This window comes from Trachurus japonicus, chromosome 18 (genome assembly GCF_045865225.1).
Source record: "Trachurus japonicus isolate A0001 chromosome 18, Traja_1.0".
Classification (NCBI taxonomy): Eukaryota; Metazoa; Chordata; class Actinopteri; order Carangiformes; family Carangidae; genus Trachurus; species Trachurus japonicus.
The window spans coordinates 27,663,722-27,914,837 of record NC_140924.1 but is presented as its reverse complement, the minus strand read 5'-3'; the positions used below and the strand labels follow the sequence as shown (position 1 = coordinate 27,914,837).

General features: G+C 42.6%; 12 protein-coding genes and 1 long non-coding RNA gene across 35 annotated transcripts; 10 read left to right on the top strand and 3 right to left on the bottom strand.

The window, feature by feature from the left end:
* Positions 1-19,741: 19,741 nt before the first annotated feature.
* On the top strand, positions 19,742-61,841 carry LOC146969515 (urea transporter 1). The gene is made up of 8 exons (XM_085806198.1): positions 19,742-20,074; positions 20,503-20,692; positions 21,240-21,368; positions 21,848-22,037; positions 30,322-30,469; positions 59,028-59,162; positions 60,320-60,369; positions 61,586-61,841. The coding sequence occupies exons 1-8, from the start codon at positions 19,948-19,950 to the stop codon at positions 61,766-61,768; spliced, it is 1,152 nt and encodes a 383-aa protein (XP_085662324.1). The 5' UTR covers positions 19,742-19,947; the 3' UTR covers positions 61,769-61,841.
* LOC146969516 (uncharacterized) lies at positions 35,160-38,675 on the top strand. Its single transcript, XR_015034322.1, has 6 exons — positions 35,160-35,285; positions 35,515-35,652; positions 36,784-36,906; positions 37,472-37,634; positions 37,804-37,996; positions 38,593-38,675. It is a non-coding gene; the product is annotated as an uncharacterized LOC146969516 (long non-coding RNA).
* A 3,138-nt stretch (positions 61,842-64,979) lies between the features above and the next one.
* On the bottom strand, positions 64,980-91,343 carry LOC146969513 (protein O-GlcNAcase). The gene is made up of 17 exons (XM_085806197.1): positions 91,237-91,343; positions 89,019-89,070; positions 81,700-81,797; positions 80,988-81,118; positions 80,731-80,902; positions 80,537-80,635; positions 79,134-79,403; positions 77,864-77,950; positions 76,748-77,217; positions 76,465-76,639; positions 75,435-75,491; positions 74,938-75,023; positions 74,704-74,808; positions 74,200-74,291; positions 72,980-73,169; positions 72,000-72,159; positions 64,980-65,913 (listed from the first exon to the last, which is right to left on the bottom strand). Exons 1-17 carry the CDS (start codon positions 91,277-91,279, stop codon positions 65,777-65,779), a joined length of 2,424 nt encoding a protein of 807 aa, XP_085662323.1. The 5' UTR covers positions 91,280-91,343; the 3' UTR covers positions 64,980-65,776.
* LOC146969514 (uncharacterized) lies at positions 67,456-68,928 on the top strand. The gene is made up of 2 exons (XM_085760468.1): positions 67,456-68,135; positions 68,367-68,928. The coding sequence occupies exons 1-2, from the start codon at positions 67,456-67,458 to the stop codon at positions 68,926-68,928; spliced, it is 1,242 nt and encodes a 413-aa protein (XP_085616594.1).
* Positions 91,344-94,589: 3,246 nt separating the features above from the next.
* On the top strand, positions 94,590-99,600 carry LOC146969512 (E3 ubiquitin-protein ligase TRIM39-like). 4 transcript variants are annotated; one of them, XM_085806219.1, is made up of 8 exons: positions 94,590-94,857; positions 96,379-96,945; positions 97,057-97,152; positions 97,641-97,874; positions 98,112-98,259; positions 98,411-98,437; positions 98,664-98,809; positions 98,922-99,600. In XM_085806219.1, exons 2-8 carry the CDS (start codon positions 96,382-96,384, stop codon positions 99,351-99,353), a joined length of 1,647 nt encoding a protein of 548 aa, XP_085662345.1. In that variant the 5' UTR covers positions 94,590-94,857; positions 96,379-96,381; the 3' UTR covers positions 99,354-99,600. The 4 variants fall into 4 exon arrangements, with proteins under 4 accessions (XP_085662345.1, XP_085662346.1, XP_085662344.1 ...); XM_085806220.1 differs by lacking the exon at positions 94,590-94,857 and adding an exon at positions 95,821-95,857; XM_085806218.1 differs by lacking the exon at positions 94,590-94,857 and adding an exon at positions 95,821-95,869.
* Positions 99,601-99,714: 114 nt separating this feature from the next.
* On the top strand, positions 99,715-109,873 carry rpgrip1 (RPGR interacting protein 1). Of its 6 annotated transcripts, none has more exons than XM_085806210.1 (32): positions 99,715-99,852; positions 100,049-100,164; positions 100,597-100,726; positions 100,925-100,978; positions 101,068-101,188; positions 101,341-101,546; positions 101,654-101,756; positions 101,947-102,087; positions 102,266-102,371; positions 102,467-102,490; positions 102,582-102,728; positions 102,809-102,882; positions 103,027-103,247; positions 104,027-104,133; positions 104,266-104,316; positions 104,402-104,581; positions 104,718-104,835; positions 105,019-105,182; positions 105,282-105,627; positions 105,825-105,982; positions 106,351-106,583; positions 106,739-106,854; positions 107,051-107,250; positions 107,488-107,544; positions 107,637-107,833; positions 107,992-108,070; positions 108,207-108,264; positions 108,404-108,498; positions 108,678-108,867; positions 108,964-109,048; positions 109,155-109,282; positions 109,580-109,873. In XM_085806210.1, the coding sequence occupies exons 3-32, from the start codon at positions 100,636-100,638 to the stop codon at positions 109,846-109,848; spliced, it is 4,119 nt and encodes a 1,372-aa protein (XP_085662336.1). In that variant the 5' UTR covers positions 99,715-99,852; positions 100,049-100,164; positions 100,597-100,635; the 3' UTR covers positions 109,849-109,873. The 6 variants fall into 6 exon arrangements, with proteins under 6 accessions (XP_085662336.1, XP_085662338.1, XP_085662341.1 ...); XM_085806212.1 differs by having other exon boundaries at positions 99,762-99,852; positions 100,044-100,164; XM_085806215.1 differs by lacking the exon at positions 99,715-99,852 and having other exon boundaries at positions 99,940-100,164; positions 108,207-108,255.
* A 1,140-nt stretch (positions 109,874-111,013) lies between these two features.
* LOC146969508 (PC-esterase domain-containing protein 1A-like) lies at positions 111,014-177,295 on the top strand. 2 transcript variants are annotated; one of them, XM_085806222.1, is made up of 10 exons: positions 111,014-111,086; positions 111,543-111,624; positions 111,844-111,923; positions 112,197-112,429; positions 113,262-113,412; positions 114,102-114,348; positions 114,726-114,773; positions 115,794-115,859; positions 116,299-116,648; positions 116,786-116,890. In XM_085806222.1, the coding sequence occupies exons 1-10, from the start codon at positions 111,066-111,068 to the stop codon at positions 116,789-116,791; spliced, it is 1,284 nt and encodes a 427-aa protein (XP_085662348.1). In that variant the 5' UTR covers positions 111,014-111,065; the 3' UTR covers positions 116,792-116,890. The 2 variants fall into 2 exon arrangements, with proteins under 2 accessions (XP_085662348.1, XP_085662347.1); XM_085806221.1 differs by lacking the exons at positions 111,014-111,086; positions 111,543-111,624; positions 111,844-111,923; positions 116,786-116,890 and adding an exon at positions 177,099-177,295 and having other exon boundaries at positions 112,200-112,429.
* On the top strand, positions 117,617-123,541 carry LOC146969510 (PC-esterase domain-containing protein 1A-like). The gene is made up of 10 exons (XM_085806224.1): positions 117,617-117,808; positions 118,258-118,339; positions 118,553-118,632; positions 118,920-119,152; positions 120,060-120,210; positions 120,950-121,196; positions 121,542-121,589; positions 122,106-122,171; positions 122,603-122,779; positions 122,945-123,541. The coding sequence occupies exons 1-10, from the start codon at positions 117,788-117,790 to the stop codon at positions 123,091-123,093; spliced, it is 1,254 nt and encodes a 417-aa protein (XP_085662350.1). The 5' UTR covers positions 117,617-117,787; the 3' UTR covers positions 123,094-123,541.
* LOC146969509 (PC-esterase domain-containing protein 1A-like) lies at positions 131,896-138,276 on the top strand. Its single transcript, XM_085806225.1, has 10 exons — positions 131,896-132,025; positions 132,498-132,579; positions 132,801-132,880; positions 133,159-133,391; positions 134,153-134,303; positions 136,089-136,335; positions 136,713-136,760; positions 137,279-137,344; positions 137,634-137,825; positions 137,993-138,276. The coding sequence occupies exons 1-10, from the start codon at positions 132,005-132,007 to the stop codon at positions 138,139-138,141; spliced, it is 1,269 nt and encodes a 422-aa protein (XP_085662351.1). The 5' UTR covers positions 131,896-132,004; the 3' UTR covers positions 138,142-138,276.
* Positions 177,296-178,086: 791 nt separating the features above from the next.
* On the top strand, positions 178,087-184,664 carry LOC146969507 (PC-esterase domain-containing protein 1A-like). The gene is made up of 10 exons (XM_085806223.1): positions 178,087-178,109; positions 179,990-180,071; positions 180,243-180,322; positions 180,595-180,827; positions 181,656-181,806; positions 182,492-182,738; positions 183,111-183,158; positions 183,673-183,738; positions 184,017-184,211; positions 184,377-184,664. The coding sequence occupies exons 1-10, from the start codon at positions 178,089-178,091 to the stop codon at positions 184,523-184,525; spliced, it is 1,272 nt and encodes a 423-aa protein (XP_085662349.1). The 5' UTR covers positions 178,087-178,088; the 3' UTR covers positions 184,526-184,664.
* Positions 184,665-189,014: 4,350 nt separating this feature from the next.
* Positions 189,015-206,760, bottom strand: LOC146969506 (dynactin subunit 1-like). 13 transcript variants are annotated; one of them, XM_085759630.1, is made up of 32 exons: positions 206,624-206,760; positions 204,531-204,596; positions 204,194-204,388; positions 203,835-203,913; positions 203,685-203,716; positions 203,376-203,396; positions 202,787-202,810; positions 201,864-201,947; positions 201,332-201,484; positions 200,676-200,699; positions 200,013-200,210; positions 199,645-199,849; positions 199,464-199,542; positions 197,838-197,997; positions 197,638-197,742; positions 197,247-197,438; positions 195,166-195,282; positions 194,259-194,411; positions 193,998-194,158; positions 192,661-192,829; positions 192,482-192,550; positions 192,161-192,373; positions 191,902-192,063; positions 191,550-191,681; positions 191,329-191,454; positions 191,065-191,207; positions 190,760-190,926; positions 190,366-190,487; positions 190,090-190,285; positions 189,898-189,971; positions 189,720-189,809; positions 189,015-189,595 (listed from the first exon to the last, which is right to left on the bottom strand). In XM_085759630.1, the coding sequence occupies exons 2-32, from the start codon at positions 204,570-204,572 to the stop codon at positions 189,458-189,460; spliced, it is 3,825 nt and encodes a 1,274-aa protein (XP_085615756.1). In that variant the 5' UTR covers positions 204,573-204,596; positions 206,624-206,760; the 3' UTR covers positions 189,015-189,457. The 13 variants fall into 13 exon arrangements, with proteins under 13 accessions (XP_085615756.1, XP_085615755.1, XP_085615763.1 ...); XM_085759629.1 differs by lacking the exon at positions 206,624-206,760 and adding an exon at positions 205,632-205,709; XM_085759637.1 differs by lacking the exon at positions 201,864-201,947.
* A 955-nt stretch (positions 206,761-207,715) lies between these two features.
* Positions 207,716-228,136, top strand: tdrd7b (tudor domain containing 7 b). 2 transcript variants are annotated; one of them, XM_085759625.1, is made up of 20 exons: positions 207,716-207,885; positions 209,620-209,826; positions 210,368-210,512; positions 214,380-214,587; positions 217,770-217,852; positions 218,596-218,804; positions 219,420-219,788; positions 219,881-220,188; positions 220,269-220,461; positions 221,086-221,197; positions 221,338-221,540; positions 221,623-221,757; positions 223,766-223,849; positions 224,128-224,262; positions 224,351-224,461; positions 224,596-224,744; positions 224,831-225,066; positions 225,217-225,400; positions 225,968-226,128; positions 226,225-228,136. In XM_085759625.1, the coding sequence occupies exons 2-20, from the start codon at positions 209,620-209,622 to the stop codon at positions 226,431-226,433; spliced, it is 3,441 nt and encodes a 1,146-aa protein (XP_085615751.1). In that variant the 5' UTR covers positions 207,716-207,885; the 3' UTR covers positions 226,434-228,136. The 2 variants fall into 2 exon arrangements, with proteins under 2 accessions (XP_085615751.1, XP_085615752.1); XM_085759626.1 differs by lacking the exons at positions 207,716-207,885; positions 209,620-209,826; positions 210,368-210,512 and adding an exon at positions 212,577-212,813.
* A 209-nt stretch (positions 228,137-228,345) lies between these two features.
* On the bottom strand, positions 228,346-231,444 carry LOC146969504 (calcium-binding protein 2-like). Its single transcript, XM_085759627.1, has 7 exons — positions 231,345-231,444; positions 230,935-231,058; positions 230,223-230,253; positions 229,466-229,609; positions 228,999-229,108; positions 228,657-228,804; positions 228,346-228,557 (listed from the first exon to the last, which is right to left on the bottom strand). Exons 1-7 carry the CDS (start codon positions 231,410-231,412, stop codon positions 228,529-228,531), a joined length of 654 nt encoding a protein of 217 aa, XP_085615753.1. The 5' UTR covers positions 231,413-231,444; the 3' UTR covers positions 228,346-228,528.
* Positions 231,445-251,116: the final 19,672 nt, after the last annotated feature.

Here is a 251,116-nt window from a genome sequence, read left to right as displayed (position 1 = left end):
CCCTTTGACTAGAACTCATCCAGCTCTTTTTATGCAGCTGGGGTCTCATGATTTTAGTAATAAAAGAAAAAGCGGCGTCACTGTTAATGACCAAAAAATAGGCTGGAGTTTTAGTGAAATTCATACTTGGGGGAATTCAAGTTCAAGGGATTAGTCATTCATAAATGGATCTCTGTGTGTGAAGTCCTTGCTGAATTCTTTCTAAACTACTAACTAGTTTTAAATGTGTTTCCTAGTGAAGATGTCACTAATTGACAATTCTTTGAGATTGTGAAACTAGTTACATAAAGAAATACTGTATGTGTTTGTAGCTGGTATTATTCATGTAGTTTGAAGTGAGTGAAAATATCCAGTTATGGCCAAATGGAGCCCGATGCTACAAGTATAATGTTTTGTTCTGCTTGTTATTATGTGAATTTTAACTAGAAATCTCTTCTCTCTTAATCTGTCTTCCTTAGAAAGCTGATGTTAGCTTTGTCTCACATGCATAATTACTTTTTAATAATATCCTTAATGATGCATAAATGTTTATATGAAGGCTGTCAGCTCTTTCTCTCTGTGATGTAGCAAAACATAAATTGTAATTCAGACCAGAAGCTTGAAGTACTCTGCAGTGCTCCTCTAGCAGACCTAGGGAAGATCAATCTGCCCAGGGAGGTGAGGTGGTGCAATCAGGAGAGGTAAGTTGAAGTGAGATTGGGAGAAGAGGTGGAGGAAGTACATAGATGGCCAGAGGGAAATATGAGTGGGAAGAAATTACTTCAGCACATGGTGAGATGAGTGGGTGAATGGCTGATGTGTGTGGGTTTGCACACTGGAATCTCAGGGTAATTTACAGATAATGAAACAATGGCAAACAACTGGGCTGAAGAGGCTGAATGACAGCGTGACTGACAACTAAACCTGAAGACTGCAATAGAATAAATAAAATAACTGTTTAAAAGAGGTTATTTTGTGTGGCCAAGTGATGGAAAAGGAACTTTAAATAAGAATGGAAATAAGCAACAACAACAAAAAGATTTTCAATTTTTAGATATATTTTCAAATGTATGAGCAATGTATGGTGCCATACATGAAAAAACACATCAAAATATCAAAAACCAAGCCAAAGACGACTCACATGTTTATTGCAATTATGAATTATTTATCACAGACTAATCTTTATCCTAATAGTTACTCATCACATCTTTATCTGTGCCATCAGGTAATGATTTTAATACCATTCCCTACACCCGATTAGCAACAAAACAGCAAAGAACACTGTAAATACACACAAAATACTTTAATTATGTTGTAATTAGAAACCGCATACGATTCCACATTAGATAAAAAGTAAACAATATAGACCAAAATAGAAACCAAGTAAGAGATTCTGTCCTACAGGACACCACTTCACAGGATCACAGTCTGATTAGAGATCAATACAACGCCACAGACACAAGATATGTATGCAGTTAGATGATATTGTACAAATATGCTGCGGCATTACATTTAATGCTACCTGTGGATGTAACTTCATTAGACAATACAGGCTGTAATGAGATCACTGTTTGAGAAGCTTTATATGAGCATTCAGAAGACAATATATTAATTTGGCTTTTACCTAACAATAGTGTATCAGGTCATTTGTCTCTATTATCCTGTGGAGGGTGTCGGTAGTGATACTGTACCTCTTATACTGTCCATCAATGACGTTAGACAATGGAAGCAGCTGGGATATTATTATATTATCTTTATTTCCCACTCTAAGATATTCATTAGACTTTCTTCAAAGGCAACTGAAAATTAATGATTTTCTCATTTTTACGTCCTGTTAGAATACTGTAAGATAAACTGTTGCATTGTTATCTAAAAAGTAATAATAAACAAAGGTTTTTGTGTGTGTGTGCAGAAGGTTTGAGTTGTTGAATTTCATTTCACACTTCACACTTTGCTTCAAGGCTGCTCTATTGTGGGGACAGCAGAGGAGAAACAGAAGTCACAGCTGACACTGCAGAAAGGCAACATATTTATATAACCTGTTATCAGTGTTGTATCTCTACCTGAGGCTCCACTGTGGAGGAAAGAGGGGAGAGGAGAGGAGAGGAGAGGAGAGGAGAGGAGAGAGGAGAGGAGAGGAGAGGAGGAGAGGAGAGGAGAGGAGAGGAGAGGAGAGGAGAGGTGTAAACAGCACAGACAGAGACCGGGAACAAAAGAGACAGCCGAGGCAGGAGAAGGGGGAAGTGTTTGAGGTGGCCATACTTCGACAGAGCCATTCAATTATTAATGGAGACAACATTCTTTAAAATGGCTCTTTATTAGAAAGTATTTGCTGTCTTTAATGGAGGTAAACACTGGTGTTAAAAGCTGTCTGCTCACACACACAGAGGAGCAGAGGTTATGATGGCTGTTATTTACTATTTATCAATAATATCTGCATGATTATTTGTCTATGCTATAATAAATTGTGACCATGATGACCAGGATGATATCATAGAATGCATGCAATAGATGTGTCTATGTTTACTGTAAATTATCATAACAATTTCTAATTAATTTTAAACAACTTCCTGTTCTGCAAGATATTTGGTCTCAGCTTTTGGACAGGGCCGTTGCTAGGAATTCTGGGCCCCCTGAATGAATACTAAAGTGGGCCCGTAATCCCTAAATTTTCCAGTTTTTTTTTTTCTTAGACTGTATTATCATTTTTTATTTAGCCTACTTTGTTTTGATGCTAATGCAGCATTACTATGAGTATTAGTCAGGGTCTTATGCAGAATAATTCAGTCATACAAAGATTAGACTACTGGGGTTTTTTGTGGGCCCTACTGGGTGCTGGGCCCCTAGAATTATCTTCACCTTTCTCCCTACAGTACGGCCCTGCTTTTGGAGCCCACTGTTTATAGTATCAACACACTGACAGGCTTTGGATCCACATGTATTCATATGTATTTAAAGCAGAAGTAAGTGATCCGGTGGTTTTGGCTAACTTCTTGTCAGCCGATGGAGTTAGCAGGCCCTGCCCTCGTCCCTACATCACCACATTCACGCGCATCCCTTGGCTGCACACACAGAGAGGACTGCCCCTTTATGCCGTTCTCTCTCCTCATTGGCTAAAGGTTGTAGGATACAAGGGAAGTTTTCTCCTCGGCTTACAGCAGAGCAGAGTGACTGACAGACCCGTGTTTCAGACCAAACACTCTATATAAGTGATTGCTGTCAGAAGATTTAAGACTTATATTAACACAAACATTCCGCTTACTTCTGCTTTAATGGATACATATGAATCCCAAATACTTTTGATGTAATATGTTTTACAATATAAGCATGTCTACATAAAGATACATGCATGAGAAGAAACTATTCATACATTAAATTGTTCAAATTTTCATTTTATATGTATGAAGCCTATATTTCAAATATGGAAAATCCAAGTATTTTATATTTCAAACACGCTTCATCTCATGTTCAAAGAAGTTATTTTCCTCTGTTAACTCAATAGGTAAGTTTCTGAATTTTTCTCTTGTTCTAATCTCCTGTCTCAGTTCTTTTTTCTACAATACCAGAGTCCCTGACATTCATAAATCAGACATAATATATTTAATAGTTCTGTTTTTCAGATCTACAATTGCACAACCACCTCCTCCTCACCGGCACCATGAGCTCCAGGTTGGTCACTCCATCACTTACTGTGTCTATCTAGACTTTAGGTGGATTCTTTATTCTGCTGTTAACCTTGCTAAGTTCATATCTCTTCTTATTGGAATCACAGGTACAATGCAGAGATGTGGTGTTAGTGTATTAAAGCTCCTCTCTGTTCACTTTGTTGATGTTTGGCCCTTTGCTCAGCTCCCTGTACTGTGATATTCAACCCTCTCCGAGTCACAGTCATTATTGCTTGGTCCTTACAGAGCTATTCTAATCAGTCACTTTGCCTCTGTTTAAAGCCATCTGTCTGTCTGTGTGTCTGTCTGGAGAGATCTGCCCCCAGTGCACTGTGGGATGGAGGGGATGAGTCACGGTGGAAATGACCTTCACTCAGACAGACAATTAAACAAGTTTCACTGAGACCTTTACATTTAACACACACACAAAGGAGAACACCCAGCACATCTAGCATGCATACCTCCACACATCCACTCACGTACTGTACCTAAGTATTTCAATGCTCGATCATCAACTCGACATTCGGCATCTGTAGCAGCATCAGTATACATCATAACACACATCCACGCACGCACACACTAATTACTCCATTTTAATGGGAGCTGAAGGCTGCCCATTAGTCAGGTTGAGTGCACAGAAAAATACATTAGTTAGGGATTGAAACCATTAGAGAGACAAAGGCTGGCACTGGTTAATGAGAGCAAGCTGTAGAGTTACAGTGGCCACTGGAGTGATGAGAGCAGAACATGTGGCAAACAGAACGTCACTGCACATTAAAGAGCTTAGTATTACACTCTTTCTTTAAGTTTTTGGAGCATTTAATTAGTCAGTGTGATAACCACCAGAGAATGGAGCAGCTTCATTTGAATATACCAGTAAGTCTGGCATAGGCAGACACTGTATGAAGCAGTATGAACAGCCCTGCAAGGACGAACCAATCAGCTGCTTTTGTGTTTGGTTGAAAAGAAAATCTACAGGGGCAGTCAACGCCACATCATGATGGGCTAAGTTCTATACACGTCTCATTTGTTATGGTATGTCATGTGTAATCAGAATTTGGGTGATTTAAATATTTAATTAATTAGAACAGAAGCAGCAGCATAATTAGAAAGCATAATTATGTATCGCTGGTGCCACACCAGACTCTCCTCTAAAAAGAGCCAATCAAGACAATCTGGGCTACTGCTACCAATGAAATATATAAGGATCCATATGGGTTGCCGTGGCAACAGCATGAAGGCCACAGGTGTCCATCCTTGAGAAAGCTGGTAAACAAAATAGACAACAAGACTCTGTTTGGTTTATGAGACGGAGCCTATAAAGATTCAAAGCTCCTACCACCTGTGCACTGAAGTGTGTGTGTGTGTGTGTGTGTGTGTGTGTGTGTGTGTGTGTGTGTGTGTCTCAGATTCCGGCTCACGCACACAAACGAAAGGTTAAAAACAGGTTCACTGATCTCTTGCCTCGATATTACCTTTGCTGTCATAGCAACAGAGCGCTGTAGTGGTTCCAAGGTAGAAAGGTGGTGGAGAGCAGGAGCTGCCAAGGGAGCGGATAACAAAGGAGGAAGCGGTGCCGGAAGAGAGGCAGGAGGAATGTCGGGCAGGAGGCAGGAGCCTGACGGAGCAGAGACTGAGAGGGAGGATTAGTGGAGCAGCTGAACGGCCTCGCTCTGTCGGCCCAGAGAGGAGACGGAGGAAACACAAAGAGAGCCTGTGATAATGGCATGGAAAGAAAAGGCTGGGATGATTGCACTGATGGCTTCTCCTTTTCAGCGACAATTCCAGTGTCTCTTTCTTCTCTGCTTTTTACAGACAAATACAGCAATTGTGTTAAAGTCAGAAATGAATCACCTTGGTGGGATACTGCGATGAATTTGTAGTAAACATGAACGCGGGAAGCAAAGATGGAGGGATTTAACATCACAGCAGTCGGTGAACAGCCTCTTGGCTTCACTTTGTTTCTCTGTTGGTGTCTCTCTGCAGGGACCAGGGCTCATGAGACAGACAGAGAGAGAGACAGCAAAAGGAGGTGCAAAGTCACCATCACATCATAATCTGGTCACAAAGTGAAAGCCTTCAGAATGAAAACACATTTGATGGATTGACCTTTAAAGGAAGTGCATGCAGCAGTTTCAACAGGGGGACAGTTTATCATGTGGGACACTGAAGGATTATTTAGTATGAAAATGATCTAATTTGGAGAACATGATTATGGTAAATGTTGATAAAATAACATATTAGTCAAACTCAAGGTAGAAAACTGACTGATGTCCTGTCTGAGTCATTCCCAGCAGCATCAGTCAGTGACAGCTTTATCTGAATCAAACGATTACACCAGCTTTAATCCAAAGGCGTCGAGAAATCACAGCAATCACAAGACTAAGTGCATAACTGGCACACACTGAGAGGCCCTTTAAACAGGCCACTTTCCACATTGGAAAATTGGCCCAAACATAAATTGGCCTGAAAATATACTGTAGCCTATACTCACCATTTTACATGGCACAGCTGTTGTAGCATCCAGCACTACGGCAATACATGAAACCAACGTACCAAAACGTGATTAGCATTATCATTTGCCAAGCAGTAGGCTGTGTTTGTGATCTAATGATGGTTCCCACATTGTGTCATGGGGTTCTTTAATGGTTTTAAAGCAGAAGTAAGTGATATATTTGTGTTAATATAAGTCTTAAATAGTTATATCTTCCGACAGCAATCACTTACATAGAGTGTTTGGACTGAAACACGGGTCTGTCAGTCACTCTGCTCTGCTCTGAGCCGAGGAGAAAACATTTATCGTATCCTACAGTTTTTATCCAATGAGGAGAGAGAACGGCATGCAGGGCTGTGTGTGCAGCCAAGGAACGCCGTGAATGTGGCGACGTAGGGACGAGGACTGTTATGGTGCGTTCAAGGAAACTCGTATTTTTCCGACCGTGAAGTGGTACCAGTTCGATCTGGTACGAGTTCACCGGTCGGAAGTTAAGAGTGGCCGTTATAGTGACTTTCACCGGTAAAACAGGTCGGAAAAACACGAGTGGGTTGCCTGAAACGCTACAAAGTCGTAAGTTGTGACTTGAAGCTGTAATTTACGATTTCAAAAGCCTGCCTGGAACGCAGCATTAGCGAAAACGACCGGACCACTTACTTCTGCTTTAAAGTTTCAACATGTGAGAAAAACAAAAGTCAATAGTGTTGATCTTCTACGGTGCAAAAAAGTACCACAATCTCTTTTAGGGACCATCAATAAAAACATCCAACCAGTGTTATTTACAATATCTTCTGAAGTTCTGGTGTCATGCCAAAAAGTGATTGCTTGCCAAAAACTGATTTTAGTAGGCTATAGTCGGTTCAGTTTGCATTTTTGTAGTGTTCAAAGCATTTTTGGTCATTTAATCATTGATTGCATCTTGCTGTTAGCCACTCGGCTAACTTAGCTAACTGGCTAAATGAAAAAAAATCACTGAGGGCAACCAGCTACGGAGTTTTGTTCAGTCCCTCTTTGCTCCTCATCGGCTAAGTTCTCCTCCATGAGTTTTCACTCATTTCCAGTCAAGCTAACGCTACTAACTACTACTAGCCTACTACAGTAGCTACTACTACTACTAGTACTCAATTGATGATTTCAAATGATCAAACATTTTCAGATCACTATACATGTATACAAAACTGAACCAACTAGCCTATACTATTAACAATTATGTACAAAAATAACTAGAAGAATTAAAGTGTGATATGTAGGCCTTCTTTCAACAGCGAGGCCCCTTTTGAATTGCTTGGTGATGAATACATTACATAATACAAATATAAGAGTTCAATAGCTTCCAGGTCATGTGACCTATTGACCCCAAACCAGTGCAGGACCATACTGCTATACTGTAGGTGCTGTGTTTATTGCATTTTAATACTCCTCATATTTTTTATTAACTTTTTAATACATTTTCTAATTTAAATATGACCGTTTAAGATCAATAGCTTACAGGTCATTTGTTGATGTTTCCTAAATTAGATTACAGTAGTTAAGAGCGAGGTCGGAGATCAGAGAGCAGACAGAAGAGTGTTTTGCATTGTATCTAACTTAGTATGAAATCAAATCACTGGGGAATCACAGAGAGCAGCCTCAGTCAGAGTGGGTGACTGTAAATCATCTGCTGATCTGAATGTTTTTGGAACATGTTATGGGAAGTATGTTTGTACTCTGTTGCAGCTGTTGAATTATTCAGCACCGGTCGCCTGAGACAGATTGAATCTTCAGTCTGACGGAGCTTCATCATCTTTATCGCCCTGTATTCCTCCAGCTGCTGGCAGAGACAGAGGGAAGGTGCTGCTAATGGTCTGAGGGAGAGGAAGATCAAAAGAGCAACCAGACATGAACACACAGGACACGGCGGTGTGAGAGTGTGAGGCCGCTGTGGATCTCATGTGTTGTTATTAACAGATGTTTTACAGCCCAGGGCGACAGATGAAAGCGGAGAAAAAACTTGCATTTGATCTCTCCCATGCCACCCCCTCTCTCACTTTCTGCTTTTCCTTCATCTTCATCTCTCTCCCTCCCCGGGTTTCTTGGGTTCTTTTTTTATTCATCGCTCTCACTCAACCACTCAGAAACATCCCCTGCTCTTCCTCACAGCATCATCTTTCAGTTAAAGCTCCTGTTACTAACCATCCTCCCTCTGTCTCTGCCTGTCTCACCACATTCTGTGTGGTTCCTAGTATCCTGCCATGGACACACATATACACACACACCCTTGACCTCTGACCCCTCCCTCTCCCCAACACCGGCCTCCTCCTGTAAAACCACTGAACTCGTATATCCTCGTATATCGATTCCCACCTCTCCCTCTCACCACTTCTTTCCCTTCTCTCTCTTTCCATCATGTCTCTCTCTCTCCGTCTGTGGATGAGGGAGCTCCTGACATCGCTCAGGTTATTCTGCAACATGACTCACCGATCAAGGTAATGCTAATGCGCCACGTGACGGACAACAACAGCAGCGTCCACAATGACCTTAATTAGGATACAGAAGTACGTAGCCAACTACGCACACACAACAATTATATTCAGTTCATGTCCAAGGCTGAGCTGGGTGTAACCACCTGCTTAACCTTTCACTGACTCCCTGTCACTCATCATCAGAGTGTGCATGTGTAAAATAATTTGCCGTGGTTCTTTTTAGATGGATCAAATTGTCACAAACAGTTTTAAAAAAAATACTGAATATAATTATTTCCATTCAACTGTTTCTACAGTGATTTTAAAGTGAAATTCCGGCGTAAGTGTAAACCATGGTCAAACACACCGTAACACCGAGTTAGACCCCCCCTCGAGAGATCAATTTGCCCGACCGCTACATTCACGAGATCCACCAACTTCAGCAAATACCGCATTATCGCCACACACGGCGCTCTCCGGATCCACTGTCTGACCGCAACCAAAACGCCACCATTTGCCCAAAATAATGCTCAGAACTGCACCAAATGTCATCAATAGTACACACAGGGTCCCAGCACGTAGTACGAGTTGTCAAACATCTGCTAGCTTTGCCTGTTTTCTTTAGCAAGGAGATGCAACTCAACTCACCTACTTCTCCTCCGGGAGCCGCTCGTTGGTGAGGAAGCCCTGACGAGTCGATCACCGAGTGCACCGGAGTTCCGCAGCTCAATCAACAATTACCTCATGGAAATACAATCAGAGTTTTTTTTTTTTTTATCTTGCATATCACTTTATAACTATTATTATCGAGTGCTGGCCACGATATAGGCGCAAATGAGCATTTTTAAGAGCTGCGGAACTCCGGTGCACTCGGTGATCGACTCATCAGGGCTTCCTCACCAACGAGCGGCTCCCGGAGGAGAAGTAGGTGAGTTGAGTTGCATCTCCTTGCTAAAGAAAACAGGCAAAGCTAGCAGATGTTTGACAACTCGTACTACGTGCTGGGACCCTGTGTGTACTATTGATGACATTTGGTGCAGTTCTGAGCATTATTTTGGGCAAATGGTGGCGTTTTGGTTGCGGTCAGACAGTGGATCCGGAGAGCGCCGTGTGTGGCGATAATGCGGTATTTGCTGAAGTTGGTGGATCTCGTGAATGTAGCGGTCGGGCAAATTGATCTCTCGAGGGGGGGTCTAACTCGGTGTTACGGTGTGTTTGACCATGGTTTACACTTACGCCGGAATTTCACTTTAATCACTGATGCTAAATAGAGCATATAGCAAAGAATATCACATTTCCACTTACTGTGAAATTATGTTGCTGAAAATAGTGACACCAATATAGGATTTAATTTCTGATGTTGATACAGCGAGCTCTGTTATCTGATCTGTCTAAAGATTTTCTTTTCTTATTTCAATGAAAGTCTATTGTGTTTATATTTGTTCCTCATTTACAGTAAAATCATGTGAGGTGGGATAGATATTTCAACATTGCTCCAGAGTCGATCCAATAATAGAAGGTTTTTTAAGACTGGAACATAAACCAATTCACTCCATTGTAATCTGACCATCCTACCTCAAGGGCTACAAAGATAAATGTTTTGCTTGATAAGAATCGTTCTAAACAGATTAACTGGAGTTTCAGGCTTGTATGAGTTTATATTTTAGTTTCCCAGCATGTGTTGGAGCCTCCCAGCATGCACCTGCACACTTGTCCCTGATATTATTGTGGTCATCAGACTGATTGCAGAGGTCAGACACAGATCACAGAACAGCTATAAACAGCTCTTTGCAGTTCACAGGTGCCGGGCTCTGTGGACTGCCAGCTAGTGCACTTGGTGTTAAAGAGGCGATTTGTTTGCACGGCGCTGTTAGTGCTGCAGCTTCATTTGCATAAAACTCAAAGTAAACAAGACTGTTCACTTTTGAACTTTCAGAGGCATATTACAGTACCCTCGCCGCAAATAAACAACTCTACACGTTTATATTTTACAGCTTTACCCACAATGCTCAGCATGTGGAGAACGGAGGCTACAAATTGATGCCGACTGACTTCTCCTCAGGTCGCAGTAACTCTTACTCCTTGACACCACTAATCCATCCTCCTCCACTTCTTGTTCTCTAGATTTAACAGAGGCAACCCGGATTTGAAGGGTTAGTCTTGGCCAAAACCCCAGAGACAAGGTTGGTGAGTGCTCTCTCTCTCTCTTTCTCTGTCTCTTTCTCTCCCTCCTCTCTCTATATTTTGTATTGGAGCTTAAATGACATTGACAGTACAGACATGCTCCGACTGGCCGGGCAGAGACAGAAACAGACAGACGGACAGGCTGACAGACGGCCCATGTGTGAATGTGCTGATGCTGCATCCCAGAGGTGTTGAAAAGACACCAATCTGCATTTCCCCCGCTGTATTAAAATGCTGTGAAATGGGCCCTGAGGATACAAGGCAAAAAATTCTCAAGCTCACACTCCTGCTGCTGCAGCCACTGAATAATACTTTTTTAAATGTTCGACTGTAAATGCATTTCCCACTTAATTTTGCATGAGATCCAGCATCGCTTATAACAACAGGAGGAGGGATGGAAGGTAGAAGAGGGAAAACAGAGCTAGAATCGAATGATTTTCTCTGTCGACTGCAGCACAGCCTACACATTTACTGCCTCAGGAAGATGTACACAAACACAGACAAACTCAACACAAATACACGCGTGGATTCGACCCTCGGAGCTTAGCCTCTTTAATGATCAATCGTCTTCATCTGCAGCAGATGGTTAATTGGGAGGAAGGTTATCGACAGTCTGGACACAACGGGGTCACTCGTCTCAATCACAAGACATTCTGAGGAAGCAGAAAGGTTAGGTCTCTGCAGGACGGAAACATCTGAAGACATGGTTATCTCCACTGCAGCTACACTACGACTAGTCACACTTTTATAAACCTGTTAGTACGACAGCAAAGTATATTTTCAGATCAGCGCCAACAGTAGAGGGAGGAGGCAGATTAGAAGATAATGACAAGCTTTTGAAGAGCACGATCGCTTTTGTGCTTTGAGATTTGCAGGTGACGCGTGGGTAGATAACGCAGATTTGAAATCTGAGATCAGTAAGGGAGAAAAAATTGTGACTTCAAAGCAGTTTTATGTCAAGGGAGAGATAAGTACAGTATATGTAGGTTGCTTTTTTATTTTATTGTGACATTTAACTGTATTAGTTGCAGTTGTGCATAGGAATAAAAATAGGAAATAGCGAGATAAACTGTTAAAAATCTTCTGTCCTTTTAATTTTAAGGTTACAAAAATGAAAAGCCGGTATATCTTAACTTGCATTTGACATTAGGCTTTCAGAATATTTGTTGTATTTTCATCTAGAATGTGTAGAATGTGTGGTTTAACTACAATTGCTATTAACACATATCACATATCTTCCTCTGCCAGTGAAATAAACTGTTTCACTGTTCATCCACCTCCTGTAATTTGAATGTCTTGAGATAAATAAATATAATACAACTTGCAACAAGAATCAATAGTGAAATCCAAAACATCAGATGCGAGTTTCCTCTCCATCCAGGCTTCAAAATGTTTATTTATTTTCTTTCAGCTTTATATTTTTCAGCAGCAGCAGCAGCTCAGAGGAAAGAAGATAAAATGCTGATCTAACACGTGGCCTTCTGGGGAAAAGCATCCCTAACTCCCTGTCAAGCTTTCACTGAAAACTGCTGTTTTTACAGCCCAAGATCAAACAGCTGACATAAACTCAATATAAAAAACTATTTTAAGATCAAGGACTTCATATCGAGGCTTCGAGCTTTGATAGGCCGTATAAAATGACTGGGTATTTTTAATACAGAATAAACAGTTAAGACTGAGCAAAGCCTAAATACCAAAGAGCTCTGGTGTGTCCTCCTGTGGAAAACAAGCCCAAAGGTCACAAAGAGCTAAAGTTACGACCTAACTCTGCAGTTCACTCTAAGATGACCTCTAGTGACTGTAGTGAAGGTGGGAGTCAGGTGAGTGCACATGAGGAGAAGACTTTCACTCAGGAGACGCCATTTATTTTTTGTGTGACACTGACAGTCAGCCTTAAGTCTCATCCATTAGCATTAACATTTTAGTGTTTGTTATAATAACTATGACAACAAAGGTCTTTTAATCTGAAGAAAGTATTTATTCTAACTGAGAACCATGTCTGTCCCAAATCCCTTACAGTGTGTTTACATGGACACCAGGTCCAGTGCACCTGCTGCTGGTACACTCATATTATCTCCACTGTGACCACAGAGGTCTGGTATCTGGTATTGTCGTGGCTGGAGTGTGGGGAACACAAGGTGGAAGACCAAATGCACAGGGACAGGCTGGTAGGAGAGACTTTCATAAAGAGCCAGGTAACCTGACAGGTGGACAGGTAACAGCTGACTGGAGCAGGCAGTCTGAGGACATCTACTGGACGTCTGAGGAGACACAGGTGAGATCCAATTAGAGACTCCACAGAGAGGCTGTGGGTGACAGGGGCATTACAGGACTGGCCTAGGGATGCTCCTACACTGGAACTTATTATTGTTACCATGGCGATAGTAATGAAGGTCTAAGAACACATCGCTGGTTCACGATGACCCAGGCAATCCTAATTTTACCAGAGCCAGAGATGGTAGATGAGGGGGCATAAATGAGTGAGGAAGTGCTGCAGCAACAAATGAACAGAGCATCAGACGTGTGGGATCCACAGAGAAGGTCAGAGCACCTTTGTTTAGAGTGGTGTTCAAGGAGACTGAATCCACCGTGGGTTTGTCTCCTCTTTACATTTCAAAACTGGTAAATCTCCTAATTTGGGCCTGGACAAAATAGCCCACATTCATCTGACTATCACCCACACTTGTGCTTTAACCCTGCTTCAGCACTGAAACCAGACAGATGCGAAGAGCACTAAGCCTCCTACAGCCGGGGTTGAGTGTTAGCTCAAGGGCGGCTGAGTGTAAATTAGTTTGTGGAACGTTTTCGGAGGGAATCTGCTTCATTTTGCCTGCTGCGATTTTAATCTGGAGAAGTGAAATGGAGCCTTAAATGAATGCTAACCTTGCAGCAGAAGCTATCTCAGCCCGACATGAAGTCAAACAGTGGTTGTGTGTTTGGCTGAAGGTCGACTTTGTTTTTGCATATAGGCACATTTCTGATCATCTCCTTTTCTAACCTTTAAAGGCCAGTCCTCCACTGCATAGATATTCAAACATGTCTACAAGTTAATAAAGAATAAACATTGTGGAACAGATTTTTGTCTTTACCCAGAACCAGAACAAACACAAAATACACAGTGTGTTAATTAAGTTTGGAGGAATTGAAGTAACTTTAAGTGAAGTCTCCATGAGAGGAGACGATTCATACCACTCTCATAACTAGCAGCTGGTAAAAGTGCTTCTAAAGTATATTACACATAGATTTCTGATGAAATGAATGTAAATGAGATCTATTTTTAACAATGGCATCACACTTGATGAATAGATCTCATTTTCTTCTCCATGTAATCAGCTCTGATGTCACTTTGAGGAAACAGGTTCATGTGTGTAGTTAATCTATGCAGTTTATGTACAACTCACAGCTGGTGCATCACGTCCTGAACAACGCAGGAGTTTCAGATGGTGAGTCACAGACACACAGCAGTCACTCACCACCTCCATGTTGTCTGTCCCCCCCCCCCCATCAATGTCGCGCATTCATCTGATTGGATTCGGTTTTGTTGTCCTCGTTTCTGCAGGAGCCAAACAAGGAAACACTCATGGGTGGAGAAGCAGCAGAGCGAGCTATATTTAAATCCCTCATCACAATGTCCAAATCAGATTGTGTTCACTGTGACTGTGGACTCGTCTAGCAGCACTGAGCTTCAGGGCTTCTTCTGACTGAAACTACACAGGGGATTATACATTAACACATACAGTATACATACACACTGTGCATATACACAGTCTATTAAAGATTAGCAACAAACTAATCAATTCTAAAAATAAAAGTGACAGATGCTTTCTGTGTGGATGTAAGAGGGAGGGATGGAGTACATAGATACTCACTATCCAACAGTTGTTAGTTACAACATTTCCAGCTTTCATGTTGTAAATATTTGATGCCAGTAATTGTGTCTACTCTGTAATATCATCATCACCATTTCCTTTCCTGCTGCACGTGGCACAGTAGCACAGCAAAGTAGCACAGTTCACAATCATGATGCCTGGTTGAAAGGTTTAACATTATCCTGTCAATGTCCTTCAATGTACAGTTACTGTTCATGTGATTAACCATAATCACTGTAAAATGATGCAGGGAAAATGATTTAAAAAGTGATAATGTTCATGTTGAACCAGCTGTAATCAAGGCAGCAGCTGTCTCAAACCCAGCTGTGTCCAACCTGTCCTACAGTCAACACACACACAGACAACACACACATAGTAGAGCATTTAGTAGCTACAAAGCCAGAGTTCTCCCTCAGGGAAAGACATTAAAAAAATGAAAATGAAAAAAGCTAAAAGGGGGGCAATATTGGAGAAGCATTTGCCAACAGGTCAAATACATGACTCCACATAAATGATGATGTTGTTCTCTGCCCACACAGTTGTCACACTATGACAAGAGAGAATGTAAGTCCAAATCCTCAACTTTTTTCTTACTCATTATCTAAAATTAATGAGACTTATTGTGATTTATGTTAACTCCCAATATACAATTGTTCTTTTCTTGATGTAAATGAGCTTTGATATAATGAAAAATGTAAAATTGTAGCTATTCAAATCTCGGTGTAGATTGTAGATTAGTTTAATGGACTCAAACAATGTTATTGTGAGCTTTGATTTTCTAACCAGCATTAAAGGTTTAGTCCCACCACCAGGTGATTAGTAATCCTCATTTGACAACTGGAAACCAGCAGCATAATGTTGGTGCTGTGTGGCTCTGTGGTAGTTTTCCCCATCAGGGTTTTACTCCAGATTTCACTGCATCAACTACTTTTATTTCTCTTATTACATCTATGTGATACTTACAGTAGACCACAGGGATTTTTGGCCTGAAGAAAAAACAAATATGGTTCCACTATACACATATGTGTCAAAAAAGGGAGGTGAAGATGAGAAGTTGGTAAGATGAGGTATGAAGTGATTTGAATGAATGGTGAGAAGCCTTCAAAGAACAGAGCTTATCGCCCCGAGGGCTCTTCTCTGGATGATCCTTCCATCAGTCACCCTCCTCCTCCCCCCTCTTCTGTCTTCTTACTCTCTAATGCTTCTCCTAATAGACTGTGAAGACAGACAGTCTGTTGTAATGATACTCATACTTCACAAGTCGATTATATAGAAGTGCAGCTCTGATATGTTCTGAGGGCAAAGTGAGTGCATAAAATGATTCTTGATTAAAAACAGAATAAAAAACAGAAACAGGCAAAGTGAAGTGTGAAGGTTCTCATCACTGAGTTTACACTGGACTGGGATCATTGTACTGCAAAGGTAACAGTTCAGGGAATATATTTACGTATATATTCAAATGCTCTGGGATCAAATAAACCTCTAAACAAATAGCGGTTCATAGTCAGTTCCCAACAAGCCAAGTCAGGTTAGAAAAGCAAAAACCCTAAAAAGACTCTGCAGATCACCTTAACTGTACTTGTGATCTCTTCTCTGTGTCCATTTGCACATTACAGAGTCAGCATTTCTTACAGGGAGTTGAATTGTTAAGTAGGTAGAGTTACACACATCTACAGTGCAATGAGAAAGTATCAGCATAATGAGCTGTGATATTAGCTCTTTTGCTGCAGCACATTGGATCTGAACTAAAACAACAGCTAAGTGGAGATATTGAATATAAAATAAATCTAATATTTGGTTGGTTGTCCTGTGTTTTGTTGTTATTTTGTTGTGATAGCAGGTAGTTTTCTGTGTGGAGGTACAGCTGCAGAGATCTGCTCAGATTTCACTCCTGGAGCCCAGATATGAAGATATGCAAATGTATTCAAATTAGCTTTTAAACTGGTAAACATTTCATTTGAGCATGAGGAAACTTCAGCACTCTTGAAGAGTTATATGTGACTTTGCCTTTTGAAAACCGAAAATTGAGTTTGATGCCTAAAACTTAATAGTGCTGCAGACAGGGAGTGTCTGCTCTGTCCACACTCTGATGTTCCAGTGGTTTGAGGTCAATGCAGGATGTTTTCCAGACACTGAAGTGCTGTGAAACTGATTCAACTCAATCAACAGGAGCAGAGAAAAAGAGAGAGTGAAAGATGGAAAGGATGGGAAAAAAACAATGAGAAAAATGCTCATCACCATGGAAACAGAGGGAAAATATTGCTCATTTCCTCTCCTCTCCTCTCCTCATCCTACATCCTGCCAGTTATCAGTGTGTTTCACGTGTTCCCCCCTCTCGCGCTCAGACTGGCTTCTGTGGAGTTTTTGGTAATTCACTGTTTACAAAGCTCAGAAATGTTTGAATATTATATAACACGATTAGGCCCTTTAGTGTTGACTTCTGGGAAAACTCTGAAACTAAGTGCCATGATGAACAGTCCAGATGGGCTGTGATTCCAGCACCTCATTTGTGATGTTATCAGAGCCTCATGCTTCATTTGCTTTGGAGATTGGATTTTTATGTTGTTTTCTGCCAGTTGAGTAATTAGATATTCTAGTAGCTGAGGGGAGTTTCTGTGAACTGCTTCAAACACTCTCATTAGTTTTGATTGTTATCATGTCTTTTATATTTAAATCCTACCTGAGGTCAATAACATAATTCTAGCAAATAAAACAGTGTCCCTATGAGGTTGAGAGAAACAGTTGGTACTTCTGTGTTGCTCAGTTTTCAGTGGAAGTAAAGTAAAAGCTATTTGGTCAGCATATACCTGTATTTAATACATGCTGCTTTGTGATCATTGGTCATTTATTATGGACATACAGTACTGTAGAATGGACAATATTCAACTGTAATTTTATTTATCTCATTTTAATTCGTTTGTTAATTATAAAGCAACCTGGTTTTACATTGTGTCAAGCAACATTCAAGTCACTGTGAACATTTAAATGCAATTTACTGACAATTTGAAAAAAGAAAGTGAATTCTGTTCAGCTGCTGTAAAGGGAAACATACAAACAACATCTCCACTCTGTCACATTTACATGTCATGTGAAAGTCAGCTTCATCAAGGATGTGGGTAGCTATTGTTTTCATAATCATAATTACATTTCCTTGCTCCTCCTTCCTTGTTCAAACACTCAGATGAGTTCTTATTTAATTATCTGTAATTTAATATGATCATGATGTTTGATCAAGCACAATTCTTGTATTGTATTCATGTAGGCTATATTTGCCTTGAGGCTCTGCTGTGTCTGGGAATGCCACTGGCTGTTACCTGATATTTGTAAGGGAAACCACATTGTGCAGCACGTTCTGAGATTATGCATATTGCTTAAACACAAATGCACATTTATAAATCTGCATAGTATGTTTGCTAGTCAGAATGCAACTGCATTCATTTTTAATACATGCACAAGAGTTTAAAGTGTTTTACAATGTGTCGCTTTGTCACACAGATACACTTTAAAACTGACTTGTGGTGAAAATGGCCTTTATTATCAGAGTATAGTACTGTATCAGAAGTAGTTTACTGGTAACACCTTGGTGCAGACAAACACACATGTTTTCAGTGATGCCTGTGTTACAATGAATCCGACAACAATTCAAACTAACTCTGGAGGGGCGTTGTAGCTCAGTGGGTGGAGCAGGCGCCCTGTATGCTGAGGCATCGTCCTCGCTGCAGCAGACCTGGTTTGATTCCACCGACGGCCCTTTGCTGTTTGTCATTCCTCCTCTCTCTGTCTCCCCACTTCCTGTCTCTCTGAGTCTAAAAGCCCCAAAAAACACTAAAAAAGAAAAAGATTATGTCGACAGTGGTGGTATGTACTGTAGGCTTAATGTGGTGAATATGTGCCCATGTCTGTGTTTTGACAAAACTACAGTAGGTTAAATAGAAATCAACCAGCATTTACTGTACCTTCGTCTCTTCCTCTTATTATAGCCCGGTCTGCCGTGTGTGTCCATCTGAAGCTTCTCTTCCTGCAGCTTCACAGGCTGTGATTGATGGAACGAGCCAAGTAGCAGAGACAGACAGAGGGAGGCGGATGTATTTATTGAAGCAAAAAAAAGATGGATGAGGGGAGAGAGAAGAGGGAGGTGAGAGAGAGAGGTGGGGGTGGGGGAAATGGGGGGGCTGTCAGGGCTTCCTTGAATGGCACAGCTATTTCCACCTGCAAAAACAAGGCTTGTGAGTCCCCTGCTGCAGCGACTCCCTCTGTCTAAGCCACTGCAGCAGGGATTCAAAAGCCTTGTTTTCTGATGCTATCTGACATGCTGTTATTGGCTTCACTTGCTGCACTTGGAGCCTGCTAATGGATGTGCACAAACAGCCACACATGCGCACACACATGGGCACACACATTACTCCCCCCCCACCCTGTTCCTCAAGTGGAATCGAAATCGTAGCATTTTTCCGTTATTCAGGTCATTCAGTGACTCACGTGTCACACCAGAAGTGGAGAAAGGTGACAGAGTATGAAGGTATACATTCATAAAAACACCCACACTGCTGCAAACTGAACTCAAAGTGATCTCAACTGCTTTTTAAAGTGGAAACAAAATAGAGGGAAGAAATGCTTTAAAGGCAGAGGCACGGGTGAGGAGCTTGTGAAATTGGTGTCAACATAAAGTCAGAGGTGAAGTAATTGCCTCTCAGAAGTTATTGAAGAATCCGGTGTCAGCGGCGTTTTCCTCTCATGCATCTTAAAGAAGGCAGAGCGGCACAGATAGCTGGATTATACATTACACCTTTTGGTAGAGCTGTTGAGATAACACTCCGCCCTCTAATGGCTTTACAAATGAAGGCAAGGCAAACATTTGTGTTCATGCTGCAATAAAAAGTGGATGAATAGCTTAAATGGACAAACAGAGGGGGAGATGTCACAGTGGAGCTGACGGAGAGCCGGGGACGGAGGGGACAGAGGAGCAGGGTGATTGTGAAATGCAGAAACAGAGAAAGAGGGAGGGGTGGACCGGTTTTCCTCTCTCTAATCGGACATGAGGGGCTGTGAACTTTGTTCTCCTGGCGCAGCTGGTCAAAAGCAGAGTGTATAAGTTACCCTGTTTATCCATTTATAAGTCATCTCCTTAAACCTCACCAGAGAGGGAGAGGAGGAGAGGAGAAGAGGGTGAGATGAACCAGGAGGGAAGGAAGACAGGAGCAACAGGAGGACAAACAGGGGAGTGAAAGGACCGACAAAGTAAAGAAAAGCTTTGGGTTTTACCTACGTCGTCTCTACAGCGTTTTCAGCAGAGTGGTCCAGCTGCTGCTGCTGGGATGTGGATGGAAACAAAGGCCGAGGTGGAGGAGGCCAGCAGGAGCGCTGCCAGCTCCAGACGGAGAGTGTTGAACACTGTGCTGCTGTGCACCGGGGACATGAAGCACTTGGACAAACATATGGAGGGTAAGGAAACCCAACAGACACATTCTGAATCTTTCCCTCATTTTCTTCTCTTGAAGTTTAGGTGACCTTTAATGTGTTTCCACAGATGAATAATACATGAAGTCTTCTCATAATGTGATTAATGACAGAACCTTTTGGAAAGAGGAGATTTTCCCAAACAAAGAAATGTGTTAAACTGCCATGATCATAAATAAATGTCTCTGTAATGCTTATATTGGCATTAAAATATGCAGATGTAATCATCACATTACTCCCATCGTGATTGCTGTTGCATATAAAATATAATCATCATTACAGCCCCATCATGATTCTTTCATAAAACCCTGAATTGACATAAAGGAAACTAACAGAGAAACTTTTCCAGCATCAGTAGAAACCAGTCTAATCCTCTCTAAAGGTTTTTCACTCTGTTTTCTTGCTGTCCTCAGACCAGCTGTTTGTGCTGCAGCTGGTGGTGTGGGGCCTGAGAGGGGTGGCCAGGGTGATCCTAGCAAACAACCCGCTGAGTGGAGCTCTCATCCTGGCCGCTCTCTACTGGGCTTCCCCCTGGCAGGGCCTGCTGGGAACTCTGGGTGTACTGGTCTGCACGCTCACAGCTGTTATCACGGGACAAGACAGGTAGACGGACATGAACGAGTGCAAACAAGCAGCGCAGAGATCCACTCAGTTATATATAATACTGTTACATGTAAATATTTAATGCAGGCCTGGAAACACCAGCCAATAATTTACAGGGCTTGTACCGCTGGAGCTGATTGACGAATAAGAGCTCTGACTGTGACACAAAGCCCTGTGTTCACCCACACCCACTGCCTGGCAACTTCTATTTCAGTTCCTGTCTCAATATTTATGTCACACTGACAGAGTTTAATATGCAAATTCACATCCTCGTTTATCCTTGTTTAGTTATGAAGCTACTAGTGTTTTGTGTCTGACATGCAGAATATATTACGTGTGACCTCAGGGCCTTTTCTCATTAACAATGAACAGTTGGTTCCACAACGGCCCATAAAATGTGTTCTCATGTGTGTTTGTATCATGAAAACAAAACAAAAGAAAAACTTATTTTTCTTCCTGGACATCATTGTACAGTAACGTGGGCTTCTTCTGTGTGTGTGTGTGTGTGTGTGTGTGTGTGTGTGTGTGTGTGTGTGTGTGTGTGTAGTGCTGAGGTGTCGGGGGGTCTCCATGGCTTTAATGGTATGCTGGTGTCTCTGCTGATGGGAGTGTTTAGCTCGGCTGGAGACTGGTACTGGTGGCTGCTGCTGCCTGTCTGCTTGGGGTCGGCCACATGGTGAGGCACACACACACATACACACACACACACACACACACACACACATACACGCACACATACACAGCTCGCACTACCATAAAATATTGATGTCATATCTCCAAAATGACATGACCTGCATCTTTTTAAGCACATGTGACAATGACTAAAAATGATTCATGCACTGGGACTGGGAGTACATTTATTAAATATCCATTGAATGATTGTGGCTATAATTAAAACATAATCTAGTTTATTAGTTTATAATTTAATGAATTAATCTTATTTGTATGCCACAGTGAATCACTGTAGGAAACAGAAACAGAACTAAAAGACAAATCAGCCTTTTACACACATATCAAGAGAGAAAACAGATTCTCATTGTCTTGCCTGCAGTTCACTAGAAAGATTGAAGCCACAGTCAGATGTGAACATTTCAATGTGGCATAATTAAGATTCATTTGTCTGTCCTCACTTCTGTCCTCTGTCCCTCTGTCCAGTGTCTTTCTGTTCAGTGGTCTCACCTCACTGTTGGACCGCTGGGACTTACCCGCTGCTGTCTTTCCCTTCAACATCACCATCTTCCTTTACCTTCTTTGTACCGGCCAAGACAATCCCTATTTCCCTCACCACCCAGCTGTGCCACCGGGAGCGCTGGAGCCTAATGTCACCAAACTCATTGCAACAGAGGTAAAGAATATATTTAACGTTTTGTAACTTTATAAAGTATAGAATGTTATAAACTGGATATTATGTATTAAACGTAAGACATAAAAAATGTCTTTCTCTTTTATGAACTGTAGCTGCAACTTATGCTTCCATGAGGGTGTCCGATTTAACCTGTGATGGTGAGGCCCCTGCCTCACAGTGCAGATGCACATTGGATGTGTTAGCGCAGTGTTTTTCAACCTTGGGGCTGGGACCCCACATTGGGTCACCTGGAATTCAAATGGGGTCGCCTGAAATGTCTAGTAATTGATAAAAAATTACTGATAAAAATATTTTTTTAACCGATCACTATTCTTTTTAAAATTATGATTAAAAACACCATACCCAATCTTAAACAACTGTATTCTATACTTTGATGATGATGATGATGATAATGAAATTTTTTATTCAGTCACATCACATTATAGCTACAAACATTATCGACACAAACATTATCAACAAAATAGTGACTGAAAAGGCACAGGCAGAAGCATAATGCTTATATTAATGCCTGTCCTACACCAAATGAAGCTACCCAGCATTCTTACAATATGAAAAACAAACAAACAAACTTACAATAAGAAAAAAACTAACAAACAAACAAACAAACAAGCAAACGAACAAACTAAACTAAACTAAACCAGAAAAAAACAAAAAACGGAACCAATAAGGTTACCAGTATTTAAATATATAGTAGTAAATACATTTTTTAGTAGAGAAAAAACAAACAAAACAAAACAAACAAACAAAAAAACAAAAAAGTTAAGCTACCCAACATTGTTACAATATGAAAAACAAACAAACATAAAAGCATAAAACACACATAAAACATAAAAACTTTCACTTTCTCGAATATAAATCGAGTTCAAATATGCAGCATATAAAAATATCTGAGCTGGCACATCTTGATTGATGGCCGCCAGAAATTTGTGATGTCAAAATGGGGTCAGGAGCCAAAACAGGTTGGTGACCACCGTGTTAGCATATGGAAAGAGAGCACTGGAAGGATTTCATGATGATACTTCCTGAGGTCATCAGGTGGTTGTAAGGAGCTGCTACAGATCAAGGCCAAGCAGCTCGTCTCTGCTCAGCTTCTTAACATGCAGTGCACTTTGCTCACGTACCGACGGTTTAATGGTGCCATGAGTCTGGCCAATCTTCTGAGAAGAGACTAATATTCTTGTCCAGGATGTGCTGCAAGTGGAAATATTAAGCAGCTGAAATGTGCTGCTAAGGGCAGATTATGTCTTCTTATATGAATTCATGATTTGCTAGTCCAGTGGTCACTACATTTCCACTGCGCAGTGGTCCACAGTTCTCACAAAACCCGACACAGTATGACCCCATATGCACCTATAAATAAATGGTACATTAACCCTTTTCTTTTTTTTCTTTTTTAATAGTCTTTTGCTTTGCAGGTTGGCTTCACTTTAATTTGGCAATTCTCTGCACCCAAAGTTTAAGAGAGAAGTCGGAGTCATAAAATATTGACCAAATCCAGTTCAGTTACAGCTGAAGTTGAGTTAAACAGTGAATAAACACTGATGTTATTCCACACAGGATACTGTTTGGATGAGGCTGTTTACAAAAGCTGCATATCTATCCGCAGCACTTTACTGTAGCATGCTGACATTGTGCCCCCATTTTTACAGTACTACTGTATACAGCCACACTCTAATCTCATTAGCAGCATCAGCTAATGGCACCACCAGATTAAAAGCTATTTTTTTTAAATCATATTTGACAGCTGTGAATTATCTCTGAACTGAAACAAGTGACTCTCTGTTTTGTCCTCGTATCAGATCAGATTGAAGGGGAAGATCTCTTAAATTAGCATTTTATTTGTTTCAGCATTTCCACGGGCCGAGCTGCGGTCATGACAGCATCTGTCACAGTAACATTTGCAGTGAGGCAGCTCATCAGGTCACGTGACCAGAACAACAGGTGCAGTGCATATAGGAAGTATCAAAGGGAGATATTAGGTGTGACAGAAAATAGCGAAGCAAGAATCCAAAAAGACAAAAACCCAGCTGCACTGAGGCCAGAGTTATCCTCTGTGCAGCTGCCATGTTGCAGCCGGCTCTCCAGAGCGAGCAAGAAACTGATAGGAGCACAGTATGCAAGATCAGCCAGCTATGACTCACCGGTTACTTAGCAACAGTCACTGATGGGGCTCCTGTTAGGAAATTATAATCAGCAAAAACGGTTTTAATTAAAGGCTTGGTGACTGAGACCCGTAGTGGAGGTGAAGCGTTAGTACTCAAGATGTTGTGTTTTATTATATTTTGCACAGTTTCCATCCCTGAGACTGTGTATAACATTTAGAGCTGTGATGGACAAGACAGCTCAGGCTTAAACACCACGAGTGTCTGTCAGGTTCCCAGGAAGTTGAAGGGGGGTTTGATAGGTAGGCTCTGATGAAATGCACTTACCTTGTCCTGCCTCTCATGAGACCTGGACAAAAGAACCAGACTCCCACCACCTGCTGCAGTCGGCCTCTGATCTCTGCAGACCAGCTGGCACGGCACCGCTTAAAGAGCAACTGAATATTAATCTCTGTGCTCTTCTGTCAGACACAGACAGGACAGATGATGAATCTGAATTTATCTTATTCCAAATGTAACAAGTGTATAGACAGATTTATAAATTACTACTTGCAGTATGTGCTTATTTGTGTGGCTGTATCCAATTGCAGCCAGGGCTGATTTACATCGGCAGTCCGCCTGCCAGATGTTGTTAGGCGTAGTACCTCAAAAGAACAATAAAAATAGTTAAAATAATAATAATACAATCAAAGTACAATGCAATGTGAGGCACACAGGCAGCAGTCCACCAACATATGAAACTATACAATACAACACAATACAATTATAATGAGTATGAGTCATAGTATAATATATACCCAGGGGGCAAAATCCCAGTTTTTTGAAAAACGGACACGGAGCGTTGTAAAAGGTTTGACAGCAGAAATGATATCTAGGAACTTCAAGGATTAAAACCTGGGTGGACAACCCGGTCAACTAGCTGCTGGAAAGCTACAGGGGCCAAAACCCCTTTCTGGGGTCATTTTGCTGGCGAAATGATGTAAATGCAAATATTTAGGTACTACAATGGCATAAATAGTCATACAACTATGAAATTTGGCAGAGAGTATCTTGACACATAGGGGGAGGCATGAAAAAAACATTCTGGGGTTTGTTGCAACTCAATTTTAAGATATCACCCTCAACATCCCAAAAAAGACCAAAAAAAGTACTGTTCGCCTGACAAATTCTCATGAAAATTATTATTTTTCAGCACTTTATGGAGAATATCTATGCTTAGCATGTATATAGAAAAATTCCTTAATTCATAAGCTTCCATTTGAGTCCAAGATAGCCTTTCTATCTCAAAAGCCCCACTTGCTGTGGCCAACGGTCTTCTCTATCTATCTGTTCACTTTGGGGAGACCAGAAATAGAATGGTTTCTGATCAGGCCAGTTAACATGTAGTTTTTCACAATAGGTGTTGCATTGTTTGGAGACAGCCTGTAGCTTTCCAGTAGCTAGTAGAAAGGCTATCTTGGACTCAAATGGAAGCTTATGAATTAAGGAATTTTTCTATATACATGTTAAGCATAGATATTCTCCATAAAGTGCTGAAAAATAATAATTTTCATGAGAATTTGTCAGGCGAACAGTACTTTTTTTGGTCTTTTTTGGGATGTTGAGGGTGATATCTTAAAATTGAGTTGCAACAAACCCCAGAATGTTTTTTTCATGCCTCCCCCTATGTGTCAAGATACTCTCTGCCAAATTTTATAGTTGTATGACTATTTATGCCATTGTAGTACCTAAATATTTGCATTTACATCATTTCGCCAGCAAAATGACCCCAGAAAGGGGTTTTGGCCCCCTGTAGCTTTCCAGCAGCTAGTTGACCGGGTTGTCCACCCAGGTTTTAATCCTTGAAGTTCCTAGATATCATTTCTGGTGTCAAACCTTTTACAACGCTCCGTGTCCGTTTTTTTGCTTTGCCCCCTGGGTAATAATGCAAATAGGCAACAGACAATTATTAAATAGAGAAATGTAGCATATGCTACAAATGAACATATGCAGTGCACAATACATACAATCCATAATAAGCTATATCTGCACTGTATTTACTATTTTAGCATCAGTGCATGAGATTTTAAAACCAGTCATTATTCCATATGAACAACGTCTCTGATCAGGATGTGTGTTCCCCGCCGTCTGCAGTCTGTATAGATTAAAATTGATGTTGATTAATGTCTGCTTTATGTGCAGATATATAGGGGGTTCTGATGCCCACATGTCTTTTATGAAAACAACTGACTCATGCTTTACAGTATACACCTATAATTACTGTACTGTCTCAGACTGATGACCTTAAAAGGACATCACCTATTAAGAAGGATAAGGTTATGGTCAACAAGGGCAGGAGGTGTAAACATATTTTTTCCAGAGCATCTTTCCACTTTCATCCCCTCAGAGTTGATCGGGTCAGTACATTTTGCGGAGGTGAAATATAATCTACAGGAAAATACAAATGTGGTGCATGACAGAAAGTTCAAAAAGTTCAGCTCAACTCAATTCCACCTGCAGATCTTAGCTGCATCAAAATTCAGTATACTTGAACAGTGCATTTGCTTTACAATGTAGCCTCTTCTTTTCTGTCTGCAGTCTGACCTTGCTTTATGTTTTCCTGAAAAAAAAAAACTCTTGAAACATAATACTGAAGACACTTCACCAAACCTTTAACCCTTATGTGGTGTTCGGGTCAAATTGACCCGTTTCAAATTTTTACTAAAAGAAAAAATATACAAGGATACGACTTTTCGACCTGAAAACCCATGGCCTTGGCTTATTTTATGTGAAGAACGTGTGAAAGAAAAAAAAAATATTGACATGATATGCTACAATACCCCTACGCATTTATGTCCTTCATAGGATGTTCGGGTCAATTTGACCCGGATGAAATACATTGACTGACAGACAGGCAGACACACACACACACACACACACACACACACACACACTTACATGGACGCAGACACACACAAACACACACACATATACAAAACACACACACGCACACACAGAGACACACACACAAACACATGGACACACACGCACAGACACACAGAGACACACACACGCACAGACACACAGAGACACACACACACTTACATGGACACAGACACACACAAACACAAACAACCACACACAGAGACACAAACACACACACACACTTACATGGACACAGACACACACACACACTTACATGGACACACACACACGCACACACAAACGCACGCACAGACACACAGAGACACACACACACACACTAACATGGACAGACACACAAACGCACGCACAGACACACAAAGACACACACACACACACACACACACACTTACATGGACACAGACACACAAACACACACACACTTACATGGACACAGACACACAAACACAAACAACCACACACAGAGACACACACACACACACACTTACATGGACACAAACACGCACACACAGAGACACACACATGGACACAGACACACACACGCACAGACACACACAAACTTACATGGACATAGACACACAAACACACGCACACACAGAGACATACACACACTTATATGGACACAGACACACACACACTTACAGACACAGACACACAAACACGCACACAGATAGACACAAACACACACACGCACAGACACAGAGACACACACAAACTTACATGGACTACTTGGCTACCCAAGGCTTTACTATAGTGGATTTTTTACATACATTATAACTTTATCACAAAAAACGAATGACACTTCCATTGTTAAATGTGATCTAGCAGAGATTAATTGCAAACATGATTCATGTATGTTATCTATATTGTTTGGAACTGAGATAAAGAAAATATATGTTGGAGTTTTTTTATGTAAATATTTAGTTCTATATTTCTTTTAAAACCAACAATAATGTTCCGGGTCAATTTGACCCGAACAGTTCCAAAGGGTCCAAAATGTGAACATAACACAAGGGTTAAGAGGGCTTCATCTTATGGAAGCGTCTGACGGGGAAAAGGCTGAGTGAAGTGTCGGGAGTCATTGTAGTAGTCAGTGTGGTAGAGTCAGTGTGGTAGAGTCAGTGTGTTTTAGAAGCACGCTGAGATCCTGGAGTGAAGAGCGATGCTGCGTCTCTGCACGAGGATCTGCCAACTGACTGTGAAGTTGTCTAAACTAGATTATCTACGCTGACTAAAGCCTCTCAGCGCTGTGAGGTGTCCTGAATACACAGCCAAGATTTACACACCATTCTATTAACACGCTTCACACCCCATGGCACAGTATGTCCCGTACACTGTATAATTACTTTCCACAAGTTTCAGCCCCTCCACCTCTTTCTTTCTTCATAGTTCTTACTTTATTTCAGCCTCTCCTTCGTGTTCCATCCCCTCCTTCAATCTCTTTTTTAATAACTCATATATTTTCCTCCCGGTTTCCCTCCATCTATCTGTCTCTCGCTTTGTAAGTGCAGTTTTTTCATGTAATAAATTCTCTTTCATTTGTTACTTTGGAGATTTAAAACCCTTAAATCCTGCTTTTTATCTCCTCTGCCTCCCCTCTTCCCAGACTCGATCCATTTCTCTGCTCCTCTATGCAAATCTCCATCCTCCTTCTCCCTCTGCCTTCATTACTTTTTCAATTATCAGTCTCTTTTGTCCCTCTTTCCTCTCCCTCCTCATAGTTCATCTCACAATCAACAGCTCTATAACCTTGTTTCAAGGCTGCTATAATTAAGTCCGTTTTTTTTTGTTCTAGTCCACGTGAAAGAATCTCAACCTCTCATTCAGTTCTCTCTTTCTTTCATTCTTTATTCCCTCCTTTCTTTCTTTCCTCCTCCTCTTCTCTTTCTATTTCCCTTTTCATTTGTATTTTCTGTCCTCTATTCCATCCTTGTCCTCCACGGATCATCATTTCCTCCTTTCTTCTCTCCTCCTCCTCTCGTCTTTCCAATGGCTCTCTCTGGAGATGGCGATGACGTCGGTCCTATTTATATTTAATGTCTTCAGCTTTCACTCTGCTGTGGATGGAGCTCTGGCTGCACTACCACGGCACCATGTTTAAACTCACTGGACACGAGCACATACACACACACACACACACACACACATGCACACATTTAGATCACGCAAGCACGCACCGAGAGTTGTGTGGCAGCAATAGGCTAATTGAAGATCATTTATGGCTTGTAAATATAGGCAGGTGCACCCATCGCGTCGCCATGGTAACTCTTCACTTCTCAGTGTCAGCTGGGAATGCAGCGCATGTGTGTGTGTGTGTGTGTGTGTGTGTGTGTATTAACTGGTTGTTTTCACCTTTATTTTTTTCATATTTTATTTTACACTTGAATATAAAATAGTAAGATGATGATGAGTAGTGTGTATGTGTATGTGTATGTGTATGAATATCCACATCATATCCATCATGTAAAAGTCATAACAGACTCTCTTACCCCAAATTCATCAGTACAGGTTTCTCACATTGTTGTGTGAGCTCTCCAGTGCTCTTCATGTTGTTTACTTCATTCATGCTGAATGTACATATAAGCTGTTATTATTCCTTGATGACAATGCTATCCTTTGTTTCCTGTACAGAGACAATAAGATAATTATGAATCTATTAGTCATAGACAGAGAATCAATGTGTGATGATGCTAACCACTGCATCCTGTATGTGAAGAAAATACGTGACAATAGCCAGGAGATTACTCACAACCCGCTAATTAATCACATACATTTAATTAACCATCCAGATGCATGACATGTTAACCTGGCCGCCCCATGCTGACAGCCTATTCCCCGGGCTTCAGCAGAACACGTGTATCTGTTTAACCTGGAAGTCTTGAAGGTGCTAATCAGGTACATGACACAGGCTTATTATAGCATCTCAGTATGGTTTGTTTAGACCAGAGGAAGCTCAATGACACACTACACTATCAAAGTGTAAAGTGTCAATATATCATTGATGTATATTGTATCACAATGTATCATGTCATATATCGTATCATTCTCTTGTATCAGCACGATCTGATATCACCAAGTAATCAATTGTTAATTACTTGGTGATATCAGATCATGCCTTGTATAATTTCATATTGTATCATATTGTGGTGCATTATATTAGTATTATAGTATAGTCTCATATTGTATCATAACTGACATGATATACTAATTCTTCTTCTCCGTCTGTTAACTCTCTGCAGGTGATACGTGGCATCCCTCTGGGTGTGGGTCAGATCTTCGCCTGTGGAGCCCTGGGCCCCTCCCTCCTTATCCTGGGAGCCGTTCTGCTCTACTCCCCCCTGCTGGCCGCCCATTCTCTGCTGGGGTCAGCAGTTGGCACCTTGGTTGGTGAGTGTCAATCTTTCTGCATGTTCATGTCTGCACGGGAGGAACAGGAGAATTAGTAGAACAGGACATATTATAAGATTTGTTTGCCAGCCATCATTATCTCTTTCAGAGGAAAAGCTGCTGTAGAAGAGCTAATCAAATCATGTGACCCATGTGTAGTTTGTTTAGACAATTATATCTAGGCTTTAAAAGTGATAAAAGTGGAAATCTTTATTTGTGTTCTTCTCAAATATTGTAAATGTCAGTTTATCACAGAGATTAATTTCTGCAATTTCTGGGTCGCCCTACAAAAATACATCGTCCTTGCAGCACCCATCATCATCATACCTGTGCCAGGAGCATAATGCGGTATCGTAAACTTTTGTCTTAGGTGACAGAAAAGACCTTTCATTTATTAAACCATCAGCCTGATCTTATATATAGCATACTGCAGGCTCAGCTGCCTGTACGGCAACTGTTAGCCCACAGTTACAGTTAAAATCAGACTAAGCAGATGAAGCCATCTGGCAGAGAGACCAAGTGTCAGCAGCTCAGACAAATATGAAAGTGTAAGACAGGCAGCAGGAGCCTGCGTGCAGTCGCTCAGCTCCAAAAGACACACAGCAATTAGCCAGGGTGCTAATAACCACTGGCTTGTGTTCAAACACACAGGCCTGTGGCTACGTACGCCTTTTACATCTGCCTCACTGTGACTAGTCAGAGAGAGAGAGAGAGAGATGCTGTCAGTTTAAAAGACTTCAGCCCCCAGTTCCGTCTGCCTCTACAACAATACACAGCTCTGAAATACTGTGTGTGTGTGTGTGTGTGTGTGTGTGTGTGTGTGTGTGTGTGTGTGTGTGTGTGTGTGTGTGTGTGTGTGTGTGTGTGTGTGTGTTTGTCTATGTTACTTGGTGGGAACCACCGTCGGACAGCACACTCACAGTGTGGGCACCAAAATTTTGGTGGGGACCAAAATGCTGGTCCCCACCAAGAAAAGCATTGCATTGATGTAAAAAAGGTCACAGGGATGCCCTGTCAAATTTTCAGGGGTTACCCCACCAGTCACGAAAACCTGACAAGTGTGCTTAAGTGTGCTTGAGTGAAATTTACTCAGTATCGCCCCCTACTGGTCAGACCTGGTAAGGCAGACACACACACTTCACACACACTTGGTCATCTGCGCATGTGCAAGCAATTGGTTTACTGCAAAGACAGATACTACACTGACTGACTTAGTGAGGGTTATTAATTATAAAGGTTATTACATAATGTTATAACTATTGAATGTATTTTCCTGTATGTAAGTACCAGTGGAAACGACAAGCTTTTGATTTATTATCAAATAACATCTTATCAAAAAGTAACGGATATAATATCTTTTATTAAGTACATAGACAAAGAAAACTGGCATTTATTCTTAATTAATTCCGTAATTCTCTGTTAAAAAATAGTATTAATTTTAGGGCCGGGACTCGATTAAAAAAAATTAATCTAATTAATTAGAGGCTGTGTAATTAATTAATAGCAATTAATCGCATTTTAATCGCATATAAAGTAACCATGGGACCTCAACTCTGAAAAACTTGCCATTCACTTGAATGGGACGGACAATTTTATTTCGTGATCCGATTGAATTGCGTCATGAGAAAAAAATATGACCTCTACCTGTTTAAAACATCACGTTTCATGAAGAGAAATCAGCAGGTTATCGTAAAACTATTGTAGAATAAAATTCGGAAGAATCCGTAACCAGAAAGACTACAAGTCGCGTAGTGACGTCACCATGGCGACCACATGCCGCCCTTTCCCGTGTCAGTTGGTGACGTATTTTCTGTGGGACAGCAGATCTGTAGTCCGTAGAGCGTCTTCACACAAAATACATTCTCCTGTTGTCATTTTACAATAAACTGCTGCTTTTTTCGGTCGAAACGTGATGTTTTAAACAGGTAGAGGTCATATTTTTTTCTCATGGCGCAATTCAATCGGATCGCGAAATAAAATTGTCAGTCCAATGCAAGTGAATGGCAAGTTTTTCAGAGTTGAGGTCCCATGGCGACGTTACTTCCTGCCAAGGGCGTAGAATTGGGTAGGGACGCTAGGGACACGTCCCTACCAATACTCAGTCGCTGTGTCCGCTGTCCGTGGTGTTTAGTCAAATGATTATGGCAGAAAAAGGGTTAACAGCCGGTCTCTGCTAGAAGTCCCACCTCTAACCTAAATATCTACCTATTGGTTCGGCCGTTTCTCGCTAACGTACATGTGATTGGCCGTCCCCGCTGTCACTCGCGAATGTAAGTTGTCAACATGTTCGGCATTTGTTCTGTAACTGTAGAGCCTCAACAATAGGCTACAGATAATGAATAAAAGCCAATATTTAATGGCAAACAGATAAGGTTTTTTTTTTTACTACTAGCTTATTACTTCCATGTATCCTCCTTTGTGAAAGGGAGCAACTGCTTAAAAAAACAAAAATAAAGAACATTGGTCGGGAAAATAGGCCTACAAAAAAAACCTCAGATGCTCATGTAATTTTATACATCCATATTTTCGGGGAATAAATTACACATTGTGTGAAAGTAAAAGCCTTTTTTCCTCCTGCATCAACATATTCAGTCAGGTGACAGAGACAGACAGTAGAGAGGCTGGAGGAGATGGAGAGACCAGAGGAGGTAGAGGAGAGGCTAGAACAGATGAAGGAGGAGAAGGAGAGACCAGAGGAGGTAGAGAAGGAGGAGATGGAGAGACCAGAGGAGGTAGAGGAGGAGAGGCTAGAACAGATGAAGGAGGAGAGGCAGGAAGAGGTAGAGAAGGAGGAGATGGAGAGACCAGAGGAGGTAGAGGAGGAGAGGCTAGAACAGAGGGAGGAGAGGCAGGAAGAGGTAGAGAAGGAGGAGATGGAGAGACCAGAGGAGGTAGAGGAGGAGAGGCTAGAACAGAGGGAGGAGAGGCAGGAAGAGGTAGAGAAGGAGGAGATGGAGAGACCAGAGGAGGTAGAGGAGGAGAGGCAGGAAGAGGTAGAGAAGGAGGAGATGGAGAGACCAGAGGAGGTAGAGGAGGAGAGGCTAGAACAGATGAAGGAGGAGAGGCAGGAAGAGGTAGAGAAGGAGGAGATGGAGAGACCAGAGGAGGTAGAGGAGGAGAGGCTAGAACAGATGAAGGAGGAGAGGCAGGAAGAGGTAGAGAAGGAGGAGATGGAGAAGGAGAGACCAGAGGAGGTAGAGGAGGAGAGGCTAGAACAGATGAAGGAGGAGAGGCAGGAAGAGGTAGAGAAGGAGGAGATGGAGAAGGAGAGACCAGAGGAGGTAGAGGAGGAGAGGCTAGAACAGATGAAGGAGGAGAGGCAGGAAGAGGTAGAGAAGGAGGAGATGGAGATGGAGAGACCAGAGGAGGTAGAGGAGGAGAGGCTAGAACAGAGGGAGGAGAGGCAGGAGGAGGTAGAGAAGGAGGAGATGGAGAGACCAGAGGAGGTAGAGGAGGAGAGGCTAGAACAGAAAGAGGAGAGGCAGGAGGAGGTAGAGAAGGAGGAGATGGAGAGACCAGAGGAGGTAGAGGAGGAGAGGCTAGAACAGATGAAGGAGGAGAGGCAGGAAGAGGTAGAGAAGGAGGAGGTAGAGAAGGAGAGACCAGAGGAGGTAGAGGAGGAGAGGCTAGAACAGAAAGAGGAGAGGCAGGAGGAGGTAGAGAAGGAGAGACCAGAGGAGGTAGAGGAGGAGAAGCTGGAGGAGGTAGAGAAGGAGGAGATGGAGGAGGTAGAGAAGGAGGAGATGGAGGAGAGGCAGGATGAGGTAGAGAAGGAGAAGCTGGAGGAGGTAGAGAAGGAGGAGATGGAGGAGGTAGAGAAGGAGGAGATGGAGGAGAGGCAGGAAGAGGTAGAGAAGGAGAAGCTGGAGGAGGTAGAGAAGGAGGAGATGGAGGAGAGGCTGGAAATTCACAGGTGAGGTTAAATAATGATGGATGTGTTAGTCATGATGATGCACAGTTGACTTCAGCCAGAGCAGCTGAGAACTCTTCTAAGTTGCCTTCTTGTCTTTCATTAGTTGCTCATTAGTTACCCCTACGTAACATGAAATTATGATTGCAAATGCAAAAAACATCAACTTTCAGGAGCGATGCCTCGGAGCACTTTTGTGTCCCCACCAATGTCAAAATCAAACCTACTCCCTTGCTTCCTGCTTCCGCTTAGGCTCTCTATATGGACAAATACTGCTGCGAGGACCCCCCCGTAACTCAGAGAAGGAACGGAGGACTCTGAAAATTCTCACAGCTCTTAGTCAACATGAGTAGATAATGAGTGAAATTTGAATTTTGGGTGAACTATCCCTTTAACCAAGACCAACAGACTAGGGATGCAAATTATGATTAATTCATTAATATTTAACTACTTAAATCACAGAAGCATAAACTGATTTGTGGAACTCAGCCTGATGTAACCAGGCTGATGGTAACCCAGTGGTTTTTGGCTTGTGACTCCTACACACAGCAGCATCATGTCGCTCTTTACAATAAAGGCAAAAAATCAATACATGGCCACGTGGATCTGTTTACAAAGACGCAGCGAAAAATCAATATATGGCCATGTGCATTTGTTGACAGCTGCCGAAAAATCAATACATGGAGCGGTGAAATAAGTTTTTTTGTGCATCCACCTTGTTGTTCCACATTGTTAGCCAAGATAATGTTTCTGAAATTCAGTTTGTTGTGCCATGGTGTCCTGAAATCCTGTGGGAAACACTGATGCCACGTCTTGACCACATGTCAGCTGATCAGCTGCAGCAGAGGAAACTCCGCTGTTCTCAGCTCCACCTCAACGAGCGCTTTTTTTTTTTTTTAATTAATGGTGCGTTCCAGGCAGGCTTTTTAACCCGTAAGTCACGACTTCAAGTCACCAGTTATGAGTTTGTAGCGTTCCAGGCAAGTTACGAGTTACGAACTGGGAACTGGGAGTAGATCGATCTAGCACGAGTTCACAGGTGGGAAGTTACGAGTTTGACTGTACGTTCTAACGGGTAACCATAGAAACAGGTCGGAAAAACACGAGTTACGGGTTGCCTCGAACGCACCATAAGCTCAGGTAGCGACACACAGGGCGGATCCGGTTTGTTTATCAAAGCTTGGTCGCTGTGAGGTGAGCGCTCCTTGGCTCGACAGGAGGGAGAGAACGGCACAGAGAAGCGGTCAAGTGGCAGCTTGGCCCCAACGAAAAGGTTAGTTGTAATTTCTCACAAATAGCAGGTAGGTGTGTTAAAGAAACAAAAAAGCAACTTCACCGCGTTGCATTCGGTCATGGAGTGAAATGTTTACATGAAGGGGGGCTACCTAAGGTTAGCAGAGCTCGCGCTAGCTTGACTAAATGTTTACATGAAGGGGTGCTACCTAACGTTAGCAGAGCAGCTGCTAGCTAATTGACTAAATGTTTACATGAAGGGGTGCTACCTAACGTTAGCAGAGCAGCTGCTAGCTAATTGACTAAATGTTTACATGAAGGAGAGCTACCTAACGTTAGCAGAGCAGCTCGCGCTAGCTAAGTTAATTGACTAACATGCAGCCTGGGGCACAGTGCACGCAGAACTTGAACTGCAAGTCTCCTCTGTTCACACTTTCTCGTTCAGACTATCGGGGGAAGGATAGAGAGGAAGAGAGAGAGTCTACACATGCAGCTGTTTAAAGACTGAAAATTGTGTTCAACTGTGCATCCACAGCTAGTGTAAGCAGGAGGCTCCACAGCTGTTTGACCTGACTCACGCGTGTTTCATGTCCCTCCTTCAGTGTGTCCCAGGCTAAGGTCTGCTGATTGTCTAGCAGCAACAGACACAGGCTTGATTAAAACGCAGTTTGCTTCATATTTTGAATCAGTAAAGCATTAAGTTTACCCAATACAGAGTGCTTTTTAATATGACATGTGGGCTGTGTTAATGATTGCCATACATGAAATATTTGTACATATAATGTAAACACATATGGATAAGCTATATTTGTATATAAACAAGCTTAAATTCGAGCTATACATTTGTTATCAACATATATGCTTGCATTTCATCATATATTATATGCACATATTCTATGTGGGCTTATCTATTGTCTGGTGGGGTAGAGATGGGATGTTGTTGTTTGAGGTCATCTTGCAATTTTTTCGCCAATGTTACTTTGGTAATATTGAGTGGTTCAATTTCTGACTGAATTGACTTGAGTTTAAAATGAATGCAGTAACATATAACAGTGCTATCTAATCATACTTCATGTGGTCTAGATTTGGTTGTAACCCAACATTTTTATCAAATGTTAGATCTATGTGGATATATATTGTAATATAATAATAGTTCTGTATTTCATTATAGGATTTTCAATGGCTGCACGGAGACGCAGGAGGAAACCGCCAATAGAGGATGCAGTAGAGCATGCTGTCCATGCACTGGACAAGACAGCAGAATTAGAAGTACAATACATTAACTCCTATAAAGGTACTGTGTGTGTTTATAATATACATTTAAGGTCCAAAATGCCATGTGCCAAATGCATGTAAATGACCTCATTTGTGTAGAATAAATAACATATCTCTCTCTCTTTAAGTATGAATCCAGCAGCCATTTAATGTGGTGCACTTTACCAATTTTTCCAATCTGAGTTCAGTATTTGTGACTGGTGGCCTAACATGCCTTCATCAGGCTGGCAATTATTAGATATTTGCTGAGCTAAAATTGTTTTCATGTCAGCTGCAAGTGAAGAAATTGACAGTGTTTGTATTGTTTATTAAAAACCTAAATGCTGGACATAGCATTCAGTGACAAAAGGTATGACACAGTGATCAGACAGGCTACAGGGTGGTAATAAATGAACCTCTACAGCCCTTTTAATAGTTTTTTGCATATCCTGACAGAAATTCATGCACCTTTAAAAAAAAGAGCTGTTATGCATGTATTAATTATATATTTTCATGTAATTATTGATTTCTTATGAAAAAATAGCTTAACCATGAGAAAGTTTTAAGGTATTAAAAAATTCTATTTGTAACACGTGTTTCAATAGGTCGAGGGGTGTTTGCCAAAGCCCATTTTGGAAAAGGGGACTTTGTGGTGGAGTACAGAGGAGAGTTAATAAATTGTCAAGAATCAGAAAGAAGAAGGAGGACCTATCACAAAGAATGTGCTGTTTATATGTTTGACTTTTACTGGAAAGAAAAGACATGGTGGTAAGGTTTTGATTGAATGTTATATTTCTGCACTTTTTTTTCATAAAAATGATAATAATCAAATGCTTTATAAGTTAGTATTTATAGCCAATACTAATAAGAGTAATGGCAAATTACAATAAGTAATTTAATATTTATCAAGTTTAGTAATTCTTTTTTTATTCTCAAGTATTGATGCAGCCCGAGAAGATGGCAGTCTTGGACGACTCGTCAATGATGAACACAGGAAACCAAATTGCAAAATGAAGAGGGTCATAACAGTGGGCAAACCACACCTCTGTCTTTTTGCGTTGAGGGACATTCAGCCTGGAGAAGAATTGACATATGACTATGGGGGAAAGAACTGGCCATGGAGGAAACAGGTTTGTCATACATGATGGTCAGTGTGAAGTGAAGGAAGATTAGACAATGAGGTGAAATGTCAGGTGGTGACTTGTTTGTTGAGTTTTAACATGTGTTTCTTCGAATATATATTTGTGGGTACCAACCAGTCATTACTGTGACTGCTATCTTATACACTTGTCTGGTGTTTCTTCATTTCTGGGGACCACCGTAGCTGAGAGATAATCTCCACATTTACTGATACTGATATTACTCTTTCATTCACAATGTCAACAACACACCATATATTACATAGAGCTTATAACACTGGGCTACTTTTGCTTTCTATAGTTCACATCACTTCTATCACAGGTCAATCCAACCCTGTAACACTTGATATTCACTTGTTTTCAGCTGTAACAATCACTGCAGTATTATAACAGGCTACACACAAACGACACATTGACTAGAACCAAGTTCAACTTATGTGGAAAAAATATGACTTGGAGCCAGATACTCACAGATGTTGATATTTATGTAAATTATTGATGTTCTCCTTTAACGGTTTCTTATTATTTGGTCTAATGATTTTGGTTTTGTTGATTAGTTGCTTAATAATGATGATTTATCATTTCAGGCAGAAGAACAGCCATGTGATGCTGAGTCCGCTGACACTGAACTCTCCAGACAGAGTCCATCATCCTCCATCATGCAGGTAGGACTCACTTTATTGTGTTTTGTGTTTCATTTTTAGTCAAATATGTACAACTTTGCTCTTGTGCACACTGTTTGGTTGAGTTTAGATCAGTGCAACATTGGTTTTACACATGCTGCTAAGCAAGGGAGTAGGTTTGATTTTGACATTGGTGGGGACACAAAAGTGCTCCGAGGCATCGCTCCTGAAAGTTGATGTTTTTTTGCATTTGCAATCATAATTTCATGTTACGTAGGGGTAACTAATGAGCAACTAATGAAAGACAAGAAGGCAATTTAGAAGAGTTCTCAGCTGCTCTGGCTGAAGTCAACTGTGCATCATCATGACTAACACATCCATCATTATTTAACCTCACCTGTGAATTTCCAGCCTCTCCTCCATCTCCTCCTTCTCTACCTCCTCCAGCTTCTCCTTCTCTACCTCTTCCTGCCTCTCCTCCATCTCCTCCTTCTCTACCTCCTCCAGCTTCTCCTTCTCTACCTCATCCTGCCTCTCCTCCATCTCCTCCTTCTCTACCTCCTCCAGCTTCTCCTTCTCTACCTCTTCCTGCCTCTCCTCCTTCTGTTCTAGCCTCTCCTTCTCTACCTCCTCCATCTCCTCCTTCATCTCCTCCTTCTCTACCTCTTCCTGCCTCTCCTCCCTCTGTTCTAGCCTCTCCTCCTCTACCTCCTCTGGTCTCTCCATCTCCTCCTTCTCTACCTCTTCCTGCCTCTCCTCCTTCTGTTCTAGCCTCTCCTCCTCTACCTCCTCTGGTCTCTCCATCTCCTCCTTCTCTACCTCTTCCTGCCTCTCCTCCTTCTGTTCTAGCCTCTCCTCCTCTACCTCCTCTGGTCTCTCCATCTCCTCCTTCTCTACCTCTTCCTGCCTCTCCTCCTTCTGTTCTAGCCTCTCCTCCTCTACCTCCTCTGGTCTCTCCATCTCCTCCTTCTCTACCTCTTCCTGCCTCTCCTCCTTCTGTTCTAGCCTCTCCTCCTCTACCTCCTCTGGTCTCTCCTTCTCCATCTCCTCCTTCTCTACCTCTTCCTGCCTCTCCCCCTCCCTCTGTTCTAGCCTCTCCTCCTCTACCTCCTCTGGTCTCTCCATCTCCTCCTTCTCTACCTCTTCCTGCCTCTCCTCCTTCTGTTCTAGCCTCTCCTCCTCTACCTCCTCTGGTCTCTCCATCTCCTCCTTCTCTACCTCTTCCTGCCTCTCCTCCTTCTGTTCTAGCCTCTCCTCCTCTACCTCCTCTGGTCTCTCCATCTCCTCCTTCTCTACCTCTTCCTGCCTCTCCTCCTTCATCTGTTCTAGCCTCTCCTCCTCTACCTCCTCTGGTCTCTCCATCTCCTCCTTCTCTACCTCTTCCTGCCTCTCCTCCTTCTGTTCTAGCCTCTCCTCCTCTACCTCCTCTGGTCTCTCCATCTCCTCCTTCTCTACCTCTTCCTGCCTCTCCTCCCTCTGTTCTAGCCTCTCCTTCTCTACCTCCTCTGGTCTCTCCATCTCCTCCTTCTCTACCTCTTCCTGCCTCTCCTCCTTCATCTGTTCTAGCCTCTCCTCCTCTACCTCCTCTGGTCTCTCCATCTCCTCCTTCTCTACCTCTTCCTGCCTCTCCTCCTTCTGTTCTAGCCTCTCCTTCTCTACCTCCTCTGGTCTCTCCATCTCCTCCTTCTCTACCTCTTCCTGCCTCTCCTCCCTCTGTTCTAGCCTCTCCTCCTCTACCTCCTCTGGTCTCTCCATCTCCTACTTCTCTACCTCTTCCTGCCTCTCCTCCCTCTGTTCTAGCCTCTCCTCCTCTACCTCCTCTGGTCTCTCCATCTCCTCCTTCTCTACCTCTTCCTGCCTCTCCTCCTTCATCTGTTCTAGCCTCTCCTCCTCTACCTCCTCTGGTCTCTCCTTCTCCATCTCCTCCTTCTCTACCTCTTCCTGCCTCTCCTCCCTCTGTTCTAGCCTCTCCTCCTCTACCTCCTCTGGTCTCTCCATCTCCTCCTTCTCTACCTCTTCCTGCCTCTCCTCCTTCTGTTCTAGCCTCTCCTCCTCTACCTCCTCTGGTCTCTCCTTCTCCATCTCCTCCTTCTCTACCTCTTCCTGCCTCTCCTCCCTCTGTTCTAGCCTCTCCTCCTCTACCTCCTCTGGTCTCTCCATCTCCTCCTTCTCTACCTCTTCCTGTCTCTCCTCCTTCATCTGTTCTAGCCTCTCCTCCTCTACCTCCTCTGGTCTCTCCTTCTCCATCTCCTCCTTCTCTACCTCTTCCTGCCTCTCCTCCTTCATCTGTTCTAGCCTCTCCTCCTCTACCTCCTCTGGTCTCTCCATCTCCTCCTTCTCTACCTCCTCTGGTCTCTCCTTCTCCTCCTTCATCTGTTCTAGCCTCTCCTCTACCTCCTCTGGTCTCTCCATCTCCTCCAGCCTCTCTACTGTCTGTCTCTGTCACCTGACTGAATATGTTGATGCAGGAGGAAAAAAGGCTTTTACTTTCACACAATGTGTAATTTATTCCCCGAAAATATGGATGTATAAAATTACATGAGCATCTGAGGTTTTTTTTGTAGGCCTATTTTCCCGACCAATGTTCTTTATTTTTGTTTTTTTAAGCAGTTGCTCCCTTTCACAAAGGAGGATACATGGAAGTAATAAGCTAGTAGTAAAAAAAAAACCTTATCTGTTTGCCATTAAATATTGGCTTTTATTCATTATCTGTAGCCTATTGTTGAGGCTCTACAGTTACAGAACAAATGCCGAACATGTTGACAACTTACATTCGCGAGTGACAGCGGGGACGGCCAATCACATGTACGTTAGCGAGAAACGGCCGGACCAATAGGTAGATATTTAGGTTAGAGGTGGGACTTCTAGCAGAGACCGGCTGTTAACCCTTTTTCTGCCATAATCATTTGACTAAACACCACGGACAGCGGACACAGCGACTGAGTATTGGTAGGGACGTGTCCCTAGCGTCCCTACCCAATTCTACGCCCTTGCTGCTAAGCACAGTCTGGTTTCCTGATTCAGTTGGGACCAACCAGTCATTACTATGAATACTATGTTACACACTTGTCTGGTGTTTCTTTATTTTGGGGGACCACCGATTGTGTTTCATTTTTAGTGGTTTTACACATGCTGCTAAGCACAGTCTGGTTTCCTGATTCAGTTGGGAACAACCAGTCATTACTATGAATACTATGTTACACACTTGTCTGGTGTTTCTTTATTTGGGGGGACCATTGTAGCTGATTCAGTTGGGACCAACCAGTCATTACTGTGACTGCTATCTTATACACTTGTCTGGTGTTTCTTCATTTCTGGGGACCACCGTAGCTGAGAGATAATCTCCACATTTACTGATACTGATATTACTCTTTCATTCACAATGTCAACAACACACCATATATTACATAGAGCCTATAACACTGGGCTACGTTTGCTTTCTATAGTTCACATCACTTCTATCACAGGTCAATCCAACCCTGTAACACTTGATATTCACTTGTTTTCAGCTGTAACAATCACTGCAGTATTATAACAGGCTACACACAAACGACACATTGACTAGAACCAAGTTCAACTTATGTGGAAAAAATATGACTTGGAGCCAGATACTCACAGATGTTGATATTTATGTAAATTATTTATGTTCTCCTTTAAAGGTTGCTTATTATTTGGTCTAATGATTTTGGTTTTGTTGATTAGTTGCAATGATGATTTATCATTTCAGGCAGAACAGTCATGTGATGCTGAGTCCGCTGACACTGAACTCTCCAGACAGAGTCCATCATCCTCCATCATGCAGGTAGGACTCGCTTTATTGTGTTTTGTGTTTCATTTTTAGTCAAATATGTACAACTTTGCTCTTGTGCACACTGTTTGGTTGAGTTTAGATCAGTGCAACATTGGTTTTACACATGCTGCTAAGCACAGTCTGGTTTCCTGATTCAGTTGGGACCAACCAGTCATTACTGTGACTACTATGTTACACACTTGTCTGGTGTTTCTTTATTTGGGGGGACCATCGTAGCTGATTCAGTTGGGACCAACCAGTCATTACTATGACTACTATGTTACACACTTGTTTGGTGTTTCTTTATTTGGGGGGACCATCGTAGCTGATTCAGTTGGGACCAACCAGTCATTACTGTGACTGCTATCTTATACACTTGTCTGGTGTTTCTTCATTTGTGGGGACCACCGTAGCTGAGGGATAATCTCCACATTTACTGATACTGATATTACTCTTTGATTCACAATGTCAACAACACACCATATATTACATAGAGCTTATAACACTGGGCTACGTTTGCTTTCTACAGTTCACATCACTTCTTCTATCACATGTCAATCCAACCCTGTAACACTTGATATTCATTTGTTTTCAGCTGTAACAACCACTGCAGTATAATAACAGGCTACACCAGGCGTGTCTAAACTATTCCACAAAGGGCCATGTGGCTGCAGGTTTTAGGTCCAACCAATCAAGAGTACACCATTTGACCAATCAGCTGTCTGAAGACTGAGATCAGCTGATTAAATGAATCAAGTCTGGTGTGCTCCTGCTTGGTTGGAATGAAAACCTGTAGCCACATGGCCCTTTGTGGAATAGTTTGGACAACCCTGGCTATATAAACATCACATTGACTAGAACCAAGTTCAACTTATGTGGAAAAAAATATGATTTGGAGCCAGATACTCACAGATGTTGATATTTATGTAAATTAGCAATATTTAAGCATCAAAGATGTTTAATCAAACCCACATAGTTTGAAACAACGTTCAAAACACACAGCCAGCGTCACAACTAAGCATAAAGCCCGCTAGCTTAATGCTAACGTATAATGTAAAACGCCATAGACAGGCTAACAGAAATTAGCATCGTTAATTTAATGCTGGCTTTTTAGCACTGTTACTCGCGCCTGGTGTGAACGCACCGTAACCTGACCGTAACACGGCACAACATGTGGACCAGCTGGTCTTCCTCCAGAAGAATCTGACCACTGACCTTTAGAGCAATATAGCGCATTTACCGTTGATTAGCGGGCAAGCGCGACCTGTCCATGCACCTGTGTCTGTGTGTGACACGCTGTTGTTATTGTGATCATGTGATCTCTGCATGCTGCAGCCGGCCGCTCTTCTTCTCTGGCAGGCGGCGCACCAACATTAAGGTGCATTAGCGCCACCTACTGTGTTAAAGCGTGAACGAGAGTCACCTATTCATATGGGACAGAAGTGCTGGAGCGGAATAATGGACTGCTTTTATCGGAGCGTTTATATCGGAGATTTTAGATGCAGTCCGATATAATCCGATATTCGTTTTTTTGGCTGATATCGGACATAAATCCGATATCAATATCGGATCGGGACATCCCTAGCTGAGAGATAATCTCCACAATTACTGATACTGGTATTACTCTTTCATTCACAATGTCAACAACACACATTTTTAGTCAAATATGTACAACTTTGCTCCTGTGCACACTGTTTGGTTGAGTTTAGATCAGTGCAACATTGGTTTTACACATGCTGCTAAGCACAGTCTGGTTTCCTGATTCAGTTGGGACCAACCAGTCATTACTATGAATACTATGTTACACACTTGTCTGGTGTTTCTTTATTTGGGGGGACCACCGTAGCTGAGAGATAATCTCCACATTTACTGATACTGATATTACTCTTTCATTCACAATGTCAACAACACACCATATATTACATAGAGCCTATAACACTGGGCTACGTTTGCTTTCTATAGTTCACATCACTTCTATCACAGGTCAATCCAACCTTGTAATACTTGATATTCACTTGTTTTCAGCTGTAACAATCACTGCAGTATTATAACAGGCTACACAAACGTCACATTGACTAGAACCAAGTTCAATTTATGTGGAAAAAATATGATTTGGAGCCAGATACTCACAGATGTTGATATTTATGTTGGGACCAACCAGTCATTACTATGACTACTATGTTACACACTTGTCTGGTGTTTCTTTATTTGGGGGGACCACCGTAGCTGATTCAGTTGGGACCAACCAGTCATTACTATGACTACTATGTTACACACTTGTCTGGTGTTTCTTTATTTGGGGGGACCATCGTAGCTGATTCAGTAGGGACCAACCAGTCATTACTGTGACTGCTATCTTACACACTTGTCTGGTGTTTCTTCATTTCTGGGGACCACCGTAGCTGAGAGATAATCTCCACATTTACTGATACTGACATTACTCTTTCATTCACAATGTCAACAACACACCATATATTACATAGAGCTTATAACACTGGGCTACTTTTGCTTTCTATAGTTCACATCACTTCTTCTATCACAGGTCAATCATACCCTGTAACACTTGATATTCATTTGTTTTCAGCTGTAACAATCACTGCAGTATTATAACTAGAACCAAGTTCAACTTATGTGGAAAAAATATGATTTGGAGCCAGATACTCACAGATGTTGATATTTATGTAAATTATTGATGTTCTCCTTTAACGGTTGCTTATTATTTGGTCTAATGATTTTGGTTTTGTTGATTAGTTGCTTAATAATGATGATTTATCATTTCAGGCAGAAGAACAGCCATGTGATGCTGAGTCCGCTGACACTGAACTCTCCAGACAGAGTCCATCATCCTCCATCATGCAGGTAGGACTCACTTTATTGTGTTTTGTGTTTCATTTTTAGTCAAATATATACAACTTTGCTCTTGTGCACACTGTTTGGTTGAGTTTAGATCAGTGCAACATTGGTTTTACACATGCTGCAAGCACAGTCTGGTTTCCTGATTCAGTTGGGACCAACCAGTCATTACTATGACTACTATGTTACACACTTGTCTGGTGTTTCTTTATTTGGGGGGACCACCGTAGCTGATTCAGTTGGGACCAACCAGTCATTACTATGACTACTATGTTACACACTTGTCTGGTGTTTCTTTATTTGGGGGGACCATCGTAGCTGATTCAGTAGGGACCAACCAGTCATTACTGTGACTGCTATCTTACACACTTGTCTGGTGTTTCTTAATTTCTGGGGACCACCGTAGCTGAGAGATAATCTCCACATTTACTGATACTGATATTACTCTTTCATTCACAATGTCAACAACACACCATATATTACATAGAGCTTATAACACTGGGCTACTTTTGCTTTCTATAGTTCACATCACTTCTTCTATCGCAGGTCAATCAAACCCTGTAACACTTGATATTCATTTGTTTTCAGCTGTAACAATCACTGCAGTATTATAACTAGAACCAAGTTCAACTTATGTGGAAAAAATATGATTTGGAGCCAGATACTCACAGATGTTGATATTTATGTAAATTATTGATGTTCTCCTTTAACGGTTGCTTATTATTTGGTCTAATGATTTTGGTTTTTGTTGATTAGTTGCTTAATAATGATGATTTATCATTTCAGGCAGAAGAACAGCCATGTGATGCTGAGTCCGCTGACACTGAACTCTCCAGACAGAGTCCATCATCCTCCATCATGCAGGTAGGACTCACTTTATTGTGTTTTGTGTTTCATTTTTAGTCAAATATGTACAACTTTGCTCTTGTGCACACTGTTTGGTTGAGTTTAGATCAGTGCAACATTGGTTTTACACATGCTGCAAGCACAGTCTGGTTTCCTGATTCAGTTGGGACCAACCAGTCATTACTATGACTACTATGTTACACACTTGTCTGGTGTTTCTTTATTTGGGGGGACCACCGTAGCTGATTCAGTTGGGACCAACCAGTCATTACTACGACTACTATGTTACACACTTGTCTGGTGTTTCTTTATTTGGGGGGACCATCGTAGCTGATTCAGTAGGGACCAACCAGTCATTACTGTGACTGCTATCTTATACACTTGTCTGGTGTTTCTTCATTTGTGGGGACCACCGTAGCTGAGAGATAATCTCCACATTTACTGATACTGATATTACTCTTTCATTCACAATGTCAACAACACACCATATATTACATAGAGCTTATAACACTGGGCTACTTTTGCTTTCTATAGTTCACATCACTTCTTCTATCGCAGGTCAATCAAACCCTGTAACACTTGATATTCATTTGTTTTCAGCTGTAACAATCACTGCAGTATTATAACTAGAACCAAGTTCAACTTATGTGGAAAAAATATGATTTGGAGCCAGATACTCACAGATGTTGATATTTATGTAAATTATTGATGTTCTCCTTTAACGGTTGCTTATTATTTGGTCTAATGATTTTGGTTTTGTTGATTAGTTGCTTAATAATGATGATTTATCTTTTCAGGCAGAAGAACAGCCATGTGATGCTGAGTCCGCTGACACTGAACTCTCCAGACAGAGTCCATCATCCTCCATCATGCAGGTAGGACTCACTTTATTGTGTTTTGTGTTTCATTTTTAGTCAAATATGTACAACTTTGCTCTTGTGCACACTGTTTGGTTGAGTTTAGATCAGTGCAACATTGGTTTTACACATGCTGCAAGCACAGTCTGGTTTCCTGATTCAGTTGGGACCAACCAGTCATTACTATGACTACTATGTTACACACTTGTCTGGTGTTTCTTTATTTGGGGGGACCACCGTAGCTGATTCAGTTGGGACCAACCAGTCATTACTACGACTACTATGTTACACACTTGTCTGGTGTTTCTTTATTTGGGGGGACCATCGTAGCTGATTCAGTAGGGACCAACCAGTCATTACTGTGACTGCTATCTTACACACTTGTCTGGTGTTTCTTCATTTGTGGGGACCACCGTAGCTGAGAGATAATCTCCACATTTACTGATACTGATATTACTCTTTGATTCACAATGTCAACAACACACCATATATTACATAGAGCTTATAACACTGGGCTACTTTTGCTTTCTATAGTTCACATCACTTCTTCTATCACAGGTCAATCAAACCCTGTAACACTTGATATTCATTTGTTTTCAGCTGTAACAATCACTGCAGTATTATAACTAGAACCAAGTTCAATTTATGTGGAAAAAATATAACTTGGAGCAAGATACTCACAGATGTTGATATTTATGTAAATTATTGATGTTCTCCTTTAACGGTTGCTTATTATTTGGTCTAATGATTTTGGTTTTGTTGATTAGTTGCTTAATAATGATGATTTATCATTTCAGGCAGAAGAACAGCCATGTGATGCTGAGTCCGCTGACACTGAACTCTCCAGACAGAGTCCATCATCCTCCATCATGCAGGTAGGACTCACTTTATTGTGTTTTGTGTTTCATTTTTAGTCAAATATGTACAACTTTGCTCTTGTGCACACTGTTTGGTTGAGTTTAGATCAGTGCAACATTGGTTTTACACATGCTGCAAGCACAGTCTGGTTTCCTGATTCAGTTGGGACCAACCAGTCATTACTATGACTACTATGTTACACACTTGTCTGGTGTTTCTTTATTTGGGGGGACCATCGTAGCTGATTCAGTTGGGACCAACCAGTCAACCAGGAAATATGGAGGGAAAGAAGGAAGGAAATATGGAGGGAAGAAAGGTAGGAAGGACAGATGGAAGAAAGGGAAGAAGAACAGATGGTAGGAAGAAGGGAAGGAAGGAACAAATAAAGGATAAAAGGGAGTAGGAAGGACAGATGGAAGGGCATGAGGAAGAAGGGGAGGAAGGGCAGGAGGAAGAAAGAGCGGTTAAAAGGAAGAAAGAGGTTAAAAGGGCAGAAGGAAGTCAGGTCAGGGAGGAAGGACAGAAGGGAAGAAGGACAGATGGAAGGGAAGAAGGACAGAAGGAAGACAGGGAGGAAGGACAGAAGGAAGACAGGGAGGAAGGATAGATGGAAGGAAGGAAAGGACAGAAGAAAGAAAGGATAAAAGGACAGATGGAAGGAAGAAAGGACTGAAGAAAGAAAGGGAGGAAGGAAGGAAGGACCAAAGAAATGATAAAAGGAAGTAGGAAGGACAGAAGGAAGAAAGGGAGGAAGGACAGATGGAAAGAAGAAAGTGGGCCGGATTGCACCCCTTGGTGGGCCGGTTCTGGCCCACGGGCCGCATGTTTGACACCTGCCACATCTGGTTCCCTCCTACTTGCATGTCAGTAATTTGTTGTTGTTTTTTTTGTCTTTGGTTTTTAGAAACTTCTGTCACAACAGAGGAAAGTGAGACAGCAGGGTCAGATGTGAGCCACAGAAAAATAGTATCACAACAGGATCCTCACAAACCTCTGACGAGGTTGAAAGGTAAAGTTTTTAAAATTTGAATTTCAAGATTGGCTGCCAAAAAATAAGTAAATTAACGAGAGCTACTTTGTTTGTGTTGTGTGTTGGTGTATAGGGCGACAACCTAACAAAAAAAGGATGTGGGAGAAGGATGAGGTCGCTGCCGTGGAAAGGCACATGATGTCCTTCATAGAGTCATGTCGGGTTCCTGGAAAAAGGGACTGTGACAAGTGCCTTGACAGTGAAAGAAAAGCCCTTCGAAATAGAAACTGGCTAAGTCTTAAGTTTTACGTTAAAAATCGCATCACAGCACTGAAAAAAAAAAAGTAGAGTTTAACCCTTAAAAAGGAAGGGAAGGAGGGAGGAAGAAGGAGGGAAGGAGGGAGGGAGGGAAGGAGGGAGGAAGAAGGATTGAAGGAGGGAGGGAGGGAAGGAGGGAGGAAGAGGGATGGAAGGAGGGAGGAAGGGAAGGAGGGAGGAAGAAGGATGGGCGGGAGGGAGGGAGGGAAGAAGAAGAACAGATGAAGGAAGGAAGGACAGATGAAGGAAGGAAGAAAGGACAGATGAAGGAAGGAAGGACAGATGGAAGGAAGGAAGAAAGGACAGATGAAGGAAGGAAGGAAGGAAGGAAGGAAGGAAGGAAGGACAGATGAAAGGATGGAAGAAAGGACAGATGAAAGGATGGAAGAAAGGACAGATGGAAGGAAGGAAGGAAGGACAGATGAAGGAAGGAAGGACAGATGGAAGGAAGGAAGGAAGGACAGATGAAAGGATGGAAGAAAGGACAGATGGAAGGAAGGAAGAAAGGACAGATGAAGGAAGGAAGGACAGATGAAGGAAGGAAGAAAGGACAGATGAAGGAAGGAAGGACAGATGGAAGGAAGGAAGAAAGGACAGATGAAGGAAGGAAGGAAGGAAGGAAGGACAGATGAAGGAAGGAAGAAAGGACAGATGAAGGAAGGAAGAAAGGACAGATGAAGGAAGGAAGGAAGGAAGGACAGATGAAGGAAGGAAGAAAGGATAGAAGGAGGGAACATTTACCCTAACAGCTGAACTTAGATCTGAGGGAGGAAGGAAGGACCCGGGAGGACAACAGGAAGGTTAAAGAGTCTGTATCTCCTGGTGCACGTTGCCTGTTTAAGGGTTAACCCTTAAATGATAGAGTTAGAGTTAGATGTGTTAGAGTTGATGTGTATTGATATGGGTATAGTTAGGTATACCAATAGTTAGTGATACCACCATAATTGTAAAGTTACAATTATTTGTGTACCGTGGACTGTCAAGCTATTAAAAACTGTAGCCTTTGGCCCACATCCACTGTGTTTGTCATTAAGTGATATAAATGCTTAAACACAGGCATTATGGGCACTGACACACATTTTGCATGAACTGTTCGTCCAGACAACAGGTGATCTCTGGCACGTGTGAGTATCTGTACATAAATGTGTGTATGTGCAGATCTGCATCACAGTATGTGAATGTGCTGTACATTTACTGTATAAGTGAATGTACAGCATATTTGAAGTGTAACATATTTTGTTCTATTGGTGCCATATGTATGAACACCAAAATCCAGCCAAAGCCAGAAAATTAACAGACAAGCCAAAAATGTCTTGAGTGAGGCATAAGGGTTAAGAAAACATGCTGCCAAGCAGCACAAATACATTTGATCAGGCGTGTTTAGATGCCAGTAGAGCCAGGAGCAACAGCTGCATAAAAACATTAGCGCAGCTACGTAACTGACATATAAAGTAACAAATAAAATTGGTTCTCAGCTGGTTCACAAGTTGAACTGACTGGTTAACGGAGTCAGTGGTGTGTAAGGTCTCTACAAAGTAAGTTGAACCTGAATGTGTGTTAAGTGGTCCACAGGAAGACAGAAAAATCAGACAGTGTGTATATGTGGACCCCACCAATCACAAAAACATGACAAGTCCCCAGGAAGTTGTTCCTGGTCAGGTGAGGGACTCTACTTCTTCTGATTGACAATTTGAAGTGACATCTGTGTTTCTGGCTGTTCCAGTATATTGCTTGATTTTTTTCAGTGCTGTAGAACCTTCAGAAAGGGTGGTCCCCAGATTGCACGTCCACGTCTTGTGTCCCTACAATGGCATATAGACAAGGCTGTGTGTGTGTGTGTGTGTGTGTGTGTGTGTGTATTTGTGTGCGTGTGGCTATGAGTCATACTGTAAAAATAAAAACAGTTTGCCCGTACATACACACACTTGCAAAACCTGTCAACCAGAGCAAACAGTGGCAGGAGCACACACACACACACACACACACACACACACTCATATACATACACACACTGCTGCATTAAAAACAACAGTGAGGCAAGAAAGTGATCAAAGAGATGTGGCTCTAATGAGACTGTGTAGGCAACAGGGCTGAAAGGAAACAGCCAGCTACAGCAGCACGACAACTAACAGCATAACACCAAATACGGTCTCTATTGTTTCGTAATCTCTTGGTCCTTTCAACCTTTCTTCTTTCTCTTCTTCCGTGTGTTCTCCTGTGATTTTCTTCTTCTCCAGCTCAGGATTTTAGCATGAATGAAGTCATTTGTAGCCCTAACTCATCTTGGAAAAAGTCAGCCATTATTTAATTTCTTTCATTTGGATGCTTCGGTTTTCATGGTTCCACCAGAGGCAGTTTTCTATTCAAAAGGCAGCTGCTATCCTTTTAACAATCTCCAAGGAATGAGAGCACATTACACTAAGTCTTACTCTACTTTTCAGAGTGCTTCGGGGTGAAGGCATTTACTTTCATATGTTACTGTCACTTTGAATGTCTGAAGAATGAGGCTGGTAATTTGGTACTTAATCTATTTTACTGTCAACAGAGCCAATAAAAAGACCAAAACTAACAAGAGGTTGAACCTACACGGTCTGGTGAAGCTTCAACAGACAGACGTCATTGTCCAGAACCCATTTAAAACATCAATAAACCCACTGGGAGATGAGAACACTCACAATGTTGTGTATTGGGGTCTAAACCAGACAAATATAGTTTTAGTTATTGTACCATTTTGTTCCAGCTGAGATTTGCTGATTTTTAATCTGTTGTTTATAACCTTAGTTGTTTCTTACATTGACACTTTGAAACTATGTTTTCAAAAAATGTGATGGAAAAAGTTTGTTATCACTTTTCTTGATGTGAGGAAAGGGAATGGACATCTGAGGTGTTATGCATCTTTTACTGAGCAGTTTGGTGGACCAGCTGCTCTGAACAAATGTAAATGCACACACCCACACACAGAAACAACTGAGGCCACGACACACAGTGAGAAAGTGAAGCGTGTGAAGAAGTGCTACAAGGTTAGATTCAAAACTTAATCCTGTCTGACAGAAGCAGAGGGAAAAAGAAAGATCAGTATCAGGAGAGACAGAAAAACGTGTCAGATTGAGATGGAGGAGAGAGAGAGGGGAGGGATAAAGAGTTGAAAATCAGGGGGCATATATTGAGTGATTGAGCAAAGTAGCACCCCAGAGAAAAGAAACAAAGAGAAAGATGATAACAAATGCAACAGAGAAGAAAAGAGGACTCCCTAAATGATCTGAGATCTGTGTGGACTGAACTGACACCGTCCTCTGTAGCTCTGCAGACAGTCCAGCCCCCTGGCTCGCTCTCGTCTCCTCTCTTACAGTACCTCCTCCGATCAACAGCCCTTCTCTTCTCTCTTGTTCTCTCTCTCATCCCTCGTCTCCTTGAATCCTTTCATCTCATCATCCTTCAAAACTTCTCGTCTTTCTTTCCACTTGCATCACCCCCTTTTAGCGCCTCTAAAATGCTGAGTGTAAAGATGGCCGTTTGTTTTCAGGAAAAGCGAAGGCGGGAGCGTGCGTTCGTGTGTGTGTGTGTGTGGAGGCGTGTGTGGAATGGATGATGTCATCACCACCCTACTCATTGATTACTTGATAGCTGACAGGAACTGATAAATGTCCACACAACCCCTCCCATAATCATCCCCAATGTGTGATCATCCAATCATAGCTTAGCAGCCGTAACCGGGCACAGCAGGCCTCTGGAGCTTTGGGTTCCTCCACATGCTGCTGTAAGAGAGGAGAGAGGGAGAGACAGGAGAGACACCATCCTCAGAGTTTGGATATTGTTTTTGGGTTACACTTTATAATAAGTGCACTATTAAGCATTAGTTAAGCATTAAAGGAGACATATTATGTCCCCTTTCCACAAATTAAAATAGTTCCCAGCTGTCTTAAAGACATGTCTGTGACATGCTTTGGTCAAAATCCCCATTAAGGATCAAACATCACAGCTCTTTTCATCCTCTCTAAACAGCCCTGTTCAGAACGGCTGCTTTCAGTGTCTGTCCCTTTAAATGCAAATGAACCACTGCTTGCCCCGCCCCTTCTACCGATCCCAGGTAGGGGTGAGGTTATGAAATTTTGAATCCTAGTTACATCACTGGAAGACAACTGAGGGAACAGCTCGTAAAGCCACGTGGATTTCAACCTATAGGGAATCTGCACAATACAGATTTTTTAGATTTTTTTTTTTTTTTTGGCTTTTCATGCCTATATTCGATAGGACAGTTGAGAGTGTGACAGGAAATGGGAGGAATGACATGCAGGATAGGGCCGCCTGACGCGGGATTCGAACCGGGGCCGCCTGCAGTGAGGACTACAGCCTCAACACATGGGGCGGGTGCTATACCAACTGAGCTAAACACCACCCCAGATTTTTTATATTTTTTTATATTTCCATAATATGTCCCCTTTAAATACTGAATTCATCATTTACAACACATGAATACTCATTAGAATGTAGTTTATAAACACAGTTTAAAATGTTTTACTCGTCATTGGGAAGCACCAGCTGTATTTATAAACGACATACTAATGAGTATTCATGCATTATAAATGAAGACTGCAGTATTTATTAATGCTTAATTAATGCTTAATAGAGTGTACTTTCATTGACCATTTTTCACTCCCCCCTGTGATGTGATGTGTTGATGTGAGAGACCAAAGGCAGCAAATGTTAGAGATGTGTGGATCCATCACCGTAGGGTCTGTGTGTGTAATCAGCTTCACCACCTTAATTCTCCTTTGTCTGTGAGAGAAGCGTGAGGATGACGGAGCAGCAGCAGCATGGGTCAGGCTGAGACAGGGAAGAGCTCGCCTGGGACTGGCAGAGTGCTGGGCCATATTTAGAGCTGTCACTCACTGCTCGGCGGCGTAAACTATTCCCAGAAGGGGTTTCCAGAGGAGGGGATCACGGGCTGTATGTAGGCCAGAGCCTCTTCCACCTTCTCCGCCATTCTTATTGTCGGAGAGTGATTGTAGAAATTCTTCACAGTGAGATCAGAGTCAGGACATTAGAGAAAGTGAGGCAGTTGGAGAAGTCAGACAGAGTTCACTACGGAAGTCTTTGAAGTAGCTTTGTGTTTATGTTGTGAAACCCTGCGTGAATGGCACTTCCAGCTAAAAATCTCACAGCTTCTATCTCCGGTTTGATGAACTGTACAGCATCACACACAGCAGAGTCACTGCAAACTGAAAATGACTTTTATATGCTGAATTATTTTGAACTTATACACTTCAGTTTCTTGCAATTTTCTTCCCATTACTGGTGTTATGTATTGTCGAAGCGGTATGCTAACAGCTTGAGTCAGACCTGTAGTGTTACATAACAGACCTTAAGAAGAGCTACTGTCTATACAGTCTGGGATGTGAATGAGAATTCATTATAACTCACTGAATGAAACTATTTGAAGTGTCTGTTTAGAAAGTTAGCAGCGCATAAGGGCTATGACGCTCATCTCAGCAACTACTAATTGGTCTATTGTGAAATGTTGTGTAATTATTCAAAGTCATATCGCTGGCTTTCCTCTCTTTGTGGTTTTACGCAAATCTCCTCCTGCTGCCATCATTAAAGCAGAAGTACGCGGAATATTTGTGTTAATATAAGTCTTAAATAGTTATATCTTCCGACAGCAATCACTTATATAGAGTGTTTGGTCTGAAACACGGGTCTGTCGGTCACTCTGCTCTGCTGTAAGCCGAGGACAAAACTTTCCTTGTATCCTACAACCTTTATCCAATGAGGAGAGAGAACGGCATAAAGGGGCGGTCCTCTCTGTGTGTGCAGCCAAGGGATGCGCGTGAATGTGGTGACGTAGGGACGAGGACGGGGATTGCTAACTCCATCGGCTGGCAAGAAGTTAGCCAAAACCACCGGATCGCTTACTTCTGCTTTAAGTCAACATTTTATTCTTGTTCTTTGATGATTTGATTTATAACCATGCAAAACTATTGGCATTCACATAACTTTGTTTTGAGTTGATAAGTATGTTCCCTGCTAGCCATAAGCGTGCATGTTTCCATATTACGTAATGAGAGTGTGGTGCACTGACAGTAGCCCTCTAGCATGTTAGCAAGGATTTAGAGACGTACAGAAGGTTTGAGGCGGTTTTGCTCTGGAGGATCACCCATTGATGGGGTCGCCCCCTACCGTCTATTGTCGCCACACATTGGAGTGTGAGTCCCTTCTGCGGCACTGTTATAGAATTGAGTCGCACTCACAGTGATACACATGTATTTGTTTGTTTTTTAAGTATATTTTTGGGGCATTTATGCCTTTATGGATAGCACAGTTGAGACAGACAGGAAACGGGGAGGCAGAGAGAGGGGGAATGACATGCAGTAAATGGCGCCCGACGCGGGACTCAAACCAGGGCCAGCGAGGACTGTGCCTCTATGCATGGGGCGCCCGCTCTAACCACTACGCCATGCGACGCCCCATACACATGTATTTGTTGACAAAGCTGAAACTGAAGACATTTGTCAGCGTCAGTCTGGGCCATTCTCTCTGTTACAAGTCAATAAAATGCCAAGTGATATAATAAATAAAACTATAATTTTAAGGTAAAATTTATACTGTTGCTTCAACTTCTCACAAAAGCAAATCAATTCACAATAATTCTAGTGGGATAAAATACCACCGAGCAAACATGATTGACATTCACAAAGGAAGAGAATACAATATCTGAAATGAGTTTGCTAGCTATAGAAATGTTGGTGTACATAGAGACTTATCACACGCACCCTTCAGTGCTTTATGGGCTGTAACAGACAGTTCCCCCAACAGCCCAATGCTGCTGATATCTGAACAGTGTTAACAAACGAGCCCACATCCAGAGCAATCCATTTAGCTGCGTCCAAGAAACAGCTTACCCCCCACAGGCATCGAAGGACACAATGATGGATTCACCAGCTGAATGAAAGGGCCCGAATGCAAAGCTACAGTAGCCATTAGCCACTAACATCGCCAGAAAGCAAGATATTACGTGCAGTTCATTTCAGTTGTTCATTCCAACCTATTAAACCGCCCTGCGTTTAGTCTGCAGCCAGTCACTGTGGTGTGATGCAGAGAGAGAGGAGAGGAGAGGAGAGGAGAGGAGAGGAGAGGAGAGGAGAGGAGAGGAGAGGAGAGGAGAGGAGAGGAGAGGAGAGGAGAGGAGAGGAGAGGAAAGGAGAGGAGAGGAGAGGAGAGGAGAGGAGAGGAGAGGAGGTATTAGGTTTGATATGAGCTTTCTGACTCATTCTATTAGCATAGACAACATCATATTGAAAATGACTCACATGCACATACCATACACAAACATACACACACATACACAATTTTACTATCCTCTGGGGCGTCTCTCCTACACCGCCATTAGCCTTTAATGACACCCTCATGTGGGGAGGGAGCACAGAGAACAGGGGGGCGTGATGAAGGGAGTGAGGAACAAGGAGGGGAACAAGAGAAGTACTATGGAGGAGAAACAAAGGGAAACTGTGAGGATAAACAACAGGGAGATGGAGAGGAAGATAATGAAGTGTGGGATGAGGAAGAGACATGATGAGTGTGGAGGGTTTAAAGAGCGACTGCAGGCAAGAGTAACTGTGAAAGGGGGGGGTAAACAGAGAGAGGGGGGTGGATGACAGTGTAGCCCAGCAGACACACAGAGACAGGCAGCAGCACCAGGGTGTGGTCAGTCTGCCTCAGGACCAGACTACTAAACTGCAGCCCACAATGCCTGGTAATAAGGAAATCAATCACAGCCCAGCCCCAGCACCATTTATCTAGAGGAGCCTCTAAAATTTACAGTTACTGCAGATGAACTCTTTATAAAAAAAATCCCTGCAGTAGTAATACAGGGTAGAGAAGCTGCAGCAATAAACACAGTGACACCACATCTTCTGTAGAATAAGGAGGAAATACTCATAAAGAACATATGGCACCAAAGTGGAACAGTGTTCATATGACAAGGCAAACATGCTCAGGAGCAAACGACAAGTTCTGCCCACTCACCCACGAGCACGCTGAGCTGTCTGCACGTGTCTAAATAATACATACAGTCTGGTGACAGGGTCACTGTTCTCTGCAGTCAGACAGTGCTCAGTAATATTTTATGATATTATCTTAGTCAAGAAGGTGAAATGCACATTTTCTGCTGCAGACATCTGACATGTCTGGAAAGAAAAAAAAGAAAAACATACATAAACATATGAGTTTAGATGTTCTACATTACTGTAAATAACACATATGGTCACGTCACAGCATGTTATACAACAAGTCATCTTACAGATATTTTAATAAATGCAGGGATGTGCATATATCCTCTTCTAGGTGACATATATTGCACCTAAAATTGAAATTGAAATTGTGTGATGCATGTGTGATGCATGTGGCGTGCACTGGTGTACTTTTTATGTATTCCGTTTTTTTTTTTTACCCAGAGACTTAGAGATGTACTTTTAATGGTGATATTTATTAGAATTCCTATTTTTAATTATGTATTTATTCATTTTCTTACATGCAAGCAGACCTTGCACACAGCTGCCAACTTTTCTCTTTCTCTTTAGTGTCTCTGTTATGTGTGTGTTTGTGCTGTTATGTGTTTGTGCTATGAGCATGTGGTGTAGAGCCACCAAATGGAATTGCCCTTTATGGGATTAATAAAGTAGTCTTGAGTCTTGAGTCTTGAGTCTTAAAAGAACGGGTACATATCATATATTTCATTTCTGCATGGATTAATACAGAAATATAGAAGTGTTAGTATGTGTCTGTAATTCAGTTTATTGAACTCTCCCACATGTTAAATTGCAGGGAAATGTTTAGCAGTGTGCTTGTTGGTCCTGAATGGAGCTTGCCTGCCTTTTCAGCTGAACTCCAGTCTTTCTGATGTAATTGTGCTTCTATTGTTATTCTCCGTCACACGTGGGGAGAAAGACACGGTGCAGCTGCTGCTGCTGGAACCGGCACAGAGAAGGTCGGTACCTTTTTGCCTGGCTGAGATTGAGATCTGGGTCAACGTGCCCCTGTGCAGTCTGCCCACAGCCTCAGTATTAAAGCTGTTTGTTTGGTACAGATGTGAGTCAGAGGTGAGACACTGACCTCGTGCTCAACCACCTACTGCATCAGGGCTCTGCAGCAGTAACACAGAGAGACTGGATGATGGAAAAATGTATTATCTTCAGTGTATTTCAGATAATAAATATTATTACTATGCAAATGAAAAGGAAGATCTGACACTTAAGTCAAAGTTCAAAGTCTTTTATGATTTATTCATGCTGACCTTCCTCTCTCTCATAAATCTTCATAACATGCAGTATGTAAAACAATTTGTTTTACTGTCACATGGTCTGCTGCTGCTCTACAAGCAAGGTCTTTGTCATCACTTCCCCTCAGCGCAGCAGTACTCACCACATTGCGTAACAATTGGCTGAGCACAGACTCTCCCAAACTTTAAAACGTATTAATACAACAGACAAAGTAAAGAACTCAGGGATGGTTCCCCTGGTACATTATGTCCTGTAAATACTATTACACAAGACACATGACATCATGGTGTTTTTAAGTATCAGTAACGTCTTCTATGCTGCAGATACACGTGTCCCCTCTGTGTAAATAAAAACATGGGAATGGACGAGGAAAATCTAGAAATGTCTTTTTTAGGATGTGGACACAAAATAAATCCAGTACAGAGAGTGACCATACAACAGCATGTGTCTACCGCCACCACATGGATCATTCTAGTACTGCACTTTAGTACAAATAAGTGTACTCTGCCTGTGTATTTCCATGTATGACTCAGTGTGTGTGTGTGTGTGTGTGTGTGTGTGTGTGTGTGTGTGTGTGTGTGTGTGTGTGTGTGTGTGTGTGTGTGTGTGTGTGTGTGTGTGTGTGTGTGTAGGTCTATCCATGGCGGTGCGTCATGCCTCTCTGTACTCCGGGCTGTCAGGGTTTAATGGAGCTCTGGGCTGCATGGCTGTTGGAGGGCTCTTCTTCACCTTCAGCTGGAGGACTCACCTCTTTGCCATTGCCAGCGGTGACTAAACACACACACACACACACACACACACATTCAAACACAGAGACACACACAGTCACTATCTAACATATCATTACTGTGTTGAATCCTTAACTATAAATTTTCTTTTCATGGTTTTTCACAGAAAAAGAATAATCATAACTTTCAGGTTTTTTAATAATATCTGATTTGCAGTCATATTAAAACAGACTCAGATGTGAATAAATCCTTCTTTATTCTGTCGTTACTCCCCTCAGTGTGCTCTGTCCATGGTGCTGAAACAATCAAATCCTTCTCTTCATTATCTACAAATTCAAACTCATTTTAATTCTCTCTTTTTCTATTAAAGCTGACTATAATTCTAGTATAAAATAAATTTTAAATGCCTCACAGTGCATATGAAAGAGATGAAGAGGGGTTTGGCAGGAATGCTGAAGCATCACTTTTCCTTCAACCGTCAACTTTTTCTTCCTTTCAACAGGTTCTGATTGAATTGAATTGAATTTTACTATCCTGTGTCCTTCTTGTCCTGTTTATTTGATTTGCCTGAGTCACTAACTGTCTGTAAACTGTGCCCTCTCTTCTGCTGAATCAGCCACGTGCTGAATCATGCCTTCTGAGGGAGGGGAAAGGGCTCCTTTGTATAAAGATGGAGGCATGTGACTGAGGACATTTTCTTAATGTCTCATCTACTGTTAAACTAAGCAGTGCCTCTAAAAACAGCCAGGAGGAAGATTTCCACTTTTTCATCCCACCTCTTTCACTCTCCATCCTTTGTATCCCTCTGGTTTTCTTCAGTGCTGCCTGGCTGTGATTACAGAGCTGAGGTTAATAATTCAGTCATTTTGTAAATTCTAATCATGATTTAATGGCTCCACTTAGCTTTTCATGTCCCTCCCTCTCTACCTCAGCTCTCCCTTCTGACAAATTGACAAAATTACATGCTCACACATACACACACACACACAACGGATCTGAAATTAGCACTGACCAGCTTTGCCAGGTAGCTAATCTGCTCACATTAAGCAAATTGGTCCTAATTGGAGCTTTCATTGCTTCTACTATGCAGCGTAACTGCAGCCAACCTCTGTGTGTACATCAGCAACCTGGGGAAAGATACAGAGAGTGAGAGTGGAGGATATATTTAGCCTAAATCTCTTCTCTTCTGCCTGCAGCGTTCTTCTCTGCATACGCTGACATCGCTCTGTGCAACCTGCTGGGAACTGTAAGTACACACACTTAGTGGCACGTGTGTATGAAGCTGCAACACCACATGGACATTTTTTTTTTTAACTTTTTAAGCAAAGGGGGACTCAACTTTAGGTTTTCTCTCAGTACTGATGTCCAGATGAAGCTGTGCACTGCACGAAACAGCAAAATATTGTTCCAACACCTCCCACAGTGAAAGTATAGAGGTCTGCTGCATTTAATTTCAATGATTCTTACTTAGATTAACCAGCACACCCTTATGAAAGATATAAACACATTAAGATCCTAACAAACTGTCCACCCAACATAACTACAATGTCAACAGGGGTTCCCAAACCTTTCCATGGCAAGCCCCCCCCCCCCCCCAATAGCATCAGCTTCTGGCCGGGGACCTGGAAACAGTTAGCAGTTAATGGTCATGATGTCATGAATGATAATTTGGCAGGAAATTTGAAAGATGAGCATGGCAAATAAGGTTTCAATATGTTATATTATTATAAATTAGATTTTATAATAATGCCCAAAATACAATAATTCGATTTTATTTTGTTATTTGCATTTGTTGAAAAACAATTGAAAATGCATGCACATCCACAAAATCTAACAGCTGGGTGCCAGACAAAAATTTGCAAAGCTTGTTATGCAAGGTGATAATTGTTTATTATCACCTTGATAATAAACAATTACCTTGGAGCTGCTGCTGGTGTGCAGACTTTGTGTTTTGCCTATTATTTGCATTTGTTCTCATCTTCCCTCCAATTTGCTGAGGACCCCCTAGGAACCCCTGGCGGCCCCCACTTTAAAAACCACTGCATTAGAGCACTGCTGCTGTTCAGCCAGGTACAGCAGACCTGCTAATTATCACATATTGTCAGGACGTTTCCTGTTCATTTAGTTGGTCCATATAATCTGGCAGGTGCTCATTCATTCTGCTTAGTGCTCAGTGCTTCACACTCTGTCTGCTGCCATAAAACTCCATCTGCCTCTCCAGCCTCTATCAGCATTAGCATTAGCTGTGGTTACAGGGTAAGTACTCTGTGCTGTTATGTTCATCAGATATGGTTATTGCCTCTAAGATGTGCCAGAGCATCACATTACAGAGCCAAAGAGAAAATGTCAGGTTGAAATAAACAGTTAAACTTGATGTCAGTGCTGCATCAACACCACAGTAGGAATAATGAACCCCTTGGGTGGCTTCACTCAAAAACCTTCCCCTCTCTCTCTCTGCCTAGGTGGGTCTCCCAGCATGCAGTTGGGCAGCCACTCTGGTAGCCACCCTGATGCTGCTGATGACTGGCAGTTTAGGAGAGTACCGCATCCCTATTGGCCAGGTTATGGCCCCTGAACACAACCTGCGCTCTCGCAGCCACTGGGCAGCTGGGAACACTGCAGACAAGGAGAGCACTGATGTGTAGTGTCAGGACACACACACACACACACACACACACACACACACACACACACACACACACACACACACACTACTGTAATATATGAATACTTGTTGGTTGGACCAGACCAATATTATATAGGTTCTCTTTGTTTACTCTGTAACTGAGGTCAACTCAGTGTAACATTTTGAGGGAGTTTTCACTGTATATTTTTCCCACAAGGTGGCGCTGTATGTTCAGTAATAAAATGTTAAAATATGAGGCATCAGAGCCAGTCCCAACTATTTCTATAAAATGTCATATTTTCAGTCATGTTGTCTCCATGTGTGTCTGTAGTTCAGTTGTCCAGTTTACTGTCTCCTACACTGACCCACTAAATCCCACAAACAACCACAAAGTTAAAGGGAAAGAAAACATCTTTTAATTGTCATGAAATCAACAAGTCAGTTCCATAAAATCGTTCACTGTTAAAATGACAGTTTGACTGTTATCAATAAAAACACATAATGAATTCTACAGTAATTATTATTATTTTTTAACCCCTTCATTACCCTGCATAGACATACTACAGTACATAGCACTCGACTGGAACTCATTGTAAAAACAGACTGTACATGTGCCTCAACGCAGGCAGACAGTGACGATGTGACACACACACAACAGGTACTGTGTTTCTGAAATGGACGGAGTGGTCGGCTGCTTTGGCCTGAAGATCGAAGGCAGCATCATTATCATTATTATTATCGATATTATCATATCAGTATTTAACTTTTTTTTTAATGACAAAGAGAGGGTTTTTCTTCATTACTTATCTTTTTTCATTACATAATTTGTTTGTTTTTTGTTAATTCTACATTTATTTTTGTCTTTTTTCACAGCGCTTCATGTTGCCTGTGTAGTTTACATATACTCCCCATCACCATACCTATTCACAAACACACACATGCCCACATCCACACACACCTAGATTAGATCACATACATCTTGATGTATTGTAAAAAAAACAAAAAAGCAAAAAACCAACAAAAACAAAACATACAAATACACACTTACATACAGGTGCAGTGACAACCTCCTGCAACAAACAATATTATCTTTTCTAAAATGTTTCTTTACATCATGCATTTCTATCTCAGTGCTCTAAGATATTTTGTTGTCTACGTCATTTTCAGTTCTGGGACTAAACTCTTATTATCATGAAGTACCTCACTGACAGTGGTGATGAGGTCGGTCACATGAAGAAACCTACAAAAGTGCCTTTCAGTCTGTGATTGATCGAGCGTAAAAACAATAACTAAAAAAAAAGGAAAAAAAATGTAAAGTAGAAATATAAATAGTTGCACAAAGTGTCTTTTTTAGGCTGCGTTACAAAAAAATGAACATTCATAGTTCTACATACTTTCAGTTGAAGATCTGATTGTGAGTGCTGTTCTGTTTCTTTTAGCATGGCTGTGTATGTGTGTGTGGGTGTGTATTATGGTATATTGGTATATAAGAGAGAGCATCAAGGCAGAATGACACAGATGTCATCTTAGTTGCTATACTGGATCTGGCACACACTCAAAACAGACACACAAATCACGTGCACTTCATACAAATCATACACACACATCACACATACACACCGGTGATGTTCAGAGCATCTGACAACTGTAAATGATGCAAAATGAAGGAGAGGTATCTATTATATCCAACTGAACCAAGTGTAAACAGATAAGTGTGCCCTTGTGCGTGCGTGTGTGTCTGTGTTTTGTGTGTTTTTTATGTCCTAATGATTGTTCTCATGCACAGGAATCTAAAATTTAATGATGATCTTGTTTTTTTTCTGATGAATGTCAGCGTGCATGCACTTTATTAGGTTTTCTCCTAACACTTTACAGCTATGGCGGCTAAGAGAAGCCCAATAAAAAAAATGTGTGTTTGTGTGGGTCAGTGTCAGCACATGTAATCCTACTCTGAGAACAGCCACACAATGTTTTGTTCTTCATGCATGTAAACATTCATCTAAACTAAGCAAGTGTAAACAGTGACGCTGTGCCCGGGTCTGGTCTGGGGTCAGCAGACTGTCAACCCAACAGGACAGGAGCTAGAAAGCAACATCCTAACTTTGAAGAGAAAAAAATGATCATTTATACAAAGCAGAGGGAGCAGAGCACAAGAATCCTGACTCTGGTCGAATTCAGGAGCGGATAATCCTTTTATTATCTCATGTCAGCCAAAGGGAATAGTTTGACATTTTAGGAAATGCTTTCACTTTCTTGCCGAGAGATTCTCATATCTGTACAGTACGGAGGGAGCTTAGTTCAGCACAAAGACTGGAGAAGTCTGTCTGCCCATTGACCTCCCTGCACCACTAAAGCCCACACAATAGAAAGTTATATCTCATTTACTCTATACAAAAGACAAAATGTCTCCACTCTCAGTCTATGAACCACACAGCAACAGAGTCCAGTGCAACAGTCAGAAAGACTGTCTCCTTGTCCGAGTCATAAGCACCATTTCCCACCATCTCTAAGATCCACCAGCTAAGATTTGTCTTCATCCAATCACAACCTGACATGCTGCTCTTTAGCCAATCACTTGTAAGCTGTCAAAGCTTTAGAGTTTTCCCTGTCCCTCTGCTGTCATTGTACCACACAACATTTTTAACCCCACCTGACCTGTGGACTGGATGCCTAAAAATCTACAGACGTTTTCTCTCTGATGACGACGATCTCCATTCCTAGGGCAAGAACAAATAGGTATAACATTTTTCTTTGTTCCACGTGCAATCAATGCAGTCACCTTGCACTGCTCTTGTGGCATGACTTATAAATTTCTTTTTTTTTTTTTTATTCAAATGTTGGCCTTTTAAATTGACGACAGGTTTCACTTCTTTATACTCTTTTGATACTTCTATTTTTACTCCGTTTAGGATTGTTCTTATCAAGTTGGTTGTGCTGTAGGCTACACTGCGACATTGTTTCAATGTCACTGTTTATTTATTTATTATTGTTGTTGTGTTAGTTGTTCTGTCACTGCAAATCAAATTTCCCCAGAGGGACAATAAAGCTCTGAACTGAACTGAACTGAACTCATGACCAGCACCAGTGTCCAGGCCCCAGGCTGATTGGAAGGACCTTGAACCTCTGGACCGTTTCTCATGATGATCCACTTCCTCCCGGGGTCCAAGCACCAACATCTATTCCTTCCATTCACAACATATTCCTCACATTCTTTCCTCCCTCTTCTGATGCTTCTCTTTTGTCTCTCCTGATGGATGAAATACAGTCGTTTTTTGTAGATTTTAGATGTACCCCCTCTCCAGACTGAACAGTAACTCTGAGGCTTGTAAGGATTTAGCGTCTTGCATAAGCAGAGCAGATCCTCGAAGCCACGTCCAGCTGTCGAAGCTGACGGTCGGCAGCTACGTCTAGGGATCGAGGATAGAGACAGTGAGACAGGGAGAGTAGAGTCATGGGCCAGAAAAACTAATTAAGAGAGATATTAAACTAAACACTCTGCAGATATGAGGAGAACTTCATGTCACTACAGCCCATTAAACATACAAGCAGTCATATGACCCATTCTTCATAAAAATATTGATTATAGCCACTTAAAGGATTCATATGATTGAATGTTGTGCTGTGACTTAGTGCTCTGCTCCCACATCAACTTGTTCTGTTACTGACTTCCTTCAAACTCCACTAAACCTTGTAAATCCTCAGCCAGGGGTAGAACCACGAAAGATTAACATGGTTCTGCTCAAGGTTTTGATTCAAGGCTTATTTCATATTTTGTAAATCCCTCAGAAATCTCTGGTTTCATCCCCATTACTGCCACACACACTCAATCCACGACTCTTCCTTCACAGGTTTTCTCTCCTGGTGGAGGAAACACGTCTTCTACCATCTTTCGGTGTATGTAAGTGCTTTTGTGTATCTACTGCATGGTGCAAGTGCTGTGACGTTTCTGGTGGTGTGTGTGACCATGTGTGTGTTTGCGTGTTTCAGTGTGTGTGTGTGTGTGTGTGAGTGTGTGAATGTTTCATGTTCAGAGCAGCCTCCCCAGCACCACTCCCTCTCTGCTCCTGGCTTCTCCTCTGAGGATCTCCAGGAAGCCCAGCTTTGTCAAGAACTCCAGCCTCTGACGGTCTGTCGGCTGCACTTCACAGAACACACCCTGAGAACCTGCACACACACACACACACACACACACACACAGACACGGGTAAGAAAAAGAAGTCATGAAAAATGTTTGTAGAAGCTCTCCCCCTCAAACTGCAGATAAAAATACACATCATATACTTGTAAGAGGTTCATATATATTTTACAACTTCTGAATCCATTGGTGTGGAAACATCTTGACACCTAACTCCTTCTCCCATTATGCAGTATGTTAAGTTTAATTGTGTAGGAGTCACGAGCACCTTGGTTAATTCCAGATAAACGGGGGTTAGGGAGAAAAGTCTCAGTAATTGACATATTTTAGCATTTTAAAAAAGAACAGAATAGTTACTTTTCCTGGTAATTAATTACTTTTATCAGTGGTGTAGTCTATGTGATACTCAGGTATACTCAGTATACCCACTGAAAATGCATAAATATTTCAGTGTACCCAGTACAACAAAACTATCTACCGGTACCTAAAGTATATAGTGGTTCTCAAACACTTTTCCTAGATTTTTTTGAGAAACTTTACCAGTTTCTTCTCAATTTTTCTTTTTTACAAGAAATTTTACCCCTTTTTGTATTATTTTTGCCCCTTTTTTTAGAGAGAAATGTTGTAGTTTTTTGCGAAATCTTACCACTTTTTTTGCTTTTTCTAGAATTCTTTTGAGAAATGTTACCAGTTTTTTAAAACCTTTTTACTTTTTTTTTTTTTAAATTTTACCCCTTTTTAAAAAAAATCTTAAACTTTTTTTTTTTTTAATCTTACCACTTTTTTCTAGAAATGTTTCAACTTTTTTTAAAGAAATTGTACCACTTTTTTCCAATAATTTCTCTATAATCTTTCAAAAATGTACGCCTAATTTAAACGTACATTGATTGTTTGTGTATTGCTGGTGTTTGCTTCAAAATTATGTCCAATGGGGGTCCGTGGTCTAATTTGTGTCAGTTTTGGGGTCCTTGATGTAAAAAAGTTTGAGAACCACCAGTGATACAAGTGTGAACAGTATACCCACTAAAAAAATATAGTAGTAACCCTGTTACTAACTCAGTTACTTTTTGGGGAAGGTAACTAGTAACTATAACTAATTACTTTTTAAAAGTAACGTGCCCAACAATGAACATGTCAACATAAGCTATGATGTCACAGTCTCTTCTCAGTGACAAAGCAAAAAATCGTGATGTCATGTAGAATTCAAAATAAGCTGTGATGTCACAGTCTCAGTCTTCTGTACGGACTTCAAAGGAAAAAAATGTGATGTCATATAAAATTCTCAAAACCTATAAATAGCCCCAGAACTTCTAAGGCTGTTATTTACAGGCTGGTATCCGTGTTATTTAGTCACACAGTGCAAGAGTAGCCTATTCGTCCATCACGTCAACATCACATCATAATTTGTTTTGTTACAAAAACGTAAAGTTATTCTGAAATCATAGAGAATTTTAAAACCTGTATATTTACCCAGAACTTTAAATTCTGGTATACACAGGCTGCTATCTGTGAATCTCAGAAACACTGAGCCAGAGTATTTTGGTCTTCAAACGTAAGACTACAACCACACCATGGCTGGAAGAAAATTCACTTGGGCAGAACTTGCAGAAGCTGCCGAGCAACGTCCTCCAAACCATGAGAGAGGACAAACTCAAGCCTGTCCCAACGAGAAGACAGTCTCCTGGAAGGAGATGGGTCAGAAGAAAGAACTGCACCTAGGGAACAGGGAACTGGAAGTGCAGTTGGAAGAAATGACTGAGAATGTCAAAGAAAAGGACATTCAGATCCAGGAACTCAAGAAGGCTAAAGATATGTATTTGGACATGTTCCAAAAATGCTCAGATGATCTACGGAGACTGATAGAGAAGGACACCAAGGAGGACACCAGTTTGAGGAAAGTGGAAGAGTTGGAGGAGGTGATACAAGTCCTGAAGAGAGAGAACAAGAAGCTGCACACAGAAAAGCTCATCCTGAAGGAAGTGTCTCAAAGACAGCAGGAAAAACACCAAGTCCTCCAGGATGAGAAGCTAACACTGCAGTCCACTAACCAAATCCTGAGGGAAGAAAAAAGACACTTACAGGCACAAAACCAGGTTCTGCAAAACCTCCAGACTGCCAACGACATGTTGCAGCTGGAGAGAGAAAAGCTCCTGGCAGAAAACAACCGGCTGGACACAGAGAACAGACACCTCCAAGAAAACAACACCATGTTTCAGGTAGAGATCAAAGAACTCAAACATGACAACAACAGGTTTCAGTCTCAAAATAAACACCTGCAAGAAGTGAACAATCTACTGCATGCAGATAAGAAAAATTTCCAAGACCATAACAACGTCCTTCAGGTGGAGAATAAACAACTGAAACAAGAAAACAACACGTTTCAGTTGGAGAAGAAAAACCTCCAGGAAATCAATAATATCCTGCATGCAGATAGGAAAGTTCTCCAAGACAACTACAACGTCCTTCAGGTGGAAAACAACAGGCTCGGAGTGGAGAAGAACAACCTCCAAGGAAAAAACAAGGTCTTTGAGGTGGAAACCAAAGAATTAAAACAGGACAACAACAGGCTCCAAGTGGAGAAGAACAACCTCCAAGGAAAAAACAAGGTCCTTGAGGTGGAGAAAAAACACCTACGAGCAGAGAAGAAGCTTCTGCAGAGTGAAAAGGGAAACCTGGAGGACCAGAACAACTCACTGCAGCTGGACAAACTGGCTCTCCACACAGAGAAGCAACTACTGGAGAAGATGCTGCTGAAGATGCAGAAGAAGAAGAGAAGCTTCTGGTTCTGGAAGAGGACCAACGAGGAGCTGGAAGGAGGAAAAGACAACGAGGATGAGGGTGATGAGAATCAGGTGGTGGAGGGGGAGGGGGCTGCAGCAGCTCCACCCACCTCCTCTCCCCACCCCACCATCTCCTCATCTCTCCTCCACCCCAACACCTCCTCTCTCCACCCCACCACCTCCTCCTCTCTCCTCCACCCCACTCTAGAAGCTCCATCCACCTCCTCTCTCCACCCCAGCCCACTTTCCTCTGGCTCGTCTTAATATCTCTCTCTGCAACCAATTCTCTCTCTCTCTCTCTCTCTCTCTCTCTCTCTCTCTCTCTCTCTCTCTCTCTCTCTCTCTCTCTCTCTCTCTCTCTCTCTCTCTCTCTCTCTCTCTCTCTCTCTCTCTCTCTCTCTCTCTCAAAACCCAACCCCCAAATAAAATACAAAAAAAACAACATTTCTGCATATATGATCCTCTTTGAATAATGACATACAGTATAACTGTTAAATTGTGCTTTAACTTACCGGTAAATCAGAACTTAAGTTTTATTTTTGAATTATGGATAATTATCTGTTTCACCCCTATCAACCCCATATTCATCTCTTCAGTTCAGCCGTAAACCGTTGAGCACCATGCAAGCAGCTGATATAGCAACAAGAGAGATTAGGCCTCATTTCATCAGACTCAGTTTAGTTTATTTCAGTCTTGACACGGCACCTCATTGTACAATATAAATTACAGCTCAACATAAACACAGCAGCTGGACAAAGTCCAAGAAAATATGACAGAACAAAAATTAGCAAATCAAAGTAAGCAATTAAGTAAGTAAATAAAGAAGGTGTAGGCTGAAGTATGGCTTACACCCAATTACAAATCAGATTATATTACACTATGCAATCTGCTGTTTCATTTTTCAACAAACAAACACCAGGCACCACAGTTCATAGTTATATCTTATATGAATTGATCATCCTACTTTAAAGTGTATTTAAATGTGGTTATAGTACTACATGTTTTTAGGTCATTTTCCAGATTATTCTATAAATTGACGGCTAACATTACCGTTGTACATCTTTGTTTTGTGTTGGTTCTGATTTTAGTCTATGTGAATATACATACCCCTCTGAAGTTGTAATGTCTTTGTCTTTTTTTAACATTTTCTTAATACAGTCAGGCAGAATGTTGTTGTTCATTTTGAACATAAGCTGTCCACCAGTTCTTTAAAGCAGAAGTAAGTGGTCCGGTGGTTTTGGCTAATGCTGCGTTCCAGGCAGGCTTTTGAAATCGTAAATTACAGCTTCAAGTCACAACTTACGACTTTGTAGCGTTCCAGGCAACCCACTCGTGTTTTTCCGACCTGTTTTACCTGTGAAAGTCACTATAACGGCCACTCGTAACTTCTGACCCGTGAACTCGTACCAGATCGAACTGGTACCACTTCACGGTCGGAAAAATATGAGTTTCCTTGAACGCACCATAACAGTCCTCGTCCCTACGTCACCACATTCACGGCATCCCTTGGCTGCACACACAGCCCTGCATGCCGTTCTCTCTCCTCATTGGATAAAAACTGTAGGATACGATAAATGTTTTCTCTTCGGCTCAGAGCAGAGCAGAGGGACTGAGAGACCCGTGTTTCAGACCAAACACTCTATAGAAGTGATTGCTGTCGGAAGATAGAACTATTTAAGACTTATATTAACACAAATATATCACTTACTTCTGCTTTAAATTTGAGTTCATATTAGGGCTGACCTCCAAAAGTCGACTATTCGACGATTCGATTCGGAGAGGTCTGATTCGACTATGAACCTCGTAGTCGAATCTAACCCCTACCACTCTGACTATATGGGGGTGCCCACGGCTGCTGAGCATAAATTGTTACATAGAATGTCTTTTTTCGTTATAAAAAGACTATTTTGATACAAAATCTGCCTACTTTCTGTTAATAAAGAGTTCAAAATTATGTGTGCGTTTAAACGGTAGTCTTAGCTTCTTACTACGTATTAATAAATCACCCACTGCAGTTGCACAATCAAATGAGCGGAGGTTTTTTTTTTTTTTCAAATGAGCGGAGGTGAGCAGTAGGACCGTCAAAGTCACTGCAGAACACTCACGGAGTGGCAAAAAGACGAGGGGCAGAGCCGCCAAAGTTTAAAATCAAGGAAGTCTGACAGTCTAACTTTGTCAGCATTTATCATGCATGACCTAACAGAACAGCAAAACATTGTGAGGATACATCTGACTTTGACCGAGTTACATTCAAGAACCTGCTTTCAATCACGGAAAATAAATTAACTCCAGCGGTGATTTTTTTTTTCGATGGATCAGCTGTGTTTACCGTTTCAAGTGTTAATAGTTCTGATGGTTAGACAGATGAATTAGTCTCTAACACATCCTAAAGTTTGACATGTCAGAGTTTTTCAGAAGAGGAACTTGTTTTTTTCCGACTTCCGAGTTGTCATGAACGCACCATCAGTGTCGGGAGTCACAGCTGTAATCTCGTCCCTCTGCAGCCTGTCTGTCTCTCTGCCGGTGCCGCGGTCACACTGTGTGTGTTACAGGATTGATTAACGTAATGTACGGATTGTCGAGTCCTTCTGACCTCCGTTTGTTTTGATACTACATGTTTTACCCGGTTTCTCTGTGTCCGCGACCACCGCTATCCTTCACCACGTTGAGGGATGAGGGATGACTCACAGTCCGAGCAAAAGGAGCGTTGTCCAGGGCAACGTAACATAAACGCATACCCTGGCTCACAATGGCTACTAAAAATCATCCAAAGTGTGGAAAATAAATAAAGGTATTTGTTTTACACCTACCATATTTTTGGGGTGTTTTAGCTCTTTTGTTTGAAACGGAAAAAGTCGCAAATTTGCTGCTATCTAAAAAAAAAAAAAAAAAAAAAAAAGGTTCGACGATCAGTCGACTATGGCAAAATCTGACGAATCAGATTCGACTATGAAAATCCTTAGTCGAAAACAGCCCTAGTTCATATGTATTTAAATAATTGATTTGTTGTTTGCTTATAGTCTGCTTTGTTTATGATTCATAGAGTAAGAGGATTGGTTTTGTGATTATTTTATATCAGTTATAAGTTGTATATGGTTTTATTAGAGATTGGTACAGAATATTTAGTGAGTTTATAGTAATTACATTATTTTTATTGAAGTGGTTTTTGATATTTTACTCTTTAATAAGTTTATACGTGGCTTCCAGCAGAGATTGTGATCAATAACAACTCCAAGGAACTTGTTTTCAAAAATAATGTCATTTTCACAGAACTTCATTACTGATGTTTAAATGAAATTAAAAAAAAACATACATGCATATTATAATGACTTTACCGTTTGCCTTGAGTGCAGTGAGGAGGGCGGTGAGCAGGGTGCGGCTGACGCTGACGTCCACCAGCTCCGGCAGAGCGTCCAGTCGCAGTTGAGAGGGGAAGTGATAGAGCAGGGAGTCTGGGTACTCACCCTGGTCCTCCTCCATCAGCTGGATCAAGTCCTACAGACACAGGGATACTGTCACAGTGTGTTGCCAGCAAGTAGTTCAACCATAGCTGTGGAAACTGGTATTTCTATGTTGTTGTAGTTTCCACCTGCTGCCACTAGATGTTACTAATGAGCCATATGTGACTGATAAAAACTCATTAGACCATGGGACCTTCAAGTTGTCTGCAACCTAACATCAATAATGATGCACAAACTTTCTCCAAATTAGATCTGGGCATGCATTATGTTCCTATAGTAACATTAATCATCATCAGCTTTTATTTTGTAGAAACAGAGCTCGGTGATTGGCCTAATGACAGTCGTTCAAAGTGGGAATGTCAGTGTGCACCGTGACGCACAGAGTGGGCCGATAATTCCTGCACAGATGTCAGGGAGTGAGTGTGTCTGTTGCTCACCACCGGCTCTGTTTATCTGAGATCACTGAACTGTTTGTCAGGATGAGCAACGTCAACACTGTAACCAAGTGTGTTACTGTGTTTCCTCCTGTTTTCAACAAAGAAACTCTGATGTAATGTCCTGTAAGCTGAGCCAAAAGTCACTGCAAAACGGAAAATAACTATATAGTCCTGGTCGGCTAAACTCCCATGCATTTATATTTCTGCTTCCAGTGTGTGTGTATCATTTACTTTGTTTACCTGTGTGTGCCTCCTATTTCCCAGTGGGATATTAGTCCGTCACAGAAGGATCCAGATGGCGTGACTGCAGGCACTGATACATCTAAACACTTGTGTGCATTATTTGACGTGTGTGTGTGTGTGTTGTCAGGAGTCAGTGTTGGCGTGTAAAGTGGTTTGAATGTTCCTCATGTTCACCTGTGTGTTGGGGTGTGTGTTGCCTCCCTTGGGTGGGTATTTGTCCCTCATGGCGGGCATCCAGCTGGCCTGGCACCGCTTGGCAAAGGAGCGGACGTCCGAGATGCCCAGCACACAGCCACACACACCCAGCTCATCCTCCAGGATGAAGGTGTACTCTGGACACAGGGCCAGACACGGGCCCAGACATCTACAGGAACCAAAAGACATTATTAGTCTAAAAAATAGATATGAAAATGAATATTGTTTTTGATTTAAAATATATATATAAAAAGAAAAATAAGATATATTTCCAACATGTGTAAGCACTGAACAGTTAATTACTACTAAATAAAAACAAGACCACACAAATTAACCATTCATGATCTCCATAATCAGAGAAGGAAAAAATAATAAAATAAAAGAGTATATATAAAAATCAAACAAACAATACTGCTAATTTTTCTTTTTTTTTCTTTCCTTCCTTTCTTTCTACTAATTAACTAATATTAATACAATACATTAAAGTTAAAGGAGAATTCTGGTCATTTTTTGACCCCTAAATCGTTGTCCTGATGGTCAGCCAGTGTTGGGGGGAGCAAAAAACGTGACTAAAATTAATGCAGGCAAACCAGAGTTACACCATGGCTACCCAGCGCTAAGGATAGCAACAACGCTAACCTATTGGGGCAATTCTCAACCACAACAAACACTCAAAAAACAATCAAATATCTATGGTACATGACTCGAATCCTTATGACACACCACTGAACTCATAAACTGTACAGTATAAACCGGTATAAACAGTATAAACTTTGTGTTTTTAGGGGTCAAAAATGACCGGAATTCTCCTTTAAACATGTTCAAAAAGGAGTAGGAAGAAGTAAAAAAAAACATTAATTCCTACCCCCACTCTCTATTTCATTATAATCATGTATAATACCAATTATTATTTCATTTGAATATCTGTATGAAACCAATGGTCATAATAATGAAAATAAAATAACAGTAAAAATAACAACACAACATCAATATCAGTATATACGAATGATAATAATAATAACCCAACATTAACAACACATCAGTATATATAATACTAATTGGCTAATTGAACTGAAATAAAATAACAACCAAAATAAGAGCAACAACGATAGATAATAAATAATTCAGAGCAGCAGCCCCTTCCTCTCAGTATTTTGTAAATATGAAATCTCAAACTTCTTCCTCTCTCAAACATATACCTGTCTCCTACGATATCAGGGTGAGCCATACTGGACTCTTGGCCACCCTGAGTCCTGAGGTGAAGTTGGCGAACCATCCGATACAACTCCACCTACACACACACACACATTCACGCGCAATGAAAAAAAATCCATATGTTAGGACTCATGTTTCCCTCGCGCCTGTGAGGAAATGTTGAACTGAAATCTACAGGTGACTTAACAATCAGGAGCCTTTCACATTCTGTTTAATTTTGCAGCATTTCTCCATATAAGGATCCTGCTGTGGCACTGATTGAAAATTCCATCAATTTTAAATGACTTTCCTTCACTAAGTCAGAGTATCTGTGTGACCTAGAAATGCTCTTCCTCCCTGGTTTGCTCCTGGGCTGAGGTAAATAATGTAGCCTACTGTAAACATACACAAATATCACCCAACGTTTCTATTCTTGAAAACACCTTTGACCTCTGTGAATTATCCTGCAGTTCTGTGTGAAATGAGAATATGTGAGTGTAACTGCCCACCTTGTCCTTGCCGTGATAGGGCCTGATGTTATAGAGGCGAGAGGTAGGGAAGAGTGGAGGAGGATGACTGAAGAGCTCACTGCTGCTGCCTATGGGGAGAAGCATCTGTACACCAAACACACAACCAAACACACACACACAGCACAGTAATAGAAATATTTAACCATCATGTCAAATAAAAACAAGAAATTCAAAATAATGAACCAAATCCATGGAAAAATGACAGGCCCCTACCTGCACCTCTCCAGACACGCCCCCTTTGAACACCCATGGCTCTGACTCCACTCCCAGTAGGTCGGCTCCTGTGGTTTTGCCACACCCTGCCACAGACAAGCACTAAATGTCAATGTGGGGACATCCTGTGGTTCTGCAGTCAAATGTCAGTAAACTTCTATCAACACAGGTAGAAAATGACCCCAGTCTCTTTAAACTGCTTTAAATATTCATGGTGGCATCAAAGTTCATTGTTTTCACACCAACACAAGTCTTCACCACACGCTAGCTGAAGTTGTCTTCTTCTGTTTTTATGTCACTAACATTAATATTTGAAGCATGACTGGTGGTTAAGTCCTCACTGCACCATTAATTACTGAGCTCCACCGAGACAATGACTGAATGTTGGGTGGCAATTTGCCAGAACAGATTTGCTTTGTGCTGCGGGGGCTGCTTGTAACACCTTATTTCAGGCGTGGATAGAGAGACAATCAATTTAAAGGTCATTGTCTACTCACAGTGGAAGCAGTTCCTCCAGGAGCCCAGGGTGGAGCTGTCACTCAACACTCGTCCGTCTGAGCGGGGTGAGGGAACATAGAGAGTAATTAAAACCAAACAGCATTCACAACATTTTCAGCTATCCCAAGAACTCTCACTTCTAATACACAGATTTCTTGTTTGTGTTCATGTAGTGTAGTATAACAAAGGAAAAGAAAAAGGTCCTGTGGACCGAAACGTTGTCTCTGACAGTGTGCGGGAGACCCTTTTTTCCTTTGTTGACTCCAATCCCATGCTCCAACGCACCTGTCCTTTAAAGATTTTTTTAGGTGTGCATCGGCCTCTATACCTTGCCAGTATAGTATAACAAATAATACTATACAGTAATATACTTTAAGACAGTTTCCAAAGCATGGTTTTTGATATGATACTGTAGTATACAAAAACTGCCTTATATCACTCAGGGTAACACTTTATAATAAGTACACAATATTAAGCATTAGTTAAGCTTTAAATACTGAATTCGTCATTTATAACACATGAATACTCATTAGCAGGGCCGTTGCTAGGAATTCTGGGCCCCCTGAAAGAATACTAAAGTGGGCCCCTGCCCACTGACTTTTCCCTTACTTTCTTAGACTACGTATGTATTATCATTTTTTATTTATTTTGTTTTGATGCTAATGCAGCATTACTATGAGTATTAGTCAGGGTCTTAAGCAGAATAATTCAGGCATACAAAGATTAGACTACTGGGGTTCTTTGTGGGCCCTACTGGGCGCTGGGCCCCTAGAATTATCTTCACCTTTCTCCCCTATACAACGGCCCTGCTCATTAGTATGTACTTTATAAACACAGTTAAAAATGTTTTACTCATCAATGATAAGTACTAACTGTATTTATAAACTACATACAAATGATAATGAATGCGTTATAAATGAAGAATTCTGTATTTATTAATGCTTACTGTAATAGTGTGTACTTATTATAAAGTGTTACCATCACTCAGTATTCCAGTGTTTTTCCTGCTTCATCTCTCTGTGTCCTTACCCAGCCAGCAGATGAAGGCCTTGGCCACCAGAGCAGTGTTCCTCAGGTCCCACACATAAGGGTACAGGTCATAGAGCACAGCCCTGTTGGCTCCACCCACCACGCTGCAGTGGAGCTGGGCTATGTCCTCACACAGAGACAGCAGCCTGGAGGCCCGGCCACGCCACTCATCAACCTGAGGACACACACATGCATGTACGGTACAGGTTGAGGTTATACTTAGCATATGTGGAATAGAAACTGTCAAAATTCAACCTTCATCAAGATGAAATCCACCACCAACCTTCTGCGGAGCTGTCTTCTTGGTGTTAGCACTGACCAGGTGGCAGTTTGATTTAAGCCAGGTCAGGTCTTGCAGCAGTTTCTGGGCAGACGGGCCGTGTTCATGGGGAAGATAGTGAAGACCCACCAGCAGCCGCACCTGGGACTCTGTTAACAGGCCCTTCCCGCTACAGGTCCCCCGACCCGGGGTCTTCTGTCCACCTGAAGGTGCTCCGGGTTTGGATCCTGGAGGTTGGTGATTGGGTTGACTAGGCTGGTTCGACCTCCTCTTCTCCCCTCCGTCTCGCCCCTCCCTTTCCTCCTTGCCCTTTGTAGGCGATGACGGAGGTGAACTGGAGTTGAGGGGGAAGACGGGAAGTTTGGCCACAGCGGCGCTCCCTCTGAATGTAGAGGAGCAGTCAGATCTGTCAGGAGTTTTGCAGCGAGACGCTGGAGCAGAGGAACGCTGCTCGGCTCTTGAGCTCTGCCGACCTAAAGCAGTTAAAAAAACATCAACAAAACAAAATACATTTTTCCTCAGTTTGCTGTTAATACTCAAATAACAGTTACAGACCCAATACTTATACTTTTTTTGTTTTATTTCAAGTATTTTAGTAACCATAAGAGGATATATTTGTAGTTTTAAGAACAAAAAAACATCTTAATTTAGTTACATCTCCTCTCTCAGGCTTCTTTCTGGAGCACCAGTAACAACAGGTCAGTGAACCAATCAGAAGAGAGGAGGCTCTTTTGTTTATTTTCTAACTGGTTAACTGTTGTGAGTGATCAAAAAGAAAATAGAGCAGATTTCAGGGAAGCATTTAGAGAAATCAAATCCTGTAAGGTTGGATTGTAAGTCCAGGTGGGCGGGGCTTGGGGCATGGCTGGGGGCAGTAACTGTTTTGTTGTGACATCACTAAGTTACAGTCCTGACAGCCGCTTTTAAGGCTCAGTTACTGAATACAGGCTGTGTGCATTTCTCTGTGGACTGAGACTTTGATACTTTCACAGTAATAATATATAATCAAAGAACTGCTTTATAATCAAAGAACACATGGAAATTTCACTTTATACAAAGTGGGACCTTTAAGGTATACATAATTTCATACACAGATAAAAGCACAGCACAATGTTTCACCTGCTTGCAGTGGTTGGTTGAGTTCCTCCATCCAGTCCTGTAGCGCAGCAGACAGTGCTCTATCAGGACAGTACTCGCACTCCTCATCTAGAGCATACACAGCATTGTGTTATTGTATATGACGACACATTTGTACGTGTATTCATACAGAACACAACACAGAAAACCACTCTCGAATTCCTGCACACAGATCCACCCACTCACACACCACATGATTTATCTGCAATATCTATGCATGACTAGAGAGGAAGATAAAAAAAACTCTCTATGAACACAACTTATCCTGTGTTTTATGGTCTGTTAATGTTGCTGTCAGTGGATAAACTGAACTGAACTATAATTCTCCCTGGTCCAGAAAGTATGTTGTTTTGTTTTTATATTATTTTCATTAAATCAGAACCACACCAGAAATCAGAAAGTTAGATCCCTACCACACAAATAGACTGCATCCAGTAATTATTTCACATACTACCAACCCCCCATCACTCTCCCGCTCATGTAATCATTAAAATTCCTTTTCCATTTCCATCCACATCGCAGTCCTCAGCCAGCCCCTTCATCTCCTCTCTCCCCCTTCCTTACACTCAGTTTCTCCTCCGGCCCTCCGCCTTGTTTCTCCTCCACAGAGGGACCTTCCTCCCTTCTCATTTCTTCCTTCATCACACCACACAATTATTCCTCCACCACCACCGCCCCTACCCCCTCGCTCCCTCCACTTAGTCTTCAGAAAAACATCACATGCAACAGTGGTTTCTCTCCTACATTCGTCTATCCAATTCCCTGGTTCCTCTTCCTTTCTCTGGATGTTCTCATGTGTTTTACCATCAGGGTAAGTTAAATACAATACTGTAAATATGAAGCAACTGAGAAATGAAGGACCACAGCTCCAGCATTAAAGAGGTCTAACAGGTCTAGTTTTCATTCTGACACCCACCAACTTTACTGTGGGAGTAGATGAAAATAATGAAACTCAGGCACATATTTATTTGCTGGAAACTTCAGCTGAAAGATGATTGGCTGGCTTTGTCCAGGACAACAGATGGAGCTTTTAATTCCTAGAAGTTAATTCTGTTGTTAAGTAACATCAGACAAAATTTCTGTCTGGTAGTTACAGTTGTGTTTGTTGCCAGGCAACTCTGGCTTATTAAATATTTCTGTGAAAGCAATGCCACTAACTGTACGTGCTTGGGGCCTGGCAGAGCCAATATTCATTTATTAACTCGGGACATCTCCTGTCTCATCAGTGCTACCTCCATCTGCCTCCCCTCACCTTTCCTCTCCTCCTTTCCAGTTCTGTACCAGCTTCCCAGTGTATGCAGTGGGATGTAGTTGGCTTCAAACTCGCAGTTAGGGTTGAGCAACAGGCCCCTCAGGTGGCTCCTCAGCTGAGGTTCTCGACCTTTGAAAGGCCCCAGGAAGAGGCGTCTGGTATCATAGTCGTTTGCGTGCAGGTTGTCCCAGATGAGTGGCGGACGCTGGAGGACAGACTCCACCTCAGCCAGGCAGTCTACTGACAGTTTCCTAGAGATGACCTTACTGCCTGTGGGAAGAGGGAAAAGCTTTGGGAAACAGGTAAATCTGAGACAGAGGACCAGACACTGACATTAAAGGAGACATATTATGGAAATATCACTTTCTGAAGGCTCTTTAACAGATTTTGCGTGTTTGTTTTGCCTTCCAGCCCCCAAAATGTGAGAATTGACAAAAACAATCTGTAATGTGCAGGCTCCCTAGGTTGAAATCCATGTGGTTTTACGAGCTGTTCATTCAGTTGTCTTCCAGTGATGTAACTAGGATTCGGATTTAGAAGGTAGAAGGTGCGGGGCAAGCAGTGGTTGATTTGCATTTAAAGGGACAGGCACTGAAACCAGCCGTTCTTAACAGGGCTGTTTTGAGAGGATGAAAAGAACTGTGATGTTTGATCCTTGAGGTATTTTGACCAAATCATGTCACAGACATGTCTTTAAGACACCTGGGAACTATTTTAATTTGTGGAAAAGGGAAATACTATGTCTCCTTTAAGAAGTTGATCCCTCTCTATTCTCAAATCACCTGCCACTCAATCAGTGTATGTGCATTTGTAGGAATAACCAAAAGACCTCACTGACCAAAACACAAACAACCCCTTACAATCCAAAGCTGCTCTAATTATGAAGATCCTCACTGACACCTGATAACCACCAGTATACGTAGGTATAGGGATTTCTCTGCACTACAGTCAAGTTCAAAACACAGCAATTGTTTATTAATGTCAGACGGCTTTGGTGAATGTGTTATGTGGAGTCCTGATATAATAATACACAGGTAAATTGTAGAAATATGGTATTATAATAAAGATTTTATGAATTGTGGTACAGATAATGCCTAGAAAAAAAACAAGTGATACATTTGAGAAATAAAGTGAAATAGTGTAGGCAATAATGTGTGTAAATGTATGTGTGTTTCCACTTTACTTCCATATGCATGTGGGTGGATATGCACCTACACCATTTTTTGTCCTGTGGAGGCGGTTGTGTGTGGATTTGTTCCTGTACTTATTTGCATTTGTGCATGCTGAGCTCTGTTGTGTGTATGTGTATGTGTATGTGTGTGTGTATGTGTGTGTGTGTGTGTACTGTACTCAAAGACCAAGGTTCGTGTCTGCAGAATCACAGATGTGTATTTGTTCCTCACCTGTCCAGATGACTGTTATGTTGGGCAGCAGGTCCTCTCCAACAGTCTGCAGGTAGGGAGACTTAGATATGCTGGGAGAACACAGAGACCCACAGTATTCTGCAACGACAGAGAAAGAGTTTTGTTCGTTCATCAATATCAATTTAAAAAACCTATGAAATCTTATGCATCACTTGCTTCAGCTCTGTTCCTACCTGTTGGGCAAAAGAGGAAGACGGGTGGTTCCCCTAAGAACCGATAGATCTCATTTGTTACGTTGACCTGAGCATGGGCGAATGAGGAGAAGGCCTCGCTGTCGGCCTGACACATGGAGTGATCTATGTCATCAAACAGAATGGCAAATGCCTGGCAACCCAGGTCTGATACCTACACAGAGAAAGAGGTCTTTTATGAGACAAAAACAATGACATCAAGTAGTATTTACTGTATCCTTGTATTGTGTGCTCTCTACCTGTCTCAGTTTGCGTTTGAGCAGTGTCAGATCACAGGCAGAAGAGAAGACGATGTCCTGACCAGGAGAGAGGGCGTAAACAAACCTCAAGCCTCTGGACTGGGCCTCCGCTATGAGAGTACGCAACTGAGCTGAGAGGAGGGAAAAACAACTGTCATCAGAGTGAGAGCCAATGAGATGGATTGGCCAACATAAAGGAGAAATAAAAAATTATTATGATTTTTAACTAATAGAAAAGGACAGATATATTTCACAATGCCATGCAGAAAGGGCAGCTCAAGTCATTCAATACAATGCATACGTAAAAGAAAATCAAACATCACTTACACACGTCTTGAGTGCTATATATTTAATTGTTCCCTCTAATCTCAGTGTTATGCATCTCTGAGGGATTTCAGTCTGGCTCGAATGTCTCCTGACTTACGCCATCAAGTCTTCCAGGGTACAATAAAAACCATATAATGGACAACATAAAAGTGTCTTTATGATGGTAATAAAAAATTAATTCAACAGAAATATGGAAAAAGCAATTTCATATTTGGGACAAGGAGTGGAAGACAGAAGTCCAGCCTGCTGCCAGGTTTTAGCACATGGACTGAAATGAGTCTCCAATCATAAAAACAACAACAGCTGATGGAGGAAAATGACTTTGCATATAGTTAGATGACGGTAGAAATACGTGATGGATAGATGGATGAATGAGTGTTCTTACCCTCCTCTTCAGGAGAGTACACCTCCCTCCACAACAGTCTGTGTTTCAGGTCGTCTTTGGGGCCGTACAGGTACGTGTTCAACCCCCAACGCTGCATCCTGGTGGACAAAGACAAGGATGTCAGGAGGAAACAAATCACTGTTTTTAGGTCATTTCACTGCTGACTGTGAAACAGAAACCAGGCAGAAAAATAAAGAACTTTCACCTCCACATAATTGAAGATTATTTTTTTTTTACCACTACAATAGTGGTTAAGTGCTGTAATCAAAGGCAACTGGACTTCTTTTGCCCCTTGAAGACGTGTCGCCTCTCATCAGAAAGACTTCTTCAGTTCTGAAAAACTCTTTCCATCTTTCTGATGAGGCATTTAATGACTATGATGACCTGGATGACTGACAACTTTCACACACATTCTACTACTGTACTTTTTGAGCAACTTGGCTACCTAGCACCATCTATCTTAGCTTGCCACTTACAATAATTTCTCCAAGCAAGCCTTTTTTCAATCATTAGATTCATTAGATTTTATCTCTTTAGAATCCACTATATGATTTTACACTGCATCTCTCACTTTGGTACTCTTCCATTTGAAATCTGCTTTAAATTATTAGTATCCTGTAACCAAAAATGCATTTATTCGTGCATTTACTGTCTATATTATTATCACATTGTCAGATTCAAGGAGCTGAGGGTGAGAATGAATGAACAGAAAAACAACAAGCAGCAAGAAAATAGATCCACTGTATCGATCGTGGGGCTCCATGTCTGCCTCAGTTACAGGAAATGACCTCCTGAATTATAAATAGAGCATAGTACTAGGACTGAAACAAAATCTACATCAGCTTGCATTGACACACATGCACACACACAAATAAAAACACGAATCTTGCTCTCTCACTCTCTCTCTGGATAAGGGCCAGCTCTTGTCTCTCTTGTCATTTGTGGGTGGACTGTGTTCTCTCTCTTTTCTCTCTCTCTCTCTCTCTGCTTCATTTCCTGGACAGATGGTACGTAAGTCGCCTCCACAAAGCTGCAGCCTACCTCCCTCAAACACACAAACTGCGCACACACACACTTGCGTACTGTAGCCCCACTCTGCCAAACTTATGCAACAATCAGTGTATGAAATTTGCCTGCACCCCACACTTGAGTCTAAAAAAGCAAAGCTATAAATAACCCTGGAGCCCACACACTGGGCTGCTGCCACACCGACAAAGTTTTGGAACTCAAACCCGTCGTCATCATCGTCGTATCTTCATAAAGCGGTGATGGGCTGGTTGACAAAGTCTGTACAGACGTCATGCATCATAAGGCACACACCACCTGGCTTGCTGTACTGTACTTCCACACTGAATGTCTTTTATAATAATAGAAGCAGAAATATTTCCATATTATGGTCTGGTCTGTATTTTTAAGAAGAGTGGAAAGCAGAGAGCAGAGGGAACAGCTTCTCTGGGGATGCAGACATCTGCTCCTATTGGATACAAAACTGTGTCACAGCTCCCACAGGGATTTATGTCATTCCACTCATATGTAAGATCACGGTGTCATCGAGAATTAATTGGTTCCCTACTAACTACAGTTCATGCACATGACTCAATATGATAGCACATGAGAGGGGGGCTCTGTACACCTCATTAGTGCATAAATTCATATTTGACAAGACCGGTGTTCCATTAATAGTGTGTTCACTTCACGCTTTGTTCTCCATGAATGGACTGCAGATGATTTGAGTGGTGCCTTGACTGAAATTGTCTTTTAGTATTCTACTGTGGTTTTCTTCGTGTTGGAAATCCCTGTGAGCTTATTCATGCTGCAGGAGCTTGTCTGTCTTTGTGAGGAAACTGTTAGAAAAAAGAAAAGAAAACTATTGTGGCAGACTCAGCAAGGAGCTGCCTTTGTTTGGTTTGTATGGAAGAGCCTTGGCTCCTGACCCTGTTTCCTTTATATTAGATTACTCCATCTTCAAGCAGTGAGACTGTATAGAAGACCATTTGATTATCTTGAATGTTGACTGTGTCTGCTTTAAATTGCCCATATATTTTATGCTGCTTAGATCTCATCTGCAAAGGAGAGGGCTCGGCACTAAATTGGTATTAGCATCCTCTGTGGCCAACAGTGACTGAGCAGCTCCCCGGTGTGACGGTCTCAGCATGGAAAAAAACAATGTAGCTGCTAAATAAAGAGCTCGGAGCTCAGCAAAACTTGCGTCAACAAAGGTTACACAGAGGACACAAAAAGTCTCTATTCGCATTCATAAATACTGATTTTACACAACGAAATGAAGCGGAAATTTGTTTAATAAATGTTATTATAGTGTTTTAGTGACCCATGGTCACTTAACTCTATTGAAGAAAATTCAACCCACAGCTGCATACATTTAGCTCAGTGACATTAAACAGATACTGGATGTCAAAAAGTCTGAACATTGAAAATCTGTAACAGACGATTGAAGTCTATGGAAATGGCTCTGAGAGACAGCAGTGTGATAATGTCTGATGGCTGACATGCTCACAGTGACCATGCTCTTTTCAGCAGGGCCTAGTTCACTGTGGTATAATGCCAACATTGCCATTATTTAGCACTAAACACTGAGCACAGCTGAGGTACATGGGAGTGTTGTTAGTTTTGATGGTGATCTTTTCATAAAATGAAGTATTGTGCAAATTTTTGTCCAATGATGGTGCTAATAGTACAGCGGTTAAGCCCTCAAATCAAGGGGAATTGTGCACTTTTTGAAAGAAACATGAAACTTCTACCATAGTTAGTTTATACCATGAGGTTTATTTTAAGATCGGGAGGGAAGTCAGATTTGACCTCTGAGGCCCGGGAGAGGTCAAATCCAAGATGGCCGCCAATAATATTCAAAAATGCCTATCGCTGGAACCAAACACAGTAGAAAAACACTTAAGGTGTCATTTCCCACTAATTTTTGGGTGCCCATTCTGTTGGTGATACCTTTGAGACCAATAGAATTCAAGAAAATGCATTTAGATCAATGTGGAGGTCAAATAATGCAGACATAGGGAGGTGAACGGTGCAAAAAGGTAGTTTATTTCCAAAATAATAGCCTAACAGTGATGATGATGTTAATAATGATGATAATAGTGCCAATAATAATAATCATTATCATAATAAGTTCTTTTTTTTAACTGATTTATTATTAACTCATTGGCTGCCAGCCATTTTCAGAGCAGAGAGCTGCATACTGCCAGCCGTTTTAGAGCATTTTTTACAGATCTTTCAAGACCCACAGAATATTGTGTTCATGTAAACATGTAAACACCAAAACTACCAAGAGAAAGAATAGACTCTCTTCTTTCATTAGGAAAAAAAAGTTTGTTTCTACCTTTTTCCATTCTTTAGTAAACGGCAGTAGAACATTGGCTGGTTTCGCCAAAAACACCTGTTTTTGACCAAAACACCTGTTTTTGACCAGAACACTGAGAAAACAAGCTTTTTGTGGAAAGAAACATGTCAAGCAGAACAGTGACTTTGAAGTTAATATACAACAGAAACAACATGTCTATAGACATCAATGGCAGCCAATGAGTTAAAGAGACACTGTCTCTCGGCTCTGTTCGTGGCACTAGTACACCACATCCACTTGTTACTCTCTCCCTGGCTCTCAGGCTCCGGTCCACTTGGTGCTCCTCCTCCTCTATCCTTGCCTGACTGAGGGCTGCCACCGTGCCCCTAGTCCACCGGTGAGGGATGAGGGGGACTGCCAACTGGGGGCCCACGCCCTCAGACCGACAAAAGCTTGGATCATGGGCTGACTTTCAAGAGATCGCAGCGAGGGAGCTGCTCTGCTACGTACAAAACCCTGACCCAGAATCAGGTTGTCTGCAAGTGATTTAGCACCAGGTTCTCCACAAACATGCGGTGCGAGATAGGAGAGGGGCGACCACCATCCGGCCACGCGCCAACCCTGTCACCAACGGCTCTACTCGCTGTAATCAAAACCCGGTTGTCAGGGGGTTTCGCTAGATAGTAGGTAGGGACAGTGGGAATCTCGTTCATCCATTCATGTGTGTCACTAATTAGATGACGAGGCATTTGGCTACTGGGTCATACGGCTTTCCGTGTTTACCTGCACGTCAGGCGCCATTGTGAGTACTACGACATGATACAGCCCATACGGACCCATTTCTGCATCAGCAGCTGGTCCGCCACCTTCTATAATCATTACGAGCCCAAACTGCCCCCAGCTGACCGCCAGCCGGTGGGATGCAGCCAGGCGGGGTTCCCGTTATAGAGGGCCAGCCAGCGTCGTGTAGAGGTCCCCTCAGGGCACCAGCCACCCTTGCGGCCGTCCCTCATCCCTTTGAGGACCAGCTCGGCTCCTGGAGAGGGCCGTAGTCCTCAATCCTGGAACGGCCATACCTAAAACGTGACGTCAGCCAACTGCCTTCCACTGATTGGGCAGAGCGTTGTCACTGGAAGAGTCGTGAGCGCGATGTCCGACATGAGAATTCATCTGTACCGAGACCGTTGTTATTCCTTCACCCGAGTTAAATGATGCTGTGTGGAAAACCACGCTGTGGTCCGTAATCGAGGAACAGACAAGTGAGTTTGGAGCTGACGAGAAGATCGAAAATAGAGAGAGAAACAGTGTGGCCTTGCGATCCCCCCACCCCTGCTGAGGAGGAACTAGAGAACTCAGCTGTAATGGAAAAGCACCTTTACTGAGCCGTGCCGTGACTGTGTAGTGGAAAAGTGCCAATAGTTACTCCGTTTACCTGCACTTCATTAAATTTCTTCACTTTGACATTCAAAGTAGAGTTCTCAACGGGCCTGAAAATTACAACCCGACCTGACCTGGCCCGTGGGTTTTAAGCCCAGACCCGACAGAGCTCGATACACCAGCATTAGTTGTCTGGCCAAACCCAGCCCAGCCCAACAAAAAAAAAGAAAACTAAACTAAAAAAGTGACATGCTTTCTTTGCAGCGAGAGCAGATGGTGCCAGTGACGCAGCAGCACCTTATCAGTGGGTGAAACTGATTCAATTTCGGCCACAAAAACATTGTGGTTTTTTGGAGATACACACAGCATCTCGTGCCAAACCAACCCGACCCATCGGCCTTACTCGGGTTTGGGTTGAAATTGAGAACTCTAATTCAGAGTACTGGGCGAAAGCACATTGTGTCAACTCCCCTCCATGGGCATTGCAATGCTTCCACACAGCGTCGGACACCACCCCTCTCTCCGCGGAAAGAGGAGGGCGACAGTATTATTAAATTGCAGATTTGCACCTTTACATAAATGCATTTTCTTGAATGTGTTCTGGTCAAAAACTGGTGTTTTTGGCGAAACCAGCCAATGTTCTACTGCCGTTTACTAAAGAATGGAAAAAGGTAGATACAAACTTTTTTTTCCTAATGAAAGAAGAGAGTCTACTCTTACTCTTGGTAGTTTTGGTGTTTACATGTTTACATGAACACAATATTCTGTGGGTCTTGAAAGGGTCTGTAAAAAATGCTCTAAAACGGCTGGCAGTATGCAGCTCTCTGCTCTGAAAATGGCTGGCAGCCAATGAGTTATTAATAAATCAGTTAAAAAAAGAACTTATTATGATAATGATTATTATTATTGGCACTATTATCATCATTATTAACATCATCATCACTGTTAGGCTATTATTTTGGAAATAAACTACCTTTTTGCACTGTTCACCTCCCTATGTCTGCATAATTTGACCTCCACATTGATCTAAATGCATTTTTTTGAATCTATTGGTCTCAAAGGTATCACCAACAGAATGGGCACCCAAAAATTAGTGGGAAATGACACCTTAAGTGTTTTTCTACTGTGTTTGGTTCCAGCGATAGGCATTTTTGAATATTATTGGCGGCCATCTTGGATTTGACCTCTCCCGGGCCTCAGAGGTCAAATCTGACTTCCCTCCCGATCTTAAAATAAACCTCATGGCATAAACTAACTATGGTAGAAGTTTCATGTTTCTTTCAAAAAGTGCACAATTTTCATGCTTAGCCGCTGTACTATAATGAAAATTTGGGGGCTCATCAAACTTACTGCAGTTCATCCTGAGTTGAACATGCCAGTGCCAAGTGACACAGCAATCTACATAAAGGGATAGTTCAACATTTTGGCAAATTTGCCCATTGCCATAATCCCTACAGTCATAGCAGTAGGTTCATTACTTTTAATTGTCAGTGCAAGCTACTGTATTTTTCGAACGGCGGATCAGAGCCGTGAGCTGCTCAGAGCTACACTACGGAGGCTCATGGGATTTCTTGGTTTTCCTCATCAAACTCATCAAATACACAATCCAACAACTCCAAAACGCTCTGGTGGACAAGTTGTGACCTGCACATTCACCACGCTATGATGCAAAACCATGGAAAACAGCTGATGTGCGTTGCCTTCAGGGACACTTTTTCAGCAAGCAGTCTCTGCATTTCCCTCTAAAACAACTCTGTCTTGTAACGTTGTGTTATTATCTCATAGCGTGGTGAATGTGCAGGTCACAACTTGTCCACCAGAGCGTTTTGGAGTTGTTGGATTGTGTATTTGTTGAGTTTGATGAGGGAAACCAAGAAATCCCATTAGCCTCCGTAGCGTAGCTCAGAGCAGCTCACCGCTCGGCTCGGCCGTTCTAAACATAGCTTGCACCGACAAATAAAGGTAACGAACCTACTGCTATGACTATAGGGATTATGGCAATGGGCCAATTTGCCAAAATGTTGAACTATCCCTTTAATAGTTAACATAAATGACTCAAGAGAAAAAATGTACAAACCTACAGACTCACAAGAGTTCATCCTCTGGGCACCATTGATATCTGTAAAAAATGTCTTCATCTACACTTTCAGTTTCAGTTTCTCAGATACCGTCTGGACCAGAGTTATGGACTGATGGACCCAGAGTACAATTATACAGCAGTGATGGTAGCAATGGACCAAATGGCCCGTGTCTTGTATTTGATCCTCTCTCTCTATCCCTCCACCACAACACAATATACATGATTTGTCTCCTCCCTCTACCCCTTCTGTCATCCATGGCTGAGCCTCAGGACTGAGGATGAGCCTGCCCTTTGCTGTGGTGTCATTCTGCCTCAGTGGTTTCTCTCTGGTCTGCCTGACACTGAAATAAATGCATGCAACTGGGTTTAAGCCCAGAGGCGTCAGGTCAGAGGCTCCTGAGTTCACGCCATTCATGTAAAAACGACAACATCGTAGCTAATGAAACATATGCACACCTGCGATCACACAGCGAACATAGAGAGTAACATGCAAGGTCGTTACACCGGGTTAATTACAGTTGATGAGCTTTAAAAGAGCAGAGACAGACTCACCATTGGAAGAGGACTTTCCTCTGATCCATAGACCAAGGCCTCCCATAGAATCCTGGAGAGAAAAAAATTGAAATGTAATGATACATGTCATATTACTAATACAGTGGATGATGATATTAATCCTCCACATATATGACAACCAACACCTAATTAAAACCTCTTACAGTCCTTATTAGTTATGCAAAGTCATGCGAGGCTCTCCCTATAATTTATCTGTTTACTATCTTACCCTGTTATTGTTTGTAGAAATTATCTTATACATATTAATACATCACATTGATTTAATGGAAAGCATGTGTGTGTGAGCACTGAAACTGAGAGTTTTCAGTACTCTTCATGTTCAGTCAAACAAAAATGCTGCACACGTGTGTAACTCCAATCAGCCTCCATTGTTACCATTAAGCATTCAGCATGACACTGGTAACATGGATGTCCTGTACACGTATCAAGTCAAATATAGTTCACTGTGCTGTTTTTAGTTCATCTGCAGCTCTGCAGCATTTATTCACAAACCAGACACTTATCAGCTTCTGGGCACTGTTTGCTGACATTACAGCTACAGCACTCTATGGGGATAAAGCGATGAAAGCTCCTCCAGAGCTTACGTGGTCACATCACTTCTGTACTTGGCAGCGGCATAATTCATCCCCAGCCACATCCTTTTAGAAACAGGAGCATCTCAAGTGTCCCTCTCCCTCCTTTGTGTTGTGCTGTGTGTGTGTGTGTACAGTAAGTGGGTCATAGTGACAAGTATATCAGATCCACAAGCAATCCAGTCTGGTTTCTCCTGCACGCCCGTGGGGAGTGTGTGTTTTGCAGTGCGTGTGTATGACATGTCTACCTGTGTGCATGTCAAGTGCTCCCCGCTAGACCAGACTCAATTACTAACACTGCTGGATGCCACCACATGGGACTGAAAAACACACATGGTCTGAGAGGGTCCACCAAGAATTTATAATAAAGGTGGGGAGGGAGAGAGAGATGGAGAGAGAAGGCGAGAGAGGAGAGGAGAGAAAGAAGGAGAGGGAGAGGGAGAGGGAGAAACAATAAACACATCCCAAAGGCTGTGAAACCAGATTAGCTGAGATTCATAGAGCTGGAGACTAGAGACAGAGGACAAACACAGAAGTGCTGAAGCAGCTAACTCATCCAATTTCAATAATCAATCAAACACTTTAATAATCAATCAAACAAATGTTAGTAGTAAATGACTTGATTGTGTCAAATCACCATTTCACCTGTCCTAACTAGAACATAAATGTATTAAACACATAGATTATTATTATTGTTGAGCTGTTCCTTCAGATTTCATCAGACCAAAAACACTGTATATTTTTTTCTGGGTACTCCATATGTATCAGGGTTACACATGACATAATGGTGTACTGTATTGCAATATCTCACCTTGGAATAATCCCTTTATCACACACTGATACGTAGTGAGAGGGTATGTTCAGGCAGATGTCTGTCACTAACACCTTCCTTCTGTAAACATCACCATCAGTTCTGTATCCTTCCTCACCATTTCTGGAGTAATTACTGGTTACCTTCTTCTCTATCATCATTTTCCACATCATCATCATCGTCATCACATTCAACAAGATCACAGACAGAGTGTCAATACTCTTCTTTACTGCGGTTTCTTCATTTTTTCATCATCTTTATGAGAACAGCTTTCTTCCTCAGCTCCATCTCATCATTTTTTTCATGTCATACCAAGAAAACATCATCATCATCTCCAGACACAATCATCATCTTCATCATTATAATCTTCACTTTAACCATTATTTCTATCATCACAGCTCCAGTATCACTGTTTTCATCATCATCATCACCATTGGAATCACTGTCATCATCGTCTTCATTACCACCAGCCATTAAGCAGAGTATTTCCTTTCCTAAGGCTGCAGCTTTTGAACCAGACAGTAGGCTACTGAATGCTTTCCACAGCCTGCTCTTTGATCTCCACTTCAAGCCTGACTGATCACCCCCACATCTTCTCATAAAGACCTTTACATCCAACCGATGTCAGTGTACATTACCACTCCCACGCCCCCTTACTCAAGGGTAGCTACATCGTTGTTTTGCAAATGTAGGTCAAACAGTGGCCGCTTCAAAAGCATCTCCCCGAGGTAAGAAAAAAAAAATCACATGATCTGACAGAGGGTTAGTTATGAAGTCGGCCTTCACCTTTCTCATTTTACTCTTCTCATCTTACCTTCCACCACCCCACAAAGAAACGGTCTCTTCTCCTCCTCCATCCTGTCTTCAGCCTCGCTGCTCCCCTCGGCTTCCAGTCGGCCCCAGACGAGCGAGGGAAGACGAGATGCTCTCCCCGTCTGTCAGCCTAGTTACCGGGAATATTCTTCATGCTGCTCCTCGGTCTGCCTCCACCTCCTCTTCTCCCTCTCCTCCCCTCTCCTCTACAACGCTGGAGCACTCGTGCTGCGTTCACGTGCTCAGCGGAAACTCCCACTCACGAGCAACAAAGGTGTTTATGCAGGTAGGCGACTGTATAATCGCGAGAAAATCATGAGAAAAAACAACAATGTACCTGCATGGAGACATAGGCTACCTGTTCTGCTACATACAGGTGAACTTCAGGTTCATTGTTAAATATATAAAGTCTATTTTAAATTTTTCATTTGGGTAATAAGAAGCTATTAGCATTTAATGGTTAAGGGTATCAAAATTCCAAGTGTTTTTCAATTAACGGTGAGAGATGTAAGTAGAACTCAATGTAAAACAATAGCCTTCGCCTATATTATTATCAACAACAGGCATAAATTAAAAAACAAATTTTTACAAAATGAACTGTTAAGATGTATGACTACAACAGAAATCCTTTCTATAGGCCTAACACAATACAAAACAATGTAGACTAACTTAATTATGATTATTTGGACAAGGGAAAGCAAAGTCCATGCACGGATAGGAAAGTGCTAGCCATAGACTGTAAAAAAATATATTGATATAGTCTGGCTTGTCAGGCTAGGAAAGTGCTTTATAATGCATTTAAACATCAAAAAGTGTAATTTCTACTTCTCCTTCTCTTCACTTCTTCTACTACTTTCACTTAGGTAAGCCACAGTCGCACCCTGGTGCTACAGGGGTGCTACCATAGGTGTGCTACGGTTTAGTGTTGCATCTGTTACCTCGCCGGTGACAGTTTGAGTGCCGCCTCTGCTGATGAAAATGGCCGACCTTACCTTACGTCGCATTATGGCCAGCAGGGGACAGAAGAAGTTGGTAAACAGTCACACCACAAGTTGTAAAGGTAACCGGCCACGTCATTGACACGGCTCCACAGTTCACCATGCTTTCACAGTTACGCCTGTCTCCTCTCCTGTCTCCTGATAAATAGCATAATAGTTTCAGTGTTCACGTTAAGCTGTAGGCTAGTCCTCATCCACTCCTTAGCTAACCGTGAGCTAACCGCATCTAGCTTTTTAGTGTTTTGTCAGCGGTTAATTGGTGTGGAGTGGGTTATGGTTACATTTTTTTCTACCATAATATTGTAGTTATCGAACAGGCTTTTAGCGTTAGGCAAATATAGGGTAGATAAAGCATAAACAGAGAAACACTGCACAGTGCAGATAGCTGTAACGTTAGACAGGTTTTCTTTGTGACCATTCGCACAATAAAATTGGGTTCAGGATAATAAGTTTTCAAGTGAAATCGTTGTAAATCTTTCTCCACAGTAAAACATACAATTATTACACACAGCATTGTGTCACTTTAGCCTGTGTTTAAGACAATGCTACTTCTTTACACTGTCTCGTGACTATTCTCATAATTCAGATTTTTTTTGGTGGTCATGAAGGCAACACCCCCCCTCAGCTTTCGCTCTCCTGCTGCACAGGCGCACTGGCTGCATGTGAGCGAGAGGAGCAAGGTGTGTACACACCACAGATAGATGGAGGGAGGGAGCAGCCTGGTTTGTCAGGTTTGATTCAACCGGCTAATTGTGATTTATGAGGAGGATGATAGTGAGGCGGCTTAATTGGTCCCAATCCCTACTCTTGAGACTGGAGTAGTATACTCACTGCGATGCAATGCAAACCGATTTCCAGGACACTGCTTCAGGATTATAAGACTGTTTCTACAATGGTTAGGCATAGACTGCCCTATTTTATGTCCTCATGTTGTCGTATTGCCCGAATAACACGCATTTATTTCATCTTGTACTGACCTGTAATGCCCATGTTTATGATCCAACAAATAAATGGGATATATGATTATCACATGAGCCTAGTATATCTCCTGTGGTATCATAGTGGATCATGTAAATACTGTACACTTCTGCATAAACGTGACTGTGAGCACTCCCTGCTGGTATGAAGGTACATTACACCAGTGGTACATCAGTGTCACCCACTGATCTACACCTATTATGAACACCACAGAGTGTGTGTGTTGTTTTTTTATGGTGTGGGTTCACCAAAGGAGTGCTTGGTTTGGTGAATGGGTTAGGACCACTGAGGATTTGGTTGAGAATTAAATTTAGTGCTGAGGAAAAACTGTAAAATGCCAGTAATGGCAGCGGTGATAGCAGTATTATTAGTAGGAGTTAAGTGGTATACCTTTATTTGGTAATTATTTTGTTGATGGTTAACTTGTTATTTTTTCCATGTGGTTGAGCACCTGATTAAATCCTTAAATAACCATTTAATTTGCTAAACAATCACTGTTTCAATAGATTTCTTCTTCTTATCAGGGTGTGTTTCTGTGTCTATTGTTTCTATTGGTTCTCTCCAGCCTTCCCCCACAGTTTACCCATGCACACTTAACAGGATTTTTAAAACTCAATAGAAGAGGAGCATAAGTAGAAAGCGTCCACAATGCCAGAAAACAACAACAAGTGCAGTAAAGGAAGACATATGATAAGTGAAATAAACACTGATTTAAACAGTCAGTGATCTAATCTGCAAATAATTCACAAAACCTTTGACAGCATATAAAATTGTATGGGTTTTGCTAAGTGCGCTGTGCTGCCACAGTCTCATCCGTCCTGTGGCAAGCCCATGTTTCCACATGGCTGCACAAGAATAGGAGAGAAGAATATGCACGGTGTATGCACGGCTACCAACAGATGGCCTGCACTGACTAAGTGTGGAGATGGATACGTTGTTAACAGAGTTTAGAGATTCTGTCAGATTCACACTGATGTCAGGCACCATTGTAGTGTGAGGCTTCTCTTTCATCTCTGGTGACAGGGCTCAGTGAGTAAAACCGATCTTTCAAACTGGGTTTCAGACTTAATTTTATTTTGACGTTGATGGGAACGTTTTACGTTGATTTTAAAGAGCTCTCTTGGGAGAAGAAAAAAAAGAACCAGCTAATTTACCCACAGAAGTTTAAATAGCCAGTTAGAGCAATAAATAAAACTGAACCACATGTGACTGAGAGCTGGAGTTCATCCTTAATAAATCTTGTCTGGGGTGGAGCTGCTGGACAGTTATTGTAGACACTAACAGTAATACTAAGGAAGGAGTAACAGATACATTAAGCAGTTGGATATATGGCTCTGTTGACACAGGAAACCATACTAAAGTTTTCACTTCTCTTTTTGTGTCTCAGTTCCTTCAAACACAGGAAATGTCAGATCAACAGGGCAAAGTGTGACCAGTATCACTCTACAGTGGGACAAAGTGAACAACAACGTCAGCTTTATTCTCCAGTTTGATGGTTCGGAGACAAACATCCCTGCACCAGATGGAGATGGACCAGTAACTCACACAGTCTCATCTCTCTCTGCTGGAACCAAACACACATTCACTCTCCTCTCTGTGTCTGAGAACATCCGAAGCAGCAGAGTCAACATCACCTGCAGTCACTGGTGAGATATACAGTATGTCCTCTTCACTGGTGTTGTGTGTTTATTACAGACAAATGTAAACAAACTTGATGGTGAAATGTGTTGAATGCCTGGTGTTTCCCAGGAACTGATTTATGTCAGTTTAGTTATTTCTAAATGATCATCCAGTGAGCTGATAGCTACCAAGCAGGTAGGAGCAGTGTAAACAAAGCAGATAGCAGTTACTATGAGCCAGACTGTACAGAATGAATGAAATAAAACATAAGTCATTTTCAGATTGTAATATCAACAACAACCACTCTACATTGAATGTTGATTACCAGTAGTGATTTGGATGGCTCTGACACCATCCTCCTAAATTAAACTTGCAATAACAAAGATAAAATATGAAGAACTTGTGAACATGAAGAACAAACAACATTTTTAAAGCTACTTCATTTTTGTCTCAGCTCCTCCTCAGATCAATTTTCACTCACTCTGGTGAGATGTTTAATGTTTCTTGATGTCTGAGTTGTGTGACCGCAGTCCTCTCAGTTCTCAGTAAATGAAACTGATCCCACCCAGTCATGTTTCACATCACATTTTTCTCCTGTCAGTGTGAGCAGTGGTTGGACAGTTTTTCACACTTGTATGTCATAGCCTAGTTTGTATTCTAGTTTGTAATTATGGGAAATATATTTTATGAGATGAAATGCAATTTGACCCATCTAGAGAATTTTCTTAAAACAACCCTATCCCAAATTCATACTACAATAACAACTCTATATAAACATAATATTAACAGTGTATGCTGGTAGTGACAGTACAAATACAACACTATATTACAAAGAACTGCAACACAATACAAACTCAGCGAGGCAGCTGATCTACACCCACGTTGGAACCATGTCGTTCCAAGGTGGGAGGAGGAAACGCTGCAGGGAAAAAAAATTCCAGAGGGCGTGTCACCAGAAAAACAAGGAGGACTTTAGCTTCACAGTCCCCGTGTTTGCCTTTGCTACCTCAGAGGTCAAGTTTCACAGTGAGCACCGAGGTTGGATCAAGACGAACTAACAGATGGGTATGATTCATTTGGATTTTCAGTGTTGTCTACAATGTCTTGTGCTAGGCAGGTGAAATACAGTTTAAGAGGGACTAATGTTGAAAGCATTGTAGCCGTCTACTGGTGGAGTGTGTGGTGAATTACGGGTGTGTGGGGAACGGTAAAACACTTGTAGGAGGATGAATTACTCTGGGTGGAACGGAGCATGCATGTGTTTGTGTTTTACAACTAGTGTGCTTGGTACGTGATTGGAGCTGAAGCGAGAGTGAGTTTCTGAGAGTGAGTGAGAAGCTGAGTCATAACTGCAGCTGGACTTTGGCCAGTGGGCAGGATTGTTTAAGGTTAATGATAAGCAGGTTCGGATGTTCCTGTATAAATAGTTGTTATAGTTCCTGCAAGTGATTGGTATTGTATCTAATCAAATTTGCTCTGTGAACCCTGTGGTTGAGAATTATCCATTTCTTATTTTTAATCAGTTAACTTATTTCTTTTTTCCTCAGGTCATGGCTTCTCCTAGCATTCTCCTGTCAGACATGCAGTTTCAGTGTTGCATCTGTCAGGATGTTTTCTCTGAGCCAGTCTCCATTCCCTGTGGTCACAGCTTCTGCTTCACCTGCATCACATCACACTGGGACCACGGCCTTGCCATCAACTGTCCTAAATGTCAGACAGTCTTTGAAGGCCGCCCAGAGCTTTGTGAAAACTTTTTTGCCAAGGAAATGTCAGAGCAGATCCGAGCAAGAAGGCAGAACAGCATCACACCAGGAAAAAACATAAACTGTGATGTGTGCGTCGGGACGCAAGCTAAAGCCGCGAAGTCTTGCCTCACGTGTCTGACCTCATACTGTGACAGTCACCTGGAGCCTCACCTGAGAGTCGCCACCTTGAAGATTCACAAGTTAATTGAGCCTATCGCAATGCTGGAAAGCAGGATGTGTAAAAGGCACCAAAGGCTCCTGGAGCTGTACTGCAGGAGTGACCAGAGGTGTGTGTGTGTGATGTGTACGGAGACCGATCACCGCAGTCACGACACTGTCCCAGTGGAGCGGGAGAGTGAGGCCAAAAAGGTGAGGTCCTGAACACTTCATCACCATTTTGCCAACATCCCATCAAACTCTTTGACAGCCTTTGGACTTTAATTTCAGCTTTGGTTTTTGATTCTCTCTTGTGATGTTCAGACTCAGATGAAAAGAGTGGAGGTTGATATTCAGCAGATGATCCACGACAGACTGCACAAAGTGGAGGAGATCAAACACACTGTGGAGCTCAGCAAAGTGAGTTAAGAGGAGATCAGTGGATGTTTCTGTGTGAAAACTGGGCCGTAGAAGAATAGATAGAAACAACCACTTTTCACAGAAGAAATCTTAAGTTTATGTGTATGTGTGTATAATATATATATAAATACATGGTATATAGTTTAATGTATAGAGAAAAATTAAAGGAAAGGGTCTCAGTAATGTGTTCGCAGTAAGCTGAACATCTTCAATGGCTGTGAATAGCATATGATTCACATTCGTTTAATATTCGTCAAACTGTTGAGTGACCCTGTGTACATCATCATCATTCTTGTTTCTTCATAGACTGTATAAAAAAAGTTTACCTCAGAACTTTACCTTACCTTACTTGGAGTTATAAAAGCTAACAGTGTTAGCAGCAGGGACTGCAGTCGTACTAATACATCCTCTGCTCTGGACACTGATTTCTTCCATCCATATACACTGTGTTACAAATTCAGTAATTTGTCCTTATTGAATGTCTCCAGCAAAACTCAAAGAGGGACATCAGTGAAAGCCTGGAGGTCTACTCCATTCTGCTCCGTTCCTTGGAGAGAGGTCAGGCAGAGCTGGTGGACACAATCCAGAGGAAGCAGGCAGCAGCAGAGCAGAGGGCAGAGAGGCTCATCGCACAGCTGGAGCTGGAAATCACCGAGCTGGAGAGGAAGAGAAGTGAGATGCTGCAGCTTTCTCTCTCCGAGGACCACCTCCATCTACTGCAGGTCAGGAATCTAGATGGAGAGATGAGCAGTCAGAGTGATTATCATCACTGGTGTTAGAAAATATTGATGATTTGTCATGGTTTTGCTCATCACATAAAATGTCATAGAGACGCAAGAGTCACCAGAGAGCATTATGAAGACAATGATTCCTAGTTTATCTACAGTATGTTTCCATCTCATGTGATGTTGTCCAGTCTCATCACAACCTTCCCTATCTTATTTGGTTTATTGTGTCAGAGGTTTCCAGCCCTGAGTTCTCCTCCATCTGTCAAAGCCTGCTCTGACATCATCGTCCATTCAGACACATGTTTGGGGACTGTGAGGGCGGCGCTGGCCAACACAGAAGAGCAGCTCCAGCTGGCTCTCAAAAAGCTTTCCACTCAAGGTCAACAATCTCTGCACTACCACGCTACTCTCTGTAACAAAACATCTGATTGAATCACTGAGTCACTGATCACAGCTTGAACACAGGAATGCCGTTTGTCTCATTTTGGTTCCTGTGTTTTCTACTGTGTCTCCTGTGTTTTTACTCACAGTGCATGAGAAGATGCAGCAATATGCAGGTACAGTGTGTTATTTAGACAGTAAAACAGTTAGTTTCACATCTTTCAGCATCTGTCACTGTTCTCTCTTTGTTACACTGTCTTATCCTGTTTCTCAGCGAATAGGGATGGATATCTCCTGCCTTTGTACCAATGAATACAATGTTTTTCTGAACACTAATGAATTATTTAAGTAAAGAGGATTTAAGGTTTAAGTTGTGCAAACTGTCTGTGTATGAACTACCAGCTGATGTTTGTCTGGACCCGAGGACAGCCAACCCATGGCTGGTTCTATCAGAGGACAGGAAACAGGTGTGGGATGGAGACGATGAACAGAACCTGGTGGCCACACCACAGCGTTTTGACACAGCACCGTGTGTCATCGCCACTCAGGTAAATACAAATGTGGTTTGTGTTTGTCGCTTTATTAATGTTATGTTTTTCTTTTCTTTTCCATGCACTGGGAAGTAGAGTGAGAGTGACTTGAGGTGTTCTTGCTATGCAGGGTTTCACCACAGGGAGGCACTACTGGGAGGTGGACGTGGAAGAAAAGACAGCGTGGGACCTGGGTGTTGCTCGTCAGTCAGTCAAGAGGAAAGGTGTGGTGACACTGTGCCCAGAGGACGGCTACTGGACTGTTTGTCTAAGGAAGGCCAGTGAGTACCGGGCATGTGCAGGACAGGCTGAGCTGCTGTGTCTGGCTCAAAGGCCGCAGGTTGTCGGGGTGTTCTTGGATTATGAGGAGGGGACAGTGTCCTTTTATGATGCCGAGGCCCAGTCACACATCTATTCCTTTACACAGGTCCAGTTCTCTGAGCCCATTTTTCCCTTTTTTAACCCAGATATGAAGGATGGTGGTTGTAACAGAAGACCACTGACCATCCGCCCTGTCAGCACAGTCAATGGAAGTGGGGATTTAGATGATATTACAATTTGATGTGAAATGTGTTCAGAGTCTGCTTTTATTTTTATAATTTTAAACAGCATAAAACCTGTTTGTATCATGTCAACCACTTTTTTAACAACTTTCAAGCTCTTTTCTGAAATCTATTGTACAGAGATACAATGAATTATACACTTCATCACCATTTGATGTTTCATATACAACAGTAATTACTTAAAACATATGAAGAATTTCTGAATCACTGCACTCCCTCAATAAATGTCAAACTGTTGAAACTGCAGACCTGTTCTCCTCTTTCTTATTTATCTTCCCTTCACTTGTGCTCTCTTAAAGAATAACACCTTTAGCACAAACCTGCTCCTCTCAAATAATAACTGTCCACAGTCATTACAGGCTAGATTCTACAACCTGACTGTTGCTAATCAGATTAGCACAGAGACAAGATTAGCCTCAAGGCAGATGGAGCACTGAGGGAGACTTCAAGATTGAGTCTTGGGAGGAAGAATTATACACAGATACTCTACTCTCACAGGTATGTCACTGAATTATATGCCTGCACGCAAGCTTGTAGTCATTGCAAGTAATCATTTAACACTTGTGTTAATTGCTGAATGAACTGTAACTAGGAGACACACTGTATCTGTAAAGACAGATACAATTGGCTGTAAAAGAAGAGAGTAGGGAGGAAGGGATGAAGAGGGATTAAAACTGATATTATCCAAGCACAGGGCGGAGACACATCTACAGAGCCTACAGATTACAATGGACACCAGCTGAAGCAGGAACGCTGCACATTTCTTTACTAGAAATAGATAAACTGACTTCTGAAGGCGAGTGAACAAGGGTAAGTCCAGTTTTTAGCCAACATAGTTTTCAGTGAATGTGTGATACTATAGGTGGCAGTATCAAAATCAATGCAATGTTGTATGTATACTGTTAATCATTAGCTGTACATGAGTGTAGACTTTGAATTGGCTATTGGCTAGTATTGATCTTGTGTTTGTTTAAGAGTTCATCTCTGTGTTTTGGAAAGCATTCCTGCCAGCAGCTCATAGTTTTGGAATATAGAATAAATGTAACATAATGTTAACAACCACAAATCATTAACATTGCAAGACTCTTTTATGAATGATCTTTTTTTCTGCCAACTGCCTCAGTTATCAGAATATTGAATGAAAAAAACATCCACATCCCAGTTTGTCACTTCACCTGGTGCAGGCCGGGACACCAGCGATCGATATCAGTGTGACAGGTTTGTTGTTGTGGCTTTTCCAAGACTGGAGCTCTCTGATTGGCTGAGTCGAAGTGAAGCAGTATGATGTCGCCAGTCGTGGATGAGACGGCTGGAGATCTCCCAGTCAGAGATGTGGGACTGATGAAGGGGGTACTTATGCCAACTACCAAAGGTGTGTGTGTGTGTGTGTGCAGTGGTGTGTTGCATGTGTATATGTACACTTTTGTAGAAAATAATTACTTTTTCTATGTATTAACAACAGAGATCATTGGCAATTTGGGAGTTTATAATGTAGATCTTCAAAAATAGTGGATTTAAGTGTCTGTTAATATGATTTTTATAAATGTTGCCCTCCTGCTGTTATCCCCAGATACTCTACGTGATGTGAAGCCATGGAAGAAGCATCATGTCATGAGGACTAAGGGTAAAACCACTTTACAAAACTATTGCTGTCAACAACTGTTGCATAAAATGTACAAGAAAATAAATATTTTTCTGTATCTCTCTCTCCAGTCGACCCTCAGCGCCTCTTTAAGTTTCCCAGAGAGCAGCTTGAGGACCTGTGTCTGCGGCTGCAGGAGGAGAACAGTGTGCTAAGGCAACACACACGCACACAGGAGCATAGGTTACGCAGGTAACACATTAACAACAACCAGAGCATATCCATGCCATCTCATTTTTCAGTGATGCTCATTTTTGTTGCGGCGCTAGTGTGTGATTCAAAGTCATGCATGATAAAGACAAAGGTCCCAGTGAGGTTGATTTAACAACTGCTCTTTGTCCCAGGATGTCCGCCAGACTGACGCGTCTCCGTCAGGCCCGTCCTGGTTGCAGTGGTGTGAAGGACAGGGACATGGAGGACACCATACAGGAGCTGGAAGCGTGTGTGGCTATGCTGGAGAGCCAGAAAGGGGTGCTGCAGAACAAACTCAGCCTGGCCAAGCAGCACATTTTAGACCTAGGTGGACGCACAACGTACAGGTTCAGCAAAGGTGTGTGTGTTGTGAAAACATCTAGCATAAAGGAGGCAAATGTGACCAGAGCTTTATCCTCCATCTCTACCTTTTCATCCCTCTCTGCTCCTTGTTCTTCTGGACAGGTAAAAGTATGGAAATGGAGGGTGCAGTCAGGAGGGCAGCCCAGACAGCCCCGCCCCGCTACGGCCCCATGATGGAAGACAGCAGGGCAGAGATGGAGAGACTGTAAGTGTCTCGTGCAATTTCTCATTTCACCACTGTCCTGCAAAGCCTCAGACTGCTTTGCCTCTGATTACACACTCATCAGCTCCTATCCACAAAAAATGAGAATGATAAACCTTTTACACTACATGTGTTTTTCCTCTTTACCCAAATCTCTCCATACTGTACCTCATGCCCACCTCTTCCACACCAGCAGGTCCAGTCTGACAGAGCAGGTGAGAGTGACAGAGCTGGAGCTGACAACCCAGAGCCTCCGAGACACACTGAGAGAGAAAGAGAAGGAGATAGAGGGAACCATGAGAGAGATGAAGAAGCATCAGGCTGACAGACACAGGTGGATAACACAGAAATAATACTGACACTACTTTTACTAATACTTCTGATAATGTTACTCTAGTTGTCTTAAGTAGTAAAATATTACTAAGGTAGCACTTTCGCATCTTCATTGCAGTGTTCTTTCCACCAGCTGCAACAATGTGAATGAAATATTGAATTCTTTGTTTTCCTATCAGGATAACTATCAGAGAGAATGTGGATCTGATTCGTTTACAAAAGCAGCTTTCAGACAAGAGCACTACCCTGAGAGCCACACAGCAGAAGTTCAAGGACCTGCAAGAAGTAAGAGTAACTGTCAGCCATGTGTCCTGCACATTAATAAGAGCTTCGTTTTCTCTCACTGACTAGTTTCTGTCTTTCTCTCTTTGTCTTTACAGGTGTATGAGAGTCAGCTGGAAGAGGTAAAAACCTTTGCACAAACAGCTATAAATGAATATAGTACTATATGTGTGGATAAATTGGTCTTATGCATGAGTAATGTTTCCATCCCAGAGTCAGAGGTCACTGAGGGAAAGCCAGGGAGCTCTGCTAGAGAAAGTGGAGGAGCTGACTGAACAGCTGAAGCAGGAGAGACAGAGAGCGCTGGGACTGGAGGGACAACTCACCTCTGCTACGCTGTCTCTACAGAACCTGCACAAGGTAGACTCCAACAAAGAGACAAGACGGCACATGCAGATAGATATTAATATCAATGTTAATTTATCTTATTTATGTTTCAGCTACAGGAGAGGATATCAGACCTGGAGGGAGAGAGAGATCTGATAAAACAAAACTATGACACTCTGCTAGAACGGTAAGAGTTAAGGTCCTCTTGCAAAACAATCTGATGTAATGGGCTACATAAATCAAGAGGCTACACTGATGAAACCTTTGCTTTTCTGGAAACTAGAATTAATTGTTATCATGTTGGTTTACAGCTGCCTGTTCTCTTGTCTAGTACTTTATCTGCTCACAGTGACCATGATGGCCATGTAGAGAGACATAGGGAAGTGGTCTACAGGAGTGAGGACGTGGGGGAACACGAAGGCAGGCTGGATGTCCAGAGACTGCAGGACATACTGAAAGTAGAGAGGGAGCAGAGAGGCAGACTGGAGCTGGACAGAGAGAAACTGAGACACGAGAAGCAGATATTAGAGGAGCAGAGAGACCGAGAAAGAGGTAGGAGTCACATCATGTTGGCACTACATTCACTACAACTACGGAGACAACTTATCTCACACCTTGAACCAAGTTTCCCACTGGAAGGAGCCTCTCTATATGTAGCTACTGGGCATTTTGTCCTGTGTATTTGAATCAGGCACCCTCTGATTGAGCTTGGCCATTTATTTGGTCGCTCTGTCCCATCACCCTGCAGTGTTCGTTAGACAGGAGATGTCAGTGTGTTCATGTTTGGTATCATTGTACCGGTCTCAGTGCGAGAAGTACAAGGGTCTAAGTGGTAAAACACACTAGGATTAACTTACATATGATATTTCTGAATCTTGGTAGAAGGGATACTTCCACTCCCTCCCTGCTATTATGGTATGGAATACCCCCTGAAGGTCAAAAGGTCACCACATGTGAAACAAAGATTCATTTCAGACTTGTCCTTAACATCGGAACTTATGTATTTTGCTGGTTGCTGGTTAATCATTAATTTTCATTGATACATTTAGTGGCTGTTGGAGTCTAAAACATTTTACAGTTACTTTACTTTAATACAACCTCATCGTAGCACCAGTATGCCAGAATAGGCAGTTGGGAGACACAGACACAGACCTAAGTGTCCTTCCCTTACACAACTTGAAACAAATTGATCTGGAAATAATCAATGAAGATTCACTATGCTGTCAAATATTACATTACCATAGACCTGTCCTCTGCAACAGAAGTAAATAGAATCCCTCAATTCAAACTAAATGTCACTCATTTCTTATGTCCTGTGTTTTTTCCTTTAGAGTTTTCTGTGACAGGGAAAGACAAACGAGAGCATCTGGAACGAGAGGTTCTCCAGTACAGAGAGCAGGTCTCTGCTCTGCAGGACAGACTGGACTCTGTCACCAAGGTTAGGATGAAGAATGGAGTTATGTACTCCCACACAGCTGTTTCACACATCTGTCTGTGTTTTCTGTGTCTTATCCTGTTTTAGGTGCATATCCTGACACAGTTTTCATCTTCTCCATTCCCTCTCTTCTAGGAGTTTGATATGAGTGTTGAGGATCTCAGTGACACTCTTATGCAGATCAAGGTTGGTACCCGCTTGATGCTCACTGCTCTAAAAGACCAAATCAGTTGCTTTTCAGCCTTGTGTCATGCTCTCACTTCAACTACAGGCATTTAGGATACAGCAGGAGAGCAGGGGGGGTCTGCCCTTCCAATGGGCTGATGCCAAGATGGAGGATGTGCCCCGTGATCTGGTCAGCATCCAGGCATCGCTTGCTGAGACTGTGCTGGAGTTACAGAAAACCAGAAACCTTCTAATGCTGGAGCACCGCATCACTAAAGACCTGCAGGTACACAGACTGATCAACTGAGCTGAAAGAAACGGAATTTTACTTTATTTATCATATGGTATCAAATATTTTATCAAGCCCTGACAATACTGAATTAACACTGTCTGTTTTTTCTCTCCCCCATTTTAACCTGAAGGAAGAGTTGAAGACTGTCAGTCAGAGGATGGAGAGAGAGAGGGAGGAGAGCAGGAGGAGGGTGGCAGAGAAAGACAAACTTTTATCGAAAAGAGCTCTTCAGATCAACACTTTGCAAGGTATGAACAGTAACAACAAAGTCATTATCAAGAGGAAAGTCCAGAATTAAATACAATGTTGTAATGTTATTCAGTCAGTTGTTGGTGTACAGGAAGTTTGTTTCGATCACTAGTGGATGGTTAGCTTTAATAAAAAGGCTCCTCCTCCAGAATCTCAGACCTTTATGTCTTTGTACTCAAAAGCCCAGTTGAAGGAGTTAGCATACAGCCCCAGGAACTACAAACGGACCATACCAATCCAGTACACCTGGCCAGCAGGTGAGCAGGAGGTGGCGCAGCCCATTGAAGACGACACGTCTTTTTCTCAGCTGAGAGCTGGCGAGTCCCTGCTGGAGATCCACCTGAAGGTGAAAACTCAGACCTTGTATCTGAACTAGTGTATTTATCCTGAATAATTCCATGGAAGTCTCCCAAGAAGCTGATATCTGCTGTTTATGCTCCTGCAGGCTGCCGCCTTCACTCCAGCAGGGCTGCGAATTATGGGCAGGATCCGTGCAGGAGTGTCCCACGGCGAGGACATAGTGACCTTCTGCACCTACGGCCTCCTGGACTTCGAGGTGCACTCCACTCCTCTTGTTTCAGGCAGTCAGCCCAACTACGGCTTCACATCCCGCTATGCTCTAACAGCCCGTGATCTGGGCAAGCTGGGAGGTCAGGGGTCAAGGGTCAGAGTGGAGCTCCACCAGGCGGTAGGAGGGGTCAGATTTGTGACACATGGAAGTGGACAAATGTCTCTCATGGGTGCCATGGAGAAAAGAGGGGAGCGTATCAGTGGACGTGTCAGTATCACGGGTCAGTCCTTTCACATATCTAAATAGTAATAAAGAAGTCGATGCTTCCTCCCCTGTGTACAGTCTGTTAACATGTTTACAGAATGAAAATATTAAAAGCCTGCTCATTAACTGTCTTTGGTAATCTCCATTTGGTTTGAAAAATAAATGCCTCAACTCATGTCAGAAACATTCTGACATCCTGTGGTCCTCTCTTAGGCCGTGAAGCTGAAATGATCGGTGTTGTGGATTTCTGGGTGCGGCTCTTCCCTCCAGCTGAGCCCATGGACACTGTGGTAGAGAAACCAACTGGCAGGACAACAGTGACACTAAGGAGTCCTGTGCAGATCTCTTATGGCTGGCAAGAGAGAAACGAGGTAAGATGGAGAAAAACAAGTTCTAAACAAAATTCATATATTTATTGATTTATATTTACTTTTCTTTCTGGAATCTTGCAGTACAAATGGTTTTGATAATGTTTCCCACAGTGTGTGACAATGAATTGAACAAGTCTTGCTGCTGTGTACAGTTGCCTCTAGGGAAAAAAGGTGAACTGATTTGAGTTGAACTATACTGGAGTGGAAAATGTCTTTAATTCCCAGTGCACACAACCAGATCCATATATCTGGCTAGATATCTCAGATACCTGTGTAATTTTGGTGACATCATCCTTTAAACTATAATGTTCTGCCTCTAAGCCTGTACAGGACCTGTGTTTATGACCTTTTTTGTGTGATTATAACAGGAGTTACATGACTATGGTCAGGGGATCCCTAATGAGCTGGCAGTCATGTTGGAGCGCTGCGTGGGCCTTAATGCTCGCTGGCCAGGACTACTTCCTGACGCCTACCTGACCTACCGGTTCTACGACCTGCCGCCTCACGTCTCTCAAACAGTGCAGTGCAGCGCCGACCCAGTGTTCAATGATACCACCAGCTACCCACTAGCAGTAACAGCTGATGTGTTGCATTACTTGAGGTATGGTGTATGTTTTTGAGTTGAAGTTGACCATTATTGCATAAAATATATAAGAATATATTATTGTATTTGTATGTCCGATGTTGTTAACAATTGTCATAATGCTATAGAATCCCTGTTTTTGCAAAATACTAAAACCATTCATCTTTACCCAGGTCTAGTAGTCTCTGGCTGTATGTGTTTGATGACAGCGATGACCAGATACCACCATCCTATCTGGCCAAGACCCCCATACCTCTGCGAGCCCTGGCTACAGGCAGGGACATCAGAGGTGAGACAGAGAAAAGCAGATGAAATACAGTCAATGAATGCAGTGTTCATCTCTTTAGATGAAGGTAGAAACCAGCATGTTGTTTTCACGTTCATTAATTAGAATTTCAGACAAAAGGGCAAAATGATCCTTGTCAGTAAGCTGGTCTGAAATCAGCCACTCAATGGTTTGTAAATGTCTCTCTCTGTCCTGCCAGGTGATTATGTTCTGCGGGATGCAGCCGGCGGACCACGCGGCATGGTCAGGGTCCTCATAAAGTGGAAGTACCCCTTCCAGCCACCAGGGGATGACTTGCTGGGTAGACAGAGAGGAAAGCAGGAAAGCAGTGAGACTGAGGACAGGGGCAGAGAAGAGGCCGGGGTGTCACAGAGGCCCATAGCCAAGCCCAGAGTGAAGGTCATTTGTAATTCTGCTCCGTTGAAAACAATGCTCACAGGAGCTGTGCATATATTTTACATCCATTTGTCTAATGAGAGTATGGAGTTATCAAAAACAATGAAAACCTCAAACCGCCTATATATTCAATTTATCTGCATTATGTCATGGGACCAGTGGGTGAAAAGCTTTTGTGTGTGTTCAAACAAACACTCTGATCTCTGGTTTGATTTTTTTTTTTGTCTTCCTTTGCCACAGACTCAGCTACTTGAGCCAAGAGAAACCAAAGCAGCACAGAAAGAGACAAAAGCCTGGGTAAGGCTTAAGCCCCTACAAAAGTATTCTATTGTACCCCAGCTGAACTTTTCATGATTGTTCTGTTTACCGGTGTATTCATCTCTCCACAGCCTCAGCCTCCACCTGGCAAACAGAAAAGCTCACAGACCACACGACAGGAACAAACCACCTCTGTGAAACCTGTGTCCTCTCATCAGTCCACAACCAGGAAGAGATCCACGAAGAGGTCACCAGAGCTTCACCCAGGCACATCCCATCAGACATCTGATCCAGGACGGGCCACACCCTCTCGTTTACCAACTAGCAAGTAAGTTGTTCATCAGTCCGTTATCTTGTTATTATCATCACTGATGTTCTTAAGGCTGTAAGAGTGTTTCATTATTGTGTTGAGGGGTGGAAATAAAAATAACTTTTGTAACTAAAACTTTTGTAAATACAATGAAAACATGTGTATTCTTGTTGAAGATCATCAGAGGGAACTTCTCCCAGACGATCACCAGCTACACTGTCCAGGAGAAGTTCTGCCAGCGATGCTAAGACTCAGGTAGGAGTTACTGAGACATTTTCTCCAACAATAAGTATCAGTTAAAGCTGTGATGTGGAAGGAGAAGAAGGAAGGAATTAGACGCCACTTGAAAACTGGCATGTGTGTGGGCTCATATCACATCTCTCCTTCTCAGGACCTTCTCTCTGTGGATCAGGTGTCGGAGGATGAAGAGGAGGGGAAGAGTGAGAGTGGTAACTATTCACATATACACAATAGGCTGATAAACACCTGCCTTAGGTTTCTCTCAGTAATTTTAACCCTCACTCTGCTGCTGTGTAAATAAGCAAAAAATGAAATGAATCTGGTCTCTTGGCTTTTTTCTCCATACAGCTGCTGCAGGAGATAGTGAAGCCCCCGAGTCTTCAGAGTCAAGTTCAGCACAAAGTGACATAATTGTCATTCCACGTAAACGAAAAATTAGAAAGGTATAAATAACAGTGACAAACACTGTGACAAAATGTATTAATAAAGGACAAATAGAGAGAGCATTATTTTGTCATCTGTATATAAACATCTGTATATATATATATATATATAAATAGATGCATGATATGTAGGCCTAAGTCAGATGTGTGTGTGTGTCTCGTCTATTATTGTGTTTCAGGGAGACAAGCTGAGAGTTGAGATTCTGTCCCTGACGCTTGAGCCATCCTCACATGTGGCGTTGGATGAGTCAGTGCAGCGTGTTTTCGTGGAATATCGGCTGCTGGGCATCCCCATGGAGACGACAGAAACACCCATGTCGCTCCGCAAACCCACAGAGGGGGAGGAGATTCACTACAACTTCACACGAGGTGAGAGGTGATGATGTGGTGATGTGGTGAGGTTTCTATTGTTCACTTGTCATAGCTGCTTCATGCGAAACCAAATGTCTCTCTTGTGTCCCTCAGTGATCTATGTGGATGGCTCACGGTCGGCTTCGCTCAGACAGTATCTGTACACCATGCTGGAGGGCAGTGACCCCAACCAGGGCAGGTAATACTGTATCATTTGTTGTTGTAACTTTGCTCATTATGTTTCTCTTCTTTAGCTCCATAGACCCAGACCACAAAGTCAAATGCATGTATGTGTGTCATGGCAGGTTAAAGTTCACAGTGGTCAGTGAGCCGATGGACGATGATGAAGAGTGTGTGGATGTTGGACACGCCTTTCTGGACCTAAAAGAGCTGCTGCTTACAGGAAATGATGTTACTGAGCGACAGATTGACAGTAGGTATCAGCAGTGGGTGATGTCTTTTGTCTTTTTTGCAAAATATGTGGTGAACAAAAGGAAATCTCATACACTGTCTATCATTTTATGTTTCACTCCTCAGTCCCTCATCAGGTGGACTTTTTAAATTATTTTTGATACAATACGCCTGTCACTGAAACAACTTTTTTGTGATACAAAAAAGTGAAAACTATGTTGAGTGTGTTGTATGCCACTTACGTAATTGAATAACTATAATTATGGAGTTTTCTGACAGTCGTATTTCTTCTTTTGTGTTTCCATTTCTGTCCCTACAGTCATGAGTATGGATGAAGACGAGGAGGTGATAGGAAATCTGAAAGTGTCTCTAGAAGCAGCAAAAGCTCTGAGTGGGATATACCAGGAGTTTCACCAGGAAGATGAGACCAAAAAAGAAGATGAGACAGGTGAAGAGGAGGAGGAGGAAGAGGAGCAGGAAGAAGAGGAGGAGAAGGAGAAAGAAAAGGAAAAGGAAGAGGAGGGGCAAGAGGAGGAGAAGAAAAAAGTTCAAGCGATGGATTATGATCAGGACAGTGACTCCTACTGAAAGTAAAAAGCATGAGATGAGCGTTGTCTTTCCTTGTTTATAGCCTCAAATTAAACATAATTTTCTGAAAGCTACTGGGATATTATTCTTTTAACTTCTTTTTCTTTTTCTTTTTTTTTTTAATTTGATGTCCAGTTCTTTCCATCTCTCAAACTTCCTTTACATCCTTATCATATGTCTTGACAATATCTTTCTGATGAGGAAATGTGGATGTTCGTTTCTTAACTTCATTGAGCAATTAAATACTTAATCCTAACCCCATAAGAGCAAAATGTGTTGTTGAGTTTAAGAACCTACTCTGAATAAAGTTCTGCCTAATCTGATGACTGGCAATATGTTGGCCTGATACGACTTCATGTCTATGTTATCTGAAAAGCAAAATTTAATCTTTCGCCATTTAAAACTGCTGCTTAGCTTGGTAGCTGGAGATTAATCCAATTAGCTACTACAAACATTGATCCAGGGGAAAATTTAGGGAGATTTTTTTATTTATCTATTCATGTTTTTATTTTATGTAGCCTAGCTACATACCAAAGGAACAAACAAACAAAAAAAGTCAAACCAATACGAAATGAAAAGAACATTTTAATTATAGGGGGGTAGGAAAAGTCAAGTCAAGTGCATAGACTGGAAAAGAGAGTAACGACCAATGGTAGGTAGAGGGGGTAGGGGACACCACCATTGACTCCCGTGGTAAGGTGGTAAGGGTTTTGCGCCCCGAGTGGCAGGATATGGGTAGCCTATTGCAAAAGTGCCCAGAAAACTCATTCACTCCAATGTATGTGTGTTGCCCACTTGCTTGTAAATTGATGAAAACGGCCGTGTTTTTGTTTTCAAGTGTCTTGGTCATATCAAATTATACTTTGTTTATTACAAAATGTAGATTGAAACATTAATGTAGACAACTCTGTTGTTGTTTTTTTTTACTCGCCTATGTTCGTGTTTATCTGTAATGGATCCACAATGATGCTATTAACGTGGGTGATCTATACATGTCCTTAAATTATTGAAAATACCGCACTTGCTCATTCACCAACAATGCAGAGTTGTCAGTTCTTGGGCGCTTTTGCAATACCCACATTCCGCCATCAGGAGGCGCTTAGGGCATAGATAGACTGTATAAAAAAGTCAGTCAGTAGGGTCGTGCCCGAAATTCCCGCCGGCGGAGAGAGAGGAGAGCGTCTACGAGGAAACAAACCTGAGTGTGTCGAAAAACCATGGCTGGGCAGAAGAATGTGGTAAGTTACAACTCTTACTTTAGTGAAAATCGGAAATAACGTAGTTTATAACCGGACTGAGTTGTAAAAGCAACTTTACATGGATATTGTTTGGGTTTGGGTTTTGAGAGCTTGGCCCAGGCTCATGTTAGCTAACCTTACATTTGAAAAGAAACAAGCTAACAAGCGGGAAAAAAAAGTCAGTAAGTTAGCAGCTTCTTCTGGGAGATAAGGAAACACTTCTCAAATAAATTCAACAATGGTGAGTATGTTTGTAATTATTATGCTTCAGCACTATGGCTAATTAAGGTTAATTATCATGCTAATGAAAGTTAAGTGAGGGAACTTGTGCATTTATGATTTAAATGTATCGGCCACCGTGATGGTGTGGCCTCGTGTTGTTGTCCCTCCTCGACTCTAATGACGGGGACTCTTCACTGTCACAGTAGATGAAGACAGTGTCTTTGTGATTAACAGAGGGAGACGATGCGGTGTGTCAGCCAGCAGCAGGCCCAGAAGCTGCTCCACAACAAGTTTGTCGTGGTGCTGGGAGACTCAAGTAAGTCACAGTTGACAAACACCTGGTCATTTACACAGTATTTGAACAGGTATACAGAGAAAAGTTTGTAAATGGTTCCTCTTTCTCTGAAATTAATGGGCAGTTTAGTGTTAACGTGCATTTTGTTATTAATTTAGTGTTGTATAGTGAGCTTGAATAGAGTCTGTACAAGTCTTGTGACTGTCTGTGAACATGGGTCTCTGTGTGTCTCCTCCTCAGTCCAGCGGTCAGTCTACAAGGACCTTGTCCTCCTCCTCCAGAAGGAGAAATATCTGTCCCTAAAACAACTGAAAACAAAGGCAAGTAGATCATGACATGAATGTTTTTTGTTGTTCAATCTAATCGTGAACAGCCCAGTATGACAACATAATTTGAAATCAGATTTTTTTTTTTTTTTAAAGATTGTGACTTTGTCCCTCCTTTTCCCGTCCTTGTTCTTGGCCGTTAATTTAAGTAAAAAATATATTCTGTTTTTTTTTTTTTCTTTTCTGAACAGATGGCTTGTGTGTCCTTTTTCTTTTTTGGTTCTACCATCTCCACTGAAACATACTGCATATTGTTGTGTTTTTCAGGGGGAGATGAGTTTTGAGCAGGACTGTCTGGTGGAGGGAGGCTGCCTAAACACCCTGCACAATGGCACCCAGTACACCGAAGTCCGACAGTACCAGTCAGCCCATCACCTGGTCCGCTTTTATTTTATTACACGCGTTTTCTCCGCGTACATGAGGAGCATCATTGAAGACTTCCGCCATGGACTGAAACCAGACGTTGTCATTGCCAATTCGTGTGTGTGGGATATTTCCAGGTGGTTAAACAAAACAGCAGCCATTAATGGTGTTTCTTGAAATTTATTTGACATTGTGTTAAAGGGACATTGTGTAACTTCTCCTGTTATCTATTCACGACATCGATTATTTTGTTCAAAAGTATGTTTTTCATTAATCAGTAATCCCCCCATCAACAAACTGAAGTGTTCCTTTCAGCTCTGAATGAGCCGTTCATATCATTCATATCTACATGGAGACGGTAAGCTCGGTGCTGCTGCCATGTGGTGTCTCCATGTTTTTATGTTCAGTGGCAGTGTGACGGTAGGAAACCACAGAAACTCAGCGGAGACACCGGAGCTGTCGGCTCAGGTGGAGGTGGCGTCTGTGAAAAGTCACCGCGGTAACGCAGTGAGGAGGAATGGAGCGTTACACTGATGCTGCACCAATTTCACGTGAATGCAGCATGAAAAATACGATTGAGTTGCTTGTGATATACAACCACAACGCTAGATGGGAGTAATTCCTACACAATGTACCTTTAACAGTCATTATCTTGATATTTATTTGACATAACATAAGCAGCCACTGTACTCTAAGTGGTGAGGCCAGGGAGACCTGCTACAATTCCCAACTGTTTTCCTCATTGAAGTTGATACAAATCAATAGAATAAGCCACAGTAAAATAAAATATATATTGTACATGTCCAGAGTTCACCAACTAGTTTCAGTAAGCTGACAACAGCATGATATAAAACTGTGTCTGACTTTGTGAATCATGGAGGGCGAGCTAGCTGAGCAAGTTCATGATTCAGATTACATCCCACTTTGAATTTTAGTGCCTAGTAATTTTAATTTTTCTCTGGTTCAAAGGTACAACTCATCTTGGATCAATGGCTACAAACAGAACCTGGACAAATTCTTTGACGAGCTTAAATCGGTTTTGCCAGAAGAAACGCTGATTATTTGGAATGTAACCATGCCACTGGGGGAGAGGATCAAAGGAGGGTTCCTTGTCCCTGAGGTACATGCTCATCAAGTAGACATAGAGTGTTTTGGGTCAGGTTGGTGCACAGTTGTTTCTACCTCTTTCTTAGAATTAGAATAATTTGTTCCTGCATCAATTGTAGTGGTAGGTGACACGGAGCATTATCACTGTCCTGAGACCAGCTGTCCTGTCGGCAGCACAACAGACAACAGGTTGACTCCTCACCAGGTTGAGTGTCATCACAGATTTATTAAATTACATTATCTTTAAAGAGAAGCTAAGCAGGATTTTTTCCGTGGCTATGCTACACTGGTGATTAAAAAGCTCTGGAGTAATTGTGATAGTTAACTACATGACTTGTAACTTGTTACGAGTGAGAATGGAGGCCCTCTGCCTTCCACCTGGCTCATGGCTGAAAACCAACCTTGCAACATCAGTGTAGTACCTGGCTGCCGCCCCCGTGTCCCAGCTCTCTTCTCTGCGTACTGCAACACAAATGCGCTCCTGCAATCTTTTGTCTATGACAGTAAAGACTACACAAATATTACATGTTGTAACATTGTATATGTTATATAACGTTATCCACTGCTCCATGGAGTGATTTCTCACTGGTTTTCGTTACAAATACACATGGCCAGGCAGAGGGTTAGCAAAACAGAGGAAAAGCGACCAGACTTGCATAGTTCCTCTTTAATGCTCTGACCTCTCTATTTGCTACAACTCAGATCCAGCACAAGGCTCCCCAGCTGCGGTACGACGTCATAGAAGGGAACTACTACAGTGGGACTTTGGCTGACATCCACGGGATGGACGTGCTGGACCTGCACTATCAGTTCCGCTTCTCCCTGCACCATCGCACAAATGACGGAGTCCACTGGAACGCCATCGCACATCGCAAGATCACCTCCCTGCTGTTACAGCACGTTGCACAGGCCTGGGGCGTCGACATGCCCTGTCCACTGAAGGCTGTTGGTGAGGAGGAGAAACACACACAACACACACACACAAGACCATATGCTTCCCCTTGGAGACGGGACTTGTAGGTGAGGAAAATAGAAATGACTCTGTCCTGTTAGATAAAGGCAGAAAAAAGCCAAAAAAAATAGCTCAAACATCATGATAGTTGTCAGTGTAGATTGACAAAGAGACAGAAGGAGAATGAAATGCAGCAGTCTGGCCGCTTCACAGTTGAACTGGGTTCTGGTTACTCAAGAGTATTTGTGTCAATGTGGTATTCATCCTAGTCACTCAGTTACGGGGTCGCCCCAGACTTCATGGTCTGGGTGTTAGGGTTTTTGAATGAATGTATTTTATTGATTTTGAGGTAACACAAGTTTGTTCTTTGACAGAAAATACTGTTCCACAGCCAGCCCATGTGAATGCAACCAAGCCTGCAGGTGAGACATCAGGAGGTGGTGGTGATGTGGTCAACAGGATTATTTCATTAAAATAGGACGAGTCAATGACAACAACCAGGAGACACTTAAAGCTAACAAATGCTGGGATGTTTTTGTTTGGAAAATGCAATTGTAGCACAACACAACAAATTGAATTGTGTACACTTTGTCCATCACATAGGACAGCATGATTACTGAAAGTCGGCTCCTCATGAATAATTAGTGAGGGTTTTAGTGAGTTTCAACCATAGACTGTAAAAAGAATGGACGTAGCACCGTGACGTCACCCATTGGTTTGGAGGAGTCTGTTTTGTGCCGCTACTACGGGGGTTTGAACCGCGCCATGTTGGATTCTACTTGCCATATTTGGAGCGGTGCGGCCGTTGGCCGGCTGAGGGCCCGCCCACTGGCCTCGTAGCAGCGGTCTCCGGACCTGTCACTCAACGGTTCTGCGCCCTAATTGGCCAGAACTTTAAACCTAATAATAGTAAAACGGTAGAGTTTAAAAAAAATTCACCCCCCTCAGAGTGTGTGCGGGGGTAGAAACTATCGGTTGAGACCAAAAAAATAAAATGTACCAGGCTGTAAATATGTTTTTTTAAGCTGTAAAATCGGCTATTTTAACATGGGGCTCAATTGGAGTTGCTCCCTTCTGGAGCCAGCCCCCAGAGGAAGCCGGGGGGATTGCAGTTTTTTGAACGCGGAAGTGAGCTTCACTTCTCAGACCCACAACTGCCCCCTTGGTTTCAACAAATAATCTGGCGGTTGTTTATCAGATGATAATATTTAGAAAATCACAGTGATTGACATCAGTGCTTGAATAGTAAAAGTTTCATATTATTAAACTCCCCAGACCTAGGTTTATGGTTGTTGTTCTCAGTTGAATGAAAACTTTGTTTGGTCCATCTTTAGTTTCTTTGGGCTTTTAGTGAAATGAAATTGCAAGAGAATCAGTGTTAGACTAGAAATTACATTAAAATAGTGAAACTTGTAGTCATCTGATTCTTTCTGCTTTTTCAGGAGGGCATCAAGTGCAGGGTACCAAATACCACTACTCTCCTCCTGCCGACTACTTTTTCAACATGGGTGAGGTTCAAAACACATGGTTTTGTATTGTGTTCATGTCTGTTTGTGAATGTGAATGAATTTGTGATCTATGGGCAGAATAATGTTCAGGGTGGTCAGTGACCATTGACACTAAATTGGAATATGTTAATCCTTGAGTCCAAATGAGTCACTGTGACCTTGAACTTTGACCTCAGTCTTATCAGACATTCATAGAGCCCAGATGAATATTATTAGTGCTAAATAGGAATAACATTCCCCAAGGTGCTTTGAGATATGACACTCAGAACCAAAGATGTTTTGTGAGGTCACTGTGACCTCTGTGCACAACAAAGTGATCAGCTCATTATTGAATCAATGAAGGAATATAGAGGTATTTTGTTCACAAGAATGAGACATAATGACACAACTCTCCTCTGATCCCTGCCTCTCTCCCTCCACCCTGCTCTGGATTTCACAGAGAGGCAGCTGCCCAGGAGAAACTACAACAACTACCAGGAGGAGTTCTCCAGGGACACACTCTCTCATGACTACTTGAGCTTCGAGAACCCACACCCACAGCAGGTGTGGTATGACCAGGACACTAGAGCTCACAGACCTGCCCTCCTTCCACCTCCTCACCATCAGCAGGTGATGAGGAGCCGACGCAGCAGATACCACTTCGCTCCATACACCCATCACAGGGTCAACCAATACTCACATAATGGACGAGGCGGTGGACTTGTTCCTGTCCGCAGTTGCATGGAATGGAAACACGACCAACCAGCACCGTTCCTCCCTGCTTCTCTTCCTTGGCCTAAGAAACACCAGGTATGCACACATGCGCTTTTAATATTTCTTTTTACTTTTTGTACTTTTTTAGTATGTCACTTAATTGAATAACTATAATTATGGAGTTTTCTGACAGTCATATTTCTTCTTTTGTGTTTCCATTTCTGTCCCTACAGTCATGAGTATGGATGAAGATGAGGAGGTGATAGGAAATCTGAAAGTGTCTCTAGAAGCAGCAAAAGCTCTGAGTGGGATATACCAGGAGTTTCACCAGGAAGATGAGACAGATGAAGAGGGGCAGGAAGAAGAGGAGGAGGAAAAGGAAGAGGAGGGGCAAGAGGAGGAGAAGAAAAAAGTTCAAGCGATGGATTATGATGAGGACAGTGACTCCTACTGAAAGTAAAAAGCATGAGATGAGCGTTGTGTTTTGTATGAAACAGTGTTGAGTGCATGAAGGAGATGTTCTTTCCTTGTTTATAGCCTCAAATTAAACATCATTTTCTGAAAGCAACTGGGATATTGTTCATTTTTTTCTTTTTTTTAAATTTGGTGTCCAGTTCTTAAGATCTCTCAAACTTCCTTTACATCCTTATCATATGTCTTGACAATATCTTTCTGATGAGGAAATGTGGATGTTCGTTTCTTAACTTCATTGAGCAATCAAATATTTAATCCTAACCCTATACGAGCAAAATGTGTTGTTGAGTTTAAGAACCTACTCTGAATAAAGTTCTGCCTCATCTGATGACTGGCAATATTTTGGCCTGATACGACTTCATGTCTATGTTATCCAAAAAGCAAAATTTAATCCTTCGCCATTTAAAACTGCTGCTTAGCTTGGTGGAGATTAATCAAATTACTGCAAACATTGATCCAGGGGAAAATTTAGGGAGATTTTTATTAATGTTTTTATTTTATGTACACACCAAAGGAACAAACAAAAGAACATAAACAAAAAAAAAGTCAAACCAATGTATATTTATATACGAAATGAAAAGAAAATTTTAATTTTAGGGGGGTAGGAAAAGTCGAATCTAGTGTGGTCTATATGACGTCACAGGAAGGCGGTCGTCCGCCATGTTGCTCGGAGCCAGACGCTAAAACGTGCTCGAAACTCCCGCCGGCGGAGAGAGAGGAGAGCGTCTACGAGGAAACAAACCTGAGTGTGTCGAAAAACCATGGCTGGGCAGAAGAATGTGGTAAGTTACAACTCTTACTTTAGTGACAAATAGGGGGGGAAAAAAACATAGTTTATAACCTGACTGAGTTGTAAAAGCAACTTTACAAACGAGCCGCAGTGTTGGCATGGATATTGTTTGGGTTTGGGTTTGGGAGCTTGGGCCCAGGCTCATGTTGGCTAACCTTACATTTGAAAAGAAACAAGCGAAGTCTAGAGTCGGTAGCAGCTTCTTCTGGGAGATAAAACACTTATAAAATAAATTCAACAATGGTAAGTAAATATGCTTCAGCACTATGGCTAATTGAGGTTATTATCATGCTAATGCAAATTAGTGAGGGAACTTGCGCATTTGAATGTATCGGCCACCGAAGTGATAGTGTGGCCTCGTCTTGTTGTCCCTCCTTGACTCTAATGACGGGGACTCTTCACTGTCACAGTAGATGAAGACAGTGTCTTTGTGATTAACAGAGGGAGACGATGCGGTGTGTCAGCCAGCAGCAGGCCCAGAAGCTGCTCCACAACAAGTTTGTCGTGGTGCTGGGAGACTCAAGTAAGTCACAGTTGACAAACACCTGGTCATTTACACAGTATTTGAACAGGTATACAGAGAAAAGTTTGTAAATGGGTCCTCTTTCTCTGAAATTAATGGGCAATTTAGTGTGCATTTTGTTATTAATTAAGTGTTGTATAGTGAGCTTGAATAGAGTCTGTACAAGTCTTGTGACTGTCTGTGAACATGGGTCTCTGTGTGTCTCCTCCTCAGTCCAGCGGTCAGTCTACAAGGACCTTGTCCTCCTCCTCCAGAAGGAGAAATACCTGTCCCTAAAACAACTGAAAACAAAGGCAAGTAGCCTAGATCATGACATGAATGTTTTTTGTTAACTGTTGTCACCATTTCAATCTAATCGTGAAGAGCCCAGTATGGCAACATCATTTGAGATTGGATTTTTTTTTTTTTAAGATTGTGATTTTGTCTCTCCTTTTCCCATCCTTGTTCTTGGCCATTAATTTCAGTTTAAAAAAAAAATATTCAGGCTTCTTTCTTTTCTGAACAGATGGCTTGTGTGTCCTTTTTTTGGGGGGGGGGGGGTCCAACCATCTCCACTGAAACATATTGTTGTGTTTTTCAGGGGGAGATGAGTTTTGAGCAGGACTGTCTGGTGGAGGGAGGCTGCCTAAACACCCTGCACAATGGCACCCAGTACACTGAAGTCCGACAGTACCAGTCAGCCCATCACCTGGTCCGCTTTTATTTTATTACACGCATTTTCTCCGCGTACATGAGGAGCATCATTGAAGACTTCCGCCATGGACTGAAACCAGACGTTGTCATCGCCAACTCGTGTGTGTGGGATATTTCCAGGTGGTTAAACAAAACAGCAGCCATTAATGGTGTTAACAATGATTATCTTGATATTTATTTGACATAGCAGCAAAGTGGTGAGGCCAGGGAGACCTGCTACAATTCCCAACTGTTTTCCTCATTGAAGTTGATACAAATCAATAGAATAAGTCACAGTGAAATAAAATATATATTATTCTCATGTCCAGAGTTCACCAACTAGTTTCAGTAAGCTGACAACAGAATGATATAAAACTGTGTCTGACATTTTTGTAAATCATGGAAGGCGAGCTAGCTGAGTAAGTTCTTGGACCAGGTGTGTTCATATTGGCAAAACTTTGTTTGTGCTTGTTGAGATCAAATTTCTTCTCACCAATGTCTTGATGAAACGGCTGACAGGAGTGAGTGGAGGTGGACAGTTCTCTACAACTGTAGAGCTGGTTGTTGCTCTGCATCAGGTTTCAGACACTTGATGCTTGGTTTATTTTGACATAGAGAGAGCTGAAGCGGAAGGAGGAAGTAACTGTCGCCATGGGACCTCAATTCGGAGAATGTCTCCATGCAAGTGACGGGAGTCATAATGTTATTTCGTGATCCAATTGAATTGTGCCATGAGAAAAAAAATATGACCTCTACCTATTTAAAACATAGTGTTTCATGCCGAGAAATCAGCAGTTTGTTGAGATTTTTTCCAAACTGAGGTCCCATGGCAACGTTACTTCCTGCTTCCGCTTCAGCACTCTATTTAAGAGAGGGAGCAGTTGTAGAGAAACGCTGTGTTATGTAATGTATTAAGTCGGCCTAAACCACAAGAAGCAGCTGAAGCTGTTGGTCTAACATGTCCCCTAGTGTAAAGTGTCATTTATGTTCAGACATCTCATTTAGATTTTTTGTGCCTAGTAATTTTTTATTTTTCTCTGATTCAAAGGTACAACTCATCCTGGCTCAATGACTACAAACAGAACCTGGACAAGTTCTTTGATGAGCTTAAATCGGTTTTGCCAGAAGAAACGCTGATTATTTGGAATGTAACCATGCCACTGGGGGAGAGGATCAAAGGAGGGTTCCTTGTCCCTGAGGTACATGCTCATCAAGTAGACATAGAGTGTTTTGGGTCAGGTTGGTGCACAGTTGTTCCTCCCTCTTTCTTAGAATTAGAATAATTTGTTCCTGCATCAATTGTAGTGGTAGGTGACACGGAGCATTATCACTGTCCTGAGACCAGCTGTCCGGTCAGCAGCACAACGGACAACAGGTTGACTCCTCACCAGGTTGAGTGTCATCACAGATTTATTAAATTACAAGATTTGAATTTACTGATGATTGTACAGCCTGTACATGTCCCACCAACATGTTCTGTACTGATACATGTGAGTGTGAATTCAAACAGGTGTTTGTGCCATTCAGACTAGCGACAGACTTGACTGAGCTGCTTCATTGAGACTGTAGGAGGTTGTCTTTGAACTTTGACCTGTGTCCAGCTGCCTTGAGAGCAGTGGGATTGACCCGCTCATACAGGAAATACTAGTTTCTATTCTTATCTAATACCTGCATACAAAATAATACAGCAGAGAGGGGAGAGTAGGACGGATGCAGTGAGAGTTGATGACAGTATGTTGTCCCAGCCCTCGTCTCTAAGCACGGTGACACATATGCGCTCCGTAAAGACTACACAAATAAACACGTTGTAACTGATTTCTCACTGGCTTCATTACAAATACACATGGCCAGGCAGAGGGTTAGCAAAACAGAGGAAAAGCGACCAGACTTGCATAGTTCCTCTTTAATGCTCTGACCTCTCTATTTGCTACAACTCAGATCCAGCACAAGGCTCCCCAGCTGCGGTACGACGTCATAGAAGGGAACTACTACAGTGGGACTTTGGCTGACATCCACGGGATGGACGTGCTGGACCTGCACTATCAGTTCCGCTTCTCCCTGCACCATCGCACAAATGACGGAGTCCACTGGAACGCCATCGCACATCGCAAGATCACCTCCCTGCTGTTGCAGCACGTTGCACAGGCCTGGGGCGTCGACATGCCCTGTCCACTGAAGGCTGTTGGTGAGGAGGAGAAACGCACACAAACACACACACACAAGACCATATGCTTCCCCTTGGAGACGGGACCTGTTAGATAAAGGCAGAAAAAAGCCAAAAAAATAGCTCAAACATCATGATAGTTGTCAGTGTAGGTTGACAAAGAGACAGAAGGAGAATGAAATGCAGCAGTCTGGCTGCTTCACAGTTGAACTGGGTTCTGGTTACTCAAGAGTATTTGTGTCAATGTGGTATTCATCCTAGTCACTCAGTTACGGGGTCGCCCCAGACTTCATGGTCTGGGTCTTAGGGTTTTTGAATGAATGTATTTTATTGATTTTGAGGTAACACAAGTTTGTTCTTTGACAGAAAATACTGTTCCACAGCCAGCCCATGTGAATGCAACCAAGCCTGCAGGTGAGACATCAGGAGGTGGTGGTGATGTGGTCAACAGGATTATTTCATTAAAATAGGACGAGTCAATGACAACAACCAGGAGCCACTTAAAGCTAACAAATGCTGGGATGTTTTTGTTTGGAAAATGCAATTGTAGCACAACACAACAAATTGAATTGTGTACACTTTGTCCATCACATTGGACAGCATGATTACTGAAAGTCGGCTCCTCATGAATAATTAGTGAGGGTTTTAGTGAGTTTCAACAAATAATCTGGCGGTTGTTTATCAGATGATAATATTTAGAAAATCACAGTGATTGACATCAGTGCTTGAATAGTAAAAGTTTCATATTATTAAACTCCCCAGACCTAGGTTTATGGTTGTTGTTCTCAGTTGAATGAAAACTTTGTTTTGTCCATCTTTAGTGTCTTTGGGCTTTTAAGTGAAATTAACTTGCAAGAGAATCAGTGTTACACTAGAAATCACATTAAAATAGTGAAACTTGTGGTCATCTGATTCTTTCTGCTTTTTCAGGAGGGCATCAAGTGCAGGGTACCAAATACCACTACTCTCCTCCTGCTGACTACTTTTTCAACATGGGTGAGGGTCAAAACAAATGGTTTTGTATTGTGTTCATGTCTGTTTGTGAATGTGAATGAATTTGTGATCTATGGGCAGAATAATGTTCAGGGTGGTCAGTGACCATTGACACTAAATTGGAATATGTTAATCCTTGAGTCCAAATGAGTCACTGTGACCTTGAACTTTGACCTCTTATCAGACATAAAGCCCAGATGAATATTATTAGTACTAAATAGGAATACCATTCCCCAAGGTGCTTTGAGATATGACACTCGGAACCAAAGATGTTTTGTGAGGTCCCTGTGACCTCTGTGCACAACAAAGTGATCAGCTCATTGTTGAATCAATGAAGGAATATAGAGGTATTTTGTTCACAAGAATGAGACATAATGACACAACTCACCTCTGATCCCTGCCTCTCTCCCTCCACCCTGCTCTGGATTTCACAGAGAGGCAGCTGCCCAGGAGAAACTACAACTACCAGGAGCTCTCTTATAACTACTTGAGCTTCGAGAACCAACACCCACAGCAGGTGTGGTATGAACACGACACTAGAGCTCACAGACCTGCCCTCCTTCCACCTCCTCACCGCAGACACAAGAATAAACATGGACATGATGGAAACGGTAAGTGGACAGCTCTGCTGTGGAGATGTTTCTGAGGCTTTTTACTACAGTTTGAATAGTTCTTATGTGTGTGTTCAGAGGGGGGTGTAGTCTTTGTCGCTATTTAATCAGTTGAGCTTCCATATCCACTGCAGAGCATGTTGACACTTTCTGTTTGTTGTGCAGGTTTCCATTTCCAAACTCTGCACCACTATGAGCCCTACAATGAGAACCATCATCAGCAGGTGATGAGGAGCCGACGCAGCAGATATCACTATGCTCCATACACCCATCACAGGGTCAACCAATACTCACATAATGGACAATACTACTGAGATGCTTTATTCACACTGAGTCAAATGCCCCTCGTGGGGTTATTTACTCTTCTCCTGCATCATCTACAGTCAAATGTTTGTGTTCAAACTCAACTTACTGTAACCAGGAGGAAGCAGTGAGCCTTCCACTGACGAGCTCACCCTGATTTTATGCACTTAAATTAATGTCCTTAGAGATTTATAATTTCTTATAAGAGAAGTTGGCATGATATGTACGTTATTAAATAGATGTTTGAATTTTTGAAGTGTTTGATCTTTGCACAAAATATTTTATTTTTTTAAGTCTACATTTACAATGTATAAGATGGCGTGTTATTGAAGTTTGAGTAAGAATTCAGGATGACTGTCATTGTCCTATTTTCAAACTTCAGTGGTAAATTACTGCCACTTTTCATTTCTCATGTCCATCACACATCAAGAATATTGTGTAGTTTGCTGCAGTGATGATGTAATTCTACTTAATAAAACTTGCACATTGGTAATTACAATGTCTTTTTGATCCCTTTCATGTAAAACACTTGTAGAGGTGTGCTATATGAATTCACCTCTCATCATCTTGTATATTATTTTTATTTCTCAATAGCAATTTAGCCTGTCACTAAACCCTGTAGGCAATCTGGCCCATGTCAACTAGCACCGCAAAAAAGATTCTTTTTCACCTGCCAGTTTCCACAGTCTAAAACAGCAGTTTACCTTCATATTGCACTGTAAGTAAGCTGATTGTCAACAAAATTATGAAGAAATTGACTCCCAAAAGATTCACAAAGGATGTCTCTTACTAAGTGAATTGCTTACGTTTATTGTCTGAATCACTACAAATACAAAAGATACAAAACTAAAAAGTTGTAAATACAGTAAACATGAGTTGTTGCTTGTTTAGTTTTCCCCATTTCCATAAAGAGTTGGCAAAAGTGGTGCAATTGTGATGACAACACAACACCATAGTGTGACATTCAGGAGTCAAATCCATTGGGACTTAAAGTAATCAGACACCAATCAGTTTGACAAGAATATAAAGAGACAGCTCTGCCTCTGTTGTTAGTGCTTTAGTCTTAACTTTGCAAATATTGGCTGTAGTTTCCTGAGAACAGTGAAATGCAGGAAGGATAAATAGGAGAATGTTGAAGTGGAAGCTGAAATAAGAAAAAAAAAAAAGCTTTTCTTCATGTGCCGTCATCTTGGCTGAGCGTGAACAGTGTCATCTTATATGGAAGCCCATTTCCCCCACTTGATGAAAAAAATTATGAGATCCTAAATCATAATTATGAGATACTAAGTCGAAATTATGAGATACTAAGTTGAAATTATGAGATACTAAGTTGAAATTATGAGATACTAAGTCATAATTATGAGATACTAAGTTGAAATTATGAGATACTAAGTCATAATTATGAGATACTAAGTTGAAATTATGAGATACTAAGTCATAATTATGAGATACTAAATCGAAATTATGAGATACTAAGTCATAATACTAAGTCATAATTATGAGATACTAAGTCGAAATTATGAGATACTAAGTCATAATTATGAGATACTAAATCGAAATGATGAGATAGCTAAGTCATAAAGAGAGAGAGAGACACTATGTTTTTTAAGTGGATGATAGGTGTGTGTGTACTGTGCATTCATGTGTGTGAAGGAGTGATTTAAAGGAGTGTTTATGGGAAATTAAGGCTGTGTGTGTGTGTGTGTGTGTGTGTGTGTGTGTGTGTGTGTGTTGTGTGTGTGTGTGTGTGTGTGTGTGTGTGTGTGTGTGTGTGTGTGTGTGTGTGTGTGTGTGTGTGTGTGTGTGTGTGTGTGTGTGTGTGTGTGTGTATATACTAATAGCAAAGAGTGTTTTAAGGCTGTCTGTGTGTGTGTGCCAATATAGCAAAGAGTGTTCTAAATTGATAACGGAAATGGGCAGGATCTATTTGTTGGGTTTACGTGGCTTCAATGTAGAGACTGTATAAAACCAACCCTAATGTCACTGAAAGAATGTCTAGAAGACAAGTTGATGAAGAAACTATTAAAGTTGGCCCAGAGATACAACAGAAGCAGTCTAAGAAATAGACTGCTCACAATGCTGGACAGAAACCTGGGATTGTTCCTTTATTCTTCTTTGTATATTTTCTTCTATCAATAATAAATAGTGATTCCTGGCCTTCATGGACACTTTTTTGTATGTTAAAAAACTCTTTTCTCAAGACATTTGAAATGTCTCCAGACCAGAGGAGCTACAGTCTGGTGTCTACTCATTGAGGATGTAGGACGACCAGCAAGGTCAGCTTGTGTGAGACTAAAGTTGGGATAGTTGTTGTTCCATGTAGTATTGTCACAGCATTTACAATTTTAAAAATGGTTGATGAAATATTCAAAAATGGTTAGATGAAGAAAGATGAAATATTCAACTTTGATGTCTTAAATCAGGTCCAGGGTGGGATTAAAAATGTTCAGTCACTCTACTCCGATAAGAAGAACTAACCCCCCAAAAATGTCTGAAAATTCAGATAAGTGTGGGGCAAGTGAACAATATTGGTTTTGTAAGCAGACTAAGAACAAGGCTTCTAAATTAGTTATAGGTTGATAAATGAAATGTAGAATTTAATCCCGCCCCCCCAGGAGTACAAATTAGGACATGTCAGCTCCTGGTCAAAGAACTGGTACCTATGAGGCTGTATGGAAGAGGATTAGGGACAACTGAAAACAAAAACACCAATGAAAATTTTGCAATTTATCACAATAATAATTTATTATTTAGATTCAATTAAAATGCAGTTTTCATCGCTGAGTTCTTTGGAACTATGGAAGTGAAATCAAACGTTGGGTAACATCATAAGTTGATCAGGCAGCTGCCTGAGCGGGTGACTTCAAACTTCTTCCTGGAGATTTTCTGGTAGAGCTGCGTAGTTTATTCAGCCCTTTCTTCAGGTAGTTGTGTTTTGGGGTATTCTCAATACACAACGCCATAGACAGCCTCCGCTCAGCCTGCCTGACACTTGCAAGAAAAAAAAAACATATTCTACAGTAACATGAAGTGACAGTTTGTCACCCTCTTCATTTTCAACCCCACAGTAAATTAATATTTATGAATGTGCATATACTACACTCACTGGACTGAGAGCAGGCCGAAGCTGTGAGCTGGACGGTCCACATTCTTGTTTTTAGGGGTGAGGGGGATGAGGGAAGCAGCTGGCCCTCACCTTTTTCTGTGAAAGTGAGAAAGAGACAAATAGAGCATCAGTAAATTAAATCTATAAACATTTACCAATTACATAATTTTGGAACGGCCCAATGACTTACTTAAGTGTAACCAGATTTCCTTTGAAGTAAACACAAAAGCCTAACCTGTGTTTTTTCTTTCTTTTTAAGAGCAGTGACAGATGTATACCATGGCAGTATTATTCACTAATTAACTTGATCATAGTATACAACACCAATTATCAGAAAACAGTATCTTCTGACCTCTGTGGCTGTCTTTACACTGCACGGTTCAAGTGGCCCAATTCCGATTTTTTTCTCTCAAGTGGCTCAGATCGGATCTGTAACATGAATGTGTAAACGGGACAAATGCGCATGGAATCGGATATTGTCAGATCAGATTCAGGCCCCCGTTATATGTGGAAATAAATCAGATACAAATCGGATCTCTGCCAATGCGTCTGCAGTCTAAACAGACAGATCGGATCTTCCCTGGCAATGCGTGTCATACGTCATCAATGATAATATTAATTCACGTGCTCACGCGTCTCGCTGAACCTCTGTAGTCCGTGATTGACACGTGGGGCTGACCTGGACTACCGTGGTCAGCTGTGGCCAGCTGTAATCACTGTCACAGGCCTTACAGTGTTTAATAAACTCGTCGTCCCTGTAAATGAGGGAAACCTCAATGACCAACGAGTTAAAATAAAGGTTTAAATAAATAAAAAAATATTTTTTGTGGTGTCCGCGCGTCTGTTTTTTTCCCCCTCACTAGTTCTTGTTTTCATATAGCCACTACAGTAACATTCATTTCTATGCGGATCAAGCGAGGGAGCGCGAGATAAACACCAGATTTCAGGTTTTCCTACCGGCAAAAACCGAACCGAGCCGATAAGAGATCAAGAGAGGAAAAACAAACATTGTATAAATGTGTGAGGCTGTCCCCGTCCTCACGACGCGAGCGACGGAGGATCAAACGGTGGCACAACTGTCACCGTCACTCAGCTGCTCATCTCACAGCAGCTCCGCTCCACGCATAGACTGTAAAAAAAAAGGCTCCACGCAGCCACTTCACTAACGTTATTTTGTAACGTTCACTTTGTAAGTGACGTGTTGGATATAAACTCTGAACACCAGACTCACCTTTGTTTAAAAATATTCTTATATTATTACGTGACAATTTCCTGAAATCACTAGTTTATTTCCAGCGGGTCGTTTCATGCAGGCACAGCAGGTGTAAATGCAGATATCAGATCTGGGTCACTTCTGATAGAACATGTAAATAGACCGTCAAAAAAATCGGATATAGGCAACAAATCGGAATTGGGCATCAAGACCTGCAGTGTAAAGACAGCCTAAGTTTCTCCAAGATTACATTATACAGTACATACTACTGCAAATTAAGAGGAAAAAAAAACACCTAAAAGCACATTTAAGTCCAACAAAACAAATTCCAATGCAAAGAAAATATTATGTAACATCAGACATAACAAATGTTTAACTATTAATAAAACCAACCTCAGCTGAGAAGTCCAAAAGGCACAAAACGGTCTTCATCTACATTGTCTGTACTTCAAACTTCAGCTGAGAGGAGCCGACCGTTCTTGATGGCAGATGGACGGGCATCAGGGCATCAGGGCATCAGGGCATCAGGGCCAGACGAGAACGAGTATTGGCTGCAGCACCTGATTGATGAGAGTGCCGGTGGGAGAAGAGAGAGTCTTGCAGCTGGCCAGGCATCATGGACGCCCGGCAGATTGTGTCAGATGGGTCACCTGGGCTGGGTTTGTCATCTGTGAAGGAAACTGTGAGGAAATGTTGTTTGAAATATGACCTCTCATTTTCTCACCTTAGCACACAACCTCCTGCATCAGCCAAGTGTGTAGGCTACTTACTCTGGTCTTCAGGGTTCAGACGGAGCACAATCCATTCACAGAGCTCCAGCTGGCGGGTGTGTCAGACAGCTCCACAGACATCAGTCGTGCACTGGAGAGGTTTGGTTGGGAGTGAGCCTGGGGTTTTCTGTAGATCACAGTTAATACAATCACATATGGCTACAATGATGCTGCAGTGACCTTATGGGGTGTTTTGAAAGGATAAAGGGAAATATTTAGTTAGCATTTTCACACTAAAAGATGTCTTTAAAAAAAAGTTACAGCAAAAAAATATACTGCTGACCCTAAAATCATCCTGCATAACACTGCATAGTGTTACAATATCCAGCCATTTCTTTTCCAGGACTTTTTTTTCAAATGTTGGATTTGTTCTATGAAAGTAAACTCTGATATGTTCTTCTTACATAAATGAAATTGACTTGACTTTGTTTCCCTACAAAGAGGGCCTATTGTTCTCAAGACTTCTCAGGAAGCTGGCTTTTTACCTTGCCCTTTTTCTTGCACAATTAATGTAGAAATAAATCGGGGAAAAGGAGATAAAATCTCCAGAAGCATAGTGGAAATCTGTTGGTGATTCTAACCTTGCACCTTGCACAACATGATTGCTTACCTTTTGCAGGAAACTTTCAGCACCCGGTGAATCAAGCACACCGCTTGTTCGCAGATCAGAGCGCGTGGCAGCCAAGCGACAGGAACTACAGGCGGTCTCGTTGGAAACACTTGTATAAACAGACACATTAACCGGTATGTCACACAGGTGTTACAATTGTGTCCTTCTGTAATTGCTAAAACCATCTCTACCCAATATTATATTGTAAACATGTACTTGAGAAACTTTTTATGATTTTTGGCAAGACACAAATGTCAATATCAGTCCTATCAAATTTTATATGTTTTTAAAAAGTATACCATTATGTTGAAGTTCCCCATCATCAAATTGAATGTTATTCCTTCCCTCATACTCAATTGTTTTCTTTTTCATCACCTAGGACCAGTACAGATAAAATGGCACTGGATTCAGCCCCAAAAAATTTCAAGTTCGTCTGTCAAACGGTGCAGGACCAGGCACAGGACCAAACGGTTATAAACATCACCCTTAACAAGGTGGCAGAAACTCCTGCACACTGCATGTTTATGGCACACACTGTATTATATTACTGGCATTGGTGCAGAACTGAAAGACTTCATGCTACTTATCTGGGAGGACCATCACCTGGTGCTAGTTCTCTTCACCCTTGTCTAAATACTTGAGAGAGTGTGTTAGCAATGGAGGAAGTGCAACAGACGTGCGTCACTTTGACGTTCCCATGAATCTTATTCTGTGCCTGCAACATCAGCGGAGGCCAGCTGAAATTGAACAAATGTAGTGATCAATTCTATGTCAAACACATCCTTGAACTGCATGTTGAACTTGAAAGTGTTCACATTTCTGCGTGCTTCATACTACCAACCTGTGCCTTCAACGGGATTTGGACAGGGCCCAGACGAATGAGAAAAAACTCTCCGACACAGTGGCCAGTTTGAAATAGCTTGTTCTCCATTATGGCTTTCACTTCACTTTCCTTAACTTCCAGGGAATGCTTGAGTTCAGCCACCACCTGTTGGTCTTGTTGTTGTAATGACTCACTGCTTTCTCCAACTGTAGCATTGCAACAATAAAAACAAGTACTTTAATATCAGAGCTTCCATCCAGATTACTCATCTGACAGCAGAAATCAGTCAATAGGAGTTGAAGAAAAGGTCTATGTGCTTTTGAATTAAAAACAAACAATGTAGCTACAGAGATGCTTGTAAATCTGTATTGCTGTGTTTTGTGGTGATACTGACCTGCTCTTTGTAGTGTTCTGCAGCCTCCCATTTAGCTGTGAGCTGTTCCTGCAGGTCCCTCTTCAGAATTTCCACCTTTTCATTTTTCTTTCAAGAGTTTCTCTTTCTCCAGTTTCAGTATTTTCACTTGAGTTTTAAGTAATATCTGTTCTTAGCCACAAGTTTCTGAGAAATGTTATCCACTTCAAGATCCTGGATCCCCAGCTGAGGAACATCTGTCTGTTGGTGCAAAAGACAAAAGAAGAAGCTGAAGCCAATGAGAAAATTATGGCTGAGATGAAGGGGAAGAGCTCCAAGCCAGCTGGGGCAGTAACCTCCTCTTTGAGAGTTTACTATATCAGCTACGAGTGTGTTGAGGATAGACAACTCTGTCTGGAAAATCTGAAGTTTCTCTTCCTTATAGCCCTGCTGATTTCCTGCACTGAATCTGCAGTCCCCTAATAAACAAAACAGATGGCAATAAATGAATGAATTCTTCAAGGACAGCAATGTTGAACACCTGCCATGTTGGGGACCCACAGCTGTTTCAAACTAATCAAGCCTAGTTCTACGCCAATCAGAAACAACTCAAATTGAAACACCTGCTGGTCCCCAACATGGCAGGTGTAGGACTACATTTTGAAACTCACAGGTGCAAGAGGACACAAGAGACCACACCCAACAGTGAAAGGAAGTGTTTTGACCAGAGAATGTCAGCTAAAACTGCATCTTTTGTAGCAATCAAGGTACTCGACCTACTACACAGAAATTTCAAGAAAATACACCAAACTCAAATGCTGTGAAAATCACATTCACCTGAAAAGTTTAATATGCAGTAAACACTGGCAAAGAACTTACTTTCCACAAAGTCTGCAATTAGTTTGAACTGGTTGTACCAGTTCGTGAGTGAGAGTCGGTCTTGTGAGCAGGAAAAACAGTTAAAAATAGTTCACTTGGGACTTCACTCTTGCCCTTTTATTGAGCCAAACACTTCATACTATCATACATGACAAAGAAGCGGTCTCACTTTACTCACTGTTAGCTGAGTTAAGAAGAGGAAAAAGGAGAAACCATAGGGAGAAACCGGCAGCTCAGTAAGCTAATGGCGTCCACTCATCGGGTAGCCTTCTTCTCAACTGAAAACAAAACGCGGCGCGACGCTCAATGACGTCCCAGCGCCACCACGCTTACGTTCTTACAACTTATTTACAACTGTTACATGGTCCTCAAGGGAATGACTGAAACATGGGCCTCCTTTTTCCTGAGATGACACAAAAGCAAAAAATAAATAAATAAAAAAAAGTAAACGGGGACGTTCACTATGAAAAACCCACTCACTGGAGGAGTTGAGTTTAAAATGAAATGCAGGGCTGACAATCAGTCAGTGACCCTTCTCTTGTTTACACAAACCAAAATCTCAACACACTTCTCCAACAGTAGGCCTAGGCTAAACCATTTCCAGCAATATGGCCCCATCTTTTAAATCAGTGACAGTCAGTTTTCAGTGGGACAGTTTTTGACCTATAAAAGTCATTTGAAGAGTCAGTTCAACAAAGCTGCAAACGTTGATTAGGCACCTGGACTTCGAGAATTCACACTACACAGCTAACTTACTGTTATGAACAACTTACCCAGCAGAGAATAGCCCCCACCCCCCCACCCCTAAGTTGATCGCCATCTCGGCTGACCCCATATGCACACAGCTCCGCTACTTCCTGAATTTAAGGCATTTCCTGTCTTACATGATTGGACAAACTGATTAATCCAGGTGTGTGAGTAGTCACAATGATCAGACCCTATGGATCAGACACACCTGGATTAATCACAGAGCTGTTGGAGATTGAACCAACCAATCACGTCTCATCGACGCATCGGGAAAGCGGCCGCACCATCATCACGTAAGTGGCAGAAAGTGACGGTCCGCCATGTTGCTCGGAGCCAGACGCTAAAACGCGCTCGAAACTCCCGCCGGCGGAGAGAGAGGAGAGCGTCTACGAGGAAACAAACCTGAGTGTGTCGAAAAAACCATGGCTGGGCAGAAGAATGTGGTAAGTTACAACTCTTACTTTAGTGACAAATCGGAAAAAACATAGTTTATAACTGGACTGAGTTGTAAAAGCAACTTTACAAACGAACCGGAGTGTTGGCATGGATATTGTTTGGGTTTGGGAGCTGGACTCAGGCTCATGTTAGCTAACATAACTTTGAAAAGAAACAAGCAAACAAGCCGAAAAAAAGAGAAAAAAGTCTAGCGTCAGTAGCAGCTTCTTCTGGGAGATAAGGAAACACTTCTCAAATAAATTCAACAATGGTAAGTATATTTCTTCAGCACTAGCTATGGCTAATTGAGGTTATTATCATGCTAATGAAAGTTAAGTGAGGGAACTTATGCATTTAAATGTATCAGCCACCGAAGTGATGGTGTGGCCACTGGCCTCTTCTTGTTGTCCCTCCTTGACTCTAATGGCGGGGACTCTTCACTGTCACAGTAGATGAAGACAGTGTGTTTGTGATTAACAGAGGGAGACGATGCGGTGTGTCAGCCAGCAGCAGGCCCAGAAGCTGCTCCACAACAAGTTTGTCGTGGTGCTGGGAGACTCAAGTAAGTCACAGTTGACAAACACCTGGTCATTTACACAGTATTTGAACAGGTATACAGAGAAAAGTTTGTAAATGGGTCCTCTTTCTCTGAAATTAATGGGCAATTTAGTGTTAACATGTGCACTTTGTTATTAAGTGTTGTATAGTGAGCTTGAATAGAGTCTGTAGCTACAAGTCTTGTGACTGTCTGTGAACATGGGTCTCTGTGTGTCTCCTCCTCAGTCCAGCGGTCAGTCTACAAGGACCTTGTCCTCCTCCTCCAGAAGGAGAAATATCTGTCCCTACAACAACTGAAAACAAAGGCAAGTAGATCATCACATGAATGTTTTTGTTAACTGTGTCACCATTTCAGTCTAATCGCGAAGAGCCCAGTATGGCAACATCATTTGAGATTGGATTTTTTTTTTTTAAAGATTGAGACTTTGTCCCTTCTTTTCCCATCCTTGTTCTTGGCCATTCATTTCAGTAAAAAAAAAAATTCTGGTTTCTTTCTTTTCTGAACAGATGGCTTGTGTGTCCTTTTTCTTTTTTGGTTCTACCATCTCCACTGAAACATACTGCATATTGTTGTGTTTTTCAGGGGGAGATGAGTTTTGAGCAGGACTGTCTGGTGGAGGGAGGCTGCCTAAACACGCTGCACAATGGCACCCAGTACACTGAAGTCCGACAGTACCAGTCAGCCCATCACCTGGTCCGCTTTTATTTTATTACGAGAGTTTTCTCTACATATATGAGGAGCATCATTGAAGACTTCCGCCATGGACTGAAACCAGATGTTGTCATTGCCAATTCGTGTGTGTGGGATATTTCCAGGTGGTTAAACAAAACGACAGCCATTAATGGTGTTAACAGTGATTATCTTAAAATGTATTTGACATTGTATTAACAATGATTATCTTGATATTTATTTGACATAGCATAAGCAGCCACTGTACTCAACTAAGTGGTGAATATTGGCAAACTCCTAAAAAACAAACAAACTTTGTTTGTGCTTGTTGAGATCAAATTTCTTCCTCACTTGATGAAACGGCTGACAGGAGTGAGTGGAGGTGGACAGTTCTCTACAACTGTAGAGCTGGTTGTTGCTCTGCATCAGGTTTCAGACACTTGATAATTGGTTTATTTTGACATAGAGAGAGCTGAAGCGGAAGCAGGAAGTAACTGTCGCCATGGGACCTCAATTCGGAAAAAATCTCCATGCAAGTGAACGGGAGTCAAAGGAGTTATTTTGTGATCCAATTGAATTATGCCATGAGAAAAAATATGACCTCTACCTATTTAAAACATAGTGTTTCATGCTGAGAAATCAGCAGTTTGTTGAGATTTTTTGAGAACTGGAGGTCCCATGGCGACGTTACTTCCTGCTTCCGCTTCAGCACTCTATTTAAGAGAGGGAGCAGTTGTAGAGAAACGCTGTGTTATGTAATGTATTAAGTCGGCCTAAACCACAAGAAGCAGCTGAAGCTGTTGGTCTAACATGTCCCCTAGTGTAAAGTGTCATTTATGTTCAGATATCTCATTTAGATTTTTTTTGTGCCTAGTACCGGTAATTTTTATTTTTCTCTGATTCAAAGGTACAACTCATCCTGGCTCAATGACTACAAACAGAACCTGGACAAGTTCTTTGATGAGCTTAAATCGGTTTTGCCAGAAGAAACGCTGATTATTTGGAATGTAACCATGCCACTGGGGGAGAGGATCAAAGGAGGGTTCCTTGTCCCTGAGGTACATGCATCATCAAGTAGACATTGAGTGTTTTGGGTCAGGTTGGTGCACATTTGTTCCTCCCTCTTTCTTAGAATTAGAATAATTTGTTCCTGCATCAATTGTAGTGGTAGGTGACATGGAGCATTATCACTGTCCTGAGACCAGCTGTCCTGTCAGCAGCACAACGGACAACAGGTTGACTCCTCACCAGGTTGAGTGTCATCACAGATTTATTAAATTACAAGATTTGAATTTACTGATGATTGTACAGCCTGTACATGTCCCACCAACATGTTCTGTACTGATACATGTGAGTGTGAATTCAAACAGGTGTTTGTGCCATTCAGACTAGCGACAGACTTGACTGAGCTGCTTCATTGAGACTGTAGGCCAGCGGTACTCAATAGGCGGCCCGCGGGCCGCATCCGGCCCGCCGAACCTTCCAATCAGGCCCGCGACTGAGTTCTACTAGTTTACATATTACTGTATACTGTATTTCTCGGGCTCCGTGCGCCTGTAAGTCAAAGCGCTGGGACATGGAAACACGTGCGGAGCGTTTGTGTGTGCCTGTGAGGCCCTGCACTGGGATACAGAAACGCTGACGAACCCAGATCACCATGCGCGAGTGTTTGGGGAGCGGGCTGGACTGCAGGGTTTTCCCTGCCTGTCTGCAGAGACCGTGGGTGATTTTCACCGCCGTCTTGGTTCAACTGTGTGTGCATCATGCATGGGGGGCCGTTCAGATGAAGCGTCTTTTGCGCGCGCTCAAACCCATTCAATGTAGCCGCGAGTCATGCACGCTCACAACTGAAAAGCCGTAGCCGCGCACATTTGATGAGACGCAATTGTTTTTTCGTGCACGTCCGCGGTGCACAGCTGCACGACCTGCTTCTCCCCCCGTGTTGTGCCCCGGTTCCCTCGGCCTGTGTCTCCTACTGTTTCCCACTGAGCTCTGCCTCGTTTGACAGGTGAAGGAAGCCCGTGTGTGGAAAGACGTCGCCTCCGAGATGTAGAATGTGTATTATAGAAGAGAAACACACATTTCAGGACCAATGACTTGTATCCTCAGAACAGAGTCAGACGTCCTGTGATGGTCAGCCTCCTTTCATATTTAAGCTGAAAATCACAGGGCATGTCTGAGGATACAAGTCAGCAGTGTAAAGCTCCAGCATGATATGTAAATTATATGATAATGTCAAGATTTTTCATTTTATATCATACAAAACACCATGAAGTGTATAAATAAAAATGATGTGCTTACAAGTAAAATAAAAAATATTTAAATTATTAGACGAAAAAGGTGAATTTAATTTCAATCTAGGCCTATTTGAATGTGCGGCCCCCAAGGTGTCTGTTAAGAAAAATTCTGGCCCTTCGAAAAATGTATTTGAGTACCCCTGCTGTAGGCGGTTGTCTTTGAACTTTGACCTGTGTCCAGCTGCCTTGAGAGCAGTGGGATTGACCCGCTCATACAGGAAATACTAGTTTGTATTCTTATCTAATACCTGCATACAAAATAATACAGCAGAGAGGGGAGAGTAGGACGGATGCAGTGAGAGTTGATGACAGTATGTTGTCCCAGCTCACTGCGACACAAACGCGTTCCGTAACACGCAATCTTTTGTTACTACACAAATAAACACGTTGTGACACTGTATATGTTATATAACGTTATCCACAGTGATTTCTCACTTCATTACAAATACACATGGCCAGGCAGAGGGTTAGCAAAACAGAGGAAAAGCGACCAGACTTGCATAGTTCCTCTTTAATGCTCTGACCTCTCTATTTGCTACAACTCAGATCCAGCACAAGGCTCCCCAGCTGCGGTACGACATCATAGAAGGGAACTACTACAGTGGGACTTTGGCTGACATCCACGGGATGGACGTGCTGGACCTGCACTATCAGTTCCGCTTCTCCCTGCACCATCGCACAAATGACGGAGTCCACTGGAACGCCATCGCACATCGCAAGATCACCTCCCTGCTGTTACAGCACGTTGCACAGGCCTGGGGCGTCGACATGCCCTGTCCACTGAAGGCTGTTGGTGAGGAGGAGAAACACACACAAACACACACACACAAGACCATATGCTTCCCCTTGGAGACGGGACTTGTAGGTGAGGAAAATAGAAATGACTCTGACAACTATCATGATGTTTGAGTTAATTTTTTGGCTTTTTTCTGCCTTTATCTAACAGGACAGTGTAGATTGACAAAGAGACAGAAGGAGAATGAAATGCAGCAGTCTGGCCGCTTCACAGTTGAACTGGGTTCTGGTTACTCAAGAGTATTTGTGTCAATGTGGTATTCATCCTAGTCACTCAGTTACGGGGTCGCCCCAGACTTCATGGTCTGGGTCTTAGGGTTTTTGAATGAATGTATTTTATTGATTTTGAGGTAACACAAGTTTGTTCTTTGACAGAAAATACTGTTCCACAGCCAGCCCATGTGAATGCAACCAAGCCTGCAGGTGAGACATCAGGAGGTGGTGGTGATGTGGTCAACAGGATTATTTCATTAAAATAGGACGAGTCAATGACAACAACCAGGAGCCACTTAAAGCTAACAAATGCTGGGATGTTTTTGTTTGGAAAATGCAATTGTAGCACAACACAACAAATTGAATTGTGTACACTTTGTCCATCACATTGGACAGCATGATTACTGAAAGTCGGCTCCTCATGAATAATTAGTGAGGGTTTTAGTGAGTTTCAACAAATAATCTGGCGGTTGTTTATCAGATGATAATATTTAGAAAATCACAGTGATTGACATCAGTGCTTGAATAGTAAAAGTTTCATATTATTAAACTCCCCAGACCTAGGCTCATGGTTGTTGTTGTTCTCAGTTGAATGAAAACTTTGTTTGGTCCATCTTTAGTTTCTTTGGGCTTTTAGTGAAATGAAATTGCAAGAGAATCAGTGTTAGACTAGAAATTACATTAAAATAGTGAAACTTGTAGTCATCTGATTCTTTCTGCTTTTTCAGGAGGGCATCAAGTGCAGGGTACCAAATACCACTACTCTCCTCCTGCCGACTACTTTTTCAACATGGGTGAGGTTCAAAACACATGGTTTTGTATTGTGTTCATGTCTGTTTGTGAATGTGAATGAATTTGTGATCTATGGGCAGAATAATGTTCAGGGTGGTCAGTGACCATTGACACTAAATTGGAATATGTTAATCCTTGAGTCCAAATGAGTCACTGTGACCTCTGTGCACAACAAAGTGATCAGCTCGTCATTGAATCAATGAAGGAATATAGAGGTATTTTGTTCACAAGAATGAGACATGATCCTCTGATCCCTGCCTCTCTCCCTCCACCCTGCTCTGGATTTCACAGAGAGGCAGCCACCCAGGAGAAACTACAACAACTACCAGGAGGAGTTCTCCAGGGACACACTCTCTTATAACTACTTGAGCTTCGAGAACCAACACCCACAGCAGGTGTGGTATGACCAGGACACTAGAGCTCACAGACCTGCCCTCCTTCCACCTCCTCACCGCAGACACAAGAATAAACATGATGGAAACGGTAAGTGGACAGTGGACAGCTCTGCTGTGGAGACGTTTCTGAGGCTTTTTAGTATGAATGATTCTTATGTGTGTGTTAAGAGGGGGGTGTAGTCTTTGTCGCTATTTAATCAGGTGAGCTTCCATATCCACTGCAGAGCATGTTGACACTTTCTGTTTGTTGTGCAGGTTTCCATTTCCAAACTCTGCACCACTATGAGCCCTACAATGAGAACCATCATCAGCAGGTGATGAGGAGCCGACGCAGCAGATATCACTATGCTCCATACACCCATCACAGGGTCAACCAATACTCACATAATGGACAATACTACTGAGATGCTTTATTCAGACTGAGTCAAATGCCCCTCGTGGGGTTATTTACTCATCTCCTGCATCATCTACAGTCAAATGTTTGTGTTCAAACTCAACTTACTGTAACCAGGAGGAAGCGGTGAGCCTTCCACTGACGAGCTCACCCTGATTTTATGCACTTAAGTTAATGTCCTTGGAGATTCATAATTTCTTATAATAGAAGTTGGCATGAAATGTATGTTCTTAGATGTTTGCATTTTTGAAGTGTGTTTGATCCTTCTGTACATGTATAAGATAGTGTGTGTGTGTAAGTGTGAGTAAGAATTCAGGATGACTGTCATTATCATATTCAAACTTCAGTGGTAAATTACTGCCACTTTTCATTTCTCATGTCCATCACAATATTGTGTAGTTTGCTGCAGTGATGATGTAATTCTACTTTATAAACTTGCACATTGGTAATCTGTAGTTCACATGTCATTATGTCTTTTTTTTTTACCTTTACATTCTGTCTTGATCCTATGGAAGCCCATTTCTGCCACTTGATGAAAAAAAATTATGAGATACTAAGTCAAAATGATGAGGTAGCTAAGTCATAATTATGAGATACTAAATCGAAATTGTGAGATAGCCAAGTCAAAATTATGAGATAGTAAGTCGTAATTATGAGATAGCTAAGTCATAATTATGAGATACTAAATCAAAATTATGAGATAGCTAAGTCATAATCATGAGATACTAAATTGAAATGATGAGATCCTAAATCAAAATTATGAGATACTAAGTCAAAATTATGAGATAGCCAAGTCATAATTATGAGATACTAAGTCATAATTATGAGATAGCTGAGTCAAAATTATGAGATACTAAGTCGAAATTATGAAATAGCTAAGTCATAATCATGAGATACTAAAGTCAAAATTATGAGATACTAAGTCAAAATTATGAGATACTAAGTCGAAATTATGAGATAGCTAAATCATAATTATGAGATACTAAGTCAAAATTATGAGATAATAGTCCTTGGGCCAGACCAGATACCGGTATCACTTGAGTGGGCAAACCCTTACCTATACTAAATTGTTTTTAGGGTCAATATAAGTAAATTAAAATATGATAGCGGGACTTCCGGTGGGCACGTTGACGAGATGGCAGGCTGACCTAACGCTCTCCCCAAATCACAGATTATTCCCCAGATTCAAGTGCTTTAGTGTGGTAATATAGTTGTTAAACGAAGGAAGGGGACAAAACCAGCAAAGCTAAAAGTAAAATGAATACAAGATCCGGAAAACATGATAAAGTAGCCGTGGAGAGCGACGACGAAGCAAATGCTAGCTCGCCTAGCCCGGCCGGACTTGACCCGACTGATGCTAGCCTGCTAGCTAGTATCCACACTGAGATCAAGGCAATGCGCTCCGAAGTAAAAAGTGAGCTGCATTCATTCCGGTCTACACTGAGAGAGGACGTGAAGAAGGAGCTGACTGAACTCCGAGAAGAGCTTAACCAGGCCCTGGGAGATATCAGGGGGGACTTGAAAAGCACAACAACGCGAGTCGAGGAAGCCGAACAGCGTGTGGCCGAGCTGGAGGAGCGCAACCTCGACCTCGAGGACTCGCTCCGACAAATGCAGCAAAAACAGGAATCCCTGCAAACGAAAATGACAGATTTGGAGGCCCGGTCACGGCGAAATAATGTCCGCATTTATGGAATACCTGAAGGTGAGGAAGAAAACAATATGATGGACTTTGTGGCCAAACTATTAAAGTCTGAGCTGGCTACTCCCAGCGAGCTCGATCTGAAAATACAGCGCTGCCACAGAGCCCTGGCTCCGCGACCACCACGAGAGGCTCCGCCGCGTTCCATAATAGTTAACTTTCACGAGTATAAAACTAAAGAACTGATCCTGTCATCTGCTTGGAAGAAGAAGGAGGTTTTTTACAAAGGCACGAGAGTTTATTTTGACCACGACTTCCCGACGGAGGTAGTTAAGAAAAGAAGAGAGTATGCAGGAATAAGGAGGAGTGCTTAAAGAGAAGGGTGTGCGGTTTCAGACCCCCCCACCCGCTAAGCTCAAGGTGTTTTTGGACGGTGGACCTAGGATTTACAACGACGCAAGAGAAGCCGCAGATGACCTGCGGAAAAGGGGGTTCCCCATCGACCAAAACGAGCCAGGTCCAGCCCCAGAGCCTCGCATCACAGCGTGGGAGAGGGTCAAGGACAAGCATCGTCAACGAGCATCCCACCCGGAGCTGATAAGAGAGAAGCTGAGTGCTTTCCGCCACAACCCCCAGGAGACCTGACTCCAGTGCCAGGTTCTAAATGTGTCTGATCTCCCTTAGCCCCACCAGGTGATTTGATAATTAGCAAATGACTCATAACTGTTATCCTCTCCCTCCTGCCCCCCCCCCCTTTTTATTATTATTATTTTATTAATTCATTTAATTTTACCTTCTTCACGTTGATCAAAGACTGACTTTTAGCTTGAGTTAAGCAGGCCAATTGAAAATGGGAGAGTGGTCTGGTGGAAAGACTGCCATGGTAGAGTACTATACCAACTGAACCTCAAAGAGGGGCCCTTTTGTTAAATCAGGCTTTCCCCTCAATTTTAAAGAGCGCGTAAACTCTTTAACAGTGGAAGTCAATTTGTTGTATACTCACTATGTTCTGTATTCACATTTCACTAGTTGTTCCTACCCAAGTTCAAGGGTAAGGTGTTACAGGTTGCAACAGGCTATTAATGACACAAGGAAACAAAGCAAATGGACTTTCAGGAATATAAGATAATAACACTTAATGTGAATGGGTTACACAATCCAGTGAAAAGGAGCAAAGTTATTGCTAAAATTAAAAGGGAAAATATTCAAGTGGCTTTCTGGCAAGAGACACATCTCTCTAACTCAGAACATGAAAAATTAAAAAAGTTGGGGTTCACTAACACATTCTACTCCTCCCACAAATCTGGACGTAAAAGGGGAGTGGCAATTCTACTCTCAAATAAGCTACAATTCCAATTAACCGCCCAAATTAAAGATAAGGAGGGTCGCTATATTTTAGTCAAAGGCATGATTGATCTCAAAGAAGTCACTTTGTTAAATGTATATATGCCACCAGGGCATGACAGATCATTTATTAAAAAAATATTTGATTTACTAGCCCAAGAGTCATCAGGAACTTTAATCTGTGGGGGTGACTTGAATATTCAATTGCAACCCAAACTTGACTCAACAAATGTACACAAGAGGAGAAACCAAAACTCAGTATTCATGCGGAAAATGCTTAGGGAATTTGGTATGATAGATATATGGCGGGATCTTCACCCCACAGAAAAACAATTTACTTACTACTCCCCTTGTCACGCAGAATATTCCAGATTGGATTATTTTTTTTATCTCCAATGCTGATAGACACAGAATAAGTGAATGTATGATAGGAGTTAGAGATGTGTCAGATCATTCAGGAGTATACCTCTCTCTACATCTAAACAATAAAAGGAAGAATACTCTATGGAGGCTCAATACTAGCTTGTTGAATAATAGAGTTTGTAAGGAATATATAAAGGAACAGTTAAAAGAATATATGCTAAATAATGATAATGGAACAGTGTCACCAAATGTTCTGTGGGATGCCTGGAAGGCAGTACTTAGGGGTAGACTCATATCCTTTGCATCCCACAGGAAAAAGGAGAAACAAAAACATTTAGCAGAGCTGCAGTCTAAACTGAAGAACCTTGAAACTCAACATTCGACCCACAGAGACCCACAAACATGGGCCCAACTAAAGTGTATTAAACAAGAAATAAATCAGATTTATGATGAAGAAAATGAGAAGAAAATGAGGTTTACTAAACAAAAATATTATGAAACCGGCCCAAAGGCTATGAAGCTTCTGTCTTGGAGATTACGTAAACAACAAGCAGAAAGAACTGTTTACAAAATAAGAAACCCAAAAGACAACAAAGTCTGCCATAAGCTAGAAGAAATTCAACAAGCTTTTGAAGTCTACTACAAAGACTTATATACTCAACCTGACAAAGCTGATGACTCTGTAATTGATGGGTTCCTGAAATCTCTGGATCTTCCCTCAATAGGAGAACATCAAAATAATGCACTGACAGCTGAGATAACAACTGCTGAACTGGGTGGCGCTATCTCTCGACTTAAGGCCAATAAAACACCAGGGTCAGATGGATTTGTTAGCGAATGGTACAAAACATTCAAACTTGAGATGATGCCTTTTCTTCTTAGATGCTTCAACCACACCCTTAAGGAAGGCCAGATGCCCCAATCTTGGAGCGAGGCAGTAATATCAATAATTCCTAAGGAGGGAAAAGACAAGGGAGAATGTAGTTCCTATAGGCCGATATCCATTTTGAATACGGACTATAAGCTATTTGCCTCAATTATGGCCAAAAGGATAGAATATATTGTCTCTGAAATGATAGACCCTGACCAAACAGGATTTGTCCGAGAAAGACAGACTCAGGACAATATTAGACGAACACTCCATGTGGTAGATTATGTGATTAAGGGAAATATTAGTGCAACACTCATTAGTCTAGATGCAGAGAAAGCGTTTGACTCTGTTGGGTGGGGCTTCCTCTATCAAACACTTCAACGTTTTGGTTTTAATGAAAAATCTGTTCAGTGTGTTAGATCACTCTATTCAAACCCCACCGCCAGAATAAGAATCAATGGTCACCTATCACAATCTATCAAGCTTGAGAGAGTTTGTCGCCAAGGATGTCCACTAAGCCCCGCCCTCTTTGCACTCTTCATAGAACCCTTAGCTCAGGCAATAAGGGAGGATCCAGAGATTAAAGGCATTTCAATCGGAGGCAGTGAGTATAAGATAAGTCTGTTCGCAGATGACATATTGCTCACTTTAACTGACTTACAAAGAAGTATACCTAAGTTGATGTCTCTTTTGAGGCTGTTTGGCTCATATTCCGGGTATAAGTTGAATACACACAAGACCCAGATACTCACATATAATTTCACACCGAACACTGACTTGAAAGGCAGATTTGATTTTAAATGGGACGCCCTTGCCATTAAATATTTAGGAGTTTGGATCCCAAAAGACATTACCAAAATATACAAGACAAATTATGATCCAGTTATTAAGAATATCAAAGCAGATCTAGATAGATGGACTGTACTACCTTTAGACATGTCAAATAGAATTGAAACGATAAAAATGAATGTCCTTCCCCGGCTACTGTATTTATTCCAGTCACTTCCTGTAGAGATCCCCGCAAAAGATTTTAGGGAATGGAATAGAATTATATCAAGATTCGTCTGGAACAGTAAGAGGCCCCGAATAAAATATAAGACCTTGCAGTTACCTAAAGATGAGGGGGGACTCTCTCTACCATGTGTGGAGGACTATTATATTGCTGCCCAGCTAAGACCTCTAGCTTGTTGGTGTAATCCAAACTATTCAGCTACAGATGTTACTGGTTCAAAATTGCGGACTTCACGCGTGGTTCACGCGAGACGCCACAAGACTCAGGCATTTTTTTTCTTTGGCGAGACAAGAGGTTTTAATGAAAAGCCTCAATGTGCGAAAACAACCACCAGGTGGCATCTGTGAGAACGGAGGACGACAGGCGGATGACTCAGTGATCTGTGCAGTAATCCCCAGCTTAAACTCTAGGCTATTAAACTAGAACTAACTACTGTATACCCTGTCTAAATCACAGAAACTATTGTAATATGATAAAGCCTGTCTTGCTTTATGACTTGATGATTATGTATCACAAATTATGAAGGATCATCTGCGCAAGGCAAAGATGATAGCATCAACAAAACACGGCGTAACACACGCGGCTGTATGGGACAGGCTTTTATTTAATTCAGAACAAACCGCTTAGCAAAAATGGAAAATATAGTCTATAATAATTAATTGATCTGTTGTTTGGCCACTGTTTGAAAATAACCCGAATTATGAGCAAATAATCTGATCCAGAGCAGCAGTCATAATCAGACTTCTTCTAAATAAACCTAAACATTCAATAACTGAGTCAGGTCGGACCATGGGGTTTTTTTTTTCTCTTCTTCTTCACAGGAGAAAATGAGGTGCGCTGTGCTCACGGACGCGTTGATGTTTTGTGATTTATCTGCTGCCTTGACTCTGCCCTTTATACATGTGCGTTCAGATTAACAATAAGACAAGTCATGGTTGAGTTTATTGAGTTAATAATCAGCATCTTAGTACCTCTGATCCGGAGCGATAGTGTTATGAAAATCGCTACAGTTGAACTGGTCTGGTTTTTAGCTGCTCAATCTCATTGTTTCAAAGAAAAGGGATTGATTTTTATAACGAAATGAAACGAAAACAATATTATATTGATACATTGTTGTAAAAAAAATCCAAAAGAAACAAAAATGAACTAAAGAAAATAACTTTCACACACACATTAAAACAGTGCGATTGGTTGAAAGCTGATAATTAGCCATGTGCTTATAAGCTGATTGGCCGAAACCAAGAACAAAGCCGCGTGAATGGCCAATCGCCATGTGTTAACGGACACACATCGACTCCTGATCTTTCCTCGTCGCAAGCCTTGATGTCTCCGCTGGTTCTATCTTCAACCTCGGACAGCATTAACATCTCTCACCAACACCCCGATGTAAGCTTGAGGCATGTCGGACCTGAAGACCATGCTCGAGTCCGTCACCAGAGCCACGGCCAGGTGGGACGTTTTGGGTGCCTACTGTTCCGGAGAGTCATTTCAGAGGACAATTACCGAGCCTGGGCCAAAACGACAAACTGGGACGGATGTGAAGACCTTTGTAGTGCAGTCACTGAGAACGGAGTTTCCAGGCATGGACAGAAAGGACTTGAAAGACTGCATAGATAAGATCAACGAGTTCTTGCGAACTCCGAGAAGATCATCTGAGGGTCCTATCCTCACCCTACTGTAGCCTACAGTAGCCTACAGTACTTGATGCTACAATGTGTGTGTGTTTTTTCTTCTTCAATAAAATGTTTTCATATCCAAGTTTGCTTGAGGCATCTTATTTTGTCAAGTGATTCAAAAAGCAGTAAGCAAGGTTATTATAGCCTATAAAGCTCTATAAAGCTAGAGAAAAAAATCAGTTCTTTGTTCTAAAGACTCATTTTATTGTGGGAAATATTCATTTAGGCTACTAGAGACAAGGGAGACACACATTAGGGCAGGTGCAGAGTGAAAACAGGCAAAAATAGAGAAAAAACACGAGCATATAATAAAACCAAATAAAAGCCCAGGCTTTGCTTTGCTTAAATCGCTCAAATCAACCGGCGTTTCTTAGGACGGCCAGTCTCTCCACTCCTCTCCCTCACTTTAGCACCTTGTGGGGGACAGCTCTCCATTTCAGCACCTCCACCCCGACAGCCCCCCTCCCCCTCCTCCCTCTGCCTCAAGCTTACATCGGGGTGTTGGTGAGAGATGTTAATGCTGTCCGAGGTTGAAGATAGAACCAGCGGAGACATCAAGGCTTGCGACGAGGAAAGATCAGGAGTCGATGTGTGTCCGTTAACACATGGCGATTGGCCATTCACGCGGCTTTGTTCTTGGTTTCGGCCAATCAGCTTATAAGCACATGGCTAATTATCAGCTTTCAACCAATCGCACTGTTTTAATGTGTGTGTGAAAGTTATTTTCTTTAGTTCATTTTCGTTTCTTTTGGATTTTTTTTACAACAATGTATCAATATAATATTGTTTTCGTTTCATTTCGTTATAAAAATCAATCCCTTTTCTTTGAAACAATGAGATTGAGCAGCTAAAAACCAGACCAGTTCAACTGTAGCGATTTTCATAACACTATCGCTCCGGATCAGAGGTACTAAGATGCTGATTATTAACTCAATAAACTCAACCATGACTTGTCTTATTGTTAATCTGAACGCACATGTATAAAGGGCAGAGTCAAGGCAGCAGATAAATCACAAAACATCAACGCGTCCGTGAGCACAGCGCACCTCATTTTCTCCTGTGAAGAAGAGAAAAAAAAAACCCCATGGTCCGACCTGACCCAGTTATTGAATGTTTAGGTTTATTTAGAAGAAGTCTGATTATGACTGCTGCTCTGGATCAGATTATTTGCTCATAATTCGGGTTATTTTCAAACAGTGGCCAAACAACAGATCAATTAATTATAGACTATATTTTCCATTTTTGCTAAGCGGTTTGTTCTGAATTAAATAAAAGCCTGTCCCATACAGCCGCGTGTGTTACGCCGTGTTTTGTTGATGCTATCATCTTTGCCTTGCGCAGATGATCCTTCATAATTAAAAATAAAAAGTCCAGGCCGGCTGCATGGCTGACGGTGTCACCACTCTCATTATCACTGGCTGTTTGTGTTGTCTGTCAAAAAATGGATGAATGAAACCTATCGACTTTGTATCGGCCGCGTCTTCTATCGAGGGAAAGTTATTTATCCTATGTTTTATCACCCAGCCCCAAAGTGACACAGACCCGTTCATTCACAAGAAATCATCCAGCTGCACTCTCAAACAAGGTGCGGAGTGAGAAATCTGCGGCACTACTGCACAGTAGCCTACTGTAGTTGGCTCATTTTAAAAACACATTTTGGAGATGACGAGACAGATGACCAAAAAAAGAGAGTGAGACGTGGGCTATAGTCTACTGTAGCTGCCGTCGTTACATTTTGTCATTGAAAAACTAGGCTACTATATTATTTACTGTCTGCAGCTAGTTCTCCTTTCATCCTCTTGTATTCTGTATCATGAACAGCGCCACTCCTAATCGCGGCTACATTGTGTGACTGTCAGCATTGTCCCCAAAACGTCTGAGCAGTATTTAGTACGGTGCTGCCACCTAGAGGAAAACAGTTGTGGTGAAAAGACACGCGTTCACGCGATCCTGCATTGCAGGAAAAACCCCGCAATTTTGAACCAGTAACATCTGTATATGGAAAGACTTGGAGTTAAAGCAATGTGAAACACCAATACAGGCTTTATTAGGTAATTGCCAACACCATGATCCCCACCTGGATAAATTAAATTGCTGGACCAGGGTTGCTCTTAAGGTGTGGTTTAGCTCCTGTAAAAAACTCCATCTTGAGAAGCATGCAAAAATATTGAAATGGGTGTCATATGACTCAGAATTTATACCATCACTTCTAGATAAGCGATTCAGGCAGTGGACACACAATGGTATAACCGCCTACTGCACTATAGTTGATAAGGATGGTCTACAGTCTTTCACCCACATCTGTAAATCATACAGACTGGGAAGAGAGGATATGTTCAGATATTTCCAGGTCAGAGACTACTTCAACAAGGAAATAAAACTAACAGATAATAAAGATGCCAATCTGATCAGTGTATTTATAGATGCATATAATGCTAAAGACAGTAAACATTTAATTTCACAAATTTACAAAAGACTACAAAACTCCAAGAACCATTCTACTATCCAGGTTAAGCAAAAATGGGAGGCGGAGTCTGGCCTGGAGATATCTGAGGATGATTGGAAATCTGTTTGGGCAGGTCAAGCTAAAACCACCAACTCCAGAGCTTGGCGAGAATTCTGCTGGAAGAACATAATAAAATTTTTTGTTACTCCTAAATTGAAATTTAAACAGCAGGGTTTTCAGGGACAAGATAAATGCTGGAGACAATGTGGCCAGACAATGGCCGATCACTTTCATATATTCTGGGCTTGCCCGCTTATCCAACCATATTGGCAAGAGCTTGCTGAAGAAATTCAGTTAATCCTTGGTTTAAAAGTTGATTTTTCTTTCATCACGTTATACCTGGGTAAATTCCCAGTTGGACTTATGGCTCAGGACAACTATCTTTACAAAGTGCTTTTGGCTGCAAGCAAAAAGGCCATTACACGGAAATGGCTGCAGACAAATTTGCCATCAAAGACTGACTGGATCACCATTGTTAACGAAATACAGTGCATGGAAAAACTGACTACGAGCTGAACAATTTGCCAAGTACTGGGAAAAGTGGACTTCATATTCTCTAACGTGTAACTCATTGTCTGTGTGAATGATAACCCCATTTGCTCTAATGTATGCCCCATGTCAACCTTGTCAACCTGTCTGTTCTATATGATTTAGTTTTTTCTCTGTTTATGTTTCATTGTTTGTCCTTTATTGTTGAAAAAAGAATTGAAAACTCAATAAAAAGAAAGTTTCAAAAAATAAAATATGATAGCCTTTTCATCCCTGGTGAAAAAATGATGTACTAAGTGTACTAAAATTTAGCATACTTTTGTGTACTTCAAGCCACACTAAACATAATTATATTTCAAGTGTGTTTATGATTAGTTAACTTGAAGAGTGCTAAATTGGAACAACTAATTTTGTGTTAAGTATATTTAAATTGTAATTAAATTGTAGAAAAGCTCAACTTAAAGTGTATTTAGTGCACTTTTGTGTGCTAAAGTGGAACAACTTAAAGTATATTTAGTGCACTTCAAGTACATGACTTTTATGTACTAATACATGCCTAATTAGTTCAATTAAAGTGTACTTTGTTTGTATTATAAGTACATTAAAAATTAGATGTTAGTGTATTAAAATATATACTTAATTATACTTTTGGTATACTTTCTACCTTCATGCAAATGTGTTACAAGTATACTAAAGGCTGAAAGACTTGTGGGACTACTTCCAGGTAAAAAAACATACTTTAATGTATTTAAACCACATCCAAATTATAATAATACATTGCAAATAATACAGAAACTTGTACTATCTCTAAATGTATAAACATTTACATATGGCTTTTAAACATTTTCAAAGGAAAACTTTAATAACACATTTTCAAATATTGCTTCTTTCGTACATAGGAAATAGAAAATAGAAATAGGTTTATTTCAGGCAGCAGACCTTTTCCTCAGTCGATGTGAGGGTCTAAGGACAGAGGATGTTGTTACGATGCCATGTAAAGCCCTTTGAGACAAACTGTTTGTAAAAACGGGCTATACAAATAAAATTGCCTTGCCAATTGCCTTGCCTTGCCTAAACATTACAAATAAACCTTTAAGGACAATTCCAGGTGAATTCAACTTGGGGGTGTATGTTCCTATCATTTTGGGTCTAAAAGAAGGAATGTGAAGATTTTCAGTTTAATCGCTCCTGTTTTGCGGTAGCTTGGTCTGTCCCCGCATCGCTACGGCAGCAATGAATGGGAGTGGATGCAAGTTCCGCTGGTTAGCCTGTTTACATCCCTCAAAGCTGCATTTTTTTTCCACAGACAGCGTCAGATGGCGACTCAAACATGTACCGACAAGTTTATTTACTTCAAGCAAGCCGACATGCTTGTAAAACTAGATCTAATTCAAAGTCTTGTGCGAGACCCTGCTGCCGTGCTCGGTGCATTCTGGGGCCTCATTTATCATTGTGGATACACCTTTTTTTACGCCATTTTGCCCTCGTTTTGTGCGTACGCACTTTTCTCCGCCAAATTTGGGATCTATCAAGCCAAAACCTGACGGGGAAAAGTGCGGACATTTACACCCATTTTGACCCTGGCGTACCGTGATTTACGCCTTTTTTGAGGAACAGGAGGAATTGGCGACACCGTTGCTGAGTCAGAGAACTGCAGTGTGAGAGGGAGAGAGGAGCGGAGTACATTTAGAAGAGCACAGTAAGATTTTTTTAAAGTAATTGTGGTAGTGGTTGACCGTTGATGCTGGCAATCCAACCCGCTCTATAATAACACTAGGCTTTATGTATATTTATAAACAGAGCGGGTTGAGGATTTTGCTTTTTTGATTAGGCTATGTGTGACGTCCGACAAGGATCAAACCATACCAGTTTAAAAACACACCGGCAGCAGCGCACACTGATCTACAGCCTAGACTGTTATTATTCTGTCACCTGAGTTAATGAGGTGCACGTGTGTTTGGAGCTGACGAGAGGAGAGAATAAAGAGTGAGACAACGCGGCTCTGAGGAGGAACTGTGAAGGACTCAGCTGTAATGGAAAATGACCTAAACCGAGTCCAGTAGAGCTGTAACTGTGTAGTGGGAAGGCGTGCAAAGTAATAGTAACTATCGTCCTGCTTCCTACATTGTTTTAACATCTAGGTAAAAAGAAAGAAAAAAAAAGATTTTCTGGGGGCAGATTACATAAGATTCTTCTTCTTTCTGCTCCCTTTTGTTGAGATTTGGGAGGTTTTTGTTTTTATTGTAGCTTATTAAAATGCAAGATCATTTTCTGACTGATTTATTGCCCGTGTATCTGCTTTCGGAGAAGCGGAGAAGTTCCGCTTCTTTCCCCCGTCCTCCGCCCGTTGTCTCCGTTGTCACTTTGTTGTCACTTGTTGCTACGCCACAGAGAGCACATGGCTAATTAAATATGCACGTGCTGACCATATATAGTTGTATATAGGCGTTCCGGGGGCGGAGTAAGAGGTGTGTTCACGTGTGCACCATTCTTGGGTCCGCTGTGATTAATTGCGGAGAGTTGTGCGTACGCACAGTTTGATTGATCTGAAAAAGGTGTAAATATTTCGGGTGTACGCCATTTTCGTCTTTTCACCGTACGCAAATATTTAGTAGCAGTTTTACACCCTCTTTGATAAATGAGGCCCCAGGTGCAGTAGGAGCTACCTTTTGTGTCATAAACACAGGAATATCGACTCTTTACTTGCTTCAAGTGTACATTTTTTTCAACAGACAGCGTCAGGTGGCGACTCAAACATGCGCCAATACGTTTTTTTTACTTGAAGCAAGTCAAGAGTCGATATTCCTGTGTTTATGACACAAACGGTAGCTTTCTGACTACCCCTGAATGCACCGAGCACGGCAACAGGGTCTCGCGTGAGACTTTGAATTTAGATCTAGTTTTACAAGCATGTCGGCTTGCTTGAAGTAAAGAAACTTCTCAGTGCATGTTTGAGTAACCATCTGACACTGTCTGTGGAAAAAAATTGCGGCTTTGAGGGCTGTAAACAGCCTAAGCAGCGGAACTTCAATCCACTCCCATTCATTGCTGCCGTAGCGATGCGGGGACAGACGCAGCTACCGCAAAACAGGAGACGTTAAACTGAAAATCTTCACATTCCTTCTTTTAGACTTAAAATGATACACCCTCAAGTTGAATTTGCCTGGAATTGTCCTTTAAAGAAGGATAAGCAAAACACATGTACATACACAGTGTAACACAATTCTTACCCAGGTAAGTAGGAACATAAAAAAATAAATAAATTGCAGCTATGTTTGAAAGTTCAAGTCACCTCTTTTTTCAGTCACTCCCAGTATGAAATGTTCAGTCCACTGAGGAAGTGAAGAGGATCTATCCTACCGCATGGTTGAATGTGTTGGATATGTGTGTGTGTGTAATGAAGTGATGAAAGGATCCAGGTTCTTGATTCTTTGCGGGCACCATATCTCTAGTTGTCCTCCAGGCTGTGGTTCGCCATCAAACGTCTCGATCCAGGCTCCAACATCCGGGTAGGTCCAAGGTTCAAAGGATCCAACAGGAAAACCTGACCTATGATGAGTAATGTCAGAACATTCTCTTAATTCTCTCAACTCTCAATCATGAAATACAATATATAAATCATGTTAAATCCACTCAATTCACAGAGAATATTTCTAACTGAATAAACATTGTAATATGACACCACACCCAATAATATCATAGCAACATTCTCAAAATATCAGAGATTAAGTTATTAAAATAACTTCTCCACATCAATAATATGAAAATAACGTCTTCACATAGTAATAAGCATGCAAATATAACATTAATACCAGTAAGAAGACGTACAGTGTGCACCTTCTGCCATGTCTTAGCATAAAATAGTGACTCGGCGTGCTAAAAACGCAGATACTGTGCTAAATCATCAGATTTTACAGTTCAGTGTGCAACCAATTCTCAAAACGTCTCATATTGCACCTTCAAAATGAAGCTAGTGCTAGCTTTAACGCTAGTGATTCACACGAGTGGGTAAGGTCTCTGGTATTAGCACTGATTAGCACTGGCGGTTAGCATTTAGCATGGAAAAAACGATTTCTCACCGATGCGTTTTCTTCTTGGTGGAGATGTCGGGTCCCTCTAGCTTCACTCTCACAGGTCCAGGGCGTCACCGGAGTTATCCCGTAGTTTTTAATCACTTGTATCAACTTTTACTAGTGTCTCCTCTTCACAAGCTAAGTGTCGTGCTGGATGACGACGCTGAAGTTAGCCTCCGATTCGCCAGCCTCCGATTCGGCACTTAAGGGGAAAGTTAAGAGGAAATTGACGTAATGAGCAGAGCGACTGTTTGTACAATGATTGCCTGGTTTTTGTGACACTTCCTGCTGTAAAAACGTTTTAGACATTTTAGGTTAGTCATTAATTGTGCCTGACACCCGCTATTGTATTTGTGAAACGTTTATTTTATTTGTGAAAATGCTAAGGGGAGGTTTCACCGTTTATGGCCTAGATCAGTGGTTCCCAAACTTTTTGTGGCCAAGGCACACCAAAGGACAAGTAAAAATCTCAAGGCACACCTATTGTTCAAAATAGCCTTCATAACACGTGTTATCACTTATATCATGTAAAATATCTGTAAATGTGCATAATTATTTAATAATGCCAAATAAAATGTGACAAAGACAACTAGGCTACATTACTCACGAAATCATATTTATTAACAAAATATTTTAAAAAAATTAATTTGAAACTTCATCAAATTAGGCTTCATCAAAGCAGCAATACAACCATTTAAACCAGACAGGTCACAATAAGGCAAAGGAAACTTTGCAAAATGTCATCACAGAGAACTGTCAATGCAAGGAAGCTGCACCGTCCATGGTCCTACAAATTGATCAGTATTGAAACATATTGTGCGAAATATGGGGTTCTCTTTGAGGTTTTGTTTTTTAAGAATTGTTTTTAGGTATAGAGTTTGCCTCTGTATTATGAAATGAGCGCATACAAAGTACTGATAGTAAATTAAAAATAATTATTTTTTGTGTAGTTGTATATTGCAATAATAATGTATGGTTGTCACAAAATCCCAAGGCACACCTGGACTTGCCTCACGGCACACCAGTGTGCCTCGGCACACCGTTTGGGAACCACTGGCCTAGATTAATCTACAGAGGCTAAACATTCATTCAGACACAGTTTCTGATCTGTGAAACCTTTATGCTATGTGTGAAAATGCAATAAAGGCACATTTCACTGTTTTTTCATCATATAGACCGCATTAGACCTGGTCCAGGTCAAAAACCGCTTTGCCTAGACTTCTCAAATATGGCCTAGATTAATCTACAGAGGCTAAACATTCATTCAGACACAGTTTCTGATCTGTGAAACATTTATTCTATGTGTGAAAATGCAATAAAGGCACATTTCACTGTTTTTTCATCATATAGACCGCATTAGACCTGGTCCAGATCAAAAACCGCTTTGCCTAGACTTCTCAAATCTGGCCTAGATTATCCTACAGAGGCTGAACATTCATTCAGACACAGTTTCTGATCTGTGAAACCTTTATGCTATGTGTGAAAATGCAATAAAGGCACATTTCACTGTTTTTTCATCATATAGACCGCATTAGACCTGGTCCAGGTCAAAAACCGCTTTGCCTAGACTTCTCAAATCTGGCCTAGATTAATCTACAGGTAATGAAGATTCGTTCAGACACACTTTCTGATCTGTGAAACATTTATTCTATGTGTGAAAATGCAATAAAGGCACATTTCACTGTTTTTTCATCATATAGACCGCATTAGACCTGGTCCAGGTCAAAAACCGCTTTGCCTAGACTTCTCAAATCTGGCCTAGATTATCCTACAGAGGCTAAACATTCATTCAGACACAGTTTCTGATCTGTGAAACCTTTATGCTATGTGTGAAAATGCAATAAAGGCACACAAAAAAACTGTTAAACACCAAAAATCGAAGCTAAAATTATTTTATACTGCTGGATGTTTTTTAGCTTTACTTACAGTGGCTGTGGCTCAGGAGGTAGAGCGGGTCGTTCAACCGGAAGGATGGTGTTTCGAATCTCAATTCCTCCAATCTGTGTCATTATGTCAAAGTGTCCTTGGGCAAGACACTGAACCTCATTGCCTATCATAATGGGTGTGTGAATACAGCTAAAGTCTTGTTTTGTGACAGTTTTGTGAATTTATCCCTTTTTGCATTTTCAAAAACAGAATAAAAGAATAAAGGTTTCACAGATCAGAAACTGTGTCTGAATGAATGTTTAGCCTCTGTAGGATAATCTAGGCCATATTTGAGAAGTCTAGGCAAAGCGGTTTTTGACCTGGACCAGGTCTAATGCGGTCTATATGATGAAAAAACAGTGAAATGTGCCTTTATTGCATTTTCACACATAGAATGAAGGTTTCACAGATCAGAAAGTGTGTCTGAACGAATCTTCATTACCTGTAGATTAATCTAGGCCGGATTTGAGAAGTCTAGGCAAAGCGGTTTTTGATCTGGACCAGGTCTAATGCAGTCTATATGATGAAAAAACAGTGAAATGTGCCTTTATTGCATTTTCACACATAGAATGAAGGTTTCACAGATCAGAAACTGTGTCTGAATGAATGTTTAGCCTCTGTAGATTAATCTAGGCCATATTTGAGAAGTCTAGGCAAAGCGGTTTTTGATCTGGACCAGGTCTAATGCAGTCTATATGATGAAAAAACAGTGAAATGTGCCTTTATTGCATTTTCACACATAGAATGAAGGTTTCACAGATCAGAAACTGTGTCTGAATGAATGTTTAGCCTCTGTAGATTAATCTAGGCCATATTTGAGAAGTCTAGGCAAAGCGGTTTTTGATCTGGACCAGGTCTAATGCAGTCTATATGATGAAAAAACAGTGAAATGTGCCTTTATTGCATTTTCACACATAGAATGAAGGTTTCACAGATCAGAAAGTGTGTCTGAATGAATGTTTAGCCTCTGTAGATTAATCTAGGCCATATTTGAGAAGTCTAGGCAAAGCGGTTTTTGACCTGGACCAGGTCTAATGCGGTCTATATGATGAAAAAACAGTGAAATGTGCCTTTATTGCATTTTCACACATAGCATAAAGGTTTCACAGATCAGAAACTGTGTCTGAATGAATGTTTAGCCTCTGTAGATTAATCTAGGCCATATTTGAGAAGTCTAGGCAAAGCGGTTTTTGACCTGGACCAGGTCTATTGCGGTCTATATGATAAAAAAAACAGTGAAATGTGCCTTTATTGCATTTTCACACATAGAATAAATGTTTCACAGATCAGAAAGTGTGTCTGAACGAATCTTCATTACCTGTAGATTAATCTAGGCCAGATTTGAGAAGTCTAGGCAAAGCGGTTTTTGACCTGGACCAGGTCTAATGCGGTCTATATGATGAAAAAACAGTGAAATGTGCCTTTATTGCATTTTCACACATAGAATGAAGGTTTCACAGATCAGAAACTGTGTCTGAATGAATGTTCAGCCTGTGTAGATTAATCTAGGCCAGATTTGAGAAGTTTAGGCAAAGTGGTTTTTGACCTGGACCAGGTCTAATGCAGTCTATATGATGAAAAAACAGTGAAATGTGCCTTTATTGCATTTTCACACATAGAATGAAGGTTTCACAGATCAGAAACTGTGTCTGAATGAATGTTCAGCCTCTGTAGGATAATCTAGGCCAGATTTGAGAAGTCTAGGCAAAGCGGTTTTTGATCTGGACCAGGTCTAATGCAGTCTATATGATGAAAAAACAGTGAAATGTGCCTTTATTGCATTTTCACACATAGCATAAAGGTTTCACAGATCAGAAACTGTGTCTGAATGAATGTTTAGCCTCTGTAGGATAATCTAGGCCAGATTTGAGAAGTCTAGGCAAAGCGGTTTTTGATCTGGACCAGGTCTAATGAGGTCTGCAGGTATCAAACAAAAACGGTGAAACCTCCCCTTAGCATTTTCACAAATAAAATAAACGTTTCACAAATACAATAGCGGGTGTCAGGCACAATTAATGACTAACCTAAAATGTCTAAAACGTTTTTACAGCAGGAAGTGTCACAAAAACCAGGCAATCATTGTACAAACAGTCGCTCTGCTCATTACGTCAATTTCCTCTTAACTTTCCCCTTAAGTGCCGAATCGGAGGCTGGCGAATCGGAGGCTAACTTCAGCGTCGTTGCTGGATGCGGGGATGCTCGCTCTCCTGACAACGGCTCCGGAGGAAGTGAACCTTGTTCTGAGCAGGTCAAGGGGCGGGAGCTTCTTCCCGATTGGCTGACAGCTCATCTCCAGCCAATCTCTTTCAAAATAAACGTATAAAAAATATTTTATCACTGTTCAATTTCTTTTTATAGGTAAGTATCTGTTTTTAATTATTAACATAACTTAGTATTTATTAATTAACTTTTTAAATATGAATTCAGCTGTTTTAATGCAATCAACTAATTTTTAATACAGACTTTTAACCTTGGTTACAACAGACATTATAACATTAAAACAATGTGCTTAAAGGGATATTTCAACATTTTGGCAGATTTGCCCGTTAATCCCTAGTCTTAGGGATAGGGTTCGTTACTTTTACTGTAATTGACGGTAACCTACAAGCTGTTTTTAGATCGGCGGGGCAGAGACATGAGCTGCTCAGCTACCACGGAGACTATCAAACACACAATCCAACAACTCTACAACGCTCTTGTGGATGATTGTTAAGTGTTAATTAAGTGTATTGTTTCATGTGATTTCATGCGTGTAAGGTTGTAGCCTATCTTTTTTTTTTTTTGCCAAACACACAGCACAAAATTTCATAAACGGGTTTAGGTGCATAGGCTAATACCACTTTCCAAAATGTCCTGAAGTAGGCTACAAGCATAAATAACTTCACTTTATAATTAAACTCAAATGTAACATAAAATACACTCAAACTTAATATTACAGTGTTGATATTAAAATGTATACTTTCAAAATATGTTATCATTGTATTTTACAATGACAATTTTAGCATACATTTTAAAATATATCAAAAGTATGTGTGAAAACAAATTTCAAATAAGTACACTTTAGAAATTACACATAAATTTCACTTTAAGTATATTTTAGTTTAATATATTTCTATAAAGTGTAATATAGTATAATTAAAGTGTTAGCGTGAAAGTGTGATGTTAGTGTAATTTTTATATATTTATATAAAGTACAATTTGTATAATTACATTTTCAATATACTATTCAAAATACGAATATACTTGAAATACAATAAAGTACACTTTTTTTTCACCAGGGAAGGCTCCATCTAATGATGATAATAATCTGATATAAAACCGGAAAAAACTTTTTTGTGTTGCTACACGCTCGGTGGGCGCACACTTCACCCTGCGCAGCAGCGCAGTCGGCACCGGTTTGGATGGAGCTGTGACAGACGGCTGGTGCTTCTGTAACAATATAACCTGCCTATATAACTTCATGTGTTGATACAACCATGCTCCTCTACAGCTGAGGCAGTGAAGAGCCTCCTCCTCCCGTCGCTGCTGTAGCTCTGGAGTTGTGTGTATTTATTTTTTTTTCATGTTTCATATCGAACTATTCTGGCTATACTTCTTCAACCAAGGATGGGCCTACTTAATTCACTAAATCTGTTTCTTCCCTCCAGCCTTTGACCTGTCCCAGTCACACCACTACTAACAGAAGAGAATTAAATATTTTTTCTGGACTCCACTTCACCCAAAATGACTTCGATCCGTGATCTCTCTTTTTTTCTCTTTCCCTCTTTCCTCGTTTGCGTCATGGCCGCAGGTGAACAGGATGCACCTACCTCCTAATATGGTGGTCAGGATCTCCTTATATGGCTATTCATGTATGGAGATCTATGCTAATTGCTGATCACCGGGGGCGTGTTGTTAGTTTACCATGGGTTGGCATTCATGAAGTTACACACGTGTTTACGATCAAATCTGAGTTTCCCGCACCGTTCATGAATCCGGAGTAGAGTTTTAGTAGAGTGAGCTTTTATGTGCAAATCTACACACAGATTTACTCACGTTTCATGAATGAGACCCACTGTGTTTATCTTAGATAGATACAGCTAATTTGTCTCCTCCTCAAATTTCCCATATGCAGTGTTGGGCAAGTTACTTTCAAAAAGTAATTAGTTATAGTTACTCGTTACTTTCCCCCAAAAGTAACTGAGTTAGCCTACTGCAACTCTTAAATTCAACTGTATGTAATGAAATTCAAATGAATGAAACTGACAGAATAACTTATTATTATTAACATTGTACACTTACCTACACTACAATGCATTGTTGTGTGGGACAATGCAACAGGCACTTGTCATAGGGCAGGATTAATGAGAACGGCCAGTGACGCGACGGCCGCTGCGCGTAACTACAGCAACCAGCGAAGCCACCGGCACGGGCGCGCACACAGACTCTTCACTGTTTACTCTTTACAGTCTTTCCTATCTGCTCTCAAGGAGGGAGGGGGGGGGTATTTTACTGTAGGTTCTCTCTTTCTCTCTCTCTCAGACACACACACACACACACACACACACACACACACACACACACACACACACACACACACACACACACACACACACACACACACACACACACACACACACACACACACACACACACACACACACACACACACACACACACACGCCTCTTCACTGTGCTGAAGCAGGGGGCTGCTTGTGTGTTCCTCTGAGCTCCTATCTGTATGGGCTCCTACATGCATGCCGGTACTGAGAAGTTTTTCTCGATTGCTAAGACACATTTTTCGAAAGCTTCTCTCATTTTCTCTAAACTGTGAACACAAACCCCAATTTTCAAGCTACATTCACAAAACCTCAGACTCTTCTTGCAAAACCAAACTTTCACCTCAAACAGTTGAATCTGTGCCCAAAACTCTCACCTGTGATCTCACATTGAAAAAGACTGGTCAAACCGTCTGTGCTTGCCTGTCCTATAATAAAGAGCATCAAAAGGATTTTGAGAGTTGTGCTGGCTTTTTCCCCTCTCTGTCTGCTGCTGTGGACGTGCACCTCTACAAGTTTTTTCCTTTAAAAAAATTTTTTTTGGGGGGGGGGAAGTGCTCGCTTCTCCCTCCTGTTTTCTAGTTCAGCTCTGACAATGCAGGTGATGGCTGTTGGTGAAAGGGGGCGGGACATGCGCCATCTTTGGCACCTTCAAAACGGGCAGAGTGGTCTGTCTCCTCAATATTAGAACCTCTCTGGCCTGGACTTAAATGTAGTTAAAGAAGCCCGGTAACTGAAGAGATACTTGGAGTCACTAAGGCTGTCTTTACACTGCACGGTTCAATCGGCCCAATTCCGATTTTTTTCTCTCAAGTGGCTCAGATCGGATCTGTAACATGAATGTGTAAACGGGACAAATGCGCATGGAATCGGATATTGTCAGATCAGATTCAGGCCCCCGTTATATGTGGAAATAAATCAGATACAAATCGGATCTCTGCCAATGCGTCTGCAGTCTAAACAGACAGATCGGATCTTCCCTGGCAATGCGTGTCATACGTCATCAATGATAATATTAATTCACGTGCTCACGCGTCTCGCTGAACCTCTGTAGTCCGTGATTGACACGTGGGGCTGACCTGGACTACCGTGGCCAGCTGTAATCAGAATTTAAATGTGTACACAATGTATATGTGCAACTATGTGAGAATACCATGAATGAAATAAATCAAAATGAAATCACTGTCACAGGCGTTACAGTGTTTAATAAACTCGTCGTCCCTGTAAATGAAGGAAACCTCAGTGACCAACGAGTTAAAATAAAGGTTTAAATAAATAAAAAAATAATTTTTGTGGTGTCCACGCGTCTGTTTTTTCCCCCTCACTAGTTCTTGTTTTCATATAGCCACTACAGTAACATTCATTTCTATGCGGATCGATACGAGGGCAAGCGAGGGAGCGCGAGATAAACACCAGATTTCACGTTTCACGCAGCCACTTCACTAACGTTATTTTGTAACGTTATTTTGTAACGTTCACTTTGTAAGTGACGTGTTGGATATAAACTCTGAACACCAGACTCACCTTTGTTTAAAAATATTCTTATATTATTACGTGACAATTTCCTGAAATCACTAGTTTATTTCCAGCGGGTCGTTTCATGCAAGCACAGCAGGTGTAAATGCAGATTATCAGATCTGGGTCACTTCTGATAGAACATGTAAATAGACCGTCAAAAAAATCGGATATAGGCAACAAATCGGAATTGGGCATCAAGACCTGCAGTGTAAAGACAGCCTAACAGACCTGCATTCTGGGAGAGGAGTGCTCTGGTAGGACAGTAAGGAATGATTAGTTCTTTCAGATAGGATACAGCTTTATCATTAAGAGCCGTATAAGTCAGCAGGAGGATTTTGCTTAGTGCAGGGTTGAGTACTCTGAACAGTGACCAGGAACATCTCCATGTGGTAACTTCCACAGTCCAAAAACACAACCGAACGCACCTTTTAAACCTGAATCCCAGGCGAAAGCACCAGTACCACGGAAACAAACGGAGAGTATGTGCCCCACGTACTTGGCCCCGGAAGGGAATGTGGAGGGCGTAGGGAAGTGAATAAGGAACAGAGAGAAGCCCTTTGGACACTATGACAGACATCTTGTACTGCCCGAACCTGTAGTAGGAAGACCAGTCCAGCTGTAAGTGCAGTCGCCTCTGTTGTGGCCCCGGGTCCGAACAGAGAGTGACATGCACCACATCACCGCACGTGATCAACCCCCCACGGGATCGGTATCTGTATTTAAGGGAACGGGGTGCCTGACGGCCCACGAAGCCCCAGCTGCGGAAAACTAGTGACTCCTATTCCGATTGACTACTCTGCAAAGTCTGTGCTCACTGGGCCACTGAGTGCGGGCTACGAGTTGAGCTGAGACTGTGTCACATACATGTAATGCAGTGAAATGTTAACAGCCAGCTCTGTATCCTAAGTTATCTTGGTGAGTTCTAGACAGAGTAAGGCAATGGCAAGGCAATTTTATTTGTATAGCCCGTTTATTACAAACAGTTTGTCTCAAAGGGCTTTACATGGCATCATAACAACATCCCCTGCCCTTAGACCCTCAAATCGACTGAGGAAAAACTCCATAGAAAACCCCTTTAACAGGGAAAAAGCGGAGAAACCTCAGGGTGAGCAACAGAGGAGGGATCCCTCACCCAGGACGGGCAGACGTGCAATAGATGTTGTTACAGACAAGACAAAACAGTTTACAGTTTATGACACAGAATGTGGGAAACATGGAAATGTAGCAAGAGTTGATGAAGGCAGCTTCTGGTGAGGGGGGGGGGGCAGGGAGAGCTGGCCAGCTCAATGGGGAGGACTGGGTGGCACACTGGTCCATGGGAAGGGAGGCCAGGCCAGTCTAACAGCAGGGGGAAAGGGGGCGAGGGGGGTCGATGCAGGCAGCGGCTGGTGCAGAGAGATGGAGCTCCGGCGGATCTGCGGAAACACAGAGAGAGAGTGCGAGACACCAAGGCCAAACTACAAAGTACAACAGAAATTGACAGTTCAAAAATGTACTGAGAAGAGAGAGCTATGAGTTGAGATTTCACTGCATTACATGTATGTGACACAGTCTCAGCTCAACAGACAGCTCTGTATCCCAAGTGACCTTAGTGAGTTGTGGACAGAGTAGAGTTCGCTTAGTGCAGGGTTGAGTACTCTGAACAGTGACCAGGAACATCTCCATGTGGTAAATTCCACAGTCCAAAAACACAACCAAACGCACCCTTTAAACCTGAATCCCAGGCGAAAGCACCAGTACCACGGAAACAAACAGAGAGTATGTGCCCCACGTACTTGGCCCCGGAAGGGAATGTGGAGGGCGTAAGGAAGTGAATAAGGAACAGTGAGAGATCCAGAGAAGCCCTTTGGACACTATGACAGACATCTCGTACTGCCCGAGCCTGTAGTAGGAAGACCAGTCCAGCTGTAAGTGCAGTCGCCTCCGTTGCGGCCCCGGGTCCGAACAGAGACTGACATGCACCACATCACTGCACGTGATCAACCCCCCACGGGATCGGTATCTGTATTTAAGGGAACGGGGTGCCTGACGGCCCACGAAGCCCCAGCTGCGGAAAACAAGTGACTTGTATTCCGACTGATTACTCTGCAAAGTCTGTGCTCACTGGGCCACTGAGTGCGGGCTACGAGTTGAGCTGAGACTGTGTCACATACATGTAATGCAGTGAAATGTTAACAGCCAGCTCTGTATCCTAAGTTATCTTAGTGAGTTCTAGACAGAGTAGAGTTTGCTTAGTGCAGGGTTACTCTAAACAAAAAACACAACCGAACACACCTTTTAAACCTGAATCCCAGGCAGGGGGAGCTGGCCAGCTCAATGGGGAGGACTGGGTGGCACACTGGTCCATGGGAAGGGAGGCCAGGCCAGTCTAACAGCAGGGGGAAAGGCGGCGAGGGGGGTCGATGCAGGCAGCGGCTGGTGCAGAGAGATGGAGCTCCGGCGGATCTGCGGAAACACAGAGAGAGAGTGCGAGACACCAAGGCCAAACTACAAAGTACAACAGAAATTGACAGTTCAAAAATGTACTGAGAAGAGAGAGCTATGAGTTGAGATTTCGCTGCATTACATGTATGTGACACAGTCTCAGCTCAACAGACAGCTCTGTATCCCAAGTGACCTTAGTGAGTTCTGGACAGAGTAGAGTTCGCTTAGTGCAGGGTTGAGTACTCTGAACAGTGACCAGGAACATCTCCATGTGGTAAATTCCACAGTCCAAAAACACAACCAAAGGCACCCTTTAAACCTGAATCCCAGGCGAAAGCACCAGTACCACGGAAACAAACAGAGAGTATGTGCCCCACGTACTTGGCCCCGGAAGGGAATGTGGAGGGCGTAAGGAAGTGAATAAGGAACAGTGAGAGATCCAGAGAAGCCCTTTGGACACTATGACAGACATCTCGTACTGCCCGAGCCTGTAGTAGGAAGACCAGTCCAGCTGTAAGTGCAGTCGCCTCCGTTGCGGCCCCGGGTCCGAACAGAGACTGACATGCACCACATCACTGCACGTGATCAACCCCCCACGGGATCGGTATCTGTATTTAAGGGAACGGGGTGCCTGACGGCCCACGAAGCCCCAGCTGCGGAAAACAAGTGACTTGTATTCCGATTGATTACTCTGCAAAGTCTGTGCTCACTGGGCCACTGAGTGCGGGCTACGAGTTGAGCTGAGACTGTGTCACATACATGTAATGCAGTGAAATGTTAACAGCCAGCTCTGTATCCTAAGTTATCTTAGTGAGTTCTAGACAGAGTAGAGTTTGCTTAGTGCAGGGTTACTCTAAACAAAAAACACAACCGAACACACCTTTTAAACCTGAATCCCAGGCAGGGGGAGCTGGCCAGCTCAATGGGGAGGACTGGGTGGCACACTGGTCCATGGGAAGGGAGGCCAGGCCAGTCTAACAGCAGGGGGAAAGGCGGCGAGGGGGGTCGATGCAGGCAGCGGCTGGTGCAGAGAGATGGAGCTCCGGCGGATCTGCGGAAACACAGAGAAAGAGTGCGAGACACCAAGGCCAAACTACAAAGTACAACAGAAATTGACAGTTCAAAAATGTACTGAGAAGAGAGAGCTATGAGTTGAGATTTCACTGCATTACATGTATGTGACACAGTCTCAGCTCAACAGACAGCTCTGTACCCCAAGTGACCTTAGTGAGTTCTGGACAGAGTAGAGTTCGCTTAGTGCAGGGTTGAGTACTCTGAACAGTGACCAGGAACATCTCCATGTGGTAAATTCCACAGTCCAAAAATACAACCAAACGCACCCTTTAAACCTGAATCCCAGGCGAAAGCACCAGTACCACGGAAACAAACAGAGAGTATGTGCCCCACGTACTTGGCCCCGGAAGGGAATGTGGAGGGCGTAAGGAAGTGAATAAGGAACAGTGAGAGATCCAGAGAAGCCCTTTGGACACTATGACAGACATCTCGTACTGCCCGAGCCTGTAGTAGGAAGACCAGTCCAGCTGTAAGTGCAGTCGCCTCCGTTGCGGCCCCGGGTCCGAACAGAGACTGACATGCACCACATCACTGCACGTGATCAACCCCCCACGGGATCGGTATCTGTATTTAAGGGAACGGGGTGCCTGACGGCCCACGAAGCCCCAGCTGCGGAAAACAAGTGACTTGTATTCCGATTGATTACTCTGCAAAGTCTGTGCTCACTGGGCCACTGAGTGCGGGCTACGAGTTGAGCTGAGACTGTGTCACATACATGTAATGCAGTGAAATGTTAACAGCCAGCTCTGTATCCTAAGTTATCTTAGTGAGTTCTAGACAGAGTAGAGTTTGCTTAGTGCAGGGTTACTCTAAACAAAAAACACAACCGAACACACCTTTTAAACCTGAATCCCAGGCAGGGGGAGCTGGCCAGCTCAATGGGGAGGACTGGGTGGCACACTGGTCCATGGGAAGGGAGGCCAGGCCAGTCTAACAGCAGGGGGAAAGGCGGCGAGGGGGGTCGATGCAGGCAGCGGCTGGTGCAGAGAGATGGAGCTCCGGCGGATCCGCGGAAACACAGAGAGAGAGTGCGAGACACCAAGGCCAAACTACAAAGTACAACAGAAATTGACAGTTCAAAAATGTACTGAGAAGAGAGAGCTATGAGTTGAGATTTCACTGCATTACATGTATGTGACACAGTCTCAGCTCAACAGACAGCTCTGTATCCCAAGTGACCTTAGTGAGTTCTGGACAGAGTAGAGTTCGCTTAGTGCAGGGTTGAGTACTCTGAACAGTGACCAGGAACATCTCCATGTGGTAAATTCCACAGTCCAAAAACACAACCAAACGCACCCTTTAAACCTGAATCCCAGGCGAAAGCACCAGTACCACGGAAACAAACAGAGAGTATGTGCCCCACGTACTTGGCCCCGGAAGGGAATGTGGAGGGCGTAAGGAAGTGAATAAGGAACAGTGAGAGATCCAGAGAAGCCCTTTGGACACTATGACAGACATCTCGTACTGCCCGAGCCTGTAGTAGGAAGACCAGTCCAGCTGTAAGTGCAGTCGCCTCCGTTGTGGCCCGGGTCCGAACAGAGACTGACATGCACCACATCACTGCACGTGATCAACCCCCCACGGGATCGGTATCTGTATTTAAGGGAACGGGGTGCCTGACGGCCCACGAAGCCCCAGCTGCGGAAAACAAGTGACTTGTATTCCGATTGATTACTCTGCAAAGTCTGTGCTCACTGGGCCACTGAGTGCGGGCTACGAGTTGAGCTGAGACTGTGTCACATACATGTAACGCAGTGAAATGTTAACAGCCAGCTCTGTATCCTAAGTTATCTTAGTGAGTTCTAGACAGAGTAGAGTTTGCTTAGTGCAGGGTTACTCTGAACAAAAAACACAACCGAACACACCTTTTAAACCTGAATCCCAGGCAGGGGGAGCTGGCCAGCTCAATGGGGAGGACTGGTTGGCACACTGGTCCATGGGAAGGGAGGCCAGGCCAGTCTAACAGCAGGGGGAAAGGGGGCGAGGGGGGTCGATGCAGGCAGCGGCTGGTGCAGAGAGATGGAGCTCCGGCGGATCTGCGGAAACACAGAGAGAGAGTGCGAGACACCAAGGCCAAACTACAACAGAAATTGACAGTTCAAAAATGTACTGAGAAGAGAGAGCTATGAGTTGAGATTTCACTGCATTACATGTATGTGACACAGTCTCAGCTCAACAGACAGCTCTGTATCCCAAGTGACCTTAGTGAGTTCTGGACAGAGTAGAGTTTGCTTAGTGCAGGGTTGAGTACTCTGAACAGTGACCAGGAACATCTCCATGTGGTAAATTCCACAGTCCAAAAATACAACCAAACGCACCCTTTAAACCTGAATCCCAGGCGAAAGCACCAGTACCACGGAAACAAACAGAGAGTATGTGCCCCACGTACTTGGCCCCGGAAGGGAATGTGGAGGGCGTAAGGAAGTGAATAAGGAACAGTGAGAGATCCAGAGAAGCCCTTTGGACACTATGACAGACATCTCGTACTGCCCGAGCCTGTAGTAGGAAGACCAGTCCAGCTGTAAGTGCAGTCGCCTCCGTTGTGGCCCCGGGTCCGAACAGAGACTGACATGCACCACATCACTGCACGTGATCAACCCCCCACGGGATCGGTATCTGTATTTAAGGGAACGGGGTGCCTGACGGCCCACGAAGCCCCAGCTGCGGAAAACAAGTGACTTGTATTCCGATTGATTACTCTGCAAAGTCTGTGCTCACTGGGCCACTGAGTGCGGGCTACGAGTTGAGCTGAGACTGTGTCACATACATGTAATGCAGTGAAATGTTAACAGCCAGCTCTGTATCCTAAGTTATCTTAGTGAGTTCTAGACAGAGTAGAGTTTGCTTAGTGCAGGGTTACTCTGAACAAAAAACACAACCGAACACACCTTTTAAACCTGAATCCCAGGCAGGGGGAGCTGGCCAGCTCAATGGGGAGGACTGGTTGGCACACTGGTCCATGGGAAGGGAGGCCAGGCCAGTCTAACAGCAGGGGGAAAGGGGGCGAGGGGGGTCGATGCAGGCAGCGGCTGGTGCAGAGAGATGGAGCTCCGGCGGATCTGCGGAAACACAGAGAGAGAGTGCGAGACACCAAGGCCAAACTACAACAGAAATTGACAGTTCAAAAATGTACTGAGAAGAGAGAGCTATGAGTTGAGATTTCACTGCATTACATGTATGTGACACAGTCTCAGCTCAACAGACAGCTCTGTATCCCAAGTGACCTTAGTGAGTTCTGGACAGAGTAGAGTTCGCTTAGTGCAGGGTTGAGTACTCTGAACAGTGACCAGGAACATCTCCATGTGGTAAATTCCACAGTCCAAAAATACAACCAAACGCACCCTTTAAACCTGAATCCCAGGCGAAAGCACCAGTACCACGGAAACAAACAGAGAGTATGTGCCCCACGTACTTGACCCCGGAAGGGAATGTGGAGGGCGTAAGGAAGTGAATAAGGAACAGTGAGAGATCCAGAGAAGCCCTTTGGACACTATGACAGACATCTCGTACTGCCCGAGCCTGTAGTAGGAAGACCAGTCCAGCTGTAAGTGCAGTCGCCTCCGTTGTGGCCCCGGGTCCGAACAGAGACTGACATGCACCACATCACTGCACGTGATCAACCCCCCACGGGATCGGTATCTGTATTTAAGGGAACGGGGTGCCTGACGGCCCACGAAGCCCCAGCTGCGGAAAACAAGTGACTTGTATTCCGATTGATTACTCTGCAAAGTCTGTGCTCACTGGGCCACTGAGTGCGGGCTACGAGTTGAGCTGAGACTGTGTCACATACATGTAATGCAGTGAAATGTTAACAGCCAGCTCTGTATCCTAAGTTATCTTAGTGAGTTCTAGACAGAGTAGAGTTTGCTTAGTGCAGGGTTACTCTGAACAAAAAACACAACCGAACACACCTTTTAAACCTGAATCCCAGGCAGGGGGAGCTGGCCAGCTCAATGGGGAGGACTGGTTGGCACACTGGTCCATGGGAAGGGAGGCCAGGCCAGTCTAACAGCAGGGGGAAAGGGGGCGAGGGGGGTCGATGCAGGCAGCGGCTGGTGCAGAGAGATGGAGCTCCGGCGGATCTGCGGAAACACAGAGAGAGAGTGCGAGACACCAAGGCCAAACTACAAAGTACAACAGAAATTGACAGTTCAAAAATGTACTGAGAAGAGAGAGCTATGAGTTGAGATTTCACTGCATTACATGTATGTGACACAGTCTCAGCTCAACAGACAGCTCTGTATCCCAAGTGACCTTAGTGAGTTCTGGACAGAGTAGAGTTTGCTTAGTGCAGGGTTGAGTACTCTGAACAGTGACCAGGAACACCTCCATGTGGTAAATTCCACAGTCCAAAAACACAACCAAACGCACCCTTTAAACCTGAATCCCAGGCGAAAGCACCAGTACCACGGAAACAAACAGAGAGTATGTGCCCCACGTACTTGGCCCCGGAAGGGAATGTGGAGGGCGTAAGGAAGTGAATAAGGAACAGTGAGAGATCCAGAGAAGCCCTTTGGACACTATGACAGACATCTCGTACTGCCCGAGCCTGTAGTAGGAAGACCAGTCCAGCTGTAAGTGCAGTCGCCTCCGTTGTGGCCCCGGGTCCGAACAGAGACTGACATGCACCACATCACTGCACGTGATCAACCCCCCACGGGATCGGTATCTGTATTTAAGGGAACGGGGTGCCTGACGGCCCACGAAGCCCCAGCTGCGGAAAACAAGTGACTTGTATTCCGATTGATTACTCTGCAAAGTCTGTGCTCACTGGGCCACTGAGTGCGGGCTACGAGTTGAGCTGAGACTGTGTCACATACATGTAATGCAGTGAAATGTTAACACCCAGCTCTGTATCCTAAGTTATCTTAGTGAGTTCTAGACAGAGTAGAGTTTGCTTAGTGCAGGGTTACTCTGAACAAAAAACACAACCGAACACACCTTTTAAACCTGAATCCCAGGCAGGGGGAGCTGGCCAGCTCAATGGGGAGGACTGGGTGGCACACTGGTCCATGGGAAGGGAGGCCAGGCCGGCCTAACAGCAGGGGAAAAGGGGGGGGTGATGCAGGCAGCGGCTGGTGCAGAGAGATGGAGCTCCAGTGGATCTGTGTAAACACAGAGTGCGAGACACCAAGGTGACCAAAATGAAAATATATGTAAACCAGAGCGAGAGAGAGAATAAATAAATAAATATTCGATTCACAAAATGCAACCAATAGTAATGTTCAACCTTATTTGTGAAAAGTAATTCAATAGGGAATGGGCGCTGTAACGTCACCCTAGGAACTCGTCGCTACTCATTACACACTAACTGTGAAACCTTTGCAGAAAGACACACAGTTGCCCCCGAAATGAACAAATTATGTTTCTCTGCATGCATGTGTGACATGAAGGAGTTGGTCAATATCAACATTTACAGGCAGGGGTAAGTGTACCTCTTGAGTCCACCAAAACTGAGCAGCGTCGTAGTTTTTAACTTATTTTTGGTCACTGATGTTGCCTGTTTTACAATCTCGGGCAGAGCCAGCTGTTTTCGATGGTCTGCTGATTGGAAGGTAAATAATAAGCACAGTGCTCTGGCATCCTGTTACTTCTGCTGCTCAACTGAATGACCGGTCCAAGATGGCGGCCGCATTTCCCGCGCCCCAGCGTTCGATGCGGCGTCTACTCTTCCTGTGTCATGTGTTAACAGCAATCTCCGTGTGTCAGTGCTCACCTGGTGCTCACACAGAATTTAAAACAAGCGCCCCTAGAAGACGCACACAGTCAGACTTGCAGTGTGCCTGCGCCATGCTCTATACTAACTGCGAATAACGTAGTGTAGGGTGTATTTGAAAGAGGAAAGTCCCCCGGTAGTTGAACCGCTTTTCTACAGCATAATATGACCGAAATAAACGAAAACATGTCAAGACTGTTGCTTCGACAACCAGAAAAGCTCCTACCAAAAAAACCTGTTGCACTCTCATTATCTCTCACTGCAGACAGTTCAGTTACCGTAGCTAACGTTACCTCTGCTGCAGCCCTGCTATGCTAACACAACGTTTCCTTCCGGAGAGCGGCAGAGCACATACAAAAAACACAGACACGCACCCAAAATAAATGTTAGTATGTTAACAATATACTAATATTAACATTCTTTATTAAAATCTAATTGCCAAAAAATTGACAAGGAAATGTTGATTACATTGAACTTTTATACAGTAACATGTTCTATAGGGCTATCAAAGTAAAATTAGTTTGTCTGGCCTTTGGGCAACTTGGGCATTTCTCAGAATTCAACTTTCAAAATTCTCCATTCATTTTTCCTATAGACAAAATGAATGGCAGTCAATGGGACATGTTTACGTGGTCTTACCCTCAGTTTTGTGCAGCACCGATGGATGTCGGACACACATATAAAGTTTAATTGACTTTACTGTTAAAGACAAGGAGCAATACTGACACATTTAAAGGGATAGTTCAACATTTTGGCAAATTGGCCCATTGCCATAATCCCTATAGGCTAGTCATAGCAGTTGGTTCGTTATCTTTATTTGTCGATGCAAGCTATTTTTAGAATGGCCAAGTCGAGCCGTGAGCTGCTCAGAGCTACGCTATGGAGGCTCATGGGATTTCTTGGTTTCCCTCATCAAACTCATCAAATAGCCTACACAATCCAACAACTCCACAACGCTCTGGTGGACAAGTTGTGACCTGCACAATCACCATGCTATGAGATAATAACGGAACGTTACCAGACGGAGTTGTTTTCTAGGCAAATAGACTGCTTGCCGGAAAACTGCTCCTGCCGGGAACGCGCATCAGCTGCTTTGCATGAATTTACCTCTAAAACAACTCTGTCTGGTAACGTTGTGTTATTATCTCATAGCGTGGTGAATGTGCAGGTCACAACTTGTCCACCAGAGCGTTGTGGAGTTGTTGGATTGTGTATTTGATGAGTTTGATGAGGGAAACCAAGAAATCCCATTAGCCTCCGTAGCGTAGCTCTGAGAAGCTCGCGGCTCTGCTCCGCCGTTCTAAAAATAGCTTGCACCAACATATAAAGGTAACGAACCTACTGCTAAAACTAGGCTATAGGGATTATGGCAATGTGCCAATTTGCCAAAATGTTGAACTGTCCTTTTAAAAGAACAAACCCTCTCTAGTGGCTAACTCACTGGCAACTCACAGGGCCTAATGATAAGAGCTGACATTAACTAAACTTCAATCTTAAAGGAACTTGGTGCAGGATTTGTGGAGAAATACACATGCGTTTTAAGTTTTTTAATGCTAATGGGTGATGAAGCGTTCAAAACCAGAAAGAATGAGCCCGTATCTCTCCATTGCCTTGAAAAGGCTGTGTGCTGCATAATGCGCTGCTTTCATAAGTCTCAAATTTTAGCTGTAGGCTAGTCTAACTTCATAATTCGGCTACAATGATAACTTACCATTACATCACTAGCCTAACAGATGTGCTCGCAAATATACCTATATTTAAAATGTTAATTTAACAACTACAATGCTACTCTCAATAGACATGAGACATCAATACTCTAAATATGATATTGTCTACTCTAGAATACTGTTAATGTTAAGCTTAATAGCTTAGCTAACATAGCTAGACCGTGGTTAGCAAACTGTATCTAACGTTAGCCAGATGTAATGGGCACCAAATACCCATATAAAATATAAATACAAATATACAAAGACACAACTACAGATATGGTAGTAATATGTAATAAGAGTATTCCCAACACAAAAACATAAAGATCAACTCAATTTTCTTGAGCTGGAGTCTTTTTTTACCTCAGAGCTCTATGGCGATCATTGAGCACTATTACCATTTTATCCAACAAAAACAGATGTGTGGTGGCACCCCTAAATCATCATGTATTGGAAAAATATTTTGCATGTGTTGTTTCTACATATATTGGAACACTTTTAGCACCCAGCCATATCAAAATTCAAGAATTGTGTTTTTTGATGCACCCTAGCGCACGCCAAGTGCCCAAGTGTGTAAGTGTGATCGAGTGTGCATATTGGGACAGGCCCTGTTACTTCTGCTGCTCAACTGAATGACCGGTCCAAGATGGCGGCCGCATTTCCCGCGCCCCAGCGTTCGATGCGGCGTCTACTCTTCCTGTGTCATGTGTTAACAGCAATCTCCGTGTGTCAGTGCTCACCTGGTGCTCACACAGAATTTAAAACAAGCGCCCCTAGAAGACGCACACAGTCAGACTTGCAGTGTGCCTGCGCCATGCTCTATACTAACTGCGAATAACGTAGTGTAGGGTGTATTTGAAAGAGGAAAGTCCCCCGGTAGTTGAACCGCTTTTCTACAGCATAATATGACCGAAATAAACGAAAACATGTCAAGACTGTTGCTTCGACAACCAGAAAAGCTCCTACCAAAAAAACCTGTTGCACTCTCATTATCTCTCACTGCAGACAGTTCAGTTACCGTAGCTAACGTTACCTCTGCTGCAGCCCTGCTATGCTAGCACAACGTTTCCTTCCGGAGAGCGGCAGAGCACATACAAAAAACACAGACACGCACCCACAATAAATGTTAGTATGTTAACAATATACTAATATTAACATTCAAAACTTACAGCAAGTCCGGTGATGCTGGCTGCAGTCCTCCGCTTCCTCCGTGCTGTGTTTGCTGTTGCTGCTAACCACTGCTCGCCTTGGTTCAAAGTTCAATCCTTCCTCTTATGTTGTTTTCCAAAGAGCGGTAAGCAATCAGTGTATTATGCGCATTAGCGCCACCTTCAGCTTCGGAGGGTGAACTACCCTGGCAGGGATAATGATCCTGCAGCTGCTCAACACTTTCTGTCGTTCCGCCCCCGGAAGTTGGGCGGTAGCGACAACTTGTTCTGAACGTCCCATGCTATACGTGGTTAGAAAGCTTCGGTTAACCCGATTATTTCAAGACCATTCACGAATTATATGGTTGCTCACAGCTGTAACAGTATCAGTGGTTAGGTCGGCTAACCACCGCTAAGCTAACGTAGGATCGGCAGTGACGCACATCCGCTTTCTGGCATTTTACAACTTGCACGTCAATCCATGAGCTCAGTGACTGATCGTTTCAAGCTGCAGACCTCCACCGTCAGGCTGCCTCATAATAATCAGGCCCAGTCGTGTAGCAGTTTGCTTGAACGCTCTCCTGCTCTCCCTCCCCTGTTCTCTGAATTTACGCAGACACAGACCATCCTGGAGCATCTGAAGTCCCAAGAATAACGTGTTAACAGGAAGAGGAGTGGATTGATTGGGTAAGTATGCTACTTATTAGCTGGTTAACATGTTAAATTAAATTACGTGTTGTCACCGTGTTTAGACGACCGCGGATTGTCGCCACATGAGGGCTGTACATAGATATACGTAGATGCCGCATTCGGGCGAGGAGTAGTTCCTCCTGACAAGCAGTCAACAACAGTCAGACCGTCAGACAGGTGTTGTGCCGTCGTATGCACCCTTACCGTGAAAAGCCCCCCCTCGCGGGAGCGCGCTTAAGCCACTCCGCTGTTGGAAAAGTGAAGCAATTCGCCTGAATATCGCAAACAAACACTGGGGGAAATGCTGCCTCGTGATTTTATTATTTGTGAAGGGAATAGAAGAGAATGACATTGGTTCGTTACACTATTTAAAACTCTACCAAAGAGTGCAAGTAGCCTAACCGATGTTCTTCTTAACACAAAATCAACACAAGGAGCGCAAACCAACACGTTTTCAACCGCAGTGAAGTTAGTTTTCGCTCCTTCTCAATACATTAAAAATTCAGAGAAAATATAAGATGTGTGCAATAAAAAGAGGTAGAATATATTTAAAAAAATAATATAAAATATTACATGTGTTCAAATGCAATAAAAACAGGTGAGTGTCATGGAGGAGGCTTAGATATTCTGTTCTGTGGTGATTTTGAGCAAATAGGTCACATGGCCTGGGAGTTATTGAGCTAATCCTCATATTTACAATATAAAATATATTTAAAAAAAATAATATAACATATTACATGTGTTCAAATGCAATAACAAAGGATTGTATCATAGAGCAGGCTTAGATCTACCATCCTGTATGATTTTGAGCCAACAGGTCACATGACCTGGGAGTTATTGAGCTATAAGTCTCATATTTAAATGAAATAAATGAATAGCCTATTTAGAGATGTCAATCCAAATAGGTCATGTGACCTATTTGCTCAGAATCAACACAGGACAGAAGATCTAAGCCTTCTAAGCCTCTTTTTATTGCATTTGAACACATTTTTAATGTATTGAGAAGGAGCGATTGTCTGTCAAATATTCAACTTAAAACTAACTGCCAGCAGCCACCTTTTAGTAGGCTATGCCATCATATTGTGTGGAAATATACCCCAGCTATAATTACAAAATGACATTTTTTGAGCAATTTCAAGGCATTTGACGTGGCAAAATGGTCGAAAACAATAACATTCTGATCTAGAATGTGGCCTGCAATGAAAAGGATGCTGGGATAAGAGAGGCAGGGCAGGGCTGTGTTGTTATACTTGCCACGATGTGCACCCCTGGTTAACTTGAACTAGGAAAGTGCCACATGGATGAAACTCACTCTGGTTACACATAATACTCCCATCTCTAGACTGTGAAAAGCATTTGATGCTGGGATCAACCAAAAAGAAATACAGGGGGGGTGCTTTTCAGGGCAGGGCTGTGTTGTTCCACTTGCCACAATGTGCACCCCAAGGCAAAATTGCTTTTCAGTCTAAAGATGGGAGTATTATGTGTAACCAGAGTGAGTTTCATCCATGTGGACCTTTCCTAGTTCTGGTACCGCTGATCCAGAGTGTCAGTGTTGTGGATAGGTTCAGCTCATAGACAGCTGGATAGGCTGAGAGTAACCCCGGGTAGGCTGAGCTCGCTTCGTGATACATGCACATACACTCACGTATTGATAAACAATGCACTTGATAGACTCACGGATTCAAATCAAAATGCAGCACCAGGTGACAGTTTTTTTTATCGGCAGCAGTGAAGGTGTGTGGTGGTGGTGGTGGTGACTTGGCTCTTAAAAACACAGATACAACTTTTTACTACAGCTTTTAGGCTATTCATAAAATAATCAGAGCACAAAAGTTACCCGGGCCATGGCCCCCCTGGCCCCCCCGGTTCCGCGGTGTAGTTGGACTTGGGGTTAATCCTATTGAGTTAATTTTTGCTTTATAATTTACCCCACCACCCCTTTTTCTTTTTTCTTTTTTTTTATCCTCCAACGATTAAGAAAGAGGCTTCTGTCTTCAGTCATGACGAGGTCAGGACACCTTTTTTTGCTCTCATTTTTTTTTCTCCCACTCCTCATGAGTGATCATTGACTTCAGAGTCTATAAGTAAGGCGATTTTCTCTCTCTCTCTCTCTCTCTCTCTCTCTCTCTTTTTCTCCTCTCACCTTCTAACTTCAAGGTAGATATTTTTGTAATAAGATTAATAATTAAAATGAACTATATAACTGATTTTGGGGAATTACTTAAAGAAGCGGCGTGGACCCGTTCTCCCTTTCTCTTTCTTAAAGTGTGTTACACCTCCGCACAGATGTGGCGGAGCGAGAGGAGTCGGCATAATAGGGCAACACTTTTTTTTTTATGTTGCAACTTTATTTTTGACTATATGTTTGTCCTATTTGTGGGTGGCACAGAGGGTTGGGGTGGGGGGATGTACAGGACCTTCTCTATATCTTTGTATTCTACTGTGCTGGCATAAAATCAGCGTTTATCAAAATATTTTGTTACTCAGTCTCTGTTTATATATTACCTTGTCCTGAACTTTTTGCTTTTGAAAACCAACATGGGTAGTTTGAAGATCTTTTGTTGCAACTTCAAGGGTCTTAACGGTCCTAATAAAAGAGTAGCCTGCTTAGATTTATTAGCAAGAAACAACATTGATTTAGCTATGCTCCAGGAGACACATCTGCAAAAAGATGATGTCAATAGACTGGAAAACCACCTTTATAAAGTATGTGCTTCCTCTTCTGCACTAAATAAAACAAAAGGGGTTATAATATTAATACGTAGAGCACTACGAATAACCATCATTGATAAAGGGGGTGATAAAGATGGTCGAATTGCCTTTTTGAAGTGTATTAATAATGAAAGAAAAGTGGCATTCATCAATATATATGCCCCTAACTTATATGAAGAGGTTTTTTTTACTCAGTTGAATAGTATATTGGCTGAACTCTCTGACTTTGAGTTAGTAATTGGCTCGGACATGAATGCTATATTGGATCGAAAATTGGATAAATCAAGTAATTCTTACTCTAATGTACAATCAACTAAAGCATTACAACATCTACTTTCTGATTTTATAACCATACCAAGTCCAAACCAGTCTACCTTGAGTCTATTATTTTCATTCTTCAGGTGTTTGATGCCCAGTCTCTGAGCCTCAACCTACTGCCTGAGGAGGGGGGAGTCCACCACCACCTGCACCGACCCCGCCATGGACGGAGGCACACCTGATGGAGGGAGGAGGAGGAGAGACATTAGATCAGGACACCCCGTGCCTCCTCTCTGACTGTGCTGTGTGTTTTTCCTCAGGATTTAGAGACTGTGTGATTGTTGTAGGAGTTATACACATTCTCTGTAATGGAGAACATGACTCACTCTCAGCTGGTTCAAACAGATTCTCATCAGGTAGAATTAGAGACCATCAAGTCTTTTATCTAACACCAGAAGGCAGCATTTAGATCTGTGAACAAAAAGTGAGGATAACCTCGCAGCAATTTACCTCCTCCAGATCCCTGAACAATGGAGGCGATTCCAGAGGCAGGTGCACCTCTGAGGCCTTCGATGGTCATCTTTGATTGGTTATTGATGCGCTGCTTCAGCTCTGCCTTCTTGTTGCTTAATACAAACCAAATGTCTCTCTTGTGTCCCTCAGTGATCTATGTGGATGGCTCACAGTCGGCTTCGCTCAGACAGTATCTGTACACCATGCTGGAGGGCAGTGACCCCAACCAGGGCAGGTAATACTGTATCATTTGTTGTTGTAACTTTGCTCATTATGTTTCTCTTCTTTAGCTCTAAAGACCCAGACCACAAAGTCAAATGCATGTATGTGTGTCATGGCAGGTTAAAGTTCACAGTGGTCAGTGAGCCAATGGACGATGATGAAGAGTGTGTGGATGTTGGACACGCCTTTCTGGACCTAAAAGAGCTGCTGCTTACAGGAAATGATGTTACTGAGCGACAGATTGACAGTAGGTATCAGCAGTGGGTGATGTCTTTTGTCTTTTTTGCAAAATATGTGGTGAACAAAAGGAAATCTCACACACTGTCTATCATTTTATGTTTCACTCCTCAGTCCCTCATCAGGTGGACTTTTTAAATTATTTTTGATACAATACGCCTGTCACTGGAACAACTTTTTTGTGATCATACAAAAAAGTGAAAACTATATTGAGTGTGTTGTATGCCACTTAATTGAATAACTATAATTATGGAGTTTTCTGACAGTCGTATTTCTTCTTTTGTGTTTCCATTTCTGTCCCTACAGTCATGAGTATGGATGAAGACAAAAAGAGGTGATGGGAAATCTGAAAGTGTCTCTAGAAGCAGCAAAAGCTCTGAGTGGGATATACCAGGAGTTTCACCAGGAAGATGAGACCAAAAAAGAAGATGAGACAGATGAAGAGGAGCAGGAAGAAGAGGAGGAAAAGAAAGAGGAGAAGAAGAAAAAAGTTCAAGTGATGGATGGACAGTGACTCCTACTGAAAGTAAAAAGCATGAGATGAGCGTTGTGTTTTGTATGAAACAGTGAGAGTGCATGAAGATGTTTTTTTCCTTTTTTGTAGTCTCGTCTTCATCATGAATTAAACATAATTTTCTGAAAACAACTGTGATGTTCTTTTAAAAAAAAATTTAAGGATTTTTTTTCTTTCCATCTCCCAAACCTCCTTTACATCCTTATTATATGTCTTGACAATATATTTCTGATGAAGAAATAAGGATGTTTCTTTCGTAACTTAATAGAGCATTCAAATACTTAATCCTAACCCAGGAGCTAAATGTGTTGTTGAGTTTGTTGAGTGAATAAAGCTCTCCCTCATCTGATGACTGGCAATTGGCTATTTACACCTATACCACTTCAGGGATATGTTATTATTATCAACATTTTCTTCGCCATTTAAAACTAGCTACTGCTTGTCTTGGTAGCTGGTGATTAATCAAACTAGCTACCACAAACATCGGTACAGGTGGAAAATTTACACAGTTCTTTATCTATTTATGTTTTTTTCTACACACGAAAGAAACAAACCCCCAAAAAGTCAAACCAATTTAATACATATATTTACACAACTGAAATGAAAAGAAAAATGAAAGTTTAGGGAGACAGGAAAGGTCAAGCGTGGTCTATATGACGTCACAGGAAGGCGGTCGTCCGCCATGTTGCTCGGGGCCAGACGCTAAAACGTGCTCGAAACTCCCGCCGCCGGAGAGAGAGGAGAGCGTCTACGAGGAAACAAACCTGTGTGTTGAACAAACCATGGCTGGGCAGAAGAATGTGGTAAGTTACAACTCTTACTTTAGTGACAAATCGGGAAAAAAACAAAACATAGTTTATAACCCGACTGAGTTGTAAAAACAACTTTACAAACGAGCCGAAGTGTTGGCATGGATATTGTTTGGGTTTTGAGAGCTTGGCCCAGGCTCATGTTGGCTAACTTTACATTTGAAAAGAAACAAGCTAACACGTGGGGGGAAAAAGTCTAGCTTCGATAGCAGCTTCTTCTGGGCGATAAGGAAACACTTCTCAAATAAATTCAGCAATGGTAAGTTCTTTGTAAATATGCTTCAGCACTATGGCTAATTTAGGTTATTATTATGCTAATGCAAATTTAGTGAGGGAACTTGTGCATTTAAAGGGGACCTATTATGCTCCTTTTCCACAAATTAAAACAGTTTAGTGTCTTAAAGACATGTCTGTGACATGCTTCGGTCAAAATACCCCAAAGATCAAACATCACAGCCACCGCCTCTGTGTTGCGTTACCATGACGATGTCTACTTCTGCGTTCACATGGAGTCCGGCAGAGGCAAGCCGGATGTCATGTTAGTGGACAAGAGAAGGACGATAAAACTTGGTGGAGGACGGCAAAAAAACACAGTGGACGGCAGATGTTGTACTGAGTGATTGGTAAAATACCTCCAGTATCTGACCAGTCTACATTGTATACTGCAATGCAATGCGCCCATGACCTAGTCTCACCCAAACCAAAGATGGTTTAGAGTAGTGAAGTATCTTTGCCATGTACCGTAACTATAACTTAATAAAATTAAATACAATTTTATGCAGACTGATCGGTTCATTGTAAAACATTTATTTATTAAATATGCTGATTTGTGTACATAGACAGAGGTTGGCCCGGCCGACGAGCTCTGCAGATGGGCTGCTGCCTCCGTGAGGAGCTGCTACTGGCTTCACATCTCTGAAACGTCGGAGCAAACTTCTAAACAGCCTTCTAAAGGTGCGTTCACATCAACTTGGGATTTCTCATCTCGAAAAATCACTCTGACACTCGGAGCCCCAGCGATTCAGAGAAATCCAAAACATCTAGCAGGACTCACCTCCAAATGCATAAACCTCATGATATGGCACTTCCACATCCTCTAGAATCATTATCCAACTTTTTAAACACATTTATAAGTGTGAAAAGCGAGAAAAGCATAATAGGTTCCCTTTAAATGTATTGGCCACTGAAGTGATGGTGCGGCCCCGTCGTGTTGTCCCTCCTCGACTCTAATGGCGGGGACTTGTCACTGTCACAGTAGATGAAGGCCCCGTCCAGACGAATACGCGGCTTCACCGAATCCGATCTTTTTCTTAATCGTTTTGAAAAGAATCTCCGTAAACACGGCATCGTTTTCAGAAATATCTGCGTCCACACGGATCACCTGAAAACGACCCAAAACGCTGTAGTACTACATACTGCAGGCGTGTGTGGAGCTGCAGCGCTGCCACACATAAACACTTAAGACAGCTGAAGAAGACGGGAAGTCCCCGCTGTATTCAAACTCAAACATGGGATTAAATGTTGACAGGGCGTCGTGTCAGAGTAAATATTACGATCAGTGATGATTAAACAGGCGCGATTCAGCCGCAGCGTCGGAGCGACTGTGCAGCTGCTGCAGAGGTGTGTGTGTCTCAGGTTACAGGTAGAGCGGCGGGGGGCATGACATCATCGTTTCAGAAAAAAGCCGTATTGGCCGTCCAGACGGATACGCTGGGGCGGCGTTTTCAAATTTTCCCACTCTGGGACCCGTTTTCACCCCCTGAAAAAGCCGGATTCGTGTGGACGCGAGGCCAATCCGATAAAGTATTTATCCGGATTCGAAAAAAACGGATTCGTGTGGACGGGGCCGAAGACAGTGTCTTTGTGATTAACAGTGGGAGACGATGCGGTGTGTCAGCCAGCAGCAGGCCCAGAAGCTGCTCCACAACAAGTTTGTCGTAGTGCTGGGAAGTTCAGGTAAGTCACAGTTGACAAACGAGAGAAAAGTTTTTAAATGGTTCCTCTTTGTCTGAAATGCCTTTTTGTTATTAATTTAGTGTTGTGTAACTTGGTGAACTTAAATGGAGTCTGTAAAAGTGCTGTGACTTCTTGGCTGTGAACATGGGTCTCTGTGTGTCTCCTCCTCAGTCCAGCGGTCAGTCTACAAGGACCTTGTCCTCCTCCTCCAGAAGGAGAAATATCTGTCCCTACAACAACTGAAAACAAAGGCAAGTAGATCATCACATGAATGTTTTTGTTAACTGTGTCACCATTTCAATCTAATCGTGAAGAGCCCAGTATGGCAACATCATTTGAAATTGGATTTTTTTTTTTTTTTAAAGATGTGTGACTTTGTCCCTCCTTTTCCCGTCCTTGTTCTTGGCCATTAATTTCTGTAGAAAAAAATATTCAGGTTTCTTTCTTTTCTGAATAGATGGCTTGTGTGTCCCTTTTTTCTGGTCCTACCATCTCCACTGAAACATATTGTTGTGTTTTTCAGGGGGAGATGAGTTTTGAGCAGGACTGTCTGGTGGAGGGAGGCTGCCTAAACACCCTGCACAATGGCACCCAGTACACTGAAGTCCGACAGTACCAGTCAGCCCATCACCTGGTCCGCTTTTATTTTATTACGCGCGTTTTCTCCGCGTACATGAGGAGCATCATTGAAGACTTCCGCAATGGACTAAAACCAGACGTTGTCATCGCCAACTCGTGTGTGTGGGATATTTCCAGGTGGTTAAACAAAACAGCAGCCATTAAAGGAATAGCTAACCAAAAAATGAAATTGAGTCATTATTGACTCACCCTCATGCTGATGAATACTATTTTTTACAGCCTAAACAGTCCTGTATTGTGCTCTGAGCGCGCCTCAGGCAAATTCAATACAGGACTGTTTAGGCTGTAAGAATGTCCTAAATGACGTCGTTTCGAGTAAACTCTGGACTATATCCCTTCAGGACAGTTGAATTGCAGCAGACGAGCACTAAGGAGGAATATTACAAGGTTTTTGTGTAGTTTTATGGATGTTTTTGTGTCGGGCGCTGTTGACTCTCATAAAGATTTCATTGGACTACAAATTGCCCTCCCGTGTCTCCAGATGCACTTTGAGAAATAAAAAAACTACTCCGGACTCGGTTTTTATCAGCATGAGGGTGAGTCAATAATGACTTGAATAATGAATTTCATTTTTTGGTCAACTATTCCTTTAATGGTGTTAACAATGATTATCTTGATATTTATTTGACATAACATAGCAGCCACCTTACTCTAACTTAAAGTGGTGAGGCCAGGGAGACCTGCTACAATTCCCAACTGTTTTCCTCATTGAAGTTGATACAAATCAATAGAATAAGCCACAGTAAAATAAAATATACTGTATATTCTCATGTACATGTCCAGAGTTCATTAACTGGTTTCAGTAAGCTGACAACAGCATGATATAAAACTGTGCCTGACTTTGTGAATCATGGAGGGCGAGCTAGCTGAGCAAGTTCATGATTCAGATTACATCCCACTTTGAATTTTAGTGCCTAGTAATTTTAATTTTTCTCTGGTTCAAAGGTATAACTCATCTTGGATCAATGGCTACAAACAAAACCTGGACAAATTCTTTGACGAGCTTAAATCGGTTTTGCCAGAAGAAACGCTCATGATCTGGAACCTGACGATGCCACTGGGGGAGAGGATCAAAGGAGGGTTCCTTGTCCCTGAGGTACATGCTCATCAAGTAGACATTGAGTGTTTTGGGTCAGGTTGGTGCACAGTTGTTTCTACCTCTTTCTTAGAATTAGAATAATTTGTTCCTGCATCAATTGTAGTGGTAGGTGACACGGAGCATTATCACTGTCCTGAGACCAGCTGTCCTGTCGGCAGCACAACAGACAACGGGTTGACTCCTCACCAGGTTGAGTGTCATCACAGATTTATTAAATTACATTATCTTTAAAGAGAAGCTAAGCAGGATTTTTTCCGTGGCTATGCTACACTGGTGATTAAAAAGCTCTGGAGTAATTGTGATAGTTAACTACATGACTTGTAACTTGTTACGAGTGAGAATGGAGGCCCTCTGCCTTCCACCTGGCTCATGGCTGAAAACCAACCTTGCAACATCAGTGTAGTACCTGGCTGCCGCCCCCGTGTCCCAGCTCTCTTCTCTGCGTACTGCAACACAAATGCGCTCCTGCAATCTTTTGTCTATGACAGTAAAGACTACACAAATATTACACGTTGTACTGTATATGTTATATAATGTTATCCACTGCTCCATGGAGTGATTTCTCACTGGCTTCATTACAAATACACATGGCCAGGCAGAGGGTTAGCAAAACAGAGGAAAAGCGACCAGACTTGCATAGTTCCTCTTTAATGCTCTGACCTCTCTATTTGCTACAACTCAGATCCAGCACAAGGCTCCCCAGCTGCGGTACGACGTCATAGAAGGGAACTACTACAGTGGGACTTTGGCTGACATCCACGGGATGGACGTGCTGGACCTGCACTATCAGTTCCGCTTCTCCCTGCACCATCGTGCAAATGACGGAGTCCACTGGAACGCCATCGCACATCGCAAGATCACCTCCCTGCTGTTGCAGCACGTTGCACAGGCCTGGGGCGTCGACATGCCCTGTCCACTGAAGGCTGTTGGTGAGGAGAAACACACACAACACACACACACAAGACCATATGCTTCCCCTTGGAGACGGGACTTGTTGGTGAGGAAAATAGAAATGACTCTGACAACTATCATGATGTTTGAGTTATTTTTTGGCTTTTTTCTGCCTTTATCTAACAGGACAGTGTAGATTGACAAAGAGACAGAAGGAGAATGAAATGCAGCAGTCTGGCCGCTTCACAGTTGAACTGGGTTCTGGTTACTCAAGAGTATTTGTGTCAATGTGGTATTCATCCTAGTCACTCAGTTACGGGGTCGCCCCAGACTTCATGGTCTGGGTCTTAGGGTTTTTGAATGAATGTATTTTATTGATTTTGAGGTAACACAAGTTTGTTCTTTGACAGAAAATACTGTTCCACAGCCAGCCCATGTGAATGCAACCAAGCCTGCAGGTGAGACATCAGGAGGTGGTGGTGATGTGGTCAACAGGATTATTTCATTAAAATAGGACGAGTCAATGACAACAACCAGGAGCCACTTAAAGCTAACAAATGCTGGGATGTTTTTGTTTGGAAAATGCAATTGTAGCACAACACAACAAATTGAATTGTGTACACTTTGTCCATCACATTGGACAGCATGATCACTGAAAGTCGGCTCCTCATGAATAATTAGTGAGGGTTTTAGTGAGTTTCAACAAATAATCTGGCGGTTGTTTATCAGATGATAATATTTAGAAAATCACAGTGATTGACATCAGTGCTTGAATAGTAAAAGTTTCATATTATCAAAATCCCCAGACCTAGGTTTATGGTTGTTGTTCTCAGTTGAATGAAAACTTTGTTTTGTCCATCTTTAGTTTGTTTGGGCTTTTAAGTGAAATTAACTTGCAAGAGAATCAGTGTTACAGTAGAAATCACATATATAGTGAAACTTGTAGTCATCTGATTCTTTCTGCTTTTTCAGGAGGGCATCAAGTGCAGGTTACCAAATACCACTACTCTCCTCCTGCTGACTACTTTTTCAACATGGGTGAGGTTCAAAACATATGGTTTTGTATTGTGTTCATGTCTGTTTGTGAATGTGAATGAATTTGTGCATTCACCAAGGTGCTTTGAGATATCATATGACACAAGGAACCAAAGATGTTTTGTGAGGTCCCTGTGACCTCTGTGCACAACAAAGTCATCAGCTCATTATTGAATCAATGAAGGAATATAGAGGTATTTTGTTCACAAGAATGAGACATAATGACACAACTCTCCTCTGATCCCTGCCTCTCTCCCTCCACCCTGCTCTGGATTTCACAGAGAGGCAGCTGCCCAGGAGAAACTACAACTACCAGGAGGAGTTCTCCAGGGACACACTCTCTCATGACTACTTGAGCTTCGAGAACCAACACCCACAGCAGGTGTGGTATGAACAGGACACTAGAGCTCACAGACCTGCCGTCCCTCCACTGCCTCACCGCAGACACAAGAATAAACATGGACATGATGGAAACGGTAAGTGGACAGCTCTGCTGTGGAGATGTTTCTGAGGCTTTTTACTACAGTATGAATAGTTCTTATGTGTGTGTTCAGAGGGGGGTGTAGTCTTTGTCGCTATTTAATCAGGTGAGCTTCCATATCCACTGCAGAGCATGTTGACACTTTCTGTTTGTTGTGCAGGTTTCCATTTCCAAACTCTGCACCACTATGAGCCCTACAATGAGAACCATCATCAGCAGGTGATGAGGAGCCGACGCAGCAGATATCACTATGCTCCATACACCCATCACAGGGTCAACCAATACTCACATAATGGACAATACTACTGAGATGCTTTATTCACACTGAGTCAAATGCCCCTCGTGGGGTTATTTACTCATCTTCTGCATCATCTACAGTCAAATGTTTGTGTTCAAACTCAACTTACTGTAACCAGGAGGAAGCGGTGAGCCTTCCACTGACGAGCTCACCCTGATTTTATGCACTTAAGTTAATGTCCTTGGAGATTCATAATTTCTTATAATAGAAGTTGGCATGAAATGTATGTTCTTAGATAGATGTTTGCATTTTTGAAGTGTGTTTGATCCTTCTGTACATAAGATAGTGTGAGTAAGTGTGAGTAAGAAATCAGGATGACTGTCATTGTCATATTCAAACTTCAGTGGTAAATTACTGCCACTTTTCATTTCTCATGTCCATCACAATATTGTGTAGTTTGCTGCAGTGATGATGTAATTCTACTTTATAAACTTGCACATTGGTAATCTGTAGTTCACATGTCATTATGTCTTTTTTTTACCTTTACATTCTGTCTTGATCCTATGGAAGCCCATTTCTGCCACTTGATGAAAAAAAATTATGAGATACTAAGTCAAAATTATGAGGTAGCGAAGTCATAATTATGAGATACTAAATCGAAATTATGAGATAGCCAAGTCAAAATTATGAGATAGTAAATCGAAATTATGAGATAGCTAAGTCATAATTATGAGATACTAAATCAAAATTATGAGATAGCTAAGTCATAATCATGAGATACTAAATTGAAATTATGAGATCCTAAATCAAAATTATGAGATACTAAGTCATAATTATGAGATACTAAGTCAAAATTATGAGATAGCCAAGTCATAATTATGAGATACTAAGTCAAAATTATGAGATAGCTAAGTCATAATTATGAGATGCTAGGTCATAATTATGAGATAGCTAAGTCATAATTATGAGATACTAAGTCAAAATTATGAGATAGCTAAGTCATAATCGTGAGATACTAAATTGAAATTATGAGATCCTAAATCAAAATTATGAGATACTAAGTCATAATTATGAGATACTAAGTCAAAATTATGAGATAGCCAAGTCATAATTATGAGATACTAAGTCAAAATTATGAGATAGCGAAGTCATAATTATGAGGTAGCTAAGTCATAATTATGAGATACTTAGTCATAATTATGAGATACTAAGTCAAAATTATGACATAGCTATGTCATAATTATGAGATAGGCTACTTAGTCATAATTATGAGATACTAAGTCAAAATTATGAGATAGCCAAGTCAAAATTATGAGATACTAAGTCGAAATTATGAAATAGCTAAGTCCTAATCATGAGATACTAAAGTCAAAATTATGAGATACTAAGTCAAAATTATGAGATGCTAAGTCATAATTATGAGATAGCTGAGTCAAAATTATGAGATACTAAGTCAAAATTATGAGGTAGCTAAGTCATAATTATGAGATACTTAGTCATAATTATGAGATACTAAGTCAAAATTATGAGATAGCCAAGTCAAAATTATGAGATACTAAGTCGAAATTATGAAATAGCTAAGTCATAATCATGAGATACTAAAGTCAAAATTATGAGATACTAAGTCGAAATTATGAGGTAGCTAAATCATAATTATGAGATATTAAGTCAAAATTATGAGATAATAGTCCTTGGGCCAGACCAGATACCGGTATCACTTGAGTGGGCAAACCCTTACCTATACTAAATTGTTTTTAGGGTCAATATAAGTAAATTAAAATATGATAGCCTTTTCATAGGAGCAGCTTTTAATTTTTTTTTGTAGGCAGATTGTCATTAAAGTGGCTTGTAAAGTGATCTGTAACATGAACGTGTAAACGGGACAAATACGCATGGAATCAGATATTGTCAGATCAGATTCAGGCCCCCGTTACTCGTGGAAATAAATCAGATACAAATCGGATATCTGCCAATACGTCTGCAGTCTAAACAGACAGATCGGACCTTTCCTGGCAATGCGTGTCATATGTCATCAATGATAATATTAATTCATGTGTTTTGCTGAACTTCTGTAGCCTGTGATTGACACGTGGGGCTGACCTGAACTACCTTGGCCAGTTGTCACAGGAATTATAGCTAGTGTTTCATTTTCATGGTGTCCACGCGTCTGTTTTTGTCCAGTCTAGGCAGATCGATACGAGGGCAAGAAAAAAAGTGTGAAAAAAGAGAGTGCGCGAGACAAACACCAGATTTCGTTTGAGAAAGGCCCAAAGTTGTTAAAGTGAGACTCTCTAACAAGGACAAAACCTGTGATACCTATGCCATCTTACGGTAGATGATGGATCTGAGTGCACATGTTGGTACCTGGTACAGCATCTGGGCTTGGAGGGAGAGCCTGAGCAACTTGAGCTTCGTACAGTGAGGCAACAGACCGAGAAACTTGAAGGAAGAACCTTAGATTATCCGCTGCCTCAAGCCCCGAGAAAAAAATACTTAATTGACAGGGCTTTCACATCCACCACCTTTTGTTCACATTTTGTTGATCTGCGTTCATCATTGTTCAGTTACCAAAATAAAGGACTGAACTGATATCTGGATCCAGTGTTTTAATGTGCACACCACATGGTTATTCTGTGAGCCGGCACCACCACCACCACCTAACCCAGCATAGTTTTTATTGACACATGGGACTGACCTGGACTACCTTGGCCAGTTGTCACAGGAATTAGTGTTTCATTTTCATGGTGTCCGCATGTCTGTTTTTGTCAAGTCTAGGCAGATCGATACGAGGGCAAGTGAGGTAGTGTGAAAAAAGAGAGCACGCAAGACAAACACCTGATTTTGTTTGAGAAGAGGCCCAAAGTTGTTATAGTGAGACAAGGACAAAACCTTTGATACCTATGCCATCTTGGATTGGATATGATGAAAGAAAGATGATTTCCGGGGAAGGCACTTTTTTGTTTCTGAACAGCAACAGTCTATTACTTTAAGAGGTGATACAGTAAATACTATGCTGCCAGTCAGCAAGGTCTCAAAACTTAAACAGACATTGTGTAACTTCTCCTGTTATCTATTCAGGAAAATCGATTATTTCATTCAAAAGTATGTTTTTTTTTTAGTATATATTTTTTTGCCTTTTTGCCTTTATTGGACAGCACATAGTGAGATAGACAGGAAAGGGGGAGGCAGAGAGAGGGGGAATGACATGCAGGAAAGGTCCGCCTGACACGGGACTCGAACCGGGGACGCCTGCGCTGAGGACCGTAGCCTCCACATGGGACGGCCGCTTCACGCACCGCCCCCAAAAATATGTTTTTCATTAACCAGTAATCCCCCCCATCAGCAAACTGAAGTGTTCCTTTCAGCTCTGAATGAGCCGATCATTCATATCTACATGGAGCGGGTAAGCTCGGTGCTGCTGCCATGTGGTGTCTCCATGTTTTTACGTTCAGTGGCAGCGTGACGGTAGGAAACCACGGAAACTCAGCGGAGACACCGGAGCTGTCGGCTCTGGTCGAGGTGGCGTCTGTGAAAAGTCACCGCGGTAACGCAGTGATGCTGCATTCACGTGCAGTCGGGCAGACGGCCGTCGGTAACAAACCAGATGTCATTTTAGTCACAGAAGTCGAGAGAAAGCCGGTAAAACGTGGGTCAGGTAAACAATACCACATCGCCATGACAACATATTGTCACGTGTATTGTTTTGCCTAGTGCTGACGGACCACTTGTTAGAGGCTTGTTTATGCCGTTATGTGCAGCGGCTGTCGTCCGTCTGCCCAATTTCATGTGAAAGCAGCATGAAAAATACGATTGAGTTGCTTGCGATATAACCGCAACGCTAGATGGGAGTAGCCTAATTCCTACACAGTCTATTACTTTAAGAGGTGATAAATACTATAAAGCTGCCAGTCAGCAAGGTCTATCATATCAAAACTTAGGGGTGTATAGGAATAAAAAAAATCACAACTAGAATTTGCCCTCCCAGGTGATACCGATATGTGAAATGTTGGGTCTTGGCCCAAGGACTATAAGTCAAAACGGAGCACACAGCTGTCCTCGGTGTTAAAGTCTGTCACTTCATCACAAGAAGCGTACACTATTCTTACCGTTTAACCCTGCTGGGTTACAAACTTTATTAAACTTAAAACTTAAATTCGTGTGTCCACTGTTTTAATTATACCGGAATTTGAAACTGATGAAAACTCCATATCCTGCTACCGAGGAGAGGATAATTATGACTTAGTATCTCATAATTTCGATTTAGTATCTCATAATTATGATCTCATAATTTTTTTTTCCATGATCCCTTTCATGTAAAACACTTGTAGAGGTGTGCTATATGAATACACCTCTCATAATCTTGTATACCCTTTTTTATTTCTCAATAGAAATTTAGCCTGTCACTAAATCCTGTAGGCAATCTGGCCCATGTCAAGTGGCACCACAAAAAAGATTCAGCAGCAGTGCATCGTAAGAGAGCTGATTGTCAACAACATTATGAAGAAATGATTTCATGAATCAAAATTGACCCCCAAAAGATTCACAAAGGATGTCTCTTGCTCTGAAGTGAATTGCTTACGTTTATTGTCTGAATCACTACAAATACAAAAGATACAAAGAGGAAAAAACTAAAAAGTTGCAAGTACAGTAAACATGACTTGTTGCTTGTTTAGTTTTCCCAATTTCCACAAAGAGTTGGCAAAAGTGGTGCAATTGTGATGACAACACGACACCTTCATAGTGTGACATTCAGGAGTCAAATCCATTTGGACTTAAAGTAATCAGACACCAATCAGTTTGACAAGAATATAAAGAGACAGCTCTGCCTCAGCGTTGTTAGTGCTTTAGTCTTAACTTTGCAAATATTGGATACAGTTTCCTGAGAACAGTGAAATGCAGGAAGGATAAATAGGAGAATGTTGAAGTGGAAGCTGGAATAAGAAAAAAAGAAAAGCTTTTCTTCATGTGCCGTCATCTTGGCTGAGCGTGAACGGCATGTCGTCTTACACCATGAGGAGGGAGTGCACTCGCTGCAGCTGCTGCTGTGATAGGACGAGGCGGTGGACTTGTTCCTGTCCGCGGTTGCATGGAATGGAAACACGACCAACCAGCACCGTTCCTCCCTGCTTCTCTTCCTTGGCCTAAGAAACACCAGGTATGCACATATACGCTTTTACACATGTAAAATTATATCTTATTAGAACAACAGCAAAATTCTGAATGGAAAACCTTAACCTGTTACATCATAGCAGTGGAAGCTTTTACCTTGACAAAGGAGGAGACGGGGAACGTGGCAAAGTCAGAGGAAGCCTTTGCTCCGGGCTGGTAGGAGACTACGTGTTCAGCTACCTCGCCCTGAAACACAGGTTCACTAATGTTAGTTGTGCTCATGTCATCTTATTGACTTGTTAAAGGACAAGAAATGTGAACCTGAAGCTGACACCTTGAGTTTGTCCAGAGCATTGCTGAGGTTCTGCAGTCGGGCCGTCTGCTCCAGCAGCTGGGAACTGGCACTGACTGAGGAAACATGAGAGGAGAGAGAAACACTCAGGAGAGATCAGGCTCCGGAAAATGAAATTTGGCTAATAAAAAGCACTTTGTATTAAAAAGGTTCAATGAGTGCACACACACACACCTGCTGTCTTCCCCGTGATGTCCACCACTTTAAACTCTGCACTCAGCTTGAGCAGCGTTGCCAGCATTTGGTCAGTCCTGCGATAGATGCCGGTGTTGAGTCCCTCTGGAGGCATGGCTCCTTCTTTGGACACTTGTGGCAGTTTGGGGGGGCAGAGTGGAGGCAGGGAGGCCAGCTGGGCTCTCATTTTTTCTGCCTGTAAGCACACACACACTCCAGGTCAACACAGCCAGCAAAATACAACAATATAACCATACCAAGTCCAAACCAGTCTACCTTGAGTCTATTATTTTCATTCTTCAGGTGTTTGATGCCCAGTCTCTGAGCCTCAACCTGCTGCCTGAGGAGGGGGGAGTCCACCACCACCTGCACCGACCCCGCCATGGACGGAGGCACACCTGATGGAGGGAGGAGGAGGAGAGACATTAGATCAGGACACCCCGTGCCTCCTCTCTGACTGTGCTGTGTGTTTTTCCTCAGGATTTAGAGACTGTGTGATTGTTGTAGGAGTTATACACATTCTCTGTAATGGAGAACATGACTCACTCTCAGCTGGTTCAAACAGATTCTCATCAGGTAGAATTAGAGACCATCAAGTCTTTTATCTAACACCAGAAGGCAGCATTTAGATCTGTGAACAAAAAGTGAGGATAACCTCGCAGCAATTTACCTCCTCCAGATCCCTGAACAATGGAGGCGATTCCAGAGGCAGGTGCACCTCTGAGGCCTTCGATGGTCATCTTTGATTGGTTATTGATGCGCTGCTTCAGCTCTGCCTTCTCTGCCTCCAGCTGGTCGATATCAGCCTGAAGAGCATCCATAGTCTCCTCGAACTCCCTGAAGAGAGAGGAGGCAAGTGAGGAGGAAAATAAGAGGTAAACAAAAAAGGCCAAGTGACAGAAAGGAAAAAAGCGAATCTGCCCCCAGTGTTGAAACGTGTTCATTACGTCTGTTCAGGTTTCTCATGTATCTTACTTTTCTTTCTTCTTCAGCAGGTTGAGATTCTCGTCCAGTTTGGTCTGAATCTTCTCCACGCGTTCGTCAGCGTCTTTGGTGGAGGTGTCCAGCTTCTTCTCCAGCAGACTCAGCCGGACATTGGCCTCACTCAGCTCCTCGCCCTGAGGTAAAACAGGTACAGCCCCATCAGTTCCACCTGCCCTGGGTATTTTAAACTGAAAGGCTTGTTTACAAAACTTTATTCTCGGTCACATTTTGCAGGTGTTTCCATCACTGTCTTACCTTGATCTTGAGGGACTTCTTGACCTCCTTGATGACCATCTCTCTGTCTTCTAGTTTGACTCCCAGACCCTCGGCGTCGGTGATCTCGGCCCTGACGGTGGCTGCTCTCGTGTCCACAGGAGGAGTCTGAGAACACAGAGGGGAATGTGACCACAAAGTGAGAACCGACAGAGTCATGTGGTGCGTGCGATTGGTGTGAAAAAGCAAAGGCCTCCAAATACCTGGCCCTGTGGTTTGTCAGCATCGTACTCTCCTTCCTGCATGGCTGTGGCCATCTTGTTCATAGTAGCAATGACGGAGCTGCAGGACTGACGCAGGCACTCGGGCCCACTCACACCATGGGAGCCGTATACCTTGGTGGAGAAAAGATGTTAGCCATAGATTTTTTTAAAAAGAAATAAAGAAAACCCCACAAAAACATCCAACAACTGGAAAGCATCTATCTACACCCACTCATGCAAAATAAATGCTCCTAAAGCGAATTTTCCTGTTATTTCAGCCAGCTGCTGAGTGAGTGACAGCATCTTTCATAGCTTCTCATCAGTGAGCGTCAGCTGAGTGACAGTAGGCTACCTGCTCCACAGCCTTGCAGGCCACGTCCTCCACCTTGAGAGCGTGGAGACCTTCCTGCTCTGCCAGAGAAGCCACCATCTGAGCTCCAGCTGCAGCCACCTCCTGCAGCACGGCCACCACGCGGGTCAGCTGGCGCCTGCACTCTGTCAGCGTCTCTGATACCTGCCAGATGAAGTTCAATAATTATTGAACAGCAGCTCAGATATACAAGAGAAAAAAATGACGAAAAGAGCATATGTGTGTATGCTTTTTTTAATACCGGAGATCCAAAATTGAGAGCAGCAGGAACTCCAACCACATCTGTTCCGGGCATGCGGCGGCGGATCTTCTTACAGAACTGTTTGATGTCGGAGCAGGAAGTGTCCAGGTCCTTCAGGAGCACAGTGAAACCGGAGCTCTCCTGACCTGCTGCCAGGAACGCCCGCAGACGGGCCACCTCCACTCCCATACAGTCCAGGGCACTCTGGGTAAACTGGAGGTGAGAGGGCGACATGGATACAGTTAGGAAACGCTGCCTGCTGCTATACTTCTGCTGCTATGCTTCAGCTGGTTCAACAGAAACACACTACGCTTCTAGTACCTTGATGTGGTCGGCCAGCTGCACTGTGCAGTCCTCAGTGTGCTCAGCCAGGTGGACGCTGTACAGTTGCTGCAAAACAAAACAGTCACTCATTAATAATTAAAACACATCTGGATAGATTTTGAAGACTGATGCCCTTCCATTTGTTCAGAAGGTCTTAAATATAAAGCTTTCGTTACCTGATAGTACTTGATGGCCTTTGTCAGCGGCTCCACCTGAACCGTCTCGTCGAGCTGGTCTTTATGCAGCAGGTCGATGAAATAATCCAAGGAGCGTTCATGGAAGCTCATTTCGGAGTAAAGTGTTCCCATCCGCTTAAAGACCTCCACACCGCAGCTGTTCAGAGCCCTGCAGCAGGAAAACACACAGGATCAGTTTTGTTACTAAAGTTTACATGATCACACAGCAACCAGTTCTAATCATTCTAGACCGATCCAATATTTTTGAATAGTGGAGAATCTACTCCTAATCAGTGTTGGGCACGTTCCTTTTAAAAAGTAATTTGTTCTAGATACTGGTTACTTTCCCCAAAAAGCCACTGAATTACTACATTATAAAAGTAACTAATTACCAGGAAAAGTAACTATTGCGTTTTAAAATAAAATGCTCAAATATGTCAAATGATTTTTTTAGGTTTTGTTTTAGGTTGTTTTTTTCTCACATTAAACCTATTTTAAACCTAATTTATTTATCATTGTAACTTTGTAATATATTTATTAGAAATATTGGTCTTTTCTGAGTTTTCTAGTGATGTTTCTTGTAATTTGTAATTTTGTTCAAGTACATGCAAATGTACTTTGATTTAAAGCAGAAGTAAGCGATATTTTTGTGTTACTATAAGTATAGTAATAGTAATAGTTATATCTTCCGACAGCAATCACTTACATAGAGTGTTTGGACTGAAACACGGGTCTGTCAGTCACTCTGCTCTGCTCTGAGCCGAGGAGAAAACTTTTCTCATATCCTACAAGTTTTATCCAATGAGGAGAGAGAATGGCATGAAGGGCTGTGTGTGCAGCCAAGGGATGCGCGTGAATGTGGTGACGTAGGGACGAGGACTGTTATGGTGCGTTCAAGGCAACCCGTAATTAGTGTTTTTCCGACCTGTGAAGTCGTACCAGTTCGATCTGGTACGAGTTCACAGGTCAGAAGTTACGAGTGGCCGTTATAGTGACTTTCACCGGTAAAACAGGTCGGAAAAACACGAGTGGGTTGCCTGGAACACTACAAAGTCGTAAGTTGTGACTTGAAGCTGTAATTTACGGTTTCAAAAGCCTGCCTGGAACGCAGCATTAGCCAAAACGACCGGATCGCTTACTTCTGCTTTAAACAATAAAATGGACAGGACTCTGACTCTCTAAAGGCATTGTAATGGGGGAAACAGTAACTTTTTGGATTACTCCTTACTGAAAAAGGAAGTGCTGTTATTTTAAAAAGCCATTATTCCCATCACTGCTCCCAATACCCCAGCAACAATCTATCCCTGGTGTGTTAGTGTTGAAGCTGCAGTGCGTACTGTTCGTATTTGTGCAGCGTGGCCTGCAGCAGGTTGAGGGAGTACACCAGCCCCGAGGCAAAGCTGCGCTGTTCTCCTGGCGGTCCTCTGAGCTTCGTCCCCTGCTCCAGGTTGCCGTGCAGGTCAAACTTCTCTTGGGCCTGTTTACTGATGAGCTCAGCCTGTCAGGGACAAGGACACCATCATCTGTTAGTAACACACACACACAAAAAGCAGAGCACAACAGTGGGAATCCAGAGGAAGTCTCCTGCAGCTCCGTACCTTGCAGATGAGCCTGGGGATGAGCAGAAGGACCAGTATGCAGTCGTGGTCTCCACCGTGACGGAGGAAGGACTCTGGCATGAAGGAGGTGAGCAGGGACACCTGTCTGTTGGACTGGGCCACTTCCATTTTCCTCAGCTCCATCTCAATGGCCTGGAGACACAAGTTATTAGTGAGGGAGAAAAAGATCACACCAATCCAGAAAGTGTAAAACTGATACATTTCGGCAAATATTACTGGTGAGCAGTAAAAAAAAAAATGTAATGAATAAGAAACCTCCAACAGCAGTGGAATGGATAGAAATAGTTAAAGAAATTTACACTATGGAAGAATGACCCTCTCTCTGAGGTGTAAATACGGGAGGAAATGGAAAAATTATTTAAACCTATCATGATTTCTTTTCTACCTGTAATGTAATCTTTATTTCTATTTTTATTTAATATTATTGTTGTTATTATTAACCCCCCCCTCCACCCCCTTTCCTCTTCTGTACTCTAAATTGGGTCGAGAGATGATGGAGTTATGACCGACTCAAAGACATTGACACTGTTGTATGTAACCAATGATATCTTTTATTTGAATGATCTTACATTGCACTACGTATGGAACCTGAATGTTAAGCTTCTCACCTGACATATGATGACCCTGTCTGTTGTCTTGTTATGTTATGTCTGTTTTATTTGTACTGTGTTTATTAAATGTAATTTTATTTCTTTGTGGACCATGTAATGGGACTACGGATGGAAATGAGCTCTTTAGCTAAATCTGGCATATTTACATCAAGTAATTGTTTTTGTACGTTCACGAATATGTCCCATTTCAAGTAAACTAATAAATGAAATGAAAAAAACATAAAAAATTTAAAAACTAAAAAACTGATCCATTTGAACCACTCTGCGTCTCCTACCTTGGCGTAGGCCTTGGTCTCTGCAAACTTGATCTTGAAGTCGAACAGCTCTGCGGGAGGTTGCTGGACTTGTTCAGCGTTAGCGTTCTGCTGGCTGATCAGATCCCTGTTGGCGTCCTAATGAAGAAGCACATGTGTCATCAGGACATCCACTTTAACAGAAGCCAAACTGTTGGGAGTAACAGTGGATGAAACTTTGTCTTGGTCAAATCATATCAATAATATAGTGTCTAAAATGAGTTACAATATCTCTAATATTAGAAGAATCACCTACCTGCTGAATGAATCAACTGTCAAACTATTAATTAATTCCTTAGTTCTGTCGCATCTGAATTACTGCCCAACAGTTTGGTCCAGTGCCTCAAAGAAAGACCTTTTTAAACTGCAGCTAACTCAAAACAGGGCAGCACGCCTTGCTCTGCGGTGCTCTATCAGAGAAAGTGTCATGAGTATGCACAAAAGTCTCACATGGATGCTGGTGGAGGAGAGACTGGCTTATAGTCTTATAATGTTTTTGAGAAAGACTTATACTTCACATAAACCTGTTTCTTTGTTTTTACAACTTCATCCGACAAATGTGAAACATAGTTATAGCACTAGACAGGCCTCAGGAAACAACTTCACCTTGCCTTTACCTAGAACCAATGCACTCAAAAGGTCGGTTATGTATAGAGCTGTAGCTCACTGGAACAGTCTCCCCTCACACTTGATCACAACCACGGGAATGTCCAGTTTTAAAATCAGGGATGCAAACAGCGCGCCGAAAAGCGAAACTCGCTTTTTTCATGACCAATTAGGTGACTTGTGTGAATCGCTCAGATCCAAAGAGTTTTTTTTTTTTGAGGTGGTGGGGGGGGGGGTCTCAGCGTCTCAGCGTCTCAGCTGGGGTCAGTAAAATGTTTTTCTAACAGGCTGACAGTGACAATCACGTGAAACTGAGGCGAACTCATTCATGGTTGTCTCTGATTATACTGATAACAGCCGACCTCCAATGTAGACGCGCAACATGCGCGCTCGTTACCCAAAGCGGCGCGTAGCCGCGTGCAGTCGGTGCGACGGCGCCGCCGTTTTTCCCCCCGTGCATGTCCGTTGCTGTGTCAGGCAGGTGTTTCCCACGGAGCTCTGCCCCGTTTCCGAGGTGAAGGAGAGACGTCGCCTCCGCGATGTAGAATGTGTTCAATTAAAGTGAAACTAACACATTATTTATATGTCCATTACACACTGAATGAAACATCCCATGTCTTTTATTTATTCAGTTTATTTTAATAGTAATAATTGTGACTAACATTCAGTGAAGACCTAAAAATCAGTATCTCCAAAATTGAAACATTGCAAAGGATTTTTTTTAAGCATTTTTAATATAGAAATGTTGGCCTCCTGAAAACTATGTCCATCTATATGCACTCAATACTTGGTTGGGGTTGAACTACTGGAAATTGAAATGGACTTTTCCATGATATTGTAATGTAATTATTTGTTAATGGTGAGCACCCCCCCCCCCCCCCAGTTCCTCTCTTTTTTGGTCCTGACCCGTTTGCATCCCTGTAAAATGAAACTGAGAGAAGCTGTGTTTCGTCATAATATTATATTGCAATAGATTACTACTATATTAGGCAATCATGTCAAGTTGAATTCAAGCATGTTATTACACCTGTGTTGTACATTTATTTATGCTTTAGGTTATCTCATATGTATACTCTTCTATAATCATGTAACTATTTTATAATCATGTAAAAAAAAAAAAAAAACTATATTACTCCTCTTGATCATGTCATGTATATAATCATGTAACTATTTGATAATCATGTAATCATCCTCTTGATCGTATTAACTTATTCACATTGTACTACTTAATATGCATTTTTATAATCTTGTTTAGGAGAAATGATTTCATGTAATTTTTTTTATTTTTTCTTCTTTTCTTTTGTACAAACTCTGTATTGTTGTGTTTGATTTAATGTGGACCCCAGGAAGAATAGTCTGCATCATTATGCAGACTAATGGGGATCCAAATAAAACAATAAACAACAATAAACAATAAACGTCAAGCCCACGTCCTGCTCTGCCTTCTCTCCACCCACCTGCAGCCTGGTGGTCAGGTCTCTGTACTTGGTGATGGTCTGCTGGTAGTCGGCCAGAGTCTCCTGGGCAGCCTCCACCCTCTTGTCGGCCTCTCTGACCTTGGCACCGCTCAGGTCCAGCTGCTCCCTCAGCTCCATTTCTGTCTCCCTGCCGTTTTCCTGGAGCTCGTCGTTCATCTCGTTGATGGCCTCCTATTGGAGCAGCAAGAAACACAGGACTTTGTAAAGGATCTGCACCATCATGTTAAAGATTTACTCAATGAGTAAGTAAAGTAAGTACATGAGATTGTAATCTGGATCTTTTCTTAAATTGGAATTATAGTGGAAATACTTGCACATTATGAAAATGATTTACTGGATGGAGAACAGAACCTTGTGAGGCTGCACTCACCAGATCAGTGACAGTTTCTCTCAGCTCTCTGACTTTCTCCTCCAGGTCCAGGTTCCTCTCAGTCAAAGTCTCAACCATCTCCTCTGAGCCCAGAGCAGCATCCACCTGGTACAAGTACACACACACACAGTTAACTTCTGTCCATGCTTCTTTTAAAGCAGCAGCGGTTGTTCATAAACAGATGTCCCCCCTGACGTTACCTGTTCTTTCAGTTCATCGATAGTGGCCTCGCCCCGTCTGACGTCCTCCTGCAGTTTTTCCTTCTGAGTCCTCAGCGTCTCCAGCTCGGTGTTCTTCTTCTCCATCTGCTTCTGCAGCTTCACGTGCTCCTGTTTCTCTGAAGACGACAGGTCGCGCATCCTGAGGAGGGACAAGAAAGTCAAAACCATCTTTTTATTGATTGCTGACAACCTGTGAACTGCTTTTACTTCGACACCTTTATTTTTACAATTCTGGAAGACATGAGAACAGCCCAGGGGCCTCATTTATAAACGCTGCGTACGCACAAAAGAAGGCGTACGCCACCTTGTAAGCAACTTTTGGGATTTATAAAAAACAAACTTGGCGGGAGAATGTGCGCAGCTCCACGGCAGCTCTGACCCTGCCGTACGCACAAAATCTGGAGAAACGGCAACACTAACAGCAGAGGGATGAAATCAAAGAAAATATGTGAAATTGATACATTTGTGTCAAATAATCAAATATTGCCTTAATCATATGAAGGATATATTGGCAAAAACGAAGAACGAGGCATAATTTATATTGATAATTTCGGATTCAGATAGAGAGAGAGATGTAATTTATTGAAGCACTAAAATAATTTCACACACGTGGAAGTACCGACCCGGACCAACCAGCCCATTCGAACGCGCTGGTTCGGGTAAACAAAAGACTCGGTGCAGGTCGCACCATGGACTTCCTTTTTTCTTTCTTTTTTATATTGTAATGTAAATATATAAATCACATATGTGTTGTTTATTATGAAATGGACTGAATCGGCGCTGATGCATCAGCCTTTCTTTTTTTTTGTTCGAGAGAATTGATGCTGGTGAGTCCGGCCACAGCACATGGAAGTCGGAACCTGCTCGTGGGCTTCTCATAATAAACCAGTAGGTCCGCTCGCCCCGGAGTCTCCCGTCCCCCTCATGCCACATGAGCCACTGCGCGTCTTTACGCATTGTGAGTGTGAGTGAGGGAGAGTTATTAATATCCAACCATCACTTAATTTTCTGAACAGCTAGAGGTGGGCGCTGGGAGGAGAGGGGGGGGGGGGGGGGGGGGGGCACAGTGACTGTGAAAGACGCACAGTGGCTCATGTGGTGTGAGGTTTATGATGAGCAGCACACGAGCTGGTTCATACTTCCTTGTGCTGTTGCCAGACTCACCAGAATCAATTCCTCCGAACCAAAAAAAAAAAGTGTGTCCAACCGGCCCAGTATTTCCACGTGTGTGAAATGTATTTCCTAGGCTCTTGTACCCCCTTTTCCGCCATCTATTGGTTCATTTGGTATGAATGAATATTCATCAAGGGTGTTCCCTGACCTTATATAGGCACCGTATGGGCGGGGTGAAGTGCTTTTTCACGTGCGCCAACTTTAGTATTGATTGTAATTTATAAATGGAAACAGGCGTAGGACATGCGTGCGCAAACTTTTATAAATCCGAAAGTTTTTGTGCGCACGCATTTCCTATGTTTCCTCCGTACGCCGCCTGCATCTTTCCTACGCATTTATAAATGAGGCCCCTGGAGTGGTTATTTTAAAAGATGTGCAGTTCCTGTATTTTCCCATAAACGTCATAACAAGTAAATGTTAACATTGACCGACCTGACCAGCGCCTCCTTCAGTCTGCCATTCTGTTCCTCCAGCTGTTTGACGTGGTAACTTGAGGCAGCTCCATCTGAGCCTGCGGCAGAAAACAAAAAGTCACCACACTGAAGAAAAGGATGACAGGCAGACAGAAAGAGGGAGAGACAAACTCTCTCGATCTGGTGGCGTGCGTACAAACCTTTCTCTGAGATCTCATGTCTGAGGATCTCCAGGTCCATGGAGAGCTCCTCCACCTTCTCTTTCAGCGTGTCCACCTCCACCTGCAGCGACTCGGCCCGCTCCTCGGCCATCTCTTTGTCCAGCGTTGCCATCTCGATGGCGTCTGCGGTGTCTGACATCTCCTCCATGTAGCGGTCCTTGGCCTCCTGCGCCTCACGGGCTTCCTGGGATTTGGAGGCACAAAATCACCCTTAAGCTTTAGAAAGATGTTCATGGGGACACTGTAGCTGCTTCTTTTATTCTCACACAACTGTATTCATTTCTTTTTTTCCCCCCGCACTGTATTTGATTAGTTACTCAGATGAATGATCAGCGCCTCATTTTTACCTTCTTGGCCTCCTTGAGTTGTTTCTGCAGGTCGGCCTGTTGCTCCTGCATTTTGTTCTTCCATTCCTGAAGCTGCTCCAGCTGGATCTTGTGTTTTTCAAGCTCTTTCAGCTTGGCCTTGTCCTCCGTCCGCTTCATCTTCAGAGTCTCCAGCTTCTCCTCCAGGTCCTTCACCTGAGCCTTCAGTGATTCCTCCTCCTGAGACGGAAGACGAGAGAGCAGGAGGGTGAAACGGGTTAGTCAGGTAAGAGATCCTGCAGTTGAATGTGCAGTTTACCACATTTAAAATGACATCCATCCTTTTTTGCAAGATTTTGATTTGAAGTAAGGAACCATAATAAAATTGCAGATTGTGTCCCATCACCAAAACCCCAAATTAATACAAAGAGAGGAAATAACGTCAAGTTAAGTGAATTCAACCTCTGAATTCACTGCTCCAACAGGAAACTCACACAATCTTTAACACACAGTGTGCTTCAGTATTTCATTCAGGGTCTTAGAGAAGTTAAACCATGCATCATCACCATGAAATTCACTGTGAGGGGATTATAAAAACCATCATGGAGTATTGAGAAGGTGTTTTTTCCCCAGTGATGTTATGAGTTAGTTAGTGAACACATGCCAGGTATCACCAGCATGCATGTATCCAGTAGAAAACTCTACCTGTTTGGACATAGCAGGTTCCACCTGGTCGAACAATGACAACATGGATGAAATGTGACAAACTCATTAAAATGAGAAAAACGATGGAAAACAGAAACAGAACGATGGAGACGTCACATTCTGATGAAGCTGGACGTACTGAAGATGAACCACACATCTTTTGTGCTGGTGATATAGCGATGAAATTCATATTAAAATATTATGTATTCTTAGTATAGGTGCTTTTTTACGGTGGCAGAGAACCGCCATTGCTGCAAATAAAAGAAACACCACTGCAAATTAAAAAAAAAAACGCTGCAAAAAAAGAAAAGAAACGCAGCAGCATTTGAAAAAAAACCAAAAAACAAAACGCTGTTCTCACATAAAAAACACCTGTGCATTGGCAATAATAGTCCTCAGTAATTCACTTCTGTTGTGGCTTTTTTATTTGCATCGTTGCTTTTTTTATTTTATTTGCATCGCAGCGTTTCTCTTTATTTGCAGCCGTGTTTCTTTTTCTTTGCAGCGTTTGTTTTTATTTGCTGCTTTTTTTTAATTGCAGCTGCAATGTTTTTAGTCTTTTGCAGTAGCGTTTCTTTTTAGTTGCAGTTTTTTGTTGTTGTTTTTTGCAGCGATGGCGGGTCTCGGCCACTGTAGCTTTTCTGTCAGTGACCCACCTTGCTGGGGGTGGCCGGGACTTGAGCCGCGGCTGCTGCAGGTGACCCGCCGGGCTGAGGGACGACAGGAGCTCCCAGCGCGCCCTGGTGGGAGGACAGGCCCGCCTCGCTGACATCACCAGACAGAGAGGTGGACAGACTCTCACGAGACGCCTGTTGGCAAAGGACGACAAATGTCAGCGTAAGATGAGAAGGAGGGGATGAGATGAAAGAGAGGAGGAAAAGAGTGAAAGAAGAGGTGAGTTAAACCAGTGCAGTTATGCAGGTATTTCTGTGGTGTAAAGTGACTGTCAACACACTATCCTGCTAAACAGTAACCACACAATAATGTCATTAAATAATATATTGATGCATAATCCTGAACAAAGCATTTCCCCTCTCCACCTTTTCTCCTATCACTAATGTTTTCCACCAGGGTGACTTTATCTGCATCATGAAGAACTACACAGTCAGTCACCCACATTTAGTGAGTCAACATTTCACCGCTCCCCGTGAGGTGACAGTTGAAGTACTGGAATATGAGGCGTCATACCACGAGGGACTGGCCGGGGCGGCTGGCGGAACGTACCAACAGGGAGGGGAGGGAGGTGGCAGGGGTGAGCCGTGGTGTGCTCCACTGCCACAGTGTGATCATAGAGACTGTGTTAGGACTCTCAATGGCTATTTATAAAACTCAATGCACACCAATGACTTTTTTTTCTTTTTTTAAAACAACTTTGAAAGATGAACGTTACAACCAAGCACACGCTGCAATGTGTGTGTGTTTTTCATACTATGGCATTTATAAAAATGACAGTAAAGTAAGTATTTCTGATATATAATACGTAATACAACATGTTTTTATTCTAATTTCAATATAGATCAGGATTCGGTGGAAAGCACTTCACAAGTATTTTCTCTCAAATAAAGAGGGAAACCCAGTGCTGTGTATAAAGCTTTTCCATCCTATACTGGACTGTATCATATTTCATTTATTTAAAATGAAAAAATACCAGCACCTAAACCAACCACTGCTAAGTAAAAGGGCCACTGTCAGCTATTCTTCAAGCAGCTGAGAGAGAGCCACCTGCTATAGTCCAACTGTGCAGCTCAGATTAGTCTAATACTGTGTGAAAGCTTTCAAACAGCTCAAAGTTCCCAAAATGATGATGAAACTGCAGAATGGAATCAGGTAGAGGCAGAAATGTTGGTAAGTGGGGGATGTACTGTATAATTATATAGTATTTACACCATAACTGTAATCTTAACATTTCAAACTGAGATCAGTGAGCAGTCAAAAGAATGTCCTTATCATACTAGACAAAAATGCATGGCTTGTTGAATTCAAGATGCTTGGAGCTGTGTCCTTGACTCTACTTGGCTCAGAACAGAAAAGCTTTCCACAGTTAACTGCTGTTTTAAATCACTGTGTTTTGATGCCTTTTGACCCCTCCTGTCTGCTGTAGACAAGCTCACCTTGGCAGAGCGGCGGGTAGAAGACTGGAGGAGAGGGTTGGACATACACGCACAAACGCGCACACACACACACACACAGATATGCACACACACATACGTGTCCAGCGGGAAAGCAAGGTAAGAGATCAGTAGCACATCAGAAGCATATCCACCATTAGTTTATATCCACTCATCATAGCTTTGAGGGCTGCATGCACCATTTCACACCATTTTGGAAAAATAGTTAATGTTGATGTCTCAAGGCACGGCAGGGAATACAATGTGAATTCATGCAATAAAAAATAAACCAATGGCAAAAGTCTGAACTGAGCTGTGAGGCCCAGAGGGATGACAAAGACACCAACATGACCTGAAGAGTCCCGGTACTGGACGATTCACCAGAATAAAAAAAATACTGGTATATAGAATAAAGTGAAAAAGCATCTGGTGAAAACAAATATGGTGGAAATGACATCAGTAAGAGGTGATGTCTTCATGTCCCATGCAACATGTGAAAGGGTCACATCAATGCAAAACATGCGTCGCCTTATTAGTGTGATCAGCACCAACCAAGCCAAAGCAAACATAAAATTAAATATTTTTTTTCTACCTTCTTAACATTCCCTGGAGTCTGCAAGAAGTATTCAGAGAAACACTGATAAGACAACATCCCAAAAAGCTAAAAACAGAGACTCACACTCAAAGAGAAGAGGAATTTAGAAACATCAGCTCTGATCAGGAACAGTCTCAGAGAGATGGTTTGTACATGTCACAACTCTTTGAATTGTTGATTTAGTTTCAGATGTCATTAAGTGCACATATTAATCTGAAGGAATCCAACCTCCATCCAAGCCTAGTGATGGAAACAACAAATGGCAAATGAAACGAATGCGGTGAGGAGCAGGTGATGGTTTCCTACCTGTTTGGATGTTCTGGGAGTCTCAGGAATATCTGGAGGAAACAAATGAAGAATTTGTGTTATTATTATTATTATTATTATTTACTGTTAGTAATATTATCTATTTTTAGGTGCTGCATTCTTAACACCATGACTGTGGCCCGGGCTCACCTCTGTGTCTGGGTATCTTGGCAGTGCTAGACTCAGGAGTATCTGGTGAAGTGGCACTGGAGTCTTCCACCACCTGGATCTGTACACACAGACACACACAGAGCTGTCATCAGGATAACACACAACAACACTGATGGATGGAAGCAGGAACAAGCAAATGCTCCTTTGTATTAGGAGTAAATACTGGAACGGAAATTATATCATCCTATATAACTACAGTCCTTTTCATTCATAATACACAGGATGTGTTGGTCTTATTAGAAATATTCCACCTGACTAAATTATCTCTTATGTCTTACTGAAACACTTCAAGACAACACACACACATTATTCTATCAAAGCACATTGATGTGACTGACCTGCGACTGTCTCACAAATATCCCATGGTTTTCCTCGCAGGTGAAGTAGCGTTTCCCCTGCACGGTGCCATCGTTCTTGCCTTTAGCTTCATCCAGTATGACACCCACCCATTTCCCAGAGGCAAAGAGGGTGGCGCCGATGTAGGCGACGGTCCCACGCTGACCCTTCCCCGTCACCTCTACCACAGAGCCAATCTAGGAGAGAGAGGTGGAGACCGGAGGAAAACAGACCATGAGTCACTGTACACTAGTTACATTGTGCACTGGTTGACTTTATTTCTTTCTATTTCTTTATTTCTTTCTTCTTGTCTTATGTCTGTATTGAGAAGTGACCTACCTTTGGAGGTTTACCACTCTCCACTGAACCTGAGCTGCTCATCTTGCTGATCAGGGGGCTGGTCAGCTGGAGGATTGAGATGAATATACATGTGCAGAAGTAGGTAGAAAGAGGAGAAAGCATGTGGACGTTTAGTTACTGGTGAGAATGAGCAGTAAGGTGAGAGACACTGAAGAGGGAAGGTCAGATCATTACAAACCAGAGAATCTCTTGTTTGAATTTCATGATTCATAAGACATGATATGTTTTTATGTCATATCTAATATTGGTTAAATGGACGCAACTTAGTAGGAGTATGTATGACAGGGTGGTTTAATATTGTCTGCAAGACAAACGCTAAATAGCTGCTAATTGCTAACTGAATTGTTTTATGAGTAACAGTAATGCCCCTAATTCCCCCTGGTCCGGCTATTTAGGGCACTTTTCGATTCCCAAAAATGTTCAGTGAGTCCTAAGGTCACAAAGCACAGGAACACATTGACGCAGCCAGTCATATGTCCTGGACCACAATGGACTTCTTAATAAACAAGGCATATCTCTGCCTTGCTCACACAAAGATGCTCTTGTAGGAGAAACTAGGACTGCGGTACAGTCTAATCCTTTAATGAAGCTGTTAAGACATGTGAATTCATGCTGCCTCGCAGCATTGAACCAGAGGGCAGAAAACTGGATCCAAAGGTTTATCACAGCTCTATTTCCAAAGCTGTGACATGGGATTTTGTTAGTTAGAGAGAAGCTGAGAGTTTCACAGAATCTTTTGCAGTACTTCTTTAGTTCAACAGGAACAAATGCTCGTCTATGGGTTAAACACAGGGACAATAACAACATCTTCTCTATAGGATCATTTTGTTTACCCAAATCATGTAGTTATAGCCTACATTTTATCTGATGAGGTCATAATACTGTATGCACCAGGGGACTGAATCCTACATCCACTTTATGGTGAGTCTAAAACTTTTTTAAAAACTTAAAACTTGTTTGTTTATTTATTTATTTTTTACAGTTGAAGCCAGTAATGTAATATAAGAACTTCTACTGATCAAATAAGCATTAATATACCATATAAAACATAATTCCATGTTTACTGCCCATGTTACTCACCCTGGGGGTATACGAATGCCGCCTGTTCATATTGATTGTTAAAAGTTAAGACCTCCAGTTAAAAAAGATACGACTCCAGTGTTATTTTTCATCTACTTTCCCACAACTCTCCGGAGAGAGGACAAACCCTGAGTGGGGTTTCAGGGAGGGACCAGAGTGGTCCATCACAACACGTCACAGCTCATTTGAATTTCGAAAAGGAGGGTAAACCTGAGCTGCTGTGTGTTTAATAAGAAATACACGTGGAAGTTGGCATTATAATTCACGTGAAGCCACGTCAATGTTGTTATGGGATCATCAATATACTCTCCTACGTTTATATGAATAACTATATCTCAATTTAAATGTAAAATCCTGAACGGAAATTGTTGTTTTTCCCTCATATGCAATATATCGCTTTATTTTTGTAGGTTGTATAGTAATACTAAAAACGCTGTACAAAAATACTCATAGCATAACGTTATATCAACAATGAGCTCGTTCACTCGTCCAGTTACCAGCTGACAAACAAAAGCTAACGTTAGCTAGTTGGTCTTCGTTAACTGTTATTATTTGCAAGAACAGGTGCTAAATTGATTAAATCCTTGTTTTAATTCAGTCATAATAACACAGTATAACAGATGAGTGTAATACTACATGATTTAACAGCTGTGTGGTTAACAGATGGACAAAGCCGACAGGGAGGCACAAACAAAATAAACCTAACGTTACTTCTGCTGCAACGTTACTGCATAGTTAGCCTTAGCAACACTTAGTCACACTGACAGGCAAAGACAAACGGGTTTTAGATTAACTCATCTTGTGCTTTGCTTCTCCTTTTAGGTTTAGTTATATACCAGGATCTAAATAAAGGCTAGGTTAGCCCTGTAGCTAATGTTATCGTTATTTATTGGCCAACTGGGCGTACAACGTTAGCAAGCAGGCTAAAGTCAATGAGAGACGTGCTGTTCAGAAGCTAACAGAGGACAGCTGCATACTGTGATTTAACTCACCTGGCCAACACAGAGATTCCTGTCTTTAAATGTAGCACTGTGGGATGTTCATACAGACAAACAGTAATCCTCTGTTGTTAATTTTCGGCTACCTAGCTTGGAAATCCAGTTGTCTGACAGGTCACTTCCGGTGGCCTGACAGTCCACAGCTAGTGGGGAGGGGGAGTTAGCGCCCCTAGTGGCTGCGCCCACTGTAATTAAAACCTTTGGGCCTGAGGCAGAGCAGGGTTTTGCCTTTCAGCGTTTGTTCATTTACATTTTCTTTAAGTTGGCCTTCTTCTTCTTCTTTAGGACTTACGGTTATAACTTAAGTTGTCTTTTTGCCCTCTAAGGACAACTTGGGAAATAGAAAAAACAAACAACAGAACATGTATAAACCGTGTAAGATAAATGTAGATGAAAGCAGGAATCAACGGGACAGCCTTGGATTCCCGAAATTTGAGAGTTTTCGTGATATACATTTTTATGCTAAAACAATAATCTATATTATTGTGTTGTGGTACAGCTGTAAGATAACCTTTAATGAAAAAACAGCAACAATATCAATGTCATTATTGGGCTATATTAATAATATTCATAGGATGAATGATAGATGTCAGGCCACCAGAGGATGTTTGCTGACTCGACCTTTTGCAAATTCAGGAGTAGACTTGAATAAAGACATGGATAACTGGGCAATAACAGGTCATTAAAATGCTCAATCAATAGGCTATTATATGAGTCTCACCAATTGTTAATGCTAACCAGTTATTATATGAAAAGGCATTAAAGTCACAGAGTAGAGGTGAAATAAATAAAATGAAAAATAATTAGGATTATTATGTGTCTACACTGAAAATGATAGACTTTGCCACTTAGGTTGCTGCAATAATCAGTAACTATATCTAAAGTAACAAACAACAAACTGAAAAAATAGAAATAAAAACAACTACACAAATATAATCTATCAATCAATTAATGATTTTTTTTTTTTAATAAGCAGATGGATTTGCCCAGTGTAGTGTACATTCCTGCAGACAAAGTAATAACGTTTTGCTGGTTGGACAGGAGATGTGTGTCCTGTGCCTTATGCCGCGGACATGTAATTAGCCAGAGGCCCAGGCACAGCCAACCAATCAGGTGTCGGAGGAGAGGCTGCGTCTGACCGGCTGGCAGACACACACAGGACAGAGCTCCGGCTGCAGCCCAGCCCTGCGGCGGTGACAGCACTCAGAGCGACTGGACCAGGTCCTGACTTCACCTTCCCGTCTATTTAATGCAAGGTACAATGTGTTTATAGATTTTATTCCGATTTATACGGACTTTTAAAACACCCACCTCTGACAAACTTCTGCCGGCTGCATGTTTTTCTCAATCCTGAACTCCCGGCTGGGATGGCTCTGAACTTTCAAACTAGCTAGGACACGCGATGTACTTCCGGTAGTGACTTTCAAAGTTAAAACATGTTTCAGCCAGGTTTCAGCAGTAACACCAGTTGGACAGTCTGTAGCTTTAGTGTGAAGTCGACGTGTGTGTGTTTCCGGTGTTTTAGCAGCGCTCTCGTGCTAGCTTGACGAGCCGTTGCCACGGAGCTGCAGGGGGACTTAAGTCGATGTTGCGCGCGGTACCGTGTCCTGAGGGGACAGCTGACCGGCCACCGGGCCCGGTACACCCCGCGGCTGTCGGTCTGTCTGTCCGGTCAGACCAATTCAGAAAAGTAAAAAAATAAAAAAATAAAAAAGGCAAAGAGAACTTCATCCATGTAGTTTGGTCCCGATGGAGGGTGTGGAGTCCAAGTGTGACGCGTTACGTCATTCATAGTTTCGCTGTGGTGTCTGCGCTGTAAAAAGTGGCCGTAACAACAAGTGGCCGGCACTCATCTCACGCTCCAACCTTTTCCTTTTCGTGATATGAAAAAGTTCATTTCACCTGTTTCCAATTCAGTTTTTGTCACATGTTTTCCTCATCACGGTCCACACAGCAGTGCATAGCATACATTCTTTAGATCAAGAGAATAGTTTCGACAAGATTTCATCACAAACAAGGCTGTTTTTCCTAAAAAAATATATTGATACCTAATGGTGGAATGGACTGTGTGTACCAGGATGGAGCACAATGATTATTTCTGGCCACCTGTTTTTAAAAACGTCAAAGTTGGACTGGGCCGCTGGTGAAGCTGGTTGAAGTTGCGTGTGGAGGGCGTGTCTCCAGTCTGCCAGATAGTCATGACATTTCTATTAGAATAGAGACCTATCGAATATTTGTAATGTAAGCTATCCTTCATCACAACACTTTCCCTGTGGGTTACGATGGATCAGATTTCTTCTTTAAAATTGATTTTACTTACTTAATACTTTGTCCCAAACGCTCTAGCTCCACCCAGAACAAAAACTGAAAGTATTTCTCCTGAAGGGAGAAGGAATGTATACCTGGCTCTACAGCAGGGGAAATCAGGAACATCTTAGACCTAAAATACTTTTAACAGAATGTGGGCAGGGGTTTACAGTAATATTTGGTGGCTTTTTAAAACATCAGGGAATTTGTGAGAGTTAATTCACAGATGAACACTTACCATATCCCTTTAGAAAAAAGAGACTGAGTATGTATGTATACGCTTGGTTTATTATTAGATAGTAAAACAAACTCTGTAAAATTCTAAACCACATTTCTAAAAGTCTGCAATCTGTAACAGTGATCTGCAACCCTGACTTAAATACAATATTTGCTTTGAAAAGCTGATCAGCAGTTGATTAAAACTTGACCTAACCAGTGAGCCATTACCATACAGGGTGAACTCAAGCTCATCATGTAGGCTACGTTTCAGTGGGATGTCATCATCATTAGTCCCAGTCACTCCCAGACTTAGTTTCTGCTGCAAAAGGTTTAGGAAAAGTTACACTTACAAAAATACTTTTATCTAAACAAGCTGTAAAACAATCGTTTTGCGTTCTTGTTTGTTTGCTTGTGTTTTTGTGTGTTTTTTTACTTACTTATTTATGGAATTGCATGATTTTGAGATGGCTGACGGGGAGCTGGTGAAGAAGATGCTGCGGGCCATCCTCCAGGCCAACAAAGGCGGAGTGTCACTGTCACGACTACAGTCAGAGTACAAGGAGCTGACCGGGGAGCAGATACCACATAAACAAATGGGACACAACCACTTGGACGTGCTGCTAGCCGGCATGCCAACTGTAGTCCGCATGGAACGCAACCGCTCTGGAGAGGTGTGTGTTTTCCATTTCACTGGTGCCACAAAAAAACCCTGATCTAGTCTAGTGGTCCCAAAAAGACATAACTCAAATCTGAATCTAGAAAGATTTAATTCAGAGACTGATGACGACATGTTGCTTATCACTGGGTTGTTACAGTAGTGTAGGAACTACTGTAATTCATTTTTCTCTGAGGGATGCTGACCTTACGTGGATAAAGTAAAAGTGGACCCCATACAACGATGCATCCAGATTACTTCATGTATTTAAATAAGATGTGCAATAGTCACAACCAAAACTTTGGTAATCAAAGACAATTAAAGTCTATGCTCACTGTTAACTGATCATCATCAGTTCATAATATGCTGGTGTAACCTTTACAGTGTTGATGTAAGTGTAAATAACATTTTCTTTCCCTTTCTTTACCAACTCTGGTCAAAAACTGGTGACACCAAAGATCCAAAGTATCTTCCATTTCTTGTGGAGTTTAGATCTTCCTCAATCTTGTGATCAGTCGCTCATCGACAATCCCATCTATGTCCCTCTGTCTCTTCAGATGGTCTACTTTGCTTCAGGGTCCAATGAGACGACCCATGTAGCCAAGGTGATGGCTCGCCAGCGTAGCTCCAAGAAGACAGGCCGACCCCACCTGGTCAACACCCAGATGAGGGTCAAACCAGCAGCACCTCTTGTCCTCAATGGTAAGATTTTGGACAACTATCTTTTTTATATATATATACATACATTATATTTATCAATTCCAGGGTTCACTTATGGAGGATTTAAAACATAGCAGCTGTGGATTTCACAATTTCTGTGAGAATCAGCAAAATGCTGCATAAAGTTACAAAGGGGGAAACAGAATTGTAAAGGTTTAATGTGAACTTCATGTGTTTACCATAACAATATCTAAAAGGAATCTAATCCAGTTTCACAAGCTGCACATTCCACCTGTAATCTCATAGACTGTCCCTTTCACCAGCGACTACGGAGAACACACAATTAGCTCTATTCAGTTTCACAGATGTTCTGTCTGATTCAGTCACAAGTTGGGTTTAAATCAATTATCTACAAAAAAAAAAAGAAATCTAGTGAGTGTAACATATACTTTGTGTTGTGTATCTTAAATCTGATTCAAAAGCCTGATCTTTAAAAGCTTGTAGTTGTACTTTTGGTTCTCAAAGGTCCACAAGACATGAAGAGGAAGACTAAATCAGTTGTCTGTATTTAATTAGTTGAGAAGTGCAATAAATATGACCATTTTATGGAAAAAAAAAATTACATTGAGTGTGACAGCTCTGTGGCTCAGTGGTTAGTAGGCCATTGAAGCTCTTAAACTGCACTGCAAGAACAACTGGTATTGGGTGTCTATTGTGTGTCTTGGACCATTGTGTCTATCCAAACACACAACAATACATGTTTATAAATGACGTAAATATAATTTATAGTTGGCGGCTCGTTTGACAACATAGCAAAGAGAGGTCAGTGTAAATGCTGACCTTTCTTGTGTGAACATCAACACTGATATACACAGCACGTGATGTGACACAAAATGCCTTGTGACGTCCCTCTGTAAATCCTAATGTCATTGTGAAGAAAAAAAGACATACCGGTAGTTTTTTGAAACACGATAAAATAATGATCAAATAAGAAAGCTCAATAATATTATAATAAAGGAATAAACTGCATTTTAGGATCAGTCCCCTTAGTATACTGTAGCGTTACGTAGCCTGTAGAGCAACACTGGAATCTGCCTATATATAAAACTTCTTGTGGGTTTCTAAACTGTCTGAAAGACACCACTGATGTCAGTGCCCTCAGTGGTAGCTGTAGCCTGCTCTGTTCATTTCCTCAGAATCAACCAAAAGGCCTTTTTGAAATGCTCAAAGGCCTGGATTTGGCACATGGGCCACTGACTGCATGTCTCTGCACTATAAACTCCCTCTTGTCTGCATGTGATGATGACAGAGCAGTTTTACTCTCAGTTGTTTGTTTCCTACTTTCTTTGCGTGAATAATGCATGGATTACGCCTGTGCTGTGTTTTTATTATCTTTTTTTTCTCCACAACTAAATATTAGACTGGCTGTTTATATTTAGTTGCTGTAGCTTCTCTGGCATCCATAACAAGCACTCAGTTTGAACACTGAACACTTCCCAACCTTTTCCAGACTCCTATTGTGGCTGGTGCTACTGTGCAGCAGCAGGACTGCAGCAATAGAGAACTAGAAAGTGTCCAGTGTCTGTGTCAGTGCTGTGACAATGCAAGATTAGCAAAATGCAATGTGTCTGTGGCAGCAGCCTGACAGGATGTGGATGAATGGCTGGCCTGTTTTAACTGTTGCTCTGTGGAGACCTGCAGCTCTTATGGCTCCAAGAATATCACACTCATAGTAGACAGATACAGACATTGACAATGCTCGGTGCTTGCTCACTTGTCAGGTTAATGTGTATTCAGAGAGGTCAACACACACATACACACCCACAAACGTGAACCTCTGCTCATTCATTTCTGACTGTATTTCCCCAATAAATACACAAACATGCAGTCGCACGTGCACACACACATAAGCAGCAGCATGCACACTCATTTCTTTTCCAGCGTGTACACCTCCGCTTGGCTGTGATGCTGCAGAATATTCTCAGAGTCAGAGGAGGATGCAGGAGTTGGTAGTGCAGGGAGGAGAGAGCGGAGAGAGGAGGAGTGAGCAAGAGGACTGGAGGAAAAAGAACGGCAGAGGGGACGGTGAAATGGTAAGGAGGGGAGGGGGTGGACAGATGACAGGGAAGGAGGGAGCGAGATCGAGGGGGAGCGGGGTGGGGTGTTGAGATTTGAGGCGGACGGAGCCTGTAAGAGGCTGAGACTCAGCTGCGAGCGAGGAGCAGCTGATACACAAAACAACCTCTCCATCTCTCCCTCTCTCTCCCTCTGGTTCTCTCCCTCACCGCCGGGGGGATATTGATATTCAGACAGAGACAGACCAGGGATTGTGTGTTCATGCCGGTGAGGTGACGCGGCGTCTGCTCTGAAGTGCGTGTATGTGTGTCAGTGCTCGTCCTTGCCTATATTTGCATGTGAATTTAACCTCGCGTCTGCCTGCGCGCGTGTGTGTGTGTGACTGCTGACTTTCTGTAATGTGTATGTGTGTGTGTGTGTTTCTCCGGAAGACTTGCTCATTAATTGATTGTCCGATATATTAATTGATTGGCTGCCAGTAGCGTATCCGCTCCGGGCGGAAAGAATAAGGTTTGGGAATTAAAACTGCCTACTCATGACTTTTAGATGTGTAGGCTGATTCTTGTTGCTTTTGTCACTAGAAGGATTTAATGAGATTCAGCAAAAAGAGAGAGGATGGGAAAGCAGGAGAAAGTTCTAGACCCTGCTGAAGGAGAAGAGAAGTGAAGAAAAGAGTGAAGATGAACACAAACAGTAGGAGGAAGAAGTGGAAAAGAAGAGGTGTTGCTGGGGCACAAATGACTAAGGGTTTATGCACAACAAGGTGTAATGAGGATGTCACTTAGGAGAAATGTGATGTCATGCTGTGCTTGAATGATGTAACACCAGTGGACTGGTGAGTGCTGTGTTAGGATAATCATACTTTGATTTGTGGGCTCTTCATTGAGCATGCAGTGACTCATTCACTACCGTCACTGGATTTGGGGATTATATCCAGAGTCCTGCTACCTGTTACATGTACTTCCATTCTCTCCACAGGATCTAACAACAACAGTGTCTTATACTTGTATATTTTCTCTGCAGTATTTGCTACTGCTCTTTTCATACTTATACATATACTCCATTTTCATTCATCATAGTCTCACAGTTTTCTGAACTTTAAGGACAGTCTCTCAGTCTTGACCTTTAACCAAAGCTAACCGACTTCCTGCTGCAACGTGCAGGTTCTGGAAATCAAGCTGGTTCTAGCATGACGCTCTCCTACATCCTTTTTGTGCACGTTGTCTCACTTGATGCATGAGTCAGGGGCGTGCTAGCCTGTGAGTCAGCTATAGCCACCTATTACAGACCATAGGTGTTCAAGAATTCACTGACAGCCTCGAGCTCCCGACCCTTTCCCTCCATATAGTGGCTAGGCTTCCTGAAAAAGAGCGGATATGTCTGCAGCGTTACCATCAGGCTGTGTGTCTCCATGTTTAGCATATTACATATAGAAAATATTTTTAAAAAGTTACATTCTGTAGCCCTAACTCAAATTGGTGTGTTTCCTTGACCTTCTTCATTCATACTGTATATTTACACAAGTATATATGGGGCAGCTAAACTGACAGATCCAGTTGCATAAGCACAGATGCAGATACCATTGTTTTATCAAGTCCTCAAGGCAATTCTTTCATTTATTCTTCTTTAATTTGTGATATTGTGTTGCCACTTGATGGCTCGCTAACTGGAGCTATGATGTTATTCATCACATCTGATGTGTCTACATATGTAACCATCAATGACAGATACAGACAGCTACACTGCTCTGACTTTTCAGCTCCATAGTTTGATTCTTCTGGTTTGTTTTCTTTCTCTGTGTGTGTGTGTGTGTGTGTGTGTGTGTATGTGTAGCCAAACCTCAAACCTCTCTGAGGCAGCCCAACCACCGCGGCAGAGGTGGTGGTAGAGGAGGAGGCAGCGGCCGAGGAGCCGGACATGGAGACTTCAGACAAGCCCGGGACATGAGGGATGGCCAGTCAGACAGTAAGACAGGGGCCCATCCTAACAAGATGTCCAATCAGAACACACCCAGCAAGAAAGGAAACCCTCCTGCAGAGAAGTGAGTGAGGTGGAGGGTTAAGATTTGACAGTGCTGTTTTATGTGGAAGTGACCAACCAGGCTTCCACAATGTTGTTGGAATCCAAGCAGGGGAGTGGAAATGAACAAACTGTCCTGTTGACTTCCTGTGCAGCTGGCAACATAGCCTCTAGTGCAGACTGGGATAGACAGTGAGATTGTTCATCTGAAAACATGTTCTGGGGTTATTTGATGATATTTCAAGTAGCTACATAGTAGCTACTTGAAATATGATGATGTTTTCCTCTAAGACCCCAACATCCAGTTCTAACTACAGCTTTCTTTCTTTCTTTCTTTCTTTCTTTCTTTCTTTCTTTCTTTCTTTCTTTCTTTCTTTCTTTCCTTCCCTGTCTCTCATTGCTGTCTCTCTGTGCCCCCCACCCCCTCCCACCTGTGTGGTCTGAGCTGAATCAGAATAGGCTGCTGTGAATGGGAGCCTGGTTGAACTCTGGTTGGTTTATGAGTGCAAACAGCCTCCCTGCTGCTGCTTATTCAGCACTGGGCTGATGATGTGCTCTCTAGATTATTCTGGTTTTCTCTCTGCCTTTCTCTGTATCCGTCCTTCTTCTCCCTCTATCCATCTCTGTTGTTTTTGTTTGTTATTGCCACAAATATATCTCTTAATCGACACTCACTCCAGTGCTGTTTGTCTTCGTACTGCCTCTGCCATTCATCAGCTCCCTGACTGAGTTAATCTGATTTATTGTAGCTCAAGAAGCCCGGCCTTTGCTTGATATCATCTATTTGTATTGCTTTAACAGTGAATCAAGATTATTCAGTTCATTGACTTGCTCTTCCACTTCCATGCATCCACGGCTCTGTTCGTCTGTCCACTGTGAAAACAACTGACATCAGTCCACCGTCTGTGTCAGTTGTGGGTGTCCAGTGGGCCACTGGCCCTCCACAGCACAATGGGGCAACAGGGTGGGAAGCCTGGTGTGTTGGCAGAGGACACGAGCCCAGGGCAGGGGGGATGTGAGCCCTTTCTAATCCCTGCTCTATTCTTTGGTAGATTAACGCTTCTAAACCGACACAGAGTGAATCAGCACATCTCTCTGTATCCCTCTAGAACTTCTATTGGACAGTATGCTGGCTCCATCATCATTTGTGTATGTGTGTGTGTGTGTGTGTGTGTGTGTGTGTGTGTGTGTGTGTGTGTGTGTGTGTGTGTGTGTGTTCAGGTGCACACTATTGTGTGAATTACAGTCCAACAAAACCAACTTTCATTAAAATGACAGCACAGGGGACAGTGGAGGAGGCTTGTCTGTGTTAGAAGACTTTTGTTGTATTCAGGCAAATGTTAGCTGCACTAAGGACCTTTTAAAGACATAATCCAACAAGAGCTGAAGTCACAGGTTCCATTTATTTAACAATGTGAGCAAAATCTAAATGAAACTGTAGCAACAGGCTCCATTAAACCACCACTCTTCCTCATGGTGTGTGCCAATTTTAATGTTATTCCATTATATCCAAATTGCATCATTTTTAAAATTCTAATAAAGACATTCTTCTCCATTTCTGTCTTTGGACATCTTCATATTTCAATCAGATATCACGTTATTGTGACTAAGCTAATTAATCATCAGTGATGGGCAGTGAAGTGCACTGACGTCATGTTCCATGATCTGCAGTAGCTTTAGATATCAATCTGACCGCTTGACTATTGCAGATTTTATTATACTGTTTCGATCGATTTTAAATGAAAACTAGTTCAATTTTGTAAGCCATTATGCTCAATAACCATAATGACAAAATTAAAACGTATGTTTTTGTATTTTGCAAAATTATTAAGAATAATGAATCTAATTAGATTAAAGTATTTGGACACTTGGACACACCCTTAAGTCGTCTGCTTGAAGAATGACCATGGCAGCAGAACTCAGGCCTTTATGTTAGAGTGATGGGGAGATGCAGCTCAGTACTGAGAAATCTTTGGAAAAAAAAAAAAGCAGCTCCAGAGAGCATGCAACCTGAGACTGGAGCAACAGTTCACCTTTCAGCACGACAATGACCCAAAACACGCAGTGAAGGCAACACTGGAGCCTTGGGAGTCTCTGACTGTATTTAAGTGTCTCAGCCAAATTCCAGAGTTAAACCACATAGAACATCTGTGGAGAGACTTGAATATCCGAGCTCACAGACACAAGCTGGAAACTGAACTGAATTTAAAATCTGAGAGTTTACTAAAAAAAAAAAGTGAAAGTAGGTTGATGGCCAAAAGTTGCAACTATTTATTTATTTATTTATTTATTTATTTATTTATTTATTTATTTATCTATCTATCCCTTTACAACTAAATCTACGGCACAAGAAAGTGTGCAAAGTGTTTTGAATACTTTCTGAAGCCATTACATGTACGGTCGGGCAGTGATGCCCTTCAACCTGTCTCACAGTCATTGAGGGTCAGAAAGTATGAAATTGCCTTTTTGCTCTGTTTATTGATTGCTTGCTTCCATTTTTAGCTCTGTGCCTGGGTGAGCCAGAAGCTGTGTCTGAAGAGAGAGAGGGAGAGTAAGATAGGATTAGTCAAGGCAGAAGGGAGAAAATGTATAAACAAAGTAGTTACTGTACCAGTGAGGTAACTGATCTGACTAACAGGTATGATGAGAATGGGAAGAAGAGGATATGGGAGGGGTGGATTAACCTGTATTAAAATGGAATTCAGTTCTTTGTTATATGTATAGAGAGACAGAGATAGATATATGACACAATTTAGTAGTCTCTCCATGCATTCTCAGTTTCTCATTGTCAGAGGAGTGCAACCTAATATGCTATTTACAGTGCAATGTACTATATGTTTGCAGTAGTGTCCCACAACCTTTTGTTCTAGACCAAAGGGGGATGGAGACAGTTTGATTAATGGGTTGTTATACTGAGGACAAAAGACTTTGCCTGCACCGAGCTTCGGCTGGTTATCTGTTTTAGACTTTGAGACTTTTTTTGAAGTTCTCACACTGTGCCTTGCCTGGTAAGAGAGTAAGTAATGATCTAGCATAGAGCCCGACCTGGCCTTAAAACTTAAAACTTAGACCTAAATGCAGTGGGGATTTTTTTTATAGCTGTTCTCAGTAGTATGAGGTCCTAAAAGAGTGAGAGTGTCTTCTCTTCTTTCTCATAACCCTGAGAAAGTAACCCTCCCGCTTGTTGTGTTCTCTTGTGTCCAGGTCAGACAAGAGGATGACGCTGCCGTCACGGTTTCATAAGGAGGTACACGCTCACCTTTCCAGAAACTCCCAACAGACTGGTCGTAAGTAGGACAGGCTGCTTTTCTTATGCTCAAAGTACATTTTGTGTAGCTTGTTGAAATGCTGCCAAGACCTGTATAACGTCAAACAATTAAAGTGTAATAGTAATGAAATTGTGACCAGCTGCTCTAAGGACCACCAGAGGACATTTACATTTAAAATTCAGCTCAGTATGTGGCGGTTTTCCATTGTCAAGCTGTGATATCATGTACTGAGGTATCAAATTCTGTCCATCCGTCTCTTACAGACCTTCATTTGTAAAAGAGACAAACTGCACCATCTCAGTTGACTCTCCTATAGACATGAAGTCTATTTTAAAGCATTTCTAATTATACCAGCTCCCAAATATAATGTGTTTGTTACCATGTTGCCTGTTTGAGGAAGCCTGGGGAAAAGCACTGGCCTCTAATAAGCTGCATAGTTCTAAGGCTGATATTTAAAAGGGTCCAGCACTTTGAGGCCTCTAAAGACAGGAGGGAACTGTTAAAACTATTACTGCTGAGTTAAACAGCCAGGCATAACCAGGAGGCGTGTAAAGGCGGCAAAAGGAAGCATTCTTGGGATGTAAACATCCCCCTCAGTGTCATTATTCAACAATTCTCCTTCCTCATTCAAGATCCAAGCCTTAGTTTTGGAGATTGGTACACTAAGCCTCCAGCGGTTTCAGAGGCAAGAGGATCAGAGTGATATAAGCAGTATCCACCTGCATGCGTAATCACTCTTTTCTTCATTTCTTATCGTGCAGCACCGTTGAATCTGAATGAGAGCGTGGGCTCGGGGAAAGGAAAGCCCTACAACCCTCAGCAGGTCCAGGGCCGCATCAGAGAGATCCTGGGGAAATACAGTAATGGGTTCTGGGTATCGAAGCTGCCTCAGATCTACAGAGAGCTGTACAAACAGGACCTACCAACCGAGGCCATCAAAGACTTGGAGACCTGGACCCAAATATGCACTGTACGTACTGCTATGTCTCTCCAGCTGTCTCTCTGCCTGAGAAATGTTGGCTTGGTTTGGTTTGGTTTGGTTTGTTAAGATTAAGTTGCCTGTTTGTGCACACAATGTCTTGTATGCCCTGAAGGTATTTCTTCAGATTTGGCACAAACATTGACTTGAACTGAAGGATGAATTTATCAGAATTTAACAGTGAAATGTCAACGCTGAGCTAAATGTTATTTCTGTTTATCAGTGTGTATCACAGTGAACACAGAAGAGGATGAGAGCAAATACAAAAATGCAGCATGTTCAGCATTGTTTAATTACTCTTACATTGGTTTGTGCTAAAAACATTCAAATGAGAAAGAGAAATAAGATGAGTTTCAATCTAAAATTTAGATTTTTTTGCTGTTATCTCTCTGTCATGTTACATGTTTCAACACTAAAACGCAAAAATAGAAAATAAAAAGTCAGACAGGTCATCCTAGTTTATCATCTTCACTGAGACAAGTCAGCTCAATATCACAAATAAGATTCACATGGCAGAAGAAAGAACTTGTTAACAATAAATTAATACCAATTCTAAAAATGTATTACTGTAAACAACAGCTCTTACTTGGTGGATTTGTTCTCTAGGTCGAGAAAACCTGTAGCAGCAACCCGTCAGAGCTGCTTCTCTACCCAGCCAAGGAACAGACCACTACATCCTCCCCTTCACCCACCCATAACCCAAACTCCACCACTGCCCCTGTCACAACGTCAAACACCCCTACAGATAAACCCTCCCACTCCCCTGCCCAACAGAGAACCCCCACCACCCACCTGACTCGCTCCGGGTCTCGCTCTCCTCAGTCTCCGCCATCGTCTTCCTCGTCCCCCAGCCCCCCCTCCTCCCCTGCCAGCATCAACCCTGACCTGAAGTTGAAACTGGAAGAGCTGCTGGTAAAGTACTCCAATGGCCTGTGGGCACACGCGCTGCCCAAGCTCTTCCAGGACACCTACAAAGTCAGTAAAGACTGTTATATACATATCATAACCTAGTTCTGGAGCAAGCTGCACATATTTTCTTAATTTTTCTTTTTCTTTTTTTCTTCAAGACCAAACTGCCTGGACATGTCCTGGAGAACCTTCATCTCCTTTCCGACATCTGCACTATTGACTACCCGATGCCTGACAACCCCAAGAGGGCCATCCTGTACAGGAGGAGCAGCACTGACGGGGGCGGAGGAGAGGATGAGAACTGCAACAGGAAGAACTCTGCGACCAGTGAGGAGGAGCTGAGGGTCAGGCAGGAGCTGGGGAGGAGGCTCAGTAACCATGCGGTGCCTTCTCTTCAGATCCCCAAAGAGGAGTATCCCTCTGTGCTGGTAGTGGAGGCCACCAACACCAACGGAGTCATACTCAGGTGGGAGAGAACAGTGAGTATGAGTGTGCTGCGAGACTCAACAGTTCCTGGATCTCTCACTGTCTCACGGCCTCTCTCAGGTACATCGGTGAGGGTTATTCCCAGGCCCAGGAGTCCATGGAGGATGAGATGAGGGAGTTCTATGGCCTGGACAAAAGCAGCCCCGCTCCTCTGTCATCTCCATGCTCGGGCCAACTTGTTGCTGTCAGAGCTGAGGAGGAAGAGGAGATTCTGAGGGCACAAGTCTGTGAGGTCATGGCCGACAAGGTCAAGGTGAGAAGTTAAAAACAGACAATAACCAATGATACTGATGATGGAAGGCCATGTAAATGAGCTAGGACAGAAAATGTAAATGTCTAGTAATATAAAACATAAAATATATAAATATAAAACGTTATCTAATATATACCATATAAAATATAGTAATCAATAGATCATGATTTTTCATCTTTTAAAGAGGAACTATTCAAGTCCGATCGCTTTTCCACTGTTTTGCTAACCCTCCTCTCGGCCACGTGTATTAGTTTACAACGGTGCAAGTGAGAAATCAATCAGAGCGGTAGATAACGTTAAATACCATATACGATGTTATGACGTGCATATTTGTGTAGTTTAATCCGTCATAAACAAGAGATTACGGGCTACGGGGCTGGGACACCGGAGCGGTGGCCCTGATCTTGCAACGTTTCATTTTCAGCCTAGAGATGCAATAAGAGACACACACTTGAGCCTCCATTCTCCCTCGTAACAAGTTTAGCCATTTATTAAACCATCACAATTACTCCAAAGCTGTTTAATTAGGGTAAAATGTAGCATAGTTAAACTACAAATCCTGCATAGTTCCTCTTCAATGAGAGGACATTAGTGATCCCTGTGTTTTTCTCTCTGGTTCTCTAGGTGTACTATGTGGATCATGGTTTCTCAGAGGTGATCAGCAAAACCAAAGTGTTTGAGCTGAATGAGAAGTTTTTCAAACTGCCTTTCCAGGCAACCAAGTGTAAACTAGCAGGTGAGTCTGAGTCAAATCATCAGCATATCCAAAGGATTTATTTTATTTTATTAGAAAGCTGCTTTGTCCTCTTGCTTCTTCGGTTTGACCTACTTCATGTCTGTGTGTTTGTGTGTATCTGTATGTGTGTGCTTTTCCAGGTCTGGAACCATTCTGTCAGGAGGCTGTGGTGTTGAAGAAGTTTGAGATGATGGCAAGTGGTAGGATCCTATTGGCTGAAATCCTAGAGCGAGAGCAGACTCCTCTTGTCGTCCTGTACGACACGTCGCAGGATGATGATGTCAACATCAACGCTGCTTGCATGAAAGCTTTGCAGGACAAGACGCTAGCAAGCCCGCTGCAGGTACAGAAGCTGAATTCGTCCATATCAAGTGTGTGAGTGAGAATGTACAATACACTAAACTTCTATCAGTCGCTCTCCTCAGGTGAACAGCGCTTATATGAACGTGACTGTGAGCAGCGTCTGCTCAGATGGGACCATCTACTGTCAACTGCCATCCAGAGGCCTTGCCAAGCTGAATGAGATACTGGAGAATATAGAGACGTACTTCCACTCACAGGTTAACACATGATATATTTGATGTCTCAATGCCTTCTTGGGCCTGGAATAGCTTTTATGTTTTCAGTTAGTGCTATAAAATCCACACCGTGGATCTTCCACATTGCTCGTTTTCTCATAGTATATTTTTGCCCAGCACCTGTCAAATGTCTTTTTGGAAGTGTGTGCTCCCCTTTGAACTTCAGTGCTATAAAATGTGCCATATGCATCAACTGCAGACCAAAAACTATTTAAAACATTATTGCTATTGCTGTCACACCTGCACAAGCTTAGCTAAAACAGACATATTGTCCTGGTTCTATAAATGACCATTTGAGTAGCACATGTTTATTGACAAATAGCAGCAAGTAGCCAAAGTATTACTTAAGTAAAAACTTGTTAAATGAATAAAGCAGCATAATTTACAGCTGTTTTTAAAGAGTCATGTATTCAGTAAGATTCAGTTATCTTAGCCGTGTAGGTTTAGCTATGTGCTAAGAAAGGGTTAGTAGGGGGTACAGCAATGTTAAATTTGGTCTGTTTGTGTAATATATTGACAGTAAGAGTAACAGACGGACAGACAGATAGATGGATACTATATTAATCCTGAGGGAAATTTAACAACAATGCAATACAATGAACAATAGCACTAAAAACACCAGCTTTTATGATTACAAGCCATGTTTATGATAATAGAGCTCCGTCCTTTAGCATCATTAAACAGTTTTATACATTTATTGGGCCCGCTTTTTTCTCTGGAACTATGCCTCTGCATTTATTGCCATCTTCCGAGCATTTGACAGACCATTTCACTTGAGTTTCTATGTCAACTCCATTTTATTCTTTCTTGTCAGCTTTTTCTTTGTGTTATTTTGCAAAGGCCTTTTCCCATTGTCAGCAAGTGCAGTGATTGCATTAGTATTTGTATGTGTGCAGCACATGTGCTTATGTATAATAGATTGTATAATTCTTCTAAAAGGAATACACATGAGGTTCACACAAATGTGTTGCAACTCCAGACAGGAAATGACAGGAGAAAAGTATGTATCCTCCCTGCCATGTGTTTATGTGTCTGACCAGAAGCTTAGCTGTGTGTGTGCTCCCCCCAGCATGTTTGGCTCCATATTGTCCGAGAGTGAGCGGTGTAGGCGCACACACATTCATCTTAAAAGCTTTTTTGTGAATGTATTTGTGCCATGTTGCTTCTCCAGGGCGGAGTTGTGGACAGATTGAGATTAGGTTGTTAATCTGGAGTTAAGACATTGCCAAGCCACTTAATCTGTTAGCAGCACAGTGGAGCTGATGCTTTTTCTAGGTGTGCCATTGCCGTCCTTTAAAGCTTGTGACTGGAGCTCAGTGACACTCAACGTCAGTGTGTAGGTAAACATAGTGTGGAAACGTCTTTGACCAGTCCTATGTTCTTATTCCAGAGACAGATCATATGCAACTGTTTAGCACGCAGGAAAGTAATAATACTTTCATACTTGAAAATTACTCTATGGCCTCAGGAAAGCAGGGTGATGAGTTCTGAATGAAATGATGATATCATGCAGTAGCTTTTGCAGCTTATCTTCAATATGGTAATCAGTAGCTCAAAGAGGTCAGAGGTCCACCCACACCTACAGTATACAGAAGAACTTTACTATATTAGACCAGTGAGTTCATTGTGGGCCTGCACAAATCACATTACAAGTAGCATTTACATTGGGTAAGACAGAAAACATATAAAACAAAAATTAATTCATGTTCTACAGAAGTGCAACTCTTCTGGGGTTAATTTAATTCTATCATTTGCTTTCAAATTTTCTAAAACATCAACAACAACGGCAGATCCAAGTCCTAATGTTTGATGTCATTGTGGGGCACACCTGCAAAGTGAAACCTTTATGTGAGCTTTTACAATGACATTTTATTGTAGTCATAAAGCAACAGTTACTCATTCTGAGTAACTTCACAAAGCCCGAGGAAATGCAATGATGACAGATGTGGTATCTTGATGACACATGTTGATAAAATATTTTTTATTCCAGGTAACTTCAGAGTTCCTAGTGTCCAGACCCTTTTGTGGAAAAGGATGTATGGCCCGCTATAAAGGCAAATGGTCCCGTGTGGAGGTAAGACAACATTGTTCCCTGGACTAGAGATGATGAATTATGATTTTTACCTGACAAAAGGAATCAGTCACAGTTGCACAAGAGAGCTGCCATGTTGAGCTGAGATCAAAGCAGTTGAAAACAGTGTGGTAGCTGCAAGATTCATTTTGAAGCCAGAAACTTCCTGGTTATGTAATCCAAGCCTACAGTAATTTCATCTTTTTTTTGTAATGTTTGTCTTAGAATAAAAAAGAAATTAAAAAAAATGTATCCATCATTGTCTTTGTGTCTATCCTTAGATCACTAACCTCCATGGCAGCAGAGTGCTGGATATCCTGTTCATCGATGTGGGTGTTCAGGCGTCTGTGGAGGTGTTTGAGCTGAGAGAGATCCCACCACTGTTCCTCCGTGACCTTATGGCTATCCCACCACAGGTCGGTGTCTGTCTGTGATAGACAGACATGAGAAATTGTAATTGCATGGACTTCCTTATATAACACAACTCTCACACCCTGTGTTCAGGCTGTGAAGTGCTGCCTAGCAGACCTGGCTGTCAGTGTTGGATCCTGGACTCCAGATGCTGTCCAGTGGCTGCGAGAGAAAGTGCTCAACATCACTGACTGTAGCATGAAGGTCATTTCATCTTTCAATTGAAATCAAACCAACAATTCCAAAATACTGATGAAGTTTAGCTTTGTGTTTATTTGAGAACCTAGTGCTCCTATTCCCTCCACATCTCACATTCATCTATTTTTATTGCATCCTAGGTTGCCAAGGTGGATGAAACCAAGCGCTGCGTCTACGTCCACCTCTTCACTGATAAGAACTTCCACGACCCGGCCCGTAGCCTCAACCATCAGATGGCCCAGTCTGACCTGTTCAAACATCAGCCAGATGTTTTTCTGACGAGCCACAGGTTTCCACTGCTTTATAATCACCAATATTTTTAACCATGTTTTACTTTATGCGCTAAATCTCTCCTTTGCTTATTTCATTTCACAGCCCTGCTAAGATCTCCACACCCAGTTTGTCCTCCAAGACCTCTAGTACCAGTGATTCCTCCAATGGCAGTCCGATATCAACCTCTGTGCCGGCCAAGCCTCATCTCAGAAGGGCTCTGTCAGGACCCAGAGGAGGTGGAGGAGGGAACACCACCACCAACACCACACCAACAGAGACACCATCATCCCCCTCACCCTCTCTCCAGCTGCCACCACTACTAGAGCTACCCCCCACTGGTAATGATGTTCAATAGAGTGGGAAGAATTCAAATTAAGTATTTTCTTAGTTATTAAAAAAAAATCAAGGCATGAGATCTGTTTTGTATATGTCGCTGCAGGTCAGCCTAGTATTTGGCCTTACTGTAGCTTCCATCTTTTCCCTCTCAGGAAACAACATAGATGTATATGTGTCAGTGGCGTGCCACCCAGGCCACTTTGTTCTGCAGCCCTGGAGAGATATGTACAAACTGGTGGTGCTGATGGGAGAAATGATCCTGTACTACAACAAGACTGAGGAGAAGCCACTCAACATAGAGAAGAACCAGATATATGCTGCTAAAGTGGAGAACAAGTGAGTGAAGCACTGATGTCATTACATTACATTTATTATTCTGATTTCCACTGTGAAACAAGTCAAAGTCTGGCCTGCGTGGTGTCATTTCTTCCAACGTGAGACAAACAAGTCCTTCTTGTAATTCAAATCCGCAGTTAATTTCTCCATCCTGCATATATCCATTGTAATGTCCATCCATATGGTCAATGTTGGGCTCTCCAGCGAAAGACATTTTCTCGTAAGGGCATTTTTGCCTGCCACTAACAAAATACTAAACAAATGTTTGTCTCTCTTTGACCATCCTTCAGGCATAAGTTTTAATAACCCGACCGTCCCAAAAAACATGATAATGATTTGCATTCATATTTCCACAATTTCGCCAACAAGCTGGGGAGTTACCTTTATAGTGGGATTTTTGATAAGGTGTAATAAAATATTTAATAAGGCTCTTCCAGCCAAACCCCGTCCAACTCTGTGAGCTGCTACATTTCCATTGATACTGTTGTGGATTTTCAGTAATAAAAGAAATGGAAGCAGTTGTGCTCAGCCTGAATATAATTAGTCTTCATCCCTCTCCCTTCTCAGCTGGCATCGTGTGTTGGTGAAGGGAGTTCTGAGCAATGGTTTGGTGTCTGTCTACGAGTTGGACTATGGTAAACATGAGCTGGTCAGCTGCACCCAGCTCAGACCTCTGATCAAGGAGTTCAGACAGCTGCCGTTCCAGGGAATCACAGCTCAGCTGGCCGGTGAGTGGTGTCAGTCGTGTCGAGCGCCGCACGATCATATCTAAACTCTAAACCGTCAGAGTAACCCACTGTTGCCTCTCTTTCACCCCTTCACAGGAGTGAAGCCGAGACAGTGGTCAGAAGAAGCCTCCATCGTTTTCAGGAACCACGTGGAGAAGAAACCCCTCGTGGCTCAGCTGGAGGCCACACAGGAAGCCACTAACCCATGGGACAGGAAGATGACGGTGTTCCTGGTCGACACTTCGCAGGAAGAAAGGGACATCTGGGTGCATGACATCATGGCTGAGTTTGCTGATGAGCAATGAGTTGTGGACAAACAGATCGTCGACAAGTCTTACTAGTCAAACAGTTGTCTTTTTGCTCAGTGACGACACCTTGAGTTGTGGATCGATGAAATAGTAAAAGCGTATCCATCTTTGTCTATCTACCATTTAGCGAGACTGAGGGAAGAGAGAGGAAAAGGAAAGAGGAATGAAATGAAGGGAAGAGGTAAGAGAAGTCATGAGATGAAGGGAAATTGAGAGGTTCGATAGTATGTGGAGCCACTTGCTGTTGTGTTAGGGGCTGTACAAAGAAGGATGTTATGATGTGATTTGGAGTGACTGCAGTGTGACCGTTGGACAAGTACTCACATGCATGACGTTGCGGTTAAGTCCAAACTTGCTACAAACACATTTACAGTAAAAAAAACAACAAAAAAAACTGTTCAATCTATCCATGATAGTCTCTCAAAGCTGCATAAATGATACAACATGCATTCTTGTACCATTTGGTATGAGCTTGAATCCAAAGCTGCATCCTAGAGTACAGAGAGCGCATCCAGTCTTAGTGTGTGTCATACTGGAGACGCCTGAATTACCCTCCTCCCTGCCAATGTGATGCACCATGCAAAGGGCGCAAAATGTTCAAATTGACTCAGCAAGTTCTCACATGCTATAATGCGCATTTGTTTACAAAATCTGCTTTTTGTGATTGTCTTTAAGTTTAAAAAAAGAGTCACAGCAAACATTCCCCAAAGAGGAGGAGAGACGGATGAGACAGTGAGTTAGGGGACGCACAGAGATACCATGTGGAGTTTGGTCCAAGTTTTAAGACAAGTTCTATCATTATTTTGTGATTGATTTATTTTAAACTCGGAGTCGGTGTTGAAAATTATCGAAGGAAGTGTTTTAAATGTCTGTGTGTTTGCAGGAGGGATACAGTAACTACAGACTGTAATTCAGGACATCCTGGACCTGCATGCATTTGTAAAGAATCAGTGATTTTGGATTTTTCATTTAACCGAAAGTCTGAACTGACAGATGATAAAAGCATCAAACTCACGCCGTGACCAAAATAAATGTGACTTTTTCAAATTTATTTTTTAAAGAAAAAAAAAATCACTAACATATCAGTAAAATGCATGTGTGAAAGCCCAGGTCCTGACCAGTGAGGGCAGCGTCTCCTCCATCTCTCCTCTCCACCTGTGAACCACTGATGCAGTGTGACGTTATGTGCTTTAGGGGGAGGGGGTTGATGAGATCTCCTTTCTTATTCCGTGACAATGAGACTTTCATTTCAGCAGATTACATGTGCTGCATGTCGCAGACCTTTCTGAGTTGTGTGCACATATAGTTTGATGTTGTAATAATGAGCAGACTAAGTTACCAGTAGTATTAAGCTAGTAGATTTTCAAATAGGTGATCATTTGATATTCTGCTTATGGGTGGTTCTAGGGCCACCATCAGATGTTGGCCTGACGTGGGATTTTATTCTGAAATGTGACTTATTTTTTCTCACACACTTTGGATGTTTTTGGATGTTCAATCGCTTCTCCAATTCTGAAGACAGCAAACCTGACAAAGCTCAAAGCTGCATTGTTGTTAACAATTGACAAGTGACATGAATCTTATTTATATTTAACTTATATTCTCTAGATGATAATAATTACCTTGTCATTTCCATTTTGTTTAACAGTGGGCAGGAGGTAATAAAAGAGATGTTTTTGGAATAAAGTCTATATGAGAGGTTTAAATGCTCAAGTTCATTCAATTCTTTCTTGCGTTGTGTCTTTTCATTGAAGGGTGGGACAGATTTAGATTTCTTTATTAAAATAGCAAAACATCTTATCTTATCAACATCTTATTTACATGGTTTATCACTGCAAAAGGTTCATGTTTCTACCAAAGGAACATGCCATTTGATGCCACACAACATCTTTCTTGCTCCTAAAGCAAGTAATTATTCAATTATTACAGCATTAGGCACACATTATGTGGTAGATGTCTATACCTACAGTTTAAACAATAGTTACCAAAAAGTGAACACTTGGTAATTAGCTGTTTTTGACTATTCATGGAATGATGATCAGGAGTGTTTGTGCATTCTGTCCGTGTGGTCAGTCTGCAGGTCAGTCAGCAGCTAGCGGATGGAGAGCATCATCACAAACTCTGAAGAAGAACGACAAAGCAGAGCGAGTTCAGTCAGTGTTAAGCTGAACTGAGATGAGTACAGTCTACTGGATTTGTGCCTCAAGCACCGACTCCCACCTTCAAAGTCAATGTTTCCATCTGCGTTGATGTCCAGCTCCTTCAGGATCTCCTCCAGTTCTCCTTTCTTCAGCTTCTCCGCCACCATCGTCTTCACTGCCTCCTTCATCTCATCCTGGTTGATCTTTCCATCTCCATCCAGGTCAAACTTTCAAAGATAAGAGAAAAAGACTGTACCAGCTCTATACAGAAACTCACTGGGTGGTGGCCTCTTAAGTAAGAAAAGAAATGATTTGCTATTGCTGACCTAATTACAAAAAGATTTCATGAAGATGCTCATTTCTTTCAACGTTCCCTAACTAAAAAACTAATCAATCTATCTATCATTATTAGCCAACCAACCTGTACAAAGGCTGACTGGAGCTCCTTGAGTCCCAGCATATCAGCAGTTTCTCCCATCATCCTGGGTCCCATCAGTTCAGTAAAGTCTTCAAAGTCCATTAATCCACCCACTGTGGAGAGGAATAAAAAAAATGTCTCAATAGCAAAAACAGACAGGCGAGGTCTTGTTCAGATTAGGGTGGGATATTTTATAGCCACTGTTTGCCTGTATTCAATCTTTGAAATATTATACACTGTTGCCCATAAAGTTGGAATATATATATATATATATATTACCTCTTCTGATGAAATGATAGGTTGTAGAGTGTATATCTTCTCAAAACTTTATTGAGCACTCTCTTCCGAACGTATCACCGTGAAAATTCACCCACATTAACCCTTATAATAGGAATAAAAGGAATGTGTATTGAAATAAAATTATTCCAACTTTATGGACAGCCGTGTATAAATATTTTTTTATGGCTCACTTCGCATTTTTATCTGTTGTACTATCTCCAGCAGCTCCATCTCTGTGGGCATGTATCCCATTGTCCTCATGCACTCAGCCACATCCTTGTAGTTCAGGTAGCCATCTTGGTCATAGTCAAACTCCTTGAAGGCCTCCTGCAGCTCTGTGAGACATTTTTCATAAAAGTTGTAACAATCGTATTTTGTCATAACATTTTTTACTTCAAATTTAACTTAAAATATGTGGGAAATTAAAGCAGAAGTAAGCGATCCGGTGGTTTTGGCTAACTTCTTGTCAGCGGATGGAGTTAGCCGTCCCCGCCCTCGTCCCTACGTCACCACATTCACGCGCATCCCTTGGCTGGACACACAGAGAGGACCGCCCCTTTATGCCGTTCTCTCTCCTCATTGGATAAAGGTTGTAGGATACAAGGAAAGTTTTCTCCTCGGCTTACAGCAGAGCAGAGTGACTGACAGACCCGTGTTTCAGACCAAACACTCTAAGTGATTGCCGTCGGAAAATATAACTATTTGAGACTTATATTAACACAAACATTCCGCTTACTTCTGCTTTAAAAAAGATCACAGTGATAAAACAAATAAATACTAAGGTGGATTGAATGTGCCGTGACTGAATTTTAGTTTGGCAGTTGTATTGACAGTAACTGATCAATGTTACAGTAGTTCAAACATGATGGATAGTTAAGGCTCTCAGATATCACTTGAGAGGTCAGTAAGTGTAATTGATAAACATCGAGCTCTGGCAGTGGCACTTACCATCTAATTCAGCTTGGGCCAATTCCCTCTCCTGCAGAAACAGGAATGACACATGCAATTTAATTTGGGAGGATGTTACTTTCAATAATATCAAAATAACTTGATATAAAAGTTGTTAAAATCAAAAGTGTATACCAAGAGTGTATGTATGAATTATGCAAGTTAATGAAGTGGACAAATTAACTGCAGTGTGACACCATAAGTGTACAGTGTGAACATACTCATGAATCACTGGAATGGAAAAGGTAAATATTTTCAAGTTGAATCAACCAAGTGGTTTCGCAGCGCTCTTCATCTGGATAACCCTAATGAAGTGTGACAGTAAATCCCAACTAACGAGTTCCTAATACAGCAGACACACCAGGCTTAGTGCTGGCAGCTCCACAAAGATCAGGAAGAAGACCGTAAGTATGCTTCCTGACTTCCACCACACCTCTAACTTTAATTGTGCCTTTTAATTGATAATAAAGATCCACTGCATTCTATAAATAAATGCCTTTAGATTACAATCAATTAAACAGTTTGTATTTTTGAAATGTGTGAATTGTTACTGCCAGTGACACAAGTGAAACTGATTCACTTAAACTGTTTACAGCACCAGTTAAAGGTTAAGGGTCACAGCAGGGGTCAGATACCATAACAGCCAAAATAAGGCAGAGGATCCACTTTGACTATACATGAAAATCACAAAATGTGGGAGAAAGTTACTCACCGCCCCAAAAACACTGTTGAGCACGGAAGTATAGACTTTGTTCATACTCTCTGTGCTTTTCTTTGCCTTCTTTGATTTCTTGGGTGTTTCGGACACTGAACCTGATGGGGAGTCTGTCGCCTTGCTAAAACACAAAAGAATAAAATGATAACACACATTTTTATCTTTTTAAGTGACTGTACCTCCTTGATTATATAGCAAAGCAGACCAATATCCTTAAAATAAGTCACATTTAGGCCACTGAAGAGCTATAAAAAAGAATTTCCAGAGAAACCAACGGCTGCTCCTACACACTGAGGGTTATGCTTAAAAAGCAAAGCCAAAGCAACCTTTTGGGGTTTTGCATCTTGTACCTGCAAATCATAATTTTTTTTTTTTTTTGTAGCCTATGTCACACTCATATAGCCTACCCGTCTGATGAGGAAGCGACTGAGTCGGCAGAGGTTGTGGAAGTGGTCCTCTCTCCTGCCTTAGACATGCTGTGGATGAACAGAGGCACACACTGAGGATCCAGAGGTGTTGCACCAAAATATTGACCATGTTGAAAAAAATATGATTAAAATATGCTCATTTTGGATGGAAAGATGAACTTGCAGGAGGATTAAAAGCACATTTATAAAAACAAAAACAAACAACAACAAAAAAACACAACTTTAGTTTCCCAGCTGGCTACAGTATCTTGGATATAATCCAGTTTCTTCACTACAGTTTTCTTACCTTGATTCTCTCTCCTAAATGGTGAGTAAAGAAAAGAAGAAAGTGACGGCGCAGCCCTTCTTGCCCTCCTTGAGTAGTGCTGCTCTTGTGTTGAAAATGGCTGCACACTATCCTGTCTGTTCTGTTTTTCCGTCCCCTCTTGACCTCTTTCCATCAGAGAAGCTTAACAGGTAATTACCTGGCTAAACGTACAGCCAATGATTAGAAAACAAAACGTGGCGCGGCAGTGTGCCTGATGTGATCTTTGAGAGGTCACTTTCCACTCCCAGCTTTAAGCAACTCTAGTTGGAGACTTTCGTTGTTGCAACAAAACCTTTTTTCTTTTAAATTCAGTTTTCACATTAGCTCTCTAACCTTGCAGAGCTTAGCTCTACCTGCCATAGGGTTCTCTTAATAATTGAGTTTTATCAGATGGGTTATTGTGCATAATAACGATGAGAACTGTGCAATTATGGAGCATTGCTGGATTGAAAAATGTACCTCAATACAAACTTTGTTATATTCGATCAGACACACACACACACACACACACACACACACACACACACACACACACTGACCAGAAGAATAAGGCTATTTTACTGTAAACTCTACCAAAATGTGTCCAACTTTCCTTTCAATGCATAGCCTACTAATGATTGTTATTTCTATAATAATAATAATAATAATAATAATAATTTAAAAAAATAATGTTAGTGAAATTTTCTAACGCATTCGATTCTAAAGTTGTATATCACCAGCCTATACATCTGCCATGAGCCATGACCCTGTATCGTTTCCATAGACTGTAAAAAGAATTTTCCGTTTCATAATAACCATAACTGTCACGGGGTCACGTTGACGATGCAATCTACATCCGGGTGATTTGCATACGGTCGACGCAGCTCACGCAGCAGAGTTCAGGACTTCCCACCTGTGCAGCGTCGTGTGTTTGTTTTCGTGGTGCTGCAACGATACCTGGACCCAACGCAGAAATTAGCCGTAGCTAGCCTACATTTACTCGGACTAAATCATCTTTATCGAAACCTGTGTGGAATAACTCGAGTCCTGTTGGAGGAGCTTGTGAAATGAGCACTACGCTGCTGGAAGTGAACTTGGTTGTCAGTGGTCGACGTCGACCCTCAACTGGACGGTCGGTGAGTCTGCTGCTCAGAAACCCCGTTACTAACGTAGCTAACTTACACCAACAGTTTTGTCGACATATTTGCGGATAAATTAACCGATGGTCACGTTTTTTTTTTTTTTCGTTAGCTGCTTTAGCTTAGCCTAATAGCCTACCGACCGCGGCTCGTTAAACTCCGGTGCTAATAATACAAGTTATGCCAATGGAAATTTTCTGTTGAAAAACATAAAAGCAACGACATTGTTAGCCTTGTAAGGTAAGTCGTATGTATCATTCGTTTAGTGTTTTTGAGGAATGAAATGTGTTGTGTCAAAAGCAGGACATAGGTTTTTTTTGTTTTTGTTTTTTTTTTGCGCACATACGCCGACTTGGTCTTGTGGTAGATGTCGGTGTTTGCACTTTGCAGGGTTAATTTGGTTCCACTGGTCTGTCCACCAGAAAGCAGTTTTCCTAGTGCGCAACAACAAGCTTTGCAGGTTTCTACTGACTTCTGTTAAACATGTCATTACTAATATTGTCGTCATTTGGTCTGAATGTCAGAGGGCCCACTGCTGCCCCTTCCCCACTCGGGAAATAATGGTCTAATTAATGTGATTGGCCACCAGCTGGCGCCAAAGCTCATGTTTTTTTTTTTGTATTTTTATTGAGCAAACTCTCAAAGAGGGTAATTATGATAATACAAGTGAAAATTAAAGCAGAAGTAAGTGGTCCGGTCGTTTTCGCTAATGCTGCGTTCCAGGCAGGCTTTTGACATCGTAAATTACAGCTTCAAGTCACAACTTACGACTTTGTAGCGTTCCAGGCAACCCACTCGTGTTTTTCCGACCTGTTTTACCGCTGAAAGTCACTATAATGGCCACTCGTAACTTCCGACCGGTGAACTCGTACCAGATCGAACTGGTACGACTTCACGGTCGGAAAAATACGAGTTTCCTTGAACGCACCATAACAGTCCTCGTCCCTACGTCGCCACATTCACGGCGTTCCTTGGCTGCACACACAGCCCTGCATGCCGTTCTCTCTCCTCATTGGATAAAAACTGTAGGATACGATAAATGTTTTCTCCTCGGCTCAGAGCAGAGCAGAGTGACTGACAGACCCGTGTTTCGGTCCAAACACTCTATGTAAGTGATTGCTGTTGGAAGATATAACTATTTAAGACTTATATTAACACAAATATATCACTTACTTCTGCTTTAAGTGCAATATAAAAGTGCATAGAAAAAAACATTGGGGGATTCTTGAAGGAAAACAAAAGCTAAACAACGGCAAACAGTAACAGCTAAGGTGCGAAAATGCCTCATCATGACTGCAGTGCAATAAGGATCAATATCTTCATATGATCTTAAAAGCAATGTATTTGCTGTGTTTTGTTGCTTGTGTTTGTTTCGCAGTGGTTTATTATCATGTTTGTATTTCCAGTAGTCTGTTGTAGGGTCTGCCTAGCTCTACACATCTGCACTATAATCTGCGTGAATTGAATTTGCATTCAGTTAATATTTGACAAAAGTACAAATGTTCACGATACAGCTTATTTACCAGCATTTTAGTTGTCTTGCTCGATCACATACTTGTAAAGAGAAACTGTGTTAAAAACACCTTGATTGGAATCCATAGCTGCAACCACATTGTTGCTATTTTATTTTCAGAAATGACCACATGACCATCAAATTACACATTCGTACTGAGAGTGAATAAATAGTAGTAAATATGTAACCCCTCTTGTTCGATCCGGGTGAGTAGACAACACACATACGCTACATTCAGGTTCACAGTGTTTATTCCTGACAGACAGAGAAAGCTGATGGTTAGGCAGGCTACTTGAAGAGGACAAGCACAGCTCCTGCCCCACACACACAGCAGACAAACATAGAAGGGGGCGCACAGGTGATCGTATAGTAGGTTTACAGTATATTAAAAAAATAATCTAATACAGTGGAAACCGCTTATAGTGATCACGGCTACAGTAATCAACCGCTTATATAGATAAAAAGGCTTGGGACGGAATAATTTCTATACAAATGCTGTTTAAATAATTTGTTTATAGTGATCAAGAAATCCGCTTATAGTGGTCATTTTTGGTCATTTTATGGATGAAAACATGCGCAAAAACTATTTAAAAACTACGTGTAGCCTGTTTATTTTATTTTCGGCGGTGTCCCTTTGATGTGCACGGCTGCAGCAGCCTGCACATGTCGCTGCGCTGTCTTGTTGTGCTGTGCGTCACCTGGCTGGCTGAGCCACATGACTGTGGGTGCAGTGCGGCTGTTTGTGTTGTCTGTCAAAACATGGATGAATGAAACGACTTTATATCGACCGCGGACGTCAGGAATAGATTTTCGGCTTTTGGCTCGTTCCGTTCACCTCCGCATAGCGCTCGTTGTCCATTATTGAGAGAGAGAGAGAGAGAGAGAGAGAGAGAGAGAGAGAGAGAGAGAGAGAGAGAGAGAGAGAGAGAGAGAGAGAGAGAGAGAGAGAGAGAGAGAGAGAGAGAGAGAGAGAGAGAGAGAGAGAGAGAGAGAGAGAGAGAGAGAGAGAGAGAGAGAGAGAGAGAGAGAGAGAGAGAGAGAGAGAGAGAGAGACAGAGAGAGAGACAGAGAGAGAGACAGAGACAGAGACAGAGACAGAGACAGAGACAGACACAGACAGACAGACAGACGCCGGGTCCGTTCTGACAGTGACATGTTGCCTGTTCATTTATGAAAACCATCCTGAAACACTCTCAGTCAAACAAGGTGGGGAATGAGACATCTGCGGCGCTACTATAACCTAGAGTAGTTCGCTAATTTTAAAAACACATCGGCTGCAGCACTCGCAGATCTGTACTGAGACGTGTCACGTGAGTTACTGTAAATGATGCTGTGTGGAAAACCAGCTGTGGTCTGTGATTGAGGTGCAGACGGGTGAGCTTGGAGCTGACGATAGGATCGCGCTGACGACCGTTTCGTTACATTTTTCTCATTGAAAAACTATACAAATGGCATTTAGATGATGTTCTGCATTAAAAAAAAAAGTGAAATAATAAAAATTCGGTTTTAGTAATCAACCGCTTATAGTGATCAAATTGACTCTGGACCAACGTAATCACTATAAGCGGTTTCCACTGTAATCATATTCCTTAACATCAACCATGAAAAAAGATAATCTAATAATCATATTTCTTAACAACAACCATAAACTTATTTAAAACAGAGGAAAGAAAATACACACACATACACGTTTATATTAACATGCCGAGGCTAGACAAAACGATACTTTGTAACTTATACAAATAAGTATCATATACATAAGTATCTGACAGACAGAGAAAGCTGATGGTTAGGCTACTTGAAGACGATAAGCACAGATCCTGCCCAAGTATGGAGTTATTTTTGTCTCATAAATATCTGTAAACGCACAGAAGGTGATTTACAAATGTTCCTTGGTTTGCACACGTGTTTTGCTATCCACAAATACAAATTTCTAATTTGTAACTTGTATTTTGGTTTTTACAAATAAATGTGTATTTATAAATATATTGAGTATTTGTAAATGTATAATTTTCCATTTGTAAAAACAAAAAAGCCATTTGTAAAACCGAAAATTCTGTTTGTGAAGTGTGACTCTGCATTTGTGGATCACCAATCACACACACGCATCTCTTTCCGCAATGACGTATTTCTGAGACATTCCTGCCGAGATCCACACAGATCCACAAACTCACAGCTGCTGATTCACAAAGGGCCGCTCTCCTCACCAGGAGGGGCAGTGTTGGCGAGGAGCTGAATGAAAACGAACGAAGAAGACTGCTACTGGCTTATCTCGAGAAATTATTTTAATTCCCACTGTTAATGCGTCACTTTATTAAGTTTTAATGTTTTTTCATGCGACAAAGTAACTGTTTAGATCCCCAATATGCGGTTAGTTTATCCAAATGACGCCTGTTTGGAAGTTTGCTCCGCCGTTCGCGGAGCAGTGAAGCTCCATCTGTGGAGCAGCTAAGCTAACTAGGCTACCACCGGACGAGCGGTCTATCACAGAGGCTACAGCCGGGCTGCTGTGGTGGTCAGCCGGCTAACCTCCGCTGTCATCCAGGTCTCCCCCGGCTCGTTTTTTCCCCCAGAATGACGAAGCTGGTTAGCCAGCCCACCGCAGCAGCCCGGCTGCTGTTTAGATCTGATTAGATGTTTAGATGTTAAGCCCCTGACACACCGCCACGACGCTTCCCGACGCGTCCTGACGCCGACGGCTTTGGCCGACGAGTCTGTCGCCTCTCGTCGGGAGAAAGGAAAAAGTGAAACACACTGCCCCGACTGCCGACCAGAGCGACTGAGTGGCGAGGACTCCCCCATAGAAATACAGACCAGGGTTTCCCGCAGCGCTTTCCTGTTAAGGCGGCCGCCTTAACAACAAAGAGCTGCCGCCTAAACTAACATCTTAAAAAAAAAAAAAATGTAGCGATATTCGCCGCCGCCCCCCCCCCCCCCCCCCCCCACCCCCCCGTCGGACGATGGCCGCATCCTCTCACACACATACACACCACAGAGAAGCGCGCACGCATAACAGCAGCGCGTGTTGAAAGCGAAACTTTAATACGGCACGGCGCGTCCCTCCCCGTCGATCGATCCGCGCCCCCCCCTCCGCCCCCCCCGTCACCAGATCTCCGCGCTACCACCCCCCCCCCCCCCCCCCCCGTCAACAGATCCGCGCCACCCACCCCCCACCCCCCCACCCCCCCCGTCGACAGGTCAGACACCACCTTAACTAACAAATTTTCTGGGGGAAACACTGCAGACCAATACAGACCAGGGGCAGCTCTGCTCACTGTTCATTCAAACAAACTAATGCCACTGCCACAGTTAATTTCATCAATGAGACAACATTAATCTCCCCAAAACAATTTAACCAGCCACGTTTTTAACAGCGCTAAAGCCGAAATTAAAACAGTTTTTAGCAGCTTACTGCTGTGGCTCGGTTGCCGCGAATTGGCGATAGCCGATGCTAATTTCTGTTAGCCCGTCTATGGTGTTTTACATTACACGTTAGCATTAAGCTAGCGGGCTTTATATGCTTAGTTGTGAGCTGTGTGTGTTTTGAACGTTGTTTCAAACTATGTGGGTTTGATTGAACATCTTTGATGTTTAAATATATATTTATATTGCCGCTTAATATATTGCTTTACTCCTCTTTTTATTTTATATACCATTTTTACTGTAGGACAGGCTAGGACACCGTTTGTTTACTGTGGTCACTTCCGTCCCTCCAACACACCGCGCTGATTCGCTTAGGGCACCGCCAATCAGAATCGCCATAGCTAGCACACAGCCAATCAGAGTACCCGACGAGTCTACTCTCCCGACGGCCGACGAGTCCCGACTGAGCATGTTCAATCGGCCCCGACGAGATCCGACAAGAGCCGAGGCTCCCCGACGGAGGTGAACACACCAAACAGACGAGCTCCCGACGCCGTCCGACGAGGCCAGACGCCCGACGGTCGGCTCGGTGTGTCCCTGGCTTTAGACTGTTTAGATCCCCAATATGTGGTTATTTTTATCCAAATGACGCCGGAGCAGTGAAGCGCCACCTGTGCAGCAGCTAACTAGGCTACCACCGGACGAGCGGTCTATCACAGAGGCTACAGCCGAGCTGCTGTGGTGGTCGGCTGGCGAAGCCACGGCGTCTTCTCGGGGGAGAAAACGAGCACTTCAGTAAACCGGTTGCTGCCTCTGGATGAGCGGATCATTACAGAGGAAGCAGCCAGGGCTGCTGAGGTGGTCGGCCGGCTAAGCCGCGGCGTCATTCCAGGGGAGAAACCAAGCCCCAACCCGGTTGCTCCCTCTGGATGAGCGGATCATCACAGAAGCAACAGCCGGGCTGCTGAGGTGGTCGGTCGGCTAATCTGCGTTGTCCTCCCAGGGGAGAAAAGGAGCCCATCAATCTACCGGCAGTTTTTTAGAGGTTTACCGCCGGCCAGGTGAATTATTTTTAGGAGATAAATGTTGTCTCATTCAGTGATGTAGTGTAGGCTATATCAACAAACAAAACAATTTAGTCTATAATGGGCTATGTACAATCACCACCGCTACATCAATAAATACATGTTTTACAATGAAACGGTCAGTCAGTTGACATTAACAATGCAGGTCGTTTTCTCCCCTGGGAGGAGACCGCGGCTTAGCCGGCCGACCACCACAGCAGCCCGGCTGTAGCCTCTGTGATAGACCGCTCGTCCGGTGGTAGCCTAGTTAGCTTAGCTGCTCCACAGATGGAGCTTCACTGCTCCGGCGTCATTTGGATAAAAATAACCACATATTGGGGATCTAAACAGTCTAACATCTAAACATCTAATCAGATCTAAACAGCAGCCGGGCTGCTGCGGTGGGCTGGCTAACCAGCTTCGTCATTCCGGGGGAAAAAACGAGCCGGGGGAGACCTGGATGACAGCGGAGGTTAGCCGGCCGACCACCACAGCAGCCCTCTGTAGCCTCTGTGATAGACCGCTCGTCCGGTGGTAGCCTAGTTAGCTTAGCTGCTCCACAGGTGGAGCTTCACTGCTCCGCGAACGGCGGAGCAAACTTCCAAACAGGCGTCATTTGGATAAACTAACCGCATATTGGGGATCTAAACAGTTACTTTGTCGCATGAAAAAACATTAAAACTTAATAAAGTGACGCATTAACAGTGGGAATTAAAATAATTTCTCGAGATAAGCCAGTAGCAGTCTTCTTCGTTCGTTTTCATTCAGCTCCTCGCCAACACTGCCCCTCCTGGTGAGGAGAGCGGCCCTTTGTGAATCAGCAGCTGTGAGTTTGTGGATCTGTGTGGATCTCGGCAGGAATGTCTCAGAAATACGTCATTTCGGAAAGAGGTGCGTGTGTGTGATTGGTGATCCACAAATGCAGAGTCACACTTCACAAACAGAATTTTCGGTTTTACAAATGGCTTTTTTGTTTTTACAAATGGAAAATTATACATTTACAAATACACAATATATTTATAAATACACATTTATTTGTAAAAACCAAAATACAAGTTACAAATTAGAAATTTGTATTTGTGGATAGCAAAACACGTGTGCAAACCAAGGAACATTTGTAGATCACCCTTTGTGGATAGCAAAACATGTGTGCAAACCAAGGAACATTTGTAGATCACCTTCTGTGCGTTTACAGATATTTATGAGACAAAAATAACTCCATACCCAAGGGGGCAGTTGTCGGTCTGAGAAGTGAAGCTCACTTCCGCGTTCAAAAAACTGCAATCCCCCCGGCTTCCTCTGGGGGCTGGTACCGGAAGGGAGCAACTCTCCATAGACCCCCATGTTAAAATAGCCGACTTTACGTCCTCAATAAACATGTTAAAAGCCTGGTACCATTACGTTTTTTGGTCTTAACCGATAGTTTCTACCCCCGCACACACTCTGAGGGGGGTGAATTTTTTTCAAACTCTACCGTTTTACGGTTATTAGGTTAAAAGTTCTGGCCAATTAGGGCGCGGAAACGTTGAGTGACAGGTCCGGAGACCGCTGCTTCGAGGCCAGTGGGCGGGCCCTCGGCCGGCTAACGGCCGCACCTCTCCAAATATGGCAAGTAGAATCCAACATGGCGCGGTTCAAACCCCCGTAGTAGCGGCACAAAACAGACTCACCAAAACCAATGGGTGACGTCACGGACGCTACGTCCATTCTTTTTACAGTCTATGCTCCTGCCCCTATACATCACATAAAATATAATAAATAAACCTAAATAAACTGAAACTACATAGGAATGGACGGTGAACAGCTGACCGTTACGGAACGGCTAAAATGATAAACACAGCTAAAACAAATGAAATTAAAGATGACAACACTTAATAACCATTACAAAACATGACAAAATCAAACATGAAATGTTATACTTAAATTTTTTCTCAAATTTAGATTAAAAAAAGATAATTAATAAAAAACACACAGCGGACAAACATACAAGTGGACGAGCTGACGCTTTGCCGTTGCTAAGCAACCACCAGCTGTCAAAATAAATAACATAAAAAGCCGCATGAAAATAAAATAAGAGCCAGCAGCACAGTAACTTACTGACTAAACAAAGCAAATAAAAGATTTAAAGAATTAATATACATTTTGACGAATACACATATTCTATTTACAACCCTGTTACATTCTCCTCCACTGAATTCGGCAAAATTACAAAACACACAATGCATGTGGGAAACATATAGAATAACATTTCCAATATGTCAAATGAGTCCCATCATATCTCTTAAAGTGAAATTCCGGCGTAAGTGTAAACCATGGTCAAACACACCGTAACACCGAGTTAGACCCCCCCTCGAGAGATCAATTTGCCCGACCGCTACATTCACGAGATCCACCAACTTCAGCAAATACCGCATTATCGCCACACACGGCGCTGTCCAGATCCACTGTCTGACCGCAACCAAAACGCCACCATTTGCCCAAAATAATGCTCAGAACTGCACCAAATGTCATCAATAGTACACACAGGGTCCCAGCACGTAGTACGAGTTGTCAAACATCTGCTAGCTTTGCCTGTTTTCTTTAGCAAGGAGATGCAACTCAACTCACCTACTTCTCCTCCGGGAGCCGCTCGTTGGTGAGGAAGCCCTGACGAGTCGATCACCGAGTGCACCGGAGTTCCGCAGCTCAATCAACAATTACCTCATGGAAATACAATCAGAGTTTTTTTTTTTTTTTATCTTGCATATCACTTTATAACTATTATTATCGAGTGCTGGCCACGATATAGGCGCAAATGAGCATTTTTAAGAGCTGCGGAACTCCGGTGCACTCGGTGATCGACTCGTCAGGGCTTCCTCACCAACGAGCGGCTCCCGGAGGAGAAGTAGGTGAGTTGAGTTGCATCTCCTTGCTAAAGAAAACAGGCAAAGCTAGCAGATGTTTGACAACTCGTACTACGTGCTGGGACCCTGTGTGTACTATTGATGACATTTGGTGCAGTTCTGAGCATTATTTTGGGCAAATGGTGGCGTTTTGGTTGCGTTTTGGCTGTTCAATGAAGAACTCAGGAGGGTAGTGCAGCACTTATCACAAACCCATCACAGATGACATAAAAAGTGCCTGAATACACTTCTCGTATTCAATTCAAACTTGGACTTAGGGCTGGGCGATATGGAAAAAGTGTTATCACGATATGTTTTTCTATATTGATCGATCTCGATTCTTATCACGATATTTCGTTTTTGCAGATGCTGCCAGTGTGAGGGACAACCCGAATCCAGTAGGCCCACCACCTGCAGGAAGGACCATGAGGGGTCGGTGCCGTGTGTTTTGGGTGGCAGCCGTGGGCGGGGGCCCCGGCGACCCAATCCCCGGACAACGACTCTGGCTTTAGGGACATGGAATGTCACCTCGCTGGGGGGGAAAGAGCCTGAGCTCGTGCGGGAGGCTGAGAGGTACCGGCTAGAGATAGTCGGGCTCACCTCCACGCACAGCCTGGGCTCTGGAACCCAACTCCTTGAGAGAGGCTGGACTCTCTTCCACTCTGGAGTTGCTCACGGTGAGAGGCGGCGAGCTGGTGTGGGCTTGCTCATAGCCCCCCAGCTCAGCCGCCATGTGTTGGAGTTCTCCCCACTGAACGAGAGGGTCGTTTCCCTGCGCCTTCGGGTCGGGGATAGGTCTCTCACTGTTGTCTCGGCCTACGGGCCGAACGGCAGTGCAGAGTACCCGGCCTTCCTGGAGGCCCTGGGAGGGGTGCTGGAAAGTGCTCCAACCGGGGACTCCATCGTTCTGCTGGGGGACTTCAATGCCCACGTGGGCAGCGACAGTGTTACCTGGAGAAGTGTGATTGGGAGGAACGGCCTCCCCGATCTGAACCCGAGCGGTGTTTTGTTATTGGACTTCTGTGCTAGCCACAGTTTGTCCATAACGAACACCATGTTTGAGCATAAGGGTGTCCATCAGTGCACGTGGCACCAGGACACCCTAGGCCGGAGGTCAATGATCGACTTTGTAGTCGTGTCATCTGATCTCCGGCCGTATGTCTTGGACACTTGGGTGAAGAGAGGGGCTGAGCTGTCAACTGATCACCACCTGGTGGTGAGTTGGATCCGCTGGCAGGGGAGGAAGCTGGTCAGACTTGGCAGACCCAAGCGTATCGTGAGGGTCTGCTGGGAACGTCTGGCAGAATCCCCTGTCAGGGAGGTCTTCAACTCCCACCTCCGGGAGAGCTTTGACCAGATTCCGAGGGAAGCCGGAGACATTGAGTCTGAATGGACCATGTTCTCCACTTCCATTGTTGACGCGGCCGTCCGGAGCTGTGGCCGTAAGGTCTCCGGCGCCTGTCGCAGCGGTAATCCCCGAACCCGGTGGTGGACCCCGGAAGTAAGGGATGCTGTCAAGCTGAAGAAGGAGTCCTACCGAGCCTGGCTAGCTCGGGGGACTCCCGAGGCAGCTGACGGGTACCGGCAGGCCAAGCGGACGGCAGCCCGGGCGGTCACGGAAGCAAAAACTCGGGTCTGGGGAGGCCATGGAGGAGGACTACCGGTCAGCCTCGAGGAAATTCTGGCAAACCATCCGACGCCTCAGGAGGGGGAAGCAGTGCTCCGCCAACACTGTTTACAGTGGAGGAGGGGAGCTGTTGACCTCGACTGGGGATATCGTCGGACGGTGGAAGGAATACTTCGAGGATCTCCTCAATCCCTTCCGTCGAGGAAGCAGAGGCTGAGGACCCAGAGGTTGATTCATTCATCACCCAAGCTGAAGTCACTGAGGTAGTCCGGAAGCTCCTCAGTGGCAAGGCACCGGGGGTGGATGAGATCCGCCCTGAGTACCTCAAGTCTCTGGATGTTGCAGGGCTGTCGTGGCTGACACGCCTCTGCAGCATCGCGTGGCAGTCGGGGACAGTGCCTCTGGACTGGCAGACCGGGGTGGTGGTCCCTCTCTTCAAAAAGGGGGACCGGAGGGTGTGTTCCAACTACCGGGGGATCACACTCCTCAGCCTCCCGGGGAAAGTCTATTCCAGGGTGCTGGAGAGGAGAATTCGGCCGAGAGTCGAACCTCGGATTCAGGAGGAACAATGCGGTTTTCGTCCTGGCTGTGGAACACTGGACCAGCTCTACACCCTCCGCAGGGTGCTCGAGGGTGCATGGGAGTTTGCCCAACCAGTCCACATGTGTTTTGTGGACTTGGAGAAGGCTTTCGACCGTGTCCCACGTGGCATCCTGTGGGAGGTGCTCCGAGAGTATGGGGTCGGAGGCCCTCTGCTGAGGGCTGTACGGTCCCTGTATGACCGGAGCAGGAGCTTGGTTTGCATTGCCGGCAGTAAGTCAGACCTGTTCCCGGTGCGTGTTGGACTCCGGCAGGGCTGCCCTTTGTCACCGGTTCTGTTCATTTTTTTTATGGACAGAATTTCTAGGCGCAGCCAAGTGCCGGAGGGGGTACGGTTCGGGAGCCACTTGATTTCATCTCTGCTTTTTGCGGATGATGTGGTCTTGTTGGCTCCCTCGAGCCAGGACCTTCAGCATGCACTGGGGCGGTTTGCAGCCGAGTGTGAAGCAGCTGGGATGAGAATCAGCACCTCTAAGTCCGAGGCCATGGTTCTCGACCGGAAAAAGGTGGCTTGCACCCTCCAGGTCGGGGGAGAGTTCCTGCCTCAGGTGGAGGAGTTTAAGTATCTCGGGGTCTTGTTCACGAGTGAGGGGAGAACGGAGCGCGAGATCGACAGGCGGATCGGTGCGGCGGCCGCAGTAATGAGGTCATTGTATCGGTCCGTCGTGGTGAAGAAGGAGCTGAGCCGAAAGGCAAAGCTCTCGATTTACCGGTCGATCTACGTTCCCACCCTCACCTATGGTCATGAACTCTGGGTCATGACCGAAAGAACGGGATCCCGGATACAAGCGGCCGAAATGAGTTTCCTCCGCAGGGTGGCGGGGCGCTCCCTTAGAGATAGGGTGAGGAGCTCTGTCACCCGGGAGGAGCTCGGAGTAGAGCCGCTGCTCCTCCACATCGAGAGGAGCCAGCTGAGGTGGCTCGGGCACCTGTATAGGATGCCCCCTGGACGCCTCCCTCGGGAGGTGTTCCGGGCATGTCCCACCGGGAAGAGGCCCCGAGGAAGACCCAGGACACGCTGGAGTGACTACGTCACTCGGCTGGCCTGGGAACGCCTTGGGGTCCCCCCGGAAGAGCTGGAGGAAGTGTCCGGGGAGAGGGAAGTCTGGGGATCCCTGCTCCGACTGCTGCCCCCGCGACCCGACTCCGGATAAGCGGATGAAAATGGATGGATGGATGGATATTAAATAATCTCAAATATTTGTAAAGGTAGGTTTGTAGAGGCAGCACAAAACCAAACTAAATAAACATGTGGGTCACACCCTCTGACACATTCAAGTGCTAAACAAAGACAAAATGTAAAAACTAAACCACTATAATACTATTGCACTGGTTTACCTCCCAGAGATTTTTTGAGGTATTGAAAAATGCAAAAATAAAAGGTTGTGGACATCATTTGTAATGAGAAGGGTCTGGCTGCGGACAGGGGCGTTCCCGTCATGACACGGGAACGCCTATGGGCGTTCCTGGCTGGTAGCCTTTCATGTGACGTACTTCCGGTTGAAGTAGCATTCTAGCGAGCGGCTAGCTGCTGCTAAACTCTGTAAATATATAACTTTAGCAACATTTGAAACGTTTTCAGGCGAGAAAGTGGTCGTTTAGATCCCCACTGTGTTGAAAATCTGACAAAATACCCGCTGTTTACAAATTTGTTCCGACGAAGTCGGCGTTCTCTGGCGCTAGTAAAACTAGCCGTAGTGAGCAACGCACTTCCGGTTATTTTCACAAAATAAAATACCCGTTGCCTTTTATCGCTTAGGTGCATTTACTTTGTAAACAGGAAATGAACCTACCCTCGCTGTAGCTAGCTTGGAGCTGCCGTTTTGACTGCTCTCTCGTCCCGTTAACGGCATTTAATCGTTCAATATGCCACCGGAGAGTCTTGCCAGCTCTGAGACAGGCCTGGCTCGTTTTAAAGTATTTATTTATTTATGTAAATGTGGTGTTTTCTGTGCGTAGACTGACCCCAAGGCAGCACTGCTACTGTCCAACCATGGTTTTTTATTCAAACAAACTTCTGCTACTGCCACAGTTGTTAGATTTCATCAAAGAGACCAACATTTATTCCCTAAAAGAAGTTTAAGCAGCCGGTGGTAAACCTCTAAAAGCCATCGGGTAAGTTAATTAGCAGTCGTTTTCTCCCGGGGTGACGATTGCAGGCTGGCCGGCGGAGCACGTCAGGAGCCGGGCTGCTGCCTCTGTGATGCCGCGGTCACTGCTCGGACCTGGAGCTTCGCTTCGAGGTTAACTTCTAAACAGCCGTCGTTTGGATAAAATAAATATTGGATAAATATGAGCTGTGACCGGGACATCACAGAGGCAGCAACCCCGTCTCCTGACGTGCTCGACCGGCCAGACTACTCCGTCACCTCGCGGGGGAAAACGACTGTTAATGAACTTATCCGTAGGTTTTTAGAGGTAAACCACCGGCTGGTTTAACTCTTTTTAGGAGATAAATGCTGGTTTCATTGATGAAATCTTATTGTGGCAGTTGCATTAGTTTATTTGAATGAAAAGTGAAGCTTCATGTGTGCAGCGTTATGGACACAGCAGCCCTGTCTGGAGGCTCTGCAGCCTAACGTGTGTACAGAAATCCGAATGTGAGCTGGAAAGACTGAAATGCCAACCTGGGAGGAAAGGAAGGTAAATGGAGGTAAGATAGTTGAACAGATGGGTCAAAAGGAAGGATGAAGGAAAGGAAAGAAAGACATGGAGGAGGATCAAAAGAGGACAGAATGAGTAGCCTAGTCAAGACGAAGGGAACAGATTCGGTCAATTTAATCCATTAGGTTACAGTGTTTCCCCCAGAAAATTTGTTAGTTAAGGTGGTGTCTGACCTGTCGACGGGGTGGGGGGGGGGGTAGCGCGGAGATCTGTTGACGGGGGGGGGGGGGGGGGGGGGGGGGGGACGCGCCGTGCCGTGCCGTGCCGTATTAAAGTTTCGCTTTCAACACGCGCTGCTGTTATGCGTGCGCGCTTCTCTGTGGTGTGTATGTGTGTGAGAGGATGCGGCCATCGTCCGACGGGGGGGGGGGGGGGCGGCGGCGGCGAATATCGCTACTTTTTTTTTTTTTTTTTAAGATGTTAGTTTAGGCGGCAGCTCTTTGTTGTTAAGGCGGCCGCCTTAACAGGAAAGCGCTGCGGGAAACCCTGGGTTAAATCAAGTTAAAAAAAAAATCTCGATCGTAATCAAACTGACTATGTAAATCAAACGAAAGATTAAATTAAAATTAACGTTCTTTATCTTGCTTAGCTTACTAATGGTAGCTCTACGCTACCTGTCGTATAAACTGACTAGCGGATGTGGCTATGTTAACCCAGCTATTAACCCCCGGATGTTGACAAGCGCGGGTAGACGAAGAAGAAGGGGAGAGGGGGGGGGGGCGTTCCTGGCTGCGAAGGGGGCGTTCCTGGCCTCGACAACGGGGCGACAGTAACGCCCATTTGTGTCCGCAGCCGGACGATATTGTTTGTAATTGCAAACATCATCTCCCTGTACACTCCCTGTACACAACAATACAAGATTTTACTTATTGAAACTAGAGGTCGACCCAGTGGCGTAGCTGGGCTGTATTCCACATGGGTTTTGAGGTCCAAGGGGCCCGCGTGCGCAGCGGGCCACATTGCACACACAAATAGAGGACAGAAACCCCCCCCCCTCCAGAAAAAAAAAGTTTTTTTTATCATATTTTAGATGTGTCCTTCCTTCTTCAGAATGATGCTGCTAAAGCTCAAAACCTCTATCAAATGATTGTACAATGTATGAACATTATCTCTGCAGTGGTTGATTCTGATGAAGTGTGCTGTTGTAACAAATGTGAGCTGGAAAGACTGAAATGTTGTTGTTGCTACAACTTTAAATATATAGTTGAAAAAAAAAATTAAAATAAATAAACAACAAAGGTTCGGCCGCTCCTAAAGCCCATCCGGACCGATTTAGATGTAGCTAACACCTGTCAAAGTTCTGTTCAAACTGGAAATATTGTGGATTTACCTTACAGTCTATATGGGGTGCTCACACTTTTTCAGCCTGAGAGCTATCTTTTCAAGTGACCAAGTCAAAATGATCTACCAACATTATTAATGATTCAAGTTTATTTATATAGCCTAGTATATGAACATAGCCTACATAACACTGCATATACAATATGTCGGTGTAGCCTACCTTTCATAACTGCATGAATCCATATGGCACAATAAATGTCCATACATTTTTGGTCATCCAGTCGTTTGTCGGACTATGCTGGGGGTTAATAGCGCTGCAGTTGCATTTACCGTGGCCCCTGTCTGTATGTGAACCTGTGTCTGTCTATGTGCGGGCAGAGATCAGAGATGGTGTTTTTTTAATAATCATGCTAGCGTTTCACCATCTCTCATCTCCGCCAGTCAGCCTCTCAACCTGCCGCCTCTCTCGCGTGCGGGCGCACCGCAAGTAAACACACTGTTTGTGGGAAACACTGATCAAGCTGTGCGTACGACTACGCACACCTCTCCGCAATATTCCATTAAATCACACCGGACCCAAGAATGGTGCGGACATGAACACACCTCATACTCCCCCAGAATGCCTCAGCACAACCATATGGTCAGCACGTGCATAATTAAGTAGCCATGTGCTCTGTGGAGCGGAGTAACAACAAAGACAACGGGCGGAGAGCTGATTCACCCGGAATGATGCTTCGGCGGACCTGCCCTCGCTTTTGAGGTCGGTTGTGAGAAAAATGCCTGCTGTCCAGACAACTGTGTTTTTTTATATATAGGCTACTTTTTTTTTTGTTCTTCATCACGCGATGACCCAATCGTAATGAGCACCCCTTGTCTATGGGACTTACCCATAAAACAAACTTTTCACGGCAAAACAGCAAAGGTAAGAGGAAATGTACAACCATGTTTTGGTCAAGCAGTGTCTGTGTGTGCTGGACTTTGCTGGTTGTTGTCTTCTCTCTCTGCTTGCTGCTGTGCAGCCGCGGCTGCTATGTAACGCTCCAATCTTTGTAGCCCTTTCATATGAGCGGTAGCTGTGTAGCCTACTGTTTTGCATAATGCACAGTAGTATACGAGCCCGAAATGTGGCGACTGGGTCCACACACAGGTGCTTCATGAAGTTTGATGTTTAGTTGTTTATTTGAGTAGTGTTTGGGCTGTGTTTGGGTCATAGAAACATGGTTTTTACACGTTGTAGACCAGCTTCTGTTGTTTAATTTGATGTAATAGACGCATGGATCAGCTCAAATTGGGAGGGGCCGCGCCCGCTCGTATCCCCCCTTAATATGCAACATAATGCAGTGACCCAGTCTGATGTTACACTCTGTGCTACCTGCCGCTGCGACGGAAGGCAGCCGCGGTCAACCGCGTCCCGAACCTCCCTATGACCAGCCCGCCCCTGATTTAAACCAAAAAAATTAAAAAAAATTAAAATCCTCGGCAGTGTGTGGGGGGGCCGCAGGATTTCACCACAAGAGGGCCCATGGGTTTACAAAACCCACCAACCCTACGTCATCTACGCCACTGGGTCGACCGATAGTGGATTTTAAAATTCCGATATAATAACGATAGTTTGGAGCAGGAAAAGCCGATAGCCGATACCCCCCCCCCCCCCCCCCACCGAAAAAAAAAAAAAATATATTAATTAATTTTTTTTAATAATAATATATAGCTATTAGTTTTACACTAGCTAATAGCTAGTGTAAAACTAAAGGATGTGGGACACTGAATCCCTGGACCCTGTGAGTGACGAACAGCCGAACTCCACACGTTAGTTTGTTTATCGGAACAGCTGTAGTGAGGACGTGACGCTGCAGGAGAGGAGACTGTAACTAAACAGGACATTAGCTCGTGGTGTGGTTACGCCGTACATTAACAGGTGACTGTTTCACTACAATTAGCCTACTGTGTGGAAAACCCATAGCCTGTAAAAAGAAAAACCACGCTGTAATGATCGTGATCGAGTTGGACGAGTGTGTTTGGAGCTGACGGGAGGAGAGAAAAAAGAGAGCGAGACGCACGTAGCGGCCGTGATATGACGACCCCGTCCCCGCTGAGGAGGAACTCTGCTGTTATGGAACAGGACCTAAACCAAGTCGAGTAGAGCCCATAGAGCCCAACTTTGTAGTGTAAAGAGCCATTATTGTGCGTCTGCCCCAACTCTGCGGCGCTCTCTCTTCCTCCTTCCTGTCTTTCTCTAGCTGTCCTTTCAAAATAAAAGCACAAAAAGCCGGAGGGGAAAAAAAAAAAAAACACTGACTCGTGAGCTGGTGGCGGTGAGATATTTAGCGTGGCAGCCGCCACCACATTATCTATGCAGGAACCCTTATATGATTAAGAGAAAATACTACAGTGTTTCTCATTAAATAACAAGAGAGTTTCGTTCCAGTCAGCCCCTCCACCTGCCGCCTCTGAGGCTACCCTCACCTGGGTCACTTCTCTGCTGCTGCCGCTGCACATGCCCAGTCTCTCTCTCTCTCCCCTGCTCTGTGTGTGTGTGAAGAGCAGCCCCGCCCCTCAGTGATCAGAGAGACTAGAGCGGCAGGGAAGAAGCAGTTTATGGCGCTGTGGAAAAAACTGCAGCCATCGGCCACTATCGGAGCCAAGTTCCGCTGATTCCGATAGTTTGTAAAACGTCCTATCGGCGCCGATTAATCGGCCAAAACGATTAATCGGTCGACCTCTAATTGAAACATTGTATATAAACTAACAGCTGTGACAACTATCACATCAAATTGCTTTGGTTGGACAGTGAATATCTCAAGTACAAAAAGAGTAAACAAGGCCCTGGCACAAATACTACCTGAAAGATTAAGGTAGATCTCTAGAAATATTTTACAATGAAATCTGAGCCAAAATTGCACAATATGTAAACATAGTAAACCAGTCACAGTTATTCAACATCTTGTGCACTGGTGAACATCATTTACCCCATTACAGGTTTTTTGCAAGAAAGACAAGTCTGTCCACCACATCTGGCTTTAAAGCTGCCCTATGGCAGGTCACAATCACCACTTGTACTGAAAGCACGCTCCGAGGGTGAGCTGGTGGCGGGAATACACAGATACCGCTTTGCCAGGAGGCTCACTCTGGGGCAGGGTTTCCGTTGTCCGGTAATTACCGGACTTTGGCCGGTAAAATCTGCCGAAGTCCGGAATTTTCTAACCCCGCCGGTCAAAGTATCCGGTGAAAATATTCCCTCCGAGTCCGAGCACAATTTGAATTTTATTAAAAAAAACAAACAAAAACGAATTCGGAGATTTCAGCGACATCTACCCTGAGTGGAGAGAGGC

Excerpts from the sequence above, each read along its gene's own strand:
- LOC146969509 (XM_085806225.1), top strand. The coding sequence starts at position 132,005 with ATGGCTGGGCAGAAGAATGTG. Across the intron at positions 134,304-136,088 it reads GAGGGTTCCTTGTCCCTGAG|ATCCAGCACAAGGCTCCCCA; the intron begins GTACATGCATCA and ends GCTACAACTCAG. Across the intron at positions 136,336-136,712 it reads CTGTCCACTGAAGGCTGTTG|AAAATACTGTTCCACAGCCA; the intron begins GTGAGGAGGAGA and ends GTTCTTTGACAG.
- LOC146969504 (XM_085759627.1), bottom strand. The coding sequence starts at position 231,412 with ATGTCTAAGGCAGGAGAGAGGACCACTTCCACAACCTCTGCCGACTCA. Across the intron at positions 228,805-228,998 it reads TCCAGTCAGCCTTTGTACAG|TTTGACCTGGATGGAGATGG; the intron begins GTTGGTTGGCTA and ends TATCTTTGAAAG. Across the intron at positions 228,558-228,656 it reads TGGAAACATTGACTTTGAAG|AGTTTGTGATGATGCTCTCC; the intron begins GTGGGAGTCGGT and ends GTTCTTCTTCAG.
- LOC146969510 (XM_085806224.1), top strand. The coding sequence starts at position 117,788 with ATGGCTGGGCAGAAGAATGTG. Across the intron at positions 120,211-120,949 it reads GAGGGTTCCTTGTCCCTGAG|ATCCAGCACAAGGCTCCCCA; the intron begins GTACATGCTCAT and ends GCTACAACTCAG. Across the intron at positions 122,172-122,602 it reads TGACTACTTTTTCAACATGG|AGAGGCAGCTGCCCAGGAGA; the intron begins GTGAGGGTCAAA and ends TGGATTTCACAG.
- LOC146969508 (XM_085806222.1), top strand. The coding sequence starts at position 111,066 with ATGGCTGGGCAGAAGAATGTG. Across the intron at positions 112,430-113,261 it reads TGTGTGTGGGATATTTCCAG|GTACAACTCATCTTGGATCA; the intron begins GTGGTTAAACAA and ends TCTGGTTCAAAG. Across the intron at positions 115,860-116,298 it reads CGACTACTTTTTCAACATGG|AGAGGCAGCTGCCCAGGAGA; the intron begins GTGAGGTTCAAA and ends TGGATTTCACAG.
- LOC146969507 (XM_085806223.1), top strand. The coding sequence starts at position 178,089 with ATGGCTGGGCAGAAGAATGTG. Across the intron at positions 180,828-181,655 it reads TGTGTGTGGGATATTTCCAG|GTATAACTCATCTTGGATCA; the intron begins GTGGTTAAACAA and ends TCTGGTTCAAAG. Across the intron at positions 183,159-183,672 it reads GAATGCAACCAAGCCTGCAG|GAGGGCATCAAGTGCAGGTT; the intron begins GTGAGACATCAG and ends CTGCTTTTTCAG.
- LOC146969514 (XM_085760468.1), top strand. The coding sequence starts at position 67,456 with ATGGCTGGAAGAAAATTCACTTGGGCAGAACTTGCAGAAGCTGCCGAG. Across the intron at positions 68,136-68,366 it reads CTCAAACATGACAACAACAG|GCTCGGAGTGGAGAAGAACA; the intron begins GTTTCAGTCTCA and ends GGAAAACAACAG.
- LOC146969512 (XM_085806219.1), top strand. The coding sequence starts at position 96,382 with ATGGCTTCTCCTAGCATTCTCCTGTCAGACATGCAGTTTCAGTGTTGC. Across the intron at positions 96,946-97,056 it reads GGGAGAGTGAGGCCAAAAAG|ACTCAGATGAAAAGAGTGGA; the intron begins GTGAGGTCCTGA and ends TGTGATGTTCAG. Across the intron at positions 98,438-98,663 it reads GAAGATGCAGCAATATGCAG|CTGATGTTTGTCTGGACCCG; the intron begins GTACAGTGTGTT and ends ATGAACTACCAG.
- LOC146969513 (XM_085806197.1), bottom strand. The coding sequence starts at position 91,279 with ATGGAGGAGGAGAAGAGACCGTTTCTTTGTGGGGTGGTGGAAG. Across the intron at positions 80,636-80,730 it reads CTTCCTCTTTTGCCCAACAG|AATACTGTGGGTCTCTGTGT; the intron begins GTAGGAACAGAG and ends CTGTCGTTGCAG. Across the intron at positions 74,809-74,937 it reads GCGTGTCTGGAGAGGTGCAG|ATGCTTCTCCCCATAGGCAG; the intron begins GTAGGGGCCTGT and ends TTTGGTGTACAG.
- rpgrip1 (XM_085806210.1), top strand. The coding sequence starts at position 100,636 with ATGATGTCGCCAGTCGTGGATGAGACGGCTGGAGATCTCCCAGTCAGA. Across the intron at positions 100,727-100,924 it reads ACTTATGCCAACTACCAAAG|ATACTCTACGTGATGTGAAG; the intron begins GTGTGTGTGTGT and ends TGTTATCCCCAG. Across the intron at positions 105,628-105,824 it reads TGGACGTGTCAGTATCACGG|GCCGTGAAGCTGAAATGATC; the intron begins GTCAGTCCTTTC and ends GTCCTCTCTTAG.
- LOC146969515 (XM_085806198.1), top strand. The coding sequence starts at position 19,948 with ATGTGGATGGAAACAAAGGCCGAGGTGGAGGAGGCCAGCAGGAGCGCT. Across the intron at positions 22,038-30,321 it reads CCAAACTCATTGCAACAGAG|GTGATACGTGGCATCCCTCT; the intron begins GTAAAGAATATA and ends AACTCTCTGCAG. Across the intron at positions 30,470-59,027 it reads AGCAGTTGGCACCTTGGTTG|GTCTATCCATGGCGGTGCGT; the intron begins GTGAGTGTCAAT and ends GTGTGTGTGTAG.
- LOC146969506 (XM_085759629.1), bottom strand. The coding sequence starts at position 205,661 with ATGAACAGGCGGCATTCGTATACCCCCAGG. Across the intron at positions 197,743-197,837 it reads TCGATGAACTGAAAGAACAG|GTGGATGCTGCTCTGGGCTC; the intron begins GTAACGTCAGGG and ends TACTTGTACCAG. Across the intron at positions 191,682-191,901 it reads CCTGCAAGGCTGTGGAGCAG|GTATACGGCTCCCATGGTGT; the intron begins GTAGCCTACTGT and ends TTCTCCACCAAG.
- tdrd7b (XM_085759625.1), top strand. The coding sequence starts at position 209,620 with ATGGCTGACGGGGAGCTGGTGAAGAAGATGCTGCGGGCCATCCTCCAG. Across the intron at positions 219,789-219,880 it reads TCTTCCAGGACACCTACAAA|ACCAAACTGCCTGGACATGT; the intron begins GTCAGTAAAGAC and ends TTTTTCTTCAAG. Across the intron at positions 221,541-221,622 it reads CGCTAGCAAGCCCGCTGCAG|GTGAACAGCGCTTATATGAA; the intron begins GTACAGAAGCTG and ends CGCTCTCCTCAG.